Genomic DNA, 277,510 nt, shown 5'->3' with positions numbered 1-277,510 from the left:
GAATCACACATATTTTTTTTGGTTTCCTAGTGCATATAAAAACGTATTTACTTTATATGGTTGTCGATTAAGTGTGCAATAGCATTATGTCTAAACATGTACATAACTTAATTCAAAATACTCTGTTGCTAAACAATGCTAACCATCACCTGAGCCTTCAGCAAGTCAAAATCTTTTTGCTGGTGGAAGGTCTTGCCTCAATGTTGATGAAAATGCAGTATCTGCTAAGTACAATAAAAAGCAAAGTGCAATAAAACAAGGTATGCCTGTACTGAACACAGTATAAAAGAAACCTCACAAATAAATGGGGAGGGGTAGATTGGTCAATAAATGGTATTATAGTGGAAATATGCATCTGAGGGGAAGAGGTATAATGTCACTTCATATGGTATACCTGAATACAATTTATTCTTGTATTATCACTTATTAATTATTGTATTATTTTCCATATGAACAACTATAAGTCTACTTATGCTCCACCCTGTATATATTTTAAATATTTTATTTATTTATATTTAGAGAGAGAGGAGGGAGGGAGGAAGCAGGAGAGAGAGAGAAACATCAAGTGGTTGCCTCCTACATGTATCCCAACTGGGGACCTGGCCTGCAACCCAGGCATGTGCCCTGCCTGGGAATAGAACCAGCAGCCTTTTGCTTTGCAGGACAACAGTCAACCTACTGAGCTGCATGGGTCAAGGCTATATATTATAATTAGAATAAAGAGTTTTATTTAGAGCCTCAAACCATAAAAAAAAAAAACCATAGCAGAAGAAAATGTAGGGAACCTCAGAAAATGGGCTATGGGATTAGTCTCTCTACTTAAAGGTCCCCCCATGTATCTTCTGTCAGGAAGATTATCTTTGGCCCCGGTGCTTTCTAAGCCAAAGCAAGACCCCAACACAATAGCACAACACTATTGTGTGAGTGTGCAGCAAAATCAGTGGCCAAGGTCCCTCAGAATTTGTTGAGCCAGAGAGTTGAGTGGGGCCTCTGAATGGGCATCCCTGAAAGGCTTCCCTAAGCGCTGCAGGTCCAAGCTCCCTTCCGTCTTGTGGCTGTGCAACCTAACAAGAAAGTATCAAGAGGTACAATGGAGCCCTGGCTGGTGTGGCTCAGTGGATTGAGTGCTGGTCTGCAAACCAAAGTGTTGCAGGTTCTATTCCCAGTCAGGGCACATGCCTGGGTTGCTGGGCCAGGTCCCCAGTAGGGGGCAGGTGAGAGGCAACCACACATTGATGTTTCCCTCCCTCTTTTTCTCCCTCCCTTCCCCTCTCTCAAAAAATGAATGAATAAAATCCTTTTAAAAAAATAGGTACAATGGAGAGAGGTTGGAGAGAAAACAGATAAGGGAGAGCCCCTGAGGTCCAAGACTGTCATAGGGAACTCATCCTTTTGGAACTTCTACAAAGGAACCACCAGTCTCAAGGCGTAGTATCTGAGGTGTAATATTGAAAAACTAAGAAGTTTTTCAAGCCCCAAGCTCTGGATCTCAGGACCTGGTGGGGGTTTTTCTCAATAACCAGTATTCCTCTTTTCCCCAGTAACTGAAAGCAAAGTGAGCTTAGGAATGGCCTCGGACAGGGAACTGGTGAGTCAGAAAACAGAGCAGTTAAGATGATAGCTGGAGGGGGACTCCACCCTCCTGACAAACCCAACTAGCTGGAGGTAAGCCAGGGGAAACAGCCCAAAAGCATCTGTGCAAACAGGTCCTCCCTGAAGACAAGCAGAGTCAGGGAGATGCCTCAGTCCTTATTCCCAAGATCTCTCACACCATATGGCATATGCAGGTCATTACTACAGCACCTGCTGTTTGTACAGGATTAGCAGTTCAGCAAAAGTGTCAGACTGAATCGCTATCTGTCACTCGGTGCTTTCAAGCTGTCACAACACTATTTTGTCATTATTTTAGTGCGTATTTGTGGTGTTCTTACTATGTGACAGGCATTATTCCAGATGTTGGGGTTGTAGCACTGAATAAAACAAAGACCCTCCCCTCACAGAGCTTATATTCTAGTTGGGGAAGGCCGATCAGCAAGCAAACAAGCAACGCCACCAGATAGTGGTAAGCACCATGAAGAAAAGTAAAGTCAACAGTGGATCAGTATGTGATGGGGAGTCCAATTTCAGAGGAAATTTCCCCTGGAAAGGTGGTATTTGAACATACATTGGAATGAAGGGAGGCAGCCAGTCATGTTAACAGTGGGGGTACATTAGTCCTAGCGGAGGGACCAGCAAGGTCAAAAAATCCTGAAGAGGGAATCTACTTAGCAGCTTCAGAGAACAGCAAGATTGCCTGGTAACTTTGTCAGAATGGAGTGAACAGGGGGGATGGAAGATGAGGTTGAGGCAAGAGAGCTAGAATAGGGAACAAAGGCCTCAAGCTCTAGCCCTCCTCTTCTCTGTCTTGGCTTGGACATCACAGACATGGCCTTCACTGACCACCTGTTCCCCCACTTCTCCCTCCCCAATTACCTCTAATTGGGAAGACCAAAAAAATCCCTATCAACAGAGGAGAGACAAGGATGAGCCACGTGGGCAGTAACCCCACCTGCGTCAGAAGCAGAGGACCGCCATGTCCCCCACACTTGCCTACATTTGTCAAACCTTTCTACCCAGACCCCATAAGATGACTCATTCTCTGATGATGCCTGCTCTCTCTTCTCGAGTGCGTACTATCTCTTTAATAAATTTACTGTGCTTTGGTAAGTCTTTCAACAAGAACCTGGATGGGGTTGAGGCTTCCCTTGGCCTCCCTGGGTGCTGCCTGGCATCAAGGCAAGAGAGGTAGAGAAGCACTAGATCAAGTGGGACCTCATAAACCCCTGTGATGGCTTTTGATTTTCATCTCAGTGAGATGAGGAGTTGTTGGAATGTTTAAAAAGAATTTACGGAAAATTTTAAACATACACAAAACTAGAGAGAATAGTATAATGAACCTCTATAAACTTATCACCTAGGTTCAACAATTATCAAGATGCTGGCACTTCTTTCATCTATTTTAACTTTTCCTTTTTTTAAATGAACTGTTTATTTTAATCCTCACCCGAGGATATGTTTATTCATTTTAGAGAGAAAGAGAGAAGCATTGATGTGAGAGAGAAACATTAATCAGCGGCCTCCTCCACACACCCCAATCAGGGGTTGAATATGAAACCTAGATATGTGCCCTGAGCAAGGATTGAACGTGCAACCTTCTGGTGTATGGGACAGCACTCCAACCAACTGAGCCACATGACCAGGGCTTAGCTGAAGTGTTTTAAAACAAATTTTACCCTTATGTTTCTCATGTCCCCCCCCAAATGACCATTTTCTTATATAATGATAAAGCTATTATCACACCTAAAAAATTGAGTATAATTCCTTAGTATCATTTAATACTCAGTCCATAGTCAAATTTCCCTCATAGCCTTCAAAAAAAAATTTGCAGTTGATTTATGATAGCCCATAAGTTATTTTAATCTAGAACATCCCTCCCTCTCCCCTCCCCCATTTTAAAAATACCATTCACTTCTTTAAGAAATTCGATCATTATCCTGTAAAACGTCTCATATTCTGGGTTTGTCTGTTCGCCTCCTCATGGTGTCTAACGTGTTTTTTTATTCCTCTCATTTCCTGTAAACTGGGAGTTAGCCCAGAGGCTTGTTTAGATTCAGGTTCAACTTTGGAGGTAAGAGTACTTTATACACCGATACAGGTAGATATTTTACATTGTGGCTACCCCCTTTTCTAGTACTTCTAAGATTGATCCAAAAAGTGTGGGTAGTGGTGGCCTGATTTTTTCATTGTGACAGTCCACATCGACCTTTCACCTCATGGTTTTAGCAGTCAATGATAATCATTGTATGACACAATTATTTCATAAGAGGATCTACAATGTTTTTCTATTTCTTTCAGGTCATCCACACTTACTAGTTCACATAATGCAGTATATAGATTAGCCTCACTTCCAACTCTACCCTTTCTAATCTGTTCCTTCCTTCTCTCTACAGATAAGCATTTTTTTTTTTAATTTGGGATTTTTTTCCTTCTAGAGTTATTTTTGCAACAAGAAGCATTTTTATTCATGCATTTACATTATTCATACATATATATGTATATGTATACATATATATTTGTATCCCCCCTTCTTGACAAAAGTTGCATTACTGTATATGCTATTCTGTGTATAACTTTTTTCACTTAAATATATCCTGGAACTCACTCCATATCTGTGTGTCCAGATCTTCTTCATTATTGGAAGATCTTCCTCATCATTGGTATTTAGCAAGAGGATGACAAAATCTGACTTATAATTTAGAAGTATTCTGCTAGCTGGTTTGTAAAGAAAAGAGATTTTTTTTAAAAGGGTAAATACCAAAGCAGGGAGATCATTAAGAGGTTGCTACAATAATCTAGGGAGCTGTGGTGATGAGCCATCTTGAATCATCCAAATCATCCCAAAACCCTAGGAATGGAGGAACTTGGACCCCTGACAACTTCACTGAGTAGACCTGCACAACAGCTCAGACATCCTGTGGTGTCTGAAAAAGAGATAAATAGATCTTTATCTTATTTAAGCTACATTTTATTTGTATCACCTCTTGACCTTTTGGCTAAGATCAGCCATAAGCTATATTGTATTTTGGATCTCTGTTGCGTGCACTGAATCTACATCCAAATCTACATCCAAACTAGCTAATGCAAATCATTCTAGTTCTAACATGCCCTGATTATTCCCAATAGAAGTCTCTTGTCTTGACTCTCTTGGTCACATGACCTTGAGCAAAGAAGAAATGAGAGTGTGTTCCTGGTAGAGAGAACATCATGGGTAAGGTTTAAGAGGCTGTGTTACTTGGCCTTTATCTTGTAAGCAATAGAGAGCCCCTGAAAGTGACAAGAGGAATTTTCAAAAGGTTAACTGAGTAATAATATAGAAGGGAAGAGAAACCAGAGACCAGGAGATCAGAATAGGAACCCAGGCTTAGGAACCCAACCCAGTTGCTTCTACCCAACAGGTAGTCATCGATGGCCCAGGAGAACCTATTTCTTCAATGACTTACCCATGGCTAACTCTACCACCACTTCTCAAACTCCAATTCTTACTATATTCTCTACTTGTTGCTAACTACACTTCAGCCACACTGACCTGCTTACTGTTCCTTGAATATATTCCTTGAATAAGTATGCTCCTGCCTGAGGGCCTTTGTACTTGTTCCCTCTGTCTAAAATGGTTCTTGCCCTGGATAGCCACATGCTTTCCCTAACTGATTTGCCTAAAATGGAATCCCAGTTCCCATTCCCTTTACTCTGGTTTATTTTACTTCAGAGAATGTATCACTACTTTGCATCATATTATATATATTTATTTGTGTGTTTTTTTGTTGTTGTCTTTCAACAAAATGAAAATCAGAGAATGTATCACTACTTTGCAACATATTATATATACTTATTTGGGGTTTTTTTTGTTGTCTTTCTCTTTAGATTATAAGCATCATGAAGATAGGGACTTTGTCTGCTTTAATGCTGTAATGCCATAAAACTAGAACACTGTATAGCTGGCATATGATAAGTATTTGGCAAATGAATGAATGAGATATAAAATAGATTTCACTTAAGTCCTTCTACTTGTACTTCAAAGAGTCTTGGCTAATGCAAATGTGAGGCAACAGAAGAGAGGAGAAGAGGGCTAGGATGGAAAACAGCCCTGAGACTAGAAACACACAGGAAGGAACTTGAGGACCTCAGAAGCTTAGCCCAGGCCCATTTACAGACTTTAAAGCACTTGGAGTAACTTTTATAGAGATTTCTAAGTTTTCTATAACTAACTAAACCTGTCATTTTTGTGTCCCTGCCTTTTCTCCAAAGTTATGAAAATTTTTAAAGAACAACAAATTTTTTCAACTTTTGGAAGAAAATACATCTCCATAACCTCAGAGACGTGAAGAATTTATTAAACAACATACAAAAAATACAAAGCTTAAAGGAAAGGATTGAAAATTCAACCACATTAAAATTAAGAACTTTTAAAAATCTCTCAAGAAAGTAAAAAGACAATCTATAAAGTAGGAGAAAGATCATTCATTTGACATGTATTATTGAGCACCTACTATGTGCCAGGCACTGTTAATGGTTCTTAGGATAAACCAGTGAACAAATCAAAACAAAATCCCTGCTCTTAAGGAGTATTGTATTGAAAATGTGTATGTTTACCACATGCCAGGTACCACTCTAAGTACTTTACATATATGAACTCATTTAATTGGCACAGCAACTCTGTTAGTTAGGTACTCCACAGATGAGAAAAATTAAGTTCAAAGAGGTTAAGGAAATTAAGACACAGAGAGGTTAATTGCCAGAGATCACACAGTTAGTAAGGGGTGGAGCTGGGATTTCAACCCAAGCAGTCTGGCTCCAGAGACATGTTTTTTTTATACCTTACTGCAAACAGGTACCTTGACATTCACAGAATCCAACTCACAAGGATTACTATATGGACTTTATCAAGAGCTCCTACAAATCATTAAGGGAAAACAGTCAGTGGAAAAATTAGTAAAAGGCATAAGTAGATAGATATTTTGCAGAAGAAATGTGGCCCATAAACACATGAAGCAAAGCTCAACTTCTTTCATAATTAGGGAAATACAAATTAAAATGGCAAGAAGGTAGCATTCAACACTAAACTTACTGGCAACAATTTTAAAAGTCATCCCTGGCTGATGTGGCTCAGTGGATTGAGCACCGGCCTGTGAACCAAAAGGTTGTCAGTTCTATTCCCAGTCAGGGCACATGCCTGGGTTGCAGGCCGGGTCCCCAGTGGGGACCATGTGAGAGGCAACCACATATTGATGTTTCTTTCCCTCTCTTTCTCCCTCCCTTCCCCTCTCCCTGAAGATAAATAAGTAAAATCTTTTTTTAAAAATTTAAAGTCAGTTCAAGCTAAGTGTTAAGATATGGAGCAATGTGAACTCACACCTGGTGAAAGCATATGATACAATCACTTTGGAAAACAGTCTAGCATGTCCTAATAAAACTGAATTTGCACAGAACCTATGACTTAGTAGTTCTACTCCTAGGTACGTGTCCTAAAGAAACTTTTACACATGAGCACCAGCAGACATGTGTAAGAATGCCCAAGCCCTAGCAGCATGGTTCACAATAGCAAAAATGAGCTGGAAACAACCCCAATGTCCATCAATGAGAGCATGGATGAAGAAATGATGCTATATCCACCCATTTTCATACAACAGAATACAAAAATCAGAGGTACATATGTCAACAAAGATGAATTGCAAAATGTTAGTGTTGAGTGAAAACTATCAAGTCTTGATATGTATACATATACCTACATTCATACATGAGATAATATATTGATAATTGTTGAATTGAAGAGGTAAATGATATATAGGTATGTATTACGCTATTCTTTCAACTTTCCTACACATTTCAATTTTTTTATAAGAAAAAGTCGTAACAACTAACTTTGAAGGCCTTTAGAAGGAGTATGCCTTCTCTAGTTCACCACCATCCTCACTATTCCCTATTCATACCTCTCAGCTTATTCTCTCATTTCTAGTACCTCTTGTCCCTAGAGACATTGGCGTTTGTAACCTGTGGCCCTCCTCATTGGTCCCAGTCCCTCCCTGTTTCTCCCTGTCTCCTGCCCTGTTAACAGATCATGGTGTAGGGACATGACAGGTGTTTCTCTCATTCCCATAGGCCCAATAAACCATATATGAACTTTCACTGTTTAGAACAGGACAGTATGAGCTGATGTAATTCCTCATGACCATGCAGTGGAGAGGGAAACCCTCTTCACGCACCTCCCAGCAGGTATAGCAACTTTGGCAAGTGTACTTACTATACCTTCTAAGATAAGGGTGGGGCCTTTATCCCACAAGATAAGATGAAGACTTTTATGATTCTTTATGACTCTTGTAGTCTCTCTGGCACCATAGGTGAAAAGGGTGGGAAAGTAAGATCTTCTGGGAATATCAAGGGACCAGTGGGGTTAAACCACTGTATCAGGGATATAATAGATGAAGGAAATGGCGGTTACCTGTGCTTGGACTTGAGAGTGAAAAAGAATCCATCGAGGGTGCACAGGCACAGAGAGTTGGCAGCTGATAAACCCTTCCTATTCAGACTGACCACTTCTTAGTTGCTCAGAGTCCAATGACATCAGGGAGACTGAAGCAGCTTCCCAGTTAGCATTTGCTGAGCCATATTCGGTGATATGACAGGTGCTTTCTTTGCAAACTCTGATTTTCACTCCCACAGCTATCACATTGTACTAAACAAATCCTCAATCCCTGCCACCCCCAGCTTGGCTATTTCTGTACATACCACACAGCATGGATTTATCCAATTGTTTAGCAGGAAAAACAGGCTTAGAAGGAACAGGCAGATAGCCAGAGGCAGGCAGTGTCCATTGGGGGAAAGTTGAGGTTGGCCAGTGACACTGAATGACACTGCATGTTTGGACCAGGGTGCCGAAGCAGGTGGGGAAATGACAAGACTCCTGTCTGATTGTTCTAATCACCTCAACAAAGAGATCAAGATCACTTGCCTTTCTGATCTCTACCTACTTTGGACCAAGGACTAGACCTGAGTGGTGTCCACTGGCTGTGTCTCCTTTGAGAATATGGCCTTGCCTTTTGGCTTATTCTTGACTTGACCTACACACCTTGCTGACTTCCTAGATCTCAGAACTTCAATTTGTGGCTGATATCTAGATCTTCATATGACCAGGCATTGGCTTAGTGGAATACTGATGCCTGTCCTTACTTCTCTGTGACTTGCTTTGGCTGTTCGCTGCCCCATCCTATTGTGACAGAACTCACTTGAGGATTTGATGCTGCTCTGATAAATCCTGAGCAGGCCAGGGACTGAAGATAAGTGAAAGCAGGACTCGGTTACCAAAACTGTAGCTTCAAGCAGATGCCTGCAGGCCTCTGAGAGGAAATAAAGGCCAAAGGCAGACAATTAGCTTTTAAATTATGAGCCAAGGGGCAAAGGCAGTACTTCTCATGTATAGTGCTAAAGAAGAAAACCCCTACTGGAAAAAAGTGCACCAATAAAGATTGATAGATAGAGACGAGGACATCCATAAAACAATGATGAGAGTGTGTGTCATCAACCAAGCAGTATGATTAATACAATTCTGTGATGTCATGTTTAAAAAAAAAAGAAAGAAAACAAAGGATCAGTATACTTAACATCAAGTTCATACATTCCCAAGTTTCCTAATTTCTTTTGCCTATCACTCTGTTTTCTTTAATATACACTTCAGAGTGGCCAGGGCCACCCACATACCAAGAAAGTCCTTGGCCTAGGAAATTGCAATCACTGTCACCTTTAGTTCAGATGACAACTGATTAATTGTTTTTCTCCAAAAGAAAGCAATATGAAAGCATATAAACCAACAAGGTGACAAAACAGATTTCTGACCCTAGTTTTTCCAGGGTAAAGGCTGATCTCAGTGATCCAAAGCTAACAATTCTCATTTTCCACACTTACATTTCAACGTTTTCTCAACTTGAGCTGAGGTGAATCTATGCAGCAGCACTCCCAGCTCTAGTAGGATTTGGGGGGCCTTCATGAAACCTGTCTCTGGACCTGTTTGGAAAAGAGGTTCAAATGCTCTCTTCAGACTCAGTCATTTCCTTGGAGAAAGGGCCCAATTCTGCTGACAGGGTTACCTGGTCCCTGGACCCTACTCAGGTTAATGGAGGCTTGAGGAAGTGTCCCACTTTTTGTACCAGGAAATCCTAAGATCTTCTGGGAAAGAGGAAACTGAGCAGTGCCACATAAAGGGCTATGGGTGAGGGTTTCTGACCAGTGACCTTTCACTGACCACTAAAGACCTAGAAATCTGAGCAGGTGGTGGAAGGACCATGTCTAAAAATTAGTGCTTATAGCCCTGGCTGGCATAGCTCAGTGGATTGAGTGTGGGCTGTGAACCAAAGCATCATAGGTTCGATTCCCAGTCAGGGCACATGCCTGGGTTGCAGGCCATGGCCCCCAGCAACCGCACATTGATGTTTCTCTCCCCCTCTCTCTCTCTCTCTCTCTCTCTCTCTCTCTCTCTCTCCCCCCTCCCTTCCCTCCCTAGAAATAAATAAATAAAATCTGTAAAAAAAAGAAAAAATAAAAATTAGCGCTTCCTCCATAGGAGGAGATTGGTTAAGCGAATCATGACATATCCATGCCATGAAATACTCTGTATAATCTTACAGAAGAAAATCGACATAAAAATATCCATGATATATTGTTAGGTGAAAAAGTAGGTCACAAAGCAGTATAAAGAATGAGATTCCAGCCCTGGCTGGTGTGGCTCAGTGGATTGAATGCTGGCCTGTGAACCAAAGGGTTGCCGGTTCAATTCCCAGTCAGGGTACATGCCTGGGTTGTGGGGCAGGCCCTCAGTAGGGGGCACGCAAGAGTCAACCACACATGATGTTTCTCTCCCTCTCTTTCTCCCTTTCTCCCCCTTTCTCTAAAAATAAATAAATAAAATATTTTAAAAAGAATGAGATTCGCCCTGGCTGGCGTAGCTCAGTGGATTGAGTGCGGGCTGAGAACCAAAGTGTCGCAGGTTCAATTCCCAGCCACGATATATGCCTGGGTTGCAGGCCATAACCCCCAGCAACCGCACATTGATGTTTCTCTCTCTCTCTCTCTCTCTCTCTCTCTCTCTATCTCCCTCCGTTCCCTCTCTAAAAATAAATAAATAAAAATCTTAAAAAAAAAGAACTCCTATTAGACTTGGAAAAAAAAAAAAAAGAATCTCCCTCCCCCCCCCCCAAAAAAATGAGATTCCACTTTGGTTAATAAATTATACATAATAACTAGCATTTGCTGAGCTTCAAATATGAGCATATGTATAAGCAAGGCACTGAGTAAAGTGCTTTACATTAATTACTTTATCCTCATGACAACCCTATGATGTAGGGAGGTATTATACTCATCCTTCTATGGATGAGGAAACTGAGGCACTAAGAAGTTAAGTAATTTGCCATCATTCACTTGTGGCAAAGCTGAAATACAGACCTAGGTGTGTTGACGTCAAGAGTCCAAACTCTTCACAGTGAAGTATATCTATGTCTATATTTATGCAGAAGAAAAAGTGAAGAAAGAGAGATAGCAGGATGGTGACAGTTGACAGTTAACAGTGGTTATTTCTGAGTGGTGAGATTGTGATTGACTTTTGTTCCTGTTATGCTTTCCTGACTAGTCTGACATGTTTATGGTTTATATGGATTATTTTTGTAATCAGGAAAAACAATAAATTGACTTTTATTTTGAAAAAAGCAAATAAGCCATTGCTTCCAACCAGTAGGCAGCAGACTGCTGACACGTGGGGGGGAGTAACTTCATTACCAGGGTTCTGGAAATTTCTACATGGCCCAAGCATTGTCTAGAATGAATATATAATGTGCTTCTACATATGTTGTTTTCAAATGTCATGATGTATACAGCCAAGGTGTGCATCCATAGCCCTTCAGTTTGCTGTATATTTATTCAATCAATGGATTTTAAAAATATGGCTATTATCATGTGGAAGTCCATGACATTTTAAGCATCAAAACGCAAAAGGAAGGAATGGGATCAGCTGCCAGGAGGAAAAAAAAATGTATGTATAGATCAACCTTCTGTAGTTTGAATGTCTTCTCAACAACTTCCTTTTTTATGGGGAGAGAGGGACAGGAGGAAATAGAGGGGATAAAAACCTGAAAAAGCACACGTTATTGAAAGTTAACCCAGGAGCAGTCCTGGAGAAGACAATTTACAAAGATGAGAGAGGATGGCAAGGTAGTTGATATAGGCCCAGAAAATTCTATCATGAAAAGACAGAATGCTCATCTCCCCTGTATTACCAGGAGCCTGTCTCCAACATCACCCACAGGGATGTCAACAGTTATGTAAGGCTGAGATGCTGCAATACCTGGGCGCTGACATTTGCTGGTATCCAATCAGCAGAAACATCAGAAGCTGGGGCGGCCCCTAGGTGTAAGGTGAGGAAACATAAGCAGAGCTTTGTCTTTTGCCAAAATGACTCAAAGGTCAGCACCTGACTTCCTTTCTCTCATTCTTCTTCTCCTCTTTTGTACTGTGTCCCTTACCCTGTATTTCTGTGCATCCTCTTGTCCCCTAGTGAAGTCTCTGGGACACATTTCTCTGTGAGATTTCTATGATCGCATTACCCATAAGAAACCATCTTGATCACTGACCTCAAACTTAAGATTCCCACTTACCAATGGCCTAGGACTTTCTAGGCATTAGGGACAGGTGCACTGACAATAAGATGTGGTCCACAGTCTTTTAGAAGTATACAGTCTTCAGGTATAAAAAGTAAAAGCAAACAAACAAAAAACCCCACCAAAAACAAAAACAGAAAACAACTCCCACAATCCAATGTGCTTCAGTGAGCATAAAGTTACAACAAGAGACAGGAGTCAGAGGGAGGAATGGGTCTTTGTTCCCCCTCCCACTTTGGCCTGTATTTGAGACTTAACCCTGAACCAGGTTCCACACTCCCAATCCCTGCTCATGGGAGATGGTGCTGAAGCCAGGAAGATTGGCCTACTCCAAGTGAGAACATTCTTCAGCAGGTCAATGGCATGGTGAACAAAAGAATGTAAGAAGGGGAACTGTTCTGTATTAAAAGCCAATAAAGATCTTATCAAAGGGCTGAAACCTGGGTCTGATTCAGTCTTTGGACCCAACTGCCAATCTACTGGAAATACTACCCAGGAACCTGTTGAAGTGCACCATGAGCATGCAGTAAGCAAAGTCCGGGCTGTGGGAAATGCTCCAGGTCAAACGTCATGGGTTCTCCAGAAGATGTTATCAGGAAAGGAAAGGTATTAAGGAGGAACCCGTACATCAAAACAGACTTAGCCCTGGCTGGCGTGGCTCAGTGGTTGAGTGCTGTCCTGTGAACCAAAGGGTTGCTGGTTCGATTCCCAGCCAGGGCACATGCCTGGATTGCGGGCCAGGTCCCCAGCAGGAGGTATACAAGAGGCATCCACACATTAATGTTTCTCTCCCTCTCTTTCTTCTCCTTTTCTCCCTCTTTAGAAATAAATAAATACATACATACATCTTAAAAAAACAACAGGCTTAAACTCTTCCAAAGTGTCACAGTCATAAAACACAAGGAAAGACCCAGGAACTGTCACAGATTGGAGGACACTAGGAAGCACGATGCCTGAGCACAGTGTAGGATCTGATGGAATCCTGAAACAGATAATGAACATTAGTAGGAAAAATTAGTGCAATTTGAATCAAGTCTGGAATGAACAGTAATGTGCCAGTATTACTTCCTTAGCTCTGATAGCTCTACTATGGTTATTTAAGATGTCAAATAGGGGCAGCTAGGTGAAGGGTATAGGGAACTCTCCATATTATCTTTGCAACCCTCCCATATGTTTAAAGTTATTCCAAAATAAAAAGTTAAAAAAAGAGAAAATTCAAGAGACATCTCAATTTTTTTCATGGGCAAGACTAAACTATAGTCATTAGGGAAGTGCTTTTGGGTAATCATAGAAAGGCCAGGGAAGTCCTGACTGGTGTGGTTCAGTGGACTGAGTGTGGGCCTGTGAACCAAAGGGTCGCTGGTTCAATTCCTAGTCAGGGCACATGGCTGGGTTGCAGGCCAGGTCCCTAAATGGGGGGGTGGGGTGTGTGCAAGAGGCAACCACACAGTGATGTTTCTCTCCCTCTCTTTCTCCCTCCCTTCCCCTCTCTCTAAAAATAAATAAAATCTCAAAAAAAAAAAAAGGGAAAGGCCAGGGAAAAAATACTCTAAATGTCAGGATAATTCAGGGTGATGGTAGTTTGGGAAGAGGAAGAGAGTTGTCATTGAAATGGGGCAAGGTGAGAGGCTTCTGGGGTGGGTGGAAAAGTTTTATTTCTTGACCTAGTGGTGGCTGCAAGGTGTTTCTTTTACAATAATTCATTAAGTCTTAGGTAGTTTTCTATATCTGGGTTTTATTTTACCATAAAAAATTAGAGAGACAGAGAGAGGAGGCAGGGGAGAGAGTGACAGAAAGAGAGACTTATGAGACATAGCATCCAGTTATAACCAGTGGATTTGTTTGGATCCTGATTCAAATTAACCAACTATAAAGAGATATTTGGATATGGACTGGCTCTTACATGTTATTAGAGAATTGGTAAAGTTTTTAAGGGTGGTAGTGGCATTGTTATTATGGAAGGAAAATCCATATTTTTGTTGATACACTGTGAAGCATTTAGGGGTGAAATGACATGTCTCAGAATTGCTTAAAAATACTCCAAGATAAAAAAAAAAAAGAGTGAGGAAATAGGTGAAACAAGTAGGCCAAAATATTAATAGCTTGAAGATGAACACAAAGGTAAAAATGTGTTGCTTTTTCTAGTTTTATGTGTGTGTGGAAATTTTTATAATAGCAAGTTAAAAAAAGGAGACAGCCTCAAACCCAACTGCCTCGTGTCAACATTCTGTGCAAACAGAGATGTACTCCCAGGGGCTCCCCACCCCCACAAACCTCCAGAGCTTCCTTCCCACCAGCCATCTCCTTGAGGTCACAAAGCCCATAGTCGTGGAGTAGCCTGTGAAAGATGTTTCCCTTCTCTGGATCTCTGGGTCACCAGGACTAGATGACAGTCCTTGTCAACTTCCTCCATCCTGATGTCCCAATAATCCCAGAAGAGAGAGTCAAAGGGCAAATGGGCAGGGTCCATGGCTCAGGCTCTGAAGTCCCTGCCCCTGAAGTGTGTGGGAGGTGTGGGACAGAACAAGAAGAGAAGAGAGCAGGTGAAAAGCCTCCTGGTCACCAGTGAGTGAGCTTCTGGAGGCTGGCGTCACCGGTGGTTGGAACACTGTTTGGGGATCTTCACCTCTGCCAGTCTCCTGGGCATCATGCCTTGTTTCAAGCAGCCTAAGCACTTCCAGACTTTCATGATTCTGCACTGGCCCTTGTGCTACCTTGTCATATGTGAGTACTGGCTGAAGGGTGCACAGCAAGAAGCCAGGGTCAGGGGCCAGGACGGAGCTGGGGTGATCTGTAAGCTCATGACAAGTTTCACCTCTAGCCTTTCATCATTTTAGATAGTACTACAAAGGACAGGCAAGGAGTCTTGAGCTCCCTGAATGCCCTGGGGAAGGAAGAGCTAGAGTCCCAGGGGACAGTAAGGACAAGCAGGGGGATAGGACAGGGGCGTGATGGAGATGAGTAAGTAGATGTAGCTCATTTCAGCTACTTGGTCAGCCTCACTATCTGGAGATGGAAAATGAAGCCCAGGGAATTGGCATGACAGGTTCATGATCATAAGGAAACCGGGAGTAAGACAGAGGAGGGATTAGTATTACAGACTTAGAAAAGTATAGCCTGTGTCTGAATCATAGTTTTCCCCTCTGGGAGGTGTGGGTGATAGCATGGGGGGATACAGAGATAGTGGAAGTAATGGTGAGGGGCAAGAGGACAAGAATGGTAGAGGGGTACAGATGCTCTGTAAGTAGGGTTTGGGGATTTACGGGCAGTGTATGGGCAAGGGCGGGTTGGCTAGTGGTTCACCAAGGTTCCAGGATGATGGATAGGAGGGAGACAAGTGAAACCAGGTGATTTGCAAATGGGAGCAGGAGGGGAAAGCTGGTGGCAGGCAGGGTGCAGGAGTAAAGGGACGGTGGGTGGGCAGGGAGGCAGGTGGACCACAGAGGCAGGTAAGTGAAGAAACAGGGCTGGTGTATAGTAGATGGTAGAGGAAATGTTGAAGGACAAATAGACATGGGTAGTGGATAGGAAGGAGCTGAACTGTGCAGAAAGCCAGGACCAGAGGATTGGGTAGTTTGGAGGGCTCTTAACAGGGCTGGACGTGGTCAAGTCCTGATGGCAGCACAAATTTGATCTACCTTGCTCCCTCATCAGTTTGGATCGTGAACCCGTTGTTTATTTACCTGCTGTTTACATCATTATGGCTGCTACCAACCCTTTACTTTGTCTGGTATTTCCTGGACTGGAAGACCCCAGAACAAGGTAAGACTCATGGACCTAGAAAGAATAAGACCTAAGAATGTTCCATCTTAACCTGTAGCTAGGGAGTCATACTCATGGTGCCACAGGCCTCTTGTCCAGTTTCTCAGGACCACAGGAGCTGGGCCAGTCAGGACCATCCTGGCATCTCCTCCTTTTCCATCTCTCTAGCAGAGCCATGGTCCCTCCATTCTGGCAGGGGAACCCAGGGTGAGTGGGAGGGGTGGGGTTGGCCCACACAGACACTATCCTTATTGATATTCCTGTCTCAGGTGGACGGCGATCTGCCTGGGTAAGGAACTGGTATATCTGGACCCATGTCAGGGACTATTTCCCCATCATGGTAAGTGTGTCTCCCTTGGAGTCCCTCGCGGTTTCCCAAATACTAGGAATTTATGCCAAATAACCAGGGTTGTCCATAAAAGGTAATGAGCATCCCAGACAAGTCCCATGCAGGCTAGACATACTTTATAAAAAAAAAAAAAATCTTATTTATTTATTTTTTTATTTACTTTTTAGAGAGAGGAGAAGAGAAGGAAAAAGAGAAGGAGAGAAAAATCCATGTGTGGTTGTCTCTTGTTCGCCCCCTACAGGGGACCTGGCTGGCAACCTAGGCATTTGCCATGACTGGGAATCAAACCGTCAACCCTTTGGTTCGCAGGCTGGCACTCAATCCACTGAGCCACACCAGCCAGGATGAGACATATTTTATGATCCAGCATTGCTCCTGGGCACTCATGCTAGGACACTTTGAATGTTCTTGGAATGACCTAGCAGATGACATAGGCAGAAACACAAATGCAGTTCTGTTCAGTTTAACAAACACAGACTGGAAGTAAACTCTATGCCACATGTTTGGGGTACAGAGAAGTGAGTAGAATACCATCCTCTGCTATCAAAAAACTCACATCTAATGAGGAGGGTAAGCAAGTGTATACAGGGTCCGGCAGAAGCGAGGCCTGCTTGAGTCTGTTTGGGAGGGTAATAATATGGGTGTAATAATTTATAGTTTTAATTTGAACATTTCACATAAAATGTCCTATGGTGTGCTTAAGTGTGCCATTGTTACATTACAGAATGACATGCTTATGATTTTGTAAGAAAAGATTTTGTAACAAAAAAGGGTGTTATTTGTGCCAGGCCTTGTATTTATGGTTCAGTACAAGATCTACAAGTAGTTCAGAGGATGGGTAAGGAAAGGCTCCAGGGACATGGTGATATGCAAGGAGAGCATTCAAGGTTCAATAAAAGTTACTTAGATGGGCACTGAAGTGGGGTTCAGGGGTGGGGAGAAGATACCAGGGAGAGGTTCTAGAAATGTACCACTACACAGATCCTCCAAGCACACTTTGGAGCAGGCAACAAACACTGTCCCAATTTTGAGATCAGAGCTTGCCAACCTTTTTCACTTAAGAGCACTTTGAGAAAATGATGCCACTCACAAAGTGCACTGATGACTCCTTGCAGCCATAATCTAGAGACCCAAGAGTTCAGCTGCCCTGGACTCTATGTGGTTTTTCAGGGGCCAAGGAGACCTGTGCCTCAGCCCCCCAAAAACCCACCCGTGGCCTATCTGTGGAAAAGCTCTGCTTGGAGAGTACCCAGATGCCTGCAGTGTGTCCACCTTTGCTTGCCCATGTGGTCTCATTTTACCTCCTCTGTTAATTCTTTCCATGGCTGCAGATCGTGAAGACTAAAGACTTGTCACCTGAGCACAACTACCTCATGGGGGTTCACCCACATGGCCTCTTGACCTACGGTGCCTTCTGCAACTTCTGCACTGAGGCCACAGGCTTCTCAAAGATCTTCCCAGGCATCACACCCCACTTGGCCACGCTGTCCTACTTCTTCAGGATCCCCTTGATTAGAGAATACCTCATGGCCAAAGGTGCTTATGTAGCAGGAGATTAATGGCAATAAAGGAAAAAGAAAAGGGGTGGTATTATAGCTGGAATCCAGAAAGTCCTTCTGGTTATCCCACTGGAAACCTTCCTGCTGTACTTTCAACACAGCACCTCCTGCAAAGTGGAGACACTGCCTCGAAGTAAAATGTGTTGTGTTTGCTCAGAGCCTTCTCTTCTCCACACTCTTTGTCCCATCACATTCCCTCTTCTGAGACCCATGGGAACAGAGGATTCACCAACAAGCCAGTGAGAAGTAGAGTAGAGGGTGTTCCCTCTCAGCCCTTTATCCTCTACTGATCATTTTACTCCTGTCTCTGTTCCTTGATTCTTTTCAGGTGTTTGCTCTGTGAGTCAGCCAGCCATTGACTACCTGCTGAGCCACGACACTGGCAACCTCGTGGGCATTGTTGTGGGAGGGGTGGGCGAGGCCCTGCAAAGTGTGCCCAACACCACCACCCTCATCATCCAGAAGCGCAAGGGGTTTGTGCGCACTGCCCTCCAGCATGGGTAGGTGTTCCTCCCAGGGTGGGGGTGGGTGGCCTTCTCTGAACAGCATGCTCTGGTAGGTGATGCCAAGATAAACGAGACGTGACTCTTGCCCTCATTGAACCAACTAGTGACTAGGGGAGATAACTATAGAATTTCAAAAAGATTTAAGTCATCTGCTCTTTCTCAGCTAACTGGACCAGATCCCAGCAAGCCAAACTACAAACCCAGATTCATTATGAGGGGAATTGGCTAGAGCTGCCCTAGTATATAGAGGACTCCTACGTTATCAATATCAACATCTACATCTGTCTGTGAATGTTAAGTACAAGAGGCAGTGCAGTATGATCAGTATGCACTAGGATCTGGAGTGGGGGGCCTGATTTAAAATCCTGGCTCCATGACTTACCATGAACTCTGAGACAGGTTCCTCAACCATCCTGACACTTCATGTGTTCATCCTTATAATGTGGCTACTAATAATTGTATCTACTTCATTGGGTTATGGTGGGGTTTAAATGAATTTCTGTGCATAAAACACCTACCAGGTGCCTGGCACACAGCCACTATGACTTAGGAGTAAGGAGAGGAGATAAGGAGCAGGAGGCCAAGGTTGGAGCTGCGGGCTGTCCCATCAGCTCAGCAGGCCGGCTCATTGGGTATAGGGACAGTTGTCCTACTACAGACTCAGAAAAGAGGGAAGTATTTCCTTTAAGGTCCTTGCCTTAGTGGTCTGTTGATCAGTCAGAGCAAATGTAGGGGAGAGAGTGCTGAGTGCGGTGGAAGGAGCCCTGGAGTCCAGTCCAGGTCCTTCCACTCACTGACTGCCTGAGTCTGGAAGATGAGAAAAGGACTCACCCCCTCCGTGTCCTCTGCCATCTCTACTGTGAGTAACCAGTAAGGTCACATGCATCAGGGTGCTGGGAGATTGTTATTAGTAAATCTCACAGGAAGCCCTAAGGAGCCCCATTCCTTATCTAGGACCCTGTCACGCTGGATTCCCGTGGCCTAGGAGAGAGGAATGACTTTTTGCTGTGCTAATCCCAAGACCCAAGAACAGAATACCTCATGCATAGTCCCTGTGGGTGTGGGGTGCATCATATAGACACATCCATGCAAAATTATCATCATCTCTGTGCTCCCTACTAGTAGGAAGAGAATCAGCTATTCCTTTCTCTGATACCTCCTAGAAGCTGTGGGTCTCTGGGGATCTCTTCCCAAACTCTCCTTCCTTTGCTGCACCTCCATATCTTGCCCCTGTGATCCTCACCCAGAGAGAGCACTTTTACTGGCTTTGAACTTTTCAGGACAAGAGACACGAAATGCGGGAGCTCTGTTTAATGCAAGAAGAAATTCTTTATGTCGCAGGGACTTCATAATGGATGGGGTCCTGGCCATGAACACACGTTCTTCTTGGGTGGTTCCCATCTGGCCTGTGTTTGGGAAATAAATCAGGGCTTTCTTACAGGGCTCATCTAGTCCCTACCTTCACTTTTGGAGAAAATGACGTATTCAATCAGGTGGTGTTCCATCAGGACAGCAGGATGTTTAAATTCCAGAGCTGGTTCCGCCGTACCGTCGGTTTCTATTTTTGTGTCTTCTATGGACGAGGTTTCCGTAGAGGCTCTACTGGGCTCCTACCATACCCGCTCCCTATCACCACTGTAGGTGAGTGCTGCTTTCAGCCCAAGGCCACCTCAGCTCTTTCCCAGCTTCCACCTCAGCCCTGCCCACCCTGCCCCAAGAAGAAGGCAAGTGGGAGGGGAGACGCTGGGAGTTGATTTGGAATGTGAGAGGATCAGGCCTGGGGCTGGCGGGGGCGGGGGCAGGAAAAAAGGAAAAGGAGGTTAATGGAACACAAGAGTCTAATGCTCACCCTTTCTCCTTTGGCATCTCCCACGGCAGTCGGGGAGCCTCTCATAGTGCCCAAGATCGAGAAGCCGAGCCAGGAGGTGGTGGACAAGTACCACGCACTCTACATGGAAGCCCTGCAGAAACTGTTTGACCAGCACAAGACCAAGCATGGTTTATCAGAGACCCAAAAGCTGCTTTTCTTGTGATTAAAGAGGCTGCATGCCCAAGAGAGAGTTCCTGAGCCCTGGCTGATGTGGCTCAGTGGCTTGGGCATCATCCTACAAAGGGAAAGGTCACCAGCTGGATTCCAGGTGGGGCACATGCGTGGGCTGCAGGCTGAGTGTCCAGTTGGAGCACGGGCAGAAGGCAGCCAATTGAAGTTTCTCTCTCTCACCTCGATGCTTCTCTCCTTCCCTTCACCTCTTTCTAAAAACATAAAAATAATAAACAAAAACAAAAAAAGAGAGTGCCTGGAAAAGGAGACTCATTTGCTACTATCCAAAAAGGGGAGAAGGGAGGTGAAGGAAGGCTAGTGTGTGGTTGGATACAGCATCAGGAATTCCTTCCTTGCCACAGAGCCCTTGTAGTTGCTGTCCCCGAGGGGCTTCACTCAACAGGAGCATTCCTCAGATGAACACATCCTGAGGCCCCTCAGAGCCAGACAGGCATGCTCCCTGCTGGCCTCCCTCCTGGGATCTCCTGTCTGAGCCCAACAACACCCCAGGTCCTGGAGGGCTCAAAAGATAGCCAAACAGCCCAAGTACCTGCCACTCTAGTTGCTGTTATTGTTGCTGTGTTAACGTATTTAAAAATTGACATCTATTTTGCATACCATAAATTTAACTCATTTAAAGTGTAAAATTCAGTAGTATTTAGTATAGTCACAGCATTGTGCAACCACAACTGCTATCTCATTTTAGAGCATTTTTCAGGAACCCCCTCAAAGAAACCCAGTTCACATTACCAGTCATTCCCCATTCCCCCATGTCCCTAGACCCCTGGCAACAACTAATCCACTTTCTGTCTCTTTGGATTTGCCAATTCTGGACATGTCATATAAATGGAAGTGTAGAGTAGGTGGTCTTTTATGACTGGCTTCTTTCTCTTAGCATAATGTTTTCCAGGTTCATCCAATTTCTTTTTGTGGCTGAATAATATTTCATTGTATGTATACATCACATTTTTTATTCATTCACCAGTTGATGGATTTGGGGGTTGTTTCCACTTTTTGGCTATTATTAATAATGCTGCTGTAAACATTCATGTACGAGTTTTTGTGAGGTAACCTGCTGCCTCCAAATACAAAGGCTTACATTATGTCCACACCACTCAGCTAACATGCAGGCCTTTCGGACAGATCAAAGGCATCTTACTCAGGGTTGCTTTCCAGTTGGCAGAGGTATTCCACATAGGTCACTTTGTCCTCATGTTGGTCTTCTAACACCATCATCCCAAGATATTTGCTACCTTCCTGGAAGTTCTACTGTGGGGGATCCACTTTATATCTATATTTTAAGTGCTTACTAAGCTTGTTTAAATTTCTTTTCTTAAAGCTGTATTCTGAGAGTTTTCAAAGAGTAAATGAGAATGCAAATGTCTCTTTTACTTTTATTTGTATTCAACTTATTGGGGTGACATTGGTTAATAAATTATATAGGTTTCAGGGGTATAATTCTATGATGCATCATCTGTATAGTGTAGTGTGTGTTCACCTCAAGTCATGTCTCCTTCTGTCACCATTTCCCCTCCTTTATCCTCTTCTACTTCCTTCCACACCATAGATGTCTCTTCTTTCACAAGGCAATCAACAAAAGACCCATTTAAAAATATGGAAAAGAAAAATTATAAAATAAAATAAAATAATAAAAAACATGGAAAAGAACAAAAGTTAAAAGGCTATCTAGAAACTCATACTACTCAATAGCAAAAACAAACAAACAAACAAACACACCAACAAACAAATAATTCAATTTAAAAATGGGGCAGAGGACCTGAATAGACATTTTTCTAAAGAAAGCTGTGAAACGCAGCCAGCTGCTGCTAGTGCTGGGCCTGGAGCCACTTAATGAGAGATACGGGGGCTCACTGAGGCCAGATGCTGCCTGTTTGACAGATTTTAGGAAAGTCTGCAGCATAAGCCAAGACAGGCCATCCATACAGTAGTGAAACTGGAAACAGCTTGGGTGGGCTCACATGTTGGGTGGGAAGAGGTCTCAGGGAAGCACCACAGGGCTGGGCAAACGGTGTGAGCCATGTTGATGGAGACTCAGACAAGATGCCTGCTTGCCATCTCTGTTGAGGGAGGGTTCATCAAAGCAACGATGGTCTCTGCCAGCACTTCTTCTGTCTGGAAGAAAGATGACCCCCTCACCACTCTTGCCCTGATGCAGGACACTTTAGCACTGGAGCTCAGAGGGAGTGAGTCTGAGTAAGTCTGTGCATGGGCTCTTTAAGAGGAACTGCCTGGGACTCCTGAAGTTTTTGTCTTCCTCAGCCTCAATCCCCACTGATTTTTACAGCCAGAAGTTATGGGGACTTCTCTTCCCAGCACAGGAACTCAGGAACAAGGTGCCTGGTGTGGGGCTGGGACCCCTTGCTCCCCAGAGGTGGGTCGACCTCTGCAGCTGAGATATCCCTCCTGATTTTTTCTACAACAGGTTAGTGTGGGACCTGCGTTTTAAGTGTTTCTGTCCCTCCTACCAGTGTCTACTTGACTTCTTCTTTGTATCCTTAGTTATAGGACTTCTGTTCAGCTAGATTTCAGATGATTCTGGATGATGGTTGTTCTGTGGTTTAGTTGTGATTTTGATATGGTTGTGGAAGGATGTGAGTACTGCATTTACCTATGCCACCATCTTGAACAAAAGTCCCTTGCTTTCTCATTACCATCAGCTACTTGCTCCTCAAAAATTCACTTCTCCATGTCTTTTCTCCCCACCCTCCCCCTTTCCCCTACAATGCAACCTTGTGTCCTCCATCACCCTCCTTCTCCTTCAGAATATTTTTAAGACACTTTAAGGTTTTGTGCCATACTCTGGTTATTACAGTGACTTTATATGTGGTGACCATCAAGGGAACTAATCAATTGGATTTAATCATAGAATGTGAAGGCAGGAAGGAGTATTTCCAAAGAGCAGCCAGAATGGTGACCCTAGGGGACTAAATAGCCAGGGGTCCATCCAAGGTGATTATAGGGGGCAGAAAGTGAGCAGAGCACTTGAGTGGTATCCAGAAGGCTGACCTACAGAGGGAAGAGCTGTACTTACTCACTGTCCTTGGACCCAGGCTATCAGTCAAGAAGTTCACTGCCTCCTCATACATCATAAAGGCCAGCAGAGACCCTTCTCCGGCCCTATTAATCTTTGATCACTCCTTACCATGGTCTAAAGTAATACACTGGACTACTTCATGTTTTCTGAACATTTTCACTTTTTTTGCCTTTGAAACATGTTTTCTCTACATGATAAAGCATATTCATCTTTAAGCCCACATGAAATATCACCTTCTCAAGTGAAGCCTTCACCAGGCAGAATTAACAACCCCTTCCTCCATTCTTTCATAATCTTTTGCTGGCTCTGCTATTATACTTAACATATTAAATTACAGAATAATTATTTTCTTCTACTTGTTTAAAAGCCTCTTGAGAATAAAAACTATAACTTACTTGTCACAACATTCCAAATATTTAAAGCAGTGCCTGGCATGTGAGAGCCACTTAATATATGCGTATTTCCAGGAAAGAAAGAAGGGGTTTTGTAGAAGAAAGGTACTAAAAAGATAATGTAAGGGCATGTGAATCAAAAGTATGCTATTCAATGAAAGTCTAATAAGCTAAGTAAGATAGCACAAAAAATACATAAATGAAAGACTGAAAAAAGAAGTCTGAGGAGACCTAATTGGTGTGGCTCAGTGCATTGGGCATTATGCTGTGAACTAAAAGGTCACAAATTTAATTCTCAGTCAGGGCACATGCCTGGGTTGTGAACCAGGTCCCCAGTTGGGGCTGTGCAAAAGGCAACTGATCAATGTTTCACTCTCACATTGAGGTTTCTCTCCCTCTCTTTCTCCCTCCCTTCCCCTCTCTCTAAAAATAAGTAAATAAACTCTTCAAAAGAAGTTTACTCTACTAAACACAGAGTAGAACTTTGGAATTTACAGATTTCTTGTAGCTTCAACTATCACTACACTGAAGCCCCATGAGCACAGGGGCTATGAGTGCCTCACTCATCTGTGTCCCAACCCCTTAGCCCAGTACCTGGCTCATTATGGCTGCTTAAGAAATGATTGTTGAGCCCTGGCTGGTATGGTGCAGTGGACTGAGTGCTGGCCTGTGAACCAAAGGATTGCTGGTTCAATTCCCAGTCAGGGTACATGCCTGGGTTGCAGGTCAGGTGCCCAGGAGGTGGTGCTCAAGAGGCAACCACACATTGATGTTTCTCTTCTTGTTTCCCTCCCTTCCCCTCTCTCCAAAAATGAATAAAGAAAATCTTAAAAAAATAGAAATGATTGTTGAACAAATGAATCCAGAAGGTCCATGACATGTAGACAGTTTCTAATTCTGCTAAAACAAGTGACTTAGCTAGCGAATGAACTAAACTGTATGAAAATGTAAACTTGACTTTGGCACCCTCCACTCATGGTTAACTGCATGAAGGGTGTGAAGGAGAAGCTTGAAATTTTCTGTTATATCTTCACTGCATTTGTGCTTGGAAATCATATGGTCTCTGGATGCCTGCTTTGTGATGTATTCCAAGGGTCTGCTGTATAATGTGATTGGAGAACTCAATACTCTGCTATCAGAATATGACAAATCAAGTAAAAAACTGATTTTTAAAAGCATGGAGCTGAATAACACAATAACTAATGTAGATTAGCCTGTCAAGTGATAAGAACATAATGAATAGGACAAAGAATTACATTTTCTTTTCAAGCACACATGAATCATTCAAAACTATTATTTGTGTATTTGAATACAAAATGCTCTTAGTAAGTAAAAGACAGAAATTCAATACACTATAGTACATAGTACAGTAAACTTAGAAATAAATAATAAATGTAGAATTAGAGTTCCCAGTTGAATAGGAATTAAAAATCTCCTGACAAACAGGCTCAGAAAATAAATTTAGAGGCAATAATAGCATATGTTAGGGAAAACAAATAAAATGAAAATACAGCAAGGAAGTGCTCAAAAAACAAAAGGATTGTTGTCAAAGGGACACCACAAGAGCAACTGGGAAAAGCTCTCAAAGGCCAAATCTGGAACAATCTGAGCAACAAGATAAATAAAGTAATATTGGATTTTTTAAAAGATTTTATTTATTTTTAGAGAGGGAAGGGAGGGAGAGAGAGAGAGAGACATCAATGTGTGGTTGCTGGGGGCCGTGGCCTGCAACCCAGGCATGTGCCCTGACTGGGGAATCAAACCTGCGACACTTTGGTTCACAGCCCGTGCTCAATCCACTGAGCTATGCCAGCCAGGGCGTAATATTGGATTATTACTCAAAGCATACAATAAATACACATGAGTCCATACTGACATAAATGATCGAAGAAATGAATAAATGGTGACAAAGAGACAAATCTTCCTTACAGAAGAATGACAAATACTGTATGTAGATACTCTCCCCTCCAGTAGGTGGAGTTTAATCCTCTCCCCACCTCCAAGTGTGAAGTGGTCTTAGTGACTCAATTCCAAAGAACAGAGTGTGGAAAGTGAAAAACAGTAACTTTAGAGTGCAAAAACCAACCAAACACAGCCTAAAGCAACTGATCATGGTTAACATCACAAGCAATAAACCATATTGGTGTCAGGTAACAAGAAGGGCACTTCACCTTGGTGGTATTCTTCTCCAAACCCATACGCCCAGTCTATGAGAAAAATATCCGAAAAGCCCAAGTTGAGGAAAGTTTTACCAAATACCTAACCAGTCCTCCTTAAAATCATTGAAATCATGGAAATAAGAAAAGATGAAGAAACTATCACACACAAAATGGAAACTAAAAAGATATGATGACTAATGGCAATGTGGTACCCTGGATATTAGTAGAAAAACTGGTGAAATCTCAATAAAGGATGAAGTTTCATTAGTAGTAATGTACCAATGTCAATTTCTAATCTTTTAAAAATCTTCACCTGAGGATATGTTTGTTGATTTGATAAAGTGAGAGTGAGAACCATCTACATGAGAGAGAAGAATTGATCAGTTGCCTCTAATATGTGACTTGACCAGGGATCGAACCGGCAACCTTTTGGTGTATGGGACAAAGCTTCAATCAAAAGATCCACCCAGCCAGGGCTCAATTAGTTAGTTTTGACAAATATACTGTGGTTATAGAAGATGTTAACATTAGGGTAAACTTAGTGAGGGGTACATGGGAACTCTGTGTATCATCTTAGCAGTTTTTCTATAAGTGTAAAATTATTCCAAAATAAATAATTTATTTTTAAAAGTGTATAAGTTGATTCCAAACTGATACTAAGAGGAAAACTCATCACTTTTAAATGTTTGTATTAATAATTAGAAAAAGAGAGAGCAATTATTTATACCTGTACCTCAAAAGTTTAAGAAGTGAAAGGTGAGAGAGTTCACTAATTAATTAGAATGCACAGGTGGGTAAAAGCTAGTTTACAGTTGTTCGTGTGGAAAATAATACAATAATAATAATACAAAAATAAACTCTGTGTTTTGTGTACTCACAACTGTAAACTTACTTTTGCTAAGCACTGTATATAAATTAGAATACATAAAAAATGAATCCAGCCCTGGCTGGTGTAACTCAGTGGATTGAGTGTGGGCTGTGAACCAAAGCATCACAGGTTCGATTCCCAGTCAGGGCACATGCCTGGGTTGCAGACCACGGCCCCCAGCAACGCACATTGATGTTTCTCTCTCTCTCTTTCTCCTTCCTTTCCCTCTCTAAAAAGAAAATAAATAAAAAATCTTAAAAAATGAATCCCAGGTATGTGTGTATAAATAAAAAATAAAAGCAGGTATAGTTATATAAATATATAATAATAGTTAGCTATCAATATGTAAAATAAATCCCAGTTAGGTTCATAGAATTTGGTCAGTGAACACTGTATTAGTCTGCTCAAACTTCCATAAGAAAATACTACAGACTGAGTGGCTTGAACAACTGAAACTTATTTCCCCATAGAGTCATAGAAGTCCAAAGTAAAGGTGCTGGCAAATTCGGTTCTTGGTGAGAGCTCTCTTCCTGGCCCATAGACTGTCGCCTTCTCTCTGTGCCTTCATGTGACCTTTCATCATTGTGTGCAAGAGAGCTCGTAGTCTAGTGGGTTTTTTTTTTCTGATAAGAACACTATCCTATTGGATCAGGGCTCCATTCTTAAGATCTCTTTTGACCTTTATGACTTCCTTAGAGACCCCATATCCATACAGCCACACTGGAGGTTGGGGCTTCCATAACAGAGTGCATGTTATATCTAGAGAATAAGAAGATCACTTTCAGACCTAAGAAATATTCCATGTCAGAATCCAGATTCTAATTGCTTTTCAACTAATAGGGTTTGCTCTGTCAGGTGTATAACAGCAAAATTATAGAGATGATCTAAATGTGCACCAATAGGGAAGGGTAAGTGCATTCACCCAGTTGGAGTACTATGTAGAAACTGAAAGTGACATTGCAGAATTAGTTTTTTTTTTTAAGAAAAAAATCTATTTTTCTAGAGTAGTAAAATTTTCTACTCCTACAATAGTCAGTGTTGAACATTCTTTTCTTTTCCATTTTATTTTTTTTAAATTACAGTTGGCATTCAATATTATTTTGTATTGGTTTCAGGTGTACAGCATAGTGGTCAGACAGTCATATACTTTGCAAAGTGTTCCCCCTGATATTACCAGTACCCACCTGGCACCATACAGAGTTATTACAATATCATTGACTATATTCCCTATGCTGTACTTTACATCCCCATGATTGTTTCATAACTGCCAATCTGTACTTCTCAATCCCTTCACAGAATTATTACTTTTGACAGGAACAAATGTTAGCAAATACATTGTTAACTGAAAAACAGAGTTTACAAAACAGTATGCACACAATGACCTACTCTTTGTAAAAAAAAAAATTGTGTGTGTGTGTGTGTGTGTGTGTGTGTGTAAAGAGAGAGAGATAGAGAGACATAGAAGCAATGGACACCCAGAAGCTGGCCTGGCACAGGCCATGCTATTCCCATGCTGTGAGACTGGTAAATTGGGTACAAGCTATATCACAGATACCAACCTCAGACTAGGTCACCCTGATGCCGGGATGCAGTGAAATAAAACAAGGCCACTCCATCATTTTGTCTAAATACAGACAAAATTAGGTTACTTTGTCGCCCACACAGTACCCAACATCCCTTCTCACAAGCAAAAGCAATCACTGCTCTTTCTTTACCAGTGAATACTTTCTCCTCTTTCTCCTCTTCCCTTTCTGAAAGATTTATTGAGCAACCCAATCAGAGAACTGCCCCGCACTTTCTGACAGTATCCAATCTTGAGTGAACCCTCACCTCCACAGAGCCTCCCCTAAACCACGCAACAAAACCCAAATCCTACAACAGTTTCTTTCTAATACCCTCTCACTCAAATACCCGATGGTTCCCCCTGACATGTGTTCTCCCTCACAGCAATGAGTGATAAACCCAATTTGTTCAACTACAGATATGTTCTTAGCAGTCTTTCAATAGAGACGGGGTGTATGTGTTTATTCACAATTTCATTGTCATTTCTGTACCCACTGAAATTGTATGTGATCAATGATCATGTGATTTCATGGTTACCATTATATCCAATCAGCATAAAATCACAGTATTATTAGCCCTGGCTGGTGTGGCTCAGTGGATTGAGCACCGGCCTGCAAACCAAAGGGTCACTGGTTCAATTCCCAGTCAGGGCACATGCCTGGGTTGTGACTGAAGTTGTGCCCCCAGTAGAGGGTGCGTGAGAAGAAACCACACGTTGATGTTTCTCTCCTTCTCTTTCTCCTTCCCTTCCCCTCTCTAAAAATAAATAAATAAAATATTTTTAAAAATCATAGTATTATGAACAGGGGATGTTATTTGGACTTATTATTAATATCTGAATATATACTTTCAAATATAGATAAGCATTCTAAATGTAATTTGGAGTTAAAAACTTCTGTGCTTTATATGTTGAAATTCTATCAAAGTACTTATATATGTATATATATGCATATTTATATACAGATAATTATATATAATTATTACAGTTAATAATTAATTATAATTATAAAAGCTTTTATTTTGTGTACAAAATAATTAAAACCTTTCAAGTGATTAGCTAAATAGAAAAGTAGATTGATAGTTAATATGAACATTAAGGGAGAATGTGTTATCTAGAGAATGTTAGAAACAATGTTATATCCTCTTTGAACCAACAAATGCTTATGAAAACTTTAACCATAAAGATTAAATTATATCTTAATTCTAATCTTTATAGAACTGTTTAATGTACTAACATTAACAACATTAGAATAAGTTTTAGGAACTATATTTAAATTTTAGTTACCTAATTCCATTTAGACAGTGACTCATTCTTTTCCAGTGACCTCAGCTGAAAGTGAACATTTTATAAAAGATTTTATTTATTTATTTGTAGACAGAGGGGCAGGGAGGGAGAAAAGGAGAGAGAGAACCATCAGTGTATGGTTGCCTTTCGTGCACCCCCTACTGGGTGCCTGACCGGCAACCCAGGCATGTTCCCTGACTGGGAATTGAACTGGCATCTCTTTGGTTGGTAGGCCAGCACTCAATCCAATGAGCTACACCAGCCAGGGCTGAAAGTGAACATTTTTTAATATGCCAAATGCGCAAACTAGAGAGCACAGCAACAACCAAGCAGCTCACAGTGCAGAGATGTTATAGTTGCTGCACTGTTAAGTCAAATTTCTTAAAAATGACTACTGAAGATTTTAAGTTGCAGTAATACTAATTATTTATATAAAACTTTAGACTTGTTCTGATATCCCAGGGATTCATGTTAAAATGGATAATATTTAACTTTGTCCTGAGTTTTAGTTGAATATTGACTTTAACTCTTGGCCATTCAGCATTTGGCCAAAATGGGTCTACTGTGTCCCTTGAATCTGTGTGTAAAATAGGATCTGGAAGGGTATACACCAACATACAAACAGGGACTCTCTAATTTTCTGTATGGTGGTCTTTATGTTATGTTTACCCATTATCCCAGTCTTCCTTACCCAGAGAACCCCAACTGGGTTTTGAGCAGCAATAAATCCAACTTCCCATACACATTGCTCAGGTTGGCTACATGATCTCACTCTGGCCAATGAGATTTAAGCAGAAGTCTACTGGATGGGGTTAGGGTTAGTATATGTCAGTAAGTTTGGTAGGTATCACATAGAACCCCTTCTGCTTAGAAATTTACCTTAGACATTATGATGTTAAAGGCTCCGGATAAATCCAGTAGTAAAGAAATCTTCTTAACATTGTTTAACCCAACCTTTTAAAAACTTAGTAACACCTATTACTTTCCTTGAACATGTGCTTTGGGAAGCTGCATTAGAGAAATGAATAAAGACAAAAACTTGTAAAATCAAAGTAGCTAAAATCCTTAAAGAACCAGAGCAATGGCTACCCTCTGAAAAAGAATTCAGCAAGTCTGACTGGGTAAAAATAAATGTTTTTTTTTTTTTTTCATATTGGACGTAAAGGATTATTGGTAGTGAAGAGAATGAGGCTTACACTGAGCAGTAAACTAAATGTCAATGAGAAATACACAAAATGAGCAGGTACCAGCAGCATGTCACCTGAGAGGGCATGAGTTGATTTTACTCTTGAGTTTTCCAAGTACATCTGGTTTTTTCTTTCTAACAGTAGGTCTAAGAGCATGACTAGATCCTCAAGTGGTGGTACAAAATTTACAGTGATAACCAGCCAGCCCTGAGAAAGTTTTCATCTCTCTCCTTCTCTTGGAGAGTTCCCATGTTTTAATAATTAATTTAGTTTGACTCAAGGAGGGATAATTTGCCTTCTTCCCACTCTGCGACCTAAATACATAAGCTCTGGCAATCAAACATACACCAAGGTGCCCTCAGAGACAGACTTGCTTTTTGGTTGCACTCAACTATTTCTGTGCTTCCTTTTGGTGATGAGCCACATCTTCATTCATACTGGGAATATCAGCTCTGTAGGTTTCAGCACGTAACCCACTCAGTGGGTTATTCTTAAATCTATGGAAAGAGGTAGAGGTGCGTGGGAACTCAAAAGGCAAGAGGAATATAAACACATGTGAACAGATCTTGATTACAAAAGCTTTTGAGCTATTTGAGATCGGCCTCTTTAGTTAATGTCATTGGCTAATATCTTTTGTATGCATAGGTCCAGGTTGGCAGGAAATCAAGTGTTTTTCATTATCTTTCTGAGTGTCTTATCCTCCCCGATTTCTCTTAGGGATTTGACACTATTACTTGCTTTCTTAATCTTTTTTTTCTTTTGTTCAAAGGAATTAAAAAAAATAAGTTGTGTAAGTCCTTTTTGACACTCTCTTCTTCCTTGATAGAATACTAGAGTCCCAACCTCTTTCCTCCCTAGCCATCACTACAGTCATCTCGAAGTGAACTGTTCTTAGCCTTCTGCTTCTCACTCTCAAGTTCCATCTCTGTCATGATCTTAACTATCACTTCTAAGCAGCACCAAATCCAAATCTAGAGTTCTAGTTCCTTGTCTGGCTACACTAAGCTTGAGAACTGTCGAAAAGGGCTTCCCACTCACAGGGACAATACATGATGTTTCTTCTTTTGTTACTCTATTGACACTTTACAGCAGCCCTGCCAGAGTTATTACTATCCGCAGTTTACCAAAGAGAAAACAGAATCCCAGAAACACTAAGAAACTTTTCTGAGATCACACAGCTAGTCAGAAGCAGATCAATGATTTGAAGCCAAGTCTGGCTATCTGACAATTGCTTGTTCTTTCTGCTACTTCTCATCACCTCCTTCACCAAAGTGCTGGCTTTCACCCCATCAGTGAAGGAGAACAAGACTCAGGTAAAGCATTTAGCCTAACCAGTTGGGGACTGCGGGGTGAGGAAGTAGAAAATGTGGGGGAAGTAAAAGCTCAGCTGTATTACCGTGTCCTTCTCTTCACTTCCAGGTTAGCCTTACAGGTGAGCCAAGTAGTGAGCAGCCAGTGTAGTGGGATGTGAGAGCTCCTAAGCAGTCCTATTTTCCTTCAAAATATCTTTCCAATGCCCTCCCTATCTCCACTATTCCTAAAGTGCCCCTAGATCTTGGAGTTGCTGTAGCCTCTTAAGATGGGAACATGCCCAAAAGAAGAAACATTAAACTGAATTACTGACATGTAATCATTCAGCAAATATTTATTAAGCAAATGAGATGATAAAATAACAAGTATTTATATTTGCTTAGATCTCTAGATTTGCACCACAATCTGAAGTATTTAAAGCTGAAATTATGGTCCTCATTTTACAAATGATCAAACTGTGGCTCAGAAAGTCTGAGTGATTCACCCAAGTTGCACAACTGAGCCCCACTTTATAACCAAGGCTCAAACCTGGGTCTTTCGACTTTCAGTCCTGTGTTCTTTCTTTTCTACTGCAACAACTCAAGGGGTTTATAGGTGGGAACTCAAACAAACATACACAAAGAGTTACCATATTTTGCCATATATAACACACTCCTGCGTATAATGCTCACTCACGTTTTTGGCCCAAACTTTCAGGAAAAACTCTTTCACTTTAATTTTTAATTCAATTTTTAATTTATTTATATTTAGATACTTGTTTTTTATATTATAAAGGAATTTTAGCATTTATTTTTGAACATAATATAGTACAAGAATTTTATGTAACAAATAATTACAAAACACAAAAACAGATACAAGGTATTTCAGGTACTACCCATGTAAAATACACACCCTTATTTTTCTCTCAAAAACTTGAACAAAAAAGTGTGCATTATACATGGTAAAATACAGTAAATAGCAATTCAAGATATTAGTATAAGTAACAGCAAAAGACAATAAAGGTTCCAAATGACCAATGTAGATAGCAATAACTGTAGGAGTGACCAGAAAGTTCACTGGGTGAGAGACTACAGAGATGGACTCAAAGAGGAAGTGGGACTTAAGCCTGGCCTTGGAAATGAGGTAGGAAAAAGTGGGAGAAGAGAGGGAAAGCATTCTAGTGGGGGATGGAGAATAAAGGTACAGAGGTGAGAAAGCACAAGTCTTCTTCAGAGAAAGAATGAGGAGATGAAATGAGCTGAAGAAGAGAGATTTGTATTAAGGAAGAAAGGAAAATAAGACTGAAAATGCCCTCTTGAATATCTAACTGAAGAGTTTCAATTTGTCCTGTACACATGGGGGACACATCAAAGAGTTTTGAGTAATACAGCAAAACTGTGAAAGCAGTGTTTGGGCCAATGAATTTGGCAATAGCATTGTGTAGAAAGCATTCCTGTGAGGAGAGACTGGAGGTCAGGAAGACCAGTTAGGAGACTGGGACAGTCAGTCAAGGCTAAAGTGACAAGAGATAGTATTAGAATGGTAGCAGTGGGACCATAAAAGAAGGCCAATTGTAATTGACATGATGAAGAAAGAAATGTCAGAATCTCATGGAACAGGGAGGGAGAAGAGTTCACGTTGCCTGAGAGTTTGCAAGCTTAGGTGACTTGAGGAAAGAAAATGCTATGAACATAAATAAGTAAGACACATAGGGAAATTTGTTCAGGGAGTTTAGTTTTTCACACCTTGTGTTGGAAATAACAGTGAAAGATCCAAGCAAAACTGTCCAGTGGGCAATTGATGGTTTGGAAGTGGATTTGGGAGGAAGTTAGGCCTAGAACATGGTATAATGGAAGGATCTCTGGGATTCAGGGGACTTGAGTCTTAGTTCCTTCTCTGCCACTAATTTGCTAAGTCACAGGCAAGTAATATCTCTGGGCTCGTTTTGTCCTCTCTAAAGTGAGGGGCTGCCCAGGCCCTAGAAGATTTCTGAGGTACTCTCAAAGACTATGACTCAATTGAATTGTACTCACACGTATATATGTTCGCTCCAAGAGAAAATCAAGGGCCAGATGGGGGAGGGGATTAAATAACTCCCAAATGCTCTATGACAGAACTTGGAATTCTGTTTACTTTAGGGAGTAAATGATAGAGAGAAGTCATGCAAGAGAGAGGAAGTAATGAGAGAGAGAAAAGTCAGAGGAGAGAAATTTTAAATCAGGGGAATAAAATGAGAAACTAAAATAAAAGGTACTACAATAAATGGAAGAAACATTTATATTGGGTTAATAAATATATTAAAGGACATATTTAATATATAAGAATACCATGAAGATGCCAGTTGAAGAAGGATACGAACAGACCGTTAACACAAGAGGAAGTGCAAATGGTAAATCTATGGGAAAGTGTTCAATCTCGTGAGTAGCCAAAGACATTAAATTAACAAATTAATGTTTAAACCATCCAAAAAGATGTATCAAGCCCAATGCTAAAGCAGCAAGGGAACTGGAACACTCATGTGTCATTGTGGCATTACAAATTGGTGCAGTCCTCTTGAAGATCAAGATCCATAAAAATATTCATGGTCTTTGATATGGTAATCCCACTCCTGGGAACCTTTCCTAGGAACAGGATTACAAAGAGGAAAAAAGCCACATGCATTAAAATATTCAAAGCACAGAAAAATTGGGAGTCACTTAAATGTCCAATAATAAGGGAATAGTCGAAAAAATATAATCTGCTTGTGGATGTAATTTTATGCAGCTACTAAAATGATAAATATGAAAGACTGATGCACAAAGAGAGTATTTATGATAACATGTTTTTGCAGAATTTAAAAACATATGTGCATGTCTACACATATAAAATATATATGTATGTATTACACAAACAGAAAAAGTGTGGAACATGAGAAAATGAAACCAATTGTCTAGGGTTTGAAAGTGTAGGTGATTATTTTCTCCCAAAATTTCCTTGAATTTGTCATAGTGGAACTTTTTTAGTGTTGCTTTTATAAAAAAAAAATTAAAGAGGATATGCAGCAAGGACATCCTCAGGAAGTCAAAGATGATAAAAGCAAAGAAAAGATCACTGAAGGTTTTGCTTATGAGGTAATTTGTGTTCTTCTAGCTACAAAAAAAAAGTGTAGGAAGGGAACCAAATTAGGAGAGCTAAGAGGTGATTTTGTGGTGAGGAAAAAAGGGTTATGGGGTTCTTTCTAGTAATGACAGTGAAATGAATAAGATGAAGAGAATAGTAGCTAAAGGAGTCAGCAGAGTCAAAGTACCATTGGGAATGCTTTATTTTCATTTGTTTGGGGAGTGTGTGTGTGTGTGTGTGTGTGTGTGTAGACAGATGAAATCAGTTATGTAAGAGACTGAAAAGGATGAAGAAAGATAAAAGAGTCAACAACAGGGAGTCCTCTTCTGGGGCTGCAGGGAAAGAAGGGAGAAAGACAAGATGGATATAGAAGTAGAGTTAGCATAAATGAAGCAGAAGGAAGTTGAGGTATTTGATCTTAGTTTTGGAGGAGGTGAGGTAAATCTTGTGTGTGTTTTTTAAGATTTTAGTAATTTACTTTTAGAGAGAGGAGAAGGGAGGGAGAAAGCAAGAAACATCAGTGTGCAAGAGATACATTGATTGGTTGCCTCTTGCACACCCCACACTGGGGACCTGGCCCACAACCCAGTCGTGTGCCCTGACTAGGAATCAAACAAGTGACCTTTCAGTTCGCAGGCCAGCGCTCAATCCACTGAGCCACACCAGCCAGGGTAGGTGAGGTAAATCTTAAGAGATCATGAAGTAGGATGAAATCAGGGCAGTCACTCTGGAATGTTCACTAGGAATTCAGTAGGCTTAGAGGGATGGGGGCTTAGATGAAATCCCAAGACAAGAAATGTCAGTGGGTCAAGCCATCCTTGTTTTCTGGCTTCATCTGAAGTCCCCTCCAGTCTAGAGTGGAGAAGATGGGCTCAAGGGGAAAATCAAGGTGTTTAACTAAAGTTAGGGTGAGAGCAAAGGCAGCCATAAAGTAGCAGACCACAAAGTCTGGACAATTAGTCTCATTTAAGTATATGGGAGGCCAGGTCAGTTGTGATGGAGAGAGCAGCTTTCCTAGGTGGCACTTGTGGGTAGGAGAGATGATAGGCAAGGAGGCTGTGGTCATAGGAATAAAAGACAGTGAGTTGCAGATAAGGACAGGGTGTGTTTAGGCAGTGGCCATGAGACTGGGAAGCTACTAAGAAGGCCAGTTCATTTACTCCAAAAGGAAGGGGTCCCTGGGGAGCAAGCAGGTCTTGGATATCTGGCAGGGGCGGGGGAAAGAGGGCACACTAAAAGAATCTAAAGGGGGACTCAGAAATGGAACTCATTTTTCCTCCCTGCACACCGGTCCCAACCTTACTCTCCAGAGAGACTTAGTAAGGCCTAGTGAACCAATAGACAACTAAGAGATCAGAGACAGGCCAGCAAGGGTAGGGTAAAACAAAAGGAAGGCTGAAGACTCCAGAGGCCAATGGGCTGGAAGGTGATTTCAGAAAGGGGGTGCCTAGAAGAGTGAGCCCACTCTTGTCACAAAGGCCTGCCCAGAAACTCTTACTTCCCAAGGCTTGGGAGTTAGTGCCCCAAGTTCCACACAACACCCCATAGCCAGAAGCCTGTAAGAACTAAGATGGAGCTGAGAGGGGGTGGGTGGCTCGATGGGAGACTCAGAGGGGGCCTATCCCAGTCCCAGTGCCCTGCTCTAGCCTCAACACCCTAAAGCCTGTTCTGAAAGAGCCGGCGACAGATTTGTTCTTTATGTAGGGCAGGAGCTAGAGAAAAGGGAGAGACCAGTGAAGAGCCAGCTCTGGCACTGATCCCTGTCACCACCTACTACCTCTGTACAAACCTGCTCTACCCCTTGATGCTGGAACTTACATCCAGCATGTGAAAGCTCCTCCCTTTCATTCACTCTGAACCATTCACTGTTCCTTTCATTACATACAGCAGAACTGTCAATATGCTCTGAGCAAACATCACAAAGGAGGGGCAGTCCCATTCCTGTTCCAAAGGCCCTTATCAGCTTACACCCTGTCCCCGAGGCTCTTCAGAATCCCCAAGCCATGGTGAGACTTGGGGTTCCCTCTCTATGTAGTGGCTACACACCAGGTCAACACAGCCATGTCTCCAGCTGCATGTGGGGGCCGTGGCATGTGGACTTTCTGGGACTGTGCCCTATTTCAGCATCTCAGTAGGTCAGGCTATCCTGCCTTCAAGGGGGAAACCAGGAAGTGGGTGTGGCTGTCACATATGTCCCATCCTTAGCATTTGTGACATGCCAGTTCCCCCACCTCCCGATTCTGGCAGTCTCCATCAGATGAGTGAGGCCAGTCCTGAGATTACCCCAGCTTCTCCACTGCTCCAGGCGCATGCTCTGGTCTGGGTGGAGAACTCATGCTCTACAAGGATGTGCAGGAAAAGGAGGGGGAAGGAGGCCTGGGGAAGCTTTCCAGGAAGCCTCGTAGGATTAAGAAACAGGACCAATGGTCCCAGGAATGGGGCAGAAACAAAAAGAAAGAAGTAGTAGAGGAGAAAGAGTGGGTGCTACCTACTGCCTTTGGCTAAAAAGTAGAGGCACCTGAAGGATTTATGAAAGATGGGGTAACTCATGATTTTCTTGGCTGCCTCTAACCCTCAGGGGGAGGGTCTCTTACCAGAGCCTGGAAAGAGGAGGAAGCAGGTATATAAGGTATGACCATTAGGGACCCCTGCCCTGCACTCACCGCCTCTTCTCTCCCTTCCAGGCTTCCAGTGTTACAATCTATCTTCCCTAGGGGTAGGGCAGCTACTGTCCTGGGGGGTGGCTGTCCACCTGCAGCTGCTATCCTCACGCAGAGACACCAACGCCAGGGAGGAGGAAGCCTTGGGGGGCCGTGGGGTGCCACCGCTGCAGAGCATCCCAAGCTGCCTTCGGTACTTGTCTCCAGTGAGCAGGTAGAGCACAGGATCCAGGCAGCTATTGGCACTGGCCAGAGGCCGGGTCACTTTGTAGACCACGTTGACAATGTTCAGCACCCGGCAATCAGCGTCCACCAACCTCGCCATGTAATAAATGGTGCGGGTGATGTGGAAAGGCACGAAGCAGACAGCGAAGACAGTCAGCACCACTGCAATGGTGCGGAGAGTACGCAGACGAGAGGACGACTGGGCAGCCCCTGGCAAAGGCCGATACAGGCGCCGGGCCATGAGCCCATAGCAGACAAGAGTGACCAGGCAGGGCACACCGAAGAGCAGCCCCATGACTACTGAGCTGAAGTAGACATAGTGGTGAAAATGCTCAGGCCGAGTGGTGTCATGGCACAGGATGGTGTCTCCATTGACGCTGGTTGTGACAAAGAACAGGTTGGGCACAAGGCAGCCGGCAACAACCAACCAAACAGCCAGGCAAAGAAGGCTGGCAAGGCGAGGGCGGCCCCAGCGCAGGGCCCGCAGTGGGTGGCAGATGCCCAGGTAGCGGTGCACACTGATGCAGGTGAGGAAAAGGACGCTGCAGTAGAGGTTCCAGTAGAAGAGGAAGCGGACGAACTTGCAGAGCTCAGTGCTGAAGGGCCAGTGGTTGCGGGCCGCATAATAGTAGATGAGGGTGGGCAGCGACAGCACATACAAAGTGTCTGACAAGGCCAAGTGGAACATGTAGGTCGCTGTCGCATCCCAGGGTCGGAGGTGAAAGACGAAGAGCCAGAGGGTCGGGGCATTGAGGCCTAGACCCAGCACAAAGACAACTGCATAGCTCACAGGCAGCAGGATGAACTTGAATTCCTCATCAAACTGGCAGTTCAGCTCCACCTCAATGTTGCCAGAGTCTGAGCTGGGACCTGGAGTTGTGAGCAGCAAGGATTCTGTACTGGCCATGGTCCCCCTAGAGGTGAAAAAGGCAGAATTGAGGGCACTGGATTTCCCTGCCTCCACCCCACACCCCCTAGCCCTGACCTGAGGCAAAAAAAAAACAAAACAAACAAATAAAAACAAAAACAGAGAACAGGGAGGGTGATGGGTATAGCAATAGTGGGAGCTGAGCTGAGAGTAGTAAAGCTGGGTGCAACCCAGGCCAGCCAGGTCCCTACCTGAGCTCCCTTGGTCCAGCCAGGGGAGTGGTGGGTAGCAGGCAGTGGTTTGGGTCGTTCTCGTTCTGTGGCTGACTCTGTCTTTCAGAGCTTGGCTAGCTGAAGAGGGTAGAAGCCTACCAACACTCTCCAATATGAGAAGATGCCCAGACCCTAATTGTCTCCTAGTTTGTCACAGCAGCTGTGTCCCTGTGAAGAGAGCATCTTTTCATTTGGTGACTTCCCCTCCCCTCTTATCCCACTCCCTGTGTCTTCCTATTCCAGTTACTTCTGACTCCTGGTCCAGCCCAGGAATCCCATCGCCACTCTTACCCAAGAAACAGGTCTCCTACCTGGTCCCCTTGAAGCTGAGCCCAGCTGACTCTGTCACGCTTCCCTTTGGCAGCCAGAGGGCATATCCTTGGGGGCGGGGCCGGGGTGTAGCCTGTCCCTCCTCCCATCCTGGGAGACTGTCAGAGCCAGCAAGTCCCATGAAGATTATCTAGTCCAACCCACTCATCGTACAGATTGCGTAAGGGGCCCAGTGTGATTACTATTTAACAACTTCTAAATGACTGTAGGACAGAGTACACAAGAAACGTCTAAATTTACACAGATGAACAGCCAGGCCACTGGAGATAAATACAGCTACGGGACGATTATACAATCTGTATAAATGAACATGGGAACATGGGAAATGAATGTTAACACGGGCAACTGCAAGGTAATACATTGAAAGATTTTGGAAAATTTAAACTACTCATATAAATCTTCACTCCATGTGCATGTGATCATAACAAATGCTTATGTCACACCTACTCTGTGCAAGGCACTAAGTGCTTTACACTTACAATGCCCCCCCAGGCTTTCTATGGAAGCAGGTAGTATTGTGGTCCCTACTTTGCAGATGAGAAAACTAAGCACAGACAGTTTAAGTATTTTGCTCATTAATGGAAGAGCCAAGATTTGAACCCAAGCAGGCCTGCCCTTGAAGCAGCCTCCAGTGTCCATATACCAGATTTCTGTTTGGTCACCTCTCTAAGCCACTGGCCATAAACCAAGGAGGGATAAGCAAATATTTCCTCAGAGACAGCTCTGTGCTTGGTTCAACTCGAGGCACTTGGTCCAGCTCCAGGAGTTCACGAGTAATGGGTAAAACAGACACAAACTCCAACTCTAATGGAACTCACATAGCAGTGGGAGAGAAAAGATAAAATTAAGATGTAAAATAAATTTTGATCATTACTATGGAGAAAAATAAAGGAGGAAAGGGGATCCAGAAGGAAGAACAAGCAGGGATAGAGAGGATTGCTGTTTTAAAACATTTTAAATGTTAGGCTGATGCTTCACGAAAGACCGGTGGTTATAATGAGATCAGAGAGTTTGTCAGGGACCAGGTCATGAAGGTCCTTGGAAGGCATAGTGAGGACTCCTTGGCTTTTACTCTCAGTCACTGGGAAGCCATGTCAGCTTTACAGGAGACAAGCGTTGGGAACTGATTGACATTTCAGAAGGATCACTGGCTAGCTGTAGGTGGGACATAGGCTGCAGGGCTTTGGGGTGCAAGGGGGAGACCAGTTCAGAGGCTGGTGCCCATAGAGAGAATGGTGGACCAGGCTGCTGGAGGTGGTGAGAAGTTGTCAGGCTCTGGCTAGATTTGCAAAGCAGATTTCCTGGTGTGGGCTGGGGGAGAAAGGGATGAGTTCAGAATGCTGGTAAGGTTCCTGGCCTGAGCAACTGGAAGAGTGGAGTTAGTGTTGACAGAGATGGGGATGGCTGCGAAAGGAGCAGGTTAGAGGCAAAATCAGGAGTTCAGTGATCAGCCTGTCAATATTCTGAGATGCTTATTATTACATGTCAGAGGAGATAGCATAGAGGCAGCAAGGAGGCAGGTCACTCCTCGCCAAGTATGCGAGTCAACAAGCTTCCCCTACAGACTCCACCCTTTCCTATGCACCACCCCATGTGCCTCCCACACTACAGGTGACCATGGTCTAAACACAGCAGAGAAAACAGAGAGATCAAGTGAGCCTAGAGTTTGAGAGTCAAGTGCCCAAGAACATCCAATTATCAGCAGTCCTGGGCCTGGGACTCCTGGGGCTAGCTAAGCCTTCCTGATTATGGAGGTCTTAGGTCCAGGAGCCAAGTTCCTGGCCTGCTTGGGGAAGGGGAGCAGGCTGGAGCAGAATCCACTCTGAAGGGAGTTGGCGAACAATGGAGACTCTGAACCTGATCTTCTGGTCCCAAGAATGCTGCCCAGCTGGATTCTGGGAGAGAGAGGAGGAGGCAGGCCTACCGGGGAGGCTCTAGAATCTAGAATCTAGAGCACCCAGAAGGCCCAGAAACCTGGATGGGGGAAACCTGGAGATCCTTTCCTTGTGGGAGGGTCGGGGGCAGATCAAAGGTAGGCTTGGAGGAAGCAGTCACAGCCTGAGTCCTGAACAGATGACAGCTGTGATGCTGCTTAAAAGGCCCAGGGGTTTGTTGCCAGATGCAGTTGAATCCAAATCCTTGTTTTCCCATACGTGAGGTGTGTGACCCTGGATACCACTTTGTAACTCAAGTGTCCTCACCAATGAAATGGGAGATACAGTGCAACCTCGGTTCTTAAACATCTTGGTTCTCAAACAATTTGGTTCTTGACTGGGTTGTACACAGAAAAAAATGCCTCGGTTGTCTAAGAGGACTTTGGGTCTCGATTCTCTCCGCAATGACCCTTTCATGCTGATACCTGTATGATCAGTCACATGTTTCTCAGGAGACAAAGGAGATTCTGTTTTTGAACAAACTGCCTCTCAAACCGTTGTTTTTGTATGTTTTTCTTTATTTATTTATAGAGAGGGGGGAAGGGAGAGAGAAAGAGAGTGAGAGAAACATCAATGTGTGGTTGCCTCTCGTGCACCCCGAACTAGGGACCTGGCCCACAACCCAAGCATGAGCTCTGACTGGGAATTGAACCAGTGACCCTTTGGTTGGCAGGCTGACGCTTAATCCATTGAGCCAAACCAGCTAGGGCTTGAACAGTTTTCTGGAATGAATTAAGTTTGAGAACCGAGGTTCCAGTGTAATAATACCAATCTTTCAGGATTTCCTGCATAGTGAATTGGTTAATAGGTGTGAAAGTACTTTGTAAACCATAAATGCTGCTAATCCATAAAGTATTTTGATCATTACTTTGTCCCAAGGATAAAGCTGGTCTCTTCAGAGGCGGAGAAGTGTGATGTGAAGGTTGGTGTACACCCGAGAGGACAGTCCAATGTCCACTGCACTAGGGAAACACTGGGCTGAGCCAGCTTCTGGCTCCCACTACTGCAAACTTGCTTAGCTCTCCTAGATTTCTGCTAGTCTGTGGACACAGCTACCACTGCCACTGCTGCCACCACTGCCACCCAGTGGCTACTTCAGGAAAAGACCACTTTCCACATTTCGCAACCAGAAGCTAGCTTCTGCTAATGTCACCAGCACTGGGGCCAGAAGGAATGATTTGTGCCTTGTGCAAAGCTGCTGCCCAGGCTTGCTGTCTTCTGTGAAGCTCTTCATCACTTTTGTATCCGTGATTTGGGGATCACTTCAATTCTCCCCTTCCTCTGGATGTTCCTTTGGACTCCTTCCCTCATTCCTTTTTCTCCTCCTTCCCCAGGTGGTACCCTTCCCCAAGGCTTACTCTGAGAGCCTCTCCCCACTCCCCTTTACTCCTCTCCTCCCCTCTCCTCCCTTCTCCCTTTCTCCCTCCCCCTTCTCCCTCTTCCCTTTGCCCCCCTCTGCATTTCTTTCCCTCTCTCTCAACATCTACTCGCATGATTTAACTTAAAAGTTATCAATAATTATAACGACCAATGAGACTCCAGCATACAGATCTCTCTCTAATTAAAATTCATCGCTCACATTCTCATCACATTTGATTTCTACTGAAATAACGACACACACTACAGACTGCCTAGAATTATACTCACTTGCATTTTTGTTCATCTCTCTCCACACCAGACCCAGAGCTCCTCAAGGACAAATGCCTGGTTTTACCTCTGCCTTTCCCACAGCCTCCCAGGTACAGTTGTGATAACATACATTTCAGATATTTTCCCCCAAAATTCACTAACAAAATCATGGGAAAGTGACTGGCTCCATATCATTTTACTCGAGTTAGTCTTATTCAGGTGCCACTTCTGTAGTGTGTTCTGTGAGTCTTTTAAATTTCTCTTCTTTATCTTCAGCAAGGCTGTCAAGAACTTTAGAGTAGAGATCCATACTGCCCTGTTCAGCACCTAGGACAGCATGGGAAGTGTTTCTTTCTACCCTGAGATCTGTCCGACTCTTTTCTGTCCTCCACCACAGAGCCAATGCCCTGGTCTAGAACCCACTTTAGTCTGCTGGTGTGCTTTCAGTTGCAATAGTAGAAAACTGCAACTCAGCTGACTTTAAAATAAGTAAATTTATTCTCTTGCATTGAAGTCCGGGAGTGGGCAGCTTTGGAGTTGGCTACTCAACAGTTCAACAATGTGATACAAAACTCCCTTTTCTTTCCATCTTTCTGATCTGCAACCCTCAGCATGCTGTTTAGCAACCCCATGGTCACAAAGCGACTATTGCAGTGCAGGCATTGCATCAAAACGTGGCAATATTCAGTGGCAAGAGGTAAAGGCCTCTATCCTGTATGCTTATTTTGATAACTGAGGAAAGATTTCCCAAAATCTTGCTAGCACACTTCCCTCACTTCTCAGTGGCCTGAATCCCATCATGCCTGCAATTAAACCAGTCACTGGAAAGAGAGATGGAATGACCACGGCGGGCTTAGAAGAGCAGAACACCAAATGGAAGGGGAGGGAGTGCCTAAAAACTGGGGATCCTGCCCACAAAAAGGAAGGGGGATATGGCTATTGGGTGCATAAGCAATTCTGTTTGCTACAACCCCTTTCTGAATAACAGACCCCTTGCTCACTCAGACGTGTGCTCATCACTTCCTAACTGGAAGGCCTGGTTGGAATATCACTGGTGTGCATTGAGTGGGGGGGTAAGGACCTGAAAAGGACCAAAATCAGTCTCTCTGGGACCAAATCAAGGTGTCAGAATGGCTTCACTTGAACTGCAACGGTCACCTTGCAAGTGTGAGAAACTACAGGGGAGGCCCGGTTTCCTCACCTTTTCCAGCTTCTAGAGCTACATTCCTTGACCATGGCGCACTTCTGCATCCTCAAAGTCAGCGGCATAGCCGCTTGCTTCAGCCCTCACATTTCCTTCTCTCTGTACTCAAATCTTTTTCCACCTCCCTCTGCCTCCAGCTTATAAAGAGACTAGTGATTACACTTAGGGCCCACCCAGATGATCCAGAATAATCTCCCCATCGTGAGATCTTCAATTTAGTCATGCCTGCAAGGTCCCTTTTGCCATATAAGGTAACATTAATAGGTTCCAGGGATTTGGACCTGAGATGTTTGGGGGCAATTATTCAGACTTCCACAGTAGGTCAAAATTCATCAAGCTGTGTAATTAACATTTGTGCATTTTCCTGCTCCTAAATTATACCTCGGTTAAGAAATGCATATGCTCCTTGAAAAGAGGTAATGATTCAAGCTCAATCACAATAATGAATTAAAGACCTACCAGATCTACTTCCTGCTGAGAGGACCGTGGACCTGACTGCAAAGAAGGAATGGGCCTCAAGTGTAAGTCTGAAGACAACAATGGACCGAAGGCAAGTCCGAAAGTACATTCATCCTGACTATTCACCTTGCCGACAGACACCAGCCTTGGCAAGTATATGACTCTTTTCTATATGTCCAGCATTAGTTTCAGTCACACTATGGTCCCTGCAGAGTCTGGGCTTATAGCTCTACCTGATAACCCCTGAGAAGGAAAGAGTTACAGCCACTAAGAGATAAGGCTCTGAGGTGCATACTGGCAAGGAATAAGAAGGGCGATGCAGCTAGCTGTGTAAGAACACCCTGTTGTGGAGGCTAGAAGGCTGCATCTATGAATAGATGCTAAGGCCAGCCCAGTTCTAAGGGAAGTTTGGGTGGGGTACTAGGGTCCTGTGTCTCTACATTCTCCATGTCCACAAAGCACAGGCCTGGGCCCTGTGGGAGGGACAGTCAAGTAAAGAAGATAGTTTTTATTTTTTTAAGATTTTATTTATTTGTTTTTAGAGAGAGGGGAAGAGAGGGAGAAAGAAAGGGAGAGAAACATCTATTTGTGGTTGCCTCTTGCATGCTTCCTACTGGGGAACCTGGCTCACAACCCAGGCATGTGCCCTGACTGGGAATTGAACCAGTGACCCTTTGATTCACAGGCCGGCACTCAAGCCACTGAGTCACACTAGCCAGGGCCAAGAAGATTACTTTTATTGCTGCCATTATGGGGATCCTGGTGGCTGGAGGACAGAAATATCTCTAATTCTATGAGCCGTCCTATGAGGCAAAGGAAGCTGCTTACAGCCTAGTAGTTTCAGAGATTGGAGAGCATCGAGAATAGTGGTGGGGAGAGTAGGGGGTGGGAAGGGGAGGGTTTATTCCAAGTGGGGGAAATGCACATGTCAATGACCTATTCCCTCCACATGCAACAGCCTGCCAGGAGAACCTGTTCCGGGGCCAAGCATCCTTTGTTACCTGCTCTCCAACAGGGAAAGAAGTTCAAGGCTCACATACACATATACTCACAGCTCAGTACACTCATCCCCCGCTCCCCTACCTCCACTCCCTCTTACAGGAGATTGAGTCCTGCTGTGCTCAGAAGCTGGGATAATCTGTGTTTCTGAGCATTAGAGTCCCAAGTCCTAAGGGGTGGGGGGCTGCGTAAGAGGTGCTCTTTTCCACACCTTTGGCCTGTAGCTGATCAAGAGATAGAGAAAGACCAGTGTGACACAAAGCTCTCTTTTCAGAAACACAAAGGCTTATATCGATACTTTGAGCCCTCTTATTTCTATCCCTCCGTATGCTTTTTCTTTAAGGCCTCTGACTCTGCTTTGACCGCAGTCCTCAGGTTCAAGGCTTCCCATGGCCAAAACTCTGTATTTCCCCTTCTCAAGTTTCCCTGCCTTTAACCCTATCAGCTTCAAGCCTCTTACCCCCACCCTGCCCCAATATGAAGAACCTGCTAATTTTTTAGCCACTAATCTTTTAGCTACTAATCTGCTTTCCCAACTTGTGGCACCTGAGCTATTTATAAAGCAGCATTTCATGCTTACCCCCACCCCCCAGAACCATATTCTTCTCCCCTGATTCCCACCAATCTGAGCACTCAGAGGACCTTGGGTGTAAGAGGTTGGGGAGGGAGGCATAGCATCCAGAGCTGGAGACTGATGTGAGCTTCATCTCGCTCTCTTTCCAGATAATAGTCCAATGTCCTCTGTTTCTAGCCCATACTAGGCCCCACATACCTTGCCCTTAGCATCCCCCTTAATATTATCAGGGAACAGCCCTGGATGGTGTGGCTCAGTGGATTGAGTGCTGGCCTGTGAACCAAAGGGTTACTGGTTTGATTCCCAGTCAGGGCACATGCCTGGGTTGTAGGCCAGCTCCCCAGTAGCGGGCACACGAGAGGTACCCATACATTGATGTTTCTCTCCCTTTCTCCCACCCTTCCCTTCTGTCAAAAAATAAATAAATCCAACCTTTGAAAAACCCTAAAAATATTATCAGGGAGTTTAGGGACATCTTTCCTGACACAGCAGCAGGCATGCAGGCTGAGAAACCCTGCAAGAGACCTCTGGAAGCTTCCCTAAGCTCACCCCAGGGACCAGACCTCATGTGCATCAAAGGGAAGCACTAGAGAAATATCTTTCTTTCTTTTTTTCCATTAAGATTAGAAATAGTCACATTTATTTTTCTGAAAATCTAACTATCTCAAGATTTTAAATATTATTAAATATATAAGTTCATGAGGATAATGACTATTTCTTTCATTCACAAAACACAGACCCAGCCCTATATCTTTCCTTTAGTAATTGTTTTTTATTGTTCAAGTACAATTATCTCCACTCCCCCCTGCCCCACCCACCCCCATCTCCCACCCTCAATCCTACGCCCCTTTGGTTTGTCCATGTGTCCTTTATACATGCTACTTGATGACCCTTCCCTTCCCCTCCATTATCTTTCCCCTCCTCTCTGTGTCCTTTATACATGCTACTTGTCCTTTATACATGCTACTTGATGACCTTTCCCTTCCCCTCCATTACCTTTCCCCTCCTCTCTGGTTACTGTCAGTTTGTTCTTTATTTCAATGTCTCTGCTTATATTTTGCTTGCTTGTTTGTTATCTTCCTTTCTCTAATGGTCCCCTTCACCAGGGCCTAGCCCCTGGGACCTGGGTGAGAATAAGGAAGGGACAATTTGGAGAGGGCGATGAGAATAACAGACAGGTTCAAGAAAGACTTTCAATGCCCATAGCAGTGTCTGCCACCAACAACAAAGAGCACGAGAGCACCAACTGTTTGTCTCTCACACCTCTCCTTTCTCAGCTGGGGGACAAGGCCACCGTGATGTGACCTCAGGCTCAGAATCCATTGTAGGAGCAAAAGCAGACAGGATCTGTTTATTTGTTCATTCATTCAGGTAACTAACAAAGATGTCTCACAAAGATGCCTACACTATGCTAGGTGATGTCCAGCTTCATCCAGTGCAATTTTCCCTCACAGTCTTCTGGATGGAGACCTGTCTCCAGCCCCTTTACAGACAAGTTTCTTCTCTCTGAAGGTTTCCAAGAGTGCCCCAGCCATTCTAGGAAAGCCAGCGCTTTCTGAAGATGGACAGTATAGTTAGCCAACAATATGTAAAAAATAAAAGCAGGGAGGTATACAGGATGGGTGAGAGTATGGATGAATAAGTACTCTTGGCAGGAGAGAGAATAGAAAAGGCACTTCATGCTGAGAAGTGTCGATCTAAAGAGGAAAGGTTACTTTACACTAGGAGTGCCAAGGAGAGTAGGGGACAAATGATTGAGCCTTCCTCCTTCTTTCCCTCCTCCCAGAAAAGGCTCTACATCAACTCCATGGTCAACATTTCCAGGTAAGTAAGAGCTCCTTCTAATTCTCTGATCCTGGGACTTGTCCCCTACCCAAATTCAAGTACTTGCTTTTGCGGCAGATTGGTTTTCCACCTCCCCCAATTTGTGGCTTGAACTGTACCCCAGTTACCTCCTCCTTTGCACCCTTGCATGCTCCTCAGGTGTCTTCTAATTCTAGGAGCATTTCCTTTTCTCCCCACTTACCCTTATTTCCTCTCCCTTCCTCTCTTCCTCCCTTCTCTCCCAATCTTCCTCCCTATTCTGTTTCTGCCTTTCTCCCCATAGGGTGTTTTTTAAAGATTTTATTTATTTATTTATTTTTAGACAGAAGGGAAGACAGGGAGAAAGAAAGGGAGAGAAACATCAATGTGTGGTTGCCTTTCGTGCACCCCCTACTGGGGAGCTGGCCAGCAACCCACGCATGTGCCCTAACTGGGAATCAAACTGGCGACCCTTTGGTTCTCAGGCCGGCACTCAGTCCACTGAGGAATCCTAGGTCTTGATCTTGGTGTTCTCCCTCCAACCTTATAATGGGCCTCTCTCCTCCAGCTTCAGGTTCACTACCACAGCAAACCCATCTCTGTCAATGTTTGTATCAACAACTGCACCAGCACACTCATCAAAAAAATCAAGATTTCAGGTGAGCTTCTTTTCCTATCCTCCTACACCTGGTCCCAAAACCACAGATCTTTTTCCAAAACTCTTCCCCCCTCATCCAAATCTGCATTCAGCTAGGCTTTCCCACCAATGCAGGCATATTGAAATTTACTCATCTTTGTCCATGAGTACATCATGGTACATCATGCATATTTTATAAGGTCATATCTGAGGGCAGTAAGTTGAGGGCTCGAGGATGACTGATTAATTATAGTCATGTAATTTTCTTGCCTGTTGAGTTGACCAGATCACAGATGTTGTCCTGTATTCACTAGACAAGTACACCAAGACTGTGTTCATTTAGGAGTTCATGTGAGCTGGGGCTGGGGTTAGACAGCCAAGGGGTGGAGGGGAGGCAGGAAGAAGGCTGAATGCTAGAGGCAGAGGAGAGGGTTGGGGAAAGAAGAAAGTGGGTAGAGCCCAGGACTGAGAAAGATCAAAGTGAAGGCTGACATGGATAAAGGGAAGAATTCCCAGGAGAACTAGAGGGAGGATACCCACAAGAGGATCATCAAAATGCTGAGAGAGGACGGTGGTATAAGGATTTCCCATCAGAACAAATTGTTCCCACTTGCCACAGTGAGACATGACAGCTTTCTTGGATAATCCAGTGGGTTCATGCAGTTGTAGAAGATAATGTTGGGAATGAAAGCACACTTAGTTGGCGAACCTAACCTAAATTCTCTTCTTTTCCTCTCAAAGGGAGACTATAGCTGCTAACTCTAGTTTCTCCAAGAGCTTTGCAGTAACCCCACTGCTGGCTGCCAACTGCAAGAAACAGGGCTTGGCACTGGATGGAAAACTCAAGCATGGTGATACCAATCTGGCCTCTAGCATGATATAAGCTCAAATGTCACTCCCAATGTCCATTTTCTATCTCCAGCCCATTCTGCATGCCATATATACAATTGTGAGGTTTCACCTTTAATAAAGCCTACCTACTTTTAAAAAAATATCCCCAGGTCAGTGTTCACAGATCTCTCCAGAACCGAGGGCCAAGAGTAAGCCAAATAATTAATGCCCATGAGACCAAAGGCAGGCTTAGGTCATAGGCAACAAGAAAGGAAAAAGTGGAGAGAAAAAATTCCTGGGTTGTATATTTCACAACCCACAAAGGTCTTATACATGTACTATGTTTCCTTTATAAAAATCCCACTAAAGTAGGCTGTAAAGTTGTTCTCGTTCCATTTTATACCTAAGAACCCGAAGGCTGAAAGAGATGAAGGAATTTGTGCAAGCTGCTGTAGCTAATAAGTGGCAGAGCCAGAAGGGATTCTAGTACATGTCATCTGGCTCTAACACTGTGATCTCTGCAGTACCTACTCCCTGGGGAAGACAGAAATGGATGAAAGACTAGGTGATGAGAAATGGAGGAAAAGGAGGACAAAAAAAGAGGATGATATGATAGGAATTGATAGAATTCTATCAAGTCATTCATTTGGCCTTATGACTTCAGAAGTCTTTGTGTTAGATGTGTGTCCCACAAAAAACCATCTGCCACACAAGCATTAATTTCTTCTGCCTCTCCCCATAGTTTATCAATTATGTAGCTATAGGTGATTATAGCAAGGAAGACCCTTATAAGTCATCCAAACAGCATTATTTTATAGGGGATCAGCATCCCAGAGCAATGAAGAGAACTTCCCAAGAATATACATCTTTCTGTATCTTCTTTTTCAATCAGCAGGTTTTTTTATTGAGCACCTATTACATGTGAGAGAATACAAAGAAGTTTAAGACAATCTCTGCTTTCAGTCAATGTATGGCCTGGATGGGGAACAAAGAGGAATGCAAATGCAATGTAACAGTTAAATGTTGCTACATGTGGTTCAGATCATAAATCCAATAGAAACTGAAAGCGGCCAACATAGCTGGAGAAGTTTTCCTAGAGGAGATAAATGAGCTAGATCGTAAAGAATGTGTAGAATCTGGAAGAAAAGAGCATTCCAGATTGGGAGCATAGCAGGAGCAAAGGCTAGAAGGTAGGAATCCGCATGGCACCTTTTGGGCATGGCAAGAAGATGGGTCCATTTCTGTTGTCTCCCAGGTGTTAGGGAGTTAGGGCAGAAAAAGTTCAAAAGGCTGGGTGGGGCAAGATTGTTAACAGCTGTGAAAGCCAAGCAGGGTGCTTACAGTCAGAGAGGTAGGATCTGGTAAAGAAGCAGAAGGTAACATGGTAAAACTGGATTTTAGGAACAGAAATGTGATCCCAATGAGGAGGAGAGAGTAGAACCTGGGAAACCGGTTGGAAGCCAAAAGGGACACAGGAAGGCACTGGGGGACTTGGTGAATTACTGCCCCTCCTCAGCTCCCCCGACAAATGCACACTGAATACTGCCACCTCCAGTTTTTGACCTGGAACAAACAAGGAGCTGCTGAGGATACTGAGGATACTTCGTGTCCTACAAAGTCAGAGTCAATCTGACGGTGTCCAGTGGAGGGTGAGTGAGGATTCAAGGTCTGTCTGAGCACGCATTGGGGAAGCTGAGGGTTTCTCCCTTCTGCTTCCCTCCCGATTGGACTGACCCAGTCAAGCTGTTTCCCAGCCTTCTCCCAGATCAGGTTCCCTGTGAGCTCAGTGAGCAAACCACCTTCCCTTCCAGAAACCCATTCTATGGCTAAGTTGATCTCACCCCCCAGTAAAATTAGATTGCCACTTTCCATTTCCAGCTGCTACTGCTATTTTTTTTTTAATTTAGAGATTTTTCTTTATTTCTTTTTAGAGGGAGAAAGCGGGGGAGAGAAGCATCAATGTGTGGTTGCCTCTTGAGTACCTCCTACTGGGAACCTGACCTGCAACCCAGGTACGTGCCCTGACTGGGAATCGAACCAGTGACCCTTTGGTTCTCAGGCCAGCACTGAATCCACTGTGCCGTACCCGCCATGGCCAGCTGTTAATTTTATAGTGTCATTCTACCCTCAGCATCCTAGGCAACCTGACAGCCAGGTAAGAGATTGTGTGGAGAAGGGACAGGGGCAAGAGAGGAGGATGAGGAGGTGAGGAGACTAAAAGAGTGCTAGGGAGTGTGAGGCCATCCAGGATGGGGAAACCGAGGGAGACAGGTTCAGGGAGTGGACTTGAAGGGAAATCTGTAACTCTGCCTTGGGCTCCTTGCAGTGATGTTGGTGTGGAGCTGCCCCTGATCCTGATGCATCCAGCATCCAAAGCCATGTCATGGTGACTGAGCAAGTGGGACTCACAGGAACAGTGGGCTTTCTGGTTGGGGACCAAGCAGTTGTGATCTCATGGATCAGAGACTAGCAGTTTGGGTGGAGATTGAATAGCAATAGGCAGGTTGGGTGTCTAGGGAAGTTGTGTGTGTGTGGGAGGATGGCAGAGGGTAAAAACGGGAGGGGGGACAGGAACAAGACATTTCTTCAGAAAATGAAGAGCTTCATTTTCCCCTCCCTCTCCTCCCTTGCTGCAGAGGCTGCTAGGTAAGGAAATGTCAGGCCCAGGAAGTCCCATCCCCTTCCCCACAGCCATCCTCCATTTTATGATGGTAGAACTATGAAAAAGCTTCCTGGAGTATCGCTTTCAATATGTTTGTAGTGAAAACTTATGATTGAGCTTCGTGCCATTGTTCAGTGCTTTGCAGCTGCCCTCCCTTCAGTTTCTGCATTCCCTCGCTCCATCCCTGGTCCTCTCGAGAATCGCCCTCCCCCTTCAAGGCGTCCATTCCTGCTGCCCTCTCACACTTTCTTCCATCTTTCATTCTTCGATCCCTTCCCTCCATCCCTCCTCCGTTTTTATTTCCCCTCCAGTGCTCAAGGGGGACTTTCGTGTTGGGAGGCTGGGAAAGGGGCAAGTGAAGGGAAACTATGGCGTGTGGTCAATGGGTGGGTGAGTGAGTGAGTGGGGGAGCTACCGAGAGGGGGCAGAGGATCTGAGCTGGGAGGCAGTGAAGGGATTGCTTCTATGATATCGGGAAAAGGAGGGAATGTGAAGGATGCCCAGAAACTGCTTCCTAACCCTGCATGCCCCTCTGCTGCTTCTGCAAGCTCTGAGGACAGACTCATCCAGGAGTTTACCCAGTAGGATCCTGGCGAGGAAGAGAGCCAGGAGGCTTTGGCGGAGGAGGGGGACGAGGGGAGCTGAGCACCTGGCTCTGGCGCTTGCGTGGGAGTGCTGCTGTAATGCTCTAATAAATCAGCTTGTCCACACGTGGCTGGCGATCTCTTTGCTATCTTCTTCTCCAGGAGGGTAATGGAACTACTGAGGATGAGCTCCCCCTTCCTAATAATTAGCTCACCCTGTAGCAGGTGCTTTCCACGTAAATGACCCTAGCCTTCCTTCTGGCACGCTGCCAGCCCTCTGTGAGTCCTTCAAGTTTCCCTCCGGGTGCCACCCACTGCTTTGGAGGAGGGACCTGCTGCAGCTGCCTGCCAGTGGGCACAGCTATGCTCCCAGGCTGAGGGATGGTGCAAAGGTGGTTTGAATAGCAGTTGGACAGAGAACACTGTGTGATTTCAGGCAGCTGGCCGCAATATACTTCACACACAGCGAGGCCCACTGCAAGGACGGAAGCTTGGGCCTGGAAACCATCCAGGGACCGCCCCCCGCTCCCCCCCCCCACCCCAGCCCTGCTCCCCACGCCAGCAATGGTGTCTGTGTAAATCCAAACTCCTGTTCCTGGAGCAGCAGGGCAGTGGGAGGTCTGAGTTGGGCTTGTGGAATAAGATCTGACAGTATGGAATGGCGTAGAAGGTTCTCAGAATTAATTTCCTCCTTGACCATCCCAACAAATACTTTATTTATCTGTCTCACAGTGGGGCACTCGCTTCGTGATCCAGAGCTTCAACTGCACTGGCCAGCTGAGCCCACCACCAAGGCTCATGCGGTAGGTTTTGTCCCCTTCTCAGCTCCACTCACCCAGGAATTCTCCTCCTCAAAGTTACCTGTTGTAAGTGTTAACAAATTGAGCAAGATCACCTTCTCAAGGTCGTTTTCCAACTACAGTTCTAAGGCTGCCTGGTATTGGGGGTAGAGGAGAGGTACAGAGCGAGTCTCTCTCCTTTGCAGGCAACCATTGGAATTGACTTCCTGTCTAAGACAAGGTACTTGGGGGACTGAATAGTGCAGGTTCACGCTCCTTTCACTAACCTTCTATGTCAACCCTTCAGGCATATGCATTACCACCCTGGACTATTTGTGGATAAAGAAGAGAAGGAGCCCTGGCTGGCATAGCTCAGTGGATTGAGCGCAGGCTGTGAACCAAAGCATAACAGGTTTGATTCCCAGTCAGGGCACATGCCTGGGTTGCGGGCCAAGGCCCCCAGCAACCATATATTGATGTTTCTCTCTCTTTCTCTCTCTTTCTCTCTCTCTCTCTCCTCTCGCTCTCTCTCTCTCTCTCCCCCCCCCTCCCTCCCTTCCCTCTCTAAAAAGAAATAAATAAAATCTTTTTAAAAATCACATTTCCTTTAAAAAAAAAAAAAAGAAGAGAAGGAAAAGCATGAAGCCTCCGCAAATTATCAACCCTTCCCTGTTTCTTGTCCTCTCTATCCTCATCTGGACTCTGGCTATAACACAGACAAAATCCAAGAGGTCTTGAATCCTTAGATCTGCTGCCCTATAGGGTCTTCCTTAATGGAAACAGTACATTGACATTGGACCTGCCCTAGGATGGTAGGCCACCTGATTTGTGGCTATAATAGCCACTTTTCAGGGACCCACTTTCCTTGAGTCTTTTTATTTTTCTTTTATTAACTTCTACCTTTCACAGCCTAGTTTCTTGTCTACCTTTGTCTGCCTTTGTCTTATGCAGGTTCAACTGCAACCACAGGACACAACTGGCCAGAAGCCCTTTTGCAGCCTAATTCCTAGCTGCATTATGCTTTTTAAAAAAGATTGTATTTACTTATTTAGAGAGAGGGGGGAGGGAGGGAGAAAGAGAGGGAAACATCCATGTGTGGTTGCCTCTCACACGCCCCCCTACTGGGGACCTGGCCCACAACCCAGGCATGTGCCCTGACTGGGAATCAAACCGGCGACCCTTTGGCTCCCAGGCCAGCACACAATCCACTGAGCCACATCCAGGGCCCTAGCTACATTATGATTCAATTATTGCAGGGGTTATCTATGACATCACAAGGGGGTGCTGTTTGAAAAACAGATTGAGGTAAGCAATAGGGAGGTTGATAGAAATAGCAGAGAGGAAGGGCAGGTACTTTATTCCCTCCAAAACTTCACTAAATGTTTCAACACTCTGCAACACATTCTCTTGTACATATCAATGCTTTCAAAGAGACAGATAAGTGGGCAGATGTTCAGGCAGATAAGTGGGCATAGTGATGATGTCGTCATCATGTTGGTGGGTAACAAGATTGATCCAAACAAAAGCTATAGTGTAATTATACAATTTTTTCTGCCATACCTAGAGATCAGTCTCTATGGGGAGGGTCTACTATTCTGTTTACTCAGGAGGAGTTACCAGTGTCAGAGATCAGAAAGGTCATGGGGTTCAAGGCTTCTAGGGTTTCTGGTACTAGGGAGGCATCATTACACCTCAGAAAGATCTAGTCCTATCCGCTCTGAGTCAGAAGGGGTCTTATAATTGTCTGGTCCCTTATGTAATTTCTCATTTGTCAAGACACATCTCTGCAGAAGAGGGGGAAGAAAAACCCAGAGACCTCAATGCGATGTTTGTTGAAACCAGTGCTAAAACCAGGTGCAACATGCAAAATAACCATTCCTTACAGTAATTCCATGGCACTCCTGGCTCTGGCCACCCACTGATGCTTACTCTTTTGGGTAATCTTGGCTTGTCCTATTGTGGAGTGGGAGTAATGTTCATGTCCCCATTATACAGAGAAAAGGCCCAGAATTATGTCTTTGAACCTGACCTCCCTTTTTTTCCCCTTTTGCACATCACCATTCTCTCCCTCCACCCCCATTCCCTCTCTGTCTCTTTCTCACAGCTATTCCTGTACATGGCTTCTGGCCTTCCTTCCGAGAGTGATTCATCCCCACTGAAGGAAGAAGAGTATCCTTTCTTCCAGCTTTGCTGGAGTGGGGAGTGTACAAGCAAAGCAAACTTCCCTTGCTGAGTTGATGGTCAGCCAATTTTTCTCCCTGACTGATATTTAAGAGACAAGGGACTAACTTCAGCCCAAAGGAGCTCCCTGGTTCACCTGTAGGTAAAGGGGATTGTAAAGTCAGAATTCCTCTTCTGTCTCCTAGAAGCTGCCCCTGGGAGTCCAGATGTGGCCCCAGTCCCCTCTCTTACCTTCCTTAACACACATCAATAGTTAAAATCCACCTGGAGCCCTCTGATGACTCAGGCATCAAAAGCCACTGTTCCTGTCGATAGCTTCATTTTTAAAAAAACAAATTTTATTTATTTTTTAGAGAGAGGGGGAGGGAGGGGGAAAGTGGGAGAGAAACATTGATATGTGAGCGATCCATTGATCAGTTGCCTCTCTCACGTCCCTAATCAGGGACCTGGCCCACAATCCAGGCATGTGCCCTGACCAGGAATTGAACTGGTGATCTTTCGGTTCGAGGGATGACGTCCAACCCGCTGAGCCACACCAGCCAGGGCTGTCCGCCTAATTTGATCCATTTATTGCATTTGGGCTTTCCAGGACCAGTCCTTCCCCCTCCATCCTCAGGGTTATGGTTTAAATACTTGGCCAGTTACTAAGCTCTGGTCCAATTCTGGGACTCAGAAGTAGAACAGAAGCCCTGCAAGTGCCATCATGTCTTCCATGACAACATCTCACAGCTATGGATGGAAAGTTCTTGCAGGGCTTAGGAATCCCACCTCGCCTTCTCTGACTGCCAAGACACCTATAGGGGATGCGGTTCTACAGCACCTGGGGTACCTCAAAGGCTGATACAGTTCATTCTCCACTGCTTTCTTATCAACACTCTCAATAAACTGGTCCTTTCGCCTCAGCCTATTACTCCTTGTGCCTTCTCCACGCTCTGTCAATACTTCCACAATGCAATTGTGTCATCTGGTGCTCCAAGTACAGCAGAGCGAGAACCAGTTTAGGGCAGGAGGGGTTTTGCCTCTTAGGCCTATGGTACATGGCTGGGTCTTTTTACAGTTCACTACTTTTAGATGAGTTGTTAATCACAGGGAGAGGCTTGGATTGCAACATTCAGTCGATTCACTCAATGTGCCTGTGTGCGTCTTTCTCAGATGGCCACTAGGGGGCAGGAGAGCAACAAGGATTGCCCAGGAAGCACAACAGCTAAACGAGTTCTCTGTCCAGCTCTGCTCACAAGGATGTTGCTACCCAACAGTGGCACCAAGCCTCTAGGTATCACAGTAGAGCTGGGACGGATTTTCTAGGAAGAGCCAGAACTTCCTCATAGAAATATATTGCTACTATTTAGAATGATTTCCCATAGTTGGAGACCAATCTACCTTATTTCAAATTTTCAGGCTCCACCTTGGACCATCAGAATCACTCTCCGGGGGAAGAGCCTGGAGGTATTTAAGCTTTCTAGGATTCTTTCAAGGCAAATTTGGGACTTTCATCACAGGGCCACTTCATCCCGTATCTCATTAGAAAACTAGCTATTCTAAATGGGCATTTTGAACATGGTATACAGTGTGGCGTGGAATCTCTAACAGTGGACTGTAAGCAAGGAACTCAGAACCTGGCAGGTTATTTGGGGGCTGGGGTAAAGGAAAGGGGGAAGCTAGCTGTCAGTACTACTCAACCTGCAACTTGGAAATTGGGAACCAAATTCTTACTGCTGTCCCTGAAAAGAAATGCATCTAAGGCCCTCCCTTAGTTTATGTTCCAGATCACAGAATCAGGGAAAAGAGAAGACGGAACTATATTAATACCGTACCCTGCAGAGAAATGTCCCCAGATCATGGGGAAAGGGCACGTTTCCTCCACTATCCCTCCACCCGATACCATCCCTCAGTTATACTGCATCTAAGGTTCCCAGGCCTCCCTGATGTTCTGGGCAGATAGAGACAATTGTGAAGCAGGTACAGCATTGCTCTGTTACTTCCAGCGGCTCCTCTTTGGAAGAGCTTTTATGTTTGCCTCGAAAGTATTTTACACTCAGTGAGTATCATCCAAAAGTCACACTAACATTTCTTCAGCATCACGTTTTACTTTTTTGGAGAATAGGAGGGGCAGGAGGGAAAATGGGGTCCCCTTGGAGTCTCCAAAGTGTATGAGACTCTGTGAGAGTGTATGTGGCTTCCCTGAGGCCTGGCCAGCTTGTCCTAGATTCCAAGTGGATGGCTGTGGCTTGCAACTCTCTAGTGTACAGTCCTCTCTTTTTGGCGATGATAATCTGGGGGAAAGAAGAAAGACAAGGAGGAAAAAGCAGGTGATTTTCAAGCCTGAGCTCCCAATCCCCCACTCCCACCAACTCATGGGGCATCCAGCAATCAGGATTTAAAAGAATTCCTACTGCAGGCCCTTCCAGGTAAGGGACACTTACTGTAGGGAAAGAAGCGGACACGCATGCTGATTTCCCGGGCCGTCTTCAGGATCTCAACAGCCTGAAAGGAACACAACAGCTTGTACAAATAAGATATGACTCAGGACACAATAGCAAGAGGAAGAAAGTCCTTTGCCACTCCAACCTTCTGGATCACTAATAGCTGCTTCCCTCCAGTCCACTTCCCTCAGGAGAGATTCTTTCTTATCAAGTTGCACACAGAATTAGCAAATCCTGTCTGACCTGTCCTACTTGGGATCGTTTCCTGCCTCACCACAGCCCAAGCGCTGTGCTCACCTTGCTATGCTCAATATCTTGGAAGTCCACATCATTCACAGCCAGGACTTGGTCCCCTTCCTGAAGTCCTGCTCGGTGTGCATCAGAGTCAGGGATCACCTGTTGGGAAGGAGAGAATATGTGATTGAGGTGGGAGAATTTCAGAGACTGTAAGTGAAATGAAGTGCTATGCAAATGGAAGGTGCTACTGTTTGTGTGTGTGTAAATGTAGGGAAACGTGCTTGCCAGGTTGGAAGTGTTTTTGTTTTTTAAGATTTTATTTATTTATTTTGAGAGAGAGGAGAAGGGAGGGAGAAAGAGAGAGAGAGAAACATCCATGTGCTAGAGAAACAGTGATTGGTTGTCTCTCACTCATGCTCAGACCAGGGACTGAACCCACAACCCAGGCATGTGCCCTGACCAGGAATCGAACCAGTGGCCTTTTGCTTTGTGAGATGATGCCCAAACAACAAAGCCACACTGGTCAGGGCCCAGGTGGGAAGTTTTAAGTGGGAAAGGTCATTCCCATTATGCCCTTCCTATGAGTCTACAAAATCATCCTTCTCCGAGGCCTTGAGACATCATGGTTCTGCAATATAACAAAGGGAAGTAGCTACCCATATTGCCTACCAGGTGCACGCACCTTGGAGATGAAGATGCCTAGCTGGGAGGCCTTTCCTCCTCGGATGTTGAATCCCAACTGCAAGACAAGAGCACAGAATGGGGGCTCAATATAGACCACAAACACAAGAATATCTAGTAGCATCATTATATGATAGCTGGGATATGTGTCCCTCGGAGAGAAGTCAGAAGTTGTGGAAGTGTTGTATCTCAGCTTTTCCACCCAATAAAGGTAGTTTCCTCACCTCCTCACCTGCTTTTAAATCTGTCCTCCCAACCACGGGTAAGTTCTTGGCCCGGTATGGACAAATCTAGACTGGTATAAGATGAATTGTAATTGTTCCACAAGCTCACCTGAGCTCCAGGGGGCTTCTTCAGTGTCACAGTTCGGGGCAGAAACTGGGTCAACTCATTGTTGTAGTCTGGGTGGTATACCCTCTGCAAAACACAGCAACCCCAGAAATCTTACTAGTGGTTTTAGACTTTATGCCCACTTTCATCCAGAACACAAATGTATCTCCCTGAAGTTAGGAAAAGGTCAAGTCATGGACTTAATTTAAATAGACCAGATAACATTGTCCAAGTGGGCTGATGGAGAGCTTGGGGACATGCTAGCAGTCCAGTGGCTCCCCACTTCTTTACCTTGAGAGAATGGAAACTGGGGCTCTGAATATCCAGAATTCTGTGATGTGAATGGACTCTGGCAGAAGGATTCCATAAGAAGCGTCCAGTGGACCCAGTTGCTCAGAATCCAACTTCTGGGCCTCTTGGCTACAACAAAGGCTGATTCATTCTGCCTTGAGCTTTCTAACTGTGCTATCCTATGTTTATCCTATGTTTAATATATCATCTTATGCCCATGAGGAAAAATCTGCTGTTCAAGAGTACAGATGGTTCCCACCTCATGAGGAGGAATCCATGCTGGGGGATTCTCATAGGCTGGCAGGAAAACCACTGGGTAGTCATCATAAGGAATCCGGCTGTCCATCTTTGGCAAGCCTCTGGAATGGAAGGGTGAATCGAAGCTGATAAAAATGGTTTAAAGGGGACAGCAGCCTAGCAACTTTCAAAAAACAAATCCAACCTATCCCAGGCCGTCATCCTATGATCCTAGCCCACTTCTAGGGGACAGATAGTTGGAAAGAGGAAAGAAAAAAGATGGAAGAAAACAATGAATTTTACTGGATATCTGGGTGTCAAACAACCTGCTAGGTCCTTTATAGAGATGATCTTTCTTATAACACTCCTGCGAAACACATGTTACTGTCTTCAACTTACAGAACAGGCAAGCAAGAGTGCATCTAAAAAGATCTATTTTCGAAATCCGAGGGAGTGCCGACTCCAACTATCCACAGGGAGTCGAGGCAAGGCACCGCCCCACATTCTGTGGCTGTGATCGGTAATGGTGGAGATCCCCAGACCGACCCTTCCTTCACCACTAGCCACCTCTGAATACGCTCCTCGCATGCGGCCTGAGCCCCGCGTATTCCCAGCAGTAACTGCCGTACTATCTCACCCGCCAACAAGCCTCAGCCAGCTCAGGTTCCACTCGCTGCCAATACAGCCCGAGAACCGGAAGCAGATGCCGTGAATGGCAGATAGGGGCGGGACCAGCGTGCGACGCGCAGGCCCAGAACTTCCCAAAAGCGTCCCTCACCGCACGCAGACGTGCTGGCGGCTCCCGCTGGCCGTCTGCGCTCCGATTGGCTGGCGCCTCCAGGACTAATTTGAAACTTGGCGGTTAAATCTCCGGCTGGAACAGGGCAACGGGACACCGGGGAAGGTACGTTTAGTTTGGCGAGTTAAGGGGACACAACTTAGCCGAGGATTTGCCTTTCCCGGTACCCTGGGGCTGTGGGTCCTTGTCATCGTCTCCGCCGGGGGTTTTCCTTTGCATTTCAGAGGCCACTTCGCTGTCTTCAGAGTGTCGGACTGTGCGACAGTCCTGTGGTGGCCAAATTGGAGGGAAAGTGACTCTCCAGCGCCAGTGATCCCGTTGCAAGGAGGAGGCTCCCTCACCTACGCTGAGTCCCGCAAACGATCTCCCACCCCCAGCGGAGGGCCGGAGCTAAGGGAGGAGCCCTCCCACCCCTGCGAACCCACCAAAGATTCATCAGCAAGCCTATTTTCTTTTTTTCCCCTCACAGACGGTGTTGAGGTAGGATGATGAAGGAAGAGGTGAAGGGAATTCCTGTAAAAGTGGCCCTGCGATGTCGCCCTCTGGTCCCCAAAGAGATTAGTGAGGGCTGCCAGACGTGCCTTTCCTTCGTACCCGGGGAGCCGCAGGTGCGTAGCAGAGTCCGGGGACGGCGCCTGAAAACCTGAGGCCAAATGACAGTGAGGGGCGTGGTCTGGCCATTCGTTATTTTCTTACTCCTTGTCCCTGTCCCTTGCCTTCTCTAGGTGGTGGTTGGTAACGACAAATCCTTCACCTACGATTTTGTGTTTGACCCCTCTGCTGAACAGGAAGAAGTCTTCAATACAGCAGTAGCACCACTCATAAAAGGCATATTTAAAGGTGAGGCTACTTCATTCTTCAAATGGTTCTTGAGCATATACTTTGTGTCAGGTATTGTGCTTGGATGTTACAAATGCAGGAATGGATGAAACATGAGTCCTGCCTTCAGAAAGCCCACAGCCTAGGAATTAGTGCAATATAACTTGGGAAAGAATCGTGTACCCTTGAAACTAGTTTTGTGCTCTATTTGCTTTCTGTAGTTCTGCTGCGCTTTCACTTTTATGTATTCTGTTTTTGTTTGTTTGTCTTGGGACCTCATTAGATTCGAAGCTCTTTGATGGGTGCTGATGATAATCAATTGCCAATCTACTTGAGGCCCATGCACCTGCAAGACCTGTGTAAGGATTTAGAGATAAATAATATAGCTTCCAGGCCCTGGAGGAATGCAAAGCTCAGGGGTAGGAATAGAAGTAGATGGCCACATACATGATTTTTGCTGCATTAACAATTTTAAGCTTTTTGCACCCATCTTTATTAAAAGATTTGTATTAATTTTAATTTTTAAGGATTTATTTATGTATTTTTTAGACAGAGGGGAAGAGAGGGGGAAAGAGGGAGAGAGAAACATCAATGTGTGGTTGTTTCTTGCACACCCCACACTGGGGACCTGGCCCGCAACCCAGGCATGTGCCCTGCCTGGGAATTGAACAGGTGACTCTTTGGTTTGGAGGCCAGCGTTCAATTCACTGAGCCACACTAGCCAGGGCTATTTTTTTTGTCATTTTTTATTGTTATTCTATTACAGTTGTCCCAGTTTTCCCCTGTTTGCCCTCCTCTGCCCATCCCACCCCACTTCCCACAGTCAGTTCTTACACTGTTGTCCATGTTCATGGGTTATTCATACATTTCCTTTAACTAGTCCCTTCCCCTTCTTTCCACCATTATCTCTCTACCCCCTGCCCTCTGGTTGTTTTAAGTCTGTTCCTTGTTTCCATGCCTGTGGTTCTATTTTGTTCATTAGATTCCTGTTACAGATGAGATCATATGGTATTTGTCTTTCACTGCCTGGCTTATTTCCATGCTCTCCAGCTCCATCATGCTGTTGCAAAGGGTAGGAGCTCGTTCTTTCTTTCTGCTGCATAGAATTCCATTGTGTAAATGTACCATAGTTTTTTGATCCACTCATTTACTGATGGGCACCTAGGTTGCTTCCAGTACTTGGCTCTTGTAAATTGTGCTGCTATGAACATTGGGGTGCATAGGTTCTTTTGGATTGGTGTTTCAGGGTTCCTAGGGCATAATCCCAGCAGTGGGATGACTGGGTCAAAAGGCAGTTCCATCTTTACTTTTCTGAAGAAATTTCATAATGTTTTCCACAGTGGCTGCACCAGTCTGCATTCCCACCAACAGTGCACTAGGGTTCCCTTTTCTCCACAGCCTCTCCAACACTTGTTGTTTGTTGATTTATTTATGATGGCCATTCTGATAGGTGTGAGGTGATATCTCATTGTGGTTTTAATTTGCATCTCTCTGATGGCTAGTGATGCTGAACATGTTTTCATGTGTCTCTGGGCCCTCTGTATGTCTTCCTTGGAGAAGTGTCTGTTCAAGTCCTTAGCCTATTTTTTTTCAATTGGATTGTTTGTCTTCCTGGCATAGAGTCGTATGAGTTCTGTATATATTTTGGAGATCAAACTCTTGTCCGATATATCATTGGCAAATATGTTCTCCCATACAGTTGGTTCCCTTTTCATTTTGGTGATGGTTTCTTTAGCCTTGCAGAAACTTTTTAGTTTGATGTAGTCCCATCTGTTTATTTTTCCTTTATTTCCCTTGCCCTAAGAGATATATCAGCAAAAATATTGCTACATGGTATATCTCAAACTTTCCTGCCTATGTTTTGCTCTAGGACTTTTATGGTGTCATGACTTATATTTAAGTATTTTATCCATTTTGAGTTTATTCTGGTGTGTGGTGTAAGTTGGTGGTTCGGTTTCATTTTTTTGCACATACCAGTCCAGTTTTCCCAACACCCAATTATTGAAGAGACTATTTTTACTCCATTGTATGCTCGTGCCCCCTTTGTCAAATATTAATTAACCATAAAGACCTGGATTTATTTCTGGATTCTCTCTTCTGTTCCATTGATCTATGTGTCTATGCATATGCCAGTACCAGACTGTTTTCATGTTATTTATTTACTTTTAGAGAGAAAGGAAAGGAGGGAGAAAGAGAGGGAGAGATACATCGATATGAGAGAGAAACATCGATCAGTTGCCTTTTTGTGCCCCAACTGGAGATCTGGCCCGCAACCCAGGCATGTTCCCTGACTGGGAATCGAACCTGTGACCTTTTGGTTCACAGTATGATATCTAACCCACTAAGCCACACCAGTCAGGGCTGCACCCATCTTTAAGGAAAAATATTTTAGAAGTTAAAAATACACAATAGAATCAATCAGCCCTGTTTTAAAAGAAGTAGTGCTTTCATGCAAAGTATTATGAAAACCAGAAGGATGATACTAATTCTACATAATACTTTCATGCAAAGTATTATGAAAACCAGGTTAGGAAACCTGGGATGAATTTCACAGCATAGGGAACCTTTGAGGTAGGTATTGATTGATAAGTAGAAGTCTTTTAGGTAAAGAGTGGGATTTCCTAAAGTGCCTGGATACTCTGGCTGGTTAATAATCCTTATGGCAGCCTTGGCTGGTGTGGCTTCATGGGTTGGGCATAGTACTGTAAAGCGAAGGGTCGGGGGTTCAATTCCCAGTCAGGGCACATGCCTGGGTTGCGGGCCAGGTCCTCATCAGGACGTGTATGAAAGGCAGACAACTGATGTTTCTCTCTCACATTGATGTTTCTATTCCTCTCTTTCTCCCTCCCTTCCTTTCTCTCTAAGAATAAATAAGTTTTAAAAAGCTTTTCAAAATCTTTATTGCAGAAGCTAAGGCTTTAGTATTATTCAAGACAATAGCAGGATTCTGAAGAAGGGAGCAATGCCTGAGAGGTCTTTAATATTATTCTAGGACAGTGGTTATTCAAGATTCAAAGCAGAGCTCTATTTAAAAGAAGTAGAACCATGACATACTAGACCCTTAAAGTTGAACAGGACATTTACGGCACCTAGTCTAGCTTCTCTTCCAAAGAAAAATGCCTTGTAGCAATATCTATGTAAAGTGAACTTCCAATGTCTATTTGAGTTTTTTTGGACAGGAAATTCACTGACTCACAGGGTAGTCCTGTTGATTGGTTTTTGAACAACTCTAATTGCATTAGGTTATATTGAGGTGAAATTTGCCTCCTAGTAATCATTTGTACCCAGTGATGTTAGTTTATCTCTCCAGACAAACAGCAGCCTTCTTCCAGGCAATAGCTGTCCACAATTTTTTTTTCACTTTTTAAGTGATGTCATGACTGGGCACCTTGAATACTGTATTTCAAAATTTTTTAATATTAAAGCAATAATCTCAAACTTATAGAAGTATTGTAAGAACAGCATAAAAAGTTTTTTTCCTGAACAATTTGAGGTAAGCTGTTGACCTGCTGCCCCTGGATACTTCATTGTATATTTGCTACTATCAAGGACTTTCTCCTACATAACTATAATACAACCATCAAAATCATGCAGTTAGCTCTGGCTGTTGTAGCTCAGTGGATTGAGCGTGGGCCTGCAAACCAAAGGTTGCCAATTTGATTCCTAGTCAGGGCACATGCCTGGGTTGTGGGCCAAGCCCTCAGTAAGGGGGTGTGCAAGTGGCAACCACACACTGATGTTTCTCTCCCTCTCTTTCTCCCTTACCCTCTCTCTAAAAATAAACCGGTAAAATATTTTTTAAAAAATCATGAAATTAGCATTGCTACATTTCTACCATCCAGTCCTCAGACCTCATTCAAGGTTCACCAATTGTGTCAATTTTGTCCTTTATAGCAGAGGGTCTAGTTCAAAATCAGTTGTATTTAGTTGCACTGCCTCTGTAGTTTCCTTCATTCTAAAAATTTTTATTCTTTTTTTGACTTTCATAATCATGACACTTTTGAAGATCACAGGCCAGTTCTTGTATAAACCTTTTTTTTTTTTTCAATTTTGGTTTGTCTGATGTTAATTTATGATTCAATTTGCGTTCTTTATCTTTAGCAGAAATATCACAGAAGTAGAGATGTATTCTTTTTGAACCCTGTCAGTCAATACATGATTTTGATTTGTCCCATTTCTGCTGATGTTTACTTTGAGATTTTGTTTGGAGGTTCTAGCAGGGGAGCATAGCGATTCATATACCCTTGACTGAAGAATGGTCCTGTCCTCTATCAGGGAAGGTCATCCTTTTCAATGGAGCACACAGTTTCAGGAGGGACGAACATGGAGCAGTGAGGCAGGAAGGGGACACCTGCCTCGCCAGCCAGATCAGCCGAATCAACCCTGGTGATCAATGGGGTGACAAGATGTCACAGCCAGATCGCCCTCACATCCTGATGTTCATTTTGATCATTTGATTTAGGTGGTATCTGCTAGGCTTCTCCACTATAAAGTTACCCTTTTTCCTACTTACATATATGCAAGACCATTACATGATTCCACAGCTCTTCTAATTAACCATGCCTCCTCTCCTTTAGCCATTCCTGAAATAAGATGGTTTCCAGAGCCTTCACTCTCTGTTCATCTTCCTCAGAGTGTACCACCATAGCTTAGTAAGAGTACCATAGTTCTACTTTCCTATTTTTAACTTGGGAAACTATGAGAATTACAGTATAGTCTTTAGACGCAATATAATACAGAAAAGGATTCCAATGTACATGTATGTGGTTAACATTGCTCTGCAAAGACAAACTATTTTTTTCAGTTAGCTCCACAGCAGCCCCTCCTACTCTGAACTCCCAATACCTCAGAGCCCTGAGTATTTTGTAGAAAGTACTAGAACTTGGTTTCCCCAGTTATTACTATATACACACATCTGTAGTATTGCAGAAGATTATAGAATGTTATTCTCTTGACCCATAGGCCTGCCATACTATACTGTACCAGGCCATCCTAGCAATCTGTTAGTGAAAATCTCAATTTAACATCTTATGATTTTTCAGAATATCTAGGTCTTCATTTATACAAACAAGTTCTTTCAAAAAGAAAAAAGCAAAGGGCATATATCCCATTGAATCACACTTAAATGATGACATTCCTATTAGGACTCTGATACTGTGGTCCAGAAGCAGCCTGAGAGTTCAGATAAGGAGCAGATGCTTTCATTGTCTGTAAGAAGCAACTTTGTTGCCTTTTCAAATGACGACTGTTACGCAAAAATATACATGTTTGAATCCCTTCTATTTATGTAGCTTCTAGGACTTTCATTTAATTCTCAAAATTTAGAATTTCTCAAAGTAGACAGAAAGTAGAATTACAAAGCTCTGAATGGCTTTTTTGCAGGGACTTGGCCATTCTCATGATGGCCGTCAGATCCTCAAGTGTTTTACTTCCTATCTTTTGAGAGCTATCAGGAAGGGCACACATTCTGGGAGGTTTTTTTTTTCTTTGCTTATTTGGAGCAATACAAAGTCATGACACCCAGATGACTTTTCTCTGTGGCTGTTGTTCATAAGAGACCCTTATCTTAAGAGAGCAGTCTCAATTTGTAATCACCGAAGGAAACGGAGTGTATTGATTGGATGAGAACATTTGAGCACCACTATGCGTGTGACTTCTGTTTTGCCAGGATACAATGCAACGGTCCTGGCCTATGGACAGACTGGTTCTGGAAAGACCTACTCCATGGGAGGCGCATACACTGCAGAGCAAGAGAATGAACCAACAGTTGGGGTCATTCCTCGGGTGATACAAATGCTCTTCAAAGAAATTGACAAGAAGAGTGACTTCGAATTTACGCTGAAGGTGTCATACTTGGAGGTAAATCATTTGTCTTGATTTATTCTGCATTTAAATTTATCTTTGGGTAGAAAAAGAAATCCGAATCAGGTTTTTCCTGGCATCGCTCAAACTAATAAATTGCATTTTTAGTAAATTACATTTTTATAAACTGATAGAGAAAACTTACTGGCTCAGTTGGATCTGGCTTGCACCCAGTTCTTCCCTTGTTGTCAAAATAGTCTGTTTAATCTGATTGTTAGAGGAGTTGGCATTGCCATATAAAAAGATGACAGGAGTTCTGTTAATTCCAATTTGGCCTCTTATTGATTCTCTGTAGAGTCTGCAGAAAAATATTTGATTTGCCTTTACTGTTTTGAGGCTTAAGCAATAATGCTGCTATTTTGTGAAGAATGTTCTAAAAATTGGGGGACATATTGAGTTGTGTAGGTGATGACAGAATGTGTTTATTCGATGGATATTTATTGAGTACCTACTATGTTATAGACCCTGTTCTAGGTACTTGGGCTATACCAGTCAACAAAACAGAAAAGTCCCTGCCCTTGTGGGTATCTTCATTCTAGTATATATCAATGTAGAAGTACATTGACTAGTTACAGCTAACCTCGTGACACCAAAAACACTTGTCTAGGGAACTTCCGGCTTCTGGGAAACTAGCTGGTTGGTTCCATAGCAGGGATAAGATGCCTCATCTTTACGGAATAATAATTCAAGTGCAGCGATGTAAGGATGCAATTGTAAATTGTATGTAAATACGTCATCCTGAAGTTGACTCCTAATGGGTATAGGAGGAATAGAGTTTGAAGGTGGGGAGGCACACATCATTAAGATTAGCCTTCTTGAATCTTCATGAACCCAGTTGTGGTCAAGGTAATCAAATGAAAAAAGAACTTCAGAGCCTGGTATGTCAGATAGTAGCCACAGCAGTAATAGCAAACAAGTAGAGTGCTGACACTGTGCTAAACACTATTCTAAATACTTAAAGTTCTGCTTGTTGTTGAAATACTGGTTGCTACTTCTTCCTTTTGCTTCCCACGTCCACCCTCTATGAAGAATTTGTTACTTACAGCTTAACAGAATCGGTGAAGGTGACACTGTTAGGACACCATGAAAGAACTGAATTTGGGCACCCATGTTACTTTCATTGTCTGCTATTCCTAAGAGACTCTGTCTTGAGAAAGCAGTCTCGATTTTGTTACAGTAACGTGTGAATTCATTTCTTGCAAGTATCAAATGTTTGCCTATAGGGTTAAAGCCCTTTTCTTAATTAAAAATATGATATGTGTGTTGTAAGAATGTTTTAGAACAAAATCACAAAGAACTTAAAAATCATCTCTGATCCCACCACCCTGAGATTACCCTGTTAACATATTGTTTTTACTACTTTATTTTCAATGATACCAGATTTACAATGAAGAAATCTTGGATCTTCTATGCCCACCTCGTGAGAAAACCTCTCAGATAAACATACGAGAGGATCCTAAGGAAGGCATAAAGGTGTGTTTGTTGTTGTTATTATTATTTAAAAATGTTGGTCGCTACTAAAGTTCACATGTCTTTTATTTGCCACTGTGGTTTTAAATGACTACTAACATCTTTCAGATTTTGTGTGGTCCTGATTGCCTTTGTTAATCTAGAATTCCTACATGGGATCTCTTGGAGGGAAGGATGTTTGATCACCTTCCTGTTACCTCTTGAAGGAATGCTAAAATCAATTAAATATTACAGGATTAGCGATTTACAGAGTTCTAAGGCTTTGATGTCCAGTATGGTAGTCACTAGCCATAAATGGCTATTTAAACCTAAATGAACTAAAATTGAATAAAATGTATAATTCAGTCCCTCACCTCTGGCCAGCATGGCACAGTTGGTCGGGCGTTGTGTCAGAAAGTGAAGGGTTGCCGGTTCAGTTCCCAGTTGGGGGACATGCCTGGCTTGCGGGCCTGCTCCCCAGCTATGGGTGTGAGAGAGGCAACCGATCAGTGTTTCTCTCTCACATTGATGTTTCTCTCCCTCTCATTCTGCCCACTTTCCCTATAAATGAATGAATGAATAAATGAAATCTTTTAAAAAAAATTTGGTCCCGCCCTGGCTGGTGTGGTTCAGTGGTTGAGCACCGGCCTGTGAATCAGAGGGTCACAGGTTCGATTCCCAGTCAGGGCACATGCCTGGGTTGCGGGTCAGGTCCCCGGTAGGGGGTGTGCAGGAGGCAGCCATACATTGATGTTTCTCTCCCTCTCCTTCTCCCTTCCTTCTCCTCTCTAAAGATAAATAAATAAAATCTTTAATAAAACAATTCAGTCCCTCAGTTACACCAGACACACATGAAGTACTCAACAGCTACATGTGGCTGGTGGCTACTATATTGGACAACACAGATAAAGAACTTACCCATGGTCAAAAAATTCTGTTGGACAACCCTAGAATAGACATTGTGCTAGGCTCTGGAGTGATATTTAAAAATTGAAAAGTTAACCAACATAACCTTTTCAAAATTCATAAGTACCATAGGACAAAGATCACTTATTTGAGAGGCTTGTATCACATGGCAGTCGCAGGTTGCAGAGGTATAGCTGAACAGAATTTTTTTTTAATCTTAATGTTCTTTCTTTTTTCAAAAAAGATTTTATTTATTTATTTTTAGAGAGGAAAAGGGAGGAAGAAAGAGAGGGAGAGAAACATCAATGTGTAGTTGTCTCTCGCGTGCCCCTACTGGGGACCTGGCCTGCAACCCAGGCATGTGCCCTGACTGGGAATCGAACCAGCGACCCTTTGGTTCACACACTGGCACTAAATCTACTGAGCCACACCAGCCAGGGCTGAACAGAAAATTTGAGGCAACGTAGGGAGTTTTGTATACGGGAGTGGTCCAAATCCAGAAGCCAGTGTTGAAAACAGGCAGAGCTTGGGTCTAGCACCAGTTTGAATATTCGGGAGTGGGAGAATCTGATGCTGGAAGTGGATGAACATAGGTAGTACAGACTTGGGAAAACTTGATAAAATAATATCTTGCCCATCTTTCTCTCCTTCCTCTCTTCCCTGCACAGAAAGGTGAAGCTTTAGGGGACAGGTGCCTGAGAGGCAGGTGCTTTTTTTTTCCTTCTGGGTTGTTAAGCCATTAACCAAGTGCAAAAGCAGGGCTTGAAGGATCAGACTCATTTCAAAAGCCTGATGAGCTTGGAATACAGGAAGACAGTTTGAATAGTGGGAATAAGAAACCTGGGCCAAACACATGCTGTCTGTCACCAGAAAGAATGTTGGTAGTAAGCCAGCCCTTGACCAGATTCCAAGATGTTTTATATGCCCCATGCTGCAGCAGGAATTAAAGCCTAAGCATTATTTGAGATGAAATTTGCAATACAAAGAAGTGTAGGTTTCTGACTTAAATTGGGGTGGGTAAGGACAACTCTGTTAAGGCTTTTCAGATGGGATGAATGGAATGTAGGTAAGTAGAGCAAAGAGTAAGGGTATTGTTGTAGTAAGGAATAGTTTAAACAGGAAAGCAGAAAACATACTCCTAGGGGTAATGAGACAAGACCAGTCATTCTGGATTCAGGGTTGTGGGTTGGGAAGTAATAGGAGATCTGTTGGGACCAGATTATTACTCCGGATTTCCAGCTGGAATCTCCTGTCCATCCCTGTGAGCTGTGTATAAGCTATTTAATCCTTCCAAACGAAGGACTGCTGTGGCTACTTTTACCAGGTCTTTAGATTCCATGTTTATCTCTCCAGGTAAGTTAGGTCCTGGATGTTAGAAGAGTATCTTCAAATCTCTTTGTATCCTCATTATCTAGCAGGAGGCTTTGTGGTTTGGTGACATTTTAGGAAGCAGGATTTTTAGGGAGACTAACAGAAATGGGTTGAAAAGGAGAAAGACTAGGCCGAGGAAGGCCAATTGGGGAAACTCTGCCTTATTTCTCAGGCATGAAGTAATATGGGCCCGGACTAGGCCAGCAGAAAGGAAAAGGAAGCAGTGGATTCAAAAGAAGAATGCCTAGGAGTTGGTGATAGCTGAGCTACGGAGGAATGGGAGGAACTGAAGGTGAACCTGAGGTTTTGAGAATAGAGATATTAATAGAAATGGAGGAGTAGTGGATAGAGTCAGTGTTGGTGAGAGGAAGATGGGTCTGACTTATAATTTACTGATTTCAAAGTGTAAGTAGCAGGCAATTATAAATAAAAGACTAGAAACCAGGGCACCGATATAGATTTGGGAGCTCTGGAGTAATAAAATCATAGCATACTGGGGCTAGCAGGGACTTTTTGTAGTTCAATCTTGAGAGGCTCCAAGAGATTTTAGCTTGTACAAACTTTAATAGCTAGATACAGTACCCAGCCCAGGATCCTGGTTTTCTGGCTTCCTACGGAAGTTATGCCATGCAATTTCCCCTAGTGGAAAATGAGGTTTAAAACAGATCAAAGGTATGGGGAGGAACCTAAAGTCCCACAGAAGAGAAAGTAGCAAAGAGGAATACCACAGCTGTTTATGCTACCCTTGCTGTCCTTCAGGTCAAAGCTTACCTTCACTTGGGGCTCCCTGGAAGACACCTGATCCAGTGCTATCCTAAAATCTAGAGAGCTTTTCTAGCTCCAATATTGGCCGGTACCTTGTTTTGGAAGTCCCCGGGGAGATTGGAGACCTTGGTTTGCAGGGATCCCAATGATGAGGGTTTCTAGATAAAACCACGGCTCTTCTATTCAATATTTATTAAGGCTCTACTGAAACGTCAAGGCACTATTTCTTCAAACCACCACTTGTATTTCCGATGAAGTATTTGAAGTATGAATCCTAAGGGAGTTTTATTTTTCTTTCTCTGACTTAGATTGTGGGACTCACTGAGAAGACTGTTTTAGTTGCCCTGGATACTGTTTCCTGTTTGGAGCAGGGCAACAACTGTAGGACTGTGGCCTCCACAGCGATGAACTCCCAGTCATCCCGCTCTCATGCCATCTTTACAATCTCCATAGAACAAAGAAAGAAAAATGACAAGTAAGTTACAATCTAAAGAGTCAAGATTTTTTTTAAAGTTTATTTTTAGAGAGGGGAAGGGAAGGAGAAAGACAGGGAGAGAAACATCAATGCATGGTTGCCTCTTATGCGCCCCCTACTGGGGACCTGGCCTGCACCCTAGGCATGTGCCCTGACTGGGAATCGAACCGGCAGCCCTTTGCTTCTCAGCCCGTGCCCAATCCACTGAGCCACCCCAGCCAGGGCAAGAGTCAAGATTTTCAATGTGAGTTCTAATCAAGTTGACCAGTGGGTCGCTTCTTCAATTGGTTTGACAAAGCATCTGACATCAATACTCTGAGCACTAGTAATGAGTGGGGCTATTTTGACCTACTTGAAAGAAAAGAAGAGCTGGCGGGTCAGCTTTGAGACTTGGCTGTCCTCAAGCTTGTGTACTCTTCTCACTTGTGGCGTCCTGTCATTATCACAGGAATAGCAGCTTTCGCTCCAAATTGCATCTTGTAGACCTTGCTGGATCAGAAAGGCAGAAGAAAACCAAGGCGGAAGGGGATCGTCTCAAAGAGGGTAAGGATGGTTAAGGCCACAGTTGGAGATAAAACCTTCTAGCACTCTTCTTCTTGGTATTACTGGTGTCTTCGCTGGGATATTTCAGGTCCCAGTCTAACAGTGCCTACAATTCAAGCTGGACGCTGATTTCAGAAATAGTGAAAAGCTGTTTCTTTCCCTTGCGCTCATTTCCTAATTTAGGTGTGAGATTTGGATCTGGCCCTGGGTTTGATTTCATCTCGTCCAGGCAAGTTTTTGTTTTCTTTTCTTTTCTCTTCTTTTACCGCCCCCCTCCCCAACTACTTATGATTAAAATCAATATCCTCAAGTATTCACGGTCCTTCCGAGATGTCACATAAACCTCATCAGCATGGTTTCCATATCTTCATTTAAGTTGTTGGCTAGAAATGGTGAAGCTCCTAAGGCTAAAAGAACCCATGGTGTGTGCTGTTACAAACCTTTGTCTAGCATGAAAGTGACCTGGTAAACTGCATGCTGTGGGAATGGTCTTTTAAGCAATTATTAATCTAACAAAAATTAACAACCAGCTCCTGTTTCTCAATTTTAAAGATTTTATTTCTTTATTTTTAGAGAGGCGGGAAGGGAGGGATAAAGAGAGGGGGAGAAAGATCGGATGTGTGAAACGTACATCTACCAGTGGCCTCTTACAAGTGCCCAACAGGGAACCTGGACAGCAACCCAGGCATGTACCCTGACTGGGAATCTAACTAGTGATCTTTTGGTTCACAGGCCAGCACTCAATCCATTGAGCCACACAAACCAGGGCTGTTTTCTCAATTTTATACTTAAGGATCTCATGAAAGATTTCATCAAATGCCTTGCTGAAGTCCAGATATACTGTATCTACCATATTTCTCATTGGCCACCAGCTTAGTAACAGTACAAAAAGGAAATAAGGATTAACCTAAAGCAACTTTCTCTTAGTGAATTCAGCTGGCTTCTAGTGCTTATTCTTCCATTTCTAGGTTCTTGCAAGCCATGCCTGTAATAATATAGAAGACATATCAAACTTACTGATCTGTAATTTATAGAATTAACTTCTAGCTCTTTTTTTTTTTTTTTTGAATTTTGACATTACATCTGCCCAGTCTTCTGGAACATCTTTTTCTCTGAGATTTCTCAAAGATCACTGACATAGCTTCAGCACTCACATTTGAAATTACTGTTAGTTGCAATTTACTTGGCTAGAATTCATCTGGCCCAAGATATTTGACCTCTTATGAAAGTGGCTGAGGTCTCACTACCTCCTTACCTTGGGCTTCACGTCCCTCGGGAACTGAGAAGGCAGAAGCAACAAGTGTAATTGAGGGATTTTACTTTGTCATTTACCAGCATTATACTGCTGGCACCGGGCACAGCCTGTTTTCTTTCTCATTCAGCTTTTGTTCCGAATGTAGTTAAGAGTGACCTTTCTGTTCTGTGTTAACCTTATTTAAAGGTTCTTGTGCCTCTTTTATCTTTTCTTAGGTGTACGGTTCTGAGTTATCTTTCAACGGCTCTTTGAGATGGAATTTGCAACCATAAGATTTACCCATTTACACTGTCCATATCAGTGGGTTTTAGCATATTCATGGAGTTGTGCATTCACCACCACAATCTCATGTTAGAGCACTTTCATCCTTTTCCCAAAGAAGCTTAATATCCACCAGCAGTCACTCCCCTTTCCCACCCCTTCTCTAACCCTAGGCCACCACTAACCCATATTTCATATTAATATAGTCATGCAATAAGTGGTCTTTTGTGACTGGCTTCTTTCACTTATGGTTTTTGTTTGTTTGTTTTAAGGAGTCATCGTGTGATAAATTTCTTTTTATATACATATTTTATTGATTATGCTATTACAGTTGTGCCATTTTTTTCTCCCCTTTATTCCCCTCTACCTTGCATCCCCCTCCTACCATCATGCCCTCTCCTCCTTAGTTCACATCCATGGGTCGTACATATAAGTTCTCTGGCTTCTTCATTTCCCATACTGTTCTCAACCTCCCCCCGTCTATGTTGTACCTACCAATTATGCTTCTTATTCCTTATACCTTTTCCCCCATTCTCCCTACTCCCCCTCCCTGCTGATAACCCTCCATGTGATCTCTATTTCTGTGATTCTGTTCCTGTTCTAGTTGTTTGATTAGTTTGTTTTTGTTTTTTTGGATTCGGTTGTTGATAGTTGTGAATCTGTTGTAATTTTACTGTTCATATATTTGATCTTCGTTTTTGGTTTGCAGGCCATCACTCAGTCCACTGAGCCACACCAGCCAGGGCAATCTTCTTCTTTTTCTTAGATAAGGCCCTTTAACATCTCATATTATAAAAGGATGATGAACTCCTTCAACTTGACCTTATCTGAGAAGCACTTTATCTGTCCTTCCATTCTAAATGATAGCTTTGCTGGATAGAGCAATCTTGGATGTAGGTCCTTGCTTTTCATGACCTGGAATACTTCTTTCCAGCCCCTTCTTGCTTTTGAGAAGTCAACTGATAGTCTTACAGGAACTCCTTTGTACATAACTGCCTCCTTTTCTCTTGCTGCTATTAAGATTCTCTCCTCATCTTTCATCTTGGCTAATGTAATTATGATGTGCCTTTGTGTGTGTTTCCTTGGGTCCAGCTTCTTTGGGACTCTGAGCTTCGTGAACGTCCTGGAAGTCTATTTCCTTTGCCAGATTGGGGAAGTTCTCCTTCATTATTTGTTCAGATAACTTTTCCACTTGTTGCTCTTCCTCTTCTCCTTCTGGCACCAGTATGATGCAGATGTTGGAATGTTTAAAGTTGTCCTGAAGGTTCCTAAGCCTCTCCTCATTTTTTTGAATTCTTGTTTCTTCATTCTGTTCTGGTTGACTGTTTATTTCTTCCTTCTGCTCCAAACCATTGATTTCAGTCCCAGTTTCCTTCCCGTCACTGTTGGTTCCCTGTACATTTTCCTTTATTTCACTTTTTATAGTCTTCACTTTTTCCTCTCTTTTGCGTCCATACTCATCCAATTCTGTGAGCATCCCAATTACCAGTGTTTTGATAGGTTGGCTATCTCTTCATCACTTAGTTGTATTTTTTCTGGAGCTTTGAGCTATTCTTTCATTTGGGCCTTATTTCTTTGTCTCAGTGCACCTGTTACATAGTAAGGGGCGGAGCCTTAGGTATTCACCAGGGCAGGGCAACCCACATTGCTGTCTTGTGGCACTATATGTGGGGGAGGGGTCCCAGAGGGAACAATGCCACTTGCTCAGCTGTTGGCCAGCTTTTACGCACTTTCCCTGCTACCCACAAGCCAATTGGGCCCTTCTGGTGCTGATTCCCAGGTGGGTGGTTTTGTGTACGTTCCAGGAGCCTGTGGGTCTCTCCAACAAACTCTCCTGTGAGGCTGGGAGTTTCTCCCTCTGCCTCAACACCCACAGACTTTTTTCATCCAGAGGTTTTGAGACTTTATTTCCCCTCACTGGAACCCTGGGATTGTGCAGTCTGTCTTGCTCCCTAGTTGTTCCTCCTGGTTTATCTGCACACGAAAGTGGGACTACCCAGTCTGCCAGCCACCACCTTGCCACGAGTCCTCTGCGCCCTGGCTAGGAGAGAAACATCAGTGTGTGGTTGCCTCTCTCATGCCCCAAAGTGGGGACCTGGCCCCCAACCCAGCCATGTGCCCTGATGGGGAATTGAACCAGTGACATCATGGTTCACAGGCTGGTACTCAATCCACTGAGCCAAACAAGCCAGGACACTTTGCCCATTTTTTAATTGGGTTATTTGTTTTGTTGGAATTGAGTTGTATAAGTTCTTTGTATATTTTGGAAATTATCCTCTTATCAGATGTATCATTGGGAAATATGCTCTTCCATTCTGTGGATTCCCTTTTCTTTTTTTAAGATTTTATTTGTTTGTTTGTTTGTTTTCCACAGAGGGGAAGTAAGGGAGAAAGAGAGGGAGAGAAACAATGATGTGAGAGAGAAGCAGCAATCAGTTGTCTTTCGAATGCCCCTGACTGGGGGGACCTGGCCCACAACCCAGACATGTACCCAGATCAAGAATTGAACCAGTGACATTTCATTTTGCTGGAAGATGCTCAGTCACCTGAGCTATACCAGTCAGGGTCCTTTTTCATTTTGTTGATGGTTTCCTTTGCTGTGCAAACACTTTTTAGTTTGATGTATTATTTTGAAGCAAATCTGGCCTAGATGTATTGCTTATTTCAGTTTGTATCTGAAAAAAAGAATTCTTTTGTAAAAATATGGTGTTTATTTATTTTTACTGAGAGGGGAAGGGCAGGAAAAAGAGAAGGAGAGAAACATCAATGTGTGGTTCTCTCTAATGTGCCCCCTACTGGGCACCTGGCCCTCAACCCAGGCATGTGCCCTGACTGGGGATCGAACTGGTGAGCCCTTGATTCACAGGCCAGCACTCAATCCACTGAGGTACACCAGCCAGGGCTGTTTTTCAATTTTATACTTAAGGATCTCATGAAAGATTTCATCAAATGCCTTGCTGAAGTCCAGATATACTGTATCTACCATATTTCTCATTGGCCACCAGCTTAGTAACAGTACAAAAAGGAAATAAGGATTAGCCTAAAGCAACTTTCTCTTAGTGAATTCAGCTGGCTTCTAGTGCTTATTCTTCCATTTCTAGGTTCTTGCAAGCCATGCCTGTAATAATATAGAAGACATATCAAACTTACTGATCTGTAATTTATAGAATTAACTTCTAGCTCTTTTTTTTTTTTTTGAATTTTGACATTACATCTGCCCAGTCTTCTGGAACATCTTTTTCTCTGAGATTTCTCAAAGATCACTGACATAGCTTCAGCACTCACATTTGAAATTACTGTTAGTTGCAATTTACTTGGCTAGAATTCATCTGGCCCAAGTATATTTGACCTCTTATGAAAGTGGCCGAGGTCTCACTACCTCCTTACCTTGGGCTTCACGTCCCTCGGGAACTGAGAAGGCAGAAGCAACAAGTGTAATTGAGGGATTTTACTTTGTCATTTACCAGCATTATACCGCTGGCACCGGGCACAGCCTGTTTTCTTTCTCATTCAGCTTTTGTTCTGAATGTAGTTAAGAGTGACCTTTCTGTTCTGTGTTAACCTTATTTAAAGGTTCTTGTGCCTCTTTTATCTTTTCTTAGGTGTACGGTTCTGAGTTATCTTTCAACGGCTCTTTGAGATGGAATTTGCAACCATAAGATTTACCCATTTACACTGTCCAGATCAGTGGGTTTTAGTACATTCATGGAGTTGTGCATTCACCACCACAATCTCATGTTAGAGCACTTTCATCCTTTTCCCAAAGAAGCTTAATATCCACCAGCAGTCACTCCCCTTTCCCAGCCCTTCTCTAACCCTAGCCCGCCACTAACCTATATTTCATATTAATATAGTCATGCAATAAGTGGTCTTTTGTGACTAGCTTGTTTCACTTACGGTTTTTTGTTTGTTTTTTAAAAAGGTTTATTGTGTGAGATTTTTTTTTTTTTTTAGCCAAGCATAGTTGACATGCAATACAGGGTGGGGCAAGAGTAGGTTTAGAGTTGTTCATATGGAAAATAATACATAATTAATAAATGGCAATGCAAGAATAAACTGTTTCACATACTCACAACTGTAAACCTCCTTTTATCTTATCCTGTATTATTTTCATTTCAAGTGTACAACATATTGATTCGACATTTCAATGCCTTACAACGTGATCACCGTGATAAATCTAGTAACCATCTGTCACCATGCAAAGTTATTGCCATTATACTGGCTGTATTCCCTGTGCTGTGTACGACATCCATGTGACTTATTTTGTAACTAGAGGTGTATACCTTTTATTCCCCTTTACATTTTTCAACACCCCCTGAACCCCTCCCCTCTGGCATCATCAGCTGGTTCTCTGTTCATGAGCCTGTTTCTGTTTGTTTTGTTTTGTTTTTTTAAGATTCCACATATAAATGACATTATATGGTAATGTATTCTCTTCGTCTGACATTTCACTTAGCACAATGCCTCTAGGTCCAACCATGTTGTCAGAAATTGCAAGATTTCATTCTTTTTATTGCTGAGGAATAATCCATTGTGTATGGATACACCACATCTTCTTGGTTCATTCTTCTATGAATGGGCACTTGCGTTGCTTCCATATATTGCTCAGTCAGTATAAGTTATGCTGCATTAAACATAGGGGTGCATACATCTTTTTGAGTTAGTCTTTTGGATTTCTTCAGTGAAATGACCAGAAGTGGAATTGCTGGGTCATATAGTAGTTCTATTTCTAATTCTTTTTATTAAAGGAGTTTTTTTAAGAGTTTTTTAATTTATTATTAGACAGAGGGGTAGGGAGGGAAAAAGAGAGGGTGAAAAACGTGTGGAAGAGAAACATGGATTGGTTGCCTCTCGCATGCCCCCTACTGGGGACCTGACCCACATGACCCACATGTGCCCTGACTGGGAATCAAACCAGCGACTTTTAACTTTGTGGGAAGATGTCCAACCCACTGAACCACACTGCTCAGGGAGAGGTTTATCCATCTTAATACTTATAGCTCTGTGCTAAGTTTTTATTTTAAACTAGAGTCTTAGGGTTTCTTAGTATAAAATCATATCAGTAAAAAGCAAATGATCTCTTTGTGAATATTTATGCCTATCATTTCTTATGTTTTTTATTAGCAAGGAGAAAGATGTTGGAGGATACACACTAGGCTTGTAAAATTGCTTTCCTTGGGGGGCGAGAGAGTCTAGTTTCTGTTTTTAGTTGGAATGGTTTTATTGTTTTAATATTTGAAATGATAATTGTTACTAGTTTGGGTAAATGACATTTAATTCTTTTAGTTCCAGAAAGTCTTTTTTATGTTGTGCTTTCATCTTCTTGAGTGATCTTTTTTAGCCTCAGTTGGCTGTTTTCCTTCAGCATCTCTATTTCATTAAAGGCTTACTTGAGGTTTTCTGCTTCTTTCTGTCTTAGGCTTCTGGGTCCCCTGAGGTGTATTGTTATTTTCCTTTCTCTTCTCATTGGGGCTCACTCAAGTGTAATGCTGAGGTCCCTTAAGTCACAGCAGCTGTGTGACTGGAAAAGGCTCAGTGGTTTGTACCCATGAGCCAGTGCTGTAGGAGAGGTCATGCTGTCACTCAGCTTCTCACACCCTTGGGAGGCATCAAGAGGAGGCTTCTCTGACTCTTGTTCCCTGGTGCTGTCCTTGTCTCTGAGTAGAGGGGACACAACCCAACTCTTCAGTTTGTTGTCAGTGTTTTCAGATCCAGGGAAACCTGCCACACTCACGTGGGCAATATCAACTGTCTCCTGGGAGTTCATAGAGTCCCGCAGGCCAAACCTTCGCCAGCAGCCAGGTTCCCATCCTTGCACTTTGGCTCTCCTATATCGAACTCCAGGTCTTTAGCCCAGAGTTCTCAGCTGTTCCAGAGAGAACTCACTCTCAGGTCTCAGACCCACTCTGTGAACTCACTCCCTCAGCAAGTACTTGGCTGAAGGACAGAGTAGACAGATCTGACTTGGGGATAAAGGGGGTCTGGGCTATCTTTAGCTCCCCATCTTCCCAAAATCCATGTACATTTTAAAAGTATACTACCAAATTCCCACGGCCTAAGATTATTCATTTTTTGTGAAGTCTTCTAACTTTTTTACTAAGTATTATTACCAATTTGATAAGTGGAAAATGCTGTCTCATTTTCTTTTCTGTAGTTATCAGTGAAGTTAAAAATACTTTAAGCCCTGGCCGGGTGGCTCAGTTGGTTGGAGCGTAATGGGTTCGATTCCCAGTTGGGATATGTGGAGGGGGAGGCGACCGATCGATTTCTCTGTCTGTCTGTCTGTCTGTCTCTGTCTGTCTCTCTCCCCCCGCCATGCCTCTCTTTCTCTCTCTCTCTCTCTCAAATCAATGAACATATCCTTGGGTGAGGAATAAAAAAATGCTTTTATATTTATAGGCTATTCATATGCCGGATTAACTTACCTATTCAAGATATTTTACTTCCTTTCCTCGACATGGGTGCTGCACGTTTCTTTTTAAGTTTATCCCTATTTTTTTGTTGAGACTTTGAATAGAAAACAGATTCAGCTAACTGCCAGATAGAGTATAAATAGATTACAGATGGATAACAGGTTATTCAGCTGAAGTATAATGCAGCATACAGAAAAATGCCCAAATCATACTTTTCAACTCTGATGAATGTTCACAATGTGACTGTACCTATGTCACCACCACCCAGATCAAAAAACAATATGACGAGCATTCCAGAAGTACCACTTGTGCCCACTTCAGTCGCAGTCTTCCCCAGAAGGGAACCTTTGCGTCTGATTCCTTTCATTCAACGTAAAGTCCCTAGAAAAGTGAAAGGATGCCTAGTTGAATTTGAATTTCAGACAAATGGCGAATCACTTTGTAGGGAACATACTTATATTAAAAATGATTCATCATTTATCTGAAATTCAAATGTAACTGCTGCCTGTTATTTTTTTCCCCTTTGTTAAATAAATCTGGTCACCCTAACTCAACATTATGCTCGTGAGACTCATCCGTATCATTCCACGTAGTTGTCATTCATCCATTTTCATCACTACACATATTCCATTGGTGACTGTGCCACAGTTTATTTTTCTTTTCTGCTGTTGGGTGGACATTTGGGTAATTTCCAGTTTGGGGCCATTATGAATAGTGCTGCTATGGATATTCTCGTACATGCATTTTGGTGAGCATATGTACACATATTCCTTCAATCCCGAATCCTCCTGTAACTGTTACGCTATCTCCTTCCGTTTAGAGTCAAGCTCCTCAAAAAAGTTCACACTGCTTAGCAACACATGATTCATTTATAGTTACAGGGGTTTTTTTTTGTTTTTTTTTTGTGTGTGTGTGTGTGAAATAGAGCACACATGGCGAAAACTGCATAAATCATGTATATAGTTTAATAAGTAATTATAAAGTGAACACCCATATAACTATCACTTAGGTTGAGAAAGAACATTTCTAGCACCTGTGTCTGCAGACCTCCCTCAGGTCACGACCCCCTTCCTTCCCTCTTGAGGTAACCACTCCTGACGTATGTGATAGTAATTCCCTTGCTTTCCTGGACAGTAGTGCCATCTGTGTATACATCTCTAAATAACATAATTTAATTCTGTCTGTTTTTAAACTTTATATCAATGGAATCATACTGATGTGATCTTTTGCGTTTTACATCTTTTTTTCAACGTTGTGTATGAGAGTCATCTGTGTTGCATATAGCTACAGTTCCTTTATTTCCATTTTGCTACAGTATTCCTTGTATGATTAGACCAATATTTATTCTTTCTACTGCTGATGGATATTTCAGTTGTTTCCAGTTTGAGGCTATTGTCAACAGTGCCCTGATAAACATTCTTTTTTAAAGAAGATTTTATTTCTTTCTATTTAGAGAGGGGAAGGGAAGGAGAAAGAGAGGGAGAGAAACATCAGTGTATGGTTGCCTTTCGAGCGCCCCCTCCTGGGGATCCGGCCCACAGCCCAGGCATGTGCCCTGACTGGGACTCGAACCCGGGACCCTTTGGTTCACAGGCTGGCACTCAGTCCACTGAGCCACACCAGCCAGGCCACTATGAGCATTCTTGCTTGTGTAGCTTGATATTTAGGTGCATGAATTTTCTAGGGTATACACCTTGAAGTAGAATTACTGGGTCCCAGAGCACATTCACACCCAACTGTCCAATATGCAAGAGTCTTCGCTCCACATTTCCCAGCAACGATTTGCCAGAATTTAAAATTTTTCTAATGGGTGTGGTAAACTTCATTGTCATTTTAATTTTCGTTGCCTCAATGACTAAAGGGGTCGATCACCTTTTCATATGTTTATTGGCCATGCATATTTCTTTTCTGGGAAATGCCTGTTCTAGTCTTGCCCATTTTTCTATTGTCTTCTTCATACTGATTTCAAAAATAGTTCTTTACATGTGGACTATAGAGTCTAGTCACTGGGCAGTTATATTCATTGTAAACCTCCCCACCCCCACAGGTTTTGTAAATATCTTGTCCCTCATCTCTGGCTTGTCTTTTTACTCTCTTTTCATTTCTGATTGTTTTATTTTGTGCCTTGTTTAAGAAATCCCTTAGTACCCTGAGGTCTGGAAGATATTCTTCTATATTATCCAATAAAAGCTGCACAATTTGGCTTTCACACTTATGTCTTTAATCCACCTAGAACTCTTTTCTGTACATGGTATGATGTAGGGGTCCAATAGTGTTTTTTGTCTAAATGCCCCTTTGTGCTAGCACTATTTGTTGAAAAGTCCCCGTTTCCGCCACTGATGAGCAGTGCCATTTCTGTCATATATTAAGTGCCCAAGTCTGCCTTGGTCTGTTTCTGGGCACTCATTCTGTTAAGTGCAATTCAGTCTTCCAAATGGAAGTACATAGTGTGCCTCCCCACTTATTTAAGACTTTTTGAATACTTTTCAACCATTTTCTCTGTGGAAGTCTTATCCATCTTTTGTTCTATTCTTTAGTAATTTGTATGTGGACAGTATTGGAAGTGATGTTTTAAAATCTTTTCACTCAAGTATAATATACAAACGGAAAAGTACATATGTCATAAGTGAATATAGCTCACTGGATTTTCATAAAATGAACAAACCCATGTGAATAGCGTGAATAGAATCTTTTACAATTTTGTATTCTAACTTTGGTTATGGTGTACGGAAATACAGTTTATTTTTAAGTATTGACTTTGTATCTAGGCGCCAGTTTGGTTCACTCTCCGGGTAGTCCATCTTTACCCACCTTGCCAAAACCACTATGTCAGATATCACCAGTGATACCTTAATCACCAAAGCAGTTGGGTCTTTTCTGTGCTCATCTTCTCTAACCTCTCCGTGGCATTGATACTTGAACATACCCTTCTTGAACCTCTTCTCCTGATTTGTAAATCCCCACTCTCCTAGTTCTTTTCTTAACCCAAACTATTCCTTTTTTAGTCTCTTGCTTTTTCTTCTTCCTGTTCCATTTTACTAATTATTGCTCCCAGCATGAGCTCCTTGATTAGGAACAAGTACCCACTACCTGCTGTTAGTTCTTCCTTAGCAACATCATAGAGACACACACACTTTCAGTCTCTTCCTGATGTCTCTCCAGAGTCCATGCCCTCACCCCATACACCTGGTCAACAGCCCCCAGACACTGGCTTCTTGGAAGCATTCTGTCCCAACTACCATAGCTACGCTAATCTCCTTAAAATACCACTTTGTATGTGGTCCCTCCCCTGGCTGGAAGCTAAGTGACATATCGCCGCATACAGGATGAAGTCTAAAAACCATAGCCAGGTCTTCCAGAGCCTTCGTCCCCGGCCTGTCTCCTCCGCTGCCTTTCACAGCTTCCCTGCCCACACTCTCCACTGCAGCTACATGGCCTGCACCACAGGCCCTGCTGATTCTGGCTTCTGTGTACTTTCCTTATAGCCGTCTCCTCTTCTCTCCCAGAATGCAGCCCCTCCCCTACTCCCCCACCAACCACTTAACAGGGGGTATCCAACCTTTTGGCGTCTCTGGGCCACACTGGAAGAAGAAGAGCTGTCTTGGACCACACATGAACTATACAAACACTGATGAGCAAAACAACAAAAAAAAGATTTTAAGTAAATTCACGATTTTGTGTTAAGCTGTGTTTATAGCCATCCTGGGCCACATGCAGCCCATGGGCCAAGGGTTGGACACCTTGATACAACATAGCCATCTTGCAAGGTCCAACTTAAGTCTTGGGGTTTTTGAAGTTGCCTTTTGTAATCATATCACCATCTAATGTACTTCTACTCCTCTGAAATTCTGTAGTGTCGGGGGGCTACCTTGTCATTTTTCTGTCCCCTCTATATTTCCAGTTTCATCTGCCACCATTGCCCCACAGACTGCAGGGGTCCAGCCACGGCAGTGCACTCACCATTCTCCAAACAGTACTGTTGTTACAGATCTCTATGCCATGCTACTCATATGTTCTCTGTTCATTTTTGGTTTTTGTCTCCCCATGGCCTTGTAAATCTGGTTCCATCCAAGCACCTCTATTCCTCCTGCACTTTTACCCTCTCCCTCTCTACTGACTTTTCCCCTCTACTGATGTGTTTCTCCCATTTTCAAACAAAATCCTTCATCCTCCTTATACAGTAGCTCCCTTCCCTTTTCCTTCCACTCTGCTTTTCTCTCTTCCTACTGTTCAAGCCCATCACCTTGCCACTCTGCACCATCCTAAGTAGTCCCACCCACTTAGATGCTTAGAGCTTCTACCTGTATGCCTCTGATCCCAGACCTCTGCCTCCAGCGCATGTCTCTTATCTACATTTCAGCCTATAAATGGAGTTGCTTGGGGAGCATCTCATAAATGACCCACAGGCACCTCCCATTCCACAGACCTCACACTGAAGTCCTCGTCCCTTCCTGCCTCTGTTAAACCAGCCCCTCCATCCACTGCAGTAAGTGATTCCAACAGCCCCCCAGCCACCCACACCAAAAACCAGGGCATCATTCCATATTCTTCCTTCACTCTGGCTCCTTCTCCCAGTCCCATCCGTCACCAAGTCCTGTGAGTCTTACTCACATCTCAAGTCCCTTTCTTTTCACTAACCCTGTTGCCACTACTTTAGTTCATGCCTTCGTTATTTCTTAGCTTACAGCTAACTTTCTGATTGGTTTCCCTTTCAAGTCAGGCACTCAAATCACCTACCAACCAGCAGCCAAGATGTGCTTTATAAACTGGATATACCTGCTTACAGCTCTTTCCAGACCTCCTCACTTTGTACCATGCTGCTTAACGTGGCCTTTGTATTCAAGCTCTACCTGCCTGGCTAGCTTCACCTCACCCCACCCCTTCTTTGCCATCTGCTGTGCTAAGCCATATTAAGCATGCCCAGTTCTCTCTTGTATGTGCATCTTTGTGTGTTCTGCTCCCTCTGCTGGAAATGCCTTCCATCTGTTTTCTTTTTTTTTTTAAGATTTTATTTATTTATTTTTAGAGAGGGAAGGGAGGGAGAAAGAGAGAGAGAGAGAGAGAGAGAAACATCAATGTGTGGTTGCTGTGGGTCATGGCCTGCAACCCAGGCATGTACCCTGGCTGGGAATCGAAACTGCGACACTTTGGTTCACAGCCCGTGCTCAATCCACTGAGCTATGCCAGCCAGGGCTGCCTTCCATCTGTTTTCACATGGCTAATTCTATTTCTTTTCAAGATTTTATTTATTTATTTTTAGAGAGAAAGGGAGGGAGGGAGAAAGAGAGGGAGAGAAGCACCCATGTGTGGTTGCCTCTCGCAAGCCCCCTACTGGGGAGCCTGGACCACAACCCAGGCACATGCCCTGACTGGGAATTGAACTGGCGACCCTTTGGCTTACAGGATGACACCCAACCCACTGAGCCATACCAGTCAGGGCATGACTAATTCTATTTTGCCCTTATACTCAGCTCTGATTTCATCCCCCTGAAGAAACTGCCTTTGACCACCCACTTCTTCCACCCACGCCATCTAGCATTTACCTCTTTTCTACACTAATACTACCCCAATTCTGTATTACAGTCACTTCCTTACCAGGCAGACTCCCCGGTAGATAGTAAGCCAATCAAAGATGGGAACTGTGTCTTACTCATCTTTTTAATTGATTTGAGAGATAGATTTGTTGTTCTACTTATTCATACATTCATTGGTTGATTCTTATATGTATGTGCCTTGACCAGGATTGAACCCACAACCTTGGTATATAGGGATGATGCTGTAATGAACTGAGCTACCCATTCAGGTGTCTTATTTATCTTTGAATCTCTAGGGCCTGACATAGTGTATGACATGTTGTAGGTTCTCATTAAATGCCTGAATTCTTTCTCCCTTTTGGTCTGACTGACAGTTCCTACTGAGATTTCAATTCAAAATTCAGATATCACCCACCAATGAAACCTTTACTTTGGATCAAAGGTCTTTCCATCAATTGGTACTCCATAGTGTTTTTTTCCGTAACATTTTATTGGAGCAATCGTTGCATTTTAATTTTCATTTGTCTCAAGGTATCATTTGATTTAGTAGCATGTAATGTAGCTTCTCTCCTCAGGGGGAATCTCTGCAGCTGAGATATCCCTCCTGACTCTCACCTGTCACATGTGGGTGTGGGCCCAGCCTGTTTCACACCTCCATCCCCCTACCGGTCTCGGTGTGCCTTCTTTTTTTTTATCCTTAGTTATAGGACTTCAGCTCAGCTAGTCTTCAGATGGTTCTCTAGCTTGATTGTTCTATCATGTAGTTGGAATTTTGCTGTGGTCATGGGAGGAGGCAAGCACAACGTTACCTCCTCCACCATCTTGACTGGATCCAGAGGAATTCTTCTTTAAACAAAACTGTTTTGTTTTGTTTTGTTTTTAAAGATATTTATTCCGAACCAAAGTGTCACAGGTTCAAATCTCAGTCAGGGTACATGCCTGGGTTGCAGGCCATGACCCCCAGCAACCACACATTGATGTTTCTCTCTTTCTCTCTATCTCCCTCCCTTCCCTCTCTAAAAATAAATAAATAAAATCTTAGAAGAAAAAAAATGCCTGAAATGCATTTTTAAAAAGATTTTATTTATTCATTTTTATTTTTAGAGAGAGGGAACAGGAGGGAGAAGGAGAAGGAGAGAAACATGTATGTGTGGGAGATACATTGATCAGTTGCCAGTAGCCTCTCGCATGCCCCTGACTGGGGACCTAGCCCAAAACCTAGGCATGTACCCTGACTGGGAATTGAACTGGCAACTTTTTGGTCTGCAGGCCGGCACTCAGTCCACTGAGCCATACCAGCCAGGGCTAAACAAAACTGTTTAAGGCATTTCTAACAGGTGAAATAAATTTTTAAAAGGATTTAAATTCCTATAAGTTTGTAAGTTCAAACTTATGATGTATGTATAAGTCAACCCTCAAACAATAATAGTATTTTATAGCTGTTTTATTTTCCATTTCTTTCTTTGTATTAACTTGAATATCATAAAAAAATTTATGATAAAGAATGCAATGCATCCAACAAATGGCTTGTATCTAGAATGTATGAACTACTCTCAAAATTCAATACTACAAAACAGTCCACCTAGAAAATGGGTGAAAGACACAGATATTTCAGCGAATAGAATATACAGATGGCAATAAGCACATGAAAAGATGCTCAATATCCTTCATTATTAAGGAAATGCGAATGAAAAACCACAGCAAGCTATAATCACTGCCCACCTCTCAGAATAGCTAAAGGAAATAATCGTGACAGTACCAAATGCTGGCAATTGGAGAAACTGTAGAGAAATGTACAGAAATTGGATTTCTCATACATTGCTGTTGGGAATGTAGAAAGGTACAGGCCCTCTGGAAAATAATGTAATACTTTTTTGTAAAACTAAACATGCTCACCGCATGATGCAGCAATAGCACTCTTGGGTGTTTATCCCACAGAACGTGTGTGTTCACAGAAAATCCTGTGCTGGAATGTTTATAGCTGCTCTGTGTGTAGTAAGCAAAAACTAGAAACAACTCAGATGTCCGCCAGCAAGTGAATGGTTAAACAAACTGTGAGACATTCATGCCAAGTAATAGTAGTCAGCAGTAAAAGTAATGAACTATTCATACAGGCAATTACCTGGATGGATTAGTATCATGCTGAGTGGGATAAAAAGGCCAGTATTGAAAGGTTACATATTGTATGATGCCATTTATACATTGTTGAAATAACAACATTATAGGGAAGAACAGATTAATAGTTGTCAGGGATTAGGGATGGAGGGGTGAAGGAGGTAGCTGTTGCCCATAAACGGTAGCACAAGACAGCCCTGCAGTAATAGTACAGTTCTGTATCTTGATTTTGGTGATAGTCACATGAAATTATACATGTGGTGAAATTGCACAGAAGTAAATGCATACACACACAGTGCACATGTAAAAACCAGTAAAATTGGAATGAGGTCTGAGGATTGTGCCAATGTTAATTTCCCAGTTTGGATATTGTACTGTAATTATGCAAGATGTCACCACTGGGGCAGGCTGGGTGAATGGTGCACGAGACCTTCCTGTACATTTCTTTGCCACTTCCTGTGAATCTATTATTATTTTTAAATTAAGTTTTCTTTTAAATGCAATATAATGAAAAGTAATGTTTTCTCTTTGCCTAAATTCTTAGTCCACATCTCTAAATATTCTTTCTTGGTATACAAAGAGAGCATACTGTGTGCTCTGTTCTACTCTATCCTTTATTTTTTCCACTAAATGATATTTGCTGAAGGTTATACCACATTAGCATATATATATATATATATATATATATATCTGTATTATGTTGTTTTTCATGTCTATATATTGTATAGATATGCCATCGTATTTTGTTATACCATTCCCATATGATGACTATTTGGTTTCAGACTTTTGCTAATACAAACTAGCTTCCAGTGAACATTCTTAATTTTTAGTCTCTGACATGACGGGGTTCTGGATGACAGTTACAATGTTAAGGTTTTGCATCTATTTTTTTAAAGATTTTTTTATTTATTTTTAGACAGAGGGGAAGGGAGGGAGAAAGAGGGAGAGAAACATCAGTGTGTGGTTGCCTCTCACACGCTCCCTATGGGGGACCTGCCCGGTAACCCAGGCATGTGCCCTGACTGGGAATCAAACCAGAGACCCTTTGGTTTGCAGGCTGGCACTCAATGCACTGAGCCACACCAGCCAGGGCTGCATCTAATTTTTTAATAATTTGTTCTGGTGACTCATTATCAAGCAAACCCTGAATCATGTTGGTACGTAACTGCAAATTATCAAAAATTTTTTAACAGCCTACTTTACAATCTCAGGATTCTGTTCAATTATTAAACTGATCTAGGAGCTTCAATGAGGAATGATAGGATATTTAAATCCAAAGTTGGATCAATAATAATAATATCTTTTCTAATTTATCACTCCCAGAGCTTACAAGAAGCACTGAAACTGTTATTTTTTTTTTAGTGTCATTGGTTAAGTGCTTCATATGCACTATCTCATTTAATCTTTTCCATCTTTAGTGAGATATTACTGACATAAATATATAAGTTTAAGGCATACAACATGATGATTTGATATGTGTATATATACATATATATATTGCTAAATAATTAGCATAAGATGTCTTTCTATCTCCTTCCCCTCACATAATTATCGTATTTTTTACATGTGTGGTAACAACATTTAAGATTTACTTTTTAAAAAAGATTTTATTTATTTTTACAGAGAGGGGAAAGGCGGGAGAAAGAGGGAGAGAAACATTGATGTGCAAGAGATACATCAGTCACTTGCCTCTCTCACGCCCCCTACTGGGGACCTGGCCTGCCACCCAGGCATGTGTGCTGACCAGGAATCACACTGGCAACCTTTCAGTTCATAGGTCAGCACTCAGTTCACTGAGCCACACCAGCCAGGGCAAGATTTACTCTCTTAACAACTATCAAGTATATAATATGATACTGTTAATTACAGTCATCATGCTACCCATAAAATCCCCAGCTTATATTAATAGTTGGATGTTTATACCTTTTGATCAACATTTCCCATTTCTCCCACCCCTGAACCTCGGGTGGCCACTATTCTCCTCTCTTTCTATGAATTTAGCTGTTTTAGATTTCACGTATAAGTGAGAACATACAGCATTTGTCTTTCTTCCTTGACTTATTTCACTTATCATGATGCCCTCAAGTGCACCATGTCACAAAATGTAGGGCTTTCTTCTTTTTATGGCTGAATATTATTTCATTAGATAGATAGATAGGTAGGTAGATAGATATAGATATCTGTAGCTATACACATACACACAGACACACATACATATTGGTTATCCATTCACCCATCACTGGACACTTAGATTGTGAAGCTATCTTTAATACCATTATCATCTCACCCTGGCTGGTGTAGCTCAATGGATTGAGCACCGGCCTGTGAACCAAAGGGTCATCAGTTTGATTCCCAGTCAGGGCACATGTCTGGGTTGCTGGCCAAGTCCCCAGTAGGGGGCATGCGAGAGGCAATCACACATTGGTGCTTCTCTCCCTCTCTCCCTCCTTTGCCCTCTCTAGAAAATAAACAAATAAAATCTTCAAAAAATACCATATCATCCTAACATGTTGAGTTCCATATTCATTGATAGTTCACAACTGACTATGATGCAGTGGTGAGCACATGGTTTGAGCAACTGCCTTGGTCTGGGGTTTTACTACAAGCTCATATGCTATAATTACTTGCACAATTTTCCATGATTATCTCTCCATGAGTGCACAGCCACAACCTCAAATTATACATTTGCAAAATACTCAAGCATGTGCACAAATAATAGAGGTATTTTTAAAGACTGCAGAAAATTATTAAACCTTGCTGCACAAAGATTCTGTGTTGATTGACCCTGGTGTGTTAATATTTGGTGTGTAGCGCATTGCAGTGAGCCATTTAAATGAGGTTTTTAAATAGCAGTGGTGGTTGTACAGCAATATGAATGTGTTTAATGCCACTGAACTTTATACTGAAAAAATGGTTAAAATGGTAAAATTTATGTAACCAAAATGAAAAATTACTTTTAAAACAAAGTCGAAATGGCAGTGGCAGAAACTCTGCAGTACCTCTGTGGTTCTTTAAAGGATCCCTAAGGTTCTCAGGAACACAATTTGACAACCAGTGCCCTAGAAGGTAAATGCAAATACCTGAGCATGCCATATCTGTCATGCCCTTTATAATCTGTCCTTAGCAGTCTTCTGGCCTCCCTGTCCCTCTCCAAGTCATAACTTTCATTGTATTCATATTGAATTACCTATAGTTCCTAAATGTATCATGCTCTCGCACAAATATGTGCCTTGTCATGTGCTCCTTCATCTGCCTAGAATGCCCTTACATTCTTCTTTCCTACTGCCCCCTCCTCCATTGCCATTGTCCTAGTCATCCTTCACAATTCAGCTTAAGTTTTTTTAAAGGAATTTATTTATTTATTTATTTATTTATTTATTTATTTATTGAGAGGGAAAGGGGCGGAGAAAGAGGGAGAGAAACATCAACGTTTGGTTGCTTTTCTCTCATGCCCCATGGCTGGGGACCTAGCCTGAAATCCAGGCATGTGCCCTGACTTGGAATCGAACCAGCAACGCTTTGGTTTACAGTCCATTGCTCAATGCACTGAGCCACACCAGCCAGGGCTCAGCTTAAGTTTTTCATTCTTCTCTGATGCCTTCCTTTACCTTCCCAGGTCAAGTTTACCACTCCCTCCCAAGAGAACCCATTCTTTATTATACTATACATATCTCTTCCTTTAACCTTATCTTTGCAGTCATTTGCGTGTCTCTCTCTCCTGGTAGATGATGAACTCCTTAACAGCAGGGATTGTGACGTATTCATCTTTGTATCCCTGATACCTAGAGGAGTGCCTAGAGCATTGTACGCATTCACTGAGTGTTCAATGAAAAGACTCGGATGTGTGGAGTGAGAAAACAGGAAGAGCCCAGGATGTCTCAAGTCCGCTGTTGGTTGGGTGACCAGTTAGGTGATGAGACAGTAAAAAGGAACGGTGCTTGAAGTGGAATAGATTTGCACTGAAAGGTGAATCTCTTTTGTTCGATGCTTTTATGCAGTGTCACATGGGCAGAGCCCCATGGAAGTGATTCAGCAGGTGGCCAAAATATAGTTTTAGACAACTGGCTTGGAGGTGCAGACTTAGGGAATCATTAGTGTGGGTGTTTCTTGGAATTCTAGGCATGGATGAGATAACCCAGGGAGAGTGTGTGTAGTAGTAAAAGAGCTTGAGACAGTCCCAAGAGAATAGCAACATTTAGTGGGTGGAGATGAGAAAGACCATCCCATCAGGTGGACTGGGGATGGTTGAGAATGGGGACACAGTAGTTGCAGGCTCTACAAGGGAGACTTCAGAGTCCAAGAGTTCTTTGTCTACATTTCCTAGCAATCACCTCTTTTTAGTCTCAAGCCTCTCCTCTTTCCAAGTGCCTCCAAGTACCAGGTGCCTCTAAGTGAGCAACATAGGTCACTTCCACGGAGAATAGAGATAGAGACCATGGACTTTGGAGCCAGACTGCCTGCATTAGAATTCTGACTCATTCACTTATTAGCTGCGTGACCTTAGACTAGTTACCTAATCTCTTTGTGACTTAACTCTCGTATCTGTCAACACAGGGATAATCATACTCTATACATACTTTATAGGACTATTGTGAGTAGGTTTACAGTTGTGAGTGCGTGAAACAGAAGTTATTCTTATATTATTATTATCATTAATTATTGTATTATTTCCATAAAAACAGCTGTAAACCTACTTTGCCCACCCTTGTATACAGTACCTAAAACAGGGTCTGGGTTATAGTAAACACTAGATGAACTTAACTATTCATATCATTCTCTTTATTATTATTGTTCCTTTGTACACACTTTAGTAATGATAATAAGATGATGAAAAATAGCTGTTTGTGTCATTTCACAGAATTAATTTAAGGATTAAGTGTGGTAATGGATATAAAAAGTAAGTAACTGTGCAAATGGTTATTGACGTAGTGATAGTTATCTGTCTGCTTTGTTTCCATGGGAAAGGATGAGGAGTGCCAACAGACTCAGTTGTACCTATCCAGCATTTGGACCTTTGTCCTTTGACCTTTACTGAAAGAGGCACTCCAAGAAAAGTGAACAGGCTTCAGAAGTTTCCTTAAAATTGATGGGTGACTGTTTCGGTGGGGTCTTTATTTCTTTTACCTTTCTCAGGAAAAACGTAGGTCAGAAGATCAATGCTTTACCAAGCAATTTAAATTTTGTTTCCTGCTATTAGGTATTAATATTAACCGAGGCCTCCTGTGCTTGGGAAATGTAATCAGTGCTCTCGGAGATGACAAAAAGGGAGGCTTTGTGCCCTATAGAGATTCCAAGTTGACGCGGCTGCTTCAAGGTAAGCACAAAGTGCCTCTAAAAATAGGAGAGAGTAATTCCGAATGATATTGCTGAGAAAGCGAAAATGAAACAGGTAAAAGGCCCTATGTTCGGACTGTCACATGCAGAGCCATCTAATTGATAAATACAAGGGAGAGACCTGTTGGCAGGCCAGCTGGTAAGATAATGGAAAGATGCCGTCATATATGGCTTTGAGAGCCAAGAAGTCTGCACGATGCCAACTGTACTTAGTACTTTCTCTCTGGAAATGAACCCGTTACTCTTTCTTTACTTGAACTGATAAACAATTCCCTGAAGAGTTAAAATCGACCTAGTGAAAGCATCTGAGAAATGGTTAATCCCAATAGTGGCCCCTGACTTACTCAGGCCAGGCCCCGGTTGTTTTAACCTGATGAACTGCTGAAATCGCAGTCTCACTCAAGAATGAGGACACATGCAATAGGACCCTAAACTATTATTATTTTAAACATCAAAAATCTTTGTGTTTTTATATGGTCACAAATGAGAAATTGGTAGATACTCCGTTTTTTGCCCTTGCAGCTCTGGTTTTGAAGCCACCAGCCCGTATGGACAGCTTCACTTGCATTTTACTTGTTTGATTGCATTTCCTTCCATTGCTCTCTTTTAGATTCTCTAGGAGGTAATAGCCACACTCTTATGATAGCCTGCGTGAGCCCTGCTGACTCCAATCTAGAAGAAACATTAAATACCCTTCGCTATGCTGACAGAGCAAGAAAAATCAAGAACAAACCTGTTGTTAATATCGATCCCCAGACAGCTGAACTTAATCATCTGAAGCGACAGGTATAAAGGACTTAAAATTTGATGAGAAAAGTTGGAAGAATGTGAATGGAATGATAGAGCTGCTTCTGCTTCTTAGCTCCTCCTCTACCCAGAAGTTTAGAGATACTGGTGAAGCGTTATGTTGATTTGGGGAAGTATTAACATGTTAATAATTCCTATTAACATATTTGTGTCATATTTAAGGTTGGGGGTGGCATTGGAGATTTCACTGATAAAGCAGTGAACATTGAGAGACAAGACAAGATAGGTAGGCAGGAATCGGATCCTGAAGGTACTCCAATGATTTATTAAAGAATTAGGAATTCGCCCTGGCTGGCGTAACTCAGTGGATTGAGCTCAGGCTGTGAAGCAAAGCATCGCAGGTTCGATTCCCAGTCAGGGCACATGCCTGGGTTGCAGGCCACGGCCCCCAGCAACCGCACATTGATGTTTCTCTCTCTCTCTCTCTCTCTCTCTCTCTCTCTCTCCCCTGCCTCCATTCCCTCTCTAAAAATAAATAAATAAAATCTTAAAAAAAAAGAATTTGGAATTCAACCCGAAAGCTATGAGGAGCCATTGAAAGATTCTAAGTAAGAGGGTGACTTGGTGAAATGTGTTTTTTAGGGAGATTACTCTAGCATATATAAAGAAAGTGGATTAGAGGTGGGCATGACTAGGAATAAAAAAATTAATTAGGCCGTTATAATAGGCCTGAACTCCGAAAGGCAGTAGCAATAGAGATGGAGAGAAGAGGATGAATTAGGAAAAAAAAACAAGGAAGCAGAACATGTAAGGCTTACTTGGTAACAAATATGATGGGGAAGCGAGGAGGGTGAGGATAACTGAGGTTCATTCCCAGGTTTCTTGCTTAGACAGTTGAATAAACAGTAGTACTAGCCACTGAGTCGGGGGCTACAGGCTGAAAAACAGGAAAGTGATGAAACTCAGTTTGGAGTATTTTGAATTTGAAAGGCCTGGGGTGGGGGGACGTCTAAGTAGAGTTGCTAAGGAAAGGAACAGAATGCTGTCGGGTGGACAGTGAATGCTAGATAAGGAAGTGGGGGAAGCTGATAGGCTCCTCTTTCAAGAAGGCAAGATATAAGACGACAAGAGATAGGTAATCAATAGTCAAGGGATGTAATTTCTTTTTCAAATATGGAAGACACTTGAACAAGTGAACGCACCAGTTGGGAGAGACTGAAACTGAGACTAGGGAGCAGCTGATAAGGGGCCATCTCTAAGTAGTCGAAGTCCTGCGTGCAAATAAAGATGGCTTTTCTTTAAACAATAGAGTGGATACCTGCCTTGAGACTAGCAGAAAAGGTTAGGATAGGAATGATGCAGCGACACTCATTTAGAGAGAGAAGAAGGGAAATTGGGGGATTTTCCTCCTGATGACCTTTATCTTCTCGGGTAAGTAGGAGGCAAGGTCATCTAAGAGCCAGCGAGCAGATAATAGGGGAGTGGGACTTAGGGGACCACACGAGACTTGAAACGGAAGAGGCAGTTCACAGAAATGGAAGAAGCAGTTAACTGCAAGCATGAATTTCTGGGGGTGTCACTGTGGTTTTGTGACACCTCAGCAGCCCTGGTAGAGGAGCTGGGAAGGCAGGTCATAGTCGGATTGGTTCAGGCTTGGGGGCTCAAGATTTGTTGCCTTCCAGGGCATAATAGTCTGTCCACTGAGCATCTAGTGTTTCCTAAGCATCCAGTGCTCACTCTGACTCTTGGCCTTCCTTCTCAGTGGTAATAACTACTATTCCGTTCATCTCTTTTCTTCCCTCCTCCTCTCCTCCTTTATCTCTTTCCCTCCTAGCGGTTGCTGTAGAAAAGACATGTAATTTACCTGTTCACAGTATCACCTAAATTATAAAATACCACACCCAGTTCTGTCCCTCTGTTTTCTTTCATGTATATTCCTAGTACCCCAGGTGCTCTTCTTCCTAGTCATTTATTTGTTTGTTCATTTCAACAGTAAATACTTATTTTTTTAAAGATTTTATTTATTTATTTTTAGAGACAGGGAAGGGAAGGAGAAAGAGAGGGAGAGAAACATCAATGTGTGGTTGCCTCTCATACACTCCACACTGGGGACCTGGCTTGCAACCGAGGCATGTGCTGTGACTAGAAAATGAACTAGCAACCCTTTGGTTTGCAGCCCATGCTCGATCCACTGAGCTACACCAGCCAGGGCCCAACAGTATTTATTGAACACTATTTTGTGCCAAGCATGGTGCTAGGGTACATGGTGGGGCAAAGCAGACACAGTTGCTGCCTTCATGGAACTTATTGCCTATTGGGAGAGACAGACACTAAGCACATAATCATACCAACATACCCTGATAAACCGGGATAGTGTGCTGTGGAAGTATATGGAATAGGCTCCCCTGTTATATATCTAACCTGAGAAGGCTTCCTGAGGTAGCAGCATTTCAGCGGAGACCTGAGGGATGGAGTAGAAATCATCTGTGCAGAAAAGAAGGAAGATGATTCAGAGTAGAAGAAATAGCATGTGTAGCAAATTATAGTGGTTAAAGGTATTGACACTGCAACCAGACTGCCCGGGTTCAAATCCCGGCTCTGTCACTCACTAGTTATGTACCTTGGGCAAGTTCTCTGTCCCTCAGTTCCCTATCTGTAAGAAGGAAATAATAGCACCTGCTTTATAGGATTTTTGTGGAGGTTAAGTGAGTTAAACCACGTAAAGCACTTGGAACAGTACCAGGCACATAACAAATGTACAAAAGTTCTGAATCAGGAAGAAGTATAGTGTCTTTTAAGAACTCACAGCACGCTGGTGTGGCTACAGTGGAGATAGCAAGGAAAGAGTATGCCAGTGTTAGACTAGTGAAAAAGCAGAGGCCTGATTCAAGCCTCATGGACTGTGTTAAAAATGATTGAAATTGAACTTTTTAAAAGATGGCCTGGCCACTACAAATGGATTGTAGTAGAGGAAGACTAGATTCACGGAGACTACCTGAGAAGTTCCTACATTGAGCCAAGTGAGAAATTATGGTGGCTTAGACTTAGGGCGGCGGTGGTGATAAAAAGAAGTGACCAGTGCATTAGTTGAGGGGATGAGGGTGTGGCACCCAGATTTCTGGCATGTGAAACTATTTCCTGACCTGCGGTTCACTGGAAAAGGGCCCGGTTTCGGGACTGCAGGCGAGTGGAATATTAAATAGGCAGTTGAATATATGGCTCTAAATTCAAAAAGATCTATGTTTGAGATAAATTTTGGCAGTTCCTGGTTTATAGATGGGAATCAAAGCCGTAGGCAGAGTTGAGACTTTAAGGTGGGAGTATAAAGTGAAGAGACTGACACTGAACTTTGCAGAGCTTTATCATCTTAAGGACAATTGGAGTGAGGATTAACCAAGAAAAGACTTAGAAGATCGGCTAGAAGACTAGAAGGAAAAGCAGGAAAGTATGGTGTCTGGTGACTACCAAATAAATAGTCAAGTGACGGGAAGACTGGAAACCACCCATGGGATGCAGTGACATGCATATCATTGGAGACCTTGGCAAGAGTTAGTTCTGTGGAATACTGTGGGCAGGACTCAGTGTGGAGGTTGAGGAGCAAGTGAGAGAGGTGAGCAAGGTGTCCAGGGGTGTCCAACCTGTGGCCCAACACAAAATCGTAAATTTACTTGAAACAAATATGATGAGATTTTTCTGTGATTACATGTCACAATGTATTTAATGTGTAGCCCAAGACAACTCTTCTTCTGTTGTGGCCCAGAGATGCCAAAAGGTTGGACACCCCTGGTAGACGATTCCCTCAGACTTTGTGAAGGCGAGAAATAGGGCAAAGGAGATAGGAAGTGGGAATGGGAAGCTTGCTTTTGTTTTAAGATAGGAGAGACTTGAATGTGTTTTCATATTAATAGGAAGTATATCCTGTAATTCAAAGATCAAGAAGAAGGAAGGGATGACCAACTGATAGAGGGAGATTAATCAGGGGCAGGAAGAGCTGGGATCCAAAGCACAAGTGAGGAGACTGGTTATGGGAGGCAGAACAGCTCCTCTTCCTCCTAGGAGGGAATGGGAGAGGGTGACTGCGCAAGTGCTCTGGGTTAAGATCCCTCCCCCTTTGGGATTTCATTCATTTGCTTCTTCTCAGAACCCTAAAGTCCTTAAGTATACTTGGTAGCTTAGCATTTTCTATCTTATATTATTTTCCACTACTGTTTCAGGCCTCTGGCTTGTCTTTCTCAACTAGATTATAAACTTGAGAAAAAACCACAAGAGTTGATTATCATATTCCCCGCCCCTCCCTACATTTCCTAGCCCAGGGCTATTTGATTTCCACCCTTTATTATTATTGTTCAAGTACAGTTGTCTCCATTTTCCCCCCACCACTCCACCCCACCCCGGCCATCCCCACCTCCCATCTTCGATCCTACCCCCTTTGCCTTTGTCCATGTGATATATACTCAATAAAAACTCATTAAAGTCTTAGGTAGAAAGGAGAGCTTATCTTCTAAGTATCTTTGAGTCATCAAGCCCGATGCCTTCTGTAATACCTAAGTTATGCCTTAGATTTCCTGTCTATTGAATAAAATTACCCTATTGCTACTTGTGGTAATTTCACTGTTAAAGGGATAAGCAGCTTTTGATTGGTGACTATTTGTCTTTGCATTTCCCAGGTACAACAGCTACAGGTCTTGTTGCTACAAGCCCATGGAGGGACCCTGCCTGTATCTATAAAGTAAGAGTCATAGATTAATTTTAAATATATATTCCAGTAGAGGCTATTTGTCCTGATGGGTGTTTCCCCCTGATATGGTAAAGTTTCTGGTAGCACTTGGTTTCAAGGTAAGGATCTCAGCAAACTCCCTGACTATTTTGGACTTAGCTGGTTCACTTTGAAGCAGCTTGATGCAATAGGAAGAACATGGGCTCTGGCTTCAGAAATGTATTAATTGGAGTTCCACTATGAGGAACAGCAGAGGCTCTCCCATTTAGTCATTTGATTTTTAAATTTATGTCCATGTAGACTCATGGGTATTGACTTTACTCTAGGGAGACATCAAACTGTTTTTGCTTTGTCTGCTAGGAGTTCCTTTGGAGTGGCTGTTATGTTCTTTAACACGCCCTCAACTTTTTGAGCATTCCCACAAAATTTTCCATGCCCATCTTAGATTTTCACTGCCCCCATTCTAGAATCCACCACGTCTCCAAGGAGACCTAGTGTTTTTTCAATTGGGAAATGGTGTTTAGAAACCACATCTAGGCACTTAGGTGTGCTTATTGCTACTGGCGTGTGGCTAGTTCTAGGCTCCCTCAGTAAGTAGTGCTAGGAAATACCTGTCTGTACAGTAACCCACACATAACACTCATATCTATATTTTTACATCTACATGTTTATATACTGGGTGGAGCAAAAATAGGTTTACAGTTGTGAGTACGTACAACATGGTTTATTCTTTTAATATTTTTTGTTGTTGCATTATTTTTTATAGAAACAACTGTGAACCTATGTTTGCCCTACCTCGTATATTGAAAACCATGATTTTATACTGATACCTCTGGCTCCAGTCCAACACTATAGGGTTCATTTTAGCCTTCCTCTCCTTATGTGTAAACTTCTTTTGCCAATCGTGAGAAACCAGCTGTCATTATCTGCAATCTATTTACTTATTTTTTCAGGTCCTGTATACACATAAAGTCATTTCAGAATTAATTAGCTCATACACCTGTGAGAAACACAGGTATGGACAAGATTACAGCATTTCTGTTCAATTCTTTTTGTCTTCAGGCTTAGAGTTGGCCGGGCAAAGTCCTGTTTCCCACATTCACGGCTCATACTCTATTTTGGGTCTCCTCTGCATCTCAGTTGATTTAAATTGTTTATATTTTCAATATGTGAAGGCTACGTGAAACATGATGATGACTAAAGTCAGAGTTACAAGAAAAGATTACTCAGAGCAGAGAAATGAAAATCAGAACCACGATAAGGTCATTGCATACAAGTTAGGGTGACTACTATTTTTAAAAAACCAGGAAACAACAAATGTTGTCAAGAATGGGAGGAGGATGTGGAGAAATAAGAACCTTTGTACACTGTTGGAGGGGTTGTAAAATGATGTAACTGCTGTGGAAAATTGTGTGGAGCTTCCTGAAAACATTAAAAACGGAACTGCCGTGTGATCCAGCAGTTCCACTTCCAGGTCTGTATCTAAAAGAATGGAAAGCAGGGTCTCAAAGATATCTGCACTCCCGTGTTCACAGGAGCGTTATTCACAGCAGCCAAGAGGTGCAAGCAACATAATGTTCATCAACAGATGAATAGTTAAACGAGATGTGGTATACTCATACCATGAAACATTTAGCTTTATAAAGGAAGGAAATTCAAACACATGCTATCAAATGAATGGAGCCTGAGAACATTATGCTCACTGAAACATGATAGTCAAAAAAGATAAATATTGTATGATGTCCCCCCATATAAGGTACTCTTGAGTAATCAAATGAAAGGAGAATAATGTTTGCCAGGGGCTGGAGAAAAGGGGAATGGACAGTTTTTGGTAAGTGGGTGCAGACTTTGAGTTTTGCAAGATAAAAAAGTTTTAGGAATAGATGGTGGTAATGGTTGCTGAATATTGTGAATGTTTTCCCCCCTCAAATCCACTTTACTTTTTAAAATTAAATTTATTGGGGCAACATTGGTTTATAAGGTTATATAGGTTTCAAGTATACATTTTGAATCATATACTTAAAAAATGGTTAAAGTGGTAAATTTTATGTTTTGTATATTTTACCACAATTTTTTTAAAGGGCCAAGGGATTAAAAAAAAAAAAAAACATTAGAAAAATGGGACACATGAACAGACAGTTCACCAGAAAGAGAGATCAAAATAGCTCTGAAATGTGAAAAAATGTTCAAACCAACTCATAATTAAAGAACTACAAATTAAAACAACACTGAGCCCTGGCTGATGTGGATCAGTGGATTGAGTGCCAGCCTGTGAACCGAAGGGTCGCCGGTTCGATTCCCAGTCAGGGCACATGCCTGGGTTGCAGGCCAGGTCCCCAGTAGGGGGTGCACAAGAGGCAACCACACATGAATGTTTCCCCCTCTCTTGCCTTCCCTTCCTCTCTCTCTCTCTCTATAAATAAATAAATAAATAAATAAAGTCTTAAAAAAATACTGAGATAATATTTCTCACCCATCTGATTGATTAAAAAAAGGATAAAAAATATGACAACACATTCCATCGGCAAGGCTGTGGGGGAAACAAATACTCTCATATATTGCTGTTGGGAATGCAAATAGGTGTGACCCTTCTGGAGGGGAACATGGCAATATCTGACAAAACTAGACAAGCACTTACCTTTTGTCCCAGCAATCCCTTTTCTAGAGATGTGCCCTGAAGATAAATCACTACCAACACAAAAATATATAGACACAAGATTACTCACTGCAGCATGTTTATAATTGCAAAATATTGCAAACAACCTAAATGCCCATAGATAGGAGAGAGGTTGAATCCATGACGTGTATGCAATAAGAGGCCACATGGCTGTAAAAAAAAGAATGAGGAAGCTTTCTATGACCTGATAAGAAATGATTTCCAGGAAATACTGAAAAGCAAAGCCACAAAGAGTATCTATAGCATAGTACCATCTGTATGAGAGAGAAGGGGATATGAATACACAGATATCTGCTCATTTGTACAAAAGAAATACAGGAAGGCTAAACCAGAAACTAAAGAAATTGGTTAGTGCAGGGGGAGGGAGAATAATGGTGGAAAGGGGGTGGAAATAAGTGTGCAATGGGAACAGGGTCACAGGGACAAAGAGGAAATGACACTTCTCTGAATATATATATATTTTTTTTTCCTTTTAAAAACTATTGTGTAAAAAATAACCTGAAATTTACCATCTTAACCATTTAAGTGTACAGTTCAGTAGTGTTAAGTATGTTCACGTTGTTGTGCAGTGAATCTTCAGAACTTTTGCTTCTTGCAAAACTGAAACCCTCTCCTCCCCTCCCTCATCTATTATTTTACACTTTTCTGACATTGCTTTTATTTTTTATTTATTGAGTTGAGAGAGAGAGGACGGGGGCGGGGAGAGGCATTGATCTGTTGTTCCACTTAATTTATGCATTTATTGGTTGATTCTTGTATGTGTCCTGACCAGGGATTGAACCCACAACCTCGGCAATCAGGACAATGCTCTAATCAACTGAGCTACCCAGTCAGGGCTGCTTTTATTTATAGAATGCTCTTTACCTTCACCTATATGCACAGAGACCTTGCCTATATTTTCTTCTAGTTCTCTTGTGGGTTTTTTTCTTTTAAAAAAAATTGTGATAAAGAACATATAACATAAAATTTATTATCTTAACCACTCTTAAGTGCACAGTTGGGTAGCATTAAGTATATTTGCCTTGTTGTGAAACAGATCTCCAGCACTTTTTCATCTTGTAAAACTGAAATTATATACCCATTAAACAGCAATGCTCCTTGTGCCCCTCTCCTCAGCCCCTGGCAACCACCATGCGACTCTCTGTTTCCATGGACTTAGGTACTTTAGATACCTCATGTAAGTGGAATCATACAGTATTTGTCTTTTTGTGACTGGCTTATTTCATTGAATATACAGAGTTGAGCAAAAGTAGGTTTAAAGTTATTTGTATGGAAAATAATGTAATAATTAATAAATAATCCAAGAATAAACGCTGTGTGTCACGTACTCACAACTGTAATCCTTTGCCCCATGCTGTATGTACCATTTGTTGTGTATCCATTCACTCATGAATGGACATGGGTTGCTTTCCCACCCTTTGGCGATTGCGAATAATGCTGCTGTGAACATAGGTGTGCAGATATCTGTTTAAGATCCTGCTTTTGATTCCTTTGGATATGCACCCCAAAGTGGAATAACTGGATCATATAGTAATTCTTTTTATTTTTCATTTTTTAATTATCATACTGTTTTCCATAGTGGCCGCACCATTTTACATTCCTACCAGCAGTGCACAAGGGTTCTCTACATCCTTGCTAACCCTTATTTTTTTCATTGAATTTACTGGGGTGACGCTGGTTAACAAAAGTCATACAAGTTTCAGGTGCACAATTCCACAACACATTATCTGTACACAGTAATGTGTGTTCACTGTCCCAAGTCAAGTCTCCACCCATCACCGTTTATCCCTCCATTCCCCCCTCCACCTCCCCCCACCAGTCACCACACTGTTGTCTGTGTCCATGTGTTTTTCTATTTTTCTTTTTTGCTCAGTTGCCCCCATAACAACCCCAACCCCACCCCTCCACAGCTGCCAGCCTGCTCTTTATCTATGAGTCAGTCTCTATGTTGCTTGTTAGTTCAGTTTGTTCATTAGATTCCACAAGTGAGTGAGATCATATGGTATACTGTGGTACATTTACACAATGGAATACTACTCAGCTGTAAAAGAAAGAAATTCTTACCTTTTGCAATAGCATGAATGGACCTGGAGAGAATTATGCTAAGTGAAAAAAGCCAGTCACAGAAAGCTAACCCTTGTTTTCTGGTTTGTTTTTTTTAAGTAATAGCTACCCCAAATTTGGACCTTAATTTTATTTTACTTATTTTATTTATTTATCTTCAGAGAGAGGGGAAGGGAAGGAGAAAGAGAGGAAGAGAAGCATCATGTGTGGTTGCCTCTCACATGGCCCCCACTAAGACCTGGCCTGCAACCCAGGGATGTGCCCTGACTGGGAATCCAACCAGCAACCCTTTGATTCGCAGCCCGCGCTCAATCCACTGAGCTACACCAGCCAGGGCATGGACCTTAATTTTAATAGTTCTTTATATATTAGTTATATCAGTCCTTTGTCTGTAGTGTATTACAAATACTTCCTTCAAGTGTGTACTCTTTTACTTTATTTATGGCATTTGTCATGCAAATTTTTTAAATTTTTATGTGCTAAAAAGTATATCAATCATTTTTTTATTGACTCTGGATTTTTCTAGCTACTTTATTGAGATAATTTACAGACCTTAAAATTCACTCATTTTAAGTGTATGATTCATTGATTTTTAGTAAATGCACAATGTTGTGCAACTATTACCACAATCCAATTTTAGAACATTTCTGTTGCCCCAAAATGACCCTGTACACTGCACTGTGTGTTCACCACCCCAAGTCAAGCTTCCGTCCATCACCATTCATCCCCCCCATACCCTCCTCCACCTTCCCCCACCTCCCCTTCTCCATTTGCAGTCAGCTCTGTTCCGGCTCCCAGCCCCAGGCAGCCACTAATCTGCTTTCAGTCTCTATAGATTTGCCTGTTGTGAGCATATCATATACATGGACTCATAGTATGTGGACTTTTTGCCTGGCTTCTCTCACCTGTAATGTTTTCAAGGGTCATCCGTGCTGTAGCCTGTGTCAGCAGTTCTCCTTGTTAAATAGTACATCATTGTCTGTCTGCACCATATGGTGTCTATCTAGTTACCAGTGGATAGACTTTTTGGTTGCTTCACCTTTCTGGCTATTATGAATAATGCTGCTATGAATATTCACCGGCAAGTTTTTGTGTGGGTATATGTTTTTTATTGGGTAGATACCTAGAAGTGAAATTGCTGGATCATACGTTTAACTTTTTAAGAAACTGTGGAACTGTTTTCCAAAGTGACTACTGTTTGCATTCTCCTCATGCATCTGGATTTTGATTCCTTGTTAGAAAGCCTTTCCTACAAGGTCAAAGGGGATTTTGCCAGTGTTTTCTTTTAGTCCTTTTGTTGTTTTTTTCTTCTACTTTTCATTTTTCATTTGGAGTTCTTATATATGGTGTGAGCCCCTTTTCTTTTAATATCCTTATTTGCAGGACTCAATCATTTTTTTTTCTGATTGTAGAAGTGCTACATTGCTTCTTGTAGAACATTTAGAAAAGTATAAAACAATAAATCTTAAAATTGCTTTAATGTGTCACCCAGAGATGACCACCCTTGTCTTTGTGATTCTCCCCCTTTTGGTAGTTTAATCTTGGTATCCTTCGTCATTTTTTAAAATGTTGGATAAAGAAACTGAGGAAAGCTGGGGTCTCTTAAAGACCTATTCCACTACTCCTGGTTGAGAAGCAATTGGCCCATCTTCCTTTCCTTTCATTTTCCCACAGACCTATTTCATGTAACACAAGACTAATGAAAACCCTTCCAAACTTCCAACTACCTAGAATATACTATAGGGTATATTTTTCAGCTACAAAAGTAGTAGATTCTAAGAAACAGTTCATGAACCAAAGACTTGAACTCAATTGTTCAATGTTTCACAGAGAATACAGGTGCTACTTCTTTTTTTCAAAAGTGTATACTTAGCCCTGGCTGGTATGGCTCAGTGGATTGAGCACAGGCCAAGAACTGAAAAGGTCACTGGTTCGGTTCCCAGTCAGGGCACGTGCCTGGATTGTGGGCTAGGTCCCCAGTTGGGGGGTGTATGAGAAGCAACCAGTCAATATTTCCCCCACACATGAATGTTTCTCTCCCTCTCTTCCTCCCTCCCTTCCTCTGTCTCTAAAAATAAATAAATAAATAAAATCTTTTTAAAAATGTATACTTATATTTTCAGAGACATTTCATGAGGCTTTGAACAAAATGTACAGTTTATATACATGGGGTTTATTTTTTGCTTTTTGTCCTCGGATTATATTGTTTTCTTTTTGAATGTGTGTCATTAAAGCTTTTGTATTGATTTTCTGCAAGTGTTTGTCCATTCGCACATGCTTATCTACTTGAATTTGTAGCATTGGCAATTAAATAGCATGTGAAGGAGGAAACACTGGTTTTCCATTATTCTTTTCCCTGTTTAGAGAAACCTTGGAAATTTTAAGGGAAAAAAGTATGGAGTTAAAGTGTTGTTACTTTGGAGGGGGTCAGGGGATGGGCAAAAATGAAGTGCAAACTTCCAGTTACAAATAAGTCACAGGGATATAACGTACAGCACAGTGAGCACAGCCAGTAATATCATAACTTTATGGTGTCAGACGGTCACTACCTCGACTTAATGTCATGATTACTTCACAAGCTACATAAATATCAGAGCACATGTACACACCTGAAATTAATATATTTTATGTAAACTATACTTTAATTAAAAAGTCTCGTTATTTTGGAGTTTGTCAACTTTCAAGAACATTGGAAGTTTTCAGTTTAATACCGGTAAGGAAACAATGAAATATCAGAGCCATCTGAAATAGCACCAAATTTACTGATAGTTTATTTTCATAACCCCCATTTTAATTTAACATTCCCTCGTAAGAGTCTCAGTAAATTCTCAGCAGTGTGATAGGAGACCTTACAGTGTGGCCTTGCTATTAACTTTGTGACAAAGATCTTCCAAAAGAATTCATGGAGGGTTTAACCTGGGTGAGAGGGCATTTCTTCCTGAATTCCACTTCTAGCCTTCACTGAGATTGAGAACAGCTGTACCCTGCCCTATTTCTCTCTTTATTATAGCCTTGACAACTATTAATTTTCCCTTCCGTCTCCTTAAGATCCAGTCTTCCTAGTTCTTCTGATCTTTTCTCACCAGTCCTATTTTTCAGTGTTTTGAACAGCTAATCCCAGTGGATTACAAAAACAAAAACCGAAACTGTACTTCTTTTTCATCTGCTTCATTAGTCTTGGACTGATATCAAGTAATCTGCATAAATTCCAAAGGTTCTTATTTATATGTATCCTTCAAACTATTTCCGTCCCTCCCTTTCACTCCTATTTGAAATGGAAATTACTGTCACCTCCAACCACTCGAAGCAATTTAAAACTGATAGACAAATGAACAGAAGGCTGTGGGTCATCAGTTTCAGGCAAGACAAGCACTTAGAAGGGAGCACTTATTTATGGAGAATTGTGAAATGTGCTCTTCGTGGCCACTGGTCATCATTTCAGCTTTCTGATTCCTTAAATGCTATTCCCCTAAACCTTACGCTAAATAGGTCATTGACTTACTATGCGTATGAGGTTCAAGTTAGACCCTACCCCTGCTGAACCTTTCCCTTCCCTACTTCCCTAATCTTTAACGAGAGGCCGAGAGTGGGAAGTAGAGTACATGTGTCTTAGTGTCTTAGCGACATTGAGCCTTTGCTTCTTATCTATGTGGCACAGATAGCAAGATCCTAAACCAAGAGCCCAGGATAGAGATTAGTCATTCCTGTTGCAACCATATCGCACTCTGAATCATTACCATCCTCCAACTCATGGTTTCACTTACATGTGGAGTCTAATGAGCCAATAAACTAACAAATAAAATGGATACAGACTCATAGATAGAGAAAACAGGCTGGCAGATGTTAGAGGGGAGGGGATTTGGGGGACTGGAAAAAAGGTGAAGGGACTTAGGGAAAAAAAAAAAACTCATAGACACAGGCAGCAGTATGGTGACGACCAGAGGGAAAGGGGGTGAGGGGAGGTGGAAGAGGGTAAAGGGGGGATAAATGGTGATGGAAGGAGACTTAACTTGGGGTGGTGAACACATAGTATAACATACAGGTGATGTGTTAGAGAAGTGCACCTCTGAAACCTATATAAGTTTATTAACCAATGTCACCCTGATAAATTCAATAAAAATAAATAAAACAAAAAATAATAAAGTATTTCAGGCATATATATCTTATTCATACAATATACTACCTGACTGGGAGAATAGATTGGAATAGACACACCTTTTCCTGACTTTTGAAGGTAATTTTAAACCAACCCCCCACCCAAAAGGCCTATGGGATATATTTTTGTCCGCTTTTGATATAGTTGTTATCAATCATGTATTTTTCTAATATGTTACTTTCCTCATTTTAGTGCAGAACCATCAGAGAATCTACAGTCTTTGATGGAGAAGAATAAGTCCCTGATAGAGGAGAATGAAAAATTAAGTCGTGGTCTGAGCGAGGCAGCTGGTCAGACGGCCCAGATGTTGGAAAGGATCATTTTGGTGAGACCCCAAGACTAAACTCTTAGCAATCTGGACATTTACTAGCTTTTGTTTCTGAGATATTTAACATGCTTCTCAAGAGAGAGCCAAGTTATGTGGAAAGAAATGGATAGTGTTACCATATCCTCCCAGGAGCCCCTCTCAGGTAAATACATGGACTTATGTTCAAACATGCAGAAAAGTTAAAAGAATTATACAGTGAACACCTGTATAACCACGACAAAGAATCTACCTGAATCCCATTTTAAAATAGATTTGTTCTGAAGTACCAGGTCCCTCTGTCACCTTAAGTCCTGCCTAATCCTTACCATAACACCAAGTGTAACTGTTTCTCCACTAAGATGTTAGTTCCTCTCTATCTCCCTTCCACTAATATTGTCACATGTCATATCCCAGCCTAACCGTAATCGCGCCAAGATAGAAGAGCTGGGGAATTCATTCCCATTCCTTTTACATCTGGTTAATTTCCCAATAGTGGATTCCTGTGTAACTGATGGCACGGGGTTGGTATCCCAGCACCTTTCTGACAGGAACCTCCTGGTTCAGCGCGGGCTGACTCTGTTAATAACGGTTGTTTCTACTAGTCTAAATCAACTCAGTCTGTCATAGCACAACTATTGCCAGAAGCGAAAATGAGCATCCACCAAAATGTAATTGAACATCTGTAATTTATAAACTGTCCTGCATCAGTGTGCTGTCTTGTCAAGGAAGGGTGAGCTGTTCAGCGATTTCTTCAAGAGGGGCCAAACCCCACGTCCATTGTATCGTCCATTATTAGCGGAAGGGTTGACATGGGATCTAGGGGATTTTCATATACAGGTTTCTGTCTCCATGCTGCCTTGTATGCCTTCGGAGTGATTCTAGAAGATGTGTCTCACATGTATGTGAGCGTGGCAGATGTAACAGACAGTACTTGTTATTCTAGCCACATACCTGTCTGACCTTTATAAGGTTGTTACAGTGGCTGCCCTCTGGGCTTATTGTTGATGTCCTATCAGAACTTCATAACAAGCATACATTTTTCTCCTATATAAACTGTTCTCCCCAAAGCTGTTGCTGCATCTAGCATGTTACAGACACCGTGATGGAAACCAAACGGAAGCTATCAATCACCCTTCCCAAACACGGAGCTGTCTCTGCCCTTTTTCTCTGCCATCAGTCTTGTGCTTCGTCCTCTTTCTTCCTTTCTTTTGCTAAAACTAGCCTACCATCTCAGATAGTGGGGCTTGGAAAAAAACTCTGCTCATATGCAGTGTGAGGCCCTTTTATGTTTTAAATGCCCTTCTGCTGGGACTAGGCAACAGCATCGTGTAGGAGGCAGTTTAAAGGAAGTGGGTTTCTGCAAACAGCAGGGGGTAGCATGCCAGGAATACTGCTTTCTCCCCCAGTTGCAAAGTTCTCTTTGGAATTGAGGCTTCACACTCCACCCCATAGTCTGAGCTTCATGGCAAGCATAAGACCCAGCTGCTCAAATGCTATTTTTAGTAGTTCATGTTGACTGAAGGGCTAATTTCCATGACCGTTAAAAAACATTTCTCACTAAATAACCAAAGCCCACCAAGTCCTCTATTACAGCAAAGGAGGCAGCCTCTCTACCTGGGTTTGAATCCACAGAAGTAGGAGAGAAGGCATAATTAGGCGAGGCTGTCAGGCACTACCACTGATCATCTCCTGGGTCTTTGTTGCAGACAGAACAAGCAAATGAAAAAATGAACGCCAAGCTAGAAGAGCTCAGACAGCACGAAGCGTAAGTTTCCTACCAGATACTTGCTATTGACCTCTACCACCTTGAGATCTAATCATAGACGCTCTGGCTTTTGCAGTGTGATTGACTCTTGCATTCCTGTGCTTGAATTTTCAGCTGTAAAGTGGATCTTCAAAAGCTAGTGGAGACTTTGGGAGACCAGGAACTAAAAGAAAATGTAGAGATAATTCGCAACCTGCAGCAACTGATTACCCAAATGTCGGTAAGCCAAGTCAGGACGGTGCAAATAGGCACATTACTTTCATTTGTTTCTTTATCTTTTTTAAATAATTTTTATTTTTCAATTACGGTTGACATGCAATATAATATTGGTTTCAGGCATACCACTCGGTGATTAGACATTTATAGAACTTATAAAATTGTCAGCCCAATAAATCTTGTACCCATCTGACACCATACATAGTTATTACAGTATTATTGACCATATTCCCTATGCTATACTAAAAAGCACATCCCCGTGACTATTCTGTAACTATCAATTTGTACTTCTTAATCCCTTCACCATTTTCATCCATCTTCCCGAACCCCCTTCCATCTGGCAACCATCAAAATGTTCTCTATCTATGAGTCTCTTTATGTTCAGCTTCTTTGTTTATTTTGTTTTTTTTTTTTTTTTTAGCTTTCACATGTAAGTAAAATCACTTGGTATTTGTCTTTCTCTGTCTGACTTATTTCACTCAGCACAATATCCTCTGGGTCCATTTGTGTTACGGCAGATGTCAAGATTTCATTCTTTTTTATGGCTGAGTCATATTCCTTTGTATATATGCATCACTTCTTCATCCATTCATCTATTGATGGACACTTAGCTTGCATCCATATCTTGGCTATCATAAATAATGCTGCAATGAACATATGAGTGCATATATCTTTTTGATTTAGTGTTTTGGTGTCTTTGGAGAAATACACAGAAGTAGAATTGCTGGGTCCTTCTTTGTATCTTTGTTTTAAAGTCTATTTCATTTAATATAAGTATTGTTTCCCTAGTTTTTTTTTTCATTCCCATTTTCATGAAATATATTCTTCTATTCTTTTACTTTCAATCTCTGTGCATCTTTTGATCTGAAATGAGTCTCTTGTAGACAGCATATGTAAGGGTCTTGTTTTTTTTATCCATTAGCCACCCTATGTCCTTTTTAAAAAAAATCCTCACTTGAGGATGTGTTTTTACTGATTTGAAAGAGAGAGGAAGGCAGGGAGAGAGAGAGAGGGGGGGGGGAGAGAGAGAGAGAGAGAGAGAGAGAGAGAGAGAGAGAGAGAGAGAGAGAGAGAGAGAGAGAGAGAACCATTGACACAAAAGAGAAACATTGATCAGTTGCCTCCTATACATGCCCCAACTGGGTATCAGGGTATCGTGATACCCAGGGTGTATGTGCAGGGTACTAAACCTGCAACCTAGGTATGTGCCCTGACCAGGGATTGAACCTGCAAGCTTTTGGTGCATGGGACAATGCCCCTACCAACTGAGCCACCCAGCCAGGGCTCACATGGGTTTTTAATTCCTTGCTGTGTCTCTTCTCTGTCTGGCACCCCAATGATGTGAATATATGTACACTTGAAGTTGTTCCAGAGGTTCCTTAAATTATCATCATTATTTTTGGATTCTTTTTTCTTTTTGCTGTTCTGATTGGCTGTTTTCTGCTTCCTTATCTCCCAAATCTCTGATTTGATCCTCTGCTTCATCTACTCTACTGTTGATTCCCTATAAATTATTCTTCATTTCAGTTAGTGTATTTTTCATTCCTGACTGTTTTTTTCAATGTTTCTATCTCTGTTTTATGTTCCCTATCTCTTTGGTGAAGTCCTCATTAAGTCCCTCTACTCTTCCCCTAAATTCATTGCCCATCCTTATAACCAGTATTTTGAACTCTGTGTCTGGCAGGTTGCTTGTCTCCATTTTATTTAGTTCTTTTTCTGGAGTTTTGTTCTGTTCTTTCATTTGGGATGTGCTTCTTCATCAGCCTTCTGTATTTGTTTCTATGTAATTAAATAGTGCTCCTATGTCACCCAGTTTTGGTAGAGCGGCCATATGTAGTAGGTGTCCTGCAGGGTCCAGCGGGCACAGCCTCCCCTATCACCCAAGCTGGGCACTCGAGGCGTCCCCTTCATGTGGGCTGAGTACACCCTCCCTTTGTAGTTGAGCCTTGGTTGCTGTTGGCAGATCAATGGGCGGGATTTACCTCCAGGCCAATTGGCTGCAAGGACTAAGACTACAGCAGAGGAGCTACTGTGCAGGGGCCGACCCCATGGAGCAGGACTCACTTCAGCGGGGCTCTGGTGCCCAAGGAGTCCACCCCTAGTGTATGTCACTCATGGAGGTGTTTGGGTGGAGCTTCAGCATAGTCTGAAGCTGTCTACCAGATATGCTGGCTCTAAGGCCTCCTGGGATGTATGGGCCAAGATGAGCTGTCACCTGTGTCCTGTCTGGGGCCACCTGGCATGAGCTACGGAGCAATCTGCAGGTGGCTGCTACTTGTGCTGGGCTGGGATGTGCCCAGGAGAGGCCAAGCTGTGAAGCGAGCCCAGCTTCTGCTAGTGCTAGGCATGAGGCTGATTACCAAGAGGTACAGGGCACACCAAGGCTAGATACTGCTTGTTTGGGGTTTGTGACTCTTTAAGAGACTTTAGGAAAGTCTGCAACATGAGCCAAGATAGACCATTTGTATGAACAGTCACTGGAAGTGTCCTCGGAGAGCCTGCAAGTTGTGTGGACTGGAGCATCAGTGAATCACCAGGGCAGGGTGAGCAGTGTGAGCCAGGTGGATGGAGACTCATATATGGCGCCCACCCGCCAGCTCTGTGAGGGGAGGGCTCAAGAAGGGAATTATGGCCTCTGCCAGCACTTCTGTCTGGGAGAAACCTGGCCCTCCAGCCCTCACTGGGATCGTTCAGTTCCTAGAGCCTTTCAAGCTGCTGCTCTAGCACTGGAGCTCAGAGAGACTGAGTCCGAGTACATTTGTTAATGGGCCCTTTAAGAGGAACTGCCTGGGATTCCAGGAGCCCCTGAGTCATCCTAGTTTTCCCATAATTCCCACTGGTTTTCACAGCCAGAAGTTATGGAGACTTCTCTTCCTGGCACTGGAACCCCAGGCTGGAGGGCCTGGTGTGAGGCTGGGACCCCTCACTCCCTGAAGACCTCTGCAGCCAAGATCTCTCTCCAGATTTTATACCACCACACGTGGCTGTGGGACCAGCCCATTCTGCATCTGCCCTTCCCACCAGTCTCCATGTGGCTTCTTTACATCCTTAGTTATAGGACTTTCGTTCAACTAGACTTTAGGTGGTTTGTGGTGAATGTTGTCCTGTAGTTTAGTTGTAATCTGACGTGGTTGTGGGAGGGTGTGAGTACCATGTTTACCTACTTCACCATGCTGACAAGAAGCCCTCCAGTGTGTCTCTTGATGCATATAAATATGTTCGACTCTGTGTCTTCTGCTGCAACAACTAGACTGTGAGCTGTTTGAGGACAAATATCATGGTCATTGGATATGATCTACATATGAATTTGTAAAATGAAACATCCTTAGGATTCATATGCAATGGTACATTAATATTTTAGCATTCTAATCAAATGCTGCAAGTGGCAACATAAAGGGTGGGGCAAAAGTATGTTTGCAGTTAAATTAGTGTGTTGTTCTACATTTGAACAACTAGGAACCTACTTTTGCCTCACCCCGTATATGTGCAGTGCAAAATTGCCTGGGTAGCTCGAGCAGCGGTCATTGACTTGCAGCCCTTTTGGTGTAGGCTAACTTAGGAAGGGGCCTTGTACCATACCCCAATCTTAAACAAGCTGGCTTCTGACAAATAGCTTAGAAAAAAAACAGGGAATACCATAGGCCTTTCACTTTTTCTTGAATATTTTATTCATGTTTAGAGAGAGGGGAAGGGAGGGAGAAAGAGAGGGAGAGAAACTTCGGATCGGTTGCCTCTTGCATGCGCCCTACTGGGGACCTGAGCCACACCCCAGGCATGTGCCCTGACTGGGAATCAAACTGATGACCTTTCGGGTTCACAGGCTGGCACTCAATCCACTGAGCCACACCAGCCAGGGCTCTTTTATGACCAATAATAAATTAGTTTCAATCATCATTCTGCTATAAGCCCCCCCCCTTTTTTTTTTACATTTAGAACTATTATAGTAGTTATGGATGGGTTTGGAGGGGACAGAGGGGTTGTTATTTATTGTTTTTCCCAGAAGAAAAAATTCTTACAATTCCAACACCTTCCTAAAAACCTTTTAAAAATTTTTTGGTGTTCATTTTCTTAGTTCTTAGGTATACATACTTTTTAAAAATTGAAATAATATTATATTAAGTGGTCATGTTTGGATAAGGGATTGTGGTTGGCTTTGTTCCATCTATACCCTCTTAGTTATCTTTCTGAAGCAGTAATGTGTATGTAAGTGCCTGGTGGTAATTCCTAGCTCTTGGGCAGAGTCTTTAATTTCTTCAGAACAGTGATTCTGTACCCCAGGTCTTGCCCAGCATTTTCTAGAGTTGTCAAAAGCATATTACAAAATCATCCACATCTGTATTTCACTCTAAAGAGCCACTGAAAAAATACCAGGTAGTATGATGGGGAGAAGGTTCAGGATGGCCAGTTCCAGGAAATTAAATAACTAAACTCCCACAGGACTAGAGAGCAGCATTTCAGAATAAGTAGCACTGTACAAAATGATCATGAGCAGTTCGAGATGACAGTTCATTTATCCAACCAGCAGGCCCCAGTAATTGAGAACCTGGGCTGCAGAGTCAGACAGACCCTGCTGGAAAGCCGATCCTGCCACTCACTAGCTGTGTACTCTTGCTCAATACTGTATTAATAGCAAAAGCAAATAATTGAAGGGACCAAAACCGAGGCTTAAAGGCATTATTCAGCTGACGAACCCAGGGAGCTCCTACCATGCTCCAATCCTTGTATGACTCAGGTAGTTCCCTAGGGTGGGGCTCAGACAGCAGCTTGTGTTGTTAATTGCTGTGAAACTTTTGTGGTGGAGGTTGTTTCAGTTTTCATGGCTGTTGATAAAGAACATCAGTGCGGTCCCATGCTTATAACGGTTCAATTATTTTCAAGGATTGTTCTCGCAAGCCGTGTAGTTTGTCGGTTGGGCAAGGTTCACAGGTGAGAGGTGCCACAGCAAGTGGAAAGGGAAAAGGGGCAAGGAAAACTGGGGAACCTCTGTCATGTGCTTCAATCCTCTTACGTTAGCAATATCAGCCAAGTGTTTGGGGGGAATAAAGGAGGGGGCGGTTAACTGCCTAGAGAATTCAGGAAGACAGCACAGAAGAAACTGGGCCCTTAAAAATGAATGACAGTTTGCCACACGAACAGAGGGGAAAGGACCGTGTATAGGGAGGAAAAAGGTAAATGCAAAAACAAGGAGGAACAAATGTTTGGAACACAGTGAGAACTTCAGTGTGGCTGACATATAAAGCCAGAGGGTGGCTATCACAAGGTTAAACTTCACTGTCTATAACTCCACTTACGAGGGTGGACCCCCCCCAAAAAAAAATGTAATTTATTTATTAAAAAGTGTGTATTCTCACATGTTTAAACTTCAGTCACCTTTTAAGTGCTGTCCATTTGATGACGGTTTTTCCCACTGCTCAAAACAGTGAGTTTTTGAACTAGTCAATTTGGATGCCTTTTAGTGCTTCTGCAGTTGTTTGTTTTACCTCTCCCACATCAGCAAAATGTTTCTCTTTGAGGATGTTTTTTCATCCGGGGTAACAAAAACAAGTTGCTGGGGGGAGATCTGGTGAATAGGGAGGGTGGGGCACAGGGGTCATGCCATTTTTGATCAAAAAATTCTGAACACTCAGCATGGTGTTGGCAGGTGCACTCGTAAATCACCCATCATGAAATGCGCAAACACATTCAAGGAGTCTTCAAAAAAATTCACTGAAGTCGAATGCAGCCTCTCACAACAATGCCAGCTGGTACACTGATACAGATGGGTTCCTAGAACACTACCTAGTGGGGGGAGTCTGTACTACAAGGGACCCACCCTCCAGAAGATAACTCCAGGCTTTTTGGGTCCCCCCTCATAAATATAGCTGGAACATCTAACATGAAAACTTTATGTGAGTTGCTGCCAAATTAAAATAACCTAGGCTGCAGAACCCTACAGGAGCCAAAGTTTATAAGATCAGAGAGAGTGGTCCAGGGCGCCATTGTCTGTGGCCATGCCACCTCATTTCTGGGCCTTTGAGCCACACGGGGAAGGTGAAAGGGAAACCTGTGGGACCAAGTTAATAAGAAAAGGCATAGCGTCAGTGAGGATCTAGCAACACGACTGGTACCTGGCATGCCTATAGAGGAAATTGCTAGTGGAGGCTGGCTCCAAGGAACTCTGCAGAATCACTATGGCTGCCACTAAAATTCACTTGGTACATACAGGAGCAGGGTGCTAAAGATTGCCACAGGCTGATAAAGTCCCTGGCATCCAACCACTGTCACAGGCAGAATAAGTCCTTTTACCCATGGCTCCCGCTGGACTCTTGAATCAGAGTTCTCCACATCTATTGTTTGGGGTCCCTCCCAGCTACATATTTTTTGAAAATTATTTAACAGTGTACCCTGTGGCTTTTTATTAAGACTCACTATAGTGAAAGCAAAATGTTTCAATGTAAGTGCTTGTGCCCTTCATTTTGGATTAGAACTATTTTTATCTTAAGTAATGGGTAAATACCCCCTTTTCTGTTATGAAGGCAGCCATTGTTCCCAGACTTTTTTCCTAGGGCTTTAAGTGCTGAACTGTACCATTTATCCCTTTAAAGTATAATTCAAGTAAACTCTGTTGCTGCGGTTACCTGTGAAGAAATCCGTGCATTTCTTTCCATTCCCTCTTTCAAGACCAGTTCCATAAAAAACATTTTGCATGCCCAGTAATGGTATTGCCTACAACCTACCAGCACGGATTTCATTTGGGCTAGTGTTGCTGGTAAATTTATCTCATTGTGCCCTAGCCTTGTTCCCCTGATCGTCACCTTCAGTAAATCATGTCTTTTTACCTTGAGAAAAGGTCTCACCATGGAAACGGACAATAGGGTGGGGGCTGACTGTGGGTGCAGGGCATGGTGCCGCAGAGCCAGGGACAGCAACGGGGGGAAATTGGGACAACTGTGATAGACCAAAAATAAAAGAGGAAAATATGTAAAGAAAAACATTCTCAGTTGTAGCTTTGGAATGAGGGAGAAAGAGGCAAGAGGCTGTTCAACAAAATAAATTCTATTGTTTTTAATATACATATATAATATTTATTTACTTTTAGACAGAGAAGAAGGGAGGAAGAAAGACAAAAACATGGATGTGTGAGAGAAACATCAATTGGTTGTCTCTCGCATGCCCCCACTGGGGACCTGGCCTGCAACCCAGACATGTGCCCTGACTGGGAATCGAACTGGTGACCCTTTGGTTCACAAGCTGGTGCTCAATCCACTGAGCCACACCAGCCAAGACTGAAGTACTCTTTTTTAAAAAGAAGGATTTAGTGTGTCTTGCTCTTAAAGAATCACCAGTATTGCCAATCATGATGAGAAAGAATGTGCAAACACTGGCACTGCCTTTGAATTCTCTTTGAGTCTCACTAGTTGAGAATTTCTGGGTAAAATAAGGGAAATGCTTTATAAACAGCACTTACTGAGGGCCTCTTCACTCCTCATCTTAAAGGTACTGAGATTGAAGTGTCAACACCATGTAATGTTTCCCTGGACTGGTGCGGAGACTGCGTGCACTAACCCTAAATTCTTTCCTTGCTATTGAGCCAATACCTCTTTCACCTATAACCTGCTTCATCATGTGACTTCCTGAAAATAATCCTTTCTTCCCAGGGCTTTGCAGGATTGTTCAATCCATAGGTTGCAATGCCAAATAAAGCCTAAGTTCCACCAGGGAAAGCTGAGCTTGCTCATGTGATAGCCTATAAACAAATTAATCCTAATAAGTGGTTTTAGAATTCCTTTCTAGGTGGTGTTTCAATGCTCAGAAAAGGAATTTGCCCTTCTCTGGGAGGGAATTAGTGCCTCCACATTTCCTCCACTACCTGGAGTAGCTGCATCTGATCGATTCTTATGGTATAAGAGTGGCTACAGTATATTTATCTGGCTTCATGGGTACATTTTTCTGGGGTATCCACCATGGCATTTATTTCCTTGGAGGGTAGGCTATTGCTACCTTGACTGACTATAAAATAAAAATCAAAAATAACTGTTTTCCTTACTGGTGTGGCTCGGTGGGTTAGGCGTTGTCCCGTGAACTGAAAAGTTGCTGGTTCGATTCCTAGTCAGGGCACATGCCTGGGTTGTGGACCAGGTCCCTGATCGGGGGCATGCAAGAGGAGGTCCATCAATGTTTCTCTCATACATCGATATTTCTCTCTCTTTCTTCCTTCCCTCCCCTCTCTCTTTAGTCTAAATATATAAAATTATTTTTTTAAAAAGAAAATCTTGATTCTGCTCACTTTTGTGCTGCATTGGCTTTATTTGATGATACGTATGTTCTTAGGATGGTGTGTCCATGAGGACTGTCAAGACCTGTATATTGTAAAAGTAGACTTAGTGGTCAAAACATAAAAGGAAGGGGTGGAATCTATACAGTCACTTAAACTTTTGTCTTTTGGAATGATTAAGTGTCTCACGCTGGCCCAATGATCTCTGGCCAAACCGAAGAGGTACAATAAATACAGGGTGGGGAAAAGAAGGCAATACAGTTTCCCATATGGAAAACAGTACAATAATTAATAAATCATATGAGAATGAACTCTTGTTTCATGTACTCATAACTTAAGACCTACTTTGCCCCACCCTGTATGTAAGGTGCCACATGAGCCTATTTTGGGCAAACTGTACAACCAACCTCTCTATAAAGAAGACAAACTCTCGAGAGGTGGGAAACGGAAATGCGTGGCCGTTGGAGTCTATGTGCCTAGAAAGGGTTCAGCGCCTTAAATGGTGTCTGTCTACGCTTGACAAAAATTAAAGAAGCAGCATAAAATCCCACTAGTAAGCCTCACTTCAGAATCTTTGCCTAAACTGAAACATCATTTGTCATTGCAGGATGAAACGGTGGCTTGCATGACTGCGGCCATTGATACTGCAGCGGAACCAGAAGCTGTAAGTAATTGGCCCCTTTGTGTAGTAGAAGCAGGAGCTTTAACTGTGCCATTGCCTCTCATTTATCACTCAGCCGAGGGAGCAAACCCCCGACTGCCACCATCCTCCGTAGCATGCCTGGGCAATCCAGAAATCTGGCATATAAATCTGAGCTTTGTCCAATCCCCTGACTGGGGTAGGCTCCATCTGAAACCGTAAACTGCTAATGGGTGGCAGGGTCTCTCAGGTGTGTCCCTTTCCCCATTTGCAGTCTGGCTTCCTGATCTCTTGCTAAATGCTAGTGTTCTGCATCCACTTTCTAGCAAGTTAAAATGAGGAAATCATGGCAAGGTCAGAAAAGCATTAGAGAGGAAATGGAAGAGGCTTTTTTTTTCCTCTCAGCACACTTTTCTATGTATGGGATGGTTAGGAGCTAAAAGGACCAAGGAGAATATTTCGAGTATTCACATGACAAGAATAGATAAAATATATTAGATGTTGGCCGAAGGTTAGCGAGCAAAGTCAAACTGAAAGGCTGGGCGATGTGTGTGCTCTAGGCAGCTTTTTCTCCCTAAAGCAAATATCTATCAGCAGTTTTCATATTCTGAAAGAAGATGAGAGCTGAATCAGGTGCCAGAGGTCAGCTGTGTGAGGAAAATGAAGTCCCTTCTCCGTTTCCAGAGCCCTCTCCCTTGGAAGGGCCCCTCAGAGTGGGGTCAAAGTGAGACATGTTGGCCTGGTCCATAAAGAAAAGGGCAGGAAACTTTTGGTTCCCTCTGAAAGGGTCAGTTAAAGGATATAAGATATGAGATACCTGCGTGAGCAGGGAAATAGCCCAGCTCAATTTATTTCAGATATTAAGCATAGCCACAGTTTTCAAAGAACATAGGTGCTGGTAATGGAGAAGTAGCTGTGAGACTCGATCAAGTAGTGCCCGAGGAGCTCCAGCTGCTCATTTGTCTTACCAATCATTATCCCGATCCATTGCAGCTACTGGAAACCTGTCCCCAGACCAGCAGGTCTTCCGATGGCTTTACCACTCAGCATGCTCTACGTCAAGCTCAGATGTCTAAGGAGCTGGTCGAGTTGAATAAAGCCCTTGCACTGAAAGAGGCCCTGGCCAGGAAGATGACCCAGGATGGCAGCCAACTACAGCCCATTCAGTTCCAGTACCAGGTAAAGTCTGTAGTAGAGCAGTCTTTGTTAATCTCTATGCTCTGTCTTTCATCGCAAAGCTTGATGATGACAGCATGTGTGTAGTACAACTGGAGTTGTACTGTTAGTTAAGAAAAGAAGGGGAAGGGACTAGTTAAAGGGCATGTATGAATGACCCATGGACATGGGCACCAGTGTGGGAATTGACTGTAGGGGGCAGGCGGGTGGGTGGGCTGGGCAGAGGAGGGCAAAGGGGAAAAAATTGGGACAACTGTAATAGAACAACAATAAAAAATCCTAAAAAGGAGAATGCATTCAGGATGGGAAACCTGTAATTTTTCTTTATTTAATTTAATACCTTACCTTCTACAATAGGTTGTTTTTAAAGATTTTATTTATTTATTTTTAAAGAGAGGGGAAGGGAGGGAGAAAAAGAGGAGAGAAACATCAATGTGTAGTACCTCTCGTGTGCCTCCTACTGGGGACCTGACCCACAACCCAGGCATGTGCCCTGACTGGGAATTGAACTGGCAACCCTTTGGTTTACAGGCCAGCACTCAATCCACTGAGGCACACCAGCCAGGGCCTACAATAGGTTTTACTAAAATTGCATAATGTTGTAATAGAGATGTTCCCTACTTGGAGAAATTTTGTTCTAATGACTGTGCTGGGATTCTGCAAAAGGTACAAAAGGTAAAGGGTCAGCTGTGGAGGGATTTGTGGTAGATGGCACGTGCCTTGTCAAAAGGCTAAACTGTTTTTCCTAGTGGTCGTTCGAAGTGGCTCTTTCTAATAAAGATGATTCATCTTTACTTAAGGGCAAGTCTGTGGCTTTCAGGTTATCCACAAGGTTACCCTTGCTCTACAACAAGGGTGTCAAACTCATTTTCACCGGGGGCCACATCAGCCTCGCAGTCACCTTCAAAGGGCTGAATATAACTTTAGGATTGTATGAATTAACTACTCCTTAACTAAGGGCAAGGAGCTCAGCACTGCCCCTGGGTAGAAACAAGGTGTCAGGCCAGGTAAAACAAGGTGGAGGGCCGGATTCAGCCCGCGGGCCTTGTATTTGCCACCTGTGCCCTACACCTTATTTTTCCCTTGTAGCTCAGTGTTTCTCATCCACAAAGGGATGTTAGCAGAGCTGGTAGGAGGAAACGGTGCATCATTTTCCCATCCGGCTATAACCCCAAAGTCCAATATTCTGGTATCAAGAAATCCCTGTAGCACTCATGCATTTCCACCACCAGCTCCCCTAAATTTTCAGAATAAAAACAAGAAAATTATTATTTAAAAAAAATTTTTTAAGATTTTATTTTATTTTATTTTTTAGAGAGGGAAGGGAGGGAGAAAGAGAGAGAGAGAAACATCAATGTGGGGTTGCTGGGGGTCATGGCCTGCAACCCAGGCATGTGCCCTGACTGGGAATCGAATCTGCGACACTGGTTCGCAGCCCGTGCTCAATCCACTGAGCTATGCCAGCCAGGGCTGAAAATTATTTTTACTAAATGATTTTTGCCATTTTCCCCCTCAAAGGTAGAGGTTGTTTCCAAACTACTGACTTGCCAACAGAAGTTTTATTTCCTTTTTATTATCACAGTCTTAATTTAACTTTCTTAAAACTTAGTTTTTATTTCTGTCAAACAAATGCATGTGTATCATTTTTAAAAGTCAAATAGTATAATACTCAGAAAAACAAAAGCAATCTTCCACACTACTATCTTTTCTCCTGTTCTCTAGGTTTATTTTTTAAGTTCTTCAGGCTGTTTCTTCTGACATTTACCTCAGTCTTTCTAGATAAGAGTTGACAGTATAATGATATCAATTTAAAATTTTTAAACATTATCAGTAGAATTCCCACCATGGAAGATGGGAGTGTCACTCCCTTAGACTGCCAGCCATGCACACTGACTCAGCTCTGTGTTTCAGAATGGTGACATCATTTATGATGAGTATTTAATGTTTACATTTTTATGATTATGTAAATGTTTTACAGCTGAGCCACACTGTGTCATGTGATTCCATTTGCTTTCTTGTCTAGCGCTTTGTGTATTCTGCAGTTAATCTCATTTTTTTTAATTTATTTTTTTATTTAAGTATAGTTGGCATACAATACTATATCGGTCTCAGGTGTACAATATAATGATTTGATATGTTCATAATACCTTACAATGTATTTACCCCACTAATTCTAGTAACCATCTTTCACCATGTAAACTTGTCACAATATCATTAACTGTATTCCCCTTCCCTCATTCATCCATCTCCCCCTTTCCTTCTAATAACCATCCCTTTGGTCTCTGTTTCCATGAGTTTGTTTTGTTTTGTTTATTTGTTTACTTCATTTTGGTTTTGATTCCACATATAAGTGAAACAGTTGCTGTGTAATATTCCTTTTTATATGTGTGTGTATATACATATGTCTGTGTGCGTGTGTGTGTATCTTACATCTTTCTCCATTCATCTGTCAGTGGATACCTAGGTTGCTTCTATGTCTTGGCTGTTATAAATAATGCTGCAGTGAACATTGTGGTACATGTATCTTTTTGAATTAGTGTTTTGGTTTTCTTGGATAAATATCCCAAAGTGGAATTGCTGGGTTGTATGCTGCATCTATTTTTAGTTTTTTGAGGAATATCCATACTGGTTTCCACAGGGGCTGCACCAGTTGGAAGTCCCACCAACCGTACACATTCTCACCAACAGAAGTTATTTGTTGACGTTTTGATAATTGCCATTCTGACTGGTGTGAGGTGGTATCTCATTATTGTTTTGATTTTCATATCCCTGATAACGATTGATGAGCATCTTTTCATGTCTGTCAGTCATCTGTATGTTCTCTTCGAAGAAATGTATTTTCATGTCCTCTGCCCATTTTTCAAGTGGATTGTTTAGTTTTTTGTTAATGAGTTATACAAGTTTGTAATATATTTTGTATATTGACCCCTTATTGGAGGTGTTGTTCGCAAATATCCTCTCCCACTTGGTTGGTTGCCTGTTTGTGTGGGTTGAAGGCTTCCTTTGCTGTGTAGAAGCTTTTTAGTTTGATGTAGTCCTATTTGTTTGGTTTTGCTTTTGTTTCCCTTGCTCAAGTGGATGTATCCAAAAGATATTACTCAGACTGATGTGAAATAGTTTACTTCCATACATTTAAGTCTTTAACCCATTTTGAGTTTATTTTTGTATATAGTGTAAGAGAGTAGTCCAATTTCATTTTTTTTGCACATATCTGCCCAGTTTTCCCAACACCACTTGTTTAAGAGACTGTTGTGCTTCCAGTGTATATGCTTACCTCCTTTGGCATACATTAGTTGACCATATAAGTGAGGGTTTGTTGCCAGGCTGTCTGTTCTGTTCCATTGATCTATGTGTCTGTTTTTGTGCCGGTACCATACTGTTTTGATTTTTATAACTTTGTAGTATAGTTTAAGATCAGAGTACCTTCAACTTTGTTCTTCTTTCTCAAGACTGCTTTGGTTATTCAAGGTCTTTTGTGGTTTCATATCAATTTTAGGATTAATAGTTCTAGTTCTGAAAAGAATGCCACTGGTATTTTTACAAGAATTGCATTGAATCTGTAAATTGCTTTGAATAGTATGGTCACTTTAACAATATTCATCATTGCAATCCATGAGCACAGTATATCCTTTCATTTATTTGTGTCCTCTTCAGTTTCTTTCTTAAATATCTTGCAGTTTTCAGAGTACAAGTATTTCACCTCCTTGGTTAAGTTTATTCCTGGATATTTTATTCTTTTTGATGCAATTGTAAATGAGAATGTTTTCTTCATTTCTTCTGACTGTTCGTTATCAATGTATAGTAAAGTGACAGATTTCTGTATATTAATTTTGTATCCTGCTACTTTACTGAATTATTTACTAGTTAATTTTTGGTGGATTCTTTATATAGTATATATAAAGGTTTTCTATATATAGTATTGTCATCTGCAAATAGTGACAGTTTACTTTTTCCTTTCCTATTTGGATGCCTTTTCCTTTTCTTGTCTGATTGCTCTGTCTAGGACTTCTAGTACTGTGTTGAATAAAAGTGGTGAAAGCAGATATCCCTGTCTTATTCCTGATCTTGGAGAAAAAGCTTTCATCTTTTCACTATTGAATGTGATGTTAGATGTGGGCTTGTCATGTATAACCTTTATCAAGTTGAGGTAAATTCCTTCTGTACTCACTTTGTTGAAAGTTTTTATGATAAATGGATGTTGAATTTGCTTTTTTCTGCATATACTGAGGTAATCATATGATTTTTAACCTTGATTTTGTTGATGTGATGAATCACATTGTTTTGTGGATGTTGAACTACATTTGCATCCCTGGTATAAATCCCACTTGATCATGGTGTATAATCCTTTTGATGTATTGTTGAATTTGGTTTGCTAGTATTTTCTTGAGAATTTTGGCATCTATGTTCGTCATGGATATTGGCTTGAAATTTTCTTTCTTTGTGGTGTCTTTAGTTTTGTTTTCAAGGTGATGCTGACTTTATAGAATGAGTTTGGAAGTGTTCCTTCTTCTTCAATTTTTTGGAATAGTTTGAGAAGGATTGGTACTAATTCTTGTTTAGATGTTTGTTAGAATTCACCTGTGACGCTGTCTGGTCCTGGGCTTTTATTTGTTGGGAGTTTTTTTTTTTTTTTAATAACTGCTCAATTTCATTGCTAGCAACTGGTCTTTTCAGATCCTTTGTTTCTATCCTGGCTTAGTTTTGGAAGGTTGTATGTTTCAAGAAATTTATTCATTTATTTTAGATTTTCAAATTTGTTGGCATATAATTGTTCATAGTATTCTTTAATGATCCTTTGTATTTCTGTGGTGTCGGTTGTGATTACTCCTCTTTTATTTCCGATTTTATGTATTTGTGTTTTCTTTTCTACTTGATGAGTCTTGCTAGAGGATCATCAGTTTGTCCTTTCAAAGAACCAGCTTACTTTCATTAATCTTTTCTATTGTTTTTCTATTTTCCATTTCATTTTTTTCTGCTCTGATCTTTTTTATTTCCTTCCTTCTACTTTGGGTTTTGTTTGTTCATCTTTTCAAGTTTCTTAAGGTATAGATTTAGATTGTTTGAAGTTTTTCCTGCATCTTCAGGTAGCCCTGTATAGCTATAAACTCCTCTTATAACTGCTTTCACTGTGTTCCACAGATTTTGTCAAGTTGTATTTTCATTTTCATTTGTTTCAGAATAGTCTTTAATTTCCTATTTATTTCCTCTTTGATCTATTGGCTTTTTTAGAAGCATGTTTTATCTCCATGTATTTGTGCACTTGTTTTTGTTTTTTGTCTATTTTTCCATTTTTTCCTATAGTTGATTTCCAGTTTCATGACATTGTGGTCAGAGAATATACTTGATATAGTTTCAGTCTTCTTGAATTTATTGAGGCTTGTTTTGTGGCCTAGCATGTGATCTATCCTGGAAAATATTCCATTTTCACTGGAGAAAAATGTGTAGCCTGCAGTTTTTGGATGAAAAGCTCTGTAAATGTCTAGCAAGTGAAACTGATTTAATGTGGCATTTAAGGCCATTGTTTCCTTATTAGTTTTCTGTCTGAATGATCTATCCATTGAAGTGGAGAATTAAAGCCCCCAACTATTATAGTATTGTTAATTTCTGTCTTTACGTATATTAACATTTGCTTTATTTACTTGAGTGCTCCTATGTTGGGTGCATAGATATTTACAATTGTTATATCCTCTTTTTGGATTGACCCCTTTAACATTATTAAAGGGGTAATATTGACCCCTTTAACATTAACATTATGTAATGTCCTTCCTTGTCTCTTTTTACCTTGTTCATTTTGAAGTGTATTTGTGTGATATGAGTATTGCTGCCGCAGGTGTGTTTTTTTTTTAATTTCTATTTGCATGGAATATCTTTTTCCATCTCTTTACTTTCAGTCTATACATGTCTTTTGATCTGAGTGTATCTCTTATAAGCAGCATACAAATGAGTGTTGTTTTCTTATATATTCAGCTGCCCTGTCTTTTTCTATTTTTTAAATAGAAATTTAATCCCATTTACATTCAAAGTGATTATTGATAGGTATGTGCTTATTGCCATTTTGTTCATTGTTTTTTACTGTTTTTGTTATTCTATGCTGTTTCTTGATCTCTTTCCTGTTGATTTATTGGCCTCCTTTAGTGTTTTGATTGGATTCCTTTCCCTTCGTTTTTTGTGTATTTTTGGCATGGTTTTGGTTTATGGTTATTATGAGGTTCATATATATCCATCTATATCTATAGCAGTGTATTTTAAACTGATAGGTATTTAAGTTCAATCATATTCTAAAAGCAATATATATTTACTCCTCCCTCCCCTCTTTGTTTTTTGATGTCATGTTTTATATCTTTGTGTTTTGTGTTGTCACAGTTATAGTTAATTACTAGTGTCTTTTAACCTTCTCATTAACTTTTTAAGTGGTTGATCATTGTTGATTTGCCTTTATCAGTAAGATATTTTTCCTTACCTGTATTTTTTAAGTTTCTAGTTGTGGTCCATTCTTTTCTGGATAGAGAAGACCCATTAACATTTTCTGCAAGGCTGATTTAGTTGTGGTGAACTCCTTTAGTTTTTGATTGTCTGGGAAACTCTCCTTCAATTCTAAATAATTTTGCTAGATAAAGTATTTTAGGCCCTGGCTGGTGTGGCTCAGTAGATTGAGTGCAGACCTGTGAACCAAAGGGTCGCTGGCTTGATTCCCAGTCAGGGCACATGCCTGTGTTGCGGGCCAGGTCCCTGGTTAGGGGTGCATGAGAGGCAACCACACATTGATGTTTCTCTCCCTCTCTTTCTCCCTCCCTTCCCCTCTCTATAAAAATAAATAAATAAAAATCTTTTTTAAAAAGAAAGAAAAAGTATTTTAGGTTGTGATTTCCTTTCTTTGAGCACTTTAAATGTCTCCTGCCACTTCCTTCTGGCCTATAAAGTTGCTTCTGAGAGATCAGCTGATGGTCTTCAAGTTTTCCGTGTCTGTTACTTGTTTTCATTCTTATGCCTTTATGATTGACTCTTTGTCTTTAACTTTTGCTGTTTCAATTAGAATATGTCTTGTTATAAGTCACTTTGGGTTCATCTTGCTTAGAGCTCTCTGTGCTTCCTGGGCCTGGATGTCTGTTTCCTTCCCAAGATTAGGAAAATTTTCAGGTATTATTTCTTCAAATATTCTTTCTGCCCTCTTGCTCTCATCTCCTCTGGAATCTCTATAATGCAAATGTTAGGGCACTTGATGTTATTCCAGAAATCTCTTATACTATCCTCATTTTTTGAAATTCTTTTTTTCATTTGCTATTCTGATTGGATGATTTCCACTATTCTGTCCCCCAGGTCGCTAATCCATTCTTCTATTTTAACTAAGCTGCTGTTGGTTCCTTCTCATGTATATTTTATTTCAGCTATTATGTTCTTCATCTCAGATGTGTTCTTCTTTACATGTTATGTCTCTTTGTTGAAGTGTTCTCTGAGTTTTTCTATTGTAGTCTCAAGTTTGTTGAGCATTCTTATGCCTGTTTCTTTGAATTGTGTATCGAGCAAATTACTTATCTCAGTTTCATTGGATTTTCCTCTGGAGTTTTACCTTGTTCCTTCATTTGGGGCATATCCTTCTGTCTCACCATTTTGTTTGTCTTTGTGTTTACTCCTAGGAGTTGGGTGGAGCAGGTATCTCTCCCAGTCTTGAAAGCGTGGTTTCCGAGTAGACTGCATATTGAATAGTTTTGGCAGGCAGGTTGTAGTTGGGGCAGGTGTGTGCAGTGCCTGCCTGGTGTGTCACCTGGGCTGAAGGGGTGTGTTCTGGGTGGGGTGGCTTGCTGTGTGCTTGCTTCCTTGCTCTTATAATGTGGGTGGGGTTGCCTGATGTACCTGGGGCTACCCCCTGGGCCCTTGGCGTACCCTGCTGCTTGAACTGTCTGTGGTCCCAGCTGGGTCTGTGCAGGGGTGCTTTGTGAGCTTGCATCTGTAGACCCCAGCAGCTCTGCCACCCCTCCCTTTGGGTCATGCTTATGTGTGCACACCTCAGCACTTGGCTGGTCCTGCTCCCTTTCTGGCCAGTACAGCTCCTTGCAGGCTCAGCCATACCCCTCTCACTCCACGGGCGGCCCTGTGTGCATGCCCCGTTGCTCAAATTATCTGCAGCCAGAGCAGGGACTGGGCAGGGCCACTCTGCCTGACTGTGTCTCAGTGCCCTACTAGCTCTGCCCTTTCTCCTGTTGGATGCAGAAAGTACTTTGAACTCTCTCCTGGGTGCAGGCATGAGCCCCTGCATAGGCACATGTGGAGCAGCACCCCACTCACTCAACACAGGGCAGTGTGGTGTGTGGGTACCACAAAGTTTCTCTAACTCCACACTTTCTTCCAGCTGGGCAGCCCCATTTATGCGTGTGGACGGGGCAGTGCTGTGAGCAGGACACCACAGCATTTTGTCAGCTCCCTGCTCTTTCGGGGTGGGGGAGGGCGGGCAGCCCCCCATGAGCACACAGTAGCACCGCATTGTCTCTGTACTTTCCGTGGGCAGAGGAGCCCTGCACATAGTTACTTCAGTGTTCTGTTGGCTCCACACTTCATCCAGGTAGGGGAGCCCCTTGTGTGTGTGGCCCAGTGGGGGCACAAAGCAGTCACACCTGCTGGATCAGTCTCCCGGTGGAGGGGCCACTTTCCTGCACACGGTGGCACTCTCCTGTTTCTGCTGGGTCTCACTCCAGTAGAAGTGGGTGGGGACGTGCTCCAGCACCCTGTGGGTCTACCGGAGAACCTAAATAGAACAGTCCAGGTCCAGGAGAACTGTCAACAATGGCGCTCACCGGTGCCTCCCGTCCTGGGTGGTTTCCTCTGCCCCAGAGACCTCTGCTGTTTCCCCCAACTTCTCTAGGCAGTCACTCTCTCTTGTTTGTTGTGCAGTGGCTGCTCTGTTGGCTATCCATTTCTTTCTCGAAGAAAGCCCTCCTGGAATCTTCTGTCCTGGTTTGCTTTCTCTAGGCCTGCTGTCCAGCCATCAACCAGTGACCATCATTCTGGGACTCTGCTTCACTCCTCATATCTGTGTTGAAATAGATTCAGCGTCTTCCTCCTTCTTCGGATACTCCTTTGCATAGGTGGAGTACAACTCAGATAGCTTTCTGAGAAAGTGTACATGAAAGGGAAATGTTTTAAACAATTGCATGCCTGCACATAGTTTTCTGTTGTTGTTGTTACACTTGTTAGATTGGCTGGGTTTAGAATTCTACAATGAAATTTTGTTTTTCAGAAATTTGAAGGCTTTGCCCCATTGTCTTCTATTTCCAATTTTGCTGAGAAGTCCACTATAAATTATGATGCTTTTTATTTGACCTGTATTTTTTTCCCTCTGGAAACTTTCAGGATATTTTTGTTGTCCCAATTTGTAATTTAATTTTATAGTGATGTGCCTTGGTATGAGTCTTTTCTCATTTATTGAGCTTGGTTCTTGGCGTCCTTTTGACCTAGAAATTTAATAGAAGTTTTTCTTGTGTTATTTCTTCACTAGTCTTCTTTTTTTTTTTTCATGGATATAATGCTCATCTCTAAGGATAGAAATTAAATTTTCTTGAGTTTTTTTCTTCCCTGCCTTACCTCTTTCTCCAAATCTCTTCCTTTGGTGTATTTGTTTTGGTCTTTCTTTCAGGTAAGAATCATGACTCAAATTTCCAGTGGTCCTTGGCTGTCCATTTATATTTAACAGTGAGGCACTAAAAAACAATAGGAAGTTCTGTACATGTGGGTTTCTCTTAGGCTGATCAGTTTCTAACAAAGAAATCTTTCATTCATTCTCCTGCCGGGAGTTATGTGGGCAGAGTGGTGGTATGCCGTGTTTCTGGGTAACCCAGAGAAAAGAAGGGAATTGGAGTCTCTCTAGTCATATGCAGACTTCTCTTTAATCCTCTATCAGCAGATGATGCTTTATCCCTGCCTTCCTCTGTGTCTGCTCTCTGTGTGAATTCAAATCCTCGGGTTTGGTACGTCCACAGAGGAAACCTCTGCTCCTCTCTGTGGTTCTAGGGGATAAACCGGCTTGTTTCTTCTTGCCGTTTGTCCTGCATGAGTCATATTTTAGCTTTGCCACTCTGCTAGCTCAGTTACCACTCACCCAACTGTTTTCCTTTTCCAAAATGTATTTATATCTTCTGACTGCTCTTTTCATCCTTGCTGACTTATATACCCTTCTTTTAGGTCATTTTAGTGGGATTTCAGGAGGGAGCAAGTTAAATATGTAGCTCGATCTTTCATGTAACAGGACGTGAAAATGCAGCTTTTTTTCCCCAGTTGAATGTCTTTTGGCCTTTTCAGAGTAAACAAAGGATTAACATTTAGGCTGAGAAATTATTCTTCTTTTCTTGTGCTCTTGCCTGGAAACATGGGGATGTGTCCCCCAGTGTAGCACCAGCTGTATAAGGAGGTGCTGCTAATGAGCTATAATACAGCTGTAGTAAGGTATCCTGTCCTTTTATGCATGGAAATCAAACATACTTGTGCTCCAAAACCTAAAAGTTAAGAGGACATAAATGCTGTACACCTGAATCTAATATAAAATAATATTGAATGTAAACTGTAATTGAGAAATAACATTTATTGAAAATGGAATCTAAAAAAGAGGAAATCTTAATATAAACAGTACTTTTAAAATCACGTGTAAATTGCTATCTCTTTTTTAAAAGATTTTATTTATTTACTTTTAGAAAGGGGAAGGGAAGGAGAAAGAGAGGGAGAGAAACATCAATCAGTTACCTCTCATTTGCGCCCTGACCAGGGACCAACCCAGAACCCAACCCAGAACCCAGGCATGTGCCCTGACCAGGAATCAAACTGGTGACCTTTCAGTTTGTAGAACGATGCCCAACCAACTGAGCCACACCAGTCAAAGCTGTCTCTCCTTCTAAGCTATACTTTTTCTATCACTGCGAAGCATTACCATAGAAAATTTTGAAGAGGTATAGGTTCTGACTAATGAAGATTACCATGAGTTATAGTAGCCTAGGACTCAAATATTTGAGTAATTCCTTTTGTGGAGTTGATGAGACAATTATTGACTGAATGTGGTATGTGTAATAAAGACATACTAGTTTTTACCCTTCTGATTGGTACAAATTTGGAAGTCTGGTAGTGATATCAAATGTTAACAAGGGTACAGAAAAACAAATACTCTCATACACATATATAGCTATCAGGAGCGTAAATTGGAATAGCCACTTTGGAGGACAATTTTGTAGTATCTGTGAAAATTGAAAACGTGTACTCCCCATGATCCTATAAATTCCACTTGTCTGTACTCTAGAAAAACCTGGCACATGTGCATGGAAAGCATGTACAAGAATATTTCATTATGGCAGAAAACCAGAATGAGATAGTTCTATATATGCAGTGATATAAATAAGTCTCCAAGACCAGGTTTTTTAAAAAGGGAAGTTACAGAATAATATATACATTAAGTATAATTCTTTTTATCTTTAATATATTTCAATAGGCACACACATACATATATGCACATTTGTGTGTGTGTATACATTATATATTATTTTTGTGTCTATTTACATATAGTATATATTTTAGACATTTTCTGCATATATTTATTAATAACATATATTCTATGGATTTACATATATGTATAAATGTCTAGAATATGTAAACATCTAGAAAACCATCTGGAAGTCCTGCATTAAGCCAGTAACTGTGGTCACTTCTGGAGAAGGGACTGGAATTTTGGCAGAGGTGGGGCAGTCAAGGGGACTTGCCCTTTGTATATGTTATCTGGACTTTTTTTTTTCACAAGAATGTCTTCAGCAGAAGTAGCTTTTTGAAGCAGCGTGTGAGTTAGTGTGGTCTTTTGTCAGCTTCCACCATGGCGTACCGTGGCCAGGGCCAAAAAGTGCAGAAGGTGATGGTGCAGCCCATCAACCTTATCTTCAGATACTTGCAAAATAGATCTCGGATTCAGGTGCGGCTTTATGAGCAAGTGAATATGCGAATAGAGGGCTATATCATTGGTTTTGATGAATACATGAACCTTATATTAGATGCTGCAGAAGAGATTCATTCTAAAACAAAGTCAAGAAAACAACTAGGTCAGATCATGCTGAAAGGAGATAATATTACTCTCCTCCTAAGTGTCTCCAACTAGAAATGACTAATGAAATGAAAAATCATTGAGGAGCAATACAGTTTGTGTTTTTTAAGTGTTCTTTGTTGCGGGTAGTCCTTGAACATTTATTCATATCGTTTTGAGTACCCTTTTGCTATTGCCAGACCACAATAAATGCTATGTGATTGCTTTTATAAAAAAAATAATTTCTTCATATGTTAGTTCTATAAGTAAACATACATATACATGTATGTTACTGCCAATTTAAATATGTGAGGTAACTATAAAGCAGTGAGTTCAACTTTTATTGGTTACACTGAAGTGGTTTGGGATATTTCGTGGAAAACAGCTCATGCCTATTGAGAAAGCTTCTCAGCTAAAGCCCTAGCTAATGTGCCTTTGCTTCTTGGTGTCATTTCAGTGCTGGTCTAGTGCTTGCATATACTCTTGTTGGCTGCCAGCCACTCTTTCACCTTTCATCATTTTCCTTTCATCTTTTTTCATTGTGATAACAGGAAGGAATCTGCCCATTGGGTCTTTCCCAGTCTTCAAAACTAATGTGTTTCCTAAATGCACACAGATCTACAGTTGCTACTGAGTACATGTTTGAAAGTTCTGAATATAGGGATGTTTGTGCAACTCTGTACAGTTTATAAAATGTCTTTACTTTTTTATCTTATTTGATCTTTCCAACAACCCCTTGATGCAAATGGGGTGGTTAAGTGTTTAGATAGAGGTGGCAACTCTTGGGGTCCCTGAGACCACCCCAGGTTTGACAATTCGCCAGGAGGACTCACAGGACTCAGCATGTGGCCACACTCATGGCCAAGGTTTATTACAGTGAAAGGGTACAAAGCAAAATCAGCAAAAGGCAAAGGCACGTGGGGCCAAAGTCTGAAGGAAACCCACGGAGTCACGCAGAATGTATCTTCTTTTTCCAGCAAAGGGTTGTGACAACATGTGTGAAATGTTGTCCATCAGGGCAGTTTCTCCGAGCCTAGGAATCCAGGGTTTTTACCTGGGGCCAGTCATCTAGGTCTTCTCTGCCCAGCACATACCAGAACTCGAGACTCTCAGTAGGAAAGCATGTGTTCAGGATAAACCATCTTGTTCTCACAGTTCAGGAATAGGGAGCCACTTTTATCAGTTACGGAATGGTGGGAACCCTACCAAAACCCAAGTTTTTCAGACATGAGCCAAGAACCAAACTTCCAAGCAGGCCTGTTTAAAGATAGTAGTCTCACGCCTGCTATAGTAACGCTGTTCTGCACAGAAACTAGAGCTAAAACAGATGAAGTGACTTTCCTTAAGATATTTAGATTGTAAGTCCTGGAATCAAGGCTCAAGCCCAGGCCCCTGGATTCCAAGTCCATCCTTTTCCCACTGCCTAACATCGGTCTCCGTCAAATCAAGTACAAATGTTTTTAGTGTGCAATTGAAGGGGTGAAATTAAGTGCATAATTCCTTAAGACATGGAATGTTGAAGCAATTTTCTTCCCGTGCCTTTAATGCCTTCTTTGTCTCTGACCTATAACATTTGTAGGATAACATAAAAAATCTAGAATTGGAAGTCATCAATCTGCAGAAGGAAAAGGAAGAACTGCTTGCTGAAATTCAGACAACAAAGAAGGATGTCAACCAAGCCAAGTAAGAAAAAAGTCAATAACAATCCCATCAAGTTCTTACCATGCACGAGGAGCTGTAGAGGAAGTGGAGAAGCAAAAGAGCCATTTCCTGTCCCCATGAACTTTCAACTTCGTTCTGGAGGGAAGAGCTAAACACAAGAAAAGTTAGTTCATTGAGATGATAAACAACATGTGATAGTGACAGGAAAAGAATGCCATGACACAGCATAGGATTAGTAGCCAGATGCATTTCTTAGGTAGTAATTGCTCAAAGGGTTCAGAGGCAGGACATATTGGTTTAGGCTGCCATGGCCCAGGATGGCCTTGTAAGGAGTTAGCATTGGAGCTGGGTTTTGAAAGATCAGCCATCCTTCCAGACAGCAACAGTTTGTCCCCTCACTGATGCTAAATTAACTTGTGAATAGAATTAATGTGCAGGCTAGTAAATGGAAAATCAGTCCAGCCATTTCTTAGTCAGTTAACAATAAAACCAAGACAGATAACCAGAGTATCCTTCCCCTCAAACCTCTGCCTTAATCTCTATTCTGCCTTCTCTTTGCTCAGTGCCTCTGTTACATCTCTCTGTTGAGTCTCAGGATCATGTTCTTAAAAGTTACGCTAAATGTTTCCTTTCTGTCTCGCATTTGTGTAATCGTTATTGGAATTATTTCTTACAGCTAAAGTGAAATGGTTTCAAAGAACCATCCCTTTAATACACAGCGGCGTGGGGGGCTATATTGAAGCAATGACGTCGTTACATACTCATAAAAATCGTTCTTTCACTGTGCCTTAAGGCCCCATTATTGAGACAGTTCTGATTGTTTGGGTGGCATTTCATATTTAATGATGGCTGTGTGACTGGTCACCTATTTCATATGCATCCGGGTTATAAGCCTGGGAGTCTAATGCTATGTCTTCCGGAGTCAGGCTTTGCTGCTGCTGGTCGTCATTTCTGCAGCCTCTGTGTTTAGGTTGAGTGAGCGCCGCCGCAAACGTCTCCAGGAGCTAGAGGGTCAAATAGCTGATCTGAAGAAGAAACTGAACGAACAGTCCAAACTTCTGAAGCTGAAAGAATCCACAGAACATACTGTCTCCAAACTGAACCAGGAGATACGGGTATTAACCTTTCATCCATGCATTTACCCTGCTGAAACTTACAAGCATAGGTGTTCCATTTGGAATTGTACTATAGAGGTGTTTTCAGGTGAGAAAGCAGCAGACAGGGTCACCATTTCCAGTGTGTGAATCTCCACAAATGTCCCTTTTGCAGGACGTTTTTCTAGCAATTATCTAGAATGTGAATAACAAAACCCTTCTTTGACATTCAGAGTGTCATGTTAGATTCTCTGAAACCAAAGGGCAAAGATACCTTAATATTCAGTGGTAATATCCTGACCACCTTCCATGGTTGTGTGAAATAATTTCATAAAGTTGTTACAAAATGACAGACACCTAGAGAAAATTTTCAGTTATTGAACATTCAGTGTGTCTGCGAAGGGCTGGTTATAGGCCACTTGTACTGAAACCTTTGGATACAAAGGCAGCTAGGTGGGTTTGTCCTGAGGCTTGGTAGATATTTCCTTGAAATTTCATTTATATACCACGAATTTAGGGCTGGATTTAGCTTGTGGGCACATTTTTGTTTTTATTTCTTCAGAGTGTTTATTTGTGTAATCTGTGCTTGGAAACCCTTTGCAGGCACAGCAAGGGTTTCCAGGTACAGACGCAGGCAAGCCCGATCTGAAAATCTGCTGGCGGCCTTCTCAGCTTACTTTGCACTCTTCTTAATGGTCAGGCTCTCCATCTGCACATCAACCTAGAAAAAATGCACGTAACTAATACTTGTACTGGTTTTTGTTTTTCCAGGTGATGAAAAACCAGCGGGTACAGTTAATGCGTCAGATGAAAGAAGATGCTGAGAAGTTTAGACAGTGGAAGCAACAAAAAGACAAAGAAGTAATCCAATTAAAAGAACGAGTAAGTAACGACCCTCCTCAAAAGTAATAAACCCTTCTCTGGGCTAATGAACTTTAAATCATTTTTTTCTTTTCTTTTTAATACTTTTCTTTTTTAAAAGTTTTTATTTATTTATTTTTAGAGAGAGGGAAAAAGAGAGGGAGAGAAACATCAATGTATGGTTGCCTCTCATGTGACCCCCACTGGGGACCTGGCCCACAACCCAGGCACGTGCCGTGACTGGGAATCGAACTGGCGACCCTTTGGTTTGCAGCCCATGCTCAATCCACTGAGCTATACCAGCCAGGGCTAAATCGTGTCTTTTTAAAATAACTACTGTCTCCAAACATGTGACACATTCATGAATTTAATAGGTACTTATTAAATGTCTACTATGTGCAAGGTACTACCCAGTAGATACCACAGAAAATAGAAAGATGAGTAGTATGTGAACTCTGCCACTGAAGAATGCCTTATTTAAGGGGAAGATGAGACATAAGCATGGTTTTCTCCGATATAAGGAATAAAGACATCTGTGCTTTACAAATGATCTGAAACACCACAGTAATTCAGAAAGGGAAGCGCACTTCCAGTTGGAGTGAAAAAGATGAAAGGTGAGCAGGCCTTGAATAACAGGGAGGGTTTTCATAGTGACAAGTACAGGCATTGCGGGTGGGGCAGCAGGAGATGACGACTTTGTAGGCGTATTCAGGGAATGGCCAATGGCCCAGGTGGGGTGGAGGATGGTAGTAGAAGATTCCACTGGAAAGACAAGTCGACGCTGTATTGTTAAAGATCCAAGAAGCTGGAACTAGATTTTATTAGCCAAGTAAAGATTTTTAAGGTTTCTGAGAAACAGAGTGTTATCAGCTAAGTAGTGCTTTAGAAAGATAGGTCTGGGAGTAATATGCAGAACAAGCTGAAGTATTAAGAAAGTGGAGGCCAGAACACAAGGTAAGAAGACATTGTATGTTCCAGAAAGAGAGTACGGGCCTAAATTAGAGTCGTAAGTGTTCTTGGAAAGGGTATCAATTTGGAGACGCTTTTAGAATTGGCCAGAATGTGATATGTCAAGAAATAAGGAGAGATGTACTTCAGAATGGTAGCACGCAGGAGCTTCATGAACTCTACTCAGTAAGAGAAGTACAACTGCTAAAATTTATGGAAACAACCACTAAAAATCTCTGGAAACTGTCTTAAGGACATACAGCAAATAAACAATTATCCAAGGAACTCTGCTTAATCTCAATAACAACAGCAAGGGTCAGTGGCATTTGAACCACCACCAACTCCCCCTTCCCCCTAATAACCCCGCACCTCTAGTCTCTGGCTGTGGTTTCTCCTGTTCCATCCCCCTTGGCTCCATGCTACTGAAGCTCTGTTTCAGGCGAGGGCAGCCAGGAGGTCTGGGTGCCCCTTCTTCCATGCAGCCCCCACACAGAGGGTGAAAGCTCTACCCCTGCTGTGCAAGGCCGGGAGTACGGGGGCCTGATTACCCCAGCCCATCTAACCATGGGGTGTAGGTTCCATGTCAGGAGAGGCAGGCCAGAAAAAAAAATAGGGTCTACTGTCCCAGCACAGCGCCCTACTTAGAACAGAAATGTCACTCAGAGAAGAAGGCTGCTGTCCCTTCCCCCAGGCCCTGAGCTGGGGTGCAGAGGTTCTGCCCATGGGGGAGCGGCAAGCCACAGGCTCAGCCATAGGGTACCACCCTCTGTAGGGGGACTGATTTCATCTGGGGAAAGAGTTTGGAAAAGTTAAAACCTAAAGGCGCTGTCAACCAAGAATCATAGACAGCAGTTTTCTTTCAAAATTGAAGGCAAAATTAAGACATTCCCAGGTAAACCAAAGCCAAGATCTACGTTACAAGAAATACTAAAAGAACTTCAGACTGAAAGCAAGTGATGTGAACAGTAATTTGACTCTGCACGCACACACTGACAAAAACAAAGAGTGGCAATAAAGGTGTCATTCTAAAAGACTGTAATTATATATTACTTTTCCTCTCATACCTGATTTGAAAAGCAACTGTATAAAGTGATATGTATGCAATTGTATTGATGGGCCTATAATATATAGAAATGGAAAATATTTGACAATACCAGGTAAAGGAGGTGGCTGGGAGCAAAGTTGTATTTGAGCAAGGATATGACATCAGATGGTAACAACAATCTACAGGAAGAAATAAGGAGAAATGGGAAGGGTCAATACGAACAAATTCTATAAATACGTATTTGCTTTCCTCTTAGCTCAGCTTGTTTAAAGGTCATAAATTATATAAAGTGATAATTATTATAATATATTTTGGGGGTATAGATATAATATGCATAACAATAACAGCACAAAAAAGGGAAGAGAAAACAGAGCTCTACAGGAATAACGCTTCTAGATCTCACTGGAATTAAGTTAATATAAATCTGAAGTACATTCTGATACGACGTTTATTATAAGCACTAGAGCAATTACCAAGAATGTAACTCAAAAACATAGTGAAATAATGATTCAAGTAATTAATATGCTGTAGTCATATTCACTTAATATGAAAGAAAGCAGTAAAGGAAGAATGAAGGAACACAAAAGATAAAACAAAAAGTAAACTTGAAAACATAAATCCAGACATATCAAAAACAACATAATTGGAGTGGATAAAACAGTCTCATCAAAAGGCAGAGATTGTCAGACTGAATTTAAAAAACCCAAGGTCTATAATGAGATATGCTGTCTACAGAAGACATGTAATGGACTCAAAGATACAAATAAGTTGAAAGTAAAAGGATGGAAAATGATCCATCATTCACACATCAACCATAACAATGCTGAAGTGGCTTTACAGACAAAATACACTTTGGGACACAAAATGTTGCTGGAAATGAAAGGAAACATTTTATAGTGATAAAAGAGTCAATCCCTCAGGAAGATATAACAATTATAAAAATATTCACCTAACAGAGCCCCAAAATACACAAAGCAAACACTGACCAAAATGAAGGGTTAAATAGACAAATGAAAAATAATATTTGGCTATTTCAATACCGCGCTTTCTTTTTTTTTTAATTTTTTTATTGTTCAATTACAGTTGTCCCCCTTTTCCCCCATTGCTGTCCTCACTCCTACATTCAATCCTCCCCAGTGTCCTTGTCCACGAGTCCTTTATACATGTTTCAATAATAGAGAGAGCAACTATGCACAAGATCAGCAAGGATATAAAAGACTTCAAAAATATTGTAAACGGACTAGGCCTAACAGACATCTGTACTCCAATTGACAACAGCAGGCTATATATTCTTCTCAAGTGCACGTGGAACATTCTCCAGGATAGACCATACATATGTTAGGCCATAAAACATGCATAAATAAATTTAAAAGAACTGAAATAATACAAAGTATGTTTTCCAACATATTTAGGAAATTTGTAAATCTGAGGAAATTAAACAAAGACAACATAACAGAACTTATGGGATGCAGCCAGAAGATGCTTAGAGGGAAATTTATGGTTGTAAGTGCCCATATTAAAAATAAAGAAAGAGCCCAGGCTGGCATAACTCAGTGGATTGAGTGCAGGCCTGTGAATCAAAGGGTCACCGGTTTGATTCCCAGTCAGGGCACATGGCTGGGTTGCCGGCCAGGTCACCCAGTAGCGGGGTGTAGCAGGGGCAACCACACATCAATGTTTCTCTCCTTCTCCTTCTCTTTCTCCTTCCTTTCCCCTCTCTCTAAAAAGAAATAAAATATTTTAAAAAAATGAAGAAAGACCTCAAACCAATAAACTAGCTTTCTACTTTAAGACACTGAAAAAAGGAACAGAAAACTAAACCAAAGCCAGCAGTTAGAAAGAAATACTGTATTAAAGGTTAGAATAGAAATTAATGAAATAGAGGGTAGAAAAACAATGGAGAAAATCGATAACACCCAAAGTTAGTCCTTCGAAGTGATCAACAAATACAAACTTTTAGGTATGCTTCATAAGAAAAAGAGACAGAAGATTCAAATTACTAAAATTAGGAGTGAAAGAGGGGCCACTGCTACTAACGTTTCAGAAGGAAAAGATTGTAAGGGAATATTATGAAAACCATAAGCCACCAAATTAGAAAGCCTCAATGAAATGGAAAAACTCTTGGAAAGATGGAAACCACCAAAACTGAAGATGCAATAGAAAATCTTTACAGACCTGTAACAAGAGATTAAGTTTATTAGTTTAAAACTTCCTAGAAAGCAAAGCCCAGGCACAGATGGCTTCACTAGTAAGTTCTATGCAACATTTAAAGAAGAAATAATACCTTTTGCGACAGCATGGGTGGACCTGGAGATTATTACACTAAGTGAAAAAGCCAGTCAGAGAGAGACACATACCATGTGATCTCACTTATATGTGGAACCTAATGAACAAAATAAACAAGCAAACAAAATAGAAATAGAGGCATGGACACATGGAATGGACAGACAGCTAGCTATCAGAGGGGAGGGGGGCTGGATGAAATAAGGGGAAGGGATCAGCCAAAGAACATACATGCATGACCCACAGACACAGACAACAGTGTGCGGATGGCCAGTGGGAAAGGGGGACAGCAGGGGCTGGGTGGAGGTGAACAAAGGGAGGGAAAATGGGGACATCTGTAATAGTGTCAGCAATAAAAATAAAGAGAAAAAAGAAACAATAGTAAAAAAACAACAACAGGAAATTACCCATATAATAAAAATATCTAAGGTGAATGTAGATCATTACTTAGAAAAATGTAAGAAAAGAAATGATACCAGATTTTCAGAAATTATTCCAAAAATCAGGGAGAACACTTTCCGACTCATTATATGAGGCCAGTGTTTCCCTGATAACAAAACCATGCAAAGGCATCCCAGGAAGAGAAAACCACAGACCAACATCGCATGAATATAGATGTGAAACTCTTCAACATAAAACGAACAAACCGAATCCAGCAACATATAAAAAGAATGACACACCACAACCAAGTAAGGTTTTAAAAGAAATGCTAGCCTTCTTTAACATCTGAAATCAACTAAGGTAATACACCATATCAGTAGAATAAAGGACAAGAACCACACGACCATCTCAATAGACACAGAAAAAGCATTTCACAAAATCCAACATTCTTTCATGATTTAAAAAACAAAAACACTCAAGAAACAAGGAGGAGAAAGAAACTTCCTCAACCTTATAGAAAGGCATTAATGAAAACCCTGCAACTGGCATCATCCTCACTGGTGAAAGAACAACTTTCACCCTAAGGTCAGGAACAAGAGAAGGATATCTGCTCTTGCCATTCTGTTCAATATTGCCCCGGAGGTTCTAGCCAGGGCACCTAGACAAAGAAAAATATATAAAAAGCATCCAGATTGGAAAGAAAGAAACAAAACTATCTCTGTTAGCAGATGACATGATCTTTTAGAATATGCACATTCAGCAAAGTTGCAGGATTTAAGTTCACCATATGAAAATCAGTTGTTTTCTATACATCATCAACTAACAGTTTAAAAATGAAATTAAGAAAACAAGTCCATTTAGAATAGCATCAGTAAGAATAAAATACTTGGGAATCAACTGAACAAAATATTTGTAAGTCTTAGACACTAAAAACTACAAAACATCATTACATTAATTAAAGATCTAAATAAACAGAAAGATAACTCATGTTCACGGATGGGAAAGCTTCATATTCTTAAGATGGAATACTTCCCAGACTGATGTACAGCTTCAAACCCAATCAAAATTGCACCTGGCTTACTTGCAGAAGTTCACATGTTGATTCTGAAATTCATATGCAAATGCAAGTGACCCAGAATAGTCCTAAGATTCATGAAAGAAGAGGAAATTTGAGATATCACATCTATCACCTCTTTTTTAGTGTGTTGAGAATACTTGAGATGTACTCTTGCAGCAAATGTTAGGTACGCAATACAGTATTATTAACTATAGTCACTCTGCTATACCTAGATCCCCAGAACTTAGCTATCTTGTAACTGAAAGTTTGTACCCTTTGACTAACCTTTTCCCCATCCCAGTTTCTGGTAACGAATGTTCTGCTCTCTGGTTCTATGAGTTTAACTTTTAGATTCCACATATAAGACATACAGTATTTGTCTGTCATCCATGTTGTCGCAAATGGCAGGGTTTCCTTCTTGTTTGTGGCTAAATAATATTCCATTGTGTGTATATATAAAATTTTCATTATCCATTCATCTGTTCATATCTTGGTTATTGTGTACAATGCTGCAATAAATATGAGAATGCAGATATCTCTTAAAGATAGTGATTTCATTTCCTTTGGATATATACACCCAATAGTGGGATTGCTAGATTTTATAGTAGTTCTATTTTTAATTTTTTTTTGAGAAATCTCTTCTTTTCCATATTGACTATACCATTGAAAAACTGTTGTTACATTATAAGGTTTTGTTTCAGTGAACTGAATAGCAATTCAAAGTCTGGCTTATTTTTTCCTCAGGACCGAAAGAGGCAATACGAGCTGCTGAAACTTGAAAGAAACTTCGAGAAACAGTCTAATGTGCTTAGACGTAAAACAGAGGAGGTAAGAAAATCCAGTCTGCTGAGTCAGGTGGATTGCTTAGATGCTGGCAAAGCAGTATCCCTTAAATGAGCCAGTGTCCTGAGAAACCAGGGATGCCAACCTTGCCCAGCAGTTCCTAAGTCTTGACCCCTGTTTATATGTCAGGAAATGTGAGCAGATAACCTGGTGAAAGTGGTGCTATTCACGTAAGGATTTTTTTCTAATCGGACTTGCTTCTTTCCAAAACATCACAGAATAATATTGGTATGTGACATTTCCAGATGTGTGCTTTCAAGTGTGCAGTGCATCCTTGAAATATGGGTGGCCTACCCCCTCCTCCCCCGGGCTCTCAAGCGGGAACTTTTGACCAATACAGGCTTTGGAGCCTAGGAAAGGTGCACATTTGACATGGAGACTTAGAAACTTGGTTCCCACGCAAACTCAAGCCATAGACTTGTTTTCTTTTTCTTTACTAATATGCTGGAAATGAGAATGTTCTTTTTGTCCTGCAATTTAACATTCCTGTGAGCTGTTTTTATTTAGGCAGCAGCTGCCAACAAGAGGCTCAAGGATGCTCTCCAGAAACAACGGGAAGTTGCAGATAAGCGGAAGGAGACTCAGAACCGTGGGATGGAAGGCACCGCCACGCGAGTGAAGGTGTGGACAGTTCGCACGGCCATTTGTCTTTCGTGTATTGGGGACAGGAGAACAGGGGAAATCGCTTTCTTTTCATTTAGAAGGAAGCCTCGAAATCTGAAGGCCGACCTGAAAGCCTTATTTCCTAAAGAAGGGAATACATGAGTGGTTGTCAAAGACCAAGAGTAGACAACCCTTTCTGTCCCTGCCCCTCTTGAGGTTCAATAAATTTCTTGGCAGTGTTATTGAGGTATAACTGACCCACAGTAAAGTGTGCATATTTAAAATGTACAATTTAATAAGTTTTGACACAGATATGCCCCCATGAAATCACCATAACCAAGATGACATCAGTGTCCATCACAACCAAAACTCTGTACCCTTTATAATCCCTCCCTCTCCCCGAGCCCCCTCTTCTACCCCTCACCTCAATGTAACCATTCATCTGCTTTCTGTCAGTATGTATTCATTTTTAGAATTTTCTAGATTCTTCATTTTTAGAATTTTTAGAATTTCTAGATTCTTCATTTTTAGAATTTTCTAGAATTTCTAGCTTCATTTTTAGAATTTTTAGAATTTCTAGATTCTTCATTTCTAGAATTTTCTAGAATTTCTACATTCTTCATTTCTAGAATTTTCTAGAATTTCTAGATTCTTCATTTTTAGAGTTTTCTAGAATTAATTTTCTAGAATTTTGTGAGTTTTAATCATAGAGTAATTTTTTCTGGCTTCCACTCCACATAATTAGTTTGACATTGATCCATGTGGTGGTATTTATGAATACTTCTTTCCTTTTTTTATTGCCAAGTGGCATCCCATTCTATAGAGATACCACAGGGTTTTTTTTAATTCACTCACCTATCGACAGACTTTTGTTTCTAGTTTTTGACTACTACAAATATTGTACTGAACATTCACGGACAAGTCATTGTGTGCGTACATGTTTTCATTTTGGGGGATAGAAAACCTAGGAGTGGAATGGCTGGCTCATCTAATAAGTATATATTTTAACTTTGTTTGTTGTGTATGAACAACAGAAATTTATTTCTCACAGTTCTGGGGGCTGAAAAGTCCTAGGTCAAGATGCTGGCAGATTTAGTTCCTGGTGAAGGGCCACTTCCTGCTTTATAGATGGCGGTCTTCTCCCTGTGGCCTCACATGGTTGAGGAGGATGCGTATTTTTACTTCTAAGCAACTGCCAAATTGTTTTCCAAAGTGATTGCACCACTTTACATTCCCACTAACAATGGATGAGGGTTCCCCTTGCTGTATTTTCCCAATGATATGTAGTTTGAATATGGTCAGTCCTTTCAATTTTACCTATTCTAGTAGATAGGGAGTAGTACTCCGTTGTGATTTAGTTTTCATTTCCCTAATGACTAGCGACGTTGAGCACCACTTCATGTACTTACTTGGTATATATTTTATGAACTATCTGTTCAAATCTTTTTCCTGTTTTTAATCGGGTTGTATTTTTTTCTTATTGTTGAGTTACAATTCTTTATATGCTCTACATATATTCAGCAAAGGGGTTTTTTTAAAAGATTTTTATTTATTTATATTTAAGATTGTATTTATTTTTAGAGAGAGGGAAAGGGATGGAGAAAGAGAGAGAGAAAACTCAATGTGAGAGAGAAACATCGATCGGTTGCCTCTCTTACATGCCCCAACACGGGACTAAACCCACAACCCAGGCATGTGCCCTGACTGGGAATCAAACCAGTGAACTTTGGCTTTGTGGGACAACGCCCAACCAAGCCACACTGGTCAGGGTGCCTTTTAGATTTCTAACAGTATCTTTTGAAGAACAAAGCTTGAATTTTGATGCCATCCGATTTATTGGGATTTTTCTTTCATACTTGAAAGGCTTTCATGGTCTATTTTAAAAATCTTGTGGGGGGGAAATGCAGACAACTGTAAATGAACAACAATAAAGTAATTAAAAAAAAGGAATCTTGAAGGTCACAAGGTTTTCTCCTAAGCTTTCTTCTAGAAGTTACATAATGTTAAGCTTTATCTTTAGGTCTATGATTCATTTTGACTTGACACCTTTGTCAAAGTCAATTGTTCATAAGTGAATTTCTAGATTCTATTCCACTGATTTAACATGTCTATCCTTGATTACGCCGGCTTTGTAATAAGTCCTGAAATCAGGCAGTATTATTTTTCTAAACTTGTTATTCTTTTTCAAAATTGCTTTGGGGTGACTAGGTCCTTTTCATTTCCATACAAAGTTTAGAAACAGCTTATCAATTTGTACAAAAAGTCTGTTGAGCGTTTGAGTAGGACTGCTTAGAATTTACAGATATATTTGAGGAGAACTTACATTTTAACAACATTGAGTCTTGTTCCATGAAAACACTACACCTCTTCATTTAGCTAAGTCTTCTATTTTTCTCAGCAGCGTTTGCATTTTCAGGGTACGGGTGTTACACATTTGTCAAATAATATGATATATTCTTATGAGATTAGGTATGATTTTTTTATTTCAATTTCCAGTTGTTTGGATGTACTTGCTGGTTCTTATAGCTTTTTTGTGGTCCTTAGGATTTTCCACATAGGCAATCATGGCAACTGCCAATAGGGACAGTTTTATTTATTTCTATTCATTCTGTATGCCTTTTTGTTTTGTATTTTTAGAAGATTTTAATTTATTTATTTTTAGGGAGAGGGATAAACAAAGGGAGAGAAGCATCAATGTGTGGTTGCCTCTCGCACACCCCCTACTGGGGACCTGGCCTGCAACCCAGGCATGAGCTCTGACTGGGAATCGAACCAGCGACTCTTTGGTTTGCAGGCCAGCACTCAATCCACTGAGCTACACAACCCAGGGCTCAGAACATGCCTGGGTTACGAACCAGGTCCCAAGTATGAGGCATGTGAGAGGCCACCAAACATTTATGTTTCTCTCCCTCTCTTTCTCCTCCCTTCCCCTCTCTCTAAAAATAAATAAATAAAATCTTTATAAAAATTTATTGGCATGAAGTTATTTATAATATTCCCTTATCCTTTTAACGACTGTAAAAGCTATATTTATGTCATCTCTCTCATTCATGTTATTGATATTTTGTATCTTTTCTCTTTTTTCCTAATCAGTTTGGCTAGAAGTTTGTCAGAGAACCAGCTCATTCTTACAAATGTTTAAGGTGCTAAATTTTATGTTACATATATTTTACCACAATAAAAATTACCCCAAAAAACTTCAGTTCATTGATTTCTGATCTGAATCTTTATTATTTCTTTATTTCTGCTTTGGATTTCATTGGCTCCTACTTTTTTTCATTTCTTTTTTCAATTTTAATTTTTATCTTTTTCATTTACACTTGACATTCAATATTACATTAGTTTCAGGTACGCAGCATAGTGGTTAGACACTTATATGACTCTCGAAGTGATCCCCCAATAAGTCTAGTACCCCCCTGGCACCACATGTAGTTATTGCAATATTGACTATGTTCCCTGCACTGTGCTTGGCATCCCTGTGACTATTCCGTAACTACCAATTGGTACAGTACTTCTTAATCCCTTCACCTTTTTCACCCAAAACCTCTTCCATAGGGCAACATGAGGGCATTGACTTGAGTGCTTTCTTCTTTTCTAATATAGGCACTTAGTGCTATAAATTTCCTCTTTAGTAGTCTTTTGATGACATCCCACAATTTTCGATAGTTGCGCTTTCCTGTTCACTCAATTGAAAGTACATTCCACTTGCCCTGTTGATTTCTTCTTTGTCCCATGGGTTATTTAGAAGTATGTTATTTAGTTTCCAAATATTAGGGGATTTTTCCAAATATCTTCCTGTTATGGTTTCTAATCTAATTCCGTTGTGGTTAGAGAACATACTTTGTATGGTTTGAATCCTTTCAAATTTATTGAGACTTATTGTGGCCTAGAATATGGCCAATCTTGGCAAATGTTGTATGTACTTGAGAGGAATGTGTACTGTGCTGTCGTCGGATAGTATTCTATAAACGTCAGCCATGTCTATGTGATCGACTATGCTGTTCATTTCTACTACATCCTTTCATCTACTTATTCTATCAGTTAGAGGTGGGTATTCAAATCTCCATCTAGAATTATGAATTTGTCTTTTTCTCCTTGTAGTTCTGTCTGGTTTGCTTCATGTATTTTTAAGTATATTTTCTTGATTATGCTATTACAGTTGTCCCATTTTCCCTCCTTTATTCCCCCCTCCTACCAGGATTACCCCCCCTTAGTTCATGTCCATGGGTCATACATATAAATACTTTGGCTTCTCCATTTCCTATACCACAGGTGGCAAACACAAGACCTGTGGGCCGAACCCGGCCCTCCACCTTGTTTTATCCGGCCCGGCACCTTGTTTCTACCCACCAGCAGTGCCGAGCTCTCACTTAACAGTTAAAGAGTAGTTACATTTATACAGTCCTAAGTAAACAGTAGTTACATTTATACAGTTCATTTGGCCCATTGAAGGCAATTGCAAGGCTGATGTGGCCACCGGTGAAAATGAGTTTGACACCCCCCTGTCCTATACTATTCAAAACCCGCCCTGTTCTATTTTGTGCCCACCAACTATGCTTCTTATTCTGTATACCTTTTCCCCCATTCTCCATTCTCCAGGTTCCCAATGATAACCATCCATGTGATGTCCATTTCTGTGATTCTGTTCCTGTTCTGGTTGTTTGCTTAGTTTGTTTTTTATTTTGTTTTTGTTTTAGGTTCAGTTGTTAATAGCTGTGAGTTTGTTGTCATTTTACTGTTCATGTTTTTGATCTTCTTTTTCTTAGATAAGTCCCTTTAACATTTCATATAGTAAGGGCTTGGTGATGATGAACTCCTTTAACTTGACTTTACCTGGGAAGCGCTTTATCTGCCCTCCCATTCTACACGATAGCTTTGCTGGGTAGAGCAATCTGGGATGTAGGTCCTTGCTCTAACAGTATGTTTCGTGTAGGCAGCATGTAGTTGGGTCTAGCTTGGTTAATCCAATGTTACAATCAGTAGGTTTGGGCCTATCATCTTGCTATTTGTTTTTTTATTTTCCCCATCTGTTCTACATTCCCTTTTTCCTTGTTTTCTGGCTTCTTTTGGATCAATTGAGTATTTTTATGATTCCATATTATCTCCTTTGTTGGCTTATGTATGATTTTGTTTCACATATTTTGGTGCTTCATTCGGGGCATAAACAAGGATTCAGTTCTCTTGAATAATTGACTCCTTTGCCATTATGAAATTACCTTTTTTAATCCTTGGTAATATTCTTTGGTGTGAATTCTACATTACTTGATATTACCATATTCACTCCCACTTTCTTTTTTGATTACTCTTATCATGATATATCTTCTGATGTGAAAGTGTTCTCAGGGATGATTACTTTTTTAAAAACTGAATTTAGTTAATTATTTGCTTAAAAATGTTTCATCCATCTAGTTTAAAGATTAAGAATTGGTATTGCCCTGGCCAGTGTGGCTCAGATGGTATGGAAGCTTCATTCCATAACCAAAAGGTTGTGGGTTCGATTCTCGGTCATGGCACATACCTAGGTTGCAGGTCTGGTCCCCAATCCAGGCATGTATAGGAGGCAGTTAATCGATGTTTCTCTCTCTTACTGTCATCCTTTCTCTTCTCCCTTCCTCTCTCTCTAAGAGCAATGGGGAAAAAATGTCCTCAGGTGAGGATTAAAATATAAGAATGGATATCTATTTATTAAGTAGACAATTAAAATATACTTGAATTCTATATCATGACTAGATAAGGACAAACCTTAAGGAGAAAATGGAGGTGATAAAGACAGGCTACAGAGAAATGTAGGATATCTGAAGAAAGATTTTCCTGCAGAAAGTCTCTTTCTTGTGACCTTCCGGGATCTTGCTGTTAAAAGCTCTCAGAGAGCTATTGGGATTTTTGATGAGTGTAGGCACAAATGGAAATCTCACTTCTAGTCATGTGTGCTCTGCTCTGAGGGAAATGAAGTCTGGATCTGAACCTAGCCCATGGGCCAGAGATTCCTCATCCCTAACCCAGCGTCATTGATTTCTCTTCTAGAGCTGGCTTGGAAATGAAATCGAGGTTATGGTCAGTACTGAGGAAGCCAAACGCCATCTGAATGACCTTCTTGAAGACAGAAAGATCCTGGCTAAGGATCTGGCTGAACTCAAAGAAAAACAGGAATCTGGGGAGAATCTACCTCCTAAACTCCGGGTAAGTGTCCTTATAGAAATATTTAACCAATGATCAGACCCTGCACTCCCCACACACCCTGACTACTTCGGAGGGTTATGTCCCTTTTTAGTACTTCAACCCCATTCCCACAATTCTTCTTTACAGAGGCGCACATTCTCACTTGCTCAACTGCCTGGTCAAGTTTCTGACTCAGAGGATTCCATTACAAAGCAGATTGAAAGCCTAGAGACTGAAATGGAACTCAGGTAATGGGACTGCCCTAAAGGCTTTATAAAAAGGTATGCTTGGCCCTGGCCGTGGGGCTCAGCTGGTTGGAGCGTCATCCTCTTCACCAAATAGTTGCAGGTTCGATCCCTGGTCAGGGCACATACAGGAGGCAAGTAATCGATGTTTCTTTCTCACATCAGTGTTTCCCTCTCTCTCTCTCTCTCTCTCTCTCTCTCTCTCTCTCTCTCTCTCTCTAAAGTCAACAAATATGTCATTGTCTCTCTCTAAAATCAATAAATATATCATGGGGTGAGGATTTTCCAAAGAAAAAAATTATGCCTGGAATCAAAATAGAGCCTATCAGTCCAGTGATTCAGAAGCTTTGTGATGGTGGAGAAACAAGAGAAGGTAGCAAATGTCTTTTTTTGAAGTAGACACACCACTAGACATGTTAGATGCATTTTCTCATTCAGTCCCTCCCTATGATGTATACTTTATGAGACATGTATTATTCTTCTCACTTTAGAGATCTGAAGTTCACAGACCTGAAGATACTTGCTAAAGGTGATACAGTGCTAGGATTTGGAACCTGGTCTAACTGCAAAGCCCATGCTCTTTATGCTGCACCACAAATTTTGATGCAGAACTGACTCAACACAAAACTTTAGGGAGCCCCCAAAAATGATAGCAGAAGAGCAACAACACAGAAGTAGGAGACCTTTAGAGATCAACAGCAAAGGAGATAGAATAGAACATATAGGTAAAGCACATAACACAGTACTTGGCATATTAGAAGTGCTCATGGAATGTTCTTCTCTTCCTCCCTGCCTGGCTCTAAGACCAGAAATTATGCTACACAACCTGTCTAATCACTGCTGTCTTTTAAGTATCTATGAACTCGAGAAGAATGAGAACTTAGATATTGTATAGTTTCTTAGGATCATTGAATTGCATTGCCCAGAAGAGCCTGGAGATCTTTCCTTTGTTTTTAGCAACACACACTAGCTTTTTATCTTTGGACACATCTGTAAAGTCAGCATTTAAGTTCCTACTCTGTGCTGCACCAGGTGCAGTTGGGACATATAGAAAAAATAGGTGACGTCATCCTTGCTGTCCAGTGGAAATAGTAAACCACTGATAGCTTACAATTAGCCATGATGAGAGAATTTACACCACAGAAACCAGCAAAATCTATAAATCAGGTCTAGGGTTTTGGTTTTGTTTTTTTTTTTTTTAATTGCTGGTTGTTAAAGATATACCTGCATAAAACTGTGCATGAGTAAATGATTACCTAAATGTAGGACAGGTGCCAAATAGAGGGCAATCAGACAGAGGTGAGTTTAATCAAGAGAATTTTCCAAAAGTTGATGAGCCATAAAACTAAAATTTGAAATCAGTGAGGGACGTGAATTGTCAGAAATGACAGGAAAGGGCATAAGTGTAGGAAACAATTCTGAACTGTTCTGGCCCACCTCTTCCAGGAAGTCTTCCCTGACCCTTCATCCCTCACTAATCTCCCTCTTCTCTAAACTCCTGCAGAACTTACAGTACTCAGTGACGCAATACAGGCGATATGTGTTATCTTGACATTGAGTAACTGTTTTACGTTTATTAGTCTTGTCAATCTAGAAAGATTGTAAGCTTGTTGAAGAAGACTCCGTATTAGACCAGGGTTCTCAAAGTGTGATCCCCAAACCCCTGGGGGTCTCTGAGACCCTTTCAGGGACTCTGAGTGATCAAAACTATTTTTAGCCCTGGCTGGTGTGGCTCAGTAGATTGAGTACCAACCTGCAAGCTGAAAGGTCACCAATTCGATTCCCAGTTTGGGCACATGCCTGGCTTGTAGGCCAGGTCCCCAACTGGGGCCATATGCAACAGGCAACTGATTGATATTTCTCTCCCTCTCTGTCTCCCTCCCTTCCCTTCTCTCTCTAAAAATAAATAAATAAAGTCTTTTAAAAAAGAAGATTCAAATAAATGGAAAGACACATTTTTTTAAAAAGAAAGAAACTTGTCAGTCTTGTGGCAGGCACTTCAAGGTAACCTCTCACAACACTAGCCATAGGTATCAATTTGGTCTTCAATTCCAGCGAAGAGCACCCACCTATTTGTTATATTGAGAATTTTTTTTCCTTCCACTCTCCAACCTGAATCTTGTCCCTGCATAGGTAAGCCAGCACCGTATCACTATCTGAGCTCATGTGACCTCCAGATGAAGTCACATTAGTCAGTGCACCACTAAAAACCCTTACTAAAACAAATCTGGCCAGGTCCCACTATATGACCCATTTATTTCAACCAGTATGTAATTTAGTGAAGCCATTTGAATGCTCTTTGGAGTCAACTTTGCACCAGGCTTTGAGAGAATGCACATCCCCACAGCTGCTGAGCACACGTACTAACCAGATGATGTAATCATTGTTTAAATGATATTTAACTGCTACTTCCTTCCATAAAACTCTTTGCAGTTTCTCCTCAGAAGTCTTCCCCTGTCCTTGGTGTTGAAGCCAGTAACAATAAGGCTCACTGTTTCTTTCCCTGAAGGAACGCTCAGATTGCCGACCTCCAGCAGAAGCTGCTGGACGCAGAAAGTGAAGACAGGCCAAAGCACCGCTGGGAGAATATTGCTACTATCCTGGAAGCCAAGTGTGCCCTGAAATATTTAATTGGAGAGGTAAACATCACTCTTCCTACCAGGGATGAGGGGTCTGGCTTGGTAGGTTGCAACTCAGTGCTAGCCTGGAATACTGTCACTGTGCTGTTGTCACTTTTCACGGTAGAAACCACGATGACACTCACCTCAGAGACATGATTTTATAGGTAAGAGCTGGTGTGAGCACGGGCTCGCTAATAAACATTTGCAGTTATTCTTAGGAAAAGATCAGGATGCCATCCTTAGGCCACTACTTAAACATCGGCTATCAATCACATTGCGCTACTTTCTAAGACACCTGCGAGGTGTCTATTCAAAAAGTTTCAGATGCAGTCTAGCAACGAGAAAGTCATCTTGGACATACAGCCATTCCTCTGAAGGAAAATCCATCTTCACTGACCTTCAAATAATCTATCATCTCACATTGTCACAAGAGGAATTAAAGTTGATCACCGCTGCTGATTGAGGCAGTTTCCCCTGCAGACGAGCACACAGCCTCCTCCAACTCTGCGAGTTTGCGCGATGCTCCCCTTGCTGCATTTTGTGTCGGGTTAGCAGATTTGCCCTACCAAAGAAATCCTGATTAGTCTCGTGAACACCAGGGTTTGTGACGTTCACCATCCGGGCTAGTAGAGAATATCTAAGTAGGCCAGCATAGGATATCAATCTAGCCTGAAGAGCTGGATCTGCAGTCTCAGCTAACGTGTCTACGAGTTTCAACATGTGAACGCAGACATCCTGACATGGGACATAATTGGCCATAAGGGTGTGTCTTATGAATGTCTCTTTAAAATTAAGGAAGAACTGCTTAAATGTCGGAATTGGGAGCTGTCACCTACTGTTCACGTTGGGTTTATTCTTGCCATGAGGTAGAGCAAGAGATTGAACGATCTTTGTGATGACTTCTAGCTCCAACTTATCTCAGCAGAAATACCAGCTTTTGGCCTGGGTGGTAGTGTTACTATTCAATGGTAGACTCCATGTGATGCGCAAGCACAAGAATGGACTTGGACATGGAGGAACTGGTCTTGGTCCGTTTGAAGAAAACGGACGTTTGCCTGCCTGAGGGATGGGGCAAGGTCATTCTCCAAACACAGTGGTCTTCTTTTATCTCTTCCAGCTGGTCTCCTCCAAAATACAGGTCAGCAAGCTCGAAAGCATTCTCAAACAGAGCAACGCCAGCTGTGCCGACATGCAGAAGATGCTGTTTGAGGAGCGAAATCACTTTGCCGAAATCGAGACAGAGTTGCAGGCAGAGCTGTTCAGAGTGGAGCAGCAGCACCAAGAGAAGGTAAGCTGGCGAGCCAAGAGCTCTACTGAGGAAGAGACCACCATTGCTTCCTGCTGTTAGTTTAAAAAAATAATAGCAGGGGAGCAGGGTGTGACATTTCCTTCAAAAGACCACGCAGTCTTTTCCCAATTTGGCAAAGGGGAAACCTGAAACAAAAAGAAATGATTTGTCTCATGTTACACAGGCCAGTGACAAGCGCTGTTAGCCTCCATCTTGGCATTGAGGTTAACGTGCGTGGCGACTGCTGCGGTCATGCTTGCTCCTGTCTGCTTCAGGCCCTGAGAGCAAAAGAGAACAGTTCACACTGCTCCATCGCAAAGGACTCATGGAGCGCACTGCCTGGACTGGGCCGCATTTCCTGTTTTCTCTGACTCCTGTGGTTCCCTTGGGTTGTATCTCTCTGTAGGTGCTGTACCTTCTCAGCCAGCTGCAGCAAAGCCAGATGGCAGAGAAGCAGCTGGAGGTGTCCGTCGGTGAAAAGGAACAACAGCTGCAGAGCACACTGAAGTGTCAGGTACAGTGAGGCCAAGGTCCCCAGGGCTGGGTTCCACGGGCCTGGCTGAGAATTGTCTGTGTCGGACTGTTGTACTTACAGCAGAGAGTAATTATGTATAGAAAAGGGTTGGTAATGGCAATCCCTACTGCTTCGTGGCCCTAGTCGATCAGTGGAAGGGAACTTAGAATGTAGCCACACATAGAAGAACCTCCTTTTTGGCCCAGAAATGACAGTACATACTCCATCCCAGACTCTGAGGCCTCCTGGTTCTTTGCCTCAACTCTGAGCTCTCAACAGTTGAGAAACTTAAATCATCCTGTAGAATCCTAGGGGCATTCAGCTGTGTCTTCCTGAGCCTGTTCTTCTAAGCTGAAACCTGACATGTCGCTGAAATGCCTGGAGTCTAAATTTCTACCTGAGCCTGAGAGTGCCACACCCTTTAGCAGCATGCCGGGGCACTGTTTAATCCCGCTTCGGATCTTTTTCCTGACCCACCTGTCTCTGGTTTCCTTGGTACCTCCCATCGAAGATGTAACCAAACTAGTTAAAGCTGCATGCATGAATCTGGTCACCTTAAATGCCAGGGACTTGAATCGGGCTTGTTATTAGAGTAGCAAATACACTGCCTAGCCTACGTGGGCAATGGTGAACAAACACATCTGGGTCTTGGGAGCACTAGAGCTGTCCGCGAGGGTTTCTTAATCAGCATCCTGATGTGAATGAGGGATGCAAGGCAGGAGAGTGGAAAAGACTAGGAAAGCGTGTGGGGCAGAGCCCCTGGTTTCCATGATGGCTGTCAAGGGCTGCTTGGGAGGGTTGGGACAGAAGTGGCGTTCAGGACACCTAGGAACGAGTAGGAATTGGGCGTTTTTCTGGGTGCCAAGGCCTGCGGTGCAAAAACCATCTGCTGCCAGCAACTTGGCAGCAGTGTGTTTTCATCTCTGTAAGTTGTTTGGTAACCCACATGCAGTGCCCAAAATAATCCCACCGATCTCTGCACTCCTGGAAATAGGAAGAAGAACTGGAGAAGATGCGAGAAGTGTGTGCGCAAAATAAGCAGCTTCTCCGAGAGAATGAAATCATAAAGCAGGTAATCCAGCCTCCCACCCACGGAACAAGCCCTGGGAGACCCTGTTGCAACTGAGGCCAACCCTTGGGAGCAGCCCCCGAGTGTGATAACGTGGCTGTATTTTAGCAAGTTGACATCGAGTTTCCTTGTGATGTTGTCAGGTGCATTTCAAAATGGTATAAATGCACATTTTTTTTTTTTTTTACAGTTTGCTCTTTTCGGAATCTATTCCCGATCTTGTAAAGTGGGAGTCCTTCAGCCTACTTTACTCTTACCCTGCCTCACTTTCATATGCTTGAAAATTAAGCTAGTTTAGGAATCTCGATGTTGAAGCCACGAACACCCTCGGAAGCTGCCCTGCAATATGTACTTTGTCTCTTCTTTTTGAATAGAAACTGACTCTCCTTCAAGTAGCCAGCAAACAGAAACCTCATCTTCCTAAGGATACCCCTCTCTCTCCAGACTCTTCTTTCGAATATATCCCACCTCAGGTAAACTGCTTAGTGCCCTCGCTGCCTTCACATAGCCAAGGTTTGGAGTGAGTGTGCTTAAAATCGCCTTTTAGAAGAGGTTGGCAGGTAAAATTTCCAAATTCCAGCATCTCGCTTTTCCTCGGAGCCCCAGATAAAAGTCTAGCGCAATCTGGAGAAAAATAACCCTTCTCCCTCCCCGGGAGACTGACTCTTGGCCACATACAGACGTTATGTAACACAGCTGAGGGGGAGGAGCCAAAGAAAGCAGCATTCAGCTGTCCGTCCAAAGACACTTATCAGGTCATTAGTCTCTCCTTCCTCCCTCAGATTGCTCAGCATTCCCCCCCCCCCCCCGCCGCAGTTTCTGTCCCTTCAAAGACTCTGCAAGGCCAAAGGTGGAAGCAGAGTTTCTTCTGATTGGCAAAGTCAAGTGGGCTATATTTGAGGGAGTCTGAAGTCTCTGTTCTGAGAATATAGCTGGCAACCACTGCTGGGAAGTTACAATCCACATGCTTTTGGTGTTTTTGGTGTAGTGTGTTTTGCTTTGTTTTTGTTTTTGTTTTTGTTTAGTTTGGGGGGTTTTGTTTGGTCTTCCTGTTGTCTTCGTTCGATGACCATCCCAAACCTTTGTTCTCAGCCGAGACCTTCCCGTTTGAAAGAAAAGTTCCTGGAGCAAAGCATGGACATCGAGGATCTACAGTATTGTTCAGAGCAATCAGTGAATGGGCCTGAGGACACTGATATTGACGATGGGGATGACGAGGAATGGAAACCGACAAAATTCTTGAAGATGTGCAAGAAGAACATCCAAGGGGTAGGAGGCAGCTCTCACCTCTGACAGGGGTTCTAGTCCTTGTCTCCACTGCTGGTGGGAATGTACTCACCGCAAACCCTGCACCCAAGCCCCTCGGTCCCATTCAGAAGCATTGGATTCACAGAGCGGGGCCCCTCGGACCAGCTCTGTGTGGGACCCGGGACCAGTCACGGGGGCAGCCTGAGTGCACAAGGCAGCTCTCTTCACGTCTGTGGGTTCTTACCGGTCTGAAAGGTGGCAGCATTCTGTTCTAGACCATTCTCCAGGCAGCTCCCAGAATGATCATGATAAGCGTCCTCATTTTTCTAGCACTTATACTTTATAAACCATTCTCGTATGTGGTATCTATTCATTGTCACAAAAAAGTAAGCAAGGTATTTATTACTTGTTGTTCAGACAGCTCTGAGGCCCACAGGAGGGCAAATGACTTTGCCCGAGGTTATAAAACCAGGTGATGGCCAGGACTGGAAATCCAATATTCTGACTCCAAGCCCAGTTTATTTCTATTACATCATATCAGTCAAAATTACAGGTCAGAAGCTGAGTGCAAACTTCACCTTCCTTGCCTAATACAGTGATTTGGCCATTAGGCTCAGGGGCAACAGGAAAGGCTAACAATTAAGGTCAAACACACCAACCTCAGGCTAGGTAGGAACGGTCTGACTTTGAGGCCAGTTTTATTTCCTTCCATGATGACAGCCTTACACAGTTATCCCACGTAGAGGTATTAGGTTTAAACATTAACTTCCCGGCCACTACACGTTCCCACCACCCCAACTGTGCCCCGTGGCCACATTCTACCTAAAGAGAGCAGTTCCGAGGTCACGCTAGCTGACGTCCAGGAAGGCTAGTCAATTTCATTAGCTGAGAGTGTACCACGTGGGGAACTGAGCCTCATGAAGCCATGTCAGGAAGAAGCAACTCATGAGGAATAGACAATCTTAGGGGCATTGAGTCGCTTGGAAAGAGCATCGGGAACGCAGTGTGTTGGGACCGAGAGCTAGCTCCTCCTTAGCCTCAGAGAGCTTATAATCTAACAGGAGAACAAGGCAAAGAAATAGAAGCCCACCACAGAACCTCAGCATGCTCATCTCAGAAATGCACTGAGGCGTTTTTAAGAGTGACTGACTGACTATAGAGCCAAACCAAGTAGAGAGGATTTAGGAAGATGCCAGGAAAGAGATTGTTGCTGTATTCTAACACAGAAAGGGAAAGAAATGCATGTTGGGAGCAACTGGGAGACTATTTTTGGCCCAATGAATAGCTTACTGCTATTGGTTAGCAGAAGTAGTAGAGGGTCAGAGGGTTGGGACACTTAGAGGACTATCACAGAGCATGCCTGACTTTCATTCACTTACTGAGCGAACATTTATGGATTCGACGGTGGTTGAAGTAGAGAGCGTGAGCTGAATGCAGATGAAAAGGTCAGCGGGGTAACAGGAAGCAGAGTTGAAAAGTGCACCCAGAAACATGGAGTCGAGGGCCTAAAAACCTGGAGGGAGTTTCCAAATGAGAAGCAAATCCAAGCACACTTGCCTCAAGGAAAGCTTATTATATGTGTTATAGCACTATTGCTCTGAGCCTAAAAAGGAAATACATAACGAAAATTGCAAGTAAACAAGATTTGCTATCAATGAGAAATCCTGTGTCTGAAACAGTGAGACATGATTCCTTTCTAGGCTTTTCCCCGATTTTGTTACTCGAGAAGAGACTATAGGTGGGCTTTAAGGGGAGCGAACCAGCCTACAATCTGGCTTCTCCCTCTGTGCTAACCTTGAAGTCGTGGATGTTTTGGCTGCTCTTTGATCCGGCTGCCCATGGGCAGTTGCTGTAGACCTTGATGCTTTGCATAAAGGTCATCCCGACTATTATTGTTTCAACCTGCCTGAAGCGCACCGGTATTATCACTAGGTTAGTGCAAAGCAGACTGCAGCAGACACCAAGACGATGGCTTGTCCAAAGCTAATGCTGAAAATGTTGGCTTCCTCACTCAGCCTTCTTTCCTATATGTACTAAGAACATGCTGAGGGATAGGCAGTGTACTAAAGTTGAAGAAAGTAATAATTTAGCCCTAGCTGGTGTGGCTCAGTGGATTGATCACAGAACTAATGAACCAAAGGGTCACAGGTTCAATTACTAGTCAGGGCACATGCCTGGGTTGCGGGTGTGCAAGAAGCAACCACACGTTGATGTTTTTCTCCCTCTCTTCTTCCCTTCCCTTCTCTCTAAAAATAGATAAAATCTTGGAAAATAAATACAATTTAAAAATAAAAAAGTAATAGTTTGGAAGCCAGGTAGACATGGGTTCTTGTCTTGAGTTTGTCACTGGTGAGTTGGATGACCGTAAGCAAGTCACTTAATCTCCCTTGGCCTAGATTCTTCATCTGTGTAATGAAGGAGTTAGACCAGAACAGATGTATAATGTCCCTTCCAGCACTGATATACTGAGCCAGAATAACAGTTGAAGTTCTATAAATGGACTTTGGTGGTTGTTTTTAATAAATGGATTTTAATAAAACTACCTCTATATGGGGTCGTATGGCATCTGAGAAGTTAAAAGAAGGAATGCATGCAAAAGCACCTTGTGACAGATGACATATCATGCAGTACTGTTATTGAAGCACAGTAAGCATTTTACAAATATTCTCATTTGTCCCCTTTGGCAGAAAAGGGCAAGCAGGTGTTGCTGTGATGAAAGAATGGAGGTGAACTTGGCTGAGGTGACTTGTCCAAGGTCATGGCCAGTATTAAATACAGGACTAGAGCCCAAGTCTCCTAATTCCTAGGCAGGCTGTCTTTATGTTAAAATTCTCACCAGAGCTTTTCATTCTAAGACACACTGAAATTAGTGCTAGAAGAATTATAGACTGTTAAGCAGTAGTTCTCAAGCCTGGCTGCACATTAGAATCCCCAAGAGAGCTTTTAAACACAGGAGCTAGGGACCCCACCCCCTGATATTCTGATTTAATTGATCTGAGGTAGGGCCTGGCCCTTCTGAAAAGCTCCCCAGAGATTGCGGGTGTGCAATCAGGGTTGAAAAGCACTGGCTTAAAGGAACCCCAGGGGTTCCTTTCAGCTCTACTTCCCACTCTACCCGAAGAAGTTCTCTGTTAGAGTGGTTCTTACCTGGTGTTGGGACATGCTGGGTGGGTTGCCAACTATTGTGATGCACACGTGTGTGCACACACACCACACACCTTTGTATTTGGGGTTCTGTCTATGGTAAGACAGGGCATGCTCCCTGTCTTACATTCTGATCTTCTCCTGTCAGGAGTAAAAACGAGATGAAGTTGTAGCTAGCGCATATGACGTTCATGTGCATACACGTGTCCTGTATATCATGGCCGTTCTATAATAACATCCCCAGGTGTGTTTCTAGCCTCTGCTTCCTTGAAAAGTTCTGGTAGTCGGGGATCTCACGGTGCAGCCATAACTGTCTGGAAGTTGTTCTTGTTGGTAGGCTGTCCTGTAAACCATCCCAGTGGCTCTTGGCTACGTAAAAGTCTCATTGTTCTTCCTTATGACAGCCTTTCAGACACCACTCTCCTATTATCCCTTCGCATGAAACAGAGATGCACGGGCAGGGTAAGAGAGTGTCTTTGAGGCATACAGACGAATTTGTACACGGTCAGAGGGCCATACCCAGCCTATAGCAACCAATGGATCAGTGTCATCCTGGTGGGGTATCTCTAGGATGTGTCGTAGAACTCTGTCTTTTGTCCTGTCTTATTCAAAGAAGCAAAGATTTGTTAGTTTTTTTATTTTAATGTCAGGTGTGGTATGACTAAGATGGGCATTCCTGTCTATTGCTATTATGGATGTAAACGTGGTAAACCTTTCTGTAAGACAACTCAAAAATATGTGTCAAGCCTTTAAAAGTTCCTGTCTTCCTTACTGGTGTCGCTCGGTGGATTGAGCGCTGGACTGCGAAGCAAAGGGTCGCCAGTTCGATTCCCAGTCAGGGCACATGCCTGGGTTGTAGGCCAGATCCCCAGTAGGGGATGCACGAGAGGCAACCACACATTGATGTTTCTCTCCCTCTTTTTCTCTCCCTCCCCCTCCCTCTAAAATATAAACAAAACATTTTTTAAAATGCTTTAAAAGTTCCTATCTTTTGGCCCAGTAGTTACACACATAAGAGTTTATTCTAAGGAAATAGTGGTGTGTAAAAAGATTGATTTACTCAACAAGTCTTTTTTGAGCATCTAACTATTACCAGGCACTCTTCCTAGGTGCTGAGGATACAGAACACAAGACAGGGAAGCTCCTGGGCCTCACAATACTGAAGAGAGACATTCTTGTGGGGAGAGACACACAGTTACCAGAAAAACCTGTAAAATCATTTTAGATGATAACAGATACAAAGAAAATACAGTGAAGGCTCAGATGGGGTGGGAAAAGAGTGCTTCAGTAGAGTGCCTCTCTCAGGAGGAGATGTTTAAGCTGAGATCTGAACAGAGCGAAGGGGCAAGTCAGGAAAGAATCAGAGCAGGAACATTAGGACAAGGAAACTGCAAATGCAGAGACCTCGGGGCAGGGTGAGTCTGCTTTATGAAGGAGCAGCGGAAAAGACCACTGTGTGGGGCCACAGTGTGTTGAGAAGTGGGAGACAGTAGTCCCAGGTCGGATCAGAGGGGAGCCAGGGCCCTGATCATGGAGGGCCTTGTCAATCCCGGTGAGATCTGGGTCATATTTATGTACCAGGATGTTCGCTGTAACATCATTTATAATAGCAAGCAATTTATTTCAAAGCAATCTGAATAGCTAATGTAGGGGACGGGTTTTACAAATTGAGATTTTCACATAATGCAATACTATATTACAGCTATGAAATATTAAAAATCACAGGTTTTTTGTTTGTTTTTTTTTAAGATTTTATTTCTTTAATTTTAGAGAGAGGGGAAGGGAGGGAGAGAAACATCAACATGTGAGAGATACCTCAGCTGGTTGCCTCTCGCATGCCCCCAACTGGGGACCCAGCCCACAACCCAGGCATGTGCCCTGACCGGGAATCGAACTGGCAGACTTCCAGTTTGCAGGATGGCACTGGATCCACTGAGCCACACCAGCCAGGGCAAAATCACGGTTTTGATTTTGAAATTTTATAAAGTGATATATATTATTCTCATAATCAAAAAGACATTATTTATGGGTTTTTTGACCTTCACAACTACAGAATAATGAGGATGGTTGTCGTCAGAGAGAGACAAAGGGCTTGAATTTAACTGTAAGCCCAGGATGAATCCACAAAGACATGAAGGGGGGGAAGCTACTGTGATTTTAGTCTTCATTCACAAAACTGTCGGGTCTGTAACCAGGGAGGTGGCTGTGTCAACCCACTTCACAATGGTCCCAGCACATCTAGAAAGTGATGCTTATTTCTAGATGTCTCAGTGAAAGATGAACTTGGGCAAAGTGGTCTATAGTCCAGCTGGTGAGGATTCTTGGAAGCCATGCCACGTGGTGAATCACTGACGGTGCTCTGGGTATATTTAGCTTTGAGAGGATTTGGACAGAGGGGCACTGGGGAGTGAAAACGATGTTCAGGGTTTGAACAACTATGCTGGGAAAGTGGAGTTCAACTGACCCCATGTCACTTCAGATGACAGAAGTGCGTCCTGTGGCCAGAAGTTTTATGGAAACCATTGTCATGCCAGGATGAATAGTTGGAGATAATTAGAGCGGGGCTATTAGGTGCTTCAAACACCGTGCCAGACTTTAAACGGTCTCTTGACGTCTCCTCTGACTCACCACCCATCATGCTGTGAGCTCTGCCACCTGTTCGTTCCAAGCCAAACTATCCCACTTTCTTCCATTGTTTCTCTTATAACATCGCTTTCCATAAGGCTGGTCACCTGTCTCTTTTTGGTTTAATGTCCTCTTTTTTAAAAAGATTTTATTTTTTAAGATTTTATTTATTTTTAGAGAGGGAAGGGAAGGAGAGGGGGAGAGAGAGAGAGAGGGAGAGAGAGAGAAGAGAGAAGAGAGAGAACATCAATGTGCAGTTGCTGGGGGCCATGGCCTGCAACCTAGGCATGTGCCCTGACTGGGAATCAAACCTGCGATGCCTGGTTCACAGCCCGCGCTCAATCCACTGAGCTACGCCAGCAGCCAGGGCTAAAAAGATTTTATTTACTTTTTTAGAGAGAGGGGAAGGGAGGGAGAAAGAGAGGGAGAGAAACGTCAATGTGTGGTTGCCTCTCGTGTGCCCCCAACCGGGGACCTGGCCCACAACCGAGGCATGTGCCCTGACTGGGAATCAAACCAGCAACTGTTTGGTTCACAGGCTGGCACTCAATCCACTGAGCCACACCAACCAGGGCATAATGTTCTCTTTATTACACATACACACAGTGAACTCCTGAATGTGTCTACAACAAAACATGCTTTTTGATTAGGCGGGTTGAATACATGGAAAACAATTCTAACAGTGCCTGGCACACATTAATGTCAACTACTACTGCAGCCTTGTCGGTACGTGTGAAACATGGTGCTGTGAGCAGTAGGGATGAAGAGTGGCCTGTTCAAAGAGTGAAAAGAAATGCAGCCAGAGGAGCTACATGTGTTCACATAAAGTTTGACACCATGTCAGAAAATTCCCTGTATTTCTTGATAAAAATTCAGATGTGGTAAAAGACACGTGTGGGAATAAAAACCGCTTAATCAGAGACTTTGCTTGCCCCTGGGAAGGAGGAGGGATGAGAAAGGAGACCTCAGTGACATCTGTCATATTTTCTTTATTAGGAGAGGGCCACGAATGCAGGGGGGGTTTTATTGTCTATGATTTCCTATGCCGGACAAGATGCTGCAGCCGTATAATGGGACAGATTGCTTCAAATGGGCTCTGGCTGACCGAAGGCACAGCGAGGCAGTTGCTGCTGTGACTTCCGCGCCTTGGATGTCTGCCTGACTGTGTTTGGGTTTGGACGGCTGTTTTGCACTTTGAACTCCTGGAACTTGACAGTGCCTCCAATCCCCCAGGCCTTTTGTGCAAACACTAATTTTCAGCCAGATCTTCCCTCCCACCATGTTACACTCATGTGGCTGAGTTTGGGGGGCACCTAAATGCCAGACTTGCACGGATCCCTGTTATAACTTTTCTTTTACTTTCAGCCCATGATTTCAGCCTGTCAGAATATTTGTGAATTAGGGTTCTGTTCTCTTACGTATCAGTCATCCTTCCAGCTTTGTGTTGTGGCTACAGCCACTTCGCATGCCTACCTTGCAGACCGGTTATGAGATTCAAATGGTGTTTGGTATTCGTGCACCATATGAAAGTACTCTGCAGACAGTAAAGTGCTATACAGATGTAAATGATATTCCATATCATCAGCGACTCATGAAAATGCTGAACGATTCAGGTGCTGAGGGCAAAGCCCAGGCTGACACTGAACAACTGTAGAAATGTAAGCTGGATGAAGTACTGTTAGAGAGACCCAAAGACATTGAGCAACTGTGCCCAGGCCTTAAATACACCAAACTCTGCAACCGTCCGGCTCAAATTTCTTTACTCTGCCCAGAAACTTATCCTAAGAGTCTCTGTCCGTTGCCCTGCATTGTTACACTCTCTCTCTCTCTCTCTGATCTGTCTTTCGAGTGTTTTGTGCCTGCCAAACTGGATTTGGCTGGCTTGACTTGTCCTTAGTAAACCTATGTTGCTTCATGCTGCCCAGTGTTTCACTAAAGAGAGGACTGAGGAGATAGAAGCTTGGTAAAGTCGCTGGTGTTTTTGAGAAAGGCTTGCAAATGAAGGGAAGGCCCCCTTAAACCAGCCCTCTAACCCCGTCAGTAATGAGTCTTCATACGAACATGTTTTGCAGTGTTCCTGCAAGGGCTGGTGTGGGAACAGGCAGTGTGGGTGCCGGAGACAGAAGTCGAACTGCGACACGGACTGCAGCTGTGACCCCACAAAGTGTAGGAACCGTCAGCAAGACAAGGTAGGACCAGTGTCATCGCCCCTCACCTTCCCCATGAGCGTGTTCTTCATCCTGCAGCCTGGAGTCTCCTGCACAGCTCTTCCTGTCCTTCTCCTTCCCTCTGCAATCTGAAAAAGACACAGTTCATTAATCCTTCTTCCTCTGTGCTGGCCTGTCCACGCATCCCCTTCAGAAACCACAGCCCTTCCTGGGAGATTCCCAGGTACGAGCCCCCCATTCCCAGCTGTGGCTACAAAGTTCCTGCATAGTTTCTGAGGCAGGAACGAGGAAGCAGAAAGCAGACACAAAGGCATATAGACTCGTGGAATCAGGCTAATCCAGAGGCTTAGCTGGAACTGTAAGGGCCACGTGCTGAGGTGGCAGCTTTCAGGAAGAAAGTTGATCCTTCGGACATCTCAAGACATTAGTTACTTAGCCCCTCTCCGTGGGAACCAGCTATTCCATGGCTCCAGGAAAAGACCCACAAGAACATGGTCTTCCTAACAGTCACCATTGTGAGCCAAGTTAATTGTAGCTATCCTCCGTGTATTGCTCCCAGGAACAGGAAACTCAGAGCAACAAAATGTGTGCTGAGAAGGCCAGCACCAAGCAGGTCAGATCTACACGCTCATTTTCCGCCCACCTGGGCCGAGGGCCAGAGCTCATTCCTACAGCTCTCTGTGTGATAAACAATAATTTTAGTGCGCTTAGTCTAATGATTATTCATGGTGCATTTCTTGAATGGCTCCATGTGAGCGGTTTTGCCCTGGGTTTTTCATTAAAAATACTTCCAAGGTAAGTAGCCATTAGAGGCCTAAAACAGCAAGCCAGAGGTCAGGCTAACAATTGTAGGTATCACAGGGCCCTCAGCAGTCTGTTCCTGTGGTTTCCTCCAACTCAGGTTCTAGACTCCTACGGTGGCTCCATGGAAATGCCTCCGAGCAGATGTACGTGACCTGACCCAGCATGACCCCTTGTCAGCCAAAGCAGCTTGCTCTTTACCTGTTTACATATTGGGCTTCCTCTTAGGATTTCAGTTGTAGAAACCACTGACTTAGTGTAATGCTTTTATTTTACCAAGAACGAAACTAAGGCCCAGAGATAAGCTCAAGTGACTCACCTGATAATACATGGCTGGTATGATAGCTAAAATTAGACCTCACTATCACACTCCGTGACTTAAAATTATACTACAAAATGACAGTAATCAAAATGACACAGTATTGGCAGAATAACAGACACAGAAACCAATGGAACAGATTTGACACCCCGGAAATAAACCCACATGTATATGGGCAACTAATTTTCAACAAAGAAGCCAAAAACATACAATGGAGAAAAGAAAACCTGTTCAATAAATGGTGCTAGGAATATTGGAAAGCCACATGCAAAAAAAAAAAGAAGAAGAAGAAGAAAAAAGAAAAATGAAACCAGACTGCTGTTTGTCACCGTACACAAAAATTAACTCAGAATTATTCAAAGACCTAATTACAAGACCTAAAACAACAAATTACATAGAATAAACTGTAAGTACTAAACTTATGCACCTTGGTCATAGAAAGGACTTTCTTAATTTGACCCAAAGGCAAGGGAAGTACAGGCAAAAACAAACAAATGAGACTAAGACTAAACTGGTTGTGCACAGCTCAAAAAAAAAAAAAAACCTGCCAACAAAACAAAAAGGCAACCAACTGAATAGGAGAATGTGTTTATAAACAACACCTCTGATACAGGGTTAATAACTAAACTATATCAGGAACTCATACAACTCAGCAACAACAGCAACAAAAAAATCCAGTTTAAAAATGGGCCGAGGGTCTGAACAGAAAACATCTAAGATGACATACAAATGGCCCACAGATGTATGAAGAGATGCTCAACGTCACTAGGTATCAGGGAAATGCAAATCAAAACCACAATGAGCTATCACCTCACACCTGTCAGAATGGCTGTCATCAACAAGACAGGTGCTAACAAGTGTTGGAGAGGTTGTGGAGAAAAGGGAACCCCCATTCACTGCTGGCGGGAATATAAACTGTTACAGCCACTATGGAAAAGAGTATGGAGGTTCCTGAAAAAATTACAAATAGAGTTATCATATGACATAGCAATCCTCCTCTGGGAATCTACCCAAAAATTTTGAAAACTTTCATTCGCAAAGATATATGCACCCCCGTGTTCGTTGTGGCATTATTCACGGTGGCCAAGACATGGAGACAACCAGTGATTGGACAGAGAAGATGTGGTACATATTTACAATGGAACACTACTCAGCCATAAGAAAAGATGAAACACTGCCTTTTGCGACAACACGGATGGACCTTGGGTAGGTCACGGAATAAGTCAGAAAAAGTCAGCAAGTATATGATTTCATTCATATGTGGCATATAGAACTGAAAGCACCAAATGGACAAACGAGAAAAGCAAACAAAAACTCATAGACACAGACAACAGTAGGGTGGTTATCAGAGGGAAGGGGGAAGGTCGTAAAGGGGAAATGAGGTCAAATACATGGTAACAGAAAATGACATGACTTTGGGTAGTGGGCACACAACGCAATATACCAATGATGTGCCATAGAATTGTACACTTGAAACCTATATAATTATATTCACCAATGCCATACCAACACATTTAATAAAACATGTTAAAAGATCTTAGACTTCTAAAAAAAAAAAAAGACTGGACCTCAGGCTTCCTGACACTTAATGCAGTTCTTTTTTCATAACAGCAGGTTGTAACTGCAATCAAAGGTCTACCACAGAGTCTCCTTGTTACCTAAGTAACTTCTTCCTCTCGGCTTCAGTCTCCTTCCTGATAAAAAGACTACTATAGGCAACCCCTTGTAGAGAGAGGTGCTAAAAAGGCTAGTGCCACCCGGAGAAAGGGAAGGTTAACCAAGGAAATGAGCAAGCCTTGGTCTTGATTAAACCTTGCTTTGTGACGTGTCCTGTGCCACTATTCTACTGAGTCCTTTGCCTGCAGAAGCTGCCATCAAGCACTATGACCTCCCCAAGCAGGGTCTCCCTGGGACCTGCTTAGACACTGGTGAGGCCTCCGAGCTGGCATCTCACTGGTTGAAGGGGAGCAGTGATTCTGTAACCCTGGGACTTGAACTTCTAATGGCTTATCGACTTGATTCACAGGACAGCTTGGGCACTATTGAGCGGACCCAGGATTCCGAAGGCTCCTTCAAACTGGAGGATCCCACGGAGGTGACTCCAGGAATGAGCTTCTTCAACCCCGTCTGTGCCACTCCAAACAGCAAGGTAAGTGGGCTGAAAGGCAGCCATTTCCAGCTGTGGTATCGTCCATCTCAGCCTCAGTTCTAACAGAGAGCAGTGCCGGGAGGGGGGAGGTACACTCTGTCTATTGGGAACTGGGAATGGGGCATAGGCTGGAGTTCGTTTCCTCCCACAGGTGAGTCTTAGGGGACGCCTTGTACTGTCGGGAGCGTGCTGAGCCTTCATGGGGGCAAGCCGGGCTGAGCCTCTGCCCCCACATGACATCTCGTCAGACCTGTTTCTGTCCTTCCTAGATCCTGAAAGAGATGTGTGAGGTGGAGCAGGTTCTGTTAAAGACAGCTCCAAATGCCTCCTCCCTCAGCCTCCCGGAGTTGAAACATGTCACCGCAGAATCCCAAGAGAATAAGGCTCCAGGGAAGAAAAAGAAACGAGCTCTGACCAGCAACATGAGCTTCTTCTCGGGCTGCTCCCCTGCTGAAGAAGAAGTCCACTGAGCTTGGACTCGTTGCCTCTGCCTCATTCTGGCTTGGGAGATGCGATCCAGTAGCAGCCAGAGGGTTGTTGGGTTTTGGTTTGTTTTTTTTGTTTGTTTTTTTTTTTTTAATGACTCCTCTAGATTTCAGGTTTCTTGCTGTTGTAAAAGGGGGACAGCGTGTTACTGAGAGGGAAGGAACACTTGTTGGACTAGCGTTCTCTCCTCCGGAAGGGCGCCAAGCCACCTGCCGAGGAGCGAACCAACTGACCTTCCTGCTGACTCTCAGGAACCAGTCGCCCCTGTACAATGTAGCTCCTTGCGATTCTCAGACAGTGAAGGCTGTCCCCCAGTGGGGACAAGGTGGCCAAGTCTGTCTTATCTCTGGGTTGTCTCAGCCTAATGGCGGAGCCCGGCCTAGGGGGTGGGGGGTGGGGGTGAGGAGCAGCGGCACCAGTCCTTCACACCCACCTCAGGAAGGGGGTCTCCGTGGTGCTGAAGTAAATGAAACCTCTAAAAATGTTAATGTTTTAATGATGTAAATAAATAAATAAAGTTTAGTGCCACTGCCGTTTGCAAAGACCCTTCTGTGCTCCACTTTCAACCTGCATTTCTCGGCCCCTGGGAAGGCCACGAAGGACAATCCATGCAAGCCACCAGGGCCTCACTACCTTGTCGCAGCCTCTGTCCCCTGAGGGGTGTACGGAACACCATGGTGTGTCTTTGCGTCGCTCTGCCACCTTAGGAAATCGGAAGCCCACTACCAAGGCCTGTGACCTGACCTCCACTGCACAGCCTGCCTGGCCTCTGGACTTGGGAAGCAGGGACCATATTGTACACACTAAGCATCTGTGTGCACCTGCCACAGTTTTATTTGAAGTCACAGAGTTAGTGAGTAATAGAGCTAGGACTTGAACCCAGGTCTAATGCCAGAGCTTCCTGCATGACTGGAGTGGCAGCGGTGACGATCCCTATCGCCCCGCAGCCTGACTTCTTGTGGGAGCAGAGCGTGGGGCTGCACTTCTCCTTTGAAAGGGGAGTGGTGGGCCGTGGCTCACTCCTTATTCAGTATCAGCGCTCTACATTTCTGCTTACAGCGAAAAAAGGGGCCAGCCCTGGAATGCCAAACGCTGGTTGCTGACTGGCCTTGCCGCCTTCTGAAGAGTTTGCAAGCCCTGGGCAGCCTGTTGTATCCATGCATTCTGAATCCTAGCTGCCCCCCTCATAAAAGCTCCCTCCCAAAGCACCCCTCAGAATTTGGCACATGAAAGCCAAGACTCTAGAATCCACCAGAACCAAGCAAAGGAAGGTAGAGGACGCCCTGCTGAGAATGAGGCCTGCAGGAGCGCTGGGTGTCCCTGCAGCCCTCGCTGGCCTCCAGCCAACAAGCAGCCCTGCTTCTCTGCATTTTAATGTCGAGGGAGCAGGAGAGCCTCTGCCATGGCCAACTAGAGCCCCTGGATACAATGGGAAGGCAGAGAGAGGGAGGGGGGCTGTCTCTTGGCATAACAGTCTCCCTTCCTGCTGCTCCAGACCCAGTGCGCACTGGGGGAGGGGAAACAGCTATCCCCAGAGAAGCATCCTCTCCCACCAACACAGCGCTAGCGCACAGGCTCTGAGCCACTGCATCAGCCTAAAGGGAGACAGGGGAAGGTCCCTCAAGGCAGCCCCCAGCCCCCATCCCGCCCAGAGCCCTGTGCTGTAGCACTCAAGCTGACTGCAAGCACGCTAGCCAGCCCTCTCTGCCGCTGGTGTAGTGACAGCATCTTTTGTATGTTGTGGATGAAAAAGGGACCATATATGAAACCTGACCAGCTCAGGAGAGGCCTGCGCGGCAGCCTTACAAACACAGAGACCGAAAGTGACCACGTAGGACGGTCGAAATATGAAAATTCTTAAAAGTGGGTAGTGACATCCTAGGCCTGTATGTTCCTTGACATAGTCAATCTTTTTTTTTTTTTAAGATTTTATTTATTTATTTATTTATTTTTAGAGAGGGAAGGGAGGGAGAAAGAGAGAGAGAGAAACATCAGTGTGTGGTTGCTGGGGGCCGTGGACTGCAACCCAAGCATGTGCCCTGACTGGGAATCGAACTTGCGACACTTTGGTTCACAGCCTGCACGCAATCCACTGAGCTACGCCAGCCAGGGCCACATAGTCAATCTTTACCCTAAGTAAGCCTGTCTGTTGTCTTTTGTGCATTTAAGATATTGTTGTAATGTCAGAGTAATCAGGTTTCCCGAGCCCACAAGACACACCCACTGCATTAGAGACCACGGCCCATCACTGTTCTCTTGTTCCCCACACACCATCTCTATGGGCTGTAAATGTTATCCTGTGGCCACCGATGTAAAAGGAATAGGTGCCTCTGTTTTACTTTTTATCTAACCTCAGCGATATCCCTACTTGGCTTTCTCCTGACCCCTTAATCTACCACCAATGGAGTTTATGTAACACTCCTTCCGTCTCTTCCTTTGATGTTCGTGAATAAAATAGGCTGTAAAACCGCCATTCTCTGGAGCACTTTCTCAGCCCCTTGAGGTTTTGCTTCCCAGCAATTGTCAGTTTGGCTCGAAGAAACTAATAAAAATTCTCTATAGGTTTGAATGTTTGTTATGTCAACAATGTGTTCATCTTTCAAAAGCCTGTAACCCGAACACCCTACCCTCCTCCAATATTCTTGGAAGGAGACTTGAAATACTTTGGAGATAAGGCAGCTGAAATCCTGAGTGAGCATATCCTGGCTGGGGTGATGGAGTGGAAGAGGAGGATCTACAAGATCCATGGGGACCCCTGGCCTAGAAACAGGGTGACCTGCTGTCCGGATTTCAGGAAGTGGCTTGCATTTTTCTCTTCGCCATGTACTTTGCAGAAGTAGAAGTAGGCTCCCAAGAGGGAAAGGAGGCTGATGAACCAAGGCTGTCCTCCCATGAAGCTTGACACCAAATGCTAGACTCCCTCACACACACACACACACACCCTTTCCCAGGGGGCTGGCTGGGCCCCTTCTCCTCTGCCAAGCTGCAGAGTTGTGTGGTCACCTCCCCCAGCTTCCCTCCCGCCTGCCAGTGTGCCCTCAGCCCTCTCCTCCCTGAGCCAGGACAAAGCCCCCCGGCAGTGACTGAGTGGAGCAGGAGGAGGGACAGAGGGACGGGGAAGGCTGCACAAAAGAATTCCTCACCCCAAAGCCCCCTGACCGGCAGCAGCAGCAAGTAAAGAAGCAGATCTGCCCTCCCTCTTCCCTCCTCCCTCCCATCTTCCCACCCAGACTGGGCACAGGCCAGAGAGCAGCTGCAGGCCCTCAGAGAGGCCCTCAGAGAGGTGGCACTGTCGGCTTCCTATAGGTGGCAACAGTAGCACCTGTTTGAGCGGACGAGCTGAGCTGAGGACTGACAGAGGGAGGAGGCAGAGAACTCCGACAACTCGACAACTCGGAGAGGAGCTGGGAAGCAGTGCAGAGCAGAGAGCAGAGCTGCCGCTGAGAGAACGTGTGAGGGCCCCTGGAGGGCTGGGGGCTAAGGCGGGAGCAGCGGGCGGGCGGGCGGGCGGAGGCTGGCTCCAGCCGGCAGGGATTGGATAGCATCCTTGCTCAGCCCCCCTGACTGGGGTTCTCAGGCTGCTCAGACCTGACCCCAATCTCCAGACAGCTCCTGGAGGCTGGTGACACTCCCACAGGCAGTGTCTGGGGTACAGGGGCAGGATCTGAGGGGAGGTGGGAGATGCGGATGGAGTCCAGGGCAGGCTACCACAGCCCAGCTCCAGGATGGGAGGAGGCGGGGCCGCCCTTTGGGGTACCGTTTTCCTGGGAGGGGGGCTCAGGGAGCAGACAGGCCTCCTTCCACAGGCTCAGGCCCCCACCCCTCCACGCCCTGCCTGAACCTCCTTTCCCAAGGCAAGCATAGGGTAAGGAGAGCAGTTTTGGGAGCAGCCACACCCTCCGTCCTTTCAGGAGCCCAGCCATGGTGCGCCCGCTAAGACTCCACAGCCTCAGGAGAGCCCCAATGACAAGGGGTGGTGTCACATAGAACGCACACATTTGGGGTGTATTCAGGAGCTCCTTTACACACCCAGGGTCATGGGCAACCCCGTTTGTACTGCCTGCCACCAGTGCACATGCAGGTACAAATGGTGACACAAATCACACACCCTCTTCTGGGTGATCAGCATCACACATCCAGCTTAGTTTGGGGATGAGTAAGCCCGGTCAGTCTCAGCCTGACTCAAAAGCACAAGGTACAGGGATCGCCTGTCCCAAGACATCCACACCACCCATACCTTTGCCCTATATTTGTTGCACTTTCACCTTAGGGACCTCAGAGAGTGGGAACTCTGAAAGTGCAGGGAGGCTGGATTCCTGGCTGTGGTGGAGGGGTAGCTGGGCAGGAAGCGATGGGACTGGGGAAGAGGGCTCAGACTTGGCCACATGTGCGTGGACAGGAAAAGAACAGGAGTGACCCAGGCTGCCTGTTCCCCTGTCTTCCTGTCCTTGGCTGTGCCCCCTGCCCCCTGGAAAGTGGAGAGCGAAGGTGGAGATCTTTCAGTCAGGGCTTTGTGAGGTGTACAATCTGTATCCATAGCAACTGGCCAACTAGCTAGGCGCCCCCTTCGCCCCAGGTTGGAGCTGTAACTCCTGCTTCAAGTTACTCTTGCTCCTTGAGGTGGAAGCTTGGCCAGATGTGACTCAACTTGCTGAACTGAGTTTGCCCCACCCAAGGCAGTTTCTCCCAAGTCTCCACCCTGGGCGGGCAAGCCGTGTATCCCCAGAGCTGAGATGCTGTTAATGAACAGTGATTGGACAGTCAGCCTGCCAGCAAACAGGCTGGACTTCTCCGGTGTCCCACAGACTGAGCAGGTATCCAGATTAAAAGGGAAGAGTCTGGAAACTGTCCCCCAGGCTCCTCACATACACTGGGAGGAGGCTGCAATCTGCCTTCTACCAAGGCCCTAGAGGGTAGAGTATCCCTTCCCACAGGCACACACCATGGCCGAGTCTCCCGGCTGCTGCTCCACGTGGGCCCGCTGCCTCCGCTGCCTGTATAGCTGCCACTGGAGGAAGTGCCCCAAAGAGAGGAGGAAGAGCCACCAGGTGGAGTAGTGATGGGGAGGGTGGAAGTCCAAGGCTGGGGTCCCTTGGAGGGGAGGAGGCCAAGGAGGCCAGTGTGCTCTGAAGCAGCTGAGGGATGGGGGGAAGGGGCTTTTTCTCCCCAGGAAGAAAAATCACTGAAATATGGGAAGAGAGTGTCCCCAATGCCTGGCAGGAAGTCCCCTGGAGTTGCCATCCATTGGGGACTGAGCTGGAAGTGGGAATCCGCTGTGAGCTTCTCTCTTGCCCCTTTACAGCATGAATGTTTCTGGTTTGGCCTGCTCTTCCTCACCTTCCTTGTCTCCCTGGGCTGGCTGTACGTCGGGCTCATCCTCCTCAATGACCTGCACAACTTCAACGAGTGTGTCACGGACGCCAAGCCCCCGCCCCTTTCCCTCCCCCGCCCCTGCCCCCACCTCAGCATACATGTGAACCTACTCCCCACCCTGGGACCCCTGGGTGCTCAGTCATCCCCAGCCCTGCCCAGCTCTCCTGCTACTTAACCTCCTTAGACAACCCCTCTGAGAAATCTCCCCAGTCTTGCAATTCCTGGCCCTGTGAAGGGCTGCCCCTTACTCCCTTCCGGTCCTCCATCTGGGTCTGCCCACCCAGACTCCCCTCAGACCACTGCAAACACCCCTTCCTGCACCCAGAGCCCTCTCTCCCCTCCCACAGATTCCTGTTCCGCCACTGGGGACATTGGATGGACTGGTCCCTGGCATTTATGCTTTTCGTCTCTCTATTGGTCACATATGCATCTCTGCTCTTGGTGGGTTGGGGTCTGGAGGGGTGCTGGCCCAACCGCCACCTCAGCTGTTCCTCCCTGATCAGCTCTACCCTGTCCCACTGTGGGGAGGGGAGGAGGGAGGTGTCAGCCTGTGAAGCCTGCCTCAGTGACCCACGTCTCTTGGCGCCTCATTACTCTCACGCCCCTGTGCCCCCAGCTCCTGGCTGTGCTCCTGCGGCTCTGTGGCCAGCCCCTGCATCTGCACTGGGTGCACAAGGTACAGTGGGAATGGGAGCGAGCGGGAGAGGGGGCCCCTGGGCCCAGCCCTTGGCTGGCTATTTGCTAAAGACCTCACTATTCTATCCCTGCTCTGGAACTCAGGATCTGAAGCCCAGTAAATATTTGGTAAATGAAAGAAGGGCCCTGGCTTGTGTGGCTCAGCGGATTGAATGCCAGCCTGTGAACGGAAGGGTCGCTGGTTCAATCCTCAGTCTGGGGCACGTGCCTGGGTTGTGGGCCATGTCCCCATTAGGGGGCACATGAGAGGCAACCACACATTGATGCTTCTCTCCCTCTCTTTCTCCCTCCCTTGCCCTCTCTAAAAATAGAAATAAATTTTTAAAGAGAAGGACAGAAAGTGGAGGAGTCAGGGAAAGGGAATGGTCCCGTTCTCATAGATTGCGGGGCAGCCCAGGTGGCCATGAACTGGGGGTTGACACAGAAGGCCCCCTTCATCCCCGGGTCCTCCAGGTGCTGCTGTTCCTCATTATACTTCTTGTGGCCGCCGGCTTTGCAGTACTGGGCGTCCAATGGCAGGAGGAGTTGCTTAGCTTACATCTGTCACTACAGGTGAGTGGCTTCAGTTGCTGATCTCCAGTTGCTGGGGGAGAGCCGCGGCCTGGGGTCAATCCCAGAACCTATCTGGCTCCCTGGTTCCCCAGGACTGCAAGTAGCTCTAAACTCCCAAAGTCACGTCCTCCAAGGAGAAAGGAGAAGAGCCCTCCTCACCAACTCTCACCCACAGGCCACAGCCCCATTCCTTCACATTGGAGCTGTTGTTTGCATTACCATCCTGGCCTGGCCTGTGGCGGATGCCTTCTACCGTATCCACCAAAGAGGTGCCAACTGCGCTCCCCTACATGCCCTCGCCCTCGCTGGCTACCCTTGCTTCAGCCTCCTGCTGCCCAATTTCCTGCGACTGCCCTCTGCTCCTGGCCACGCCCCCCCTGCCCCGCACTGAGCTCACCCAGTGCCCTCTCTCCATAGCATGTCCCCCACTACCCACAGGTCGCAAGACTGTGCTACTGTTCCTATTTTTTGGAGTTGTCTTGGCCATCTACCTGTCCCCCCTGTGCATCTCCTCACCGTGTATCATGCAATCCAGACACTTACCGCCCAAGCCTGAGCTAATGGGGCACCGAGGGGCCCCCATGGTGAGCGTGGGGCAGAATGCTGGCGAGGCAGGGAGGGTCTGCAGCAGCCAGGCCTGTGGGTCCCCAGGCCCCCACCCTTCCCAAAGACCTCCTCAGCAATGCCCTTCCCCAGCTGGCCCCCGAGAACACCCTGATGTCCCTGAGGAAGACAGCTGAATGTGGCGCTGCTGTGTTCGAGACCGATGTCATGGTCAGGTGAGGGGAGTGGAGGTGGGGAGGCGGGGGCGGGGGTGTTGCTGACAGGCACAGCAGGGGAGCTCCAGAAATGGGAGCAGCCCCAGAGCTCAGCCCTCTGACACCCCTTGTGCCCTCAGCTCCGATGGGGTCCCCTTCCTCATGCACGATGAGCGCCTCAGCAGAACCACAGATGTGGCTTCTGTGTTTCCAACCCGCATCGCGGCGCACAGCAGCGACTTCTCCTGGGCAGAACTGAAGAGACTCAACGCCGGAGCCTGGTTCCTGGAGGTGAGGACAGTATCTGTCCCGTCTGGGAACAGACAGCCACCCTCAGGGCCACTCAGGGCAGAGTTCCCTCACTGATAAGCACTTGCCGAGCCTTGTGCTGGGCAATACGTATACAGTCACCCCTCTGAGGCCACTCCCTTCTAGTAAATAAAAATGACAGCTAGGGCAACAGGTTATCAGAGTATGAAACCCAGAGTGATGACAGCATTGTTACTGAGTAGAGACGTCACTGTTTGGCACGGTGGCTGTGGGCGAGGGTCAGGCGAAGTTTTGCAGGGAGAGGACACCGAAGTGGTTTTTAAGGCAGACAAGGCAGGAAATGAGAATTCTGGTCAGAGGCGAGATTGTGACTAAAGCCCAGAAGGGTGAAGCGTTTCCCAGGGGATACAAGAGTCGCTTGGCGAGATAAAACTCAGGGGAGCAGGGGGAGGGGAGGCTAGGGAGAGGAGCAGAGGCTTGGTCTTGGAAGGCTTCAAATGCCAGGCCCACAAATGCGGACTTCAGTCCTGCAAGGGATGGAGTCCTCTGCAAAGGATACTTTATTTTTTCAGTTCCTTTTTGTCCTTGTAAAAACAGAGATCAGACAAATAACCTAGAAATGGAAAAGTCTCTCCAATTCAACCCCTCCAGATAGTCACTGTTCACAGTGGGTTTCATATTCCATATGTACATATGTTTACATGCACCCAGATATATGCACACACATATACACTTTTCATTTTGCACCGATAGGACCACTTCACGTATTCTTTTGCAACTTCCTTTTTTAAAATTTTTTATTGTACTTTTCCATTACCATTTATCCTCCTTATACCCCCCCTCCCTCCTGCAATCACCACACTGCTGCCCATGTCCATGAGTCCTCTTTCTATTTTGCTTGATCCCTCCACCCCCTAAGCCCCCCACTAGCTGTCATCTGCTCTCCATCTATGAGTCTGTCTCTGTTTTTCTTGTCAGTTCAGTTTGTTCATTAGATTCCACATATGAGTGAATCATATGGTATTTGTCTTTCTTTGACTGGCTTATTTCACTTAGCATAATGCTCTCCAGGTCCATCCATGATGTCACAAAGGGTACTATTTCCTTCTTTTTATGGCTGAGTAGTATTCCATGGTGTACATGTCCCTTAGTTGTTTTAGCCACTCATCTACTGATGAGCACTTGGGCTGCTACCAAGTCTTGGCTATTGTAAATAAGGCTGCAATGAACATAGGGGTACTTATATTCTTTGGAATTAGTGTTTTGTGTTTCTTCAGACATCTTCCCAGCAGTGGAATCACTGGGTCAAAAGGCAGTTCCATTTTTAGTTCTCTGAGGAAATTCCATACTGTTTTCCACAGTGGCTGCACCAGCCTGCATTCCCACAACAGTGCACTAGGGTTCCCTTTTCTCCACAGCCTCTCCAACACTTGTTGTTTGTTTACTTGTTGATGGTAGCCATTCTGACTGGCGTGAGGTGATTTTGAGTCTTTATATAATGACACATCAGATTATGAAGAGCAAGGGATGTCTCGGTTTGCATCCTGGCTTGCTTCAGCACTTCCTAGCTGCGTGAGCCTGGGTAACATTCCTTAGTCTCTCTGTGTTTCATTTTCCTCATCTGTGAAATGGGAATAATAACTACCTTGTATGATCATTGGGAGGACTGAATAAATGAATACACATAAAGTACTTCGTTTATCTCAGATCTTTGTCTTCACTTATTTGCTCACGTAAATATAGGCTTGTGGGGTCTTGTTTTACACAATGAGTTATATTTATTATGACTATGCTCACATTTCCTGCTGGTGACAAGTTCACCCAGTATTCACTTATGTGGAAAAGCCTTTTTCCACCATTATTTTTTATTAGGACTTTATTTAGAAGTGTGGAAGTATATATAAGAGAACAGGTGTATTATCTCTCTTGAGTTTATTGGGGTAACACTGGTTAATACAATTATATAGGTTTCAAGTATACAGTTCTACAATTCATCATCTGTATATCATACTATGTGTTCTCCTTCCATCACCATTTATCTGCCTTTACCCTCTCCTACCTTTCCCCCACCCCTCTGGTCATCCCCATACTGTTGTCTGTGTCTATTGCCTTTTGCTTAATCTCTTCCCCTTTTTCACCCAGTTCCCCAAACCTGCTCCCCTCTGACAGCTGTCAGTCTGCTCTCTAAGAGTCTTTCTATTTTGTTCGTTCATTTATTTTGTTCATGAGATTCCACATATAAGTGAAATCATATGGCAGTTGTCTTTCTCTAATGACACTTAACATAATGCTGTTCAGGTCCATCCATGCTATTGCAAAGGGTAAGATTTCCTTCTTTTTTATGGCAAGTAGTATTCCATTGGGTAAATGTACCACAGCTTTTTTATCCATTCATGTACTGATGGGCACTGGGGCTGTTTCCAGATCTTGGCTACTGTAAATAACACTGCATTGAACATACAAGTGCATATATTCTTTCAAATTAGTGTTTCAGGTTTCCCCACATAAACTCCCAGAAGTGGAATCACTAAGTCATAAGGCAGTTCCATTTTTAATTTTCTGAGGAAACTCCATACTGCTTTTCACAGTGGCTGCACCAGTCTGCATTTGTGTCAACAGTGCATAAAGGTTCCCTTTTCTCCACATCCTTGCCAGCACAAACATTTGTTGTTTGTTGATTTATTGGTGTTAGCAATTTTAACAGGTATGAGGTGACATCTCATTGCGATTTTATCTATTTTTTTTTAATATTGTATTTATTTACTTTTAGAGTGAGGGGGAGGGAGGGAGAAAGAGAAGGAAAGAAATAGCAATGTGTGAGAGAGACACCAATTAGTTGCCTCTCAAATGCCCCCAAGCGGGGACCTGGCCCACCAACCCAGGCATGTGCCCTGACTAGGAATCAAACCAGCAACCTTTGGGTTCTCGGACCCACACTCAATCCACTGAGCCACACCAGCCAGGGCTCATTGTGGTTTTAATTTGAATCTCTCTGATGATTAGTGACATAGAGCATCTTTTCATATGTCTGTTGGCCATCTGTATGTCCTCTTTGGAGAGTGTCTATTCAGGCCCTTTGTTTTAATTGGATTGGTTTTCCCTTGGCGTTGAATTGTATGAGTCCTTTATAAATTTTGGATGTTAACCCCTTATCAAATGTATCACTGGCAAATATGCCCTTCCATTCAGTGGGTTGTCTTTTCATTTTGTTGATGGTTTCCTTTGCTGTGCGAACACTTTTTAGTTTGATGCAGTCCCATTTGTTTATTTTTCCCTTTATTTCCCTTGCCCAAAGTCACATATCAGAAAAAATATTGCTGTGACAAATGTCTGAGATTTTACTGCCTATGTTTTCTTCTAGGATTTTTATGGTTTCAAGTCTAATATTTATGTCTTTAATCCATTTTGAGTTTCTTCTTGCATATGGTATGGGAAGGTGGTCTCATTCCATTTTTTTGCATGTATCTGTCCAATTTTCCCAACACCATTTATTGAATAGACTATCTTTACACCATTGTATGTTCTTGCCTCTATTGTCCAGTATTAATTGATCATAAAAGCATGAGTTTATTTCTGGGCTCTCTATTCTGTTCCATTGATCTATATGTCTGTGTTTATGCCAGTACCAGGCTGTTTTGATTACTATGGGCTTATAGTATAGTTTGATATCTGGTAGCATGATTCCTCCAACTTTGTTCTTCTTTCTCAAGATTGCTGTGGCTATTGGGGGTCTTTTTGGTTCCATATAAATTTTTGTAATATTTTTTCTAAGTCTGTAAAATACACCATTGGAATTTTCATAGGAATTGCATTTGATCTATAGATTGCTTTGGGTAGTACGGACATTTTAATGATGTTAATTCTTCCTATCCATGAGCACAGCATGTACTTCCATTTGTTTTATCTTCTTCAGTTTCCTTCTTCAGTGTCATAATTTTCCAAGTACAGGTTTTTATATTCTTGTTATACTTACTCCTAGGTATTTCTATGCAATTGTAAATGAGAATGTTTTCTTAGTTTCCCTTTCTGATAGTTCATTATGGGTGTATTAAAATGCAATTAATTTCTGGATATGTATTTTGTATTCTGCTACCTTATTGAATTCATTGATCAGTTCTAGTAGTTTTTGATGGAATCTTTAGGGTTTTCTGTATACGGTATCATGTCATCTGCAAATAATGACAGTTTTAATTCCTCCTTTCCAATTTGAATACCTTTTATTTCTTCTTCATGTCTGATTGCTGTGGCTAGGACTTTCAGTACTATGTTGAATAAGACACGTGAAAGACACAGACATCCCTGTCCTGTTCCTGATCTTAAGGGAAATGCTTATAGTTTTTGCCCGTTGAGTATGATGTTGGCTGTAGGTTTTTCATATATGGCCTTTATTATGTTGAGGTATGCTCTCTTTATTCCCATTTTGCTAAGTGTTTTTATCATAAATGGGTGCTAGACTTTATCAAATGTTTTTTCCTGCATCTAGTGATAGGATCATGTGATTTTTATCCACATTTTGTTTATGTGGTATATCACATTTCTTGATATGTGGATATTGTACAAACCTTGCATCACTGAAATAAATCCACTTGATCATGATGTATGATCTTTGTAATGTATTGCTGGATCCAGTTTGCTAATATTTTGTTGAGGATTTTAGCATCTATGTTCATCAGGGATATTGGCCTCTAATTTTCTTTCTTTGTAGTGTCTTTATCTAGTTTTGGAATCAGGATGATGCTTGCCTCCTACAATGAGCTTGAATCATTTTGAAAGATATTTTCACTGGATATTAAATTCAATGTTGAGATTTTTTTTCCCTCCATAACTTTAAAGATGTCATTCCTGCCCCTGCTGGTGAAGGTCAGTGAATTGGGTGCTGGCCTGTGAACTGAACAGTCGCCGGTTCGATTCCCAGTCAGGGCACATGTCTCTGTTGTAGGCCAGGTCCCCAGTTGGGGGCATGCTCTTTCTCTCCCTCTCTTTCTCCCAGCCTTCCTCTCTCTCTAAAAATAAATAAATAAAATCTTTAAAAAATAAATAAAGATGTCATTCCTAGCATACATTATACTCAAGAAATCAAACATAATTTTGACGTTTTGGTGGTGGTAGGGGGCAGTGCTCTTGTTGCTTTTCTGAAGAAATAGATATTTGGAAGTCCTTACTGGGACATTCCAGAGTGCTTCTTGTCCATCTCATCATGCATCAGTCAGAAAGGAAACTTTTACCCGCCTTCCAGACACGTCCTATTATATAAAGTACTTCTAACACCACCTGGTACACAGCAAACACTTAATACGTGTTAGACAGTTCACTCTTTCTAGGTCAGTGATTCTGAGGTAAGGTCATTTTTTGATTACAAGGGGAGGAGAGGAGAGTAGCCCAGGTTGGCATAGCCTCTGGAAGAAATGGGGGAGGGAGCCAATCAAGGACAAGTAAAAGGATGGTGAAGTGGCACTAGAGCGGAAAACAGGACCGCAGTGCCAACAGTCTATGTGGTGTGCTCCGCTGCCCCACCAGGGGTGCAGGAGGAAGGAGATTGTAGAATTATATCAGAGTTTGGGATCTGTAGAGCAGGTGGGTCAGGGAAGTTGTTAAAGATGCTGTGGAAGACTACTTCAGGCTGTGGAGGTGCCATGGGTAGGGGATGCAGGTGCAGCCAGAAAGCTCCCGATGGCTTGGGAGGAAACCAAGGGGTCAGGACCCCCAGAGGACGCTACGAGACTAAAGAGAAAGTGTAGTGGGAGAGATGAGGTTAAGACACTGGGCAGGTAGGAGGTTGGAGTCACAGATGAAGGTGTTAGAGGGTCTGGAAAAAGCCATAGTTTGAGGAAAGAAAGGCCCTGGCTCAGAGGCAGGCAGAAGCTGGACACCAAGTTGGGGAATGAGTAAGATGGAGAGGATGGGGGAATGGCCTACAGGCTTCTTCTGGTCTTGAAATCATTCTCCTATTCTTATAGAGGCCACCATTCTGGGAGGCCAAGAAGCTGTCGGGCTCTGATCGGAAAGAGGCTGAGAATCAGAGAGTACCAACATTGAAAGAGCTGTTGAAGGAAGCGGCAGCCCTCAATCTCTCCATTATGTTTGACCTGCGCCGCCCCCCACGGAACCACACATACTATGACACTTTTGTGAACCAGACATTGGAGACTGTGCTGGATTCAAGGGTGTCTCAAGCCACGGTGATGTTGCGCCAGGATCCCAAGTGCCCTTCACCATCCTCCCCCAACCCCCGCCTTCCCTAGGCCACAGTGATAATCTTGAGCTGCCCCTGCCCCAGGGCCCCACCCCAGTTTATGTACCCCATCCTGTGGTCACACCTGCATGCTCTGCCCCTGCCCCTGGAATCCCTGGGCCTCCCTCAGCTTTATGCTCCTGCTTCCCGAACCACAGGTCCTGTGGCTCCCTGATGAAGATCGGGCTACTGTCCAACAAGAAGCACCTGGTATGCGCCAGGTATATGGACACCAGGGAGTCAACACAACCGAGAGGCCCCTGCTTCTCAACCTCCCCTACCAAGACCTGCCACAGTTGGATATGAAGTGAGTACCAGAGGCAAGGAGCCATGGGCACCACATGTGGCTAACAGCGGGGAAGAGCCAATGCAGGGAGGGCAAAGACCATTCACTCACTCAGTCATATAGCAAGTATTTATCACACACTTGCTATGCGTTGGGCACTACTTGTTGCAGGCTTTGGACATACAAGTCAAAGAGAAAGACCACAAACCAATGAACCACATATACGCATGGTGGACACCAATAAGTGATATGAAGACGATAAGATGTAGGGAGATACAACAGAGCAATTGGGGTTGGGCGTGAGGGGATAGGGAAGGGTCACATTAGGAATAACAGTTAAAAAGGTGATGCCTGGGCTGAGATCTGATGGGTCATAGGAGCAAATGATGAGAAGAGCTGCAGAAGAGCAGGAACAGCAGCCTGATGAGCACAGGGGGAGCGAGGCTGGAAAGGTAGGCAGAGGACAAATTGGGTAGGACCTTGTAGGTCATTTAGCTTTCATTCTACCCCAAAGAGATAAGTACAAGAGAGGATGAGCCCTGGCTGGCATAGCTCAGTGGATTGAGCGTGGGCTGAGAACCAAAGTGTCGCAGGTTCGATTTCCAGTCAGGCCACATACCTGGGCTGCAGGCCACGGCCCCCAGCAACCGCACATTGATGTTTCTCTCTCTCTCTCTATCTCCCTCCCTTCCCTCTCTAAAATAAATAAATAAATAAATAAAATCTTAAAAAAAAAAGAGAGAGAGAGAGAGGATGGATGCAGGGGAGAGGGGTGAGAGTGTTGCAGACGTCACCTGGGCCCCAAAAGCTGACCCAGCCAGTAAATATGATGAACCTCAAAACATTCCACTGCCAAGATCTCTACCAATGTTCTTGTGTTCAGACAGAAAAAACGAGGACCAAAGGAGAGCCCAGTTATTACAAGTATGTCAAGGACCTTTCCCCCAAGTTGTCACCAAGGAAGGAGACACGATATTGGGTTTGGCCCCCACCTTAGTCTTGTCTTGGTCAGCATCAACTGCTGATCACATTTTTATTTTTTTAAAGATCTTTTTTTCAAGGGAGGGCGAGATAACAAGAAAGCAAGGGAAAGAACATCAGTGTGTGGTTGCCTCTCACACGCCCCCTACTGGGGACCTGGCCTGCAACCCAGGCGTGTGCCCTGACTGGCAATCAAACCAGCAACCTTTTGGTTCACAGGCCAGTGCTCTATCCACTGAACCACACCAGCCCAGGCTGATCATGTTTTTAAAAGATCTGAATTGGTAATGATCACACTGATGATGAAATGAAGGCCCTGAAAGGTCTAAGCACTCTGAGATGACGGGCCAAGTGTACCGAGATGAAATGCAACAGGGATAGATGGAAAGGCCTATCTATATTTGGGGCCCAAAAGAAGCTTGGTTGCACGAAGACAAGAGAAGAGACACTGGCATGAGCAGGAATATGTGAAAAGACCAGGGCTTTTGACTGAACAGTGCGCATACCAAGTCATCCATGCCACATCCCATCGCTGAAACTAACCTGGCCTGGGCTGCCTTCACACAGGCCTGAAGTCAGGAAGAGTCCGGCTCTCCTCAGAGCTTGTGCATGCCACCTGGATATCGTGTGCAGCTGCAGACCCCATACTTCAAAAGGAACACTGGTAAACTGGAGGAAGATCAGATGAAAGGGGTTTATGTGGCGAAGGAAGTGATAAGCCAGGTTCCAAGCCCCAGGTGAAGGAACCGCGGCTGTTGGGCCTACAAAGGAGAAGACTCAGGGGGGACACGGTCGCTGATCCTCAGCCTTCCGAAGGGCTGGCTGGCAGGGGACGAAGAGGAGAGACACATTCAGGTGGCCCCAGACAGCGAAGCTAGGAATCTACCAAAAGACAGAGTAGAGCTCTGCAAAGAAAATCGCCTCTGGTTGGGGGCTGCCAAGCAAAGGTGGAATGGCGAGCCCGTTGGCAGTGACACTGTAGACTCGAGCCAGCCAGGGGCTGCCTCCCACACCTTGTGCTCCAGGAGCCGGCATGTACCCTGTTTTTTTTCCACCTCCTTAGGGCGCTGCATGAGGATAATGTCTCGGTGAACCTGTTTGTAGTGAACAAGCCCTGGCTCTTCTCCCTCCTCTGGTGTGCAGGGGTGAATTCAGTCACCACCAACGACTGCCAGCTGCTGCAGCAGATGCGTTACCCCGTCTGGCTTATTGTAAGGGCTCTGAGAGTGTCCCCCTTCCCTGCGTCCCCTGAACCCTGTCCCTCTCTTCCTTACTTTTCCACGATATACTACCTTTGGGGCTCCGGCCACCAACAGGGGGCTATTCTTATTCCCATAGGCCCCTCAAACCTACCTAATAGTGTGGATCTCCACCGACTGTGTCTCCGCCCTGCTGATTTTGTGTCACTTCCTCCTCCGTGGGTGAGTGCTTTGGGCCTCAGCTTGCTGGATCTTTATCCTCCCCAAGGGCCTGCTGATAGGACTGATTCAGACTCACATATGCTGCCTGGGGGGTTGGGGTCAGCTGTGTTTGGTTCCTTTGAGATTCTTAGACTCTTCCTCAGACACCAAATTGGCTTGAACCCGGGAAAAGCATATTGGGGAAACTCAGGGGCAAAAAGTTGTGCCTGAACCTGGCTGAACTCACAATGGGAAGCTTCTCTCCCTGTAGGAGATGTGCGGAGAAGAGAGAGCGAACTGGTAAGAACTTTCTCCCCTCACCTCCTTTTGCTTGTCTGCTAGCCTTCCCCTTACTCATCCCCACCGTGCCCCCCTCCCCTCTCCAGGCTTAGAAACAGCTGTGCTGCTCACCAGGATCAACAATGTGAGAAGGGAGTGAATGCCTTGCCCTAGGCCCCCACCAGCTGTTTACGTCTGCCAACAGCAAGACGTAAGGAAGGACGATGGCTGAGGTGGAGTGCTGGTAGTGTTGGGGTGAGGTGAACTTTGCCAACTGGAGGTTTTGAACTATGAGCGCCTTCTGCCCAGATGGTGCACTTGTCCATGGAATATGCTCCCCTTCAGATTTTGACCTGAAGTGGTGGTAGAAGACAGTCACGAAAATTTTCCCCCGAGGTAAAATGTTCTAGTACACAGGAGATTGCCAACATCATGTTTCAGACTTGTGTACACGTGTTCATGTGCAAAGCACGGGGTGTGTCAGGGGTGGGACAACTTGGAACAGTGACTGAAGAGAGGACAGAACATCCTTCTCAGAACTGTGAGATGATGAAGACACCAATCCCAATCCATTCACCATCTCTCTCAACATCTGCAATTCAGCTGCTTTGCTACCTACAGGCTGGAGGCTAAACAGCCCATCTAGCCATGCAGTTCTGTGTCTACAGGTGACTTTTTTGTTGCATACAGCCTTTTTCTTCAAGACTCGTCAGTTCCTGTTTCTTCTCAATCCCATCTCTGAATACATTTTATTTCCATTTGGTCACAGTCTTATCTTTTCAGCAGTGGGGCTGGACGGAGGATGCACCCTGTATGTCACGTGACAGTGAGGGGTCGTCATAGGGAGATACATAGGTTGGAGGTGGGAGTAAGAGCACTTGAGGCAATGAAAGGCTGCAAGAGGGAAGCTGGGGAGCCTTTGCCCCGGGAGGCAGTCCAGGTGCCCCTAGGCGCGCTGTGCAGAGTTGCTTTCTAGCTCCACCTTGTGGTCACCTGCCCCCAAAGAAGGGCCGCATCGGTCATCCCAGTGACACGTTTGCTGAATGACACCTGTTTCCCCTGCCAGTTGGGAACCTGTGTCCTTGACTCCGGACCCTGATGGCATGGTCCAGTTTCCACAAGTTTTCGCTTCTCTGGGCTGCGCGTAGCATCTGGTTTCCCGGCCTGCCTTTCCCTGGAGGAGTAAGTTTCCCAGTGTGTTTGCAGCTCGTGAGTGCCTGCGCTAAACAGTTCAGGTGACTAGCGCGGAGCTGGCGTAGGACAAGGACTCTCGTAGAAGGGAGTGGGGCGAAGGCAAAAAGGGAACAGGAGGGGGATCGGCGGCTGACTTTTCACAATTGTTGTGCAGTCCCCCACTGCATAGCATTCACCCAAGTTCGTGTCTCCACACGAAGACAAAACGAGTTAAGGATCTGGAGAGTTCAGGAGGTTCAGTTACCCATTCCTCCCCTCTCGCCAGACTGGGACCTGGGGCAGCACTAGCACCTGAGAACAACCCCTTACTCGGTCGCAGGAAAGCCCCTAGAACTACAATTCCCAGGATGCACTGGCCACTTCCGGTCTCTTGATTGAGATTGACGGAGGCGAGTTTGAATTTGTGTTCCCGCCCCCCTCCTGGGGGACCCCGCCCCTTCCCCCTCACCGCCCCGCCTCCCTGCACACATTTGCACATGCACCCGCGCACATGCACACAGAGGCTGTCGCGGACGCCAACATACCTGGCCTGCAGCTGGCGCGGTGGGCGGGGCGGGGCACCGCGTGCTGCGCGCCGGCGAGCAGAGGCGTTCCGGAAGCGTTCCGGGGCTATTGCGGGTCGGGTCTTCCCGGGGTTCACATCTCCTGCTACCCGGCAGGTCTTTTTCACACGCTGCCTTTCCGGACTGTAGATTCTTAGTTTTGCCTGTTCGCGATCCTGTCCCACAGTCAGGCCGACTCACAGCCTCAGCTCTGGGGCGCCCAGCCTGTCAGGCACTGCCAGCTCTCACCTCTGAGCATGTACCTCCTCTCCCCATCCCGACTTTTCTGTCCCCTCCCAGTCGTCCAGCCTCACCGCCCTGCAGCCTTTTCTTCCTCTCGCCTTCTGACCTAAACCCTGACTACCTCCAGGATCTCCAGCCTCCTTAACCGTCAGCGCCCAAGCTCTGAGCTGTAGCCCTCCTACCCCAGCTTTACACCCCCGAGAGAATGCAGGACCCAGCTCCAACCCCTGACCCGTAGCCCCTAGCCCCTAGCCCCTAGCCCCTAACCCCTAGCCCCTAGCCCCTAGCCCCTAGCCCCTAGCCTTGGGTACTCATCCCTGAGCCAGCCACTGCAAATCCTTAACTATCTTCCCAGGAGGACTGGATAGCACACTTACGTTCTGTGAGACCTTGGACTGGAGACTGAAATGGACAAAAACTTGAGAGCAGAGGGACAGGGGAAGCAGCTCATTGGGGTTCAGGTGTGGTTGCTCAGTTATTTTTAGCTGCTGACTCACAACTTCTGGCATCTGGGTTTGGGGCAACCAGACTGGGCTAGGGGGCTATTAATAGGGCTGAGGCACAGTCCCTACCCAGTTCAGTTTGGAAGCACACAGAGCCAAGAGCCTCCTCCTGCCATCATGCCCTGTGCAGGTGTAGTGGACTGGGGCAGTGGCAGGACCAGTACCTCTCTGGGTGCCAGTTTCTTAGCATGATATCTCTACCTTGCAGCTCTTGAGGGAAAGCTCACCACGAGACTCCTGGGCACAGCTCTCCACTAGACTTGCATGGTTTGGGCTCTACTGTAATGATGTTCCTGTTTTACTAGGCAAAAGTGAAGAAAGGAGTCCGCACGCAGCGGCCTTGGCCTGCCTAGACCTACTCCTGGGTCAGAGTGCTAGGTTACTAGGAGAAAAAGCTCTGGATTTCTGGTCCTCAAAGGCTGTCACTAGGATAGGGTGTGCAGCATGGTCAGAACAGAGAGGGAGGGCACAGAGCCAGGAATTTGCTAGCCCCAAACCAGACACAGCAGTAGGAAGCTGCCTAATTATTTCTTGAGCACCCTTGCATTCTTCTTTTTATTTTGTCCTCTCTTGTTAGGCTCTGTCCTTACTCACAGGGGTCAACAGACCTCAGAATCTCTCTCTACTCTATAGAGAAAACGAGTTCAGGAAAGCTAGTGAGAAATTTGTCTCCACAAAGGTGGGAATGATCCTCTATACAGGGTCTGGCCTGCTTGAGTGTGGTTGGAAGGGTAATAATATGGGTGTAATAATTTATAGTTTTATTTTGAACATTTCACCTAAAATGTCATATGGTGTGTTTGAGTGTGATACTGTCATGTTACAGAATGACATGCTTATGATTTTGTAATAAAAGAGTTTGTGATAAAAAGGGGTGTTATTTATGCCAGACCCTGTATATTGGCATTCCTATGAGGCCTTTTTATTTTAATGAGCTAAAGTAGCAGTTCCCTAATTTATACATTAGGAGTAGTGGGGAAATCTTGATACCTTACTAGACTATTCACCCAAAATTTCCTGCCTATGCCCAGTTTCCTACAATTCCCATAGACCAAGGATGAACACCCACAGCAATGCCCCCTCCTTGCAAACCAGAAACTTCTGCATTCAGCACCCCCAAACTCTGGCTCCCAGGAGAAACCAGATGGCTTTGGGGCAAAGGTGATTGTTTCTGCACATGCAAGGACTGAGGCCACCCAATTAAGAAATTCTTCACTGTTCTTTAAAGAATAAATCCGGGTATTCTGACAGCAGCGGGCTGTGCTGCCCCAACTCCGTTAATGTACTCAGGGCGCCTGAGAGACGGTGGATGGGATGAGAAATTGTCTCCCTCCTCCTCCCCAATCCCTTCCCGTACTCATCCATTGCCTCTGTCTGAGAAGGTCCTCCGGTTGCCTAGCAACCACAGTGCCTGCCAGGGCACGGATCTTTTTTTGACCTGTAGGGGGCGCCTGTCTTCCTGGGGCCTCAGGCTCAGCAGTTGGGAAGAATTTTCAAGTGTCAAAGTATTTCAGGCTTCTCAACCCAGTCCAGTCTGAGTCTTAGAGCCTGGGGAGTGGGGAAAAGCTCTCTATGAATCTCAAGGGATTTTACTCAGATTCATAAAAATGAAAAGATGAGAGAGAGAGAGAGAGAGAGAGTGTGAGAGCAAGCCAGTCAATAGGGATGGGGTGTGGGGAGGATAGTTTGACCCTCTCCAGTTACTCCAGGTTCAGGAATGCTTATTGCTCAATCAGAGAAGGTCAGAGGGCCCAGGCTATATATAGGGTTTTTTTTTTCCCCTGAGCCATTTTTAGTAAGTACAAAAAGAGTCTAGCAGTCTATATTGACAAACTGCTGAGCATAAAAAAAGACTTTAAGCTCCAAGGTTACCGGTTTAGCCTAGATTTGGTCATAAAGGAAGATATTTCTTCATTTGTTCAGCCAAAAATAATAAACCCTAACCCAGTGTGTACCAGGTGGTGTGTTAAATGTTTTACATTTAATCCTTACCCAAAAACCCTATGATTGTTTCCATTTCACAGATCAAGAAACTGCAGCTCAAAGAAGTACAATCACATCCAAAGTCACACAAGTCGTGACTAGGTTGGGTCTCACTGAGCAACAACTGTGTGCCAGTGTCCAAGTCTATAGAAAACAAGACACCCTCTCTTTTCTCTACCTGATGAACACCTCTTCACCCTTCACAATCAAACTACAAGGCCGTGTCTTTTGCAAAACTTTGCTTATATCCTCCCCCAACAAGTAGAGTTGATAGCTTGCTTTTCTGTATGCCCCTCTGCAATAGCACTTTTCACAGGTATGGAAACAATCGGCTTCCATATTTCTTTTTTTTTTTAAATAAGATTTTACTTATTTATTTTTAGAGAAAGGAGGGGGAGGGAAAAAAGAGGGAGAGAAACCTCAATGTGTGGTTGCCTCTTGCGCACCCCCAACTGGGGACCTGGCCCACAACCCAGGCACGTGCCCTGACTGGGAATCAAATTGCAACCCCTTGCTTCTCAGGCCCTTACTCAATCCAGTGAGCTACACCAGCCAGGGCAACTTCCATATTTCTATTTCTCTAACTTTGAGCACCTCAGCAGCAGGGCCTGTTTCCTATTCATCTTCACTTGGATGTCTAATAGACACCTCAAAATCAACATATCCAAATCAGAACACCTGCTCTTTTTGCTCACAATGACCCCTCCTAAATCCGTCCTCATCTCAGTCGATGGTAATTTAATCTTTCCAGTTGCTCTGATGAAAAACCTTGGAGCCACACCTCATGTCCGATTCATCAGCAAATCCCGTTGACTCTCCCTTCAAAATACACCTAGAATTTGCCCTGCCTGGGTGGTTCAGTTCGTTGGAGCACCATCCCATGCACCAAAGGGTTGTAGGTTTGATCCTCTGTTGGGTCACATACGGGAGGCAACCAATCAATGTTTCTCTCTCATATTGCTCCCTCTCTCTCTCTCTCTCTCAAATCAATTTAAAAAACATATCCTCAGGTGAAGATTAAATATATATGAGGTCTGTCCAGAAGGTATCCGGCCATGTAATATGAAAAATTGAGACAGTTATTGAGAAGATACAAGAAACATTGTACATAGGACAATGACACCTCAGTCCCCTTCAAAGTAGTCAACTTGGGACCTCACACAGTTCCAATTGCCATCAGCTGCCTCATTGTATTTTCCTGAATCTCATCAACTGTCTGAAATCTCTTCCTTTTCAAAGGTGATTTTAGTTTTGAAAAAATCCAGAAGTTGCAGGGTGCCAAATCTGGGCTGTAGGGGGGCTGAGTCACCTGGGTGATTTGATGTTTTGCCAAAAAAGTGCACGAGACGTGATGCATGAGTGGGCGTGTTGTCATGATGAAGCTGCCAATCACCACTTGCTCATAGCTGCGGTTTTCTGAATCATCTGAATAGTTTCTGCGGAGGAATTTTCAAGCTTAGTGCAAAACTTGATGCAGATTCATTGCTCTACTCAGTCACTTTGAATGTGACTGCCACACAGTGTACATTCTCACTCAAAAGCATCTATCGCCCCCACTGACTAGTACAGTGAAGTCGTCATTGTTCACGCATGCGCATTCCAGTCCACTCTCCTTGGCTGCCAGGTTACATCAATGTGGTGCAAACCATTCTCATTATATCAACTATGACTGGACTTTTTCTGGACAGACCTTGTATGTGTGTGTGTGTATACATATGCCCACACATATGTACAAAATACAACCAGAATTCAACCACTTCTCATCACTCCCAGTGCTACCACCATGATCCAAACCACCATCACCTGTTGTCTGGATCACTGCAGCAGTCTCCTGACCGGTCTCACTGTTTCTATCCTTGTCTGCTATGGCCCATTATGCACACAGAAGCCAGAGCAATCCTGCTAAACCCAAATCACATCACGTCAGTTCTCTACACAAAACCCTCCTATGGCTCCCCATCCCTTTTAGAGTAAAGCCAAAATCCTTACAATGACCCGCAGGCCCTACACAGTCTGATCTCAGCTCCTAGTGCTCTCTCCCTCCCTCATTCCATTCTAGTCACTTGGTCCTCCCTGCTGTTCCTTGAACAAGCCAGGTGCACTCCTTACCCAGGACCTTTGCACTGGCTGTTCCCTGGCTAGGTTTACTCTTCAGCATGGCTCACTTCCTCATCTTCCTCAAGTCTTTGCTCAAATGTCATCTTGTCTGTGAGCCCTACTTTGATCAACCTATTTGAGATCGCCTCTCTTCTAATTTCTACTTGACAGTCAATACAGGGTATAAAGGAGCAAGATAAATGACACCATGGCAGGGGGCGGGGAATAAAAGACCAATCCAGAATGTGGGATGTTCTACAAAAGAACTGATTTGTACTCTATAAAAAGTCAATGTCATTAATTAAAAGAAAAAAAAGATGAGACTTGTAGTTCTGGACCCAGTCGGAGTAGACATACTTTTCCCTATCCCTCCTGCTAATACTCTGGACACAATATGTGAAACAAGCATAAGACTTTGAAAAAAGGAGAAAAGGGCAAACTGACTAGGAACTCCAATGACCTTAACTCACAGTGGTCAGTTTACTTGAGGGGCCCCTTATCAGGGGCCATATATCTCATATGTGGCAGAGAAGTGAGCAGCCTGGAGATGCCAGTGGGCACAGACCAAAAAAACAAAAAAAGCCTCAACAGCCCTGGCTGGTATGGCTCAGTGGATTGAGTGCTGTCTTGTGAACCAAAGGGTCACGGGTTTAATTCCTAGTCAAATCACATGCCTGGGTTACGGGTCAGGTCCCCAGTGCAGGGCATGCAAGAGGCAACCACAAATTGATGTTTCTCTTCCTCTCTTTCTCCCTCCCTTCCCTTCTCTCTATAAATAAATAAATAAAATATTTTTTAAAAGTCTCAACAAAAGCCTGCTCTCTCTAGCCAAAAGACCAGGAAATGGGCCGCATAGCCAGACAGAAAACTCGTAGGCAATAACCATTCTACTGGAACCAAACATCACAGAAAAACAAACAAACAAACAAACAAACCCTGCAGCCCCACCCACACCAGCAAAGGCCAAGTAGAAGCCCAGACTTTTACTCTCATCAGGCTCCCCAACACACTCAGTGGGGTGGTGCCAGAGAAGGCTGAGTAGGCAGCCTGGGCTTCCACCCCCATGAGGTACAAGGATTCCCCTCCCTACCAGGTGGTGTCAGAGTGCCAGAGGAAGCCTAGTGGAGCATGAGTTCTTTTGTTCCTGCCTATTCCTTCTCCCCTCCCCACCCCACACCTCTACCACCCTCACCCCCACCCCCACTGTGGTCAGTGGGAGTCTCCTGGAGATCAGCGAGGAGCCACTTCAACCTCTTCGGGACAGGGAGGTGTCAGTGGAGAGCTCCAACTCCCTGTGGAGGAGGAAGGAGGAGCCTCCATTTGGAGTATCAACTGGTGCCAAGGGGGAAACACGAACTCTACCACTACCTGGCAGTAACCAGGCAAAGGCCCCTTCCACTGATGGCAACAGAGTGAGAAGAAGCCTATCAAAAAACGAAAGTTTAAAAAAGTTCCAGAGTCTCATAACATAATATCCAGAATTGTCTAGAATGCAATAAAAAAATAACCAGGAGTCTCCTGGTTCCTTGTCATAACAGGAACCAGGAGACTCTCAACTTGGATGAGAAATAATCAGCACATGGCAACACTAAGATGATGGAGAGCTTTAAATGATCTGACAAGGATTCTAAAGTGGCCAACATTAAAAAAACAATGCTTCAAAATTTTCTTTAAAAAATGCTTCAATGCCTGGCTGGCGTAGTTCAGTGGATTGAGCGCGGGCTGAGAACCAAAGCGTCGCAGGTTCGATTCCCAGTCAGGGCACATGCCTGGGCTGCAGGCCACAGCCCCAGCAACTGCACAGTGATGTTTCTCTCTCTCTCTCTCTTTCTCCCTCCCTTCCCTCTCTAAAAATAAATAAATAACATCTTTTTTAAAATGCTTCAATGAACAGTTACAAACAAGGTTGAAACAAATGAGGAAAAAAACCCGGAAACTCTCAGCAAAGAAGCAGGAGATGTAATGAAAAATCAAATAGAAATTGTAGAACAGAAGAATACAATAACCAAACTAAAAATTTCACTGGATGGGCTCATCAGCAAGATGGACGAGGACAGAGGAAAGAATCAGTGAACTTGAAAATAGAACATTAGAAAGTACCCATTCTGCACAACAGCAGGAAAGCAGACTAAAACCAAAAATGAACAGTGTCCCAGACACCTGTGGGGCTATCAGAAAAGACCTAACATTTGTGTCATCGGAATCCCAGGAGAAGAAAAAGTTCTCAAGAAATAATAACTGAAAATTTCCCAAATTTTGCAAAAACCAGAAGCCTACAGGTTCAAGAAGCTGAACAAATCCCAATCTGGATAAACTCAAAGAAGCCCATGCCAAGACACATTACAATCAAACAATTGAAAACAAGACAAAGAGAAAATCTCGAAAGCAGCAAGAAAGCCAACACACCTTACCTACGGGGGGAAAACAACTTGGTGTCAGTGGATTTGTCACCAGAAACCATGGAAGCCAGAAGGAAGTGGCGCAACTTAGTTCAAGTGTTGAAAGAAAAGAGCTGCCGACCTTGAATGCTAGGGCCGGTGACCATATCCTTCAGAAATGAGCGGGAGATCAAGATCCCCTCAGACAAAGGAAAGCTAAGAGAAGATGTCGCCAGCAGACCCGCCCTAAGAAATAGTTAAAGGCAGTTCTCAAAGCAGAAAAGAAATGATAAAAGATGAAATCTTGGGCCATCAGGAAGGAAGAACTACTAGAATGAGGAAAAATGTAAGTATGTAGACTTTCTTTTCTCCTATGAAGTTGTCTAACTTATGTTTGATGGCGGAAGCACTGAGTATGACATCCACTGATGTGGAGTTCACTGTATGTAGAAGAAACATAATGGGATAAGGGAAGGGGACTTGAAGGGAGGTAAGGTTTCTACACTTTCCTCAACGTGATGAAATGATGACACCACTAGGTCTTTGTGGTGACAAAAGAGTCCTGTATCTTGATTGCAGCGATTGGTACAGGAATCTCCACACGTGGTAAAATGGCATAGGACCGTACACTCATTGTATCGGTGTCAATTTCCTAGTTTTTGATATTGTACTCTAATTATGTAGGATGTAATCACTGAGGGAAGCTGGATGAAAGGTAGACAGGCCCTCTCTGTACTATCTATTATCTATGCAATGTCCTTGTAAATCTATAATTCTTTAAAAATAAAAAGGTTTTTTAAAAAAGATTGGGGCTGTTCTAGATTAAAAGTGGCTAATGACACAAATGCAGTGTGAGAACTGTGATTAGATTCTTGATGTTAAAAAGAATAAAAGGCAGTCCTGGCCGGTGTAGCTCAGTGGACTGAGCACTGGCCTGCAAACCAAGAGGTCGCCAGTTCTATTCCCAGTCAGGGCACATGCTTGAGTTGCTGTTTGGGTCCCCAATTGGGGGCATGCAAGAAGCAACCAATGGCTGTATCTCTCACACAATGGGTGTTTCTCTCCCCCTCTTTCTCCCTCCCTTCCCCTCTCTCTAAAAATAAAAACACAAACTCTTTTTTAAAATGTATAAAAGGCAAGTGGGGGAAATTTGAATCCAGAACTGGTGGTATTAGGTGATATTAAATGATACGAAATACTGTGAATTTTCTTTGATTGTATAATAATGTTGTGGTTATGTAAGGGGAGGTCTTCGTTCCTACAAGATGCCTGCTGTAGTATTTAGAGAAGTGAAATGGAACCTGAAACTTCCATTTGCATGGTTCAGAAAAAAGTGGGGATAGATTGATAGAGCAAGTATCACAAGACACTACCCGTTGTTGGCTCCATGAGGAAGATACACAGGCGCTCATTGTACTGCTCTTTCCACGTGTCTGCATGTTTGCAAGTTTTTGTTTTTATTTTTTAAGACTTTCATTTATTTATTTTTAGAGAGAGGGAAAGGGAGGGAGAAGGAGAGAGAGAGAAACATCAATGCGTGGTTCCCTCTCATGCAGCTGGGGACCCAGCCTGCAATCAAGGCATGTGCCCTGACTGGGAATCGAACCAGCAGTTCTCTGGTTCACAGGCCCACACCCAGTCCACTGAGCCACACCAGCCAAGGCTGCAAGTTTTCATTTTTAAAAAACTTGGAGAGGACATGTGGAGGATAGATATGTGATTAAACAAGTATGGTAAAATGTTCATAAGAATCTAGGCAGCAATTGGGTGTTTGTTTCCTATAAAAATTCTTTGTTTTTCTGTATATTTGAACATTTTCATATTAAAAACATGTAAAAAAAAACTGGAAGAAAAATGGTCCCAACCCAACTGTCTCTCTAGCACTCCCAAATCTCCCTTTCTCTGCTCTACTTTTTCTTTTTTTCCCCACAGCACTTATCATCATATGTAGCATATAATTCATTTAGTTACTGTGCTAATTTTTGTCTGTGTCACCTCACTAGAATGTAAGCTCCCCAAGTGACAGGGATTTTTTGTATATTTTGTTTTGTTCTGTTTTCTGTTTAATCCTCAAATCCTACAACTGTGCCTGGCACATAGGAGGTGCTCAATGAACGTTTGCTGAATTAAGAATAAATTTCTGGCCCTTGCTGGTGTGGCTGAGTGGATTGAGTGCAGGCCTGTGAACCAAAGGGTTGCTGGTTTGATTCCCAGTCAGGGCACAGGCCTGTGTTTCGGACCAGGTCCCCAGCAGGAGGGCAGCACATGAGAAGCAACCACACATTGATATTTCTCTCCCTCTCTTTCTTCCTCCCTTCCCCTCTCTAAAAAAATAAAATAAATAAAATATTTTTTAATAAGAATGAATTTCTGTATCTCTAGGACCTAGGTCAAGGTCATGCCCAGAGCAGGTGTGCAATATGTATCTGTTGAACTGAGATCTAAGTTCTGCAGAACTTAGAATAGGCCTGTTGTACTAGAGTGGTTCAGAGCATGGACTCTGGAGGCAAATGGCCAGGTCTTACTCCCTGATTCTGTCACCTTCAACAATGGTCCCTAGCTATATCAACACCCCTGAGCCTCAATTTGTCATTGGTCAAATTAAGATAATAATCATAGCACCTTGGAAGGGTTTTCGTTTGCATGTGAAGCACTTAAGACTTTGTAAAGACTCACTAATTGGTCGCTAATGACACAACAAGAGCAGCAAAAAGATAAGGTCTTTCAGGCCGTGTCATCTGCCTCCCTGCCCCAGCAGGCTGAGCCAGGAGAGGCTAAGGAGATTCCCAAGTTCTTCAGACCCCCCTCCCCCGCGGAATGCTTTCTCTGACTTCAGATCTCTTCTTGCTCTTCCTCCTGCCCTGGACTCTCTTTCTTCTTGGTGCCCTGAAGCTGTTTCCCCCATCATAACTATGCAGAACGTGGGTGGAGGAGACAGGAGGCTGTGGGCCAGGGACAAGAACTTTGAGCTTTCTTTGAGCTTTCTGTTCTAGGAGTAAGTCGCTCACCGGTAATGGAAGCAGATCAAGCGGGAGGTTGCGGGCATTTCAGGGCCTAGAGGTTGAGAGAACAATAGTCCCGAGGAGGAGGCACTGACAGGAGAGTGGCCTCGTAAGTTACCCTCTGCCCGGATCCCTGTTAGGAGATAGCACTTCCCCCAGCGTCCCTTCAGTCCGTTCTGCTGCCTCAAGTCTTCACTCCTGGTGGCCCCAGCTGTGAGCAAGCTCGGGGACCCATTGAGCATCTTCCTGCAACTCCCTCTTGGAAGTGGGGTGGGGTGGAGTGGGCGGAGGATGGGCTGAAACTGAGGATATTGGGACACGAGATCGGGGGCTGAGCTCACCCGTGGCCCGAGTGCTCTGCCCCCGCCCTAGGGTTGGCAGCGCCCCGGATATGTGGGGAGCTGGGGCTGCGCCTGGGGGCGCCAATGCCTCTGTTCCTTTAAGGAGCCGCTGTTTAGCATTCCTGCCGCTGCCGCTGCCGCTGCCTGACTCTGCACGCTGATTGGCTGGAATCAACTGAGAAGGGAGCCAGGGAGAGATGCTCTCGACTCCACTCAGATCCATCCTGGGGACCAGTGCAGGAGCGGTCCTCGCAGCACCCAGCCTCTGCCCAGACTCCCGCTTCTTCTTTGCCGCTGGGCCTAGGCCCAGGAGCCACGACGGGCGACACGGAGCCGCCAGTGCTGGAGGGGGAGCCGTGGGTGCGGGGCAGCGTGGGGGCAGAGGCCCCGGGACGCCCGCCCGGCCCCAGGCCCCGCTCCGCCCGGGCACCCCCACGGGTGCCCCCCCCTTCCTGGTCCGAGCAGTGTGAGTGCGCCCGGGAGCCCGGCGGTGGCGGCGGCGGCGGTGGCGGCGTGGACACCGGCGTTGGCTGGGGGGTCCGGGCTGCGGGGGGCAGTGCCATGCACAAGCACCAGCACTGCTGTAAGTGCCCCGAGTGCTATGAGGTGACCCGCCTGGCCGCCCTGCGGCGCCTCGAGCCTCCCGGCTACGGGGACTGGCAGGTGCCCGACCCCTACGGGCCAGGTGGGGGCAATGGAGCCAGCACGGCTTATGGGGGCTACAGCTCGCAGACCCTGCCTTCGCAGGCGGGGGCCACCCCAACCCCCCGCACCAAGGCCAAGCTCATCCCCACCGGCCGAGATGTGGGGCCAGTGCCCCCTAAGCCAGTCCCGGGGAAGAGCACCCCCAAACTCAACGGCAGCGGCCCCAGCTGGTGGCCTGAGTGTACCTGTACCAACCGGGACTGGTATGAACAGGTATGGACTGGTGAAGGGGGGGGGCGGGGGGGCAACTCGGGGTGGTGCGGTGGCTGGGGAGTGGGGGCCTAGAGGCCTGGGGTGCAGCAGGGATTCCTGGGGCTCCAAGCCAGTGGACCCTAAGCCCGAGCAGTGCTGCTGAGCCAGGGAGACGGTGGGAAACGTGTACTTCTCTGTGTGTGTCTGTTTGGGGGGTCTCCATTTGGAGGGGATTGGGAGGAGCTGTGTGTGTGTCAGGGGTGAAGGTATGGCGGAGGGGCACATTTTCCTGCGTGGGGGAATCGGGCTTGTCTCGGTGCCGGGGTTTAGCAGTGTCTCTGTGTCTGGCAGGGGGCGGGAGGTTCTGCGGGGGCTGTGTGTGGTGTGTGTCTCCACAGGAGGGGAGGAGGGGGCATGGTGCTCTGCGTAGGGGGGACATGTGTGTGTGTGTGTATGTATGTTGAGGTGTGTGGAGGAAGGCAACAGAGCTCCCGTGAATCTATGTAGAGCCCATGTGCCCGGCTCGCTGAGCTTCATCCCTCGATGCCATGAGTCCCTCTCCGTCCCAGTCCCTTTGTGTGTGAATGTGCACATGGACGTGTGAGAACGTCTCTCCAAACGTGGAGGTGTTTCTGTAGATGAGGCTGCAGGGATGGCCGTGTTCACCAGTGTGTGTGGCTGCATGTCTATGTGTGTGAGCATGTGGCTGCAAGTGTGTTGCACACATGTGCCTGGGCATGTGTGTGGTGTCCCTGCTGAGAGGTGCTTGACAGGCAAGGGAGGGGAGGGGGAGGAGGAAAGAGACACGTCCCAAGCAAGGCTGAGAGGCTGCTGAGAAGGACGGACTCTTTTGTCCAGGCAGCTCCGAAGTGTGTGTGTGCTGGGGGTGGGGGGGGGGACTGAAGCGAGCTTCCTCGCCCCAGAACAGGCATGGTGCCTGGAGCCAGGCAAGGGGCAGCTGCCCTGGTGCCAGGACTGGCCCCAGTGGGGCATGTCCCCTCGGGTACCCCCAGATGTGGGAGAACTTGGCCCCCCAGGCCTGACTTGGCACAGCTTGGGAACCCCTGGGTGCCGGGCACAACTCCGGCTTCCACTCCCAGCCTAAACTGCCAGCTTAGAAAATGGAAGGAGCATCTGTGGGAGAAGCAGCAAAATGGAGGCTGGGACGGCAGAGCCAGGTCCCTGGCACACATGGCGGAGGGCCTGCCTGCTTATTTGGCTCTGCAGCCCCCAGGGTAGGGAGAGAGGAGGAGGTTTTGCTCTCGAGAGCAGGTGCCGACTGCCCCAAGCTAGTGACCATTCTGGCCGCCTCTGTCCTCCTCTGGGGATAGGAGGTGCTCTCACTCAGAAGCAAAGGTGGGGACTTCCTGAGGAGAGAAGTCCTTGGTTCTGGCCTTCTGTCTGTCCACACTTACTCTTTCCTGTGTTCCTTGCCTTGGCCCCTTGCCTTCTCCAGTGAGTCCACCTCTCTCCTTTTCCTCCTATTCTGGGGCCCTACCCTTGCAAACACTCTCTCGTGCTTGCCCTGCTCACCTGGGAGATGGGTGACAATTGCAAGGCTGGGCCAGTTGGCTAAGGTTCCTTTGCCGGAAGGAGGTGGGGGGTGATGGCTGAGTGGTTCCTGGTGCCGGGAGCAGGGCCCCTGAGGGGGGCAGTGGGAGCCGGAGCCTCTGGGTCTCACTGGAGCACGGCTTGAAGCAATGGCTTATCACATGTGGGCACACATGGTACCCCAGATGCATGTGAGGGCTAGCTGCATGGGTGTCCTTTTCCCTGTGTTTCTGTCACATGGTACTTGAGGCACCTGTGTTGCTGTGGGGACTCTAAAGAGCCATTGGTTCCCCCTGGGAGCAGGGACCAGAGTGGGGCTGCAGCTGGAGTCCTCCCACCAACTCTCAGGGCTGCGGGGCATATAAGTCCTGGGGCCAGGCCCAGAAAAGGTGGGGGCGTGACTAGCCAGCCCTCTCCCCCGTCCTCCTCTCTGCTTCTCAAAGCCAGCGTTGTGGGGGGTGCAGGTGGGAGGGGGTGAGCCGGGCAGGGTGTGTGGAGGAGCTCCCAGCCAGGGTTCCCAGCTCCTCTGTTCAGAGGAGGAGACCAGGGTAAGGAAGGAATCAACACAGCCGGAGAAAGGTGGGGGAAGGGTGGTGGGTTACCTGCAGAGAAAGGCAAGAGGGCTCCTCTGTTTGAGGGGATGATGAGAGTGAGGGCCAGGAAGTAGGTGCTACTTGTCTGTCCAGAATCACATTTTCACTCGACAATGGCCACAAGTATGTCTTGTCTGGGAGGGCCCCCTCTGTGGGCTGCTCAGATCAACCCTGTGTCTCTGTCCTCTGTCCTTGCAGCTCCTCCCATGGCTACTGCATGTCGAAGGCTGGGGGTTCTGCTGCCAATCAGCCCATGGCCATTGGCTTCTCCCTCATGGGGGATCTTGTCCATTCTGCTTCTGACTCCTGGCCAGATTCTTCCCTGGCTCTTTCTGCCAGGCAAAGGCAAAGGGTTCAGTATTAAACACCCCTAGGTAGAAAGTGGATTAGGACTTTGACTCCTGCTTATGTGAGGAGCTGGGCTCCTGGGGACACAGGAGGAGACGTAGAATGTGTGTCCATGAGGTCCTCTGAAGGGGCAACTCTCCTTGTCCCCATGAGCTCCGCTGGGGAAGGGGGTGAGTGGCCAAAACATCAGTGGCCTTGGCAGCTTGCTTGAATCCAAAGAGTACCTGGAGATCCAGGTTCTAGCCCCTGCTCTGCTATTAACTCCCAGTGCACCCTTAACACCACCCGTCTCCTCTCTGGGCCTCGGTGTCACCATCGGTCACATGAGGGAGGTTGGACAAGATGCTATCTGCTGTGTTTCTATCTCGTCCATGGTGGGAGCCTGTGATCCTCACTATGGAGAGCTGTGGTTCAGAAGGGGAGCAGGTCCCTGTCTAGGTCCTAGGTGCCCCACAGATGCTGGCTGTGACGTGCTTTACCTCACATCTTCAGTTTCTGTCACCCCCTGCACCCCTCCTAGTGAACCACAAGGCCCCAGAGCCCAGCCTCTTGTTGCATGCGCCACCGGCTGGCTCAGTCCCAAACCATTGATCTGGGCTTCATGAGCAGTTGGGTTTAGCCCTGATGTGTCTGAAAGGGGGGGGGGGACTCCTCAGGGTCAGCGTGTCCCCATCTGTGGTCAGTAGGTGTCCTGAGGTCCATTTTGGGCTCTCCTAGTCTGTGGGGGTGGGGAGGAGCAGGTTGACCAGGGGGCAGATGGCTGGGTGGGGGCAGGACGCACTGAGGGAACGGCCTGTGTCTTCCCCTAGGTGAATGGCAGCGATGGCATGTTCAAGTATGAGGAGATAGTACTTGAGCGGGTGAGTCTGCCAGCAGGGCGGGATGAAGGGGGAGGGGAGGGAGGGAGCCAGGAGAGGGGAGGGCCTTGAACCTCAGTTTTAACACTCAGAGGGGGACCCACGCAGAGAGGATGGGGAGACAGCGGCCCTCAGAGGCCGCATCACTGCATCAATCAATCAACCGACTAACAAATATTAATTGACCTTGCTCACTGAAGCCTGGGGAACTGGGGAGGGGATGGCTTGGCTGAGGCTTCTCCGCCAAAGTGATGAGCACAGGCTGGGAAGCCACTAGATTTCTGATGAATGTGCCCTGGTCTGCACTGGTCCCTCTGAGGCCTGGAGCACCTGCTCTGGGTGGTTGGGGGAGGGGGGGGCCAGGAGTCCTCCCTCAGGCTGTCTAAGTGAGCAGACTGTGCCCCTCTCCACTCCTTTTTGCAGGGCAATTCCGGCCTGGGCTTCAGCATTGCAGGTGGCATTGACAACCCCCATGTCCCTGATGACCCTGGCATCTTCATTACCAAGATCATCCCTGGTGGAGCAGCTGCCATGGATGGGAGGCTGGGGTGAGGTGGCCTGGAAGCAGGGCTGGGGACAGCTGGGGCAGGATGACCCTTCCATTCAATCTGAGAGGACAGGGTGGGTGGTGAGGGGGGGGAGTGGGAGGGAAAGCAGGAGGAGGAGGGGAGGGCAGGGGAGGGGAGCAGGAGGAGGCAGGGGAGGGGATGGAGAGGCGGTGGTGCGGTGTCATGCCTCTTGGGCTTCCCCCACAGGGTGAATGACTGTGTGCTGCGGGTGAATGAGGTGGACGTGTCGGAGGTGGTGCACAGCCGGGCTGTGGAGGCACTGAAGGAGGCGGGCCCTGTGGTCCGGTTGGTGGTGCGGAGGCGACAGCCTCCGCCGGAGACCATCATGGAAGTCAACCTGCTCAAAGGGCCCAAAGGTGCGGTCCTGTGGGTTCCTGTGCTCTGGCCAGAGGTCTTTGGTGTGCCGTGTAGGAGAGTGGAGGGAATAGCCTTACTCCTTGCCTGACTCCCCATTCCAACTCACAGCCTTCTTTCTCCACCTCATGTCTCATCCTTACTGGCCTGGGGATGGCAGTGTAGTGTTTGCGATCCCTGGGGGGGGGGAGCGCTCCCTTGGGGTGAGTGTGTTCGCTGGGAGAGGGGGTTGGGTTTGGGACTCACTGAGCACTCTAACTTCTCCTGTGGCCCTCTCCCCACTGCCTGCTGGCTCCTGCCCAGGCCTGGGTTTCAGCATTGCCGGGGGCATTGGCAACCAGCACATCCCAGGAGACAACAGCATCTACATCACCAAGATCATTGAGGGGGGTGCTGCTCAGAAGGATGGCCGCCTACAGATCGGGGACCGGCTGCTGGCGGTGAGACAGCCTTCATGGGGATGCCCAAATGGTTGCGTGGGGCGGGGGAGCTCCAGCAGCCTCCAACGGCACCTGAACCTCACTCGGGTACTAGGCATTGTGGGGAACTTCAAGAGCATCCTTGGAATTGGGTGTACCAGATACCAGGGTCCTAGTTCTCTTCATGGCTGTGTGTCCCTCACGTGCCCTACCCCTATCTCAGGCTTCTCTGCTCCTCACAGCACTACAATTAGGTCTCTGGGAGGGCACCATTGAACTTCACTGAAAGGGCCCCTCCCAGGGGTCCCAGAGAGGCCCTGCCTTCTCCCAAGTGCCAGCCCGAAGGCCTCTCCTCTCCTAGGTGAACAACACCAACCTGCAGGATGTGAGGCACGAGGAAGCTGTGGCCTCCCTGAAGAACACGTCTGATATGGTCTATCTGAAGGTGGCCAAGCCAGGCAGCCTTCACCTCAACGACATGTACGCACCCCCTGACTACGCCAGCAGTACGTACCCACATGCCACGTCCTTGGGCTGAAGCCCCGCCCCCTGGTTTCCGGAGGGGAAGAACTTCACACCTCTTGTTCAGAGACCGAGAGAGCAGAGGACTAGTGCTCAGGAGAACTGACTGCAAACCCCAGCTCTGTCCCCTTGTAGCGGGTGCCCTTGGACAAGTCCCTTTCACCTGTCTTTAGTTTCCTCTTTGGCAAAAAGGAGCTAATGCTGTATGCACTGCCTTCCTCATAGGCCTGCTGCAAGGATCAAATGAGACCAGGGACGAGAAAGCCCTTGGAAAACTGCATTAGGCTACAGAGATGTGAGGGATTATTATTAGTCACACCTCTAGTCATGCCTTTCTTTGTAGACTGCCTCGACTTTAGCTCTTTCTAAGACTCACAGGAGTGAGCCTGGGATTCAGAAAGGGGCTGTGGAGGAGGAGCCCTGGGGGGTGCCGTGGGGAGGAGAGGCCTGGGGAACGAGCACCCCTTGGTGCTGAGGTGCATCTGTGAGGGACAGTCCTTGGGGAGGAGAGGAGGGTACCTACATGGAGTTGGGTCTGAAATGTTCTCTCCCTTTCTTGATTTCAGCTTTTACTGCCTTGGCTGATAACCACATAAGCCATAATTCCAGCCTGGGTTATCTCGGGACTGTGGAGAGCAAGGTCAGCTACCCTGCTCCTCCTCAGGTTCCCCCAGCCCGCTACTCTCCTATCCCCAGGCACATGCTGGTTGAGGAGGACTTCACCAGGTGAGACCCCCACCCCCTATCTAGGAGCGGGGATGGGAGGAATCCGTTTCTGGCTGCCCCCAGGCCTAGTGTAGTATGGCAAAGGAGAGGACAAGGCCCTCATCGCTCCCATTTTGGGGAGTCTGAGGCCCTCCGTCAGCCCTTGGGGCCCTCGGGAGGGATGGAAGTGGCTGCAGGGACGAGTTCTACCATCAGGGGGAGTGCCAAGTGAGTGGCCCTGATCCAAAGTGCTGAGAAAGGGTGGGGTGGAGTGTTTGGGGGGCTGAGGAGGTGGAGGCTGCGGGGGTTCCTGCCCCGAGACAGTTGCCGCCCCCTCTGCTGCAATCATCCCGAATTACAGACGAAAGCCGTGCAGCCGGTGGGGTTGGCGGGACGGGGAGGGGGAGGCTGGCGGGCCGGGTGGCTTCGTGGGGACCGGCCCCGCCCCACTCTGGCGGAGGCTGCGGTGGAACTGGTCGGGCCTGCCGGGGTTCCGGGGGACAGGTTTGCCGTGGGGTGGGGCCTGGTAGGCTGCTGGGCTAGCTGCAGAGGGGCCGGAAGGATAGGCGGGCGGGGGAGATCCGCGGGAGCCATGGAGAGGGCACGCAAATTCTCCGGCTCCGGCTTGGCCCAGGGCTTCGGCTCGGCCTCGGCCTCGGCCTGGAGGAGGGCTTCGCAGAGGTGGGCCTGGCCGCTCCGCTCCCTACGACCTGGAGGGGATGCCAGGTAGGAGAGGAGGGCTTCCGGCAAGAGCATCCGGGGCTCAGGGAGGAAGTCTCAGGCCTAGACCCAGAGCAAGAAAGAAGGACCCTTGGACTTGGGGCTCCTCTGATTAAAAGATGCTTCGAGTGAAGGCAGTGGGCTGGGAGAGTGTGCTAGGGGTCCTGGGGGGATGGCTATATCTGAGTGGCTGTTGTCCTCACCTGAGGCCACTGTGACCATTTACTGAGGGATTTCTTATGCATGGTTAGGTGTAGTCCTGGTTTTCCTGTGTTTGTTCCCTCCCTTCAGTTAGGCTCCCAAGCCTCTTTGGAGGACCTGAGAGTTATTTATCTCTGTCTCCCACATCACCTAACAAGGGTGCATAGTAGTAGCTGGTGACCACATCTGTTGTTGGGGAAGGTAGGATGGGTCATAGCATGGGGGGGAATTTTCAGACAGCAGAGGCGCAAGTGGAAAGTGACTGTGAATGTTTTGTGGATTCAGGATACAGTCAACCCCAGGGTGATTCCGCTGTCCCTAACTAGTTCCCCTTTTGTGGCCCAGGCTCCCTCACACCAGTTGGCAGGAGAGGAGAATCTGGGGAGGAAGAAGAGCAGGGAGTGGGCTCTGAGCTACGGCGCCCAGAGCCCAGGCTAGGGCTTCGCCAACCCGAGAGACTAGAGGACTATCCACTGGGAAGCTGACTCCAAGCGCTCAGGAATCCGGGAGGGAAGAGGAACTGAAACTTGGCACCTATCAGAAAACAGCAGCCAAGCAGGTTCCAGGAGAGAAAGGGAGGAACAGGGTGTCATACACAGGGACCTAAGTCCTTCTTCAGTGATATGGGAGGGACTTGTTCCAGGCTGGTCCTCATAGGCACACCAGGTAGTATCCACCTTGTCCTGCCTGACCCTTTCACTGCTTTCCCACCAGAGAGCCCCGCAAGATCATCCTGCACAAAGGCTCCACAGGCCTGGGCTTCAACATCGTGGGAGGAGAGGATGGAGAAGGCATTTTTGTCTCCTTCATCCTGGCAGGAGGCCCAGCTGACCTGAGTGGGGAGCTGCGGAGGGGAGACCGGATCTTATCGGTGAGGAGACAAAGGCGAGGTGGGAGGATGGGAGTTGTGGCAGTCTAAAGGCGGGAGGGGAGAGAGACCCTGCTTTCTCCAAAGGCCGCTTCTTGAGGCGGGGGAAGGGCTAACAGCTGGGGAAAACTTCTGTTTTCTTTATGGATGTCCTTAGCGAGGGACAGGGACCGAGATGAGACTTACCCTTGAGGAGGAAATGAATGTATCTTGGATCTTAATCCTGTTTGGCATTTGACCCTATTAAGATAATTATGCCACTAGAGATGCCATATCCTTTAGGTCCCCTCTCAGAGGCAAGGACGGGATATTGAGAAAGGCATCTGAGTGGGCTTAGGGATGGGCTATGTCTCTCTCTTTCCTAACTGCTAGGACAGAGGACTCCTTTCTTGTTTTGGGGATGGCTGATAGCCCCTCTGTTTCAACAGGTGAATGGCGTCAACCTGAGGAATGCAACTCATGAGCAGGCTGCAGCTGCTCTGAAACGGGCTGGCCAGTCAGTCACCATTGTGGCCCAGTACAGACCTGAAGGTAGGAGAAGGTGGGGCGAAATGATTTGAATATAGACTTATGTTAAGTGTTGGCTTTTGGCATCATAGGTAACAAAGCTACTTGACGGGGTCCCTTCTAGCTTAGTGCAGTAACCTCTTACTCTCTCGGTTTCCTTCGGGACAGCGGTAGGTTTGGGCAAGTCCCAAACATCTGTCAAGGCTGTGATCAGAGCCTGCTGATCAGGGTTGCAGTGCAGCAAAAGGCCAGTAGTGGGCAGCAGCCTACGGGAAGAAGCCCAGAGATGGGGCGGCTGGAAAAAAGGGAGGGGGATGGAAAAGGGGCGCAGAGAGCTCAAAGGCGAAGACAAGGAACTGTGTGCCCTGACACAGGAGGGTAGCTTGGTTAGAAGAATCTCAGAGAGACAAGATCCAACCTCTTAAAAGACATCTTGGGCCAAAGCTCTGTGACCCTCCACTTCCCCTCCCTATATCAGGGTGACTATGAAAGTCCAACAAACGCGCCTAAAAGGTGATGCCAAGCCCTCGTGTTAAGGAATTGGGAGAGGATCCCCCTCCCCCTACGTGGGGCCTTCTTTGTGTTCTCAGGGAGCAGTCCCCAGGCTGGGGCGGGTGGGCGGGGCCGGCTATGCAAATAAAGGCATTTGATTGGCTGGGACTAGCAGAGGCCCAGGTGCCGAGGTGAGCTGCGAGCTGGCGCGCCCCAGCCAGCGGGCCCGCGGGCTGGCCATTGGCTAGCCGAGCGCGGCCTCCAACCACAAGCCCCGCCCCCTGACCCAGGCGGTGCCCGTCCTTTTTTTTTTTTTTTTCCCCCCTTTGAGCGCCTCAGGCGTCTCCTCCTCCTCCCTGCCGTGTCCCTCCCCCCTCCTCCAGCGCGCCCCGCTTTGTGTCCGTGGTCTCCCGCGCGGGACGGAGGGGCGGCCGGAGGAGCTGGCGCTTTCTCAGCAGTAGACCTGGACTCGGACCCAGCGCCAGGTGAGGTGGGGCGGACGGGGGTGTCAGACCCCCTCCCTGTCCGCCCGAGCCTCTCTGCGGTTCTGTTCTCAGACTAGACTCTCTTTCCCAACACTGCGCCCCGCATTCTGCGCTCTTGCCCAGCCCTCGCGGGCGCAGCTTGGAGCCTTTCCTGGGGGTCCCTCCCGGGGCCAGGGAGCGCCCCCCTCACCCGTTCCTGGGTACTGTCTGTGGCATCTCTTTGCCATCACCTCTCCTAGCCCACCAGCTCTGCCCCCTTTCTCGCTCCAGGGCCTCGGGCCTCCCGCAGCAGCTCCCTAATCCCCAAGCTCAGAGGAATTTTCTAAAGCGCTCCTCCCCCAACACTCATGAATCCACCAAACCTGGCTGCCTCTGGGAACACGGGAGACAGGTTTGGACTCAACAGGGTCCCCCACTCCTGCTTTTGTTTGCTCTGACTTCTTTTGCCTCCCCCTCCTCTTTGTTAGCCCGCCCTTTGTCCCTTAGGGCTGCAAAGCCCGGGCTCTTCGGACACTTAGGCCCCGTGGGCCGGTTACGAATGTGGAGGACGGGAGCTCTCCCGGGCAGGTGCGCTGGTTCCGTGATGAGAAAGGGAGAGGCTGGGAGCAGTGAGGGATCTAAAGCGCCTACCTTTGTCCTTTCCGCCCTCCCCCCACTCTGGTTCAGTACCTCCATCCTAGAGCCTTGAAGGGAAAGAGGAGAGGGACCGACCCCCTCCTGCACTAACCTTTCTGGATCCCGGCAGAAGTGTAGGGAGGTAACTAATAGGAGAACTGGCTGGCTTGAGGTAATGGGACAGAGAGATGCAGATGGACACTCTGAGTCATTTCTCTCCTTGTTTGGTGTTCAGCTTAAAGACAAGAAACACACCTTAGGGTTATTGTTTTTGATTCCTGCGTTTGCTGTTGGCTTCTTAGAGTAGAGCTAACCATCTGATTTTTATTAGCAACCGGTATTTATCCACTTTCATGCCCACAACTTTGATAATGCAGTTTCTGCAAAGAAAATGGTTTCTCTTGCATATTTGTGTGTGTGTGTGTGTGTGTGTGTGTGTGTAGGAGAAATTGATGTGTTTCGGTTTTGCTCTCTGATGTTGGGCACATGGAAACAATACTGTGAATTTCTCTGGTGGTAGGATGCTGGAAACTGGTGACTACATGTTTTGGTGAGTTTTGTTGGGGGAATGTGACTGGTTTCTATACAAAGCTGCAAGTTGCCCAGGGTAAAAGGATTCCTGCAGTGTTGATTGCTCTCTGAGACTATTTTTAAGAAGCGGTTACTGTATGCTGAGGTGCTCTCTACCACTTGCTACACAAAGCCTTTCTTCTCTTATCATTTAGCTGGAGCACTGCTGTTAAAGCTCTGTCACCCCAATCTTACTTCTTTCTTTGCTTTGATAAATCCAACAGGGTCCCAATGTGCAAACGTTGTTGTTGTTGTTTTTTTTTTTTAATCTCATTGGGAAATGAACCCTTGGAGACAGGTCCAGAAGGATTCAAGCATTGTGTTTAGGCTCTGTATTTTCTTTGATAAAGTGATAGTTTTTAAAAATATTGACTCCACGTTCATCATTTTATAAGGACATTTAATACTGTTCTTTGGAAGGTTGCGTCACGTGGCCATTTACAAAATGAATAATGTAAATATATGTCTGTTGGCTAAAATGGCAGGCACCGCATGTTATTGCCTAAGTAAGTGTTCATTCTTTGTATTTTTTTTTTCACATGGAATGTGGGAGCTAGAAGGGATTACGTGGTCCAACTCACTGTGCAAACTGGAACAGCAGCAGGAGAACAAGGACGTGACTTGCCTAAGGTCACGAAGGGAAGGTTGCTAAGGGTCAGCAATCAGTCTATTCCTGAGGTCCACCAGTTGGGACCAGTTGTGTTTGGGAATGCTTGAGAGACCTAAGACCGGGTCAGACCAGAGGAACAAAGTGGGAAGGCACTGAGGAAAGAGAGACTAGGCAAAGAGAGTGAGAGAAAGGAAGACATACATGCAGGGGACCAGTAGCATGGTCTCCGTGGTGGCCACTGAGGTACCATTGCCAAATCAGTGCAGTTTTTAGCTACATGCCCTTTAGCGTGAGTGCTTTGAAAAATAGCTATGACTGATTAGAAGAGTAAAAACAATCCTTCTCCCTTTTTAAACAGCTTAATTGAGATATAATTCTTCCACCCTAAAATTCACCCATTTAGATGTACAACTCAGTGCCTTTGAGTGCATTCACAGAGTTGTGCATCCATGGTCACAGTCAATTTTAGAACATTTTCATTACCGTTCTCCTTTCAAGATGTAGAGACAGTGCACTTAGGGGCTGGCTGGCAGCTGGGTGGGAATGAATGCTCTAACCTATTTTGCTTCGTGTGGGTCAAACCCATAATGAAGAGAGAAAATTGTGGCTGTCTATTTGAACTCTGTACTGTTCCTAGCATGGTACAAGTATTTTTATGATGAAGCTTTGGAAAACATTAAAGTAGAAGTACTAAGTGATAAACAGTGAGAGATACTGTTTAATAGTTTCACTCCTGATTGCTCCAAATTGTTGTGGACACAGCAATCTTACCTATTAGCTAAAAATAGCCTGATGTTCTTGGGCATGTATAATCCTGCTTAAAATTCAAATTGAAAATTTAAACAAGTGGCTCTTGGCAAAGGCCCTTTTGCAATCTATTCGGAAATGAAAACCATTTTTCTGTGACTTGTGGAATCGCTCCTCCAAGGGAAGGATGGGCTTTGTGTTAAAACCAGATCCTACATTTTCTCCTCTAGTTACTTGGTGTTAGCCTCTGTTTATAAACTGAGCTCGTGTTTTTCTGGAAAGCCCTTTTGTTTATAGGGTAGAGCCTGAACCCCAAAGCAGGAGGTGGGCCAGAACAGGGTCACAAAGGTAGCGAAACCTGGAACTGATCCTTTGTGACGGGTCTTTTCAACTGGAATGTTAACGCAGACAGCCTGAGGGTACAGGGAGTGACAGAGAATGAGAGTTACTTTCCGTACTTACCTCTTTAAAGTGCCGAGTAAGCACACCTTCACCATGGAAACATCTTCAGGTAAGGCCTGGGAATTAAAGATCAGTGTTCATAAGAACTTGAAAGCATAACAGGGATATTTTCCGCATAACATTTAAGTAACCTTTCCATCTCCCATGTTGAACATGGAAGGGTGTAAACATAGCTGCTGACCTATCAGTGAGATCTTGGGAGCACAGAGGTGAAATTTATCAAGGCCAAGAGTCAAAGTCCTGACGTGTCTGTTGCCATCCTAAGAGAAGGCCAATGTAGGGAAGGAAGACAATGAATTTCTGTTAACAGTGTTTCTATTCTGAACAATTTGAAGGGAGCTAGTATTGTATTTACCTTTATGCCCCCAGCACCCAGTCCAGAGCATGGCATGTGCTTGGTTGAATTGAAATAGTGAGTAGCTCTATGTTCCACATGGCTTTCTGAGCATCTTCAGGATATCCCTGTGGGATAGGTAATATTATTATCCCCATTTTTAAAAGATATATTTTATATATATAATATTGATTTTGATATTGAAATATATATATATTTTTTTTTGAGAGAGAGAAATATCAATTTGTTGTTCCACTTATTTATGCATTCGTTGGTTGATTCCTATATGTGCCCTGACCGGGGATTGAACCTGAAACCTTGGTGTATTAGGACTGCGCTCTAACCAACTGAGCTACCCTAGCCTGAGCCCATTTTACAGATGAGGATAATGAAGCTTGGAGAGGTCAAGAGGCTTGCTCAAGGTCACAGAGGCAGTAACAGGCAGAGTCAAAATCTGAAGTCAGATTTCCTGAGAACTTGGGGTCCAGGGCTTTCGCCACTAGGTCACAACTTCCACCCACCACAGCGGAGAAGCCATGAGCCTCCCCCTCTCCCCACACAGACACACCTAGGCGCAGCAAAACATACTGCTCTGAGGCTCCTCGGGTGCCTGCAGCTGTTAGTCAATGGAGTAAGTCAACTCCCAAATGTCAGCTTTTTAGTCTGGATGGCCACAAACTCCTGCAACCAGAGGAGGAAGTAACTTGGAGGTAAAGGGGCTACTGGAAGCTCAAGGGAGACCCACTCCCCTCTCCTGCAAAAGAAAAGTGAATTTAGGAAGACTGCCACGGGATGATATTGTGGGAGGAACCCCAGAAGGAGCCAAAAATGGGAGTTGGTTGGCCTGACTTACTGGCAAATATGTGCAGGCATAAGAATATTAATGCAGTAAGGAGGCATCTCAAATGTGTTCAAGGGAAATGGAGGTGTATTTGTCATTCATTTTTTTTTTATGACCTTACAATTCACTCCTTGAAGGGACAATTCAGTGGTGTTTAGAATGTTCACAGGATTGTGTGACCATCCCTGCAATCAACTGTAGAACATTTTCACCAGCCCAGAAAGAAAGCCTGCACCATGTAACTGTCACCCACCCCCACCTCTGTCAGCACTAAGCAACCACTAATCTACTTCCTGTCTCTATGGATTTGCCTATTCTGGGCATTTCATGTAATATACTGTGGTCTTCACGACAGGCTACTTTTACTTAACATAGTGTTTTCAAGGTTCTTCCATGTTGTAGCATGTAGTAATACTTCATTTCTTTTTATAGCTGAGTAATATTCTATGATATGGATACACCACATTTTGTCTATCTGTCATCTTATCAGTTGGGCATTTGTGTTGTTTGAACTTTTTGGCTATTCTGTGTATGCTCTTATGAACATCTGTATGCAAGTTTCTACATGGACAGTTGTTTTCATTTCTCCTGGGTGTGTAGATATGCACATACACAAATACCCGGATCATATGGCAAGTCCGTATTTAACCTTTCAAGAAATGCCCAGGCTGTTTTCCGTGGTAGCTGCACCATTTCACATTCCCACCAGCAGTGGGTTGATTCTGATTTGCCCGCATCCTCACCAGCCCTTGTTAGTGCCAACCTCTTTGATTCTAGCCGTCCTGGTGGGTGTGAAGTGATACTGTGGTTTTCACTTGCATTTCCCTGATGCCTCAGATGTTGGGCACCTTTTATGTCCTTATTGTTTGTCATTCCATTTTGCTTTGCTTGGTCTCCTGATTGGATTCTCACGGTTTCCAAATTGACTTGAGACCAGAGCAAGCCAACTATGTTATTACTCAGAGGATTCGAGGGAACTGAGAGGGTAAGCGACCAAGTTTCACTGTTATCATTGTGCTGAAGGGATTTAAGGGTTGGGTGTAGATAACTTCAGCCAGGAATGCTTACCTGATAAAACTGATAGGGCTCACCATTTTTTAAAAAAATTATTTAAATATTTTTAAAGATTATTTATTTTTAGAGAAAGGGGAAGGGAGAAAAACAATGTGTGATTGCCTCTCATGTGGCCCGCACGGGGGACCCAGCCTGCAATGGAGACATGTGCCCTGGCTGGGAATCGAACTGGTGACCCCTTAGTTTGCAGCTCCCACTCAATTCACTGAGCTACACCAACTGGGCATTTTTTAAAAACAGCTTATTCACATACCGTACAACTCACCCATTTGAAGTGTAGAATTCAGTGGTTTCTAGATTGTTCAGAGTGGTACAACTATCACTACAATCAATTTTATTTATTTATTTTTAGAGAGGGCAAGTGAGGGAGAGGGAGACGGACAGGGAGAGAAACATCAATGTGTGGTTGCCTCTCGTGTGTCCCCTGCTGGGGACCTGACCTGCAACCCAGGCATGTGCCTGGACTAGGAATCAAATCGGTGACCCTTTGGTTCACAGGCCGGCACTCAGTCTACTGAGCCACACCAGCCAGGGCACTGCAGTCAATTTTGGAACAGTTTTCTCCCCTAAAAAGAAGACCTGTACCATTAGCAGTCACTCCCCACTTCCCTCCAACTCCTCCCCTGGCCTAGCCCTGTGCAACCACTAACCTCTGTTTCTATTCTATAAAGTTATCTTTTCTGGCTAGTTCATATAATGTGGTCTTTTGTGCCTGGCTTCTTAAGTTTAGCATCATGTTTTTAAGGTTCATCTATGTTGTAGCATGTGGCAGTACTTCTTTCTCTTTTAAGGCTGAATGATACTCCATGGTATGGATGCACCACATTTTGTTTAATTATTCATCTGTTGATGGACTTGTGGGTTGTTTCCACCTTTTGACTAGTGTCGGTGTGAACATTCTTGGGCGAATTTTTGTGTGCTCATGTTTTCAGTTGTTTTGGGTGTTATACCTAGCAGTGGAATTCCTGGGTCCTAACGTCACTTAACATTTTCAAGGAACTGCCAGACTTTTTCCCAAAGTGGCTGTACCTTTTAGGTTCACCCTGTTTTGTAAACTGAGAAGAGGAAAAAAATGTTGACCTTCTTAACATTTTTGCCTCCTGGGGCTGAACTTTGGTCTTTTCTGTCCTCCCCATAGCTCAAGGCCATGGTAGCTGGAGTTGACAAAGCATTCTGAACTGAGCTTGTCAGATGCTTCCTTGTCCTTGTTAGACGTTGGATGCTTTGAGGCAAAATCCTAGCAGCTCTTTTAATTTTTTAAAAGATATTATTTCTTTATTTTTAGAGAAGGAAGGGAGGGAGAAAGAGAGAGAGAGAAACATCAACATGGGGTTGCTGGGGGCCGTGGCCTGCAACCCAGGCATGTACCCTGACTGGGAATCGAACCTGCGATGCCTGGTTCACAGCCCGCGCTCAATCCACTGAGCTACGCCAGCCAGGGCTTGCAACTCTTTTAATTTTAAAGATTTTCTTTATTTATTCTCAGAGAGAAGGGAATAGAAGGAGAAAGAGAGGGAGAGAAACATGGATGTGTGAGAGAAACATCAGCTAGTTGCCTCTTGCATGGTGCCCTGACCCGAGCAGGGCTTGTGACCCAGGCATGTACCCTGACCTTGAATTGAATCAGTGACCTTTTACTTTGTGGGATGATGCCCAGCCAACGGAGCCACACCAGTCAGGGCATTTCCTAGGAGCTTTGGTGTGTGCAAAACATTGGTTCTCCTGATGCCATAGAATGATTAGAATAATATATGGCAATGAGAATGAATTATTTGTTACGTAGTTATAGCTTTTTAGGATTTCTTTTTACTTGAATATGTTGCTTGTTGAAATCTTGACCCTGATATTTACACCATTGCCTTATTTAAAGCCTTAGACTTCTGTTCCACAATTCTGTGTTAGATCAGTTGAAGTGAGTTGTGAATTCCATTTATAAATTCCTGTTTGTACCTAGACTGTCATTGAATCACACAATCTTGAGCTAATAACAGTCTTGCTGTAATAAGGATCTTGTCCTCTCCTTTCCCGTGATCAGACTTTCTTCCTCTTGAAATGGACCTTTGTTTACTTTGCACTGAAATTGGGTATCTTAAAAAAGCAAAGGCCTTAGCTATTGGGGGATTTTTCCACTTGATGCAATTAAGTCACAAAAATTGTAATAGGCTTCTAGAAGAAGATTAACATACTTTGTATAAATATGTCTGTTGGAGGTCTGGATACATGTCCTTCACATTTTCAAAAAGGATATAGAGAAGTTTCGCAAATCCAGACTAGATAATTAAGAGTTGTTGTAAACACTGAAAAAAAGAAGTGGTAAGCACAGGAACCAGAATTGGTTCACCAAGGTCAAACAGGTCACGTGAGACTGGCCAGATTGCTTGATGGATGAGGTTACTGGAGTGGTGGAGCAGGAAAATACGGTAGATGTGGTATACTTAGATTCCATTAAGGCTCTGCAAGGCTGCTTTGGTCCACCCTTGGATCGGATGACCAAGTGACAATAGTGATAATACATTTAAGTGGATTTGTCTGTAACCAGTTGAATGCTCAGTCCCACATGAAAACGCTGAATGAGCCAGGAGCAGTGTGGAGGGGAATTTCTAGGGTATGTGTATATTGGCCTTGTCCTTGGGCTTGTCCTGTTCATTTTGCCCACCCCCCACTCCTCTCAAATTGCTTTTTTTCCCCTGGATAGAAAAGTGTTACATTTAGATTGGGAGGAAATTGGAAAATACAGAAAAATGCAAAGTAAAAAAAATTTCAAATCACCTGTAAGCACCTCCAGAAATAACCGCTGTGTGTATGTATTTTCCTCCAAACTGTTACAGCTTACCGTATGCTATAGCATGTATCTCAAGACTGGGATCATTGTATTTAAAACAGTTTTATATCTTTTTTTAACTTAACATATGTCATGACTAAAGTGGTTATTCATAATTCACTAACATTGCATTGTGTGTGCCGTCATCATGTAACTAGTCCTTTATTGGTCTTTATTAGTGGACATTTAGGAATTCCCAATTATTGGTATCTTATAAATAACTCTTTGATGGATATTCTTATACGAGGCTTTCTGGGACCCTGGGGTTGTCTCCTCAGAATGAATTACTTGGAGTGGAATTATTGGGCCAAAGGGTATGACCGTGTCTAAGACTTTTGGTATATTTTATTCGATTGGTCTCCACCTCTACCAACAGTGTATTTTCAGATCCTTGCTAACATGCAGTATTATTTTTTAAAATCTTTGCAAATTTGATATGTAAAGATGTTATTTAATTTATACTTCTTTTGCTAATAATTGAGTTGAACGTGTGTGTGTCATTCATCGGTCATTGTGGCGTGAATTGCCTGATCGTGCCCTTTCCCCATTTCCCTGTCGAGGTGTGGTCATCAGTTCTAATTGATGTGTAGAAGCTTTCATGTAGTAGAATATTAATTCTTGGTTATGTATGTTGCAAAGATGTTTCCCAGTTTGTAGTTTGCTTTTTAGCTTTATGATTTTATGTTGTCAAATCTCCCAGTGTTTTCTTCGATGCATTTTGCCTCTGCCCATAGGTTTGGAAGGGCCTGCCTTACCCTGGGAGCAAACAAAGCCTTAGTTTTGTCCCTGTTATGTAATGTTTTAGTTTTGCATTTGAAACTTTTACCTGCCTGGAGTTTATGATATAAGGTAGGATACTACTATACCTTAGCTTTGCTCCAAAGGTTTAATGAATCACCTCAGTACTATTTATTAATTTATTTACTTATTTATTTATTTTAAAGATGTTATTTATTTTTAGAGAGAGGGAAAGGGAAGGAGAAAGAGAGGGAGAGAAACATCAGTGTGTGGTTGCCTCACACGCTCCCCACTGGGCACCTGGCACACAACCCAGGCACGTGCCCTGACTGGGAATCAAACCAGCGACCCTTTGGTTCGCAGGCCTGTGCTCAATCCACTGAGCCACACCAGCCAAGGTGGTACTATTTATTGAATAATTCCTTTCCCTGCTGTTTTGAAGTGCCACCTTTATAACACATACGTGCGCGCACACACACAGTGTGGATTTTGTATTTCTTATTCTTGTCTGTAATGTTTTACTCTGGGATTATCAGTTACTGAAAAATAATTACAGATGTTTGGACAAATGACAATGAGAGTCTTTCTCTAGGTCCCATTTCCTGGGTTCCTTCCACAGAAGCTTTACTCAAAAGAGATTCAGTGGATGCCCCAGTAAAGACTGTCAGGGAATTGGTAAGCCTGTTGGGGTGACTACTGTGAGTAACGTGTGAATCTAGCCTTCCCCTTGATGTGATAAAACATAGGAATTAGGCATGTCAACTCAAGTTAGCAAGCCTAGTCAGTCATAAGATGTTGCGTATCAGTCACTATATTGCAGTATCTCTGTTTGGTGGAAGAGGTTGTTATGAACAAGAGTACCCACTACCTTGAGAGCAGGGAAAAGTATATAATTCTGTCTTCATTCTTGTGTTTGTCTTAGGGTGGTTCTTAACGTATACTTTGGCTTATGGGTTAAGGGAACTAAAGGCTTTGTGAGTCTTGCGTGTGAATGTGCTGAATGAAATTCCTTTGATATGGAGAAAAGGCCCTATTTGAGGCGTTTACCCTGACCCACTGGGGGATCGGGAATAGGTGAGAAGGACCAACAGCAAGTCCTGTGGATAACTTCTTAGCTTGATATGAGATCAAAGCATTTTTCATTCTACTCACTTCATAACAGGTGGCTGAGTGTTCTGAAACCTTTATGTACAGGGTCCAGCACAAAGAACACCCCCTTTTTTATTGCAAAACCTTTTATTACAGAATTATAAGCCTGGAATTCTGTAACATAACAGTATCACCATCGAGCACACCCTATGACATTGTAGGTGAAATGTTCACATTAAAGTTATAAATTATTACAGTCATATATATTATTACCCTACCAACCACACTCATGCAGGCGTTAATTCTGCCGGACCCTGTACTATAGTCCTTCCACCCAGTAGTTCTTCCTACATCCTCACTAAGCTCTTAAAGAGACAGAAACATCCAGTCAATAGGAATAAACTGGAATCTTTCTGACATGCTAATCTGCCATGTCTTGTTTTCTGCTTCATTCTCGGTATCAGGGCACTATCCAGTGTATGGCTGAGAAAGCACACTGTGACAGTGCAGGGACCGGAACAGTGACAGCAAGGCTTCTGGTCTGGGTTAGCCGTAGTCCCAAACCCATTGTTCTGAAAGTAGAGCTGAGATTATTTTTCTTCAAGCACTATTTGCTGCCCATACTGAGCCCTGTTTGTCACTGTTCTGCCCTCCCTTCGTCTAACTGTGTTAATCATTAAGGAAGTAGCAATATGTAGCCTTCACAAATTTTTGTTTGCCATTTATGCCCATTGATTTGGTATTTTTCGGACCCAAAGAGTTTAGGATTATTTACAAATATGAAGATTTCCCTCTTCTAGATCACATTAAAAAAGCAACCCAGTCCTAGGTTTGATACCTTATGGACCTCCTTGATTTGATCGTAAAATCATAATTATGGCAAAATTAGAAGGGACCAAAGAGATTGTCAGTTTTAGAGGTGTCAGTGTTTCTAAATAGTGGGCTCCATAATTAGAAACTAACCCAAGAGGGAGGCTTCATATTGTTTTTTTTTTAAGATTTTATTTATTTTTTTAGAGAGAGGGGAAGGGAAGGAGAAAGAGAGGGAGGGAAGTATTAATGTGTGGTTGCCTCTTGCACAGACCCTACTGGGGACCTGGCCCACAACCCAGGCACGTGCCCTGACAGGGAATTGAACCAGTGACCCTTTGCTTCGCAGGCCAGCACTCAATCCACTGAGCTACACCAGCCAGGGCCATATTGTTTTTATGGAGACAAGTTTGTGACTCCTAGAAATGGTGTGCTATCTGCTGTTAATATACATACCCATTTTTCTTTCATCTGCATCCATTCCTTTTGAAAACATGGGCTATACTGTTGGGACAGATGCTTGTAATTCAGACACATCCTGAGGCTTTGCACTCCAAAGACAACTATGGAAACCTAACACACAATTCATACCCATCAAAATCTGGGACTCTCTCATGAGGCTGTCGCTTCATTTGCACCAGACTTCTGTGCATTTTCCCAGTGGGTGATTGCTTTGAGCTCAGGGCAGCTCTGCAATGCCACATGAGGGCTACATGAGTTGGGGATTGGAATACCTGTACTTCCGTGAGAACAAATGAGCCTTTGGGTGGCTATTGACTTCTTTTGAGCTCATAAGCCAAACAAGACATGTGCTGTTATTATTCAGGCCTGTCTTCTCTATTCAATATTTGTGTGGGGACTCAAGGTCGGGAAGTTACATTTCTCTTTTTTACTTTAATTGCGTCTTCCCATTGTTCCTACCTGTCACAGTCTGTGTGTGAAGTCTGTCATCCAGTTGTCTCCCCAGCTTCGTTGTCATTTCCAAATTGGATAGGCATGACTTTTATTTTATTTTGTAGCATTTCCCATTTATATCTTCATCCAAATCATTGGTAATCTATACTGCATACAGAATAACTACTGTTTGTTGCTATCATTGGTTTCTTGTCTCTATAACATTTTCCTACCCATAATTCAATAGGGCCAAATAAACTTTCTGTGCGTTGAGAACGTGAATCCCTTTCAGCTTTTCCAAATTAATAACACATGTCACATTTAGTTCCGAGGAGTCCGTTTTTCTGCCATTAAGAAGGTACATGGATTTGAGAGCAAAGTCTTACAGGGGAAATGGATTTTGAGGCTTGCATGAGTTTCTAGTTTTTATTAGTGAACATTGTAGTGTCAGGCCCTCTTGATACTGTATTACACTATGAAGTAGATCTTGAAACCTCTGACATGTCAGTGTTTTGCAGAAGTGGGTTGTGGTTTTGTTGTTGTTGTTGTTGGCCAGTTTTTAGCATTTGGGGGGTAGGTGGAAGGAGAAAGTTTTGTACTCTTTTTTTTTTTTTCTGACATTAGTTCCTGAGGGGCCAGAACGTGAGAATCACAGTGGCCAGGTTTATCCTGTGGGATGTTTATGGCAAGCTACCAAGTCAACAAAAGTTTATTGACTCAAGAGGGGTGCAGGTTGCCATACTAAATTTTGAGAAGGAACCAAAAACCGCATCAAGGAGCTTATAGTTTTGTAAAGGAAATGACATCACCACAAAGGCTGGGCACTAGATGTCAATGGGGAGAGGCAGTGGAGGGTCTGGAAACTATGTTAGACGAAGCATGATTAAGGAAGTAGCAATATTTAGCCTGCGGAAGAGATAACTTATTTCGAGGACAGGATGAGCATTCTTTATTAGCCTGATATTATCCAGCCTTTTCTTGGTCTTTCAGGAAAAACCTCAGAAGTTGCTTTTGGTCCTTTGTCACCCTACATCCAATCAGATATAAAATTTTGTCTGTTTCTAGAGCCAGCATATTTCTTGATCCTTGTCTCTTCTTTCTGTTCTCAGTTGCCCCCACACTATGGCAGGCATTTGAAGTCATTTTCTATAGTGGAATAGGTTCCTGGTCTCTGTTATCTTGATGTCTGTCCTCCATTCTCTGTAGCATCCTCCAAATGATCTCCTCCCAAACCTAGTTCTAATTGTATCCCTTTCCTGTTTCCACACTTCAGTGGTTCCCATAGCTTAGTAAGAAAAATTCTGTGTCAAACTCTTATAATCTGGCCCCCCAAGCTTCCATCACCTCCCTTCCCCCTGTTCACAGTTCACCTTCTAGTCAGTCATATTCAGTACTCTTGGAACCTGCTGTAGGCTTTCCTAGCTCTTTGACCTTCTTTAAAAACTGTTCCTTCATACTATTATGAAGCAGAGAACCCATTGTGTTTTATGCTGTTTTAGATACCAAGATTAGGATCAACTGGCAAAAGAGATGGCTCTCGACCCAAGAATTTCCTTTTGAATGGTGTTGTCTAATAATTACAGAAGAGAGCTTCCCAACGTCAGAAATACTGAGCAGAGGCTAGGGGGGCTACCTGGTTTGGGTGCTGTAAAAGAAGGGGCTACTTATACTGGGGCCTGTGGGGCCTAGAGAAAAACAGAACCCTCACTGGTATGGGTGGCTCAGTGTGTTGGGCTTCACTCCTGCAGACTGAAAGGTCACTGGTTCGATTCCCAGTCAGGGCACATGCCTGGGTTGCGGGCCAGGTCCCAGGTTGGGGGATATGTGAAGGGAAACCCATCAAGGTTTTTCTCCCTCTCTTTCATGCTCCCTTCCCCTCTCTGTAGAAATGGATAAATAAACTCTTAAAAAAGGAGAAAGCATGGTTCTCTGCAGTTAACAAATTGCTTCATAGCAATTGTCACAATTATAATTAAAACTGTAGTTAAAGAGTTGTTTGTTTCATGATTGTAATTTCTAAGAAGTGTTTTGATTACCATCACACATCTAGCAGCCCTCACAGCACCTGGCACACAGTGAACCTCAGTAAATATTTGAGTAAATAAAGGAACGAATCAAACTTCTAGGATGAAGAAAGAAAAGATGGTGAAGGACATAAAGGATGTTCAGTGTCAGGCAGGGGAGAAAATTCCAGGAGAAGGAAATAACAGGTAAGAGTGAACAAGTTGTGTCCAAAGGTTCCAGCCACAGTAGCTCCCAAAAGGATCTGTGTAATGAGAGATGGACAGAGGGGCTGGGAGTGACAGGTTGATGGTTGTAGCAGTCTTTGAAAATTTGGTAGGCATATTAACATAATAAATACATTAGTTCCTATTGAGTTCCTATTATAGATAACTCAATAGCAACTTGGAGAAGGGGGCTACAAGTTGAAGTTTTAGGAAGGCTTTTCAAATAAGCTAGCCCTGGCAGGTGTGGCTCAGTGGGACTGAGTGTCAGCCTGAGAACTGAAAGGTCACAGGACTGATTCCCAGTCAGGGCACATGCCTGGGTTGTGGGCCAGGTCCCCAGTAGGGGGTGCGCGAGAGGCAACCAATTGATGTATCTCTCACACATTGATATTTCTCTCCTTGTCTTTCTCCTCTAAAAATAAAGAAATAAAACCTTTTTAAAAAAGAATCGAGGCTGTAGTAGAGTTTGCAGAGTCTGGGGGCAGATGATCCAAGCAATGCAGGAGTGGTCCTGAGCAGAGCCGACAACAGTGTGACATAGATCAGGGCAAGAGAGAAAACGAACAGGAGGTGAGACCAACAGTGAGGCAAGGAGATGAAAGTTAGAAATTGATGCACTGAGGAAGCAATTAGAATGAACTATTGCTTGTGCTCTGGGGGAAGGGGGTGTAGGAAAGGAGTTGTCCTTTACAGTAACAGGGAGGTTTTGGCCTGAAGTTATCAAGTAGGGGGAGGCAGAGGGGTCAAGTGTAGAGGCAACTATTTCTAAAGGAAGATGGAGGAGTGTCACATAGGTGTTAGGAAGAGACCTTTGAGCCTGCAGCTCCACCCACAGAAGGACCACATTTTCTGCCATTATGACTATGCCGAGAGAACATTTGAGGCTCTTCTTTGTCTTTGTCTATTCCAGAATACAATCTTGATTTTACTTTGGCACAACCAAAGGCTCATTGAAGTGTTTTTTCCCCCAAACAAAAGATCAATCTGTCCTCAAAAGCAAATTCCGCCTCCACTTCTTCAGAAACAGAAAAGCTACTTGAAACTTTAAAAAGAGCACTTTATCCTCATTTCGAGTCATAAAAGTTTCAGGATGTTGGGGTTCAGTGTGGTACTGCCAATCAAAATTTTTCATGTGAATGTAATTTCACCCTGCACTTCCACTTCTAGGAATCCATGCTATGGTAATACTCAGAAATAAATAGGGCGGCATTGATGGTAATATGGAGAAATTGTAAACAATTTAAATATACATCAGTTGGGATATGGCTGAATAAATTATGGTCTATCCATAATATGGAATTCTATGCAGCTATTAAAAAGAATGCCCTGGCTGGTGTAGCTCAGTGCATTGAGTGTGGGCCTGTGAACCAAAGGGTCACTGGTTCTAATCCCAGTCAAGGCACATGCTGGGTTGTGGGCCAGATCCCTGGTAGGGGGTGCGTGAGAGGCAACCACACATTGATGTTTCTCTCCTCTATCTTTCTCCCTCCCTGAACCTGTCTAAAACTAAATAAATATTTAAAAAACAACAGCAAAGAATGAGGTAGATCTCAATGTACTGACACGGATGGGTTTCCATGACATATCAGAGAATAGATAAAAGGAGATGCATGTGACTGTGCGAGCTGTGAGTGTATGTATATAATCAATATATATGACTGACCCTTGAACAATGTGTGGGTTAGGGGTGCTTGACCCCGGGCTCTCAAATATGCACGTATAACTTGACTCTCGCCAAACTTAACTAATAGCCTGCTGTTGACTGGAGGAGGCCTTACTGATAACACAAACAGTTGATAAGCACATATTTTGTGTGTTGTATGCATTATATACTGTTTTTTCAATAAAGTAAACCAGAGAAAAGGTTAATAAGAAATCATAAGGAAGAGAAAGCGTTTACAGTATTTGTTGAAAAGCTATCCATGTGTAAGTGGACCTGCGCAGTTGAAGCCTGTGTTGTTCAAGGGTCAACTGTACCTGGAACTACGTCTGGAAAGACACACACTAAAAATCCTAACTGATGACTTGTGGGTAGTGGGATGGGGGAAATGATACGGGAGTGTCTAAAGAAAGAAGTTATGGATTTGTAGAAATCATGTGCTACTTTTATAATTTCAAAAACTGTAAACTCATCAGCTTGCTTTGCAGGCACATTGGACAGCGGCCTCTAGCACTTTCCTGTGGGATTTGCAATTGTATTGTGAATTTTTGTCTCTTATTTTTCAGAATTGTTTTTCTTTTTGAATTATCAATTTGTTTTTCTCTCCATGAGGATACGGTACCCTCCTTTTGCTACACTCTGCACAGGATTCTTACCTCATCTTTTCCCTGAACAAAACAAAACTCAATTTTTCTAAGGCAAGAACAGCAGTTTCTAACCCAATTGGGCATCAGAGTCACCATATTTAATATAATGAAAGAAAACAGAGCCACCTCGACGTTTGCTAAAAATGCGGATTCCTGAGTCTGCTCAATAGGCTGTGAGTCAGTGTCTGGGGTGGAGTCCAAGATCTTTCAGAGGCACTCTCTCGGGGGTCAGTGAGAAACTCTGTGTTGGGGAAATGTTGACTGATCGCGCCCCCTCTTACTCGCGGTGCTTAGCGAAGGGAACAATGGCTGCAGTGACTCACCGTGGACATCTTTGTGGGTCACAAGTGGTTGCGTTCATCTGAATGGGAAAAATGAATAAAACACAGTGTAAGTGGGGTTGAGATGTTAGCAATGAGTGTTTCTTTGAAGCAGCGTATTTGAAGTGGGCCCTTTAGGTTAGAGGCTAGTCTGGTGGGCTCTCTAAGCAGTGGCTTCCGCATCGATGCATCACGGTCCCTTATAAGTGTGGGGGGGAGGGACCTTGGCAAATTGTGAGGCTTTAGAATCCAAACGCATTTTAACTGAGGCTTCTGTTCTTGGAGAATAGTTAGTGCCTGTAATATTAAGCTGAGGTACTATCTACCTTGAGACTATTCTAAACACTTTTTGTCTTAGAATTCGGTTTTTTTTTTCTTTGTTATAAACAAAGTCTGTTAATCAGATGCCCACTGTGGGTTATTAACATCTCAAAAGGGTGTTTGAAAGACCTATCCCAATTGCTCCCAGCAATTAACCTTAGTGAGAAAGTAAATGGGAATACTTCTTAACTACCTTTCCAAGTCTTCAGTGAAGCTGGCAGCCATCAGTTAAATAAACCATTGGGTTTATGAGTTTTGAGAAGTGTCGGCTTGGGCGCACTTTTGTAATTTGCTCCTCGTTTACCCAACAGTCATTTATTCAGAGGCTACTCTGTGCCTGGTGGATGTTAGATAACTCGACAAATAAAAGCCAGAGACCTGATGAGCATCTGGAACTCTAAGGGAACCATCTGAATGGGGGGAAAATGAATAAAGTCCAATTTAATGCGCTCGAAAGCTTAGTAGCACTTAGAAAAACAGAAAGTGGATTCCTTAAAGCAATATCCTTGTTCCCTTTCTGAGGTCTATTTTAAGTGGGCCCTCTGGCCCAGCATTATCAAGCTTGGATTAGGAGCTTTGAGGAAATGGTGGTTTGCTGGTTGTTTTTTTAAAGGTTTTTTAAGAAACGTAGTTACTAAGCAACTGCCATGACCTGCTGCTAAGTTGGAGTTCAGCAGCAACTCAATTCCAAAGAAGGGAAATATATAAACAAGTTGCGAGAGGGGGAAAACCGGCTTAAGGACAGATTGGGTGTATTTTTTCCCTCTGGGTTCAATGCATATTTCTGCCTTTTTCTTATCTTCCCCAAGAAAGGGCTGCCTGGTCCGAAGTCTCTTTGTCTCACCCGGCTCTCCTCGTAGCCCGGGAGTGCGAAGGACAGCCAGAAAGGAGCAGACTAGAGAAGGCTGGGGTGGAGGGCCAGGCCCTGGGGTGGGGCCTGCACCAGGCCGGCTCTAGAGGTAGACAGCTTGGACAGTGCAGGGCTTCTATGACAGATGGGTCGCCACCCTCTCTACCTTTAGATTTGGGACACCTCATCGATATCGCTGTGTTGCCCTGTAACCCTCAGAACAGGGACATGGTCCAGCTGCTGTCTCACTCCTCCCCCCCTCAACATTTAATGGGTGAGTCAGTGACTTAACTACTTCCTGTAGGATTTCAGGGCGGGGAGGAGGCGGTCGCGAGGACAAACCCCCGTAACTCCAGTGCAGGATGAATGGAGGAGCATATGAATTGAACCAGTTCGCTTCTAACCAGTTCGCTTCATTGGGACAGGAGTTAACAAAAAGAAGCTTCGTTGAGAAGAGGTTCTTTCCATGCCTTAGAACCCTCATTCCCTCCCCTTTACGCTCTGTAGTATTTCCCTTCATACCCAGCTGAAGGTCAGGTTGCTTTGCTGAGGGAAGGGGAGTGTCAGGTGTTGGAACAGGTGTTTTGTTTTTCTGCCGTAGACTCACACAGACGACATGGGGATGCTACTTGCCAGCCCTCTATGGTGTATGGAAATGCTTTTGTGGAATTCTTTTTCCCTGGAAATGTGTCTGGCTTTTTTTTTTTTAAAGCACTTCCCCAACCTTCTATCCCTAGAATAACTCTTGGCTTCCTTTAACATCAGCTGGTCATAATGAAGTAGGCCTGTTTTCTCCCATTTCCCCAGCCTTTGCCTTAGATATAGCCATTTAATGCGGCAATTATAGACCTGCAAATGTTGTGTAATTGTGTGTGTGTGTGTGTGTGTGTGTGTGTTAAAGGGAAATATTATCCTTTAAATGCACTAGGAGAATGTCACAGCAAAGCAGCCCTATAAAAAGCCTTTTATAATAAAGTTATAATGGCTCCAGTCAGTTTTCCTCTATCAGGTTTTCTTACATTTGGCGTACAGCTCCAGTCCCCTTTACAGAGTGATAAGGTGGGTCAGGCTGCTGTGATGACGTCAGTGGTCCTTGGAGCTGGGCAAGGATCCAGGGTCCCACCAACCAGGTGATTTGGGAGGAGGGAGCTGTTAGCAGATTTCTAGGTTTGACAGATTTATGCGTTAATGGATGCTTGTCACTGAAGCCAAAGACCGTGCCTGTTCAAAGGGAAATCACTTTGTGACGTTCCTATCTGATCGTGAGGTTGGTTTGTTTTCTGTCTTGGTCTGGGGTTCCAACCAAGGATCCCCGCTCCAAGAAGTCATCTAGAAACAAGTCGTCTTTCTTGCCTAACAGTAATATAATGGCCTCGGGTCCTTTCCAGCCTCCCCCACCCTGCATCTCATGGCCATCTGTTCTCCGCAATCCACTCTTTGGGAAATTCTCCTTTCCCATCTGCTCTCCATGGGCCTTAGTGCCTGCTCCGAAGATTTATGAAGGCTACGCTGGAACCTCTTTCCAGTTGTTACTTTTTTTTTCTTTCAGGATCAGTGAGATTTCAAGGCAGGTAAGAGCCTTTCCCATTTGATATGTCCAAATGGGACTCCTTTTTCAGGTGTGTTCTCTCCTTTTATGACGGTGGGGGGTGGAGAGAAGTCTGCCTGTCTCTGCTTGGGGGAGGGACTCTGCCTATCCAAGCAAAGATCAGCGCAGGCTGCTTTGAAGCCAAGTGTCCTCTGGCCCTTGGGCCGCTGGCATGCAGGCTCAGCACGGCTCCTCTGGCTTCATTCTTTCCCCGCCCTTTCCCTTGTCTTCTTGACAGAGTACAGTCGCTTTGAGTCGAAGATACATGACTTGCGAGAACAAATGATGAACAGCAGCATGAGCTCTGGGTCTGGGTCCCTCCGGACAAGCGAGAAGAGGTCCTTGTACGTCAGGTGAGTCCCACTGCCGAGCCCCAGGTCCCACACTGCACAAGGGGAGCCCCGCACCATCCCAGCCCTTGTTTGCGTAGTGGGGTAGGGAGCGTGTACTGCCCACACCACCACAACACTGCTCACGATATGCTTGGGTTGTGTACTTTCTGGTCAGTAGCACCTCCTCCCTGTCGGGAGCTGGCTTCTTCCTTTCTGCTCATGAATGACTCAGTACGGGAACATTACATTTCGGTTTGCTCTAATCGGAAAAGACTGCTGGGTGATTGTTGCTAGTCAGCATTGAAATAGCACTTGAGTGTTCAAAGTACGTTGCTTGCAATGTATGATTTGAGGGGACAAGTTGGTACCCCTCTTTCGCATATGAATAATACACACCAGGCATTGTATCCAAGCATGTCAACTACCACTGTGTTCCGGTACAGGGTCTCTTTTAAGAGACCAAAGACTTGGCAGGTGGTTGCACTTTTTGTAAAACATTGTGTTTGCTCACTCCCTGCTGCCCTGGGCTGCCTTATCTGAATCATGGGATATGGGACAGGATGGTGGACGGTCCCCAGGAAGCGTGGGCGGAGGGAATGGATATGTAGTTTTGTGCGTGTACTTTTGCTGCTGAAAACTCTTCCAGGATATCCAAGGTTGAGCCTCTGACCCTTGAGGCGCATTATCGTACTTTGTCAGATCAAAGTACAAACCTCCTGGGGAGCTGGACTGCTAAATGAACAGTATGGCCTCCCGGTAGAATTATAATTTCCTTCTTCCCCCCTGGGCTTCTTGGAAAAACTCCGGTAATTGGTGCGAGTACGTTGTATCTCTGCAAGGTTAAAACCCTTATAGAAAGAGGTGGTGGGGTTACACCCCTGACCTTGCTGCCTCCCTCCCTGTGTGTTTCATGCTTACTTGAGGGGTTCTATCAAACTCCTGGGTTATCCCTGGCCAGGTGGCTTGGTTGGAGCATTGTCCCATGCACCAGAAAGCTTGCAGGTTCGATTCCTGGTCAGGGCACATACCTGGGTTGCGAGTTTGATCCCCGGTTGGGGTGCATATGGGAGGCAAATGATTACTGTTTCTCTCTCACATTGATGTCTCTTTCTCTGTCTCTGTCTCTCTTTCTCTTCCCCCTCCCTCCCCCTCTCTGTCCCTCCCTCCTTTCCTCCCTCCATCCTGCCCTTCCTCTCTCCATATCCTTGGGAGAGGATTAAAAAAAACAAAACAAAACTCTTGGACTGAACTTTTTCTAGTGGCTGGGGGGTTAGGAGGGGAGGTTGCATATGCTCGTTGCCTGGCAACATGACAACCGCTCTGTCCTTGGGGTTTGAGATGAAGATAGCCCACTGACAGAAAGGCTAATTGCGGCTCTTCACCAGGCACTTGATTTGTTTTTCTGTTGGTTGGTCGTCCCTGTCCCTTCTGCCGGGAGTGGGGCTGAAGGCCCCCAGCTTTACGCCTGAAGGCCACTAACCCCTTCATGGTTCTTTTCTCAAATAACTCCTCCACTCGAGTCCTTACATTTTGGGAGAAGCTTTCTGTACATGTGTTGTACTCGCCTCTCACTCTGGTTTCTGTCACTAAAGCCTTAGACACGGGGGCGCTGCTGGGGAGAGTCAGCAACGCGCTGTGGCCTCGCACTACAGGGTGATACTTCTGTGACTTGGTCGGGACTGTTCTGTTCCATGCTTCCGAGCTCCCACAGACGTGGCGCTCCAGTGCGCGTGGGAAGCTACTTTTTAGGCAAGACAGTTTCTTCGGAGAGCTGTATTTTTAGATTTCCCCCCTCCTCTCCGCCTCTCCTGGGCTAGAGCTCTCCCTGCCTGGGCAGGGGCACTGGGGCGTTAGCTCCCGACCTGGAAGACTTGGAACCCCCTTCTGTGGCCCCAGCCAGGAAAACATTTCCTCCAACTCTGGGGAGGAGGGTGGAGACGCGAAGCAGTTAATCCAGTTTGCATAATCTGCCCTCACCCTTATCTCAGTCACATCTGTATCCTCTGCGCTAAGTAAATATGGTTTAGAAGAGTGAACGTTTGTGACTTATTTGAAAAAATAACGTTTCCTGGCTGAAGTGGTGATCCAAGGTCCTTCGCTAAGCTAGCCCCTCGGCCAGAGCCTGGCTAGCTCTGTTTCCCCCTTTCATGCCTGTCTGGGGCCTTTCACTCTACACTTGGTTCCCTTTCTTCCACGTGTAAACATACTCAACTTTCTTCCATTCTTAAAACCAAAAGAAAGACATTCCTTTCCTACCAGGAGCCCCTTAAACTATCGTCTCGTCTCTCTTCCTCTGCTCTCCACATTTGCCCAATTCTGTGCTAGCAAACACTAGTTCCTCGAGAGGTGAATAGTCTTCAGTGAAAAAGCAGTGGTTCAGGAAGTTGGGCACTTGTAGGATTACACAGGAAAACAGGGTTCTTCCCCGTGATTAATCTCCAGGACGGACTTCCTAGGGCAGTGTTTCCCCAAAACATAGGAAGGAGCGTAGGAGCCTTATTTGGAGAATCCTGTCTTAACATGAAGGTTGGACAATGTTGGAGTCATCTGTACTCGCTGCTGCTATTTCTTCCATTCAGCCCTCTTTCAGCATCCGCCCTTGACCTTGGCATGGTGGCTCCAAGCAGCTCTGAAGGAGCAGAGGCCCAAGCCTGCCAGGGAGCAGCGGTGACCTCTTAGTCGTCCAATCCAAGGTCTGGTTCACTGACACTTTCCCGTTAGTCTGACTTCCTCACCACATCTGTTTCCATGGATTACCTGCTTTTTTTCTTTCTTTCTTTTTAATATTTTATTTATTTATTTTTAGAGACGGGAAGGGAAGGAGAAAGAGAGAGAGAAACATCAATGTGTGGTTGCCTCTCATGTGGCCCCCACTGGGGACCTGGCCTGCAACCCAGGCATGTGCCCTGACTGGGAATCAAACTTGCGATGCTTTGGTTTGCAGCCCACGCTCAATCCACTGAGCTATGCCAGCCAGGGTTCTTTCTTTCTTTCTTTCTTTTTAAGAAAAAGATTTTATTTATTTATTTTTAGAGAGGGGAAGGGAGGGAGAAAGAGAAGGAAACATCAATGTGTGGTTGCCTCTTGTGTGCCCCTACAGGGCACCTGGCCCACAACCCAAGCATGTGTCCTGACTGGGAATTGAACCAGCAACCCTTTGGTTTGCAGGCTGGCATTCCATCCACTGAGCCACACCAGCCAGGGCTACCTGCTTTTTTTTTTAAAGGCTGTCTTCCTAACCTCACTGACCATTCCTCAGCACATTTCATGAGCTCTGCCCCCTAAATGGCAACATCGGTTATTTTCACAAGTTTGAGTCCTGTCATTGTGTAAATGAGCCCCCTGATCAGTTTACTGGACTCCAGACCCGAAGCACTACTGCTTGCAGGCCGTGGGCCTGAAGCTGCCCTCCCAGTACAGTGTGTTCAAAACAGACCCCCCATACCAACTCCTCTCACTTCCCTTACCTAAGTTAATTGCATCGCCCGATCATGTGGACAAGGGATTAGATTTATTCTGTCACCCAAGGCAGATCTCAGCTCCGCAAGAGGAAGAAATTGCCAATGATTAAAGCTGTCTCAAAGTGGAATGGCCTGCTTCCGGAGATAGTACATTTTATCTTTTGTCACAGGAGGTGTGACAAAAGAGGCTGGGCAACCATCTGTCTAGGTGTCGCAGACAGGGGTGAAGGTAAAGCAACGGTGTGGACGTGATCTGCCTGGAAGCTTTCAGTAGTTCCCCAGTGTCTTCCGGATGAAGGGCATGAACCTTTAGGGAAAATCAACTAGGCATCCGGACCATCGTCATTCTTTTGAAATTGCTTTTTAAATTCCTTTCAAGGTTCCCAAGTAGACATGATTACTCTCATTTTGCAGATGAGAAAACCAAGACTCCAGTTAGAAAACCAAGAAGTTCCCAACCTGGAACTTGATCCTGGTCAGTCAGAGTCTAGAGGGGGGTTGTCTCAGCATTTCTCAAACTTGCAAATAGGAGGTAGCTGTCATGCCAGTGAAAACACACATCCACAGGCCCCTCTTCGCTCACCTCGGATTCACCAAGTTGGGGAAATGTGTGTTTATAACAAGCAATCAGGCCCCTCAGGACTGACCACCTGTGTGTTACCATAGACACGTATTCATTTCACTTGAACTGCTGAACATTACACTTGCTTCAGCTCTTCCTGCACGGAAAGTTAAAGCCCAAGGCTACGAACTCGGCCTGGCTGCTGGGGGGCGGGGGCGGGTCAAGGAGATGGCAGCGTGTTTTCTGCCCTCTGGCCGCTTGTTGTCTACACAGAAGGCACTGAGCTGCAGCTGATTAAAGTGAAGGAATCCTTTCCAGGTGGGGTTTCACCTCATTTTTTTTTTTTTGCTGTTCTTTCCCTTTCCCTTTCTGACATTTTCCTCCTGCCTTCCCTTCCCCAGAGTCTCTGTCTTCCCCTGGTGTGCATGGGGTTACAAAGCTGTTTTGAAGCAAGTAGCACCGTCTCACAGCTGCACCGAGGCTATCACAGGTGAAGCCCTGGGGAGCTGCGCTGTACAAACCACAGGGGAGACAGGAGTTGGGGAGCAGGAGGAAGAAGAGATAACAGTGTTTGCAAAAGGAAACCGGGTGTTAAAGTCACTACTGACTTAATGGAAAGGCCTTCCCCACTCTCTACCTTGCTAGGATCATCTCTTAAATCATATAGGTGGTGGGGAGCAGAGCCCCTCTTTTTTGCCACTATGGGGCCTTTGCTGTGCAGGTCAGTTGGCTTTCCACATTGAAAAAGTCCACAGAAATATAGCTCTCTTGCCCTGGCTGGTGTAGCTCAGTGGATTGAGCACCAGCCTGCAAACCAGAGGGTTGCTGATTCGATTGCCAGGCAGGGCACATGCCTGGGTTGGGGGCCAGGTCCCCAGTAGGGGGTGTGCAAGAGGCAACCACACATTGATGTTTTTCTCTCCCTCTCTTTCTCCTTGCCTTCCCGTCTGTCTAAAAGTAAAGAAATAAAATCTTTTTTTTTTAAAAAAAAAAAAAAGAAAGAAATATAGCTCTCTTGAGCCTCTTGCTCAGCATCAGGGTGGCTGGATGTTTAACTTGGGCCATTCTGATGTGTGGGTAGTACAAGGACACAGGGTCGGTTAGGCTTCCAGGGACTTCCAAATTCTATACTCGTGTTTTATTGAATATATCTATCAAGTAAATGAAAGCCCTTGTCCTCCAAAAGTTGCCAAGAGGCTGGGTAGTACAATTGTAGAAATAGCTTTTGAAGATCTGTTCTGGCCAGTCTGCCTGCATTCTTTGCAACCACAGGACAGCATCAGGCATTTGGGGAATCCTGGCATCCCCGCTGGCCATCTGCCATCCCAGCCTTCTTCCCACTCTAGAAAGGAAATCATGTTGGGGCATCTGTAGTCTCGAGTCAAGAAACAATGTCAGAAATACTGGCTTGATCATCAAAGGCAGCGGGAGACTACTGCTTCTTGTCAACAAGCAGACATGACTTGTGCAACCAGCCTTTGCTGAGCCCAGGGTGGTGCTGGGGGGCGGTCAGGGGGCCTGACTCGGTGTTACTCACTAATGAGTTTCCATAGCGGATGAAAATGCCAATGAGGTAACATTGGCCGGCTTCACTATCTGATAGGATTTGGGGGTGATGGTGATATGCATCTGAAAAAGCCACAGTTTGTAGAGTGTTCAGGGCTACTGGGAGAATGGGGGAAAGTTTCCAGTATCAGTGATTCCAGGCCGCCTGTTGCTAGATCATTACCCCAAACGCCGGTCCTGCACCTGGGTTTATAATCCCCTCAGCGGATGCAACAGGTAGGTGAACCTCAAACGGTCATAGACGGTGGGGCGTTTGGTCCTTGAATGCCCCTCTCACTGCAGAATTGCCCTCTGAGGCTGGAGACCTAAGGGGAACAGTGTGTTTCCATGCTATCCATCTCCCCTCCCTCGGGGTGTGCCAGGGAGACGTGGCGTGCTTGCTGCCAGCTGCAGTCGGACCCCTTATGAAGATCCGCCATCTTGTATCTACCTGAGCAGTCAGGTTTGGATTTTCGGGTTGTTCTTCAGAAGCTGCTGGAAACTTTTACTCTCACACTGGCATGAGGGGTTGATGAGTGATTGCTACTTTACAGCTCTCTGCAGGCGTTATATGGAGCAGGCAGGAGAGGGGCTGAACTTTCAAATAATATGTGCCTTTCATCTGTTGCTTTCTGTCTCAGGTAGCCCAGGCTGCTTTAACAAAATACTGGGTTGGCCAAAAAGTCCATTATGGTTTTTCCGTAAAAGACTACATTTTTCATTTTCACCAATAACTTTATTGATTTGGATATTTTGATTATGCTGGCTATCTCCCACTGTTGGCTTCTAGTGGGTAGAGGCCAGGGGTGCTGCTAAACATCTTCCAATGCAGAAGACAGCCCCACAGCAAAGAATTATTTCGCCAAAATGTCAGCAGTACCAAGAAACTTCACCAACCACTTTTGACCTGTTCGATCAGTCACAGCACCTTCTCCATACACTGCACAAATCTTTATTTGTATTGCAGTTATGTTTTTACCTTTCTTGAAATAACAAAGCATAATACGCTGAACATGTTGCGGATCTTCTTCCATCATCAATATTCAAATGGCTGCACAAAAATTCACCAATTTTGACAAGTATTTTTTTAAACTGCACGCTGATATGACAGCTGTCACAATACAATCTAACAAAATTGTTTCAAATGAAGTTAAAGACAACTAAGCGCTACTAGAGCTATCGTACGGAAAAAACGTCATGGATTTTTGGCCAACTCAATACCACAGACTGAGTGGCTTAAACAACAGACATTTACTTCTCATGGTTTTGGACGCTGGGAAGTCCAAAATCTAGGTGCCGGCAGATCTGATGTTAGGTGAGGGCCCCCATTTCCTGGTTTATACATGGCCACCTTCCTGCTGTGTTTTCATGTGACCTTTACTGGATGTGTGTGTCAGGGGAGAGGCAGTGGTGAGGGAGGGAAGAAGGCAGAGAAAGGGAGGGAGAGAGAAAAGAAAAGAGAGAATGGGGGGAGCTCTTATGTCTCTTCCTCTTCTCATCAGGAAATTAATCTCAGGATGCTCCCTCATGAGCTCATCGTTAAACCTAATCACCTCCAAAGGCCCCACCTACTAATATCATCCCGTTAGGGATTGGGGCTTCAGCATGTGAATTTGAGGGGAACTCAAATGTTCAGCCCATAACACTGAGCAGAGGAAGAAAGCAATGTCTTCACCCTGGCCTCATTCGCCATTTGGGAACATTCCACGTGGCCTTGGTCCTCAAAGGGTTTCCCCTCTGGCGATAAAATAGCAAAGATTTTAAAACTGCAAGAGCTAACTAGCAATAAATACGAAACATAAAGAAAGGTCACTGCTAAATGCATAGAATCGGGAAGAAGGACATTTGGAGAGGGCAGGGTCGCCGAGAAAGGTGGGACTTCGGTTTGGACCTCAGAGGAGCCGCTGAGGGCCTGAGGGGACAAAGCAGAGCCTCCCAGGCCAGACAGATGGCTGTCACAGGCAGAGAGCTGAGCACTGTACTGGTTGAGTGCAGCCGAAGCAGCCACTTGGCTTTCAAGGCTGAAGTGCTCTTGTTTACTTTGCTGAGAGAAACCTGCCCAACCAGTTTCTTGAGTAGTTGCCATTTGCTCGGTGTTCCTGCTCACTGAGACACCGGGCTGTGCCAGGTACTTGTGACTTCTCTGCATCTGGCGTATCCACCCCTCACAATTCAGGATGGGAACTGCAGAGACTTGGGCCTGGCACTCTGTTTACTTTCAGCCCGCGAATTCCTGCTTTCCCATCGGGCAGTGAGGTCCCAGTTAAGAGGAAGATTAGGGGCCCCGAGCATGTGCATCATCCCCGTGAGAGTGCACACAGCTTGCAGAGGGTGCTGTTTGAAGGTCATCACTCAACACGTGGCTTGCAAGACCTTTGGCAACACTCTGTCCTTCGGAAGACAGGCAGCGGTATTTACAGCTGCCGTGCTGATCTTAGCTCAGGGCCTCCGACCTGCAGACCCTGGTGAGAGAAGGTAGTGTTTTCCTGGCCTAGCCACCATGTTTGAGAAGTGGCAGGAAAACTGAGGATGTGGCTCTCCCTGGCTTCCTGGAGGTGCTTGGCCATGTCCGGGGAGGAAGGTACTCAGGGTTGCAGAATCATCTTTCATTTGGACTGCTCACTGTGATCTTAGGCTGTGCATGTTAATATTTCCATAAGCTTTTTTTTTTAAAGATTTTATTTATTTATTTTTAGAGAGAGGGGAAGGGAGGTAGAAAGAGAGGGAGAGAAGCATCCGTGTGTGGTTGCCTCTCCCGCACCCCACACTGGGGACCTGGCCTGCAACCCAGGCATGTGCCCTGACCAGGAATCAAACTGGAGACCCTTCAGTTCACAGGCTGGCACTCAGTCCACTGAGCCACACCAGCCAGGGCTGTTTCCATAGCTTTGTTCTCTCCAGACACAGGGTTCCCTCTGACCTAACCAGTCCTTAAGTTGGAGGTCTCCGTGACACTCTTTTTATCTAGACTCAGACAGCGTAAGAGGCTTCGGAGGCCTCTGGTCTCCCAGCACCAGCCTGTCAAAAGCTCACACACACGGGGTGGGGCCAGAGTGACAGAAGGACTCATTATGGCCTATCTTTAGGTGTCTAGAGACAAGTAGGTGCTGCCTCCTTCTTTCTTCCTGCTTACTCTCGTTTTGAGTCACAAGTTGAAAAGCTCGCTTGCTGTGTCATCTGGGCCTCACATGTGTAGGATTTTGGTTCCAGCACAGTGATTGATGTAAAAGGAGCAGCAAGTTTGGTATCTGCCTTGATTTTCTCTACTGCCTGTGCTCAGGATAAAAAGGATAGGTGAGCAGGAGGGTATGTCCAGGTTGTGGAGAAAGGTGCTCCCTCATCCTCTCACCAGGCCTAACCCGAGGCATTTATAACCAGGTGCCAGTTCGCTTCACTTCCTCAGGTTTCCAGGCTGTTCCTAAGAGACTCACTGCTAGGTGGCCACAGTTTAGCATGCTTCTTTAAGATCTTATGTAGGTACTCAATATTTTTTTCAAAACTTATTAAAACCCAGTGTACATACTTTTCTGGATTACATGAAACACCGGCCATTCAAAAGGTGGTGGGAGACCTGGCTGGCGTAGCTCAGTGGATTGAGCACGGGTTGTGAACCAAAGCATTGCAGGTTCGATTCCCAGTCAGGGCACATGCCTAGGTTGCAGGCCACAGCCCCCAGCAACCACACATTGATGTTTCTCTCTCTCTCTCCTTCCCTCTCTAAAAATAAATAAATAAAATTGTTAAAAAAAAAAAGGTGGTGGGAGCCCTAGCTGGTGTGGCTCAGTGGGTTGAGCACCAGACAGCAAACCGAAAGGCCACCAGTTCAATTCCTGGTCGGACCACATGTCTGGGTTGCTTGCCACGTCCTCACTTAGGGGCATGTGCAAGGCAATCGATTACTGTTTCCTCTCCCTCTTTCTTGCTCCCTTGCTCTCTAAAAAATAAATTAAATCTTTTTAAAAAGGTACTTACTCAAAGTAGTTAAGTGCTCTGTGCTCTTTTAAATGGGTTACTTTCAATGTGAAAGTTTAGCCTGGCAATGATAAACAAAAGCTGAGGCAATGAAGTCAGTCACACAGGGCCCACTAAGTGAATACCAGACTTCCTAGGGGGCCACAGGTTGGCCATCGGCAGGTTGTCTGTGGGTAGCCCAGCTCCATAGTCTCCCTAGTGCCCTGCGGCTTGGCCAGGTGCAGGTGCAGTTCGCCCCAGCCGCTTGTCCTGCTCACGCTGTTTCCCTCTAGCATGAGGGAAGGGCCTCTCCCCGTCTCTGTTCTTTTGAGTCCTGAACCTTCACTGAGCTCCAGTTCGAAAGCAGCATCTCCTTATAGCGTTCCCAGGCTAGATAGATGTGCTTGATCTATGCTCCTGAATGCTTTTAAGCCTTGGTTTGTCCTGCCTTTGTGCCTCTTGCTACAACATGCTCAGTCAGATAGCACACTCCACAAGGCCAGGAGTCTTTGTGCTCTGGCCTCCATGGAACACAGTGCCCCATGCACAGTGGACTCAGTGAGCATTGAAAAAAATGGAAGAGCCCTGGCTGGTGTGGCTCAGTGAATTGAGCGCCGGCCTGCAAACCAAAGGGTGCCTGGTTCCATTCCCAGTCAGGGCACATGCTGGGTTGATTGCCAGGTCCCTAGTAGGGGGTGTACAAGAGGCAGCCACACATTGATATTTCTCTCCCTCTCTTTCTCCTCCTCCTCTGCCTAAAAATAAATAAACAAATAAATAATCTTTTTTCAAAAAAGAAAAGAAATAATGGAAGAAAGGTATTTTCTACACATAGCCACATGGAGCATTAGCTTTTTTTTTTTTTTTCTAAGTGTGATTATGACTGAGACCTCATGACATTTTTCTGAGACGTAAGAGCCCAGGTCTGAAAGCCACCTACCATCCAATTCTAGATGAGGCCCTGTGCACCTCGGTGCCTCCTTTTCATCATCTGTGAGGAAGTTTTCTAGCTTGTCAAACATTTCAGCAGGAGGAGAGACCGAGTGGAGTTAGAGAGAATCCACATCACGGTTTGGAAAACAAATCAGAATTGTGACAATGGAAGGGCCGCTGAGGGAATCGGGCATGCTTTCCCTGAGAGAGGAGAGCTAGGGAAGACGCAGACACATTGAATGCTAGAGCTGGAGAGACACTTAGAGAAGATCGAAGGATTTCCTTTACCAGGGTAGGAAGTGGGACGAGGTGACCTCTGAGGCTCCGGTGCTCTGCGAAGCTCTGTTCCCACTTGCAGTTCTGATTGACAGAAAAGGAAGCTCGTGTTAATTCATCTTTCATGTTCCCAACTAAGAATGATCGTATAGTTCAGAATTTTAAATAAAAATATCATACTGCTACGTCTTTACAGAATCCCAGTGTAAAAAGCATTGTCATTTCTGTTGCTCAGTGTTGCTCATTCACAAATTAGTCAGATAAAATCCAGGCATACTTGGGTAGCACTTTTTTAGTGGCAAATTGCCTTTTTTTGCCTTGTTTAACAGGGAACTGCGAGCCACACTTGTTCCTCAACTGAAGCAAATGGTGCAAACCAGGGGCTTGGTATATCGATTTCCCCACTTTTTAAAAAGTGCCTAGAAGAGCACCTGGTCATATTAGATGCTCATGAATATTTATTTAATTAATGAAGATCCCGAAGAATAGAATACTGTATCACTCAACAGTGTGGTGTCTGCCAGGGGAGGGAGGTGGGGGGAGGTGGAGGAGGGTGTGTGGGGATAAATGGTGATGGATGGAGACTTGACTTGGGGTGGTGAACACACAGTACAGTGTACAGATGATGAATTATCACAGGGGTGTCAAACTCATTTTCACCAGGGCCACATCAGCCTCGAGGTTGCCTTCATAGGGCCGAATGTAATTTTAAGGCTGCATAAATGCAACTACTCCTTAACTGTTAAGCGAGAGCTCGGTGCTGCCGCCGGGTAGAAACAAGGTGCCGGGCCTGATAAAACAAGGTGACTTGGGCCTTGTATTTGCCACCTGTACATTATAGAATTGTAAGCACAAAACCTATATAATCAATCTTATTAACCAATGTCCCCTCAATAAATTCAATGAAAAATAAAAAGATATTTTAAGAATACTCTATAATGAGCTATTATTTCAATTTAACCTTTAATGAAATTAATGCATATGAAGTTTAAAATCTCAAAATTATAATAGCATATACACAAATATTAATCCCTTCCCTATTCTCCCCTTTTCTTGCTACACAAAAGTAATTGCTTTCAGATATTTTTGCTGCAACAGAAAGAAATAGTAAATCACAATAGCCCTTTATGTGTTAAATAATGGAACTACAAAATAATAGGGACATAGAAATATAATAAAATAAAATTTAGGCATTTCTTTTCACTAGGAAAGAAATAGAAAAAGCTTATAGGAAAAGAAAGGCAGTCATCTATCGACACAATTTATATAATAACATAAAATTAAGTATTCTTTCACCAAATAATGTGATACAACTAAAGCGGGAATACCAGGGACAAAGGGTGGGTAAGTGCTATAGAAAACCAATGTATAATGTCTAAGATGTAAAAAAAAAAATTCAAGGAATAGCAAGAAAAAATAGTTATCTAGAAATGTGTTAGAAAAGAAAAACAGCTACCAAATTGGAAACCAGTTTCTTTTTAAATTTTCTTACATTTTTTTGAAAGTTGTAAAAGGAACACATAGACCTCTGGTTAAAAAACAAATCAAACGGCATCATTCGCCATGGCATTCTTGTTGATGTGGATAGGCACTGAATTTTTTTTTTCTTAGCTCACATTATATATGTTTTAATATTGTGAGGTATCTAAAATCCATCCTGGACATCAACTGGCATAGTAGTTTTAATAAGAATTGCATTCCTAACATCTAGAAAATATGTCTACATCAACTTTGTGTTTGTAAGGGTCAGAGGTCAAGTGTGGTTCTGCAGGGTGCTAAGATGTATGGGGGTCCAGCAGAAGTAAGGCCTGCGTGAGTGCAGTTGGTAGGGTAATAATAGGGGTGTAATAATTTGACTGGGATATTTCACCTAAAATGCCATATGGTGTGTTTGAGTGTAGTATTGCTGTGTTACAGAATGACATGCTTAAGATTTTATAATAGAAGGTTTTGTCATAAAAGGGGGCATTATTTGTGCCGGACCCTGTATATCAGATTGTTCCTATTGTGTTTTAAACTTGTAAGCAGTAAAGTCTCCCTTCTAATCTCCTACAACCTCACCCCAATGTCTCCTGGTTATCTTCCCATCTTCCCTCCACCCCTGCCCATTACTGACTTGTGCTTCATCCAAGTTCTGTTCTTTTTCTCACTACATTTTGTTTGAACCTTTGAAGCCCATGATGGCGTTTAGTGTTTCTCGTTGTCGCTTGGAACAAGTGGTTCACCAGGCTCCTCTTGGTGGGAACAATGAACAGAACACCTTCCTTGTTTCCAGGAACGCAGCCTCAGGTGTGGCGCAAACCCGTCCGCGTTTCATGGTGTCATGCAGACCTCAGAACCTGGCCTTTCTCCTTCCTGCCTTGAGTATGGACCTTGACAAGGGAGATGAAGGGCTTTTTTCAGACTTTGGGTATTTTCATTTTTAAATACTCTCACAGATTGATGTCTTAAGGATCTGGTTTCAAGAAGTTTTAAAAGTCAATGGGTGTTTCACTCTGCACAGTTTTGCGGCATTTTCAAAATCTTATCTGGGCCTGCACAGGGGGAAATAGATTGTTTTCCTTGGCAGCTTCCAGCTGAGCCCCAGAGCGCCGTGTTGCAGGTGGATGTCTTGGACTAGTTCTGGGAAATCTGCTGGGCTGTGTGTGCAAAGGTGTCCTTGGGAATACAAAGACAACCAAGCCTGGGCTGCAAGTAGAAAAACACAAACTTCTCATTGAGCTCACCCTTTCATGGTGACTGCCTGTGAGGAGAGATCTAGTGGGTGAGAAAAATAGACACTCTCATGCGACTGAGTGCATCCCCTGAGCAGGAGCTCAGGTTTAAAGGCCCCACTTCAGAGCCAAAGTTAGTGGCGCATCATAAAGGATTGACCTTGTAGTTTTGCTTTAAATTTGCCTTCACATCCATCCCTTCCCCTGCTATCCCATGTGAGGTCAGATTCATGTTCCCAAGTCTTTACTGATGTATCGCTTCCCTACTCTCAGGTTTTCAGGGGCCTTCCCAGATTTGTCCAGGACCCTTATTTCCAACCTCATTTCCTGTGACTCCCACTGCAACCAAGCCGATCACCTTTTTCTGAAGCCTGCAGGGTATACCTCCCTCCCCACCTTCTCCCACCATCCCTTTGGGCTCTGTCCTCTACATGTCTGGTCACAGGACCCAGGTTCTGTCCCATGTGAGTTAGCTGTGTGACATGCATCAAATGGCTCTTCCTCTCTCAGCCTCTGTTTCCATGTATGTATATACAACACAGAGCGACAAGACAGACTGAACTAGGAGACTTCTTCATAGAGTCTCTTTCAATGATATCATCATCATCATCATCATCCTGCGGGTCAAAGTCAGCCTTAGCTTTGTCCTTGGCTGCCCCAGGCAGGACACAGGGCCCTGTCCCTTTGATGTCTCTACAGCATTGAATATGATGCTAGACCATTCATTGTTTGGGATTGTAGTTAAACATTCTTTTATGTCCCGTCTGCAACTGCTGTTTAGAGGATATGTTTGTAAACTGAGAAAGCCCGTTGGTAGAGCTCATTTCTTTGCCTAGGATGTGGGTGAGGGAGAGGACTGTTGAGTATGCTCTGCTGCCCAGAAGCTGGGAAGAGATGGGAGTCGAGAAAGCTTTCCCCTTATACCCCTCGATGGAAGAATGAAATGATGTCTGTTTGCAAACAGGGCGTGTACTCACATTGACACTAAAAGAAGAAAATTCCCTCTGGGCTGCTGGGAGGCCACTGCACCTGCGCTGACTCCTGGGTTGGCTTTCCAGTGCCATCCATTCAGCTTGCTGGTCTCCTGCCATTTAGGGTTGGGACCATCCCTTCATCTGTCACTGTGTGTTTCAGGGCCCTATTTGATTATGACCGGACTCGGGACAGCTGCCTGCCAAGCCAGGGGCTCAGCTTCTCCTATGGTGACATCCTACATGTCATTAATGCCTCTGATGATGAGTGGTGGCAGGCAAGGCTGGTGACCCCACATGGAGAAAGCGAGCAAATCGGTGTGATCCCCAGTAAGAAGAGGTGAGTTGCCGTGATCACAAGAGAGGCCTTCCTCACCCTCTCCTTGGTACTGATTTCTTTTGTTCTTTTCCTTCTTTTTTTTTTTTTGTTCCAATTATCCTGTAAAGTTGCTAGAAAGTGGGAGATATGCTTCATTGTTCCTTTTTGGTGGAAAGTTGGGGCTCAGGACATGGTTATGACTCAATGAGCCAAAAAGTGGCTGCTGTGCCCGCTGCAACCCACCACTGACATTGTACACTGGTAGTAATAGGACTTGTTTCTGACCCCAAAACAGGGTGGAAAAGAAAGAAAGAGCTCGATTGAAAACCGTGAAGTTCCATGCAAGGACGGGGATGATTGAGTCGAACAGGGTAAGTGGGGATCCCCAAGGAAGTCAGCCAGTCTGTGAAGAGGAGTCAGAAGCTCGGAGTCTGTCTGGTGGATAAGAACTGGGGACCACAAAAGAATCCCTCTCTCTCTCAGGGGGCTGGCTCTGGCCGGCCAGCACACTGACTGCTCTTCTGAGAGCAGAGACAGGACACTGAGCCTCTCTGACCAGTCGGTCCTCCTCCCCTCTGGGTAAACTGGCCGTTGAAGATGTGGTGGAGTCGGACTGTCTGCAAGGCTGACTGGCTCTGGGCACATGGAACCACAGTGGGTGTCTCCCTGGCCGCAGACTCTGTCGGAGCTATAGGGAGATTCACCTGAGGTGAATCTGACCTTGCCATCCAGCCGGGGATGCCAGCCCCGGAGCTCGGACTGGCTGCCCTTCAGACCAAACGAGGCACGAGGTCTCTTGCCATTCACCCCTGTTCTTCCGTGAGCTTCGCAGGCCGAAGAAGTTCTCCGGTGCGATAGAGGGAAGAAAGACATGGAGTAGGTGACTCTGTGTTGATCAGTGGCACCTTAGGGCATGTGTCCAGGACGCTACAGTGACCCTTGTGCTTTAGGAAGTACCAGTGAGTGCTGTGAGTCCACATTAGGTAGAACCCTCTAACATCCCCACGACATTTTCCTGTAAACATAATTTTCCTCTCACATCAACTTTCATTTAATCTCATAGACTCCATTTGTGAAAAATGGTCTTTTATTTAGCTCACCATTGTCTCCATTTTAGTTTTTCTTGCATGCTTTAAAATCCATTGTTCTGTTTTTTTTTTCTTCTGTCCTTCCCCTCCATCTTCATGTTCTTTCACAGTCGATCAAAACGAAACGTAAAAAGAGTTTCCGCCTCTCTCGAAAGTTTCCATTTTACAAGAGCAAAGAAAACATGGCCCAGGAGAGCAGCATACAGGAACGTAAGTAGCAGCAGGGCACAGAGAGCAGACGGTGCACGGCCCCACCCTCTTCCTCATCGGCACCTCCCCTCAGGAGACGACTGGGCAAGTGTGTGTGTGCTGGTGCGTCCGTGTGTGCATGCGCGTGCGCGTCCTTGCTTGTTGGCAGACTCAGGGTCGAGATGGGTCTGCACAGGGAGACACCGGGCTTTTTGGCCAGCTCCTCACTCTGAAAGGACATTGGAGGCTCTGAGTGGAACTGGTTCCCGGGCCAGCCTACCAGGAAGTCATTGGCGCTGGCGTCGGGAGTGCCAGGCTGAGCTCTGCCGTGCTGGCGATGAGCAGTTCTCCGCCACAGTGTCAAGGTTCGGAAAACTGGATTTGGAAGAGAACCAGGTCTAGGGACTCAGGGTTGCTCTCCTGGCTTCCTCCTCTTGTATTTTCTTTCCCTTAACTTCACTCATCTGTGTCAAGAGAAAAGCCTTTTCTTCACTGGACGCCTGGAGTTCAGGCCCGCTTCTCAAATCATGCGCATGCGCCTCTGCACACAGGATGTGCACGTGGCTCTCATAGACCCCCTGTTGTCCCACTTTTCAGAAGAAAATCCTTCCTCCTGACGGACTTGACGTGGAATGGGGATTGCTCAGCATTGTCCAAATACAGATACACTGAGAAACACGAAGCTGCTTTGGCAGTAGAGGCCATATTGCTGTGCTAAGTGAGCTTTCTATGCACCAGTTGGATCCTGGGAAGTTCTCACATGCTTCTGAAGTTTATCACTCTGACCTTAACCTTAAACACCAGGTCAGGCTGGTGAAATAGTTCTCACATGGCTCATGGTGAATGTAAACCTATCTTCTGCCTCATAAGGAGGGGTCTTGGGGTCCTGGGCTATTGGGACTGGCTGGACACTGGCTAGTTCTGATGGGAATGTCCTTTTTCCAGGCCAGCCTGACTCATTGGGAATGGTATGTGTAGGTCATTGCCATCTGGGGTACTCGCTAGTGGACACAAGAATGCCCTGGCCCAGATGCAATTACAGCTCACCATCCTGGGCAGCACAGTCAGGAGCACTAGGTGTAGCTGGTTCTGCTTGTGAGCGGTAGGAGATAGTCACCACAACTCACCAAATGAGTCCCAGAACCTCTGCGCTGAGCCCGGAAGGGTGCTCTGCCAGGTGGCGCAGCCGGCAGGGGTAGGTTTGCCTGTTGGGCAAGAGTGAAAGCTGCCTAGTGCTTATCCTCTGGAAGCTGAGCTTGTCCCCTGTGGTCCACACAAGTCAGTCAGCCATGAAGACCCCTCCTCAGACTGCATGAAGCTTCCCCCGAAGGCTTTGGACAGAGCAGAGTGGTGTTGGGGGAAAGCTCCTTGGGGTGTTGACAATTCTGCCCGCCTCCCTGCCTCACATGGGGGTTTATCCTTCCATGCACCCACAGAGGAAAATGGTGATTTCAGGGGCAAAGCACAGACCTGCGCTGTGTAACTACAAATTCAGTCAAAGCATGAGCTCCACGCCTTGGGAAGTCACCTGCCCTGTTGGCCTGTAGGCTGCACACCACCTCAGAAAGGTCGTACACTCAAGGCCCTCTGGAAGCTAGTTGGGCCGCATGAAGTCCACATATCTGACCTGGGACGTTCTTTCTGTAACGAAGTTCTTAACCTCACTGTAGCTGTAGGTCTTCGTAGTATTTCATACTTCTGTCACTAATGCTCACCTGGCTCTGTATTCTTCCTTCCCCTGTCTTTTTTCTCTCTTTTCTCTGTTGTCCCCAATTCCCTCCCTCCCCCACCCCTCCCTCCCTCCCTCCCTCCTTCCTTCCTTCCTTCTTTGTCCTTGCTGTCTGTGAAATCAGGACTTCCCTGGGTTAAGTGACGATTATTATGGAGCAAAGAACCTGAGTAAGTCAAACTTACACACCATTAACTGTGTTTTTGGCATGAGTGGAGGTGCTGGGGTTGGGGGTGTACGGGGTGTGGGTGAGGGCGAAGGGGGAGGGGAGGGCCGTGTTTGCGGGAACTCCAGGACCACAGCAGGAGGAAGTACGAGTGGCTACAAATGTCATACTTTGGCTCTGGATCTCTGGTAACCTAATAAAAGCCTCTCGTTGACGTCTGCGTTTTCCTTTTGTACCCTGACATGGTGGCTAGCCCGCCACATGGCATCCTGCCTTATAAGTGAGGTGGGCAGAAAGTACTCCTCCAGGGGGACCGCTCAGCTCATCTCTAGCCTATTATTGAGGTGAGGGGTGCCCACTGGTTGGAGTCTTCTCCCAGTGACCCAACACTCAACAATCAAGCTCCAGAATGACCTCTTTCAGTCTCAAACTAGGGGCAGGAGACTGGGCAGCCCTTTACCCAGCGTGCATCTGGGCTCTCCCAGCAGGTCCAGGGACCTCAGCAGACGAACACAGGCTAGTTTTCCACAGAGCCCCTTGAAGGGGCTGTGCCTCAGCAGCATTTGCGGACCATATCTTTGTAGGGCTTTAGCTTGGGAAACCCAGGTTGCCCTCTCCTCTCTGATAGTCATCCCAGAGTGGAAGATGACGGGACCTAGATGACAGGGCTTTAGCGGCCCTGATGCACAGAGGCACACACACACGTGGCTGTGCCTGGAAGCTTCTGTCAGCCCATGCTCTCCTTCAATACGTACTAAAGGCATGAAGGTGAAGCCACTTCCTCGGGGTAGTCGGGGGGGGCTGTTGCTCAGGAACCAGCCACAGGTGGTCCTTCAGCCAGTCCTTCCTGGGGGGCCACAGCATATCACGGTCTGCAACGGTGTCATCTTGGCTGAAATGAGCAGTGTCTCTCTCCATAGTCTGTTGTGTCCATGTTTCATCTTCATTCGCCTGTTGTGTGGGGAGTGCTGGGTTCTGTTTGGGCCACATGGTGCCTGGTGCCTCCAGCCAGTGTGGCTGCTTTGCCCACACCCAGGTGTGGGCGGGCCCCAAGGGTCTGAGACTGGCGGGGCTCTCCTGTCCTCCCAAGTGTTGTTTGTCGTCTGTGCTGTGACGCATCAGTGTTCTGGTAGATGGGGGAGCACCCCCACTCACCACGGAGGCCACATGCTCCTTCTAGGCGGTGCAGGCAGGAGGGCCGTGGGTCCCACCATTGTTGCCTGGTGACCGCTCAGCCTAGCCAGTGCTTAGCCTCATAGTTGCGGAGCGCCCTGCAATTCTGTACTTCAGGGCCTCTGTTTGGGAGGGAAGTTCAAGAGCAGCCCGGTCCCTACACTTTTCTTTGCTACTGTCTCTGCCTTGCCTTTCCTATTGGTAGCCTTGGGAGATGCATTTTGACAGAGGATTTGGAAGCCATCCAGTGTCAGTTTGGATTCAGATGAAGAGGAAACTGCCCAAGAGCGGGAGGCTTGGAGCGTATAGGGAGGGACTTGGCAGACCAGGAGGGCTCTGGGGACTAGGACAAGGTAGCCAGTGGCTCAAGAATAGAGCTGTGCCTCCCGGTTGGTGGCCTGGATGTGGCAGGTCTCCTGTAGCCCAATGTGGTGGACAGCTCAGTGTCTCTCGCTCCTGGAGCGTCTTGAGTCTTGTGCTGCGTGTGACCTCTCAGTGGTGTGTTCTGAATCAGAGTTTCTTTCTTGTTGGCTTGCAGAGGGAGTGACATCCAACACCAGTGACAGCGAAAGCAGTTCCAGTAAGTGTGTGTCATTCTCCCCCATGTCATGTCGCTCCACCACGTGTCCCAGCCACCCTCATTCCAGCACTGCACGGCCGCCGTCTCTGTGCGGAGGCTGGTGCTCCTTTCAGCCGTGCACACGTTCAGAGCCTGGACATGCTGTGGCCACGGTCCTTCTGGGACGGGGCTTAGGCCGTGGATTAAAGGAGAGTAGAAGCCCTGCAGTCCTGGCTGGAACCCAACTTAATAGCCTCCCTGGGGCCCCAGGCAGGGTGAGCTGCCAGCAAGTAAAGCCCTACCGTGGGCATCACGGGCTGTAGGCGCTGCCAGTTCTACAGATTTCCTCCAAGACCAAACGAAAAATGGCTCCTGTGGATATTGTCCTGAATTGCTTGGCCAGGTCACCACGACCTTGTGGGATTAAGGCTTGGTATCCTGAACTTTTGGCGGGGGTAAATGGTCAGGTCACTGCCCCGCTTTCCCTCAGAGATCCCTTCACAGAGCCAGAGAAGCCGCAGTGCAAATCCCATGAACTTTGGGGGGCACTGGCCTTGTTGAGTCTACCGGAAGTCTTCGGCTCTGTGGAAGCCTGTGAGCACCTTCTCAGCACCTGCTGCCCCCTGCTTTGGGACCTCCAGGCACCCAGCACCAAGTGGCTTCACAACTGTTTTAGGAAAAGCCCATCGTTGCTAGGGTACATGGAGCTCCGCTAGAAGAAGAGAGCAGGCCCACACATTGGGTTGAAACGGCACCGGGGACCTCAGTCCAGCCTTGGGCCACTTTTCTGGATGCTCCTTCCAGTGCAAGGGGGATGGGTAGACCTTTTAAAGGCCAACGTGAGGCTGCAGCTCTAGCGACCCGCAGGTGCATCCTGACTCCCCTGCCTGCAGACGAGGGGACACAGGTATCATTATCCCGACCAGTGGAAGCTTCCCTGTGATTCTCGCCTGAGCACCGGGGCAACTGAGCACAGCCGGCTGTTCCCCGTGAGAATAGTTCCTGAAAAATTGGGGTGCTTTCTGGGGCAAGCTTCATTCATGATTTCTGGGTCACGCCCCTTCGCTCGGCTGTATTTCACCAAATGAGAGCGGTGCTGGCTCCAGTCCCAGGGCACTAAAGGGCTTCCCAGTAGGAAGCGGGCAGGCCCACGAGGCAGGTGTGAGCAGGCACGACTTGCCTAGGCGGTTCCTGGCACAGGTGGGACTGAGGTGAATGTTGGAAGACGAGGACACAGGCAGATTAGGAAGTGCTAACATGTCTCCATTTTCGTTGCAGAAGGACAAGAGGATGCTATTTTGTCATATGAGCCAGTGACTCGGCAAGAAAGTAAGCCCTTTTTCTTGCCTTCCAGCCAGTGTTACCATCATGGAGCTGAGCACAGGGGGGTGGCTATGGTGGTACAGGGAAGAACGCAGGGGAGCAGGAGTGGGGTGTGCACCCCCTCCCTGGGTGCCTTGTCCTCTTTCCCTTCTCCCTAGTGTTAGAGATGGGGCGGCCTCCCATGCGTGCCCCCTGTCCCGCCTGTGCTCGCTGCCAGGGCACCTTCCAAAGGAGAGAGCAGATGTACAAGGATAGCAGATGGCAATTTCAGTGGCAGTGGCCACTGCTAAAAGGGAGATGCTGGTCACCTCTCTTTAGGCTCTGAAAGAACCTTGCTCCACTGCTGGTGCCCATGCAGAGATTTCTCCCGAGTCTTCTGGAAGGGGAGATGCCTCCGGTCTCAGATTTGCCTCAGGCTTAGATATTCTCAACGCAAAGTCTCTTTGATGCCTTTGTAGTTAAAAGCCTCAGAATGGCTGGCAACGCCCCACCCTGTCTGACCGGTGGTTCCGAAGCTTAACAGACTTGTGGGTGGAACCAGCCAGCCACGGGGGGGCCTCATTTGTGTCCATGTGTGCTCTCTCCGCAGTTCACTATGCAAGGCCCGTGATCATCCTGGGCCCGATGAAGGACAGAGTCAACGATGACCTGATCTCAGAGTTTCCGCATAAATTTGGATCCTGTGTGCCACGTAAGAGCCCAGGAAGGCTTGGGCTGTGGGGTGTTGGTGCCCAGGGATTTGTCGCTCTCGTGTGTTCATGGACAGGGTTGGGGGCCAGGTGGCAGGGTGCTGTGGGAACGGGGCACATCTCATACCCTCAGAGACATGAGGCCGCACTCGGTTCCCCTGAAGCTGATGGGGTTGGGAGAACTGAGACGTCAGAGTGGCCTGTTTGCTCCGTTGGAGACTTGTGAGCGCCGATGGTCAGGAGTGATGGGACACGTGGAGGGCCCGCCCACGTGGTGTTGGCGTGGCCTGCTGGAATGGCCCATTACATTCGCCTTAGTCTGAGACCCTCCCACCTCAGTGGTCCAGTTAGAGCTGAACCCAATAGCCCCACCCCGTGTGTGAGACTTGAGGTGAGTGGACGAGTAGGCGACACAGACTTCTTCCCAGCCACTCTTTCCCCACTGGCCTCGCCATGGGCATGGCCTGGCACCCAGGCGACAGAGGAACAAGTAGGCTCTTTGGGCCCAGGGCAGGTCACTGTCCTTGGGCCACACACACAGAGCTTTCCTTTCTTCCTTCAGATACCACCCGGCCTCGGCGCGACAATGAGGTGGATGGACAGGACTACCACTTCGTGGTGTCCCGAGAGCAAATGGAGAAGGACATTCAGGACAACAAGTTCATCGAGGCAGGCCAGTTCAATGACAATCTCTACGGGACCAGCATCCAGTCCGTGCGGGCAGTTGCAGAGAGGGTAAGGACAGCAGGTGGCCCTGCTCAGCACAGACTGCTCACGGGGGCCACAGAATTGCCCCTGCCCCTGCCCGGCTTGTGCTGCGCCCTCGGTGCCCCCAGCATGGGGCCTGCTGAGGGGCACTGCTGAGCGGGGCTGGGACTCCCTGCGGCTGCCCGGCCCCTGCATGGAAGTGTCCGCCTGTCCCCTCCACGCCCCTTGCCGCAGAGGGTCACTCCCCTGAATAGGGACTTCTCTGCAGGCCTGGCCTTTTCTGGGTACTAGGAACAAAATGTGGAGCCTGGGTACCTCTGGGGCGGAATCTTCCAGGCCTGTCTGGGTTCTCCTCAGGGGCACGTTGGGGTTGCCACTGGCTGAGTGCTCAAGGTGGGCTGATGCAGGTCGTCGCTGTTTCAGGGCAAGCACTGCATCTTAGACGTCTCGGGCAATGCGATCAAGAGGCTGCAGCAATCACAGCTTTACCCCATTGCTGTTTTCATCAAGCCCAAGTCCATTGAAGCACTTATGTAAGTTTTCGCTGAGGCTCGGACACCACAAGCTGGGAGAGGGCCCTGGACAGGAAACAGAAACTGGAGGGAGGGTGAGGGGCCAGCTCTGGCACCTGAGGGCTCCTGCTCTGACTGCCCCTACTTATGCTGCGTTCCCGGGTGAGCTTTCACCCCTAGAAGGTTTGAGAAAGCAGCGCAGCCATGGGCCATGCTGCTCTTGGGCCAGCGGGGCAGCCGGCCATGGAGCCTGAAGTAATTCTTTATCTTCCCCAGACCCAGAGTCTCGTTTGGTATGATTCCCTTCTGTCTTTGGCAGGGAAATGAACCGACGGCAGACGTACGAACAAGCAAACAAGATCTACGACAAAGCCGTGAAACTGGAGCAGGAATTCGGAGAGTACTTCACAGGTAAGGGCCCTGGCCACGTGGTGTGGGCACATGGGACCAGCCAGCGCCTGTTGTCGCAGGGGCCCCCTGAGGTGTAGACACCCTGCACAGAGTTTCCAGAAGCTTTGGAGCCTTTCCAAAACCCCCACATGGCCTGCAGCGTGCCAGAGCCCTTTAGCCAGGTTATAATACCAGCTGCCGTCACCAAACCGTGACTTACACCGCTTTGTTCTTTCTGTCTTCATGCGCCCACTAGTGTGCAGGCCCCCTGCCTTCCATCACCCCGCCCCCAATGTCCAGGACTCAGCCTGGCACGTGTTAGGTGCTGAATAAGCATGTGTTGCCGAAGATGATTCCTTGGCGTGGTGTTCAACTTGTCTGTCAGCATGTGTGTGCATGTGTGACCACAGAGGTCAGTTCCTCAGGGGCTGGCAAGGTGACAGGAACATGCAGGCTGGTGTAGAGGAGACCCTAGCTGGCTTGCTGCTAGGTGAACTGGGACAGAATCCAGAAGTGTCGCCTCAGCCCTTGGGTTTCGGAGCCTCCTTTCCTGTGAGCATGTGTGTCCTTGTGTGCCGGGCTGACCTCTGAGAGAGAGCAGATGTGACGGCCCCAGGAGCACCACCTCTTGCCAGAAATTGTGGCTTCCAGCTCTTTCTCTGGATAACCGGGATTTCCCCAGCCTTCTGGTCACAGCTGCGAGCGGTGGCATCTGATGGGCACTCAGTCAGAGTCTTAGGGGCAACACACTTCCCTAGGCGTTGCTGCCCAGTCTCACTTTCTCCGCACATTGACCTCCAGCCCTGGGCTTGGAGCGCCTGCCAGTTGCCCTCGCTGCCCTAGGCCCTCAGAGTGTGGCCCAGTGACACCGTTCCCCCGTGGCCATGCGGGCACTGCAGGCACGGCTCCGCGGTAGGCTTGCCAGGACAGGCCGGGCTGCCGGGGGTTGGTGCGTGCTGGGGACCACAGTAATAATTCCATTTTTCTCTTCCCTTTAGCCATTGTACAGGGTGACTCACTGGAAGAGATTTATAACAAAATCAAACAAATCATTGAAGACCAGTCTGGGCACTACATTTGGGTCCCATCCCCTGAAAAACTCTGAAGAAGCCCCTCTGCCCTTCCTCTTGTGACCGGAAGAAATCCAGCCCCTGTTCCCTCCTCCCTCTTCATTCCTGTCCCCACGGGGAGAACAAATGACTACTGTTCTTACCCCCTTTTTTAGATATGTCAAAAAAAAAAATTGAGTTTTCTAGTCCTGTTCTGTTTTTTTAAATTTTCGTTCTGTTTGAGTTTCTCTGGGGGGGATGATGCCATCTCACTCATCATGTGACTGTGCCCACTCCTGCATGGACCTTTCCCGAGCACTAGCACAGGTGCAAACCCATCAGAGTCATTGTTTCCATAACAGTCGAGCAGAAGCGAAGAGAAGAGAGGAGGACTGATGGACAGACAGACTCTGGACAGCTGCACAGCTTTGAAGGGAGCTCAGCGTAGCCCGAGACCAGGCGCTCCGGGCACCTCCGCCGATCTGTTCTGCTGTCATGCAGCTCTGAACGGTGCGACGCCATGGCGACAGAAAGTATCTTATTTATATACAGATATATATATGTAATTTATCTAAAATATATAGAAGTTATTATATATATATATTATACACTCTCATATAATATATATATATATATCTCACACACCTTTGGACTAGAAAAATCTATGGAGACTTCATCAATGGTACTGTGTTATTAGAGAAATGCTTTAATTTTCATATTCCAATCAGATGGCATCTTATATCCCAACTGGTTGGGGAGGGACCGAAAGTGGTAGTAAGTGCTGCACCAAGGGCACGTGCACTTGGTCATTCTCTTGACAGCCGGGGTTTTCCCTGGAGGGGGCCGGCTGGAGGCCTGCAAGAAGGGGCTTTGGCCAGGGGCGGGGGGCGAGGGCGCTGCACACCTGCCCCTGAAGCAGCTGCTGCCGCTGCGGCGCAGCCCGTGCTGTGTATGGAAAGAGAGAATGGCTAACGATGCTCCAGATTAAATTGCCTATTGTTTTATGCCACCTGATGTGTCTGCATGAGAGATTTCCTTTCTGTTCATTTTTAAGCTGCTGTTAAACCAAAACCATGTTGTGCTACTGTGTCAGCCTTTTCATTATTCCCAATTTTACTTTGACTATTTAACTGAATGCATAGAAGCCGGTTTGACAGTGTCCGAAAGGCTTGTGACGTTGTGGAATGGCCAGGCCTTGTGATCCAGTAGGTGACCCAATCTGGGTGGGCAGCAGCTTGGGAAGTGGGGGCTGGTGAGCAGCAAATGCATGAACCACGGCTCCGTATGGCACTGTGGCCCTTTACCCACCTTTCTGGGCCATGCTAGGCTTAGCTGAGGCCCTTTCATGGTGCCCACTGACAAGGGATAGGGAGTCGCTTGCCTTCCAGTTGTGTGCTGGGACAGCGGGACAGCACTGGGCTCAGCCAGCCCTCTTACAAGGAGTTTGATTTGGATTTCTGTGCAGCCGCCTCCGTAGGCCCTACCCCAGCAGCCCCCCTCAGCAACTGCTGGTAGCTTACAGTTTCTTCAAGGAGGACACAGACTCCCATTCCCTTCGCCTAAGTGGTAAAGCCAAGACTTCCTCCCTGGCGAGATGCGAAAGCTCGTTGCTCTTTCCCACAATGACATGGCTCTGATTGTAATCAAAGGAGCTTTGCTTTGACCACAAATGCAGGCAGCCTGTGGCTCAGGCCCCACAGGTTGGAAGGAGCCACCATGCCTCCCTCACCTCCACACAGGAGACGTGACACCGCGTAAAGAACTGCAGACATGCTCGGCCCCTGAGTCTGTTCTTTCCCAGGCACTGTGGTCCGAGCAGCGTGCATGACACCACGGTGAAGACACTTGGAGTGCTGCCAGCCAAACTGAGGAAGTCTAGCAACAGGTCTCCTCCCAGCATAGTGAGGGCAGCTGTGGCGTGTGGGGCCGGGATGAGGGTAAAGAAACGGCAGCAGCTTCCTCTGGGCAGTGCACTGGATGGAAGGCAGCGAGCGGTGAAGTGACGGTGGCCGATCAGGACCGGTGAGGGGTGGGGGGTGAGCAGGGCATGTTGATTTCTCTGATGCAAAGTGATACGAGTGGGAACGACACTCAGCCTGCTACCCCTCTCAGCTGAGGGAGCAAAGCAAAGATTCAAAGTACGCATGACGCTAGTTGGTTTACCAGTGTTCCTTCCAAGGAGACATATATTTTTTAATAAATGATAGTTGCAATGAACCATGGCTCAGAGAGCTTCTTGAAGGAGGTGGGAAGGGAGGGCTGGGGTCATGTCAGTGGGGAAATGTCACAGAGCTTTGTTTGGGGGCCAAAGGGCTCTCTGGTTACTGAGCATCAGCTCACTGAGACACATACTATACCCCTGTGGTCATAGCAGGTCCTTTACTTAAGTTACATCCTCGGTCTTCTACCCTAGACTTTAAAACGCTGCTTTAAATAGCACCAGCCGGATCTGGGGAGGGGCCCCACATCCTTAGTGTATAAATGCTGACATTTTCTCCAAAGGTACACAAGATAGAAGATGCCTGCTGCAGCAAAGAGGTTTGTCTGACAGAACAAAGGCCAAATTAGCAGAGAACTGAGTCAGGACTAGGGCGAGGAAAAGCTGGCCCGCTAGCTCCTGGTGTTTCCGGAAAGCAATGACCACTCAGGAGAAAATGAGGGTGGGGGGGGAGCCCAGAGGACACTGCAGTGTGCGGCGCAGGGTGGCAGTCACCCCTATAGTTTTCTGAAGAAAGGAGGTGTGCTCAGATCACATATTTATGACATGGTTGATTTCGTTGCAACTTGTGGGGAGAAGCCTGAAGAAGTGCTGCTAGCCCTGGCTGCTGTGGCTCAGTGCATTTGGGTGCTGGCCTGTAAATCAAAGCGTTGCTGGTTCAATTCCCAGTCAGGACACCTGCCTGGGTTGTGGGCCAGGTCCCCAGCAGGGGGCACATGAGAGGCAACCACATGTTGATGTTTCTTTCTCCCTCCCTTCCCCTCTCTAAAAAAATAAATCTTTAGAAGAATTTTTAAAAGATTTTATTTTATTTTCAGAGAGGGGAGGGAGGGAGAGAGAGAGAGAGAGAGAGAGAGAAACATCAATGTGGGGTTGCTGGGGGTCATGGCCTACAACCCAGGCATGTGCCCTGGCTGGGAATCGAACCTGTGACACTTTGGTTCGCAGCCCACACTCAATCCACTGAGCTACGCCAGCCAGGGCTAGAAGAATTTTTTTAAAGTGCTGTTTTAATTAAGATCAAGAGCAATGAGTGAATGAGCAACCCCGATGTGTGTGGCTGGACCACACCAAGGACGATGAGCCTTACCAGGTTGTGATGCTTTACAGTTGGCAGCGCGCTTCCTTTCACACATTCTCCTGTTCGCTGGAAGGCAGCCTGACCAAAGGGAAGCTCCCAAGTGCTCTGTGGGGCCGAGGGAAATCCTGCAAAGGGGGCAAAGAGCTGGCCCATAGCCATGCTATGTTAAGACCCTTCACAGCTGCTATCACTCCTAGAAGCAGTACAGCTGAAGGAAATCCAGCCCCCAGCAACTTGGAGACATCGAGGTGGGACACCCCCTGACCCTAAGCTCTGCTGTGACCTCATGGCCAGAGCCCCATCCCCACCGGAGGTCAACACTGGGCTCTGTCCCAGCTCTGGTGCTGAGAACACAGCTCATGGTACCTTGGCTTCTTCACCTATAACGAACTTCAACTTACTAATGAAACATTCATAGGGTGATGCTTGTGACTATATAAAATATTCAGGTACAAATGACCAACTTTATCTTAAGATGAAAGTACTTCTAGAAATTAGCTAATAAAAGCAAAATCTTTATCCCTGACTGGTGTGGCTCAGTTGGGTATTGTCCCGCCAACCAAAAGGTCGCCAGTTCGATTCCCAGTCAGGGCACATACCTGGGTTGTGGGCCAGGTTCCCAGTAGGGGGCGCTTGAAAAGCAATCACACATTGATGTTTCTCTCCTTTCCTGTCTCTCTAAAAATAAAAAAGTGAGTAAAAGTTTTTTATTAAAGAATCAAAACCTTTTGTGTGGAAGCAGTGCTCAAGAATAAACCTAATAACGGCTGCAGAAGAATGTGGGAGTTGAGCTGCAGGCCTGGGAAGAGACTAGAGCAAAAAAGAGTGGGGTTGAAAAGGGACCCAGGCTCCAGCACAGGTGTTGGTACTAAAGGCCAATGGAGCCCTTTCCAATAAGGATGATGAACCACTAGAAGGCCAAGACGTGAGAAAACCTTATAGCAATTAGCTGGGTGGGTGTTCAGAGAACCCTTAGGTTTCTCAAGGCCCTTCGACAAAAGTGCTAGCTTTACTCCCTGGCTGGGGTGCCCAGTTGGTTGGAGCATCGTCCTGTACTCCAAACGGTTGTGGGTTCAATTCCCGTTCAGGGCACACACCTGGGTTGCAGGTTTGTTTCCTGTTTGGGGCACATACGGGAGGCAACTGATTGATGTTGCTCTCTCTCTGCGTCTGGAATCAATAAATTAAAAAATAATAATTTTAAAGAAAAGGAATGCTGGGGTTAGCAGTGCACCTAGGTGCCTGGCGAACCACCCAGGGCTTGGCAGTCCTCAGTCAACCTCAGTCTCCCCAAGTTTTGTCCTCTGTCCTTGTTCCCACATAGGATTTTATGGCCTCAATTCCATTAATCCTTTTTTATCCATTCAGTCAGTTCCTTGTCTCCTCTCAGCTATTTTATTATCACCGCAAGTAACTTTCTGAAGCTCAAAATCCAATTTCCTCAAAAGCCTCTCTCTTCCCTCATCACTTCCTAGAAACAGCTGAACGGGCTGCTGTGCACTCAGTCCCGCCCCAGTGAACAGAGTGTGGGTGTGCGGGCCCTGTCAGAGCACGGAAAGGCTTCAGCGAACCGCAGCAGGACTGGGTCTGCAGAGCCCGGCCGAGTCAGCATGACGCCCACCAGTGTTTTCTGCATTTGGCCTGGTGAACTAGCAGCGTGTCCTAGCCCTTCCATCTCCCTGGCACTCTAACCATAAGGATCCAGCACTCTTCCCGGGACCAAAAAGGGGGTGGTGTGAGGAGAACGATTCACACCTGCTGGCTTGCAGTGAAGAGTCTGTACAAGAGGATATTCTTCTGACTGGCCTTCCTGTGCCACAATCATCCTGATTAGCCGCTAATTAGCTGACAGAACTTGCCATCTAAAGGACTGTCCCCCTCCAGTGGGGCCCTGTTACCTACAGGAGAAAAGTCCAATCTCCTTATCCTGTCCTGCATCATCTTTTGCTGTGTCCCCCCCCATTGTGGTTCCCTGACTGGGTTGTCTTTCTTTCTTTCTCTCTTTCTCTCTCTCTCTCTCTCTCTCTTTCTCTCTTTCTCTCCCTCTCTCTCTCTCTCTCTCTCTCTCTCTCTCTCTCTCGCCCTCCCCCCCTCCCTCTCTCTCTCTCTCTCTCCCCCTCTCCCTCTCTCTCTTTCTTTTGAAAAGGGAAGGGAGAAGGAAAGAAACAATCACTGGTTGCCTCTCTTACATGCCCCAACCGGAGACCAAACCCATAACCCAGGCATGTGCTCTGACCTGGATTTAAACTGGTGACCTTTTACTTTGTGGACCAACACCCAACCCACTGAGCCACCACAGTCAGGGCTGCTTGCACTTCCTTTTCTGCCCATAAAATGCCCTCGTCGCCACCCTATCTTGCTTATCTGGAAAACTCTTCTTAATATTTTAAGACTCGATTCAAAAATCCCCCTCTTTCTAGTCTGCCTTTCCTGAAGCACCTCCTCTTCTTCCCTCCCATCTCTGGCTTGAGCTGGCAGTTCAGTTCTTTGTGCTCTATTAGACCATAGAAGAACATTTCTGCCTCGGCTGGTGTAGCTCAGTGCATTGAGCGTGGGCCTGTGAACCAAAGGGGCGCCGGTTCCATTCCCAGTCAGGGCACATGCCTGGGTTGCGGGCCAGGTCCCCAGTACGGGGCACTCAAGAGACAACCACACGTGGATGTTTCCCTCTCATTCTCCCTCACTTCTGCTCTCTCTAAAAAAATAAATTAAAATCTTTAAAAAAAAGAACATTTGTCATTGTAACATGCTTACCACATTGGCAGGCAATACTAAGTGTTTCGTGCATTTTAATTTGCTTGCCAAAACAGTCCTGTGAGGTAGGTGCTCTTATCCTTGTGTTCTAGATGAAGAAACTGAGGCATGAAGGGGTCCCACGGCTAACAGTATGCTGTCCATCAAACACAGGCTGTTTGGCTGCAGTAGCTGTGCTCCTAATGGCTACGCTGTGCCGTCTGTCACTTTGCCACACTTGGAATGTTTTATTGCCACCATATCTTTATATGTCTTCTCTTGACTCCAGCCTTTAGCACAATATCTGTCCCATAGTAGGTGCCCAGGAAAAGGGAACAGATGCACTGGTCCTGGGCTCCAGTTGGATGGCAGAGATTGAACTAGGCCCAAACCCTTGGCAAATATGACTTTGTTTGTTGCTTTTACGGAGAGCTTCCAGTCTGGAGTCCTCTGAGAGCTCACTCCATCCATGCGGACTCCTCATCGCCACCCACGTTCACCCCTTTAGCTCCTCCCCCTTCTTCTCACTCTGCTGTCTTCTCGCCAAGAACTGCTCTCTACCCGCACTCACTGACCATCCATCTGCATGTTTATTCAACACAAGTTCACTGGCTGCCCACAGCTCTCAGGGGCAGCCTCTCCCTCCCATGGATGGCATTCCCGGAGCCCTCTCTCAGCCTTAACAGCACAGACACATGAAAAGGCCACGTCCCCGCTCTCAGCTGTGACTTCTCTTTGGGCCACTTCCGCTTTTCCTTGACTCCTTCCCTCCCTCTTCTCCTACCTTCCAAGCACCACCATTTTCCTAGTCACCCCGGCCCCAGACCTGATTCCTCTCCTTTGGTCATCATATCCAATCTCTTGCCAAAACCTGTTGATTCTTTCTAATGGCTCTGCACTTTCATCCTTTGTTTTCCTTATCACCACTCCTACTCACGGCTGCCTGAGCACTTGGCAATAGGCATTGTGCTTGTTGCACATCCAGTGAAGACAGTGCTGCTCGCGAGGCCCTTACAGTCTAGCGGGGGCGGGGCAACAGACAAACGACCGAGGATGTAGTTATGTTACTGAACACAGGGCGGGGGGGGGTGGTCTAAGGGACAATATACTGTTACCTGAAATGAACCCCCCAGGTTCATTATGTCCACCGCCTTATAGGAAAGACATCTCTCAATGCCAGAGATTTGTGAAAAGGAGAGGAAATGTTTATTTAATGCTATACAGACTTAAAGTAGTGACCTAATGTCTTCATCAAAATCCCAAAGTCCCTTAAAACACCCACAAACACACACAGTCCTTCCTCCCCCTTTGCCCAGTCTGGGGTACCGTATCCCAGGAAAGGAACTAGAAGTCCATAGCTCAGGCAGCCCCCGGTTCTTCCCAGTAATCTGTATCAGCTGATAGGCCTCCCTTGGTTCCCAGCACCATCAGCTGTGTCACTGGGATCTCTGCTAAAGCTGGGTGGTGGTTCCCCCTTCTAAAGCTGTGGGGGTCCCCACTCTGGCAAAGCTGCGTGGCTCGCCTTTTCATTGCCACAGTGGAGTGGTCCTCTCTCTACTGCCCCAGCTGCATGGTCCTCTCAGCACAATGGCCTCAGGAGTCTCCACTCAGCCAAAACCGTGTGGTTCTTCCCCCAATGGCTGCCGCATCTGGGTTTAAACCCCACGCCAATCTTCGTCTGAAGCCCCATTTCCGACTCCTCCCACTATTGGCTACACTTGACAGCACTCTCATATCCTTCCAGCTGTACTGGGCTGCCATAGTGACTCTGAGCAGGCGTGGCCCCATGTTATGGAGCCAATCTTCTCCAAGCTCCCACACAGGCGCTGTAACTCAGGGGACCTGCCCCCAGTTATGTCTTGGTGGGGAAGTCACTTCCATCCCCCTGGAGCAGAGCGTGGCCACAGCTATTTAACATATCTATGCAACCAGTTAAATGTTACAGATGTGTTAAATGACCACACCAGAGGTTAGCTGCAAGGCTGTTGCTATGCAAAACAGCTCTCAATGGCCCTGCTCCATGTGTCCCTTCCCCCAACCCACACCTGTGTGTGTGGCGGGGGGAGTGAGGACATCCTAATATTTCCTGGACACCTTGAGTTCTGGACCCCATTTCAAATCCCTATTTGGGGCCCTCCTCTTGGCTGCACCCTGTAACAGTTATACATTTTGCTACCTGCTATGAAGGAAAAAATAGGAGGCAGTGACAGAGGGTGACATAGTGAGAGGACCTGCTTGCAGAAGGTGCTCAGAGAAGGCTTCTGGGAGGAGGGGATGTTCAGGGTGAGACCTGGAAGGTCAGAGTGATCAGCCTGGTGGCGGGGGCAGCATGGACCATGGGGGAGGGAAGGAGAGAACACCCTCCGCCGGCCCCACTCTTCTTTTTCGGACTTCTTGCCTTTTCAGATCTGACCGGGGCCTCTGGCAGGAACATTGCAGGCCTCATCTCTGTGAGCCACTTCAAACCCCAGCTCAAATGCCACTTTCCATGATGTCACTGGTCATTGCCTTCTCTTCTTGTGTACCACTCCAGCAGGTCAGACTGCACTTTCTCTGCTCTTGTTTTCTTACATGGACACTATTTTTCGAAATGTACTTCTTCAACTGAAGGAAAACTTCTGCAAGCCTGTGACTGCATCCCGTGCACCTTTGAATCCCTCAAAGCAGCTAATACATGCCACATGCTCAAGAAGTGATTGTTGAATGACCTTCCCCTTTCTGGATTTCACAGTCTTTTTAAAAAAGATTTTATTTATTTTTACACAGGGGAAGGGAGGGAGAAAGAGAGGGAGAGAAACATCAATGTGTGGTTGCCTCTCGGGTACCCCCTACTGGGGACCTAGCCCGAAACCTAGCCCTGTACCCTTGACTGGGAATGGAACCTTTGGTTCACAGACCACCACTAAATCCACTGAGCCACACCAGCCGGGGCTGGATTTCACAGTCTTAATCTAAAACATGAGGAACTTGAAAAAATAAAAATAAAACATGAGGAACTTGCACAGAACATCTAAGACCTCTCTGACGATAAAACTGATGATAAAATAGAATTCTAAAGGACATGTATGCTGTCAACGGCCCACCCAAGACAGCTCATGCCTTTTGCAAACTTTCCGTTCAAGGCAACACATGAACAGCGATGCCGATGACATAGAAGGCTCAAACACAGCTGTCAGAGAGCATGGTACGTGAGCACATGCAGTTGATACACGATGAAACATTACACACACACACAGGGGCTAGGTGCATGGCGGCGCAGGAGCACAGGATCCACAGGACATGGGTGGACAAGGCCAGTTGGGCAGACAAGTAAGATTCTAGGAGAGTTTGTTTGAAAAACAGAAAATGCCCTGGCTGGTGTAACTCAGTGGATTGAGTCCCAACCTGTGAATCTAAGGGTTGCTGGTTCGATTCCCAGTCAGGGCACATGCCTGGGTTGGGGGCCAGGTCCCCAGTTGGAGGTGTGTGAGAGGCAACCATGCATTGATGTTATTCTGTTTCTCTTTCCTCTCCCTACCCCTCTCTCTAAAAATAAATAAATAGAATATTAAAAAAACAGAAAATTTTCTGATAGAAAAGGGTGCTGGTCCTGATGACTTACATTTGAACAAAGACAGTGCTAGGGAAATGTGGGAATGGACGTACCACCGGATGCTCTCAGAAGGAGGGTTCAGGGGCAAATAGTAATTCCCGGTGGTAGTGCACAGCGAGAGCTATTTGAGGAGACTGTGAGGGCAGAGGGGCCCCAGAAAGGCAGCCAGCAGTGGGGACACAAACCAGGAAGCAGCAAGCTGTCCTGGCGCCCTGCAGGGCACGATGTACCAGGTTTGTCCTCTACTCAAAGCAATTGCTGGCTTTGTGTTTGTTAAATGAAATTCAAGCTTTTTGACCTTTTCAATTTTTTCTTGCGGAAGTATAAAGGTTCTTGAAGTACCTCTCTACTCTGGTTCATCAGAGACATTGAGGTATTATTCTTAAGCAGGATAAGGGGGGAAATGAAAGAAAAATAAAGACAAAAGAAATCAGGAGGTAGAAAGATCCTTCAAAGGTCAAAGGGGAAAGCCGGCTGGCTGCTGTTTACAGCAATGTCAAAGGAGACAAAAGGGCCCCTCCCTGCGCCTGCTGCCAGACTTCAGTCCGCTAGTGGTGACTGGGTCATTGCGGAGAAGAAATAACAAGAAACAACAGGGAAGGTGAAAGGGAATAAAAACCAGGCTCACAACCATGATGAATAGAAGAATGCAGGACAGCAACAAAAATGGTAGAAAGCCCTGCATCTCTGCAGCTCCCCCATAACGGGAACCTTTCTGGGGGGAAATCCAGATCTCATGGAGAATGACAACAGGAGTCAAGACTTTGCCCTGGCTGGTGTGGCACAGTCGGTTGGGTGTTAGCCTGCAAAGCGAAAGGTCACTGGTTCAAATCCTAGTCAGGGCACATGCCTGGGTTACAGGTCCGGTCCCTGGTCAGGGCACATATGAGAGGTACCCAATAGATGTGTCTCTCACACATTGTTGTTTCTCCCCCTCTCTCTTCTTTCTACAAATAAATAAATAAAATCTGAAAAAGAAAAAGAAAACATATTAAAACAAAAGACTCGGTGCATGCAGGAAGGAAACATATAATGCTCCTGGAGAGCAAGAGCTAAATAATAACAGACTTTCCAAAAGCCCTTACTACGTGTCAGACATCGCTGTCAGAGCTTGGCGTGTATTTACTTGTTTACTCTTTACATCTCTGTGACTGTTGTTCCTAGCATTTCGTAGATGAAGAAACCGAGGCAGGGAGAGGTTAAGTCCCTTAGCCAAAGTTGTACAGCTCAGCGAGAGAGCAAACACTTGAATCCAGGCCATTTGGCTCCAGGGTGTTTGTCCCTGGGCTGCGCTGCCTCCCCTAGTTCCCACTTCCCTCCAGGGGCACTTCTTTGCAGCCTAGCTTTTGCCATCAGCAGTCCATTGAAACCGTGCTCTCAGGATGGCTTCCCAGTCACCAGCCTCGATCCTTTCACAGACGTCAGCCTCACCAACCTGTCGGCCACATCTGACACTGTTAGAACACCTCCCCACCGAGGCTTGAAACCTGCGCATCGTCTCGGATTCTGTCTCTACGACGATCCTCATTTTCACCATCGCTGTTTTCACTGCTATTATACTAATTCAGTTCTTCATGATTTTCATTCATTCGACAAACACACACAGTATTCTCTGTGTCAGCCCCTGGGGATATCATAGTAAGCAAAACAGATCTCTGCCCTTATGAAGCTGACTGCTGAGGAAATAGTCATTAAACACATAATTACACAAATAAGTATAGCTTTACAAAGTGATAAGTGTTGTAGATGAAAATGTGGGTCCTTCTAAAAGGGTGAAATACGGAAATGATAATGGTCTCCAAATTACTCTTCTTTCCTCTAGACTCTCCCTTCTCTGATCCAACTTACCCACTGTTGTACAGATTAAAGTTCCTGGAGTCTGTCTTCTGACCTCACCGCTCCCCACCTCAAATTCCTTCCACACTTTACAGAGTGAAGCAAAAACTTCTTAGCCAGATGTCTGAGATCCTCTGGGATCTGATTCCAACCAACCTTTTCCAGCTCCCACAGCCCCCTTCCCTTCAAGCACTCTATCTGCAAATTGGCTGAACCATTCACTGTTCCTTGTCCTCCCAGACCGGGTGACTTTGTCTTGCTGATTTTTATTATTATTATTATTGTTATATTATTATTATTATTGGCCTGGAATGCCCTTTTCCTCATACTTTATGTTTAGATCCTATACACTGTGAAAGTCCAACCCTCCCCACACAGCATCTCCGGATCCCCTGCTCTGGAATCTCAGCACTCTCCTCCCTTTTATAGCCGTCATGTTCTATCTGTAATATTGTAATCACTCTGCCCTGGTTAGTGTAGCCCATTGGATTGAGCATGGGCCTGTGAAGTGGGGGGTCACCGGTTCGATTCCCAGTCGGGGCACATGCCTGGGTTGCGGGCCAGGTCCCCAGTAGGGAGCACATGAGAGGCAACCGCACACTGATGTTTCTCTCCCTCTCTTTCTCCCTCCCTTCCCCTCTCTCTAAAAATAAATAAATAAAATCTTCACCAAAAAGGGGAAGATCTTTTAAAAAATATTGTAATCACTCTAATACAATCCATGTAAACCCCACCTCTTCCTTTTTAGATTATAAGCTCATTGAGGATAGGATCTGGGTTAACCAGTTATTCATTGGCTGGATGGACAGATGAATGAATGAATGAACACATGCATAGAGATGAATGCATGGTCGGTAGCTTCGTGATTGACAACATGAAGGGGACCCTCAGTACACAGATGTAATATCAATGCTTTGATCATGGATTTTCATGGCAGTTTCACAGAGCCATGGGAAAGCTATCAAAACAAACAAAGGCTGCCCACTTCCACCTTCCTCCACCTCTTGTTTTACCAGATGTACCTCTGTAGGGATGAGGTCCCTCACCCCAGGAGACATGGAAGTCATCTCCAAGGGCTATGACTTTTGTGGGCAGAAAATTCAAGGACTTGGGGGACCAGGTGGTATTTTCTTCTTACAGAGGAAAGCTGGTGCTGTGGAACAGAGAGTAATGGGGAAGATGAAATGGTTGCCTATAGACATGGGATTTCTGAATAGATTTTGTCTGTCTGGACTGTAGTTTAAAATTAAAGATTGCTGGGCTCTAGGCTAAGGACAGAATTCTCTCTGATATCTGGGGAAAATGTGTTTACCCAGAGTCTTGCTGATCTGATAAAGAGAACTTTAAATTGGAAGTGGGGAAAAATGCCCTGATAATATTATAAAATCAATTACTATGGATGGGATCAGATATGACAACAAGAATGGCCCTGGAAGAGGTGCCCATTCAGTCATAAAAGAATACATCTGAGGAAAGAGTCAGAAATAGAACTCATGGCCCTGGTTGGTGTGGCTCAGTGGACTGAGTGCCAGCCTGTGAACCAAAAGGTGGCCAGTTCGATTCCCAGTCAGGGCACATTCCTTAGTTGCGGACCAGGCCCCCTCTAGGGAGCGCACGAGACACAACCACACATTGATGTTCCCTCCCTCTCTTTCTTCCTTTCCCCTCTCTCTAAAAATAAATAGATAAAATCTTTTAAAACACAGAAATAGAACTTGTGGCTTAAGCTGTTTCTACATCAATGCACAGAATGTGCATTGGGTCGAATCATACAAAATTGCCAATATTCAACTGCTTGGGTCCAAAAAATGGCAACTTCACTTGGTTCAACCTAATAGTATGAGACAAACTGGAACTCTGAGCTCAAGGTAATAAATCGGCCCAAGGGATCATTAAGACGGGGAGAAATGAAACTTAGAACTAGATTTTGGCATCAGGAAGAGCATGTGGTGAGGAAGGAAGATGCTCTTAAGAATGGGAGGGGACACTGAGCTATCCGATAGAAATGCACGAGTGTGAGGACAGAGCCCTCTGCAGAGTTCTGGCGAAGTTAAAAGGAGAAAGAAACGGGAGTGCTGGAGTGCCAGTGCATCACACAGCACCCCGCACAAGGAGGGAGGTGGGCAGTGTATTCCTGATACAGATCACAGAGGCAGCGCAGGGCCGCTGGCGCCGCAGGGAAGGGCTCTGTGCAGAGCTGCTCTCAGCATCATTTGCCTAAAAGCAGAATATTTAGAAATTCTTTACTTGTCTGGCTGACAGTGTCACCCCTCAGAAAGTAAAGAAATCAACAAGAGGGACTGTTGGCTCTTTGTGACCTAATTCCGGCCAATAGTGAAGAACAGATTGGTCAAGTGGAAACTTCAAGAGGCACCATATTAGCTCAGAGTTTCTGAGAGCTTAAGGCCCTAGAGTTCAAGAAAGCGCACTTCAAATGGTCCAGAGAAAAGAAATGTAGCATGAGGACAAAGAAAGAGGAGGGGTTGACTAGGTGTAGCTTTATATTTTTATTTTTCAATTACAGTTTACATTCAGTAGTATTTCGCATTGGTTTCAGGTGGACAGTATAGTGGCCAGACAATCATATACTTTACAAAGTGCTCCTCCTGATAATTCCAGTGCCCACCTGGCACCATGCAGAGTTATTACGATAACATTGACTATATTCCCTATGCTGTACTTTAAATCCCCATGACTGTTTTGTAACTGCCATTTGTACTTCTTAATCCCTTCATGTACAGCTTTAAATCATGGCTCTGCCGTTTTCCAGCTGGGTGGCCTTGTTTAAGCTACTTAAACTCTCTGAGCTTCAGTTTCTCACAGAAATGACAATGGAGGGGAGGAGAAAGAAGGAAGGGAGGGAGTGAGGAGGAAGGGAGGGAGGGAGGAAAGAAGGAAGGACGGACAATAGAATGACACCACCTACTTCCTGGGTTTGTTAAGACAATTAGATGAGAGAGCACATGTGAATCACTTAGCACTTAGGAGGTATATATTAATTATTAGTTTTCTGCTCTGGCTGGTGTAGCTCAGTGGATTGAGTGCCAACCTGCCAACCAAAGGGTCAGTGGTCTGATTCTGTTATGACACATGCCTGGGTTGTGGGCCAGGTCCCCAGTAGGGGGCGTGTGAGAGGCAACCACCCATTGATGTTTCTCTCTCTCTCTTTCTCCCTGCCTTCCTCTCTCTCTAAAATTAATTAAATAAAATATTTTTAAAATTATTGGCTTTCTTGCACTTTGTACTTGGCCACCCTCCCAAAAGGGTTGAAAGGCTCTTAGAAACTAAATTCTGACCATATAATTGTGGAGTGTTGTAATGAAGTAAAAGGAAAGGTATCCAAAGAAAGCTATGTAAATACATGGACAGTTCTTTGACAACAAGACATTAAAAAGGTGGAAAGAAGGGCACCTGGCCAAGGATGAATATAAAATAGTAACACAGAACAGCCAAAATCCGATCAGGAAGGCTTGACCCCAAATGAGCTAATTCTAGGAGCAAAAAAAAGAGGCTCTCAGTTTTGTTTGCATCAAGAAACAGATGAAGGAAGTCCTAATGTCTGCATGTTGGGGCAGATAGTTTTGTTTTAATTAAAATTAGTTTTCAGCCCTGGCTGGTGTGGTTTAGTGGATTGAGTGCCAGCCTGTGAACCAAAGGGTGGCCAGTTTGATTCCCAGTCAGGGCATGTGCCTGGGTTTCGGGCCAGGTTCCCAGTAGCTGGTGTGCAAGAGGCAACCACACATGGATGCTCTCCTTCTCTCTTTCCCTTCCCCTCTGTAAAAAATAAATAAATAAAATCTTTTTAAAAATTAGTTTTCAAATATAATATAATAAAGTGCATGTAAAAAGAATTCCAGTAGTACTACAGTATATAAAAGGAAAAATGAAATGATATAATTGCCAGGCAATGAAGATAAAGAGGACCTCTTTAATTCCTTACTTTGCTTTAGTCTTCTCTGCTATCAGACTGGAATGGGCCAAGCAGTCTAGATGGAACCAAGGGTCATAGTAAAGAAGAATTTACAAGAAAGCACCAAGGTGCTTTGAATGATTTTGTCTCCTGACCCAAATTATATTTCCGGATTTTGGGAGAAGCTGTAGATGAGGTCTCTGCACTGTTGTCTGTAACCCTTGGGGAACCACGGGGAATAAGAAAGATGCTGGAAGCCTAGAGAAAGATGTGTACTCCTTTTTATTTATTTATTTTTATCTGTTTTGCAAAAACATTTTATGTATTCATTTTAAAAAATATATTTTATTTATTTATTTTAGAGAGATGGGAAGGGAGGGAGAAAGAGAGGGAGAGAAACATCAATGTGTGGGTGCCTCTCAAGCGCCCCTTGCTGGGACCTGGCCCGAAACCCAGGCATGTGCCCTGACTGGGAATGGAACTGTGATCCCTTGGTTCGTAGGCCTGTGCTCAATCCACTGAGCTACATCAGCTACAGCTTCTTATTTATTTTTAGAGAGAGAGGAAGGGAGGGAGACAGAGAGGGAAAGAAACATTGATGTGAGAGAGAAACATTGATCAGCTGCCTGTGGTATGCACCCCACTTGAGGACCAAACCCAAAACCCAGGCATGTGCCCTGAGGGTGAATCAAACCTGTGACCTTTTGTTTTGCAGAACAACGCCCAACCAACCAAGCCACAGCAGTCAGGGCCATATGCTCCTTTTGAAAGGGATGATGATAGGTATCACAAGATTTAGACAGGTAGACCTCATCTTACTTACAGGCAAACTTTCAGAATTCATTATGGGATGAAATGATTTGCACGAGACCTAGAAGAGAAGTAGTGATCACAAAAGGTTTATAAAACCCTTTACCTAAGAATAGTTCAAGACAGCCTAAGCTCATTTTCACTTGTGAAATAATCTTAGTAAATGTACATGGGTAAAGCAGGGAAATGGATTCTGGGAAGATGATGACAAAGTCAAGTATGCTATCCTTGTGAAAAAGTTGGAAAACATAGTACAGTTATTGGTCAGCCCAAAATCTGCTACGTAAAGGATCAATGCTCAATTTATCTATGTAGTAGTTTATTATTGTCACCACCACTCACATGTAAGCTCTTCAAAAGAGAGATTTTGTCCTCTATTTTGCTCATGACTTTATCCCCAGTGTGTGTAACAGTGTCTAGTACATAGTAGAAAGCATTCAGGGATTTTCTGTTGCATGAATGAATGAATTTGGAGGTAGGACCTGGCATGTTACCAAGCTTTGACTCAGGCTTCTCCTATTCAGTATGTTTTATCATTTATTTGGATAAAGACATTACTTGGCATGCTGACCAAATATGCAGATAATGAGGGTCTGAGAGGGATAACAACATAATAGAGTCTATCTAAAAAGAACTACTGTCAAGAGCAACTTAATGGTGATAAATGCACTTAGATAAAAAAAAAATGGAGTCTGGCCATGCAGAATGGAGTGGCCAATGGCCTGCAGAGCAGCATGCCAGAGTTTTATTGTACTACTGAGATGCATCCTTCCCCCATGACTCTCTGTTGGTGAGACGGCGGTAGGAAACACAAAGAGGATGGGGAAGACCAATACCAGAAGTGGATGGAAGAGCAGGCTTGGAGCCTGATTGGCACCACAAAACTAGCATTACAAGAAACGTTAAAGGGACTTCTTTAAGAAGAAGAAAGGTAAAAAAGATAGTTCTAAAGAATGAAATGACAATAAATACATACCTATCAATAATCACTTTAAATGGAAATGGCTTAAATGCTCCAATCAGAAGGCGCAGGGTAAAGATGGAGGCGCAGGTAGACACACTGCGCCTCCTCACACAACCAAAAGAAGGACAATGACAAATTTAGAAACAAAAAACAACCAGAACTGACAGAAACTCGAACTGTATGGAAGTCCGACAACCAAGGAGTTAAAGAAGAAACATTCATCCAGACCGGTAGGAGATGCAGAGATGGGCAACCAGGAGGAGGGGACTTGGGGCAAGGTGGCGGCTAGCAGAGCAGGCAGTCACACATCTGCATGCGGGTAAACCATGAGGAACAACTAGGGAACAAGAGAGACCACACAACCGAAGGTCCCAGCATAGGAAATAAAGCCTCAAACTGTAGGAAGGTACAGCCAAAGGGTCCCCAAATAAAGATTTGGAATGGGGTTCAGAACTCAGGGTGTCCAGGAAATATTAGAAAAAATATATAGAATGTCCTCACTCTCCACCCCAGGGGAAGGGACAAGTAAAGCAGGGCCATTGAGAGCTGTTTTGCATAGCAACAGCCTTGCAGCTACCCTCTGGCATGGTCATTTGGCATATCTATAACCTCCAACTGATTGCATGGATATGTTAAATAGCTGTGATCATCTCTGAGCTAGGGGAATGGAAGTAACTTCCCCACCCAGATGTAACTGGGGGGCAGGTCCCCTGAGTTACAGAGCGTGCATGAGAGCTCAGCGAGGACTGGCTCCAGGACATGGGGCCACGCCTGCTCAGACTCATGATGGCAGCCCAGTAAAGCTGGAAGGATACGAGTTCTGGCATGTGAAGCCGAGTGTGGGAGGAGTCGGAAATGAGGCTGCAGAGGAAGATTTGGTGCGGGGATTTAAACTCAGGTGCAGCAGCCATTGAGGAGGGAACCATGCAGCTGTGGCAGTGCAGGGAGGACCGCAGTCACTGAGGAGAGAACCATGCGGCTTAGCAGAGTGGGGACTCCCACAGCCGTGCAGACACTGTCCGTGATGCAGCCGCCTGCGGCTCCTCTACCGCCCGGCTCCAAGCCCCAGCCGGCTCTGCAGCCATGGCCGAGAGAAGGGGCCACCAGTAAGTGACTCGGGAGCACCAGGTCACTGCCCGGCCGCCGCAGCCACTGCCAGGCCTCCACATGCTGTGCCCACACTCTCGGGCCTAGCCAACCTTGCAGCCACCTGCTCTGGCCAGGACACAATGAGCTCCACACTAGCCCTTTCGCTACTGCTGCTGCTGCTGCCGCCACCGTCACTCTCCCAGAAAGGGGGATCACCCCCCACCCCCCTCAGCCATGGTAAGAATCACCAAGTGGCTTTAGCTGAAGATCCTGGCAACACAACCAATGGTGCTGGGAACTAAGGAAGGCCTGCCATCTGAGCACAAATTACTAGGAAAAACCAAGAGCTGCCTGAGCCACGGACTTCTATTTCTTTTCCTGAGATACGGTACCCCAGACTGGGCAAAGGGGGGAAGGAAGGACTGTGTGTGTTTGTGGGTGTTTCAAGGGACTTTGGGATTTTAACAAAGACAGTAAGTCATTACTTTTAGTCTGTATAACTTGAATAAATAACTCTTTTCTTTTTCACCAATCTCTAGCATGGAGAGCTATAATTCTCTGGCTTAGAGAAAGGTGAGCCTAGTACAGGGGGACCCCAGGAGAAACAGGGATTAATTCCCTAGCATTGTGGGACTCTCTTCCCTGGTGGCCAATCGGGGAGGATCACGGGAAACCACATGCGCAGTAGCTTTAAAGTAATGCAACTACTTGTGTATACTCAGTAAAAGCCCACCACAACTAGCCAGGAAGGATCCGCCCTACAAGAATAGAGTCTCTCCAGCCCTTGAGGTCAATCTCTGCTTGCAGTTGGCCTGCTCCCATGTTCTCTTCTATGAACTCTGGGTGTTCGGTTCAATTTTTTGTCCCGATCACTAAGAACCTGGTTACCCATGCCCACCTGTGACAAAACCTCTGACTAAAAAACCCTGTGGGGGTTGAGGCAGCAAGAGAAACTCCCAGCCTCACAGGAGAGTTTGTTGGAGAGACCCACAGGCTCCTGGAACGTACACAAACCCAGCCACACAGGAATCAGCACCAGAAGTGTTACAGGATGCAGCCAAGGGAGGGGGGGACCCCAAATGGGCATTTAAAATTGTGTCCAGAACTTAAGGTGTCCAGGAGATTTTTGGATGTCCTCACTCCCACCCCCCAGGGTGTGGGTTGGGGGAAGGGACAAATGGAGCAGGGCCTTTGAGAGCTGTTTTGCATAGCAACAGCCTTGCAGCTAACCTCTGGCGTGGTCATTTAACATATCTATAGCCTTTGGCTGGTTGCTTAGATATGTTAAATAGCTGTGGCCGTGCTCTGAGCCAAGGAAATGGAAGTAACTTCCCACCAAGACGTAACTGGGGGGCAGGTCCTCCGAGTTACAGCACCTGCGTGGGAGCTTGGGGATGATTGGCTCCAGGACTTGGGGCCATACCTGCCCAGACTCATGATGGCAGCCCAGAAAAGCTGGAAGGATATGAGTCCTGGCATGTGAAGCTGAGTGTAGGAGGAGTCGGAAATGGGGCTGCAGAGTAAGATTGGCACGGGGATTTTAACCCAGAGGTGGCAGTCATTGAGAGGGAGAACCATGTGCAGCCCTGAGGGGGAGAACCATGCAGCTGTGGAAGTGCAGAGAGGATCACAGCCCTGAGAGAGAGAACCACACAGCTTTAGCAGAGTGTGGACTCCCGTGGCCCGGGGAGAGGACCACGTGCCTTTGCCAGAGTGGGGACCCCCACAGCTTTAGGAGATATGGTACTCTGGACTGGGCAAAGGGGGAAGGAAGGACTGTGTCTGTTTGTGGGTGTTTTAAGGGACTTTAGGATTTTTGATAAAGACATTAGGTCACTACTTTAAGTTTGTATAGCATTAAATAAGCATTTCCTTTCCTTTGCACAAATCTCTGGCATTGAGAGACGTCTTTTCTCTGGTGGTGGACATAATGGATCTGGGGGCTTCTTTCAGTAATAATATATTGTCCTAGGCCCCCCTTGTTTGTTCTGTAACAGAAGGGCCCAATTTGCTTGTGGGTAGCAGGGGAAGTGACTGAAAGCCAGCAGAGAGCCGGACAAGTGGCACTGTTCCCTCTCAGACCCCTCCCCCACATGCAGCATCACAACACAGCGATGTGGGTTGTCCGGCCCTGGTGAACACCTAAGGCTCTGCCCCTCACTATGTAACAGGCACACCGAGACAAAAAAAAAAAAAGGCTCAAATGAAAGAACAGATCAAAGCTCCAGAAAAAAAATACAACTTAGCAATGAAGGGATAGCCAATTTATCAGATGCAGAGTTCTAAACACTAGTAATTGGGATGCTCACAGAATTGGTTAACTATGGTCGCAAGTTAGGTGAAAAAAATAAAGGCTACACTAAGTGAAATAAAGGAAAATGTACAGGAAACCAATAGTGATGGGAAGGAAACTGGAACTCAAATCAATGGAGTGGACCAGAAGGAAGAAAGAAACATCCAATCAGAAAAAAAGTGAAGTAACAAGAATTCAAAAAAATGAGGAAAGGCTTAGGAACCTCCAGGACAACTTTAAATGTTGCAACATCCAAATCATAGGGGTGCCAGAAGGAGAATAGGAAGAGCAAGAAATCTAAAACTTATTTGAAAACATAATGGAGAACTTCCCCAATCTGGTGAAGAAAATAAATAGACTTCCAGAAAGTCCAGGAAGCTGAGAGTCCCAAAGAAGTGGGACCCAAGGAAGCACACATCAAGGCACATCATAATTACATTACCCAAGATGAAAGATAAGGAGAGAATCTTAAAAGCAGCAAGAGAAAAGGAGACAGTTACCTACAAAGGAGTTCCCATAAGGCCATCAGCTGATTTCTCAAAACAAACCCTTGCAGAAAAGAAGGGGCTGGAAAGAAGTATTCCAAGTCATGAAAGGCAAGGACCTACATCCAAGATGACTCTATCCAGCAAAGCTTTCATTTAGAATGAAGGGCAAATAGAGTACTTTGCCAGATAAGGTCAAGATAAAGGAGTTCATCATCACCCAGCCCTTATTATACGAAATGTTAAAGGGACTTGTCTAAAAAAAGAAGATAAAAAATATGAACAGTAAAATGACAACAAACTCACAACTATTAACAACTTAACCTAAAAAAAAACAACAACAACAAAAAGGGTTTTCAGGAACATGTATGAAGGACACATGGACAAAACCAAAGAGAGGTAGGATCAAGTGTGGGAAGTGGGGATGGCTTGGGTTGGGGGGAGAACGGAGGGGAAATGGAGGCAACTGTACTTGAACAACAACAAAATAACTAAGCAACTAGAACAGGAACAGAATCACAGAAATGGAGATCACATGGAGGGTTATCAGTTAGGGGAGTGGGAGGAAGAGAGAGGGGGAAAAGGTACAGAGAATAAGTAGCATAAATGGTAGGTAGAAAATAGACAGGGGGAGGTTTAGAATAGTATAGGAAACATAGAAGCCAAAGAACTTATATGTACAATCCACGGATATGAACTAAAGTGGGGGGAATGTGGATGGGAGGGCGGGTATATGGCAGAGGGGAATAATGGGGAGAAAATGGGACAACTGTAATAGCATAATCAATAAAATATATTAAAATAACTAAAAAGAAAAAAACAAAAGGCATAGGGTAGCTGAATGTATAAAAAACCAAGACCCATATTTTTGCTATGTACACAAGACTCCTCAGAATGAAAGACCCACACAGACTGAAAGTAAAGGGATAGAAAAAGATATTTAATGCAAATGGAAACAAAAATAAATGATGGGTAGCAATACTTATGTCAGATGAAATGACTTTAAAACAAGCCTATAGTAAGAGACAAAGAAGAACATTACATGATAAAGGGATCAATTCAACAAGAGCCTATAAGCCTTGTAAATATTTATGTACCCAACATAAGAGCACCTAAATATATAGAGCAAATCTTTTTTTAAAAGATTTATTTATTTATTTATTTTTAGAGAGGGAAGGGAGGGAGAAAGAGAGAGAGAGAGACATCAATGTGTGGTTGCTGGGGGCCATGGCCTGCAACCCAGGCATGTACCCTGACTGGGAATCGAGCCTGCGATGCTTTGGTTTGCAGCCCAGCCCATGCTCAATCCACTGAGCTACGCCAGCTGGGGCAAAGCAAATCTTTAAAAAAAAATGTTTTAAATAATCTAATGTTAAAGCAAATCTTAAATGACATAAAGGAAGAGAGAGACTGACAATCATACAGCCATAATAAAGGATTTGTTACACCCCATCAACATTGATTGATAGATTTTTTTAAGAGAGGGAGAGAAACATCAATGTGTGGTTGCCCCTCATAAGCCCCCAGCTGGGGATCTGTCCCACAATGAAGGCATGTGTCCCAACTGGGAATCAAACCAGTGACCCTTTGATTCACAGGCCAGCTCTCTATCCACTGAGCTACACCAGCCAGGGCAATTGATAGATTTTCTGTACAGAAAATCAATGAGGAAACAGCAGCCTTAAATGACACACCAGACCAGATGGATTCAATTGATATTTTCAGATCATTTCACCCCATCGCTGCAGAGTATATGAGTTCTGTCCAGCAAGTCCAGCCATTGTTAATATAATGACAACAGTTTGCGTGACACTGATGTAACCTGGCAGCCAAGGAGAGTGGACTGGGATGCTCATGTGTGAACAATGATGACTTCACTGTACTAGTCAGTGGGGGAGGTAGATGCCGTTGAGTGAGCATGTGTACTGTGTGGCCATCACATTCAAAATGACTCAGCAAGTAGATCAACAGATCTGTATCAAATTTTGCATGAAGCTTGAACATTCCTCCATGGAAACTATTCAGATGATTCAGAAGGCTGCAGCTGTGGGCAACTGGTGACTAGCAGCTTCATCTCAACAACACACCACTCAATGCCTCATGTCTCATGCAGAGTTTTTTTTAAGATGTTATGTATTTATTTTTTGGAGAGAGAGAGAGGAAAAGAGAAAGAGAAACATTGATGTGTGAGAGACACTGATCGGTTGCCTCTTGCACACCCCAACTGGATACTTGGCCTGCGACCCAGACATGTACCCTGACCAAGAATCAAACTGGCAACCCTTCCATTAGCAGGCTGGCACTGAATCCACTGAACCACACCTGCCAGGGCTCGTGCAGTTTTTTTTTTTAATGTTAACATTGAAAAAAGGGTTTTTATTTAGTTTTTTAGAGACAGGGGAAGGGAGGGAGAAAAAGGAAACATCAGTGTATGAGAGATACATTGATCAGTTGCCTCTCACATGCCCCCAATACTGGGAATCAAAGTGGTAACCTTTCAGTTTTCAGGCTGGCATTCAATCCACTGAGCCACATCAGCCAGGGCCCCTGCAGAGGTTTTTTTTTTTTTTTTTTTTTGGCAAAACATCAAACCACCCAGGTGACTCAGCCCCCCTACAGCTCATATTTGGTGCCCTGTGACTTCTGGCTTTTCCCCCAAACTAAAATCACCTTTGAAAAGGGAGAGATTTCAGGCCTTTAATGGGATTCAGTAAAATACGACAGGGCAGCTGATGGCAATTGGGAGAACTGCACGAGGTCCCAAGGTGCCTACTATGAAGGGGACTGAGGAGTCATTGTCCTATGTACAATGTTTCTTGAATCTTGTATCTTCTTCAATACATGCCTCTATTTTTCAGCTATATGGCTGGATACCTTCTGGACAGACCTTGTGTGCGTGTGTGTATATGTGTATATGTATATATACATACATACATGTATTTCCTAGTTCTGTCCACTGAGAGGACCTAGAGACAATGGCACTCTAGTAACAATGAGAATGCCTAGCACTCAGACCTTGGGCACTACCTACCATTTTCCATTAAAAGGACTCCAGTGCTGGGGCAAGGAAAACACATTTTTGTTTTTTTTAAGGTCTTATTTATTTTTTGAGAGAGGCGAAGGGAGGGAGAAATAGAGGGAGAGAAACATCTATGTGTGGTTACCTCTCAGGTACCCCACACTGGAGACCTGGCCTACAACCCAGGCACAGGCCCTGATTGGGAATCGAACCAGCAACCCTTTTGTTCACAGGTCGGCGCTCAATCCACTGAGCCACACCAGCCAGGGCAGAAAATACATCTTATTGTGTCACAAAGTAGGGAAGAATTCCAAGAATGAGGGGAACATGTCTAAAGGACATAGGAGCTAGCTTTGAGAAATAAAATAATGATAATAGTGGATAACTCATTAAGTAAAATAGAAATGAGTCTGTACCGAAATATTTTAAAAACACAAATAATTAAGTGGGAGAGTAGAAATTGCTGTAGCTAACATGCCAACTAATAAATAAAAAGGGAATGATGGAAATTTGAAAGTCCATATTTAGCAACCCATCACAGTAAAAATTAACTCAGGCAAGAATCATCAATGGATGCTAAAACTAGTGGATGCAAGGTTAATAAGAAATAAAATATGTGGTCTCGAATATATTCCAGAAAGCAGTTCATATTTACTTACCAATGACTAGATACGCAGCAGACACCATGTTTACTTTAATCAGTGATGGAAATTGGCCTCGTGGATCCGTTGGTGTGCTGCACTGACAATGTATCACTTCTGTGGTTTGCTTACCCAAAATGCATCCACTCAGTCTAATCATTAGGGGATATCAGACACATTCAAGTTGAGGTTCATGCTACGAAGTGGTTAGTTAGCCTGTGCTCTTCAAAAATATCAGTCATGTAGGATAAGTAAAGACTGAGGAACTGTTTTGTTTTGCAGCTGATGAGACATGACAACTCAATGCAACTTAGGAAGGCCTTTGTTAGGACAATCAGTGAAATTTGAATGAGGTCTGTGGATGAGTGGTATACCTGTATCAGTTTATTTCCTAATATTGATGGTTGCACTGTGGCCACGTAGAAGACTATTCCTGTTTTTTGGAAATAAACACTGAGGTATTAAAGGGTAATGGGGCAAAATGACTCCATTGGTGGTTTCAAACGAAACACGCAAAGAGAGAATGATAAAACGTTAACAACGGGGGAAGCTGGGGGAAGGATGGATGGCAATTTTTGGTGCTTACTTGCAACTTCTCTGTAAATATGAAAGTATTTCAAAAATCAAAAATTTGAAAATGTTAATACAAGTCAACCAGGGTGGGGGAAGCCAATGTGATCTCACAGTACACTAGTGCAAATCTAGCCAGAGTGAGGCTCTGAATTGTGTGTGGGTCAAACCTCACTGGAACATGGGATTTGGCTCTTGGATGGTGAGGTGAGTACATCATATGAGGAACAGCTGCAGGGTCCAACTTCTGTCTTCAGTTCTCCAAAGGGCATCTGGGACAGGGAAGCAGACTTGGCAGAGGAGGACAAATTTCTATTCAGTATGAGGAAGGGCCTTTTGCCAGTGAGACAGGCAATAATGTGCACTGAGCAATCTTGGGAGTTTCCTGTCACAGGATGTGTTCTAACAGAGACTGGACAATCAATTCTCAAGAGTATCATGAAGACATTTCATGAATCCAGTCAATGCGGGGCCCAGGGACCACTAAGGGCTTTTCCATGAAAGACTGTGGTTCTCTGTTTTCTTTAGGTATTGGGAATAGAGCACTTCTGGGATAAAATGCAACCTGTGTTGGACTGGGACGAACATTTTTTGTTCACATGGGGCAAGAGTCTCCTAACTCTTTTTTAAAACTATTTTATTTATTTTTAGGGAGAGGGGAAGGGAGAAAGAGAGGGAGAGAAACATCAAATTAGTCAGTTGCCTACCACATGCCCCCAACTGGGGACCTAGCCCACAGCCCAGGCATGTGCCCTG

At 44.8% G+C, this 277,510-nt stretch overlaps 8 protein-coding genes across 22 annotated transcripts; 6 read left to right on the top strand and 2 right to left on the bottom strand.

The window, feature by feature from the left end:
- The first annotated feature begins 14,807 nt into the window (after positions 1 to 14,807).
- On the top strand, positions 14,808 to 20,512 carry AWAT1 (acyl-CoA wax alcohol acyltransferase 1). The gene is made up of 7 exons (XM_028523503.2): positions 14,808 to 14,960; positions 15,891 to 15,998; positions 16,268 to 16,338; positions 17,679 to 17,883; positions 18,235 to 18,406; positions 19,854 to 20,053; positions 20,291 to 20,512. The coding sequence occupies exons 1-7, from the start codon at positions 14,885 to 14,887 to the stop codon at positions 20,443 to 20,445; spliced, it is 987 nt and encodes a 328-aa protein (XP_028379304.1). The 5' UTR covers positions 14,808 to 14,884; the 3' UTR covers positions 20,446 to 20,512.
- Positions 20,513 to 30,017: 9,505 nt separating this feature from the next.
- On the bottom strand, positions 30,018 to 39,776 carry P2RY4 (pyrimidinergic receptor P2Y4). 3 transcript variants are annotated; one of them, XM_036016489.1, is made up of 4 exons: positions 39,688 to 39,776; positions 39,356 to 39,544; positions 38,104 to 39,150; positions 30,019 to 31,459 (listed from the first exon to the last, which is right to left on the bottom strand). In XM_036016489.1, the coding sequence occupies exons 3-4, from the start codon at positions 39,141 to 39,143 to the stop codon at positions 31,354 to 31,356; spliced, it is 1,146 nt and encodes a 381-aa protein (XP_035872382.1). In that variant the 5' UTR covers positions 39,144 to 39,150; positions 39,356 to 39,544; positions 39,688 to 39,776; the 3' UTR covers positions 30,019 to 31,353. The 3 variants fall into 3 exon arrangements, with proteins under 3 accessions (XP_028378952.2, XP_035872382.1, XP_035872383.1); XM_028523151.2 differs by lacking the exon at positions 39,356 to 39,544 and having other exon boundaries at positions 30,018 to 31,459; positions 39,688 to 39,743; XM_036016490.1 differs by lacking the exon at positions 30,019 to 31,459 and having other exon boundaries at positions 36,059 to 39,150.
- Positions 39,777 to 48,255: 8,479 nt separating this feature from the next.
- On the top strand, positions 48,256 to 53,532 carry ARR3 (arrestin 3). Its single transcript, XM_036016371.1, is given in 5 exon segments — positions 48,256 to 48,329; positions 48,858 to 48,967; positions 49,224 to 49,296; positions 49,687 to 49,817; positions 52,842 to 53,532. Coding segments are annotated over 5 exon segments (630 nt in total). The 3' UTR covers positions 53,084 to 53,532.
- A 4,517-nt stretch (positions 53,533 to 58,049) lies between these two features.
- Positions 58,050 to 60,958, bottom strand: PDZD11 (PDZ domain containing 11). Of its 5 annotated transcripts, none has more exons than XM_028522544.2 (7): positions 60,819 to 60,957; positions 60,204 to 60,303; positions 59,657 to 59,740; positions 59,325 to 59,381; positions 58,703 to 58,801; positions 58,406 to 58,466; positions 58,050 to 58,255 (listed from the first exon to the last, which is right to left on the bottom strand). In XM_028522544.2, the coding sequence occupies exons 2-7, from the start codon at positions 60,288 to 60,290 to the stop codon at positions 58,221 to 58,223; spliced, it is 423 nt and encodes a 140-aa protein (XP_028378345.1). In that variant the 5' UTR covers positions 60,291 to 60,303; positions 60,819 to 60,957; the 3' UTR covers positions 58,050 to 58,220. The 5 variants fall into 5 exon arrangements, with proteins under 5 accessions (XP_028378345.1, XP_035873090.1, XP_028378344.1 ...); XM_036017197.1 differs by having other exon boundaries at positions 60,814 to 60,888; XM_028522543.2 differs by lacking the exon at positions 60,819 to 60,957 and adding an exon at positions 60,581 to 60,773.
- A 479-nt stretch (positions 60,959 to 61,437) lies between these two features.
- Positions 61,438 to 170,294, top strand: KIF4A (kinesin family member 4A). The gene is made up of 30 exons (XM_028522542.2): positions 61,438 to 61,588; positions 61,706 to 61,820; positions 67,468 to 67,658; positions 69,042 to 69,134; positions 72,461 to 72,627; positions 73,076 to 73,170; positions 93,946 to 94,062; positions 94,693 to 94,868; positions 99,497 to 99,558; positions 108,636 to 108,768; positions 110,457 to 110,515; positions 110,630 to 110,735; positions 119,593 to 119,649; positions 120,619 to 120,804; positions 134,424 to 134,527; positions 135,477 to 135,621; positions 136,372 to 136,482; positions 142,920 to 143,003; positions 143,526 to 143,639; positions 149,646 to 149,801; positions 149,928 to 150,028; positions 152,535 to 152,664; positions 153,764 to 153,934; positions 154,341 to 154,448; positions 155,443 to 155,520; positions 155,892 to 155,990; positions 156,610 to 156,786; positions 164,607 to 164,723; positions 167,849 to 167,971; positions 168,241 to 170,294. The coding sequence occupies exons 1-30, from the start codon at positions 61,466 to 61,468 to the stop codon at positions 168,439 to 168,441; spliced, it is 3,699 nt and encodes a 1,232-aa protein (XP_028378343.1). The 5' UTR covers positions 61,438 to 61,465; the 3' UTR covers positions 168,442 to 170,294.
- LOC114504712 (small nuclear ribonucleoprotein E-like) lies at positions 132,576 to 133,066 on the top strand. The gene has a single exon (XM_036017201.1). It carries the CDS (start codon positions 132,641 to 132,643, stop codon positions 132,917 to 132,919), a length of 279 nt encoding a protein of 92 aa, XP_035873094.1. The 5' UTR covers positions 132,576 to 132,640; the 3' UTR covers positions 132,920 to 133,066.
- Positions 170,295 to 171,511: 1,217 nt separating the features above from the next.
- Positions 171,512 to 186,047, top strand: GDPD2 (glycerophosphodiester phosphodiesterase domain containing 2). 5 transcript variants are annotated; one of them, XM_036016496.1, is made up of 16 exons: positions 171,513 to 171,907; positions 173,392 to 173,505; positions 173,760 to 173,863; positions 174,178 to 174,271; positions 174,447 to 174,506; positions 174,980 to 175,078; positions 175,254 to 175,347; positions 175,517 to 175,662; positions 175,775 to 175,857; positions 175,977 to 176,127; positions 182,064 to 182,285; positions 182,497 to 182,645; positions 184,669 to 184,816; positions 184,944 to 185,026; positions 185,277 to 185,305; positions 185,392 to 186,047. In XM_036016496.1, the coding sequence occupies exons 2-16, from the start codon at positions 173,401 to 173,403 to the stop codon at positions 185,442 to 185,444; spliced, it is 1,620 nt and encodes a 539-aa protein (XP_035872389.1). In that variant the 5' UTR covers positions 171,513 to 171,907; positions 173,392 to 173,400; the 3' UTR covers positions 185,445 to 186,047. The 5 variants fall into 5 exon arrangements, with proteins under 5 accessions (XP_035872387.1, XP_035872388.1, XP_035872389.1 ...); XM_036016494.1 differs by lacking the exon at positions 185,277 to 185,305 and having other exon boundaries at positions 171,512 to 171,907; positions 185,348 to 186,047; XM_036016495.1 differs by lacking the exon at positions 185,277 to 185,305 and having other exon boundaries at positions 171,512 to 171,907; positions 173,034 to 173,505; positions 185,348 to 186,047.
- A 12,046-nt stretch (positions 186,048 to 198,093) lies between these two features.
- Positions 198,094 to 253,730, top strand: DLG3 (discs large MAGUK scaffold protein 3). Of its 5 annotated transcripts, none has more exons than XM_036016965.1 (20): positions 198,094 to 198,485; positions 201,766 to 201,816; positions 202,237 to 202,361; positions 202,569 to 202,738; positions 203,040 to 203,176; positions 203,517 to 203,661; positions 204,244 to 204,403; positions 206,018 to 206,174; positions 206,600 to 206,702; positions 227,113 to 227,227; positions 241,783 to 241,959; positions 242,234 to 242,309; positions 245,069 to 245,114; positions 246,822 to 246,863; positions 248,121 to 248,171; positions 248,755 to 248,856; positions 249,417 to 249,589; positions 249,986 to 250,095; positions 250,394 to 250,485; positions 251,463 to 253,730. In XM_036016965.1, exons 1-20 carry the CDS (start codon positions 198,129 to 198,131, stop codon positions 251,567 to 251,569), a joined length of 2,496 nt encoding a protein of 831 aa, XP_035872858.1. In that variant the 5' UTR covers positions 198,094 to 198,128; the 3' UTR covers positions 251,570 to 253,730. The 5 variants fall into 5 exon arrangements, with proteins under 5 accessions (XP_035872858.1, XP_028378144.1, XP_028378143.1 ...); XM_028522342.2 differs by lacking the exon at positions 245,069 to 245,114 and adding an exon at positions 243,137 to 243,236 and having other exon boundaries at positions 198,100 to 198,485; XM_028522343.2 differs by lacking the exon at positions 246,822 to 246,863.
- Positions 253,731 to 277,510: the final 23,780 nt, after the last annotated feature.

The sequence above is a fragment of the Phyllostomus discolor genome, chromosome X (genome assembly GCF_004126475.2).
Source record: "Phyllostomus discolor isolate MPI-MPIP mPhyDis1 chromosome X, mPhyDis1.pri.v3, whole genome shotgun sequence".
In the NCBI taxonomy this organism is placed as follows: domain Eukaryota; kingdom Metazoa; phylum Chordata; class Mammalia; order Chiroptera; family Phyllostomidae; genus Phyllostomus; species Phyllostomus discolor.
This window is presented reverse-complemented; position numbering and strand designations above follow the sequence as displayed.

Bases quoted from the DNA above. Each gene is read 5' to 3' on its own strand.
- DLG3 (XM_028522342.2), top strand. From the start codon at position 198,129: ATGCACAAGCACCAGCACTGCTGTAAGTGCCCCGAGTGCTATGAGGTG. The intron at 206,703-227,112 runs GTAGGAGAAGGT...TCTTCTTGACAG, and splicing joins GGCCCAGTACAGACCTGAAG to AGTACAGTCGCTTTGAGTCG. The intron at 246,864-248,120 runs GTAAGTGTGTGT...TTTTCGTTGCAG, and splicing joins TGACAGCGAAAGCAGTTCCA to AAGGACAAGAGGATGCTATT.
- LOC114504712 (XM_036017201.1), top strand. From the start codon at position 132,641: ATGGCGTACCGTGGCCAGGGCCAAAAAGTGCAGAAGGTGATGGTGCAG.
- P2RY4 (XM_036016489.1), bottom strand. From the start codon at position 39,143: ATGGCCAGTACAGAATCCTTGCTGCTCACAACTCCAGGTCCCAGCTCA. The intron at 31,460-38,103 runs GTGGACAGCCAC...CTCTTTCCATAG, and splicing joins CGTGAGGATAGCAGCTGCAG to ATTTAAGAATAACCCACTGA.
- PDZD11 (XM_028522543.2), bottom strand. From the start codon at position 60,603: ATGCACTCTTGCTTGCCTGTTCT. The intron at 60,304-60,580 runs GTAAGTTGAAGA...CTTCCATTCCAG, and splicing joins CACTCTTGCTTGCCTGTTCT to AGGCTTGCCAAAGATGGACA. The intron at 59,741-60,203 runs GTGGGAACCATC...TGTGTTTTGCAG, and splicing joins CATGGATTCCTCCTCATGAG to AGGGTATACCACCCAGACTA.
- GDPD2 (XM_036016494.1), top strand. From the start codon at position 173,401: ATGGCCGAGTCTCCCGGCTGCTGCTCCACGTGGGCCCGCTGCCTCCGC. The intron at 173,506-173,759 runs GTGGAGTAGTGA...GCCCCTTTACAG, and splicing joins AGAGGAGGAAGAGCCACCAG to CATGAATGTTTCTGGTTTGG. The intron at 175,663-175,774 runs GTGAGCGTGGGG...GCCCTTCCCCAG, and splicing joins GGCACCGAGGGGCCCCCATG to CTGGCCCCCGAGAACACCCT.
- AWAT1 (XM_028523503.2), top strand. From the start codon at position 14,885: ATGCCTTGTTTCAAGCAGCCTAAGCACTTCCAGACTTTCATGATTCTG. The intron at 17,884-18,234 runs GTGCTTATGTAG...GATTCTTTTCAG, and splicing joins AGAATACCTCATGGCCAAAG to GTGTTTGCTCTGTGAGTCAG. The intron at 18,407-19,853 runs GTAGGTGTTCCT...GCTTTCTTACAG, and splicing joins CGCACTGCCCTCCAGCATGG to GGCTCATCTAGTCCCTACCT.
- KIF4A (XM_028522542.2), top strand. From the start codon at position 61,466: ATGATGAAGGAAGAGGTGAAGGGAATTCCTGTAAAAGTGGCCCTGCGA. The intron at 61,589-61,705 runs GTGCGTAGCAGA...TGCCTTCTCTAG, and splicing joins TCGTACCCGGGGAGCCGCAG to GTGGTGGTTGGTAACGACAA. The intron at 110,736-119,592 runs GTAAGCCAAGTC...TTGTCATTGCAG, and splicing joins AACTGATTACCCAAATGTCG to GATGAAACGGTGGCTTGCAT.